The sequence below is a fragment of the Mustela erminea genome, chromosome 4 (assembly GCF_009829155.1).
Source record: "Mustela erminea isolate mMusErm1 chromosome 4, mMusErm1.Pri, whole genome shotgun sequence".
Taxonomy (NCBI): Eukaryota; Metazoa; Chordata; class Mammalia; order Carnivora; family Mustelidae; genus Mustela; species Mustela erminea.
The window spans coordinates 21,648,729-21,921,663 of NC_045617.1; the positions used below are offsets into that span (position 1 = coordinate 21,648,729).

Below are 272,935 nucleotides of genomic sequence, written 5' to 3' on the forward strand. Positions count from 1 at the left end.
TTTTTTAAAAAGAAAATCCAGGGCCGCCTGGGTAGCTCAGTGGGTTAAGCCTCTGCCTTCAGCTCAGGTCATGATCTCAGCGTCCTGGGATCGAGCCCTGCATCGGGCTCTCTGCTCGGTGGGGAGCCTGTTTCCCTCTCTCTCTCTCTGCCTGCCTCTCTGCCTACTTGTGATCTCTCTGTCAAATAAATAAATAAAATCTTAAAAAAAAAAAGAGAGACAGATCAAAAAGAAAAAAGAAAAAGAAAAACCAGGCTCTTAACTATAAAGAACAAACTAGTGTCTCATTTTGATTTATAGCTGTGCATAAAAATGTGGAATGGGGGACACTGGGGTGGCTCAATCGGTTAAGCATCTGCCTTGCTCAGAAATTTAGGCTTGTATTATGACATCATTCAATAAATAAGTTTGGTTTATTTTTCTAATACTTCCAAATAAATCACAGGAACATTACAGAATCAAGCACAACATAGAATACAGAATAAAACTTGCAGGGTATCTGGTTCATATAATTCGCACACAAAATGATGAGTACTGAAGGATTTGGATTCAAATCCCAGCTCTGCCACTTCCCAGGTGATCTTGTACAAGCTATTTAACCTCTCTATCCCTCAGCTTTTTGATCTGCAAAATGGAGACTGTATTAGTAGTAAATTCCTACAGAGTTGCTTTGAAAAGTTAATGAGATCATTAATATAGATTCTTCACAGTAATTAGCTGTTGAGTAGCTTTTTATGCCTTGCATTAATTAATTTCAAGAGTTAATACACATAAAGCCTTTAGAAAGGTATGTAGCATACAGTAAGTACTCAATGTTAGTTATTACATAAAGTAATATTGAGATAACAATGACCTTTTTTTCTATGACTATTTACATTTTAACTCCCATTTCACATAAATATCCTCTCATTTGTTCTTTCCATTAAACCTGTGAGGTGGGTGCTATTAGCCTTTTTTTAAAATTAAGGATTCCTCCTTATGGAATTCCTCTTTGAAGCTTACAGAGATTAAAAATTGACTCAGAAGTTCACAGTTTGTTCGTTGAGCCCTACTTAGGAGGTTCAATGTGCAGGAGTTTGTGAGGTTGGTCTATTTCTTTTGTCATAAAAGGGCCTGGACCCAGGGATGCCTCATAACTGATGAATTTGGTTAACCTACATCCTTTCTCATATTCTTAGTAGTTCCAAAGCACCTAACAAATCAAGCACAAACTCTTCTGAGTTTATCATTTCATTGCCTGGCCTCGTTTTGCTTAATCTCACTCATCACATACACACTTATCTACTCCCTATGCTTAAGTATGTTTCCTGTTTCATTTTTTAAAAAGATTTTTATTTATTTATTTAGACAGAGAGATAGAGAGATACCACAAGTAGGCAGAGAGGCAGGCAGAGGGAGAGAGAGAGAGAGAAGCAGGCTCTCTGTTGAGCAGGGAGCTGGAGGCAGGGCTTGATCCCATGACCCTGGAATCATGAGCCAAAGGCAGCTGCTTAACCAACTGAACCACCTAGGCGCCCCAACATTTCTTGTTTCTGAGACCTAATTATGATAACTATATTCTCCAAATGTAGGCTTTGGACATATGATTTGAATAAGAGTCCAACAACGGGGCAGGACACTGAAACCAGGTTCAGCCCAGAAAATTTAGGATGTATGTATAACCCCTGGAGCTATGACCCTCCTTTCACTCTTGATCTTTCATTCCTGGTAGTATGTGATTTATTCTTAATCTCGGTCCATATAATTCTGCCTTAGAAATGTGCTCAAACAGTATGTATTTACATTTGCATTACATTAAAAATTTTTGGAAAATGTATACCAAATGGTTAACAGTGGCTACTTCTAGGGAATGAGATTGGGGGTATCCAACCTGGATTTTGATTTTTAAAATATTAGATAACTTTTTAGTAGTGGGATGGTATTATAATGATCATGTTACTTCTGTATTTCAAAACTACTTAGAAAAAAAACTACATAGGAATGTTTTAAAAATTAATCACAAATAGAACTAAAATCAGGATGTCTTCTTTCCCAACAATAAGCACTGCTTAGACGAGGTTTCAGTCAACTAACCAAGCCAACTGTTAGAGCCATCTCAGGTACTCCAATTTGAACACTAAATTCAAGATCTCAAGTCAGAGCCTTGATATTGATAACTTGTGCCCAATTTGGGGTTATATTCTATCTTATTTGCTCTAACACTCTTAGAATCCATTCCCACATGCTTCCCAGTTTCCTATTAATACAGACTTGCATGGTTTTGCAATTATTTTGGTATGCAAAACCATATCTTCTTGGAACAGAAATGCAGATTTCCCTTGGGGGGGTACCCTAAAAAATTAACTGGTTTCTGGAGACAGGAAGGGACAGGTGGGAGTGAATCTTTGGGAAAGCAGGCATCCTCTACTAAAGTCACAGCCCTAGGCAACGTTTTACAGAGTCCTTTAACAAGGAAAATCAGTTTCCTCAGGCAGAGAAAGAGGTTCTGTTTTTACTTGCCAGGGAGGTTCAGGGGAATTTGTATTTAAGATTGTCAGCTTTGCCTTAGTTCATCCAAATATATCCAACTCAAGTCTCAACTTCTATCCTACTCTCAGCATAAGACTTGGTGAAGGGGCAATTGGAAGAGCCTGTAACTCCTGATCTCCTGATCTTGGGGTCACGAGTTCGAGCACCACATTGGGTGTGGAGAGTACCTAAATAAATAAAACTTAAAAAAGAAAGACTTGGTGAAGTTTTGTGTTCTGCTGTAATTCTGTCATTTGCAAAATTCAAGTGGGGCCTTTTCTGCCAGGCACTTGCAAGAGATCAATTTTTTTTTAAGGTTATAGAATTTCTGTGGTTTTCTACCTATTTCTTGAGCTCAGAACACAATGTCTTGACATTTTCTTATTTTTACTGGATATTCTTTTAATCACTAGTATAACTAGAAGAAATCTCACCTCTCAGTTCCTGTGGCCATCTTTATCATTATGCTGGACTAGCCAGTACTTGAATTCTCAAAGCCTTGCCCTTTTCAGGCCCTCCATTTCAGAGAGATCATATTTTAAGAAATTATGTCATCCCATGCTGTAATGGTTATTTTCATGTGTCCACTTGGCTAGACTCTAGTACCTAGTTATTCAATCAAACACTAATCCAGGAATTTTGTAGGTGGGATGGAGATTAAATTCTACAGTTGTTGACTTTAAGGAGATTACCCTGTTATTATTAACTGGATAATTATTCTTATCTAATCAGGTGAATGCCTTTAAGAGCAAAGTATTGGGGCCACTGTGTGGCTCATTTGGTTAATCAGTTAAGCATCTGCCTTAGGTTCAGGTTATGATCCCAGGGTCCTGGAATTGAGCCCTGTGAGGTGGTCAGTCCAGCTCCCTGCTCAGTGAGGAGTGTGCTTCTGCCTCTCTGTCTGCCCCTCCCCCTCACTCGTGCTCTGTATCTTGCTTTCTGTCTCTCGGATAAATAAATAATCTAAAAAAAAAAAAAAGGAGCAAAGTATGTGAGGAAGAAATTCCACCGAATGGACTTCAGCTTTAGTTTCTGCTTGAATTTCTAGCCAGAGGGCTAGCCTGTCCTATAGATTTCAGACTTGACTAGTCATTCCCCAAAGTTGCTTCAGGTAACAATTCCTTGAAGTATACATATTTATATATGTACTAGAGAAATATGTATATTTGATTCTGTTCCTCTGGTACCTCAGAACCCCGATACACATGCCATTTCAAAGCTAGCTACATAATTTGTTCGGCCCACTGCAAAATGAAAATGTAGAGACCCTTATTCGAAGAGCAGAAAACAGGGGTGCCTGGGTGGCTCAGTTGGTTAAGCACCTCACTCTTGGTTTCCGCTCCGATCATGATCTCAGGGTTGTGAGACTGGGCATAGAGCCTTCTTAAGAGTCTCTCTTCCCCTCTGTCTCTACCCACGCCCCTCAAAATAAAAAATAAAATACAATCACAAAGTGGAATGGGGATTCTTTAAGAAAATAAACAAAAAGCAGGAAATAAAGAAAAAAGCAATAAACAAGTGCCACAGTAAAACATAAAACTTTTTCCTTTGAAAATATTTTATGATTGATAAAACATGGAGGCAATGATACATGAGTAACAACATAAACTTACTAATTATAAAAATGTATTTTTGGTGTCACAATTTTAAATAAATACTTAACTAATGTGATCTCTTCATTGGTCATAAGATTTTTCTGGCATGCTTGCCTGCAAATTCATTTGTTAGGTCATCAAAATTTATACTTTTAGCAAATTCATTTTGTAATCAATATAATTTAAAAAAAATTTTTTTTTTTTATTTGACAGAGATCACAAGTAGGCAAAGAGGCAGGCAGAGAGAGAGAGAGAGAGAGAGGAGGAAGCAGGCTCCCTGCCGAGCAGAGAGCCCGATGCGGGGCTCGATCCCAGGACCCTGGGATCATGACCTGAGCCGAAGGCAGAGGCTTTAACCTACTGAGCCACCCAGGCACCCCTGTAATCAATATAATTGAAAGTAACATCGGTTGGTCTCGGCAAATGTCAGACTGCAAATAATTTTTGGTAATTTTAAATTTCAAGAAGGATCTTTCTGTTGATACAACAACTGGAGCTATTAAGAGTATTTCATAGACCTTGACAACATTGGGGTAATTTTCTGATAACTTACAATGAAAATATAAATATAACTTATATACATAATATATTTATATAAGCTATGTTATACTTATATAGGTTCCATATGTAAGTATATATTTTTATATAATATAAATATGTATTTATATACATATAAATATATATTATAAATATATACATTCTATAAAATATATATATATTTAGGCTCCATGCCCAGTGAGGGGCTTGAACTCATAACCCCAAGATCAAGAGTCACATGGTTCACAGAGTCAGCCAGGGACACAAAAAATGTATATTTTAATTCACTTAGAGCTAATGATTCACATGAAATAATTTTTCTAAAAGATTTAAGGAGCATCTGGCTGGCTTTGTCAGAATAACATGTGACTCCTGATCTTGAAGCTGAGAGTTCCAGCCCCACACTGGGTGTACTGATTTTTTTTAGAGTTTTTAATTTCTATTTTTAGGTCATCTCTACACCAATTTAGGGATTGAACTCACAACCTGGAGATTGAGAGTTGCAGGCTTTTCTGACTGAACCAGCCAGGTGCCCCAGGTGTAGTGATTACTAAAAAAAATAAATAAACTAAAAAAAAAAAAAAAGAGTTACTCTACATATATATCAGCTTCTTGTAAGCTTGAATTTAATTGTAAATGTAAATTTATGCAATGGCAGTTTAATGTTTCTTCTGACATTTCCAGTAATTTGTAACGGTCATACAAGAAATTGGAAGTGGCTTTGTGATTTGCAAATAACTCAAAGTGGCTATTTATGCGTCCTATTGTGCATCTAATTAAAAGGAAAAAATTAATTTTCAAATTCTCTTCATTCTCAGTGTGCTCACTGACAGCGTCATATGAAAATAGTGTTCTTTTCCATCACATGTGACAATCTTTAAATTATTTGTAAAAACCATGAATATGTGCTTTGCAATACTGTCATCTTTAAAGCTCTGGAATTTTTTTTTTTTTTTAAAGATTTTATTTATTTATTTGACAGAAATCACAAGTAGATGGAGAGACAGGCAGAGAGAGAGAGAGAGGGAAGCAGGCTCCCTGCTGAGCAGAGAGCCCGATGCGGGACTCGATCCCAGGACCCTGAGATCATGACCTGAGCCGAAGGCAGCGGCTTAACCCACTGAGCCACCCAGGCGCCCTAAAGCTCTGGAATTTAAACTCAAGAATTCTGATAACTCTCTGAAATGATTTATTATAATATCCACGTGCACACTCATTTTGTAATAATTCGTTGATAGTGTTTCTTGCCAGACTGCTGGGGACTCAGGCCAGACAATCAGTATTTGGGCCAATGCTGCCACCTCTATAGCTTGTGCTGCCATCATCACCTACACCAGGCTGGACCCAGACCTTGGCCCAGGCAAAGGTGGGAACAGCACTGGGCTGCCGGGTCAACTGCTCAACACCCAGGCTATCTGCTGTGCCTGGGGGTCTGAACCCTTCCTTGTCTTCGTGTGCTGCCTCCTTCCCTCCCAGTGTATTTCAGTTGCTCACAAGAATGCTTCATTGCCCTATTGAGAGCTTCAATTGCAAAACACAAATTCAAAGATAAAATTAAGTCTGATGCCTTTCCGAAGGTAAGGCCCATAAGCCCATGATGCAGTCCTTCCTGCATGATTAGTATCCTAATTTCATTTTGTTTATGCTGTACTAGGTGAGGAACCCAATCCCCAAATTCTCTTCTTTTTTTTTTTTAAAGATTTTATTTATTTATTTGACAGAGAGAGATCACAAGTAGGCAGAGAGGCAGGCAGAGAGAGAGAGAGAGGAGGAAGCAGGCTCCCTGCTGAGCAGAGAGCCTGACGCGGGACTCGATCCCAGGACCCTGAGATCATGACCTGAGCCGAAGGCAGAGGCTTAACCCACTGAGCCACCCAGGTGCCCCCCCAAATTCTCTTCTTGAGGGTCTGTTTACTATATAAGGAAAATATGGTCAGTGTCTGTGAAGCCTGGGTCTTCAGGGAATAGCTGTCAAGAAGGAATTAGGAGTGCGATAGAGTTATGGTGGGGGGCAATGTTTGTGAAAGATAAATGGAGGGGGAACAGGGGTAGAGAGGAGAAAACCTTCACACTGAGCAATTCTGTGAGAATTCAGGTAGCTTTAATATAGATCTTATAAAAATGTTAAACTGAATTTTCAAAAAACCTTGCTTAGAGAAAGTCAAAATTAGATTTTCAAACTGTTTTTAATGTCAAAAAAACCTTCAGGCATAACTAGTCATGTTTCAAAGTAAATTTATAAAATCCAATTTCAGAACTCCTCATAAAACTTTAAAAAAAAAATCTGAGATTCAAATATAGAAACAGATGAATAACTTATGAATTTTAAAATATGCCTCTGTATTTTGTAGAGCTATTTTCAAAAGGTCATGATAACAATAAAACTTATCTTGTTATCCACAGGCTGAATGAATTAAAAGGATTAATAGGAAAGTATAACTCATTTTAGAGATATTCACTTTATTTTATTTATTTATTTATTTTAAAGGAGATAGAAGTTTACGGAATCTACCACAAGGGAACAGCGGGCAGGACAGCAGAGGAGAGGTTGTCTGCCTAGATTTCGTTAAAAACTGATCAAATTTCATTCTCTCCTTTCATTTCTCTTTCTTCGCTCCCTCTCTCATTTAATGTGGTTAAAAATATTAAACCCTTACTAAGTACTTACCACTTGCTGTGCTCTTTGGCAATTAAGAGTGCTGTTCATAATTGTAATTCATAATGGCCAGTGCGGTTGATTTATTAATTTCTTTAGCGAAAACTTCTTGGATTTCCACTTAGTATTAGGCAAAGCACTACCTACCAGGAATTCGACAGTGAATAAAGAATACTCTTTCCATTTCCCAAAGTACTTGTGATCTAGTGGGAGACACACACACTGGTTAAGTAATAGTTACCTTTTAGCCCTTGCTCCCAGAATGAGACAAGAGCAAACCTGAGCCCAACCTGTGGCCTGAGGCTTGCTGCAGAGGTGAGTCAACCTGGATCAGCTAAACGACAGTGTGTCTGTGGAGCCAGTAAGTATGAGAATAAATGCTTGTTGGTAAGCCATTGAGTTTCTGGTGTGGTTTGTTACACAGCATATTGTAGTAAAAGTATGGCTAATGCATATTCTGTAATTCTTTGTTCATCATTCCCTCTTGCCTTTCAGATTGTTGTGTGCTTTCTTTCAGCCTAAGGTTTGCCCTTCAGAACATCCTGAGAGTCTCTGAGTGGAAAATTCTCTGACGTTACACTTAATTAGTACATTTCTTTGTCACTTGTTCTTAGATTATAATTTTTCAGTAAATAAGTGTAGAATGGCTATCAGTTTTTCTTACCAGAATGAAGATATTATGCTTCTTTCTTCTGACTTTAGTTGTAGCTATCAGGTCAACTGTAATATTGCCCATTTTTAGGCAATCTCTCTTCTCTCTGGATGTTTTCATATTTTGTCTTTGTCGCTGGCATTCTGAGATTCCTTACGACATGACTAGGTTTGGATTTTGACTAGATATGGATTCTTTTTATTCTTCTTAAAATTGGTGGCAGGGGGGCACTGGCTGGCTCAGGTAGTAGAGCATGTGAATCTTGATCTTGGTGTTGTGAGTTCAAGCCCCATGTTGGGTGTAGAGATTACTTAAAATAAAGTCTTAAAAAATTGATCAGCATCCTGGGACATGTAGATTCTTTGGTATTTGGAACAATGGCACCTCAAAGATGTCCATTTTTTTTTTTAAGATTTTATCTATGTATTTGACAGAGAGAGATCACAAGTAGGTGGAGAGGCAGGCAGAGGGGGGGGGGGGGAAGCAGGCTCCCTGCTGAGCAGAGAGCCCGATGCGGGGCTTGATCCCAGGACCCTGGGATCATGACCGGAGCTGAAGGCAGAGGCTTTAACCCACTGAGCCACCCAGGCGCCCCGAAGATGTCCATGTTCTAATCCTAAGAACCTGTGAATATCTTACATTACATGACAGAGAGGAATTAAGGTTGTAGATGAAATTAAGATTGTTAATCTGATGACTTTAAAATAGGGAGATTATTTGGGATTATCTAAGTGGGCCCAATATAATCACAAATGGGATTAAATATAGAAGGGGGAGGCAGAACCAGAAATGATGGGATGTGAGACAAATTTGACCTGCTCCTGCTGGTTTTGAAGACAGAGGAAGAAGGCTATGTGCTAAGTAAGTAATTCAGGCTGCCTTTAGGAGCTGGAAAAAGATGAAGCCCTGGAAACATCTTGATTTCAGCCCAATGAGACCCAAGTTGGATTTTTCACCTACAGAATTGTAAGGTAATAAATTTGTGTTGTTGGTAATGGTAAATTATGGTAACTTGTAACAGTTGTGATAGGAAACTGATACAGTCTTTTTCTGGTTATGGTAATGTTATGGTTATGGTAACAAGTCATGGTAAATTGTGGTAATTTGTGACAGTAATGATAGGATTGAAATTTGTAAGTTATGGTAATGGTTATGGTAATCTGTTACAGTAATTTGTAACAGTAGTTACAGGGAACTAATACAGTCTCATCAATTCTGGAACATTTTCAGCCGTTATTGTAACTTTTAATACTGCCTCTTCATTCTCCTCTCTTCTTCTAGAATTCTGATTTAACAGATGTGGACCTTTAAAAAAAAAGACTTTATTTATTTATTTGACAGAGAGAGAGAGTGAGAGAGTACAAGGGGGGAGACCGAGGCAGAGGGAGAAGCAGGCTCCCTGCCGAGCAAGGAGCCCGATGTGAGACCCAATCCCAGGATGCTGGGATCATGACTGAGCTGAAGGCAGATGCTTAACCAACCGAGCCTCTCAGGTATCCCATATACAGACCTTTTAACTCTATCTTATTATTGCTCTAATCTTGCTTTCATATTTGCTCTGTACTACATTCTAGGTAATTTCCTCAGATCTATTTTTCAATGTACTTATTCTTTTTGCAGCAGCATTTCTTTTTCTTTTTTAAAAGATTTATGTATTTATCTGAGAGAGTCCGAGTGAGTGGGGCGGGAGAAGGGGCAGAGGTAGAGGTAGAGAATCTCAAGCAGACTCCTATGCAGACTCCTATGCAGAGAATCTCAAGCAGACTCTAAGCAGGCTCTATGCTGGAGCCTGACATGGGGCTTGATCCCACAACCCTGAGATCATGATGTGAGCCTACATCAGGAATTGGACGCTTAACCAGCTGAGCAACAGGTGCCCCTGCAGCAACATTTCTACTGCTATTTAACCCATCCATTAAAATTTTCACTTCAACAACTATATATTTCTTTTCTAGAGGTCTTATCTGGTTCCTTGGTAAACTTGACTGTTCATTTTTAAAACAACCTCTTGTTTCTTACTCCAATTTTCACTTTTATTTCTTTAAGCATATATTTTTAAAAAATTTTAAAAGATTTTATTTATTTATTTGACAGACAGAGATCACAAGTAGGCAGAGAGGCAGGCAGAGAATGAGGGGGAAGCAGACTCCTTGCTGAACAGAGAGCCCGATGCGGGGCTCGATCCCAGGACCCTGGGAACATGACCTGAGCTGAAGGCAGAGGCTTTAACCCACTGAGCCACCCAGGCGCCCCTTAATTTTTTTAAAAAAGATTTTTATTTATTTATTTTGAGAGAGAGAGAGCATGAGAGGGGAGAAGCAGACTCCCCAAAGAGCTGGGAGCCCGATGTGGGACTTGATCTCAGGACTCTGGGACTATGACCTGAGCCGAAGGCAGTCGCTCAACCAACTGAGCCTCCCAGGCGCCCAAGCATATATTTTTTAAACTATTTTCAAAAGATTTTTCTTTTTAATCTATTATTTTTTTATATTTTATAGTTATATTTTTATATATTATTTACTTATTAAATTTATATTATTATATTTATAAAGATTTTTCTTTTTAATTTATTTATTTGACAGAGAGAGACACAGCAAGAGAGAGAACACAAGCAGGGGGAGTGGGAAAGAGAGAAGTAGGCTTCCCGCTGAGCAGAGAGCCCAATTCGGGTCTCGATCCCAGGACCCTGGGAACATGACCTGAGCCCAAGGCAGCTGCTTAACAATTGAGCCATCCAGGTGATTTATTTTATGTTCTGTACCTAATAATAATTCTAATATCTGAAACTGATTCTAACTGATTCTAAGTGATTCATGGTGCATTATTTTCTTATGTGTTTGATGACTTGACTAAAAGCTCATGGTTCCTTGGTACATTATCTCTGGGAACTGTCTGAGGTCTCCGTTCTTCCAGGGAGGTTTTTCTCTTGCTTATACAGATGGTCCCTGACTTAATGATGGTTTGACTTAGGATTTTTTGACTTTTCACTGTCAGTTTATTAAAAGCAATATGCATTCAGCAGAAACTGTACTTTGAATTTTGGTCTTTTCCCTGGCGAGTCATATGTGGTACACACTGTCTTGTGATGCTGGACCGTGGCAGTGAGCTGCAGCTCCCACTTACCTACCCAGTCATCAGGTAAGCAATCAATACACTTAAAACCATTCTGGGGGTGACTGGCTCAGTTGGTTGAACATGATACTCTTGATCTCAGGGGCATGACTTTGAGCACCATGTTGTGGGGCTAGACTACTTTAAATAAAAAAACAAAAATTAAAACAAAGACCAAAACAAAACAAAAACCACGGATGCCTGGGTGGCTCAGTCGGTTAAGTGTCTGCCTTCAGCTCAGGTTATGATCCCAGGGTCCTGGGGCTGAGTCTCACCTTGGGCTCCTGGATCAGCAGAGAGCCTGCTTCTCCCTCTGCCTGCTGCTCCCCTGCTTGTGCTCTCTCTCTCTCTGACAAATAAATAAATAAAATCTTTAAGAAACAACAACAAAAAACCTAAAACCATTCTGTACCCACACAATCATTGTTTTTCACTTTCAGTATTCAATAAATTACATGAGATAGTCAACATTCATTATAAAATAGGCTTTGTATTAGTTGATTTTGCCCAACTATTAGCTAATATAAGGGTCTGAGCATGTTTAGAGTAGGCTAGTTAGGTAGGTGTATTAAATGTGTCTTCAACTTATAATATTTTCAATTTGCGGTGGATATATTGGGACATAATCCATCACAAATTGAGAACTGTATTAGCTTTCTAGGGGTGTGACAAAATTAGGACCAATTTATTTTATTTTATTTTTTTAAAGAGTTTATTTATTTATTTCACAGACAGAGATCACAAGTAGGTAGAGAGAGAGGGGAAAGCAGGCTCCCTGCTGAGCAGAGAGCCTGATGCAGGGCTCGATCCCAGGACCCTGGGATCATGACCCGAGCCGAAGGTAGAGGCTTAACCCATTGAGCCACCCAGGTGCCCTATTATTTTATTTCTTTTTAAGATTTTATTTATTTATTTGAGAGAGAGTGAGAGAAAGAGAGCATGAGATCAGGGAGGGTCAGAGGGAGAAGTGGACTCCCTGCCATGCAAGGAGCCCAGCGTGGGACTCAGTCATGACCTGAGATCATAACCTGAGCCAAAGGCAGATGCTTAACAGACTGAACCACCCAGATTCCCATGGACCAATTTGAAATATATTTTCATCATAAGGTTTTTTTTTCTTTTCTTCTTCCTTTTCTTCCCCCCCCCTTTTTTTTAAGTGAGCTCTACATCTAATGTGGGGCTTGAACTCACAACCCCAAGATCAAGAGTCATGTGCTCTACCAAAAGCCAGCCAGCCACCCCTGAGCCCAAGGTGTTTGGTAACACCACCTACACATTAAGAACTATAAAAGATTTGAGATTTTACTCTGCCATAGTTAGCCTACCATAATTGCATGGATTTTTTTCCTATTAATCACATGGATTTTGGCAGAAGACACACTACTATTGGGTCAGAGTTATTACTCAAAGCAATAGTAGTAGCCAGAGTTTCAGCATTTGTGTTGGCTCCCCAAGGCTGAATTCCCACAGGCAACACAAAGCAGGCCAGGTGACATCTTACAGCTAGTGGGTTGCATTATAGGAAGGGAACCCTGAACTTAAAGAACATGCATATTTTATAATAGGCAGTAAGCATGCCTACCTTTTTCTCCAGAGGCAGACTTTATGGCTATCTTCGAAGGCTGTACACAAACCTGCCTCTGGTCCAGAGGGAGACACCATCACTATCTTCCAAAACTGCTTACTACATAAACTGTTGAAAAGATAGTCTGGAACACAGAGAGTCAGTGCCTCTGTTCACAAGATGTGCAGAAACTTGAGCAACTTATGAAGAATTGTCTTCTAACAATAGATACTTTGAATTGGGCCATGAACCCATGCTTGTGTTTGGTCAATTATTAGGATAGTTTATCCCCCTTCTATTTAGAGCCAAGATTGAGACAGATAAATTTTCTTGCTGTCCTATGGTATCGGGCAGGTGGTTTTGTTTGATAAAAGTGTAGACCTTTGTGTTCTAGTTTGTGTATGAGTATGTCGCGTGGGTTAAGGATCTCCTATTACACTCCCTACCTTGGCTAGAATCTTGGGTTTGTCTCTTGTCCCTACACCCTTCATAGTCATTAGAACTCTAGTCCAAGCTCACTAGAGTTCAGAAGACACCCCCAAGCCCCATAAAATCTTCCTTTAGTGCTTGCTTACCTCTCTTGTTTTCCACTTTCACTTGATTTTTGGCTTCTAGTTATTCCTTAATTTTTTAGTATCTCAGAAATGTATTTCAATAGATTTTTTAAAGAAGTATTGTTATTATTATTATTTATATGAGAGGGCTATTCTGTGTCTCTAATCTCCTATACTGCCATGGTGGCTGAAATGCAAGGAGGTAATCATAATTGGAGCTTAGGGTATCGTGAGTCACACCTGTATGAATGCTGAAGTCACCCAGAAAGCTGCCAGGTTTGAAAGAATATACTTAACCAACATGATTAGGAAATGAGATGTCTTAATTAACTGGATTCCCCCGCACTCCGTTATCTAAAGAACCACCTGCTTGGGGGGGTTATACCCACTTAAGGCTGCTATACACAGGAAGCAGGGACTCAGGAATCTCTAAGTTGTATATTTCTCTGCACAGCTGCATTGATTATTTTGTTGGCAACTTTAGAAATATTGCAGGTATTCAATTTCATAGCTTTGATATAGCAATTACTTGGATCACTCCAGGATTAACAGACTCTGGAAACTTGCTATGCAAAGTGTAGCCCATGATCAACAGCATCAGCATGAGTACCACCTAGGTTGGGTGCAGTGAGAAATGAAGATTCTTAGGCCCCTCTCCAGCTCTACTGAATCAGAATCTGCATTTTAACAAGATTTCCAGGTGGTTCCTTTGTGCATTAATTTTTTTTGAAGATTTATTTGCTTATTTGAGAGAAAGAGAGAGAGAGAGAACAGTTGTAGAGGGGCAGAGGGACAGAAGCAGACTCGCTGATGAGCTCAGAGTGCAGAGCCTGATGCTGGGCTGGGTCCCATAGCCCTGAGATCATGACCCAGGGGATACCAAGAGTTGGATGCTTAACCAGCCGAGCAACCAAGGTGGCCCTGTGCATTAATGTTTGAGAGGGATTGCCCTAGAAAAATGTTTTGAAGAAGGTAGAGTTGTTGCTGATCACTCCAGCAGTCATAAAATTTGTAGGCAGTGTAATACAATGAAGAAAGCATGGTTTTAAGAATCAGACTCTGAGGTCCACTCCTGAATAACAGTGTGAGTTTCAACAAATCACTTAGCATTTCTAGATGTAGGATCTTTTTTTTTTTTTTTTTAAAGATTTTATTTATTTATTTGACAGAGAGAGATCACAAGTAGGCAGAGAGGCAGGCAGAGAGAGAGAGGGGAGGAAGCAGGCTCCCTGCTGAGCAGAAAGCCCAACGTGGGACTCGATCCCAGGACCCTGAGATCATGACCTGAGCCGAAGGCAGCGGCTTAACCCACTGAGCCACCCAGGCGCCCCTCTAGATGTAGGATCTTATTTCACAAGATTCTTTTTTTTTTTTTTTTTTAAAGATTTTATTTATTTATTTATTTGACAGAGAGAGATCACAAGTAGACAGAGAGGCAGGCAGAGAGAGAGAGAGAGGGAAGCAGGCTCCCTGCTGAGCAGAGAGCCCGATGTGGGACTCGATCCCAGGACCCTGAGATCATGACCTGAGCCGAAGGCAATGGCTTAACCCACTGAGCCACCCAGGTGCCCCATTTCACAAGATTCTTAAAGGAATAAAAACAGATAAAGAGTGCCTATGATAGCACCTGTCATATAGTAGGTATGAAGTAATAGTTTATTTTCTTTCCTTTTTCATGTCTTGCCTAGAGGGAATAACTTTTTTCTCTATCATTCAAATGTGTAGAAAATAGGGATACCTGGGTGGCTCAGTTGGTTGGGCGACTGCCTTCGGCTCAGGTCATGATCCCACAGTCCTGGGATCAAGTCCTGCATCAGGCTCCCTGCTCAGCGGGGAGCCATATTCTCCTTCTGCCTGCCTCTCCCCCTGCTTTGCTCTCTCTCTCATTCTGACAGATGAATAAAATGTTAGAAAAAAAATGTGTAGAAAATAGTTTTTATAAATTCATAAGAAATGTCAGTTACTGCGGCACCTAGGTGGCTCAGTGGCTTAAGCCTCTGCCTTCAGCTCTGGTCATGGTCTCAGGGTCCTGGGATCAAGCCCGGCACCGGCACCGGGCTCTCTGCTCAGTGGGGAGCCTGCTTCCCCCTCTCTCTCTGCTGCTGCTCTGCCTGCTTGTGATTTCTTTCTCTCTGCCAAATTAATAAAGAAACAGAATCTTTTAAAAAAAGGCTTTAAAGAAATGTCAGTTATTCATGAATAAGTAAGATATAAATTCATAAATAGGTAAGATATAAATGATAAGTTTCCATAAATGATGAAATAAGGTTTATAAGAGATACATACAAAAATGTTTAAAACAGGGGCATCTGGGTGCTCAGTTGTTAAGCGTCTGCCTTCGGCTTGCCTTCAGTTGGTTAAGCATCTGCCTTCCTCTCAGGTCACAATTCCAGGGTCGTGGGATCGAGCCCCACATGGGGCTCCCTGCTCAGCGGGAAGCCTGCTTCTCCCTCTCCCACTTCCCTTGCTTGTGTTCCCTCTCTTGTTGTGCCTCTCTCTGTCAAATAAACAAATAACCTTTAAAAAAATGCTTAAAACAGAAATGAAACAAAAATGAAAATCATTGGAAGTTGAGCAAGAAAAATACCTACCATGTAGTCTATCACAGTTACCATAGGCAAGTTTGAAATGTAACACTGAGCTTCCTAATCACCATAGCAAAGAGGAAAACTCAGTATTTACATAAGGAACTTATTCCAAGTTTCCTTGGTAGTAAGGTCCAAGAGGAACGCGTTGCATGAGTCCTTATCCAAGCAGCAACAGTTTAACAGGATATATTTTAATGGTACAACTGGAAAGTAGCTGCTAAGATAATAAAAATGTGGCTTTTAAGGGATCTCTGCTTCTTTATATTTGAGGATTAAAGATAGATGGAATCTAAGTAGAATTTTTTCTTCTTCCTTAATTGCTAAAAACCATCAGAGGCTGAAAGAAAATTCCTTAATAAGCTCTCTAGAAATGGATTATCTATAATTCTTGGAAAATTAATTTACACAATCAGAGGAATATTTTATGTATCAGTTATAGGCATGGTCACTCAGAATTTTTCTAACATCACTCAGAATTTTTCTAACCTGTAAGAGGCATGTAGACAACTGGAATAAAATACTCTTTCTTCCCTTACCAATAGGGACCAACTCTTTTTAATTTTTTAAATTTTTTTAAAGATTTATTTATTTATTTGACAGACAGAGATAGCAAATAGGCAGAGAGCAGGCAGAGAGAGAGGAGGAAGGGAAGTAGGTTCCCCGCTGAGCAGAGAGCCCGATGCAGGGCTCGATCCCCTGACCCTGGGACTATGACCCAAGCCTAAGGCAGAAGCTTTAACCCACTGAGCCATCCAGGTGCCCCAAGGGACCACTCTTTTTTAGCCTATCAATATTCTCTTGTTCTTTTCACTAGATTCATTCCCAGTAAAATAAATGAAGGCATATATATATTAAAACAAAACTTAAGCCAGTTGATGTCTTATGTTTTACAATGTTTTTTTTTAAGTAAGCTCTATGCTCAATGTGGGGTTTGAACTCATGATCAAGGGTTGGTCTTGGGTTTGAACCCAAGATCAAGAGTTGCATGCTCTATTGACTAAGCCAGCCAGGTGCCTGTAATGATTTAAAAATAAAAATAGCATAGAATTCCTACTAATTTCTTAATAGTTTGAAACAAAAAATGCATGATCAGAAATATTGGGGAGACGTCCTAAACGAAGAATATTTTGGCAATTTTTAAAAAAATCTATTGTGTTGTTTTTAATATTTTCAAAATTTCTGAATTTTTTTTTTACTCTGTGATATAAATGGGCATCCCTCCCTATTAATACAAACTAGATCTATCTATACCATATTTCTAAATGTCTGTAGCGTAATCCACTGAAGGGATATAGAATTACTTATTTAACTAATATTTAAACTGTTTTTTAGTTTTTTTTTAATCATAAAAACCATAGTCATTTTCATCTTTGTACATGTATCTTTACACACTTGCTTGGGATTACTTTTTGTCCCCCTTTTCCTGGGATTACTTTCCTAAGAGTTCGCAAAAGTGGAATTGTTAGGTTAAAGGGGATATATATGTATATTTTTAAATTCGTTTGCCAAACTGCATTCAAGGGAGATTACATCAGTTTACCTTCCCACTGAGAATGTATAACATTGTCCAATTTCCCTATGTTTAGTGAAAAGCAGCAATCACTATATAATTGCCAGTCAGAGAGGTGAAAACTGATTCAGGAATTATTTTAGATTATGCTCTCAAAAAAAAGGAAGTGAGGGGAGTAGCATGGAGTAGGGGGAAAAGTTTAGTCAGGTTATCATCTCAGCTGGAAACTAGCCTCATTCGGCCTTATCCCAAGGGGACTTTGGTATATGACCTGCACCACAAAGGTACTGCCTCGAGGCAAGAAGGCCAACTGTGAGCTGCCTCTGGGAGGGGGTAACCATCTTCTTAGATGAAGCAGTTACCTTTATCAAGTGCAGTTCTCTAGACTCTAGAGAAAGGACAGCTGTGGACTTTAATCTGCCAAGACTCATAGCGGCTCTGGGATGGGTGTACCTTCCAGCAGGGAATACTGGTGGGTATGGTCGTCAAGTAATTGAGTGGTGTCCTCCTTAGTTCACATTCACCCAGAAACTCAGAATGTGATACTATTTGAAAATAGGTTCTTTGTAGATGTAATTAGTTAAGGTGAGGTTGATAGGAGTTAGGACACACTACCCCAAAATACAGCACCTTGGCATACTGAATATTTTAAGCTGAAGGGGTTGGAGAAAACAGCAGAAGCAGTAAAGTCATCCTGACCACCTCCCTCTCACCCTCTGAAAGAGATCATAAAACGCTCATGTGAGAGGTGGCCTCCCTTCATCCCAGGGAAAAGGAGTAGCCTTATGTCTGAAGGAAAGCAAAGGGATCCTAAGAAAAATATGAACAAGACAGGTCTTGCTAAGTTTTCCTCAAGTTACTATACTTACTCTCTTTAACTTATCATTAATTTAACACATCATATCTCCTTAACTCATCACAACTGTCTACTGTTCATCAAATCTAGCATAAAAATCTCAGGTCTGTTTCTGTGAGTCTTCATTTCCTTACGAAGGTCTTCCGTGTCATATAAAAGTTATTTTCAGACCCAGTGAGGGACCCTAAGAGGGTCAAGGAAAACTTTTTCCTCACCTACAAATTCATGCTAGATTACAGTGAGCCCTAAATCCAATGACTCATGTGCTTATAAAAAGAGGACAGCACACAGATACACAGAGAAGGCCACATACAGATGAGGGCAGAGACTGGAGTTATGCTGCCATAAACCAAGGAACGCCTGGGGCCACCAGAAGCTGGAAGAAACCTCTGTGGGAACATGGCCCTACTGACATCCTGATTTTAGACTTTTAGCCTCCATATCTGTGAGAGAATACGTTTCTGTTGCTTTAAGCCTAATCAGTGTGATATTCGGTTACAGCAGCCCTTGGGAACTTGTGAGGTAGGGCACTGGCTATTTATCAAGCAGTTCTTATAGTATGGTTCATGGACTCCTGGGCACCCCTAATGCCCTTTTTGGAAGCCTACATGGTTAAAAGTATTTTCATAGTAATAATAAGACTTTATTTGCCTTTTTTTTTAAAAAAAAACTGTGTTTGTTTCAATAATGGTGTGAGAGCAATCAATGGTGGGTATCATTGCTGGTGTCTCAACATATATGAGATAATGGCACCAAACTGTACTAGTAGTCCTTGCATTCGTCACTGCCATATTCACAATAATGAAAATGCCAGTCTGTATAGGAATGTCCCTGAAGAAGCATAAAAATTATTAGATTTATTAAATCTTGACCCTAGAGTACCCATCTTTTTAATATTTTGTGTGACGAGTGCTTTGGCTGACAAAGCACTTCCACGGCATACTGAAGTACAATGGTTGTCTTGAGGAAAACATTTGTGTAATCACTGGAACTGTGAGCTCAAGTAGCTGCCTTTTCCCATAGGCTATCACTTCTGTTTGAAAGAATAGCTGCCTGAAAAACCACGATTATTCAGACATGGCATTTTCTTAGAAATGAAAGAAGTAGCGCACATGATTGGTTCAGTCAGTACAAGGTGTGACTCTTGATATCAGGGGAGTAGGTTCAAGTTCCATGTTGGGTTTAGAGATTATGTAAAAAAATTTTTAAAAAATCTTTAAAGGATAAAAAAAGGACATGAATGAAGTGACCCTGTTACTTCAAGGAAAAGAGTTGATGGCATTTGTTACCAATGGTAACAGTTGAGTTCTCAAGCAAAAATTAGTATTTTGAAAAACTGATCTGACATTGTGAGCTTGATATCTTCCCAGTTCTTTTTTTTTTTTTTTAAAGATTTTATTTATTTATTTGTCAGAGAGAGAGAGGTAGCACACACAAGCAGGCAGAGTGGCAGGCAGAGGCAGAGAGAGAAGCAGGCTCCCTGTTGAGCAAGGAGCCTGATGCAGAACTTGATCCCAGAACCCTAGGATCATGACCTGAGCTGAAGGCAGTGGTTCAACCCACTGAGCCACTCAGGCATCTCGACATCTTCCCAATTCTTAAAGAGTTTCCTAATGAGATCCATGGTGATATTAACAAATATGATTTTTATGATCATGGAATATGTCAACATTTGCTAGATCTGCATAACTCTGGGAAACATTTTCCAAATGACTAATGTGTGATGTTACACATTAATGTGTGAGAAAAAGATATGTTCAATATTAAGATAGACCAATGTTGAGTTTTTAGATAATAGAATATGAAAACCTCATTGCTATTGGTTTCAGATTTTACATTGTAATCATCTTTAACAAACTACCACTTGCTGGGTAGGCTGCCTGAAGCACTGTTTTTTTTTTCCCCCTACATGGATAAAATCATCTTTAATTTCTCTAGATGTATTTGAATCCTTAAAACTAGTTCTATATCCCCCAATAATGGAGAAGGACAGAAAGTACATGGGAAATCTCTGTTTCTTCCTTTCAATTTTGCTGTGAATCTAAGTGCTCTAAAAAATAAAGTCTATTAAAAACACAAAAACAGCAAAGAAACAAAAAGTTGAGTGCTACATCCCCAATTCTGTTGTCATATTCACTTGGCTACTGTAGATGGTAAGTCATACAAAAGAAGGATAAACTCTTTGGATACCCAAAGCATTCTCTTTTTAAAGAAATTGCTAAGTGTGTATGGAATACTATAAACCACTAGGCATTGGTTATTTATTGGTAAGTAAAATAGACATCGCCTTATGCCCTTGTGCCAACTCCTGCTTCTAGTTAAAGATGGGGGTGGTAAACATGTTTCCTTCCTGTCCCTTGTTTTTCTTTTTTTTCCTCTCTATCCCTCTTATGACATCACTGAAATAGAGATTCAGAAGCACAAAGAAGAAAAAAATAGTAGTGAAGAAATCGAGAATGAGCTTTTAAAACATTTTTTAAAAAGATTTCTTTTTAAGTGATCTCTATGCCTGGGGCGGGAGGGAGGTGGCTTGAATGTACAACCCTGAGATCAAGAGTTGCATGTTCCACTGCCTGAGCCAGCCAGGCACCCCTAAAACATTTCTACGAGACTATTCGGACACATGGAATGAGGAAGCTACAGGCCCCATTAACAAGGCTGGAGAGATGCAGGTGACCGGTCTGCCACAAACCTCTAAATGTTGGTGCTACTGGAGTTGGCATACAAGGAAATACAGCAGTAGACGTTAGAGCTGGGATATTAATTGAAGAAATGCATCTAGAATAGTTGACCTTCCTTAATCTGCTCCATTCTTCATGTGGGCAAAATACTGCCAGACCAAAGGCATCAGACATTTAGCACCAAGCCAAAATCAGGAGTGTTCTCTAAGAGGAGAGAAAATGCTAAGGCCCTTATCAGAGGACAGAGAAATAAAGAACTGATTAAGAGGCATTAAGACTCAATCTAAGATGGGTGCCTGACTGGCTCAATTAGAAGAGCTTGCAAATCTTGATCTCAAGGTTGTGAGTTTGAGCCCCATGTTGGGCATACAAGTTAGTTTAAAAATCTAAGAGTTCTAACATGAGAGTCAATGAATGTCCTCAAAAAGGGTGCAATAAGGAGTGGTGATGTGACGGTAGTGAAGAGGAGAAAGGAAAATCAAAGAGAAAATAAGAGAGCAAAATGCATTCAAAATACCCATACCCAGACACATCCTGAAATACTCTATTTCTATCATTAAAGAATGGATCCTAGGGGCACCTGGCTGGCTCAGTCAGTGCAGCATGCAACTCTTGATCTCAGGGTTGTTAAGTTTGAGCCCCACATTGGTTATTGATAGAGATTATTTAGAAATAAATCTTTTTGGGGGGTGGCACCTGGGTGGTTCATTTAGTGGAGAGTCTGACTCTTGATTTCAGCCCAGGCCATGATCTCAGGGTCATGGGATCAACGGTGTTGCCTCCATGTCCAGCAGGGTGTCTACTTGAAGATTCTCATCCTCTCCCTCTCCCTCAGCCCTTCCCCACCCTAGCTCATGTGCTTTCAAATAAATAAATCTTTTTTAAAAATTTAAAAAAGATTTATTTATTTATTTACTTGATAGACAGAAATCACAAGTAGGCAGAGAGGCAGGCGGGGTGGGGGGAAGCAGTCTCCCCACTGAGGAGGGAGCCTGATGTGGGGCTTGATCCTAGGACCCTGGGATCATGACCTGAGTTGAAGGCAGTGGCTTAACCCACTGAGCCACCCAGGCACCCCTCAAATAAATAAATCTTTCAAAAACATCATTAAAAAAAAAAGTATGGGGGCAAAACAGATTTTTCTTTTTCTCTTTTTAAGATTTTATTTATTTACTTATTTGTCAGAGAAAGAGAGGGAGAGAGAGCGAGCTCAAGCATAGGCAGGGGAATGCCAGCAGAGGGAGAAGCAGACTCCCCGCCAAGCAAGGAGCCCAATGAGGGACCTGATCCCAGGACCCTGGGATCATGACCTGAGCCGAGGGCAAAAGCCCAACCGACTGAGCTGCCTAGGCATTCCAAGACAGATTTCTAATACAATTGAATCACTGACTGTTAGAAAATAGTGGGGGTATGCCTTCAGGGTTCTGAGGAAATTTCATTTTTAACTTGGAATTGTATATTCAGTGAAAAAATAATCAAATATATAGTTTGGAAAGCAACCAATCTAATCTTTGCTCACTGAGGAGCTCACAGCCTGTCTCGGAAGAAAGACAGGTAAATATGATATGCTTAAGGTAAGAAATGTAAAGAGGTCTCACAGGTGTTACCAACACGGAGAGGGGCACCCGACCTAGTCTGGGGAGGCCATAGAAGATTCTTGAAGATACGATCCTGAGTGAAGCCTTGAACCATGAGGAAACAACTTGGTAAATCTCTTCAATAAATTTCCCTGACCTCGAGTAGACTGTGGTAAGAGAAATTTTATCTCCATATTCAAACGTGGCTTCCACATAGCTTATAACTGGTCATGACTAAGGGTATAAGCATTAAAAAATAGTCATGATTTTGCTCACTCCTTCTATCATATATGCACTGAACCTGATTTGCAAGATGTGCAGCTTAGTTCTCCTCATGACTAATCCATTGGAAGTGGGGCACACCTGCCTTTCCTTCTGACTTGAGCTAATGGTTGAAACCATTACTTTTTTCTTTCACTGTGATTCTCTACCTGTGTCAAATGAACTCAGTTTTTAAATGTGTAGGCCAAACTTTTCAAATTCCTTACTGGCATGTGATTTAGGTCTTATGAACTTCTGTGTGATCATCATTTATTTGTTTTTTGCTTAGATCCCAGGGCAGGCTACATTCAGATATCAGAGAATGGTTTGTGCTGTATTGGAGCTAAAAAGTTTAAGGAATGAAAAGATAGTTGGGAAAGTCATATTTGTGAACTTCCTGTTTCTTTTTCTGTTTTCCTGAAAATATAGTAAGCCAAAAAGACAAATAAGGTAGCTATGAAGCCTTGCTCCTATTTGGAATTTTTTTTTGAATGAAAATAAAAATGTCCCCAATTGTCTTTGAGATAAGCATCAGCTGAATAAACCTACTTCATTGTTATTTTGTAGCACACTGTAGTTCCTGTATATTTGAAAAGTTCTATATTTTCACACACTTTATCTACTAAAAAAATGATAAGAACAAGAAGATCTTGTAACCTGTTCACAAGGCTACTTTTTTTTTTTTAAAGTAGACTCCACACCCAACATGGGGCTTGAACTCATAACCCTCAGATCCTGAAATCAAGTGTTGTGTGCTCTACCAACTGAGCTAGCAAGGCACCCCTACAAGGCTAATCTTTAAAGATCAGACTCATTCACCATGATATGTTTTTGTCATCAGAGCAGAGAAACCTGGCTAAAAGAAGGAGAGGGAGTGTTTTAACAATATTCTTGTAGTTAGACTCTCCTTTATTTTCTATTTTTAAAAATTTCTTTTTTTTTTAAAAGATTTTATTTATTTATTTGACAGAGAGAGGCACAGCAAGAGATTAAACACAAGCAGGGGGAGTGGGAGAAGGAGAAGCAGGCTTCCTGCTGATATGGGGCTCAATCCCATGACCCCAGGATCACAAGCCCAGCTAAAGGCTGACGCTTAAAGACTGAGCTGCCCAGGTGCTTATTTTAAAAAGATTTTATTTATTTGAGAGAGAGAGCATGTGAGAGAGAGAAAAAGAGCACTTGCTTATAAGAGTGGGGGAGGGGCAGAGGGAGAAGCAGGCTCCAGACATGGGGCTAGATCCCAGGAACCTTGGGATCATGACCTGAGCCTAAATCAGGAGTCAGATGCTTCACTGATTGAGCTACCCTGGTGCCCCAGACTCCCCTTTATGAAAAGAAAAAATATAAATAAGAAAGCCCAGTCTGGGGATGCCAAAAAGACCCTCCCATTCCCGCTGAATATTGTGTGGACAAGGGAAAAGATCATTTTCTTCCTTTTTTTCAGGATGGTCCCTCATTCAGTGACAGTAAAAACTGAGCACGGTTCCTGGTTGAATAGTGTTCCCCCCAAATTCATGCCCACCTAGAACTTCAGAGTATGATCTTATTTAGAAATAAGATCTTTGTAGATGCATAGAAGTTATGATGAGGTGGTAACTTGTACCATAAGGATTAGGGTAGGGCCTAAATCCAGTATGACTAATGGAAGACGGCCATGTGAAGACAGAGGCAGAGACTGGAGTTATGTTGCCACAAGCCAAGGAAAGCCAAGAACTGCCAAGGACTACTGACAGTCACCACACTAGGAGGGAGGCATGCAGCAGATTCTCCCAGAAGGCACCAAACTTGGTACACCTTGATTTCTGGATTCCAGAATTGTGAGAGGATAAATTCCTGTTCTTTTAAGCTACCCAGCCTGTGGCAATTTGTTCACAGCAGCCTTAAACTGACAGAGGCCTTCAGCTCTTCTCCATACCCTGTCAACAGCAGGTGGGTATCCCTCCCTTAGTTTGGGAGTTCTAGCAGGAAGAGGTCTAATTCTTTTTTTTTTCCCCAAAAAGATTTTATTTATTTATTTATTTATTTATTTCCCACAGGCAAGCAGGGGAGGGGCAGAGGGCAAGGGATAAGAGAATCTCAAGCAGACTCCACACTGAGCACACAGTCTGACCTGGGGGCTCTATTTCACAACCCTGAGATCATGACCTGAGGCAAAATCAAGAGTCAGAAGCTTAACCCACTGAGCCAACCATGCACCTGAAGAGGTCTACTTCTTTTTTTTTTTTTTTTTAAGATTTTATTTATTATTTATTTGACAGAGATCACAAGTAGGCAGAGAGGCAGGCAGAGAGAGAGGAAGGAAAGCAGGCTCACTGCCAAGTAGAGAGCCCAATGCGGGGCTCGATCCCAGGACCCTGGGATCATGACCCCAGCGGAAGGCAGAGGCTACTGAGCCACCCAGCACCCCAGAGGTCTGATTCTTATCTCCGACTGCCTCTCATTCCTCTTTTCTCAGCTTCCCTGACATTGACTGTGTCCTAAAGATACTAAGCATTTCACTTAGATCATCCTTATTAAATGGAACTTTGCTCTCAGACTTTTAATCAATGTTTAAATAGTCTGAATATGCCTCCCAGAAGAGTCACAGGTATTTACATGGCGATTCATGCCCTGAAATCTGATTGGCCAGAGAGCTGCTACTGTTTGAGTGGAAGAGCAAAGGCAAGGAAGGCCTCTTTAACGTGCTAACACAATGAACATCTCAAGCTAACACAATGAACATCTCAAGGGCTGTGGCAATGCTATAGTCTCTGTACTTCGTAAGCCCTATGACTATTCCACCCACTGAGAAAGTGGAAACAGATGACTGTTATCAACCACATATGAAGAAAAAGAAAGTAGCAGTAGTGATTTTAACATATACAAAGTAGAGTTTAACACAAAGAGGATAAAAAAAAAAAGACAAAGAGGATAGAATGTCTCAGTAGGATTATCTGATCTACATAAATGGCCCTGTTAATCCTTCACAGTATTGTCCTCTAGTGTCATAGAAACCTGGGGTTAAATCCTATCACTAACTGTAACACTCCATAATTTATCTTCCTAGAGCCTCGGTTTTTTTTTAATCTGCAAAATGCAGATAATACATATCTTCCTCATAGAATGGTCATAAGGCTCATATTAGCTAATTTATATAAAATGCCTAGGATTCAATAATTGTTAACTTTCATTCCCACTCTGCTTGCTTGCCAAAAAAAAAAAAAAAAAAAAAAAAGCCAAAACCCTCATTCCTTCTTCAAGCCCCCTGCTCAAGCCCCATTGCTTTTTTCCTCTGCATTTGATCATGCTTCCCATGTCATACAGAAGTTATTACTTTTATTATAATGAGGCTAGAAATCTCAGTTCTTCAATTCCCTTTCCTTTATGAGGGCCTATTCTTACTCTCCCCACTCACCTTCTGAAGATTTCTCCCTTTCTGTGTGAAGCTACCTGATTTGGTTTTATCCCCTAGAAGCTCCGTATTTTAGCTCCAACATTTCCTATGTTTTCACCTTTTCTTTCTCCACCAGTTCTTTCCCTACAGCATATGAAAATCTTTCTCCTATTAAAGATGAACTAATGCAGGGGCACCTGGGTGGCTCAGTTGGCTAAGTGACTTTGGCTCAGGTCACGATCCCAGGGTCCTGGGATCAAGTCCCGCGTTGGGCTCCCTGCTCAGTGGGGAGCCTGCTCCCCGCCCCCCACCCCGCCCGCCTCTCTGCCTACTTGTGCTCTTTCTCCCTCGGTCAAATAAATAAATGAAATCTTAAAAAAAAAAAATAAATAATAACCAATCTAAACTCTGAACTTCTCTTGACTATGGTAGGTTCAATTCTACCTTTCTCCTTTTTTAGCCAAGCTCCTATTTTTTTTTTTTAAAGATGTATGTATTTATTTTAGAGAGAGGGAGAGAAGGAGTGCATGTGTGTGTGTCACACACACACAGAGGCACAAATGGGGGGAGCGGGGAGGGGCAGAGGGAGACAGAATCTCAAGCCCACCAAGCAGGGAGTCTGAGATGGGCCTCCAGGTGGGGCTTGATCTCACCAGAGCATGACCTGAGCTGAAATCAAGAGTCAGCCACTTAACTGACTGAACTCTCCAGGTGCCCCTACTTTTTTTTTCATTTAAATTATATTTATTCACCTTCTGAAAAGGCAACACTTATGAATCAAAATTCAAAAAGGCATACAGTACAAATTTTCCCTCCTATCCCTGATTCTCAAGCCATTTACCTTCCCTGAGCAAATGGTTTCCTGTGGTCTTTTTAGAGATCAGTCTATGCATATATAAGCAAATACATATTTTTCCTTTTGTATGAAAATTTTAGCGTATTACACTCTTCTGATCCTTGCCTTTTTTTTTTTTTTTTCAGTTAAAAATATATCTTGGAGGGGCGTCTGGGTGGCTCAGTGGGTTAAAGCCTCTGCCTTCAGCTCAGGTCATGATCCCAGGGTCCTGGGATCGAGCCCGGCATCGGGCTCTCTGCTCAGCAGGGAGCCTGCTTCCTCCTCTCTCTCTGCCTGACTCTCTGCCTAGTTGTGATTTCTCTCTGTCAAATAAATAAAATACTTAAAATATATATATATATCTTGGAGGTCTTTTCATATCAGTGCGTAAACAATTTCCTCATTGTTAAAGTGTTCTCAAAAGCAGATGCCAAGATGGGATTAGACATGCAAGAAACTTACTGGAGGAAATGCCTGTGAGGGAGGAAAAGGAGCTGGAGACAATCAGATAGTGATGCTGATTTGAGCCCCATGAAGGGGGGGTGGGTGGGAAGTTAGGAGGGTTGGGGTAGTTAGTGACTCAGACTGCAACATAGTTCTAAGAAAGTTTCAGACAGGCTTAAACCTGGGGATTCCTTAAGACAAAGTCACACATCAGAGGAATCCTGCATCCTGCAGGAATGGACCTGCCTGAACATCCTGCTATGCTCAGTCATCAGCTGGGAGCAGTCCACGGGGAGTGCGGCCTCATTGCAAATGCAGTGGTAGAATCAGGGCTTAGCAGATGGAGCCTCCCTGGACGGAAAGATCTGAGAGGAATAGTTTATGGCCTTCGTATTATTTTTAGGGCTGCATAATAATCCACTGATGGATGTGTCATACTTTATTTATCCATTCTGTGGGGTACATCACAGCATCCACCACAAGGAGTGGTACTACTATGTATTATTATTATTATTTTTTTGGAAACTACTATGTAATTTTGATAGATGCTGCCAAGATTAAAATCCAATGTATATACACATTAGATTAAAATCTAATGTATATTTTGCGAATGTGCACTTTCACTAGCAATGTAGAAGAATATTTCCTCATTTCCTTATTAACACAGGGTGTGGTAAAACTTTCGTTTTTTTTTCAACTTTTTCATAATCTATATTTGATTTTTTACTTACACATTTTCCCACTTTTCATGTACACCCAAGTACATACTCATTAAGCCTTGTCTCTTTAATTTACTAGCTCATATGTTCGTATGTAAAATAATAATAAATCAAGAAATTTAATAGGGATATTTTGAGGATAAAATGAATGCAAAACTCCATAGTTAAAAATCAACCAATGGGGCGCCTGGGTGACTCAGTGGGTTAAGCCTCTGCCTTCAGCTCAGGTCATGATCCCAGGGTCCTGGGATCGAGCCCCGAATCGGGCTCTCTGCTCAGCGGGGAGCCTGCTTCTTCCTCTCTCTCTCTGCCTGCCTCTCTGCCTACTGTGGTCTCTCTCTCTGTCAAATAAATAAATAAAATCTTTTTTTTTTTAAGATTTTATTTATTTATCAGAGAGAGAGAAGGGGAGAGAGCAAGCACAGGCAGACAGAATGTCAGGCAGAGGCAGAGGGAGAAGCATGCTCCCTGCCGAGCAAGGAGCCCGATGCGGGACTCGATCCCAGGACGCTGGGATCATGACCTGAGCCGAAGGCAGCTGCTTAATCAACTGAGCCACCCAGGCGTCCCCCCCCTTTTTTTTTTTTTTTTAAAGATTTTATTTATTTATTTGACAGAGAGAGATCACAAGTAGGAAGATCCCAGGACCCTGGGATCATGACCTGAGCCGAAAGCAGAGGCTTTAACCCACTGAGCCACCCAGGCGCCCATAAATAAAATCTTAAAAAAAAAAAAAAAAGTCAACCAAAAAATGTTCTCAATCAACCAAAAAATATTCTCCATACTCTACACTGATGATTTTCAGATCTATACATTTAGGCCAGACATCTTGTCAGCAGGTAAAAATATTCAACAAGTTTACTTGTTCTTTTTTAAAAAAAAATTTTATTTAAATTCGACTTACTTGTTATTGCTATCTTGATGCCGCATGAGCACTTCAGATTCAACATGCTCTAGCCACACTTAAAATTCTTTTCTTAAACAATTGCTCCTATTCTTTTATTTTTTTTAAAAGATTTTATTTATTTATTTGACAAACAGAGATCACAAATAGACAGAGAGGCAGGCAGAGAGCGAGGGAAAGCATGCTCCCCGCTGAGCAGAGAGGCCTGGGATCATGACCTGAGCTGAAGGAAAAGGCGTCAACCCACTGAGCCACCCAGGCACCGCATATTTACCTTATTGTTAAAGTCAAAACCCTGGGAGTCATTTTGGATTATTCTTTCTCCCTTAAACCCACACTTAATTAACCACTAGATTCTGCTGAATTTGATTCATAAATGATTCTGGTATCTGTCTTTTTCTCATGATCAGCATTGCCCATCTATGGTTCATCTATGCCCATCTATCCCTGTATAAGTATTAAGGCAATAGCTCCTTCCTCTTCTTTTTTCTTTTTTTAAAATAGGCTTCATGCTATGGGGCTTGAACTCAAGACCCTAAAATCAAGAGTCACATGCTCTACCAACTTGGGGAGCCAGCCAGGAGCATTGAGGCAATAGCTTTACTGTTCTTACCTTCTTCCAATCTATTTTGAACATTGTCATCAGGAGGAGTTTTTGAATACACAGCACTGATGATAATACTCCCTAGCTCAAGAGTCTTTAATGGCTTCTTATTGCCTATAAAATGATGAAATCTAAAACTTACTTGACATATATTGCTCTCCATAATCTGTTCTCTTACCTAACATCTTTTTAGATATCCCCTTTCCCTGCTTTAATCTGTAACATGTTAATCTGTAACATGTTTAATCTGTAACATTCAAACTAGTTGCATTTCTCAGAATATATCATGTTCTCTCTTGATATATGTATTTTCCATCCCGTCTTAAATAATTTCCTGCTCTTTGCCCACTTGCCTTTCACATAAGGTTCTTAAAATTTTGGGTCAAACTGACTTCCCAAGCTTAGCCTGACTCCTCTAGTAGTCCTCCTATTCTACCATTGCTCTTAGTACCCACAGGGTTTATTTTTAATTTGCCTGCATGTTTATTTCTTCAATAGGTTTTGATTCTCCGGATGGAAGAAGACCAATTTCATCTGGTATCTCCAGCACTTATCACGGTTCCTGGAAATAAGAGAAACTCACATACTTTTCGATTGGCTTCAAGATCTGAGAAGTTTCCCAAGAAATTTACTCTTGTAGTAAATAAATGATCTTGATCCCTCCCCGCACCCCAAGTTTTCCAGGTTTCTCCCAAAACCTAGCGGGCAGGTCACTCACTCTTAACTCTCCTTACCACTTTAGATAAAAGTGACCATTTCTTCCTTTGTGCTCCCACTAAAAGCGGTATATTAGTCCTATCCTAGCAGCAATCATGTTTAAGATTGTATCCTAAGCATCTGACACGTTAAGCACGCAATAATTAAATGAATCCATGTTTACCTTAAGGAGACTTTCTTAAACATTCTAGGAGAATGTCATCATTATGAATAGACCATAAAAAGACTTTTAAAATCCAAACCTGATGATTGTTTTGAAAACGATCTATCCTCCTGGCACTATTTTTTTTTTTTTTCTTCTTCAAGATTTTATTTATTTGACACAGAGAGAGATCACAAGTAGGCTGAGCAGCAGGCGGGGGTGGGGAGAAGCAGGCTCCCTTCAGAGAGCCCCAGCGGGCTCAGATCCCAGGACCCTGAGATCATGACCTGAGCGGAGGGCAGAGGCTTAACCCACTGAGCCACCCAGGCTCCCCGCTCCTGGCACTTTAACTGTCCTTAGACAGATGGCCAAAGCTTGGCTGTGGGAACCGCTTATGGTAGGAGGAGACCGTGACTGGAGCGCGAGGAGAAGGATGATTGGCTGCTAGGTCTCAGAAGTTCTCCTCAGACGGATGCTAGGACTTGGAAACCGCTGATGGTTCAGCTTTTGAAATACGGTTTTTGCATCGTAAAGGAAAAAGATTAACCTATCAGAAACAACCGAGCACACCCCATTACCAATCAGGAGCGGGAAAGAAGCCAAAGCCTGGGGATACCCACGCACCAACGAGGACGTCATTCTCCAGTCTCAGCCAATGAGCGGCTGGACAGGGGAGGGGGCGGGGTAACAGGCGGACCAATTGTCACAAAAAACAAACAATCTGCAGTACAACTGCCTTAACCACAGCCCTCGTCACTCAAACCGCTGGAGCAAACTCCTGAGCAAAGCACTTGCCAAATACTTTCCACTCTCCTTCTCGTCTGGAAGCAGTTATAGTGGAGTACCTTCCTCACACCAGAATAAGGGCCTTCTTTTCACCAGTTCCCACAGACTCGCAGAAAGAATACTGCAACTTTGAGGTTTCTACCTTCACAGGAACTGGCTGTCCAGCGCTACCTGAGGGGGAGGGGCGGCCCCAGTACGCAGGCGTGCACTCCTCGTGGGGGCGGGGCTGTGGCGGCCCAAAGCAACCTGGGTGCTGTATTCCTTTTGCTGGCAAAACTCAACCTCTTTTGTAGCCTTCGGAACTACATTTCCCAGGAGCCCCGCGACCTCAGGGTGGGCGGGATGGTTCGTTAATGAGCTCGAGGAAGCCGCGGCGCGGCCCACCAGGTTCCAAAACAAGGAAATGAAGGGGGGAGGCGGGACTGGGGCTGCCTGCGGGAGCCGCCGCCGCTGCCGCCGCGGAGGAGGAGGAGGTGGAGGTGGAGGAGGTGGCTGCCGCGGCCGCCGAGGAGTCCCTTGCTGAAGGCGGACCGCGGGGCGGCGGGCGGCGCGCGCGCGCCCGAGAGGCGGCTGTTGGAGAAGTGGAGCGGCGGTCGCGGGGGGAGGAGGAGGAGGAGGAGGGACTGAGCGGCGGCGGCCCCCGCGTCCCGGTGCCTCTATGGGGAAAGCAGACAATGGATTATGATTTCAAGGCGAAGCTGGCGGCGGAGCGGGAGCGGGTGGAGGATTTGTTTGAGTACGAAGGGTGCAAAGTGGGACGCGGCACCTACGGGCACGTCTACAAGGCGAGGCGGAAAGATGGGTAAGAGCAGGGGCGGGGGGAGTAGGCTCGCTTGGGTCCTCGCCCTGCCCGCGACCGCGCGGGATGGGTGGGTCGGAGCCAGGTCGGGCCGTTCCGGAGGGGCGAGGCGGAGGTGGTCGCGGGGCGCCGTTCCAGCGCGCACTGAGGGACGCTGGTGCTGCCCGCCCCCCGCGCGGCCCCGTCGCGCCCCTCGAACTCCCGCGGCGCAGCCCAGTCGGGGGGCGTCGGTCCCGTCCCAGAGGGCGCCTTCCGCGTGCATGGAGCTGGCGGCGGGACTCGAGTTGGGACCTCGGTTGGAGGTGGAGTTTGTGGGGTCTGGTCTCTTGGGGAGACGCGGAGGGCTGGGAGAGCTATGCCGAGGAGTTGCCGCTCCGACCCTGGGCTGGTGACGGTCGTTGTGGAACTTCCAATCGGCTGAGCGCCTCCCGGGGGCGGCGGTTTGAAACCTAGCCGAGGAACCGGTCGCGCGGCCGAGCGCTGGGGTCCTAGCCAGCCTCACGGGTCTGACCCGCCGGGCACCTCTGCCCTTGGGGCCAGCTAGCCCATTGGCACCTCAGCGCAGCCCCCGCTCCCTGCCTAGACCCGGCGACTTCTGGATCCCTCCTCATTTCGCTTTTTCACATTCCGAATTCCGCACCTTCCCTCGAATGTAGGACCTCGTGGGAAACGAACCGCGTTTTACCCGCAGAACTTCAGAGTTCGCCTAGTTCTCTGGTAAATCACCCCCCCCCCCCTTGGATATTCTGATGTCCTCCACTCCGTTTCCTGGCTAAATGACTGCGTGCTGGGCTTTATCGAGCACCTAGATTGTCCAGAACGGAATGTGAATCTTTGTTTTCCTGAGAGTTTTGGGAGAACCGTAATGACCTCTTAGGAAGCTTTTACTGATTGTTCTCTTAGGAGAAGGCGAGCTGGATAAAGTATTGAGAGCGCCTGTCCTCCGTCCTGTAGGGTAGACGGGCTCATGCTGTAGGACAGGTGGAACCAGCTCCCTGCCTGCGAAGGATAGGTTTGAACCAATCGCCTCTTCACCGCCCTTCCTGGCAGGAATGCTCCTCCCCCAGAGTTAGAAGTCCAGAAACGTCTACCTACCTGTCCCCCTTAGATTTCAAAGACTTAGATTTCAAAAACTATATGAAAGAGAGGTTTTAGGGTTGTAAGGGAACATTTCTGGATAAAGTGAGAATCAGCCATAATGACATTAGTAAAGATTTGAAGTGCTGCCTACAGTTCTGCGCACTCTGATACAGTTGATTTATGAACTCTAGGATGAAAGTCGTTAGAGTCTGTGCTAATTTCTTACAGAGAACGAGAAAGTACAACTTTACAAATTGTTTTATCATAAAGTATGGTGGAAATCACCAGGTACTATACACGTGTAAAGGATTGTTACTGCAAATAATTTTTGTCTTATAACTAAACGGGCCCCATTGTATTCAGTTGTAAACTTTTCTCATAATACTTTCATTTAGTTAATTGCCAAGTGTCCTTGGATTCATAGCTTGGAATGTGAGGTACTATAATTAACTTGTATTTTGTTTTTGGAATATTAACTTTACTTGTTTCACTGGTGTCCATGTAGCAATCTTATCAGATAGACTTGGGGAGAGGACATCTAGTTTTCCTATCTGGACATTGGCATTACAAAACAAGTAACAAGGTGTTTTTCAAACTCCTCATGCTAACTTTATAATACATTTAATCTGGAATTTCTAAAATGTATTTTCATTCTTGTTTTTAAAATAGCTTCCCTTTATTAGGCAACTTTTGAGAAAAATTGAAAATTCTGCTTTTGAATTGTATTTCGGTAGCGTGGGCTATAACAGAAAACAGATAATTTAATTCCTGTTTCCAATTGTTCTATTTGAATATTTTCCCCTCTAATAAAGTTCTTGATTCGACTACAGTTTCTTCTTGAGTGAAATTTGTTTGATTAGAATTAATGAAGTTTCTTTAATAGAATAAGATCAGTTGTGTATTTTCAAAATGTACGTTCTAAAGAAACTTGTAGGATCTGAAAGCATTAGTTGATATCACTGTATTACTTGTAAGAAAAATCATTATAAAGGTAGGTTTTCTTGGACCAAGGATCTAGTTGAGATTTGAGGCTTACAGTAAACACAAATCTCTTGTGGGTTGGTAGGATTAGTTTTGTATTCATTGATAACAGCGATTTGAAAAAATAGAAAGTTTTTAGTAATGGTTCTAAACTGTGGTGTACATTTCCATAGTAAAGGATTTTACTCTGATCAGGGTTAATTACAGTTTAGCTCTTTACAGAATTTATTTTGGTTAATTCAGAAAAAAATGTATAGTGCTATTTTAGGGAGCAAGAAAAAAATCACATGGGTTCATTAAAGAGAAATTATTCTGATGTATATAATGTAGTATATAACCAAAAAATCATTCAGGTCTTTTGGAGAAACCCAGGAAGAAGTAATGTAGCATGAAGCATGACTAGAAAAGCCTCTGCTTGTAGTTTAATGTTACAGTTTAAAAAACCTTAGAAGATTGTCATTGAAATATGACTTTAATTTAGGCTATGTTAATTATACTACATAAATTTATAACAGTGGGAATGAAAGATTACATTTGGGTTTTTCACTTTCAATAAAAATGTTAATTGTTCTTTTTGTTCTTTTTTTTGTTTTGGAGGAAGAGAATCTTTTGACCCAACCATTCTTTTTAAATAAAATCAGGTTTAAAAGTTATTCTTGAGAAACAAGTTCAGAATATTTCTAGATTTTTTAGTATGAGCAAGAATTTGTAATAGTTTTTCTTTTAACAGTAAAAAGTCACATATAACAGTTTATGGTTACAAATCTCAAGACCATATTTCTTAAATTTGAAAAACTTTGTTTTGATTGATAAAGGAATATTGTTAAAAAGTTCTTTTGTCAATAAGAGGTTCAAACAAACTTGATTCCATAGGATAGTGTTATGTCTGAAAACTGTTGTACCCAACAATACTGCCATTCAACTTTGCAGACATTCATTTAGTCTTTGAACCACTCCAATCAAAGAATGCTTCTTTTTGGAGATGTCTGAAAGATACTTGGTAATTGAAAGTGAAATGGCTGACAACAGTTTCAGTTTTGCCTTAAGGTTTCAGATGAGTAGTTGGTGACTATGTATGAAGTTACAGATGAGTAATTGGTGTTTTACATGTCTTAATATAGGTCATGAAATCCTTCACTAATGAATTTGTTAGGTACACGTGGACACATATAGGCACGGCCATAACAGCTTGGTTTTGATAGATTTTTCATATTTGGTTTATAGTTAAAAATAGATGATAGTATTTGCATTCCGTTTTTTGTTTTTTGTTTTTTGTTTTTTTTTTAGATCTATGGGGGTTAAAGATGTAGCAGTATGATCATAACATTTTAGGAAGCTATCAAGAGTTTTAAGATCATTTGGTCTCATTTCTTCTTACAAATGAGAAAACCAGACCTGTTAGAGGTTGTCATGACCGTAGTCTCACAACAAAGACAAGCCTCACAGCAAATTATAAGACAGTAATCCAGATCTCGTCACTGAGTTACTGCATTTTCTTTCTTTCTTTTTTTTTTTTTTTAAAGATTTTATTTATTTATGAGAGAGAGAGAGAGGGAGAGAGAGTGAGCACAGGCAGACAGAATGGCAGGCAGAGGCAGAGGGAGAAGCAGGCACCCTGCCGAGCAAGGAGCCCGATGTGGGACTCGATCCCAGGATGCTGGGATCATGACCTGAGCCGAAGGCAGCTGCTTAACCAACTGAGCCACCCAGGCGTCCCTACTGCATTTTCTAATGTGTTTTCCTTCTTAATACCAAAGGAGGTAAAACAAAAAAGGCCACGTTGCCTCCAGTTTTGACAGTCTTATTCTATAAACCTAATCCGTGCAAAGGATCCATCTATTCCAACAAATACAGAAAAGGGAAGATATCACATTGACATTTAAAAAAAAGTAGAAGTGCAGGCCTGTAGTTCTCTTTATCTGGTTTCTCTCCACTCTCACTGTCTTACTTTGGTCCACCATCTCTGATTTGCCCAGTAGACAAATTGGTCTCTGCTATTATCTTAGTCTTTCCTCACGATAGTCCAAGATCCAAGTTGCCTGGCTTGGTTTTTTTCTACAAAATAAAATTAATCATGTCACATCTTGGAAAACTGCATTCTTTCTGGTTCAAACCATCACATCCAATCTTAGTTCCTCACTTCAGCATGTAAAGCCATTTGCATTCAGATCCTAAAGTCTTTAGTCTTTACAGCCTTTATGCTTGCCACTAACTCCCTCCTTTATTCCAGAGTCTTCAAGCCATGCTTCTGTAGCATTGAATTCATATTTTCTAGGACTTGGTAAATCCTTTTCATATCTATTTTTTCTTCCCTGCATTCAAAGTAGAATGGAGTTGCTCTGCTATTCCTCTGTCCCTTTTCTCCTCACTCCCATTAACTTGGCATACTCCTGCTCATCCATAATACCCAATTCAAATAGCTTTTCTTCTAGAAGCCTTCTCTTACTCACCAAGTATATTCAGTAGATGTGATTCTGCTCTTCTTTGTTCTTAGATGTGTGATATCAATATAAATAATAACCTGAAGGGCTTGATCTCATGGCTCTGAGATCATGACCTGAGCCAAAATCAAAAGTTGGAAGCTTTACTGATCAAGCAACCCCTGGTGCCTGTTCTGTGCTTTTACTAGCTATTTTATAGAGATGCTTAGAAAATGTCAGCATCTAAGCATACTTTAGGAAATTTATTGAGATGATGGGTTTATGTTAATAAACTTAGTATCTTTAGCACTTAGTAAATCAAACGGTCATTGGTTTATGTTTAATTGGTTCTTCATTTATGCAGTGCAAGCCTTCAGAACTTTATTTTTGAAGCCCAAGGGAAATAAATGCTCTTTTCAATGAAACTTGATTGTTTAGAGCAGTGGCAGATAAACTTTTTCCACAAAGAGGCAGATACTAAATATTTTGGGCTTTGTCAGACATATATGTTTTAAGTACTTGAACCTGCTGTTGTAGTGCGGAAATATCCACAAATAATATGTAAATGAATTTAAATTAGAATGGCTATGTTCTAGTAGAACTTTGTTCACAAAAATAGGTGGTCAGCTGACTTTGGTCTGGAGGCTGTAGTTTGCCCTGCTTAGTTTACCAACCCGTAGTCTAGAGCAGTGATGTCCAATAGAACTTCATGCAATGATGCAGATACATCTGTGCTCTACAGTATAGTAGCCACTAGCCACATGTGGCTCAAGGGATGTGATTACTGTGGCTGAGAAATGGCCATTCCCTGTGATACTGAACTGGGAAGGTTTCGAATTTTTGGAATGAGTGGCTTAGCAACACAATTTTCAAATCCATGAAGTGACATTTTTAATTTAAGTAATCTCTGCACCCAACGTGGGGCTCAGATTCATGACCCCAAGACCAAGAGTTGCATGCTCTACTGACTGAGCCAGCCAGGTGCCCCTGAAGTGACCATTTAATAAAAATGTGTATATGATGGTGTGGACAAGTGAAATAGGAAAAAACTCATGCCTTTCAAGTTATAGGAAGGATTTTGAGGCTGAAACAGTTTGGAAGGCAAACTGATACCTGAACTGAAAAACTGTCAATTTGTGAATACAAGCAAGGATATCTGATCACTTTTTCAAAAAAGTGTTTTGTTAAAAAAAGAAAAAGTGTATGTTCAGTAAGTAAATGCATGTGCATAAAAAGATACACAATGTAATATATAAGCCTTCCCTTTCCCCACCCTTTTGCCTTTCTACAGGCAGCCATTCTTGGTTTTCTATCTTAGATTTTCTTGGGGTTGTGTGTATTTAATTATAAAAGTTTACGTTTATTTTTAAACAAATATAATTTGAAGATCATTACATAACTGATATGCAGAGATGCCTAGTTCTTCTTAATAGTTTCACTGTTCCATTGTATTGACTTACATAATTTATTTAACCATCCCTCTTGATGGACAGACATTTAGGCTGTTTCCAGTATTTTGCTAGTACTAATACTACAGTGAATATCCTAGTAGGTACAGTTTTTGCACATATTAATGTAACTAATTAAAATTTCTGTAAGCTGTTTACCTTTGGAAGTACTGGCTTGAAATGATTTGCTAGCATGCTGATATATGAGATCTAAATGTCAAAAGAATGGGGATAAGAAGGCTGAGAGTAAGGAAAAGAAATAATTAAGGCTTTAGGAATTAATAATTATTCATAAATAAAAATGAGGGTTTTAAAAATTATTATTATTATTTTTAGGTTTTATTTATTTATTTGACAGAGACACAGAGAGGGAACATAAGCAGGTGGGGTGGGAGAAGGAGAAGCAGGCTTCCTGCTCAGTGGGGAACCTGATGCGGGGCTCCATCCCAGGACTCTGGGATCATGACCTGAGCAGAAGGCAGACGCTTAATGCCTTAGCCACCCAGGTGGCCCTAAAAATGAGTTTTAAATCATTAGTTTGCTATAGGAAGTGCAGGTTACTGTTTTAGCAGCATGGGAACGATATGTCTCCCGAGTTTCATATAGGAAAAAAGTAGATCTGTGAAAAGGTTTTTTTGATGTAATGGATGTCAGTATTGATGAATCAAGGATTTTTACTTTTGTGTACTATGTTTGGACTGAATATGCTGGATAAAAAGTTAATATGTGGTATTATGTGTGCTTGTTTTGCAAAATGCTTATGTAGCACAGTGAAGTTTAGACATCAGTATAGAAGACTTGAAGGCAATAGATTACAATTTGAAATTTTCTTGGTGGTAAGTGATGAGAGTAAGGCTATTTGGTTAATGTGTTTTTTGAAGATCAACCTGTTCGTTATCTTGTGATGCTGGGACTGTGTAATGTTAGTGCTGCTTTTAGATCCCAAAACGAAGGGACAAGATATTTTTTCCCCAGAGAGCATTTTAATGTTTTGAGTCACTAACATGACTGTTTCTTTAAAAACAGGTAGTTTTTAAGGTCTAGAACCATGAAGAAGTAACTGACAAAGCTATTTGAAGATTTTGTCCATTTATAAATAGCTGATAGTTCAACACTTCCTGTAATAACCCTTTTGAGCTCACATTGTGCAGGATGAAAGAGAATCTCAAGAGAGGAGACAGGATGTAATTCAGGAAACAAGTGTGCTGCAGTAGTTTTTTATTGAGGGTTTGAATTCTTATCCGAAAGTAAGTGATGGATCAAAGAGAAAAATCTGTAAGTCCTCAAATAATTGTTATCCTTAAAAATATCTTTAATTTCTAATATAATGAGTCTTTCTAATGGAGAAATAAACCCTCCTTATAAAGGATTTAACCCTGTGTATTTTATTTCTTTCCTTTTAAAAAATTTATTTATTTATTTATTTATTTGAGAGACAGACTGGGAGAGAGAGAGAGCATGAGTAGGGCAGAGGGAGGGGGACAGGCAGACTTCCCGCTGAGCACAGAGCCCGATGCAAGGCTCCATCCCAGGACCCCTGGACCATGACCTGAGCTGGAGGCAGATGCTTAACTTACTGAGCCACCCAGGTAGCCCCTGTTGTGTGTTTTCTATAAAAAAATATTATTTCAGGGCGCCTGGGTGGCTCAGTGGGTTAAACCGCTGCCTTCGGCTCAGGTCATGATCTCAGGGTCCTGGGATCGAGTCCCATATCGGGCTCTCTGCTCAGCAGGGGGCCTGCTTCCCTTCCTCTCTATCTGCCTGCCTCTGTCTACTTGTGTTCTCTGTCTGTCAAATAAATAAATAAAAATCTTTAAAAAAAATATTATTTCAGTGGATTTTGTGATTGATGATCTCAGTTACCAAGGAGAACTTGATTAGGAAATGGATTTAATTTTGTTTCGTACTGTGACCACAGACCAAAACCATGTCATGGTAAACTGTTTTGTAGATATTTATATTTCGACAGAAAGGTGAATCCACTGCTGCTGGATAAAGCAGGTAAAACTTTTGCCTTACATGTGGTTAGTTTGCCTTATAGGTTAGTTGCATCTTTCTGTAGGAAAGTTACAATTTTCTTTATGATTGTTAAATAAGTTCACCTATGAAACTACCCTGTGGTCTGAGGCACAAAGCATGTTGCTTTTGACAAAAGTTAGTTTCCTATTTCGCTTTCCCTTTTGCAGTGTAATTATTATAATTGCATTTTAAAAAATTTATTTATTTGATGGAGATCACAAGTAGGCAGAGAGGCAGGCGGGGGGGGGGGGAGCAGACTCCCTGCTGAGCAGAGAGCCCTATGTAGGGTTCGATCCCAGGACCCTGAGATCTTGACCTGAGCCAAAGGCAGAGGCTTAACCCTCTGAGCCACCTAGGCACCCCATAATTGCATTTTTATTTTAAAGATTTTATTTATTTATTTGTAGAGAGAGAGCGAGCATAGGCAGAGTGGCAGGCAGAGTCAGAGGGAGAGGCAGGCTCCCTGCGGGGCAAGGAGCCCGATGTGGGACTCGATCCCAGGACGCTGGGATCATGACCTGAGCTGAAGGCAGCTGCTTAACCAACTGAGCCACCCAGGTGTCCCACCTATAATTGCATTTTAAGAGTGACTTAAACACTGAGTGAATCTTACTGTTTTGGATTTAAGTGAAAGTTTAAAGAAAAAGTGACCTTGGGGCGCCTGGGTGGCTTAGTTGGTTAAGAGTCTGCCTTTGGCTCAGGTCATGATCCTGAGACCTTTGGAGTCCCACATCAGCTGGGAGCCTGCTTCTCCCTCTGCCTCTCCCCTGGCTTATGCTCTTTTGCTCTGTCTCTCTCTCAGATAAGTAAATACAATCTTTAAAAAAAAAAAAAAAAAGCCTACCTTTTTTCCTGAAAAAAATTGTATGTAATTTTGTTGTAAAGTTGTGTAACTTAGAAAACCAGAGTTCTGTTAACTAATTTCTCAGCAGTTTTTGATCTTTATGGTATATTTGTGTTAAAGTGGAAATATTTTTATTTTTATGCTATTAAAATTTATTAAGTAATAGTTGTACCTGATTAAAACTCCAACAGTATAAGTGTATGTAGAATGAAAAATAAAAGCCTTCCATCTTGTCCACTGTCAAGCTTTGATTATTTCTCAGGGGTAACCAGTGTTAACTATTTCTGTTTTAAGTTTTACTGGTGCTTAACACTATAATACACATATAATTCTGTTTCTTTTTAAAAAATGTTTGTTTATTTGAGAGAGAGAGTATGAGTGCACATGAGCACGAGCAAGAGGGGCAGGGCACAGGGAGAGGAACAGGCAGACTCCCATCTGAGCTCCATCCCGTCTTGATCCCAGCTCGATCCCTGACTTCATGACCTGAGCTGGAAGTCAGATGCTTAACTGACTGAGCCACCCGGACACCACTATCATTCTGTTTCTTGATTTATCAACTTTAGATGTTTTTTGTTGATTTTCCATTAGGAAAGCTGAACAATTTTGTCAAGTCTTATTACCTCCTGTTTTCCCCTTTCCCATCTCAATGTTCAAATTTATTACCTTTGTTATTTTAGATTTTTTATAGTGAATACTTTTATTAAGACTCTAGATCATAAATTTTTTTCTTCACTTGTCAGTTTAGATATTTGTGATCTTCCTGATGTGAATATTAAGGAAAGTAATATATTTCTCCTACTTTTTTTTCTCCATCTGCCTATATTTAAAGTATAATTTTTATAGCATCCTGCTTTTTGTCTAGGAGTAGATTTTTTTTTTAAGATTTTTTTTTTTAAGATTTTATTTATTTATTTGTCAGAGAGAGAGAGCGAGAGAGAGAGTGCACAAGCAGGCAGAGTGGCAGGCAGAGGCAGAGAGAGAAGCAGGTTCCCCGCTGAGCAGGGATCCCGAGGTGGGGCTTGATCTCAGGACCCTGGGATCATGACCTGAGCCAAAGGCAGCCACTTATCCAACTGAGCCACCCAGGTGTCCCTGTGAGTTGATTCTAAAGAGGGAACACTGAAAACCATATAATAGCCTTAAAATACTGTGATTATGAAATTACTGTGGGATGAATTAGAATATTAAGACCCATGGAGAAGGAAAAGTAATCTGTGCATTAAGTAATTGCTCTTTAAAACAAGACTTCAGGTATTAAGGCCTAATGAGTTTTCTTAAGTTATTCTGCCTTTTCTTCAAATATTCTGGAGCTTACTTAGCTAATAACATTTCTTTACATCTCATTTGTGGTTTTTCTTGGATTCCTTGTTTTGGTTCAGTTGAGGACGCCTTTTAGAGTAGCTTTTTCATATAGGATGTGTACATATTCTGAGTTCTTGTGTATCTGATAATGTGTTTTATACTCATACTTGATTAATAGTTTGGCTGAATATAGAATTCTATATTAAGAATAATTTTTGTCTTAGAATCCAAAACTGTTGCTGTTCTTCTGGTATTTCTTGTTGCTCATGGGAATTTCTTTATTGGAAGCTTGCTTTTTCCTCTTTGGAATGTCCTAGGATTTTTCATTTTATCTAGGCATTTTAAAATTTCACCAAAGTTCTGTCTAGAAAATGTAGGTCTTTATTTTTTTTTAAATTTAAGTGCTTATGTTTCTGTGTCTTATTTTTTTGAATAGATAACTTATGCATCTAATTTGAACTTCAAAGGTAAAAAATGATATTTAGTCCTAGTAGCATTCCTTCTACTTCATTCCCTATTCCTTCACTCCCATTGCCAATTTCTTTTTTTTTTTTTTTTTAAAGATTTTATTTATTTATTTGACAGAGAGAGATCACAAGTAGGCAGAGAGGCAGGCAGAGAGAGAGGAGGAAGCAGGCTCCCTGCCGAGCAGAAAGCCCGATGCGGGACTCGATCCCAGGACCCTGAGATCATGACCTGAGCCGAAGGCAGCGGCTTAACCCACCGAGCCACCCAGGCGCCCCCCTTTGCCAATTTCTTATGGATCTTTTAGTGGGCTTTTTCTTTTGTCTTTGATTTAGGACAATTAAAAAAAATATTTTATTTATTTATTTGACAGAGATCACAAGTAGGCAGAGAAGCAGGTAGAGAGAGAGAGAGAGAGAGAGGAGGAAGCAGGCTCCCCGCTGAGCAGAGAGCCCCATGCAGGGCTCGATCCCAAGACCCTGAGATCATGACCTGAACTGAAGGCAGAGGCATAACCCACTGAGCCACCCAGGTGCCCTGATTTAGGGCAATTATTATTTCCTGTTACTTACTTGAGTATTTTTTTCTTCTCCCTCTGTTGCCTTTCTTGTTCTCTTCTTCAGATATACTTATTAACAAATGTTGACCTCTTAGGCCCTATCTTTCATGCCTCTTAAATTCATTTTCAAAAGTTGTAATTCTTTTTTTCTCTATATATTCTGGAAGATTTCCTTTATTTAATCTTCTAGATTACCAGTTTGGTCTTCGGTGGGGGTTGCTATTCTTTTATTCAGTCTGAGTCTGACTGCCTGAGCTTAATAGGGCATTGGTTTAATTAAGTAAATAAATTCCTTATTAATATTTGGCTTATTCCTAGTGTTTCTTAAGTAATTTTTTTTGCATGTACCATGTGCTGTTTTTATTTTTTAATTTTTAAAAATTTATTTATTTATTTATTTGACAGATCACAGTTAGGTAGAGAGGCAGGCAGAGAGAGAGAGGGAAGTGGTGATGTGGGGCTCGATCCCAGGACCCTGAGATCATGACCTGAGCTGAAGGCAGAGGCTTCAACCCACTGAGCCACCCATGCACCCCAACCATGTACTGTTTTTAGCTTTTCCTCTTTTATATTTTTCTTATAATCTGAGTGCTAGACCAAGGTAATGGAAACATTTTTCTGTTTTTCTTAACGCTTTTTTTTTTTTTAATACTTTATTCTTTCAAATAGAGTGAGAGAGAGAGAGTACAAGCTGGGGGACAGAGGGAGAGGGAGAAGCAGGCTTCCCACTGAGCAGGGAGCCCTATGGGGAGTTCAGTCCCAGGATCCTGGAATTGTAACCTGATCCAAAGGCAGCCACTTAACTGACAGGTGTCCCTCTGTTTTCACATATTAGAAATTATATTGATTTTACTGTCAGTTTAATATAATAGTAAATTCTCAACATCCATCTGTTCACATCAACATCATCCATCTGTTCACATCAACTTATCTCTGTTCAAATTTCCATCCATCCATCCTCCACCTGCCTTTCTTCTGTCCGTCTATTATCTCTTTTCATCTGTCTCCATTTTTCTGGTATCCATTCATTTATCTCTTGTTTAGTATTTATCATTTGATTCCTTTCCTTGAGCCAAGTATTGTACCATAGGTAGTGAGTCTACAAGGTTAAATGAGATGTAATCTCAGGCTGCAAAAACTGAGACTGGAAGTATCATAACAAATTGCTAATTATGATTGTCTACAGGAAGAAAAATAGGGTTGAGAGGAAGACTTTTTGAAAAAAGTGTATAGGGGCACCTGGATGGCTCAGTGGGTTAAAGCCTCCGCCATTCAGCTCGGGTCATGATCTCAGGGTCCTGGGATGGAGCCCCACATCGGGCTCTCTGCTCAGCGGGGAGCCTGCTTCCTCCTCTCTCTCTGCCTGCCTCTCCGCCTACTTGTGACCTGTCTGTCAAATAAATAAATAAAATCTTTAAAAAAAAAAAGAAAAAAGTGTATACTCTCGCATTATATGAAAAATATCCACATATTTATTTTACTATATTTATATTACCTATTTAAAAATGGTAAAACATTAAACTGTAGAGTATATATAACTAATGGGAAAAAGGCAAATACCCTTATTTTTAGTTTTTAAATTTTTAACTTTTTAAAAGATTTTATTTATTTATTAGAGAGAGAGAGAGAGAGCACATAAGCAGGGGGAGCAGCAGGCAGAGGAAGATGCAGGCTCCCTGCTGAGCAAGGAGCCCAATGCGGTACTTGATCCCAGGACCCTGGGAACGAGGCCTGAGCTGACGCTTAACTAACTGAGCCACCCAGGCATCCCGGAAACTTTAGATTTTGGGGTCATGAGTTTGAGCTGCACGTTGGGCGTAAAGATTACTTAAACAAATACAACTTAAAAAAAAAAAAAAGATGTATAACATAATGGTAAGGGGTATAGTACAATAGTTTTATTTATATATATTGTGAAATGATTTACCATAATAGGTTTAGTTAATTCTGTCATCTCATAAAGATAAAATAAAAATTTTGATTGATGAACATAAAGTTCGTCATTTTAAAGTTTTACAGTTCAGTGAGTTATAGTACCTTTGTAACATTGTGCAACCACTACCACTACTTTGTTCCTTACTAAAGAAGTTAAGATAATTCTAGAACATTTTTGTTACAGCAAAAGGAAATACATGCCTGCCTGTTAAGCAATCACTCAGATTTCCCCTCCCCTGGATACTGGTAACCACTAACTACTTTCTGCTATGTGGATTTGCCTATTGTGGATATCTCATGTAAATGGAATCATACACTGTGGAGCTTTTTGTGACTGGCTTCTTTTACTTAGCATAATATTTTCTTTCTTTTTTCTTTTTTTTAAAAAAAGATTTATTTGTTTATTATTTGAGAGAGCACGTGCATGTGTGGGGGGAGGGCAGAGGAAGAAAATCTCCTGCAGACTCCCTGCTGAGGGTGGAGCCAGCCACAGGACACAGGGCTTGAGTCCACAGCCCTGAGATCATGACCTGAGCTGAAATAAGAGTTGGACCGCTTAACTGACTGAGCAACCCAAGTGCCCCTAGCATATTTTCAAGGTTTGTCCATATTGTGATGAATATCAGTACTTCAGTACTTTTTTTTTTTTAATATTTTATTTATTTATTTGACAGGCAGAGATCACATGTAGGCAGAGGCAGGCAGAGAGAGAGGAGAAAGCAGGCTCCCCACTGAGCAGGGAGACCAATCTGGGGCTTGATCCCAGGGCCCTGGGATCGTGACCCGAGCCAAAGGCAGAGGCTTTAACCCACTGAGCCACCCAGGTGCCCCATTACTTTAGTACTTTTTGATGGCTGAATAATATTCTATTCTATAGATGTACCACATTTTGTTTGTCCATTTAGCCACTCAGAAATTTGGGTGGTTTTCCACTTTTTGGCTATTGTGAGTGATGCTTTTATGAACATTTGTGAAGGTTTTTTTTTTTTTTTTCCTTAAGATTTTATATATTTATTTCAGAGAAAGGGAGAGATCACAAGGAGCAGAGAGGCAGGCAGAGAGAGAGCAGGGAGCCTGATGTGGGCTTGATCCCAGGACTCTGAGATCATAACCTGAGCAGAAGGCAGAGGCTTAACCCACTTGAGCCATCCAGGTGCCCCTGAAGTTTTTGTTTTAGCATGTTTTCAGTTCTCTTGGAGTGTAATTGCTGGGTCATATGGTAATTCTATATTTAACTTTTTGAGGAACTGCCAGATGTTTTCTGCAGTAGCGGTGCCATTTTAATATTCCCATCTATAGTATATAAGGGTTCTGATTTCTTCACATCCTCACCAACACTTGCTATTTTCTGTTTGTTAGCCATTCTAGTGGGTGTAAAGTAGTTCTCTCATTCTGGGTTTCTCCTTTCCCACTCTCAGTTTTATTGAGATGTGATTGACATACAACACTGTATTAATTTTAGTTGTACAGCATAATGATTTGATACATGTATATGTTGTGAAATGATTATCTAAAGTTTAGTTAATATCCACTACTTCATAGTTACAATTTTTTTTCATGTGATGAGAACGCTTAAGATTTTCTCTCTTAGCTGTCAAATATACAATACAGTATTGTTAAGTATAGTCATCAGGCTGTACATAACATCCCTACAACTTATTTATCGCATAGCTGGAAATTTATACCTTTTTTAGTATATGTGCTGCCGAAGCGAGCACGGAAATTTATACCTTTTGACTGCTTTTAATTTTCCTCTCCACCTTCCCACTCCTGTAACCACCAATATGTTCTCTGTTTCTATTTTAGTTTTTAAAGTTTCCACATTTAAGTGAGATGGTAAACTGTTTGCCTTTCTCTGACTTATTTTATTTTAAAAAAGATTTTATTTATTTACTTGGGGGAGAGAGAGATAGAGCATGAGAGGAGAGAGGTCAGAGGGAGAAGCAGACTCCCTGCCAAGCAGGGAGCCTGTTGTGGGACTTGATCCTGGCACTGTGGGATCACAACCTGAGCCAAAGGCAGTCGCTTAACCAACTGAGCCACCCAGATGCCCCACTCAGACTTATTTTACTTGGCATGATACTCTCAAGGTCCATTCGTATTGTCACAAATGGCAGGATTCTTTCTTTTTTTATGGCTGAATAAAAAATATTCCATTGTATATACATACCATGTTTTATTTATCTACCCATGGATACTCAGGTTGTTTCTATGTGTCTTGACTATTGTAAATAATGCTGCTGTGTTTAGTAATTCAATTTTGAGATAGTGATTGATTTCTTTTGGCTATATACCAGTAAATAGAATTTCTGGATCATATGGTTGTTATATTTTAACCTTTTTGAGGAACCTCCATTCTGGAATTATTAGGTATCTCTTGACCTAGAGGCGTCATGAACAAGTTAGTAAGATAACTAAGATTGTTTAAGTTGTTTGGGATCCTCTTATTTAAGATGTAAAGAATGTTTATCCATATTATTAAATTTCTTTTGAAAACTTGATTTATAATTGATGTCTATATTCTATCATGTGGATTTGTAATGCTTTAGTTAACTCTTTCTAATTATTGAACATTTAAGTTTTTTCCAGTATTTTGATATTACAGATAAGACTAATAGATGTTTTAGTATGTAAATTTTGGTTCATATATCTGGTTCTTTCTTACAATAGTCTTATAAAGAAATTCATTGTGTCAAAGTATATTAATCATTTTAAGGCTCTTAATAGATATTTCCTAATTGCTTTTCCTATTTAGTTTCATTCACCATTACATACAGTATACATGTGCCCTTCTTTTCTCATCTTCAGTAACTCTAAAGATTTTTTTTTTTTAAGATTTTATTTATTTATTTGTCAGAGAGAGTGAGCACAGGGAGACAGAGTGGTAGGCAGAGGCAGAAGGAGAAGGAGGTTCCCTGCTCAGCAGGGAGCCCAATATGGGACCTGATCCCAGGACTCTGGGATCATGACCTGAGCCGAAGGCAGCCGCTTAACCAACTGAGCCATCCCTTTTTTCTTTTTTTTTTTTAATCATTTTATTTTTTCATCATAAGTGTACTCTTTAATCTCCATCTTCTATTTTCCCCATCCTCCTATATACCTTTTCTCTGGGAACCATCAGTTGTTCTCTGTAGTTAAGAATCTATTTCAATAGGAGCGCCTGGGTGGCTCAGTAGGTTAAGGCCTCTGCCTCTGGCTCGGGTCGTGGTCTCAGGGTACTGAGATCGAGCCCCGCATCGGGCTCTCTGCTCAGCGGGGAGCCTGCTTCCCTCTCTCTCTGCCTGCCTCTCTGCCTACTTGTGATCTCTCTCTCTGTCAAATGAATAAATAAAATCTTAAAAAAAAAAAAGAATCTATTTCAATAGGTGATGGGGATTAAGAAGTGTGATGAGCACTGGAATTGTTCAGTCACTACATTGTACACTTGAAACTAATATAACACTATATGTTAACTAACTGGAATTAAAATGAAAACTTTAAAGTCTGTTTCTTGGTTTGTCTTTCTTTTTTCTTTGCTTGTTTGTTTTGTTTCTTAAATTCCTCATATGAGTAAGATAAGATAATATGGTATTCGTCTTTCTCTGATTGACTTATTTTGCTTAGCACTGTACTCCCTAGCTCTACCCACGTTGTTGCAAATGGCAAGAGTTCATCCTTTTTTATGGCTGAATAATACTCTCTCTGTGTATGTGTGTGCCTGTGTACCTCATCTTCTTTATCCATTTATCTACTGATGGACACCTGAGTTGCTTCCATAGTTTGGCTATTGTAAATAATGCTGCACTAAACATAAGGTTGCACGTATCCCTTTGAATTAGTGTTTTTGTATTTTTTTTGTAAATACACAGTAGTGTGATCACTGGATTGTAGGATGATTCTATTTTTAATTTTTTGAGGAACCTCCATATTGTTTTACAGAGTAGCTGCACCAGTTTGCATTCCCACCAATAGTGGAAGAGGGTTCCTTTTTCTGCACAGCCTCACTGACACTTGTTGTTACTTGTATTTTTGTTCTTAGTCCTTCTGCCAGGTGTGAGGTGTTATCTCATTTTAGTTTTGATTTGCATTTCTCTGATAAGTGATGTTGAAAATCTTTTTGTGTATCTGTTGGCCATCTGTATGTCTTTGTAGAAACCTCTATTCATATCTTCTGCCCATTTCTTAATTAGGTTATTTGTATTTTGTGTATTGAGTAACATTCGTTCTTTATATACTTTGGATACTAACCCTTTTTTGGATATAGTATTTGAAAATATCTTCTCCCGTTCAGTAGGTTAGTTTTTAGTTTTGTTGATTGTTTCCTTTGCTGTATAGAAAATTTTTATTTTTAGTTTTGTAGTTTATTTTTGCTATTTTCCTTGCCTTAGGAAACAGAGCTAGAAAAATGTTCCTGTAGCTGATGTCAGAAAAATTACTACCTGTGTTCAAGGATTTTTATAGTTTCAGGTCTCACATTTAGGTCTAATCCATTTTGAGTTTATTTTTGTGTATGGTGAAAGAATGATTCATTCTTTTGCATGTTGCTGTCCAGTTTTCCCAAAACCATTTGTTGAAGAGACTTTTTCCATTATACAATTCCTGCTTTGTTAAAGATTAATTATTTGTTCTTATTTTTGTATCTCATTTAAGTGAAGGTTATGTTGTTTATTTGATTTTGTTGTTTTTTGAGGTAGGTCTGTATTGCTGTAAACTACCCACTTGCAACCACTTGTTGTATCCCAAAGATTTTAGACTCTTGTGTTATCATTTTTTATTTGTTTCCATATAAATTTTGATTTCTTCTTTGATTTCTTGGTTGACCCATTCATTGTGTAGTAGCATGTTATTTAACTTCCATGTTATTTGTTGTTTTTCCAGATTTTTTCTTCTGGTTGATTTCTACTTTCATAACATTGTGATCAGGAAAGATGCATGGTATGACTTTGATTTTTTAAAAATTTGTTGAGACTTGTTTTGCAGCCCAATATGTTATCTATTCTGGAGAATGTTCCATGTGCATTTGAAAAGAATGTGTATTCTGCTGTTTTAGGATGGGATGTTCTGAATATGTCTGTTAAATCCATCTGGTGCAGTGTGTCATTCAAAGCCACTGTTTCCTTTTCTCGCTTTGGCAGCACATGTACAAAGCCACTGTTTCCTTGTTGATTTTCTGTTTGGGTAATCTGTTCATCATAGTAAATGGGGTGTTAACATCCCCTGCTGTTATTGTATTAGTATGGATTATTTCCTTTATTTGTTATTAACAGTGTTATGTATTTGGTTGCTCCCATGTTGGGTGCATAAAAATTTATAATTGTTATATCCTCTTGTTGTATTGTTGTCTTTAGTGTTATATAGTGTCCTTCTTTGTCTCGTGTTACAGTCTTTGTTTTAAAGCCTATTTTGTCCAATGTTAATGTTGCTACCGTGGCTTTCTTTTGATATCTACTTGCATGATAAATGTTTCTCCATCCCTTTCAATCTGCAGGTGTCTTTCAGTCTGAAATAAGTTTCTTGCTTTTTTATCCATTCCCTCACCCTATTTCTTTTGATTGGAGTGGTTAGTCTATTGACAAAGTACTGATAGATATGTGTTGCCATTTTGTTACTATTTTGTGGTTGTTTCTATAGATTTTCTCTGGTTCTTTTTTCTCTTGCTCTCTTTCATAGTTTGCTGGCTTTCCTTAGTGATATACTTGAATTCCTTTCTTTATTCTTTGCATGTCTATTACTGGTTTTTGATTTGGGGTTACCATTAGGTTTATATACAACATCTTCTGCATTTAGCAGTCTATACTAATCTGATGTTTCCTTAAATTTAAACCCATTCTTTACTCCTCCTCCCATCATGTTTTAGGTATATGGTATTGTATTTTATATACTTCTTTTGCTGTTTTTTAAGTAAACTCTGTGCCTACCAGGGGGCTTGAACAAATGATCCCAAGATCAAGAGTCATATGATCTACTGATTGAGCCATGCTGGTGCCCCTTGTGTCCTTTTACTTTATGAATCCCTTCAGTGATTTTTACAGAAATATTTATTTTTACTGCTTTTGTGTTTTTACTATTCATACTCTCACTTATGGTCATTCCTTTCCATTCAAAGAGTCATCTTTAATGTTTCTTGTAGAGCTGGCATAGTGATCATAAACTCCTTTAGTTTTTGTTTGTCTGAGAAACTCATTGTCTTTCCTTCTATTCTGAATGATAGCCTTGCTGGATAGAGTATTCCTGGGTGCAGATTTTTCCCTTTCAGCACTTTGAATATATCATGACATTCTCTCCTGGCCTGCAAAGTTTCTGCTGAAAAATCTGCTGATGGCTTTATGTGGTTTCCCTTTTGTGTAACTGTCTTCTTTTCTCTTGCCTTTTTTTTTTTTTTAAAGATTTATTTATTTATTTATTTATGAAAGCAAGAGAGAGTAGGGGGAGGGGGGATCGAGGCAGAGAGAGTCCCAAGCAGATGAGCACAGATCTTGATGCTGGCCTCGATCTCATGACCCAAGACTACAACTGGAGCCAAAAGCAAGAGTCAGATGCTCAAGCACCTGTGCCACCCAGGCACCCCTTTCTCTTGCTACTTTAAAAATTTTCTCTATTGCTATTTTTGACCATTTTAATTGCTATATGTCTTGATATGGACTTCTTTGGTTTAATTTTTGGGTGATCTCTGTGCCTTCTGTGTCTGGATATCTGTGTCCTTCCCCCAATTAGGGAAGTTTTTAGCTATTATTTCTTTAAATAAATTTTCTGCCTCCTTTTCTGTCTCTTCTTCTGAGATCCCAATAATGTCAATGTTACTATGTTTGATGGAGTCACTGAGTTCCTTAAGACTATTCTCAATTTGCATAATTTTCTTCCCTATCCTTTGTTCAGCTTGGTTACTTTCCATTACTCTGTCTTCCAGGTTGTTAATTTCATTTCTTGTGTTCTTTATCTGTGATTGGTTCTTTTTTAATCTCTGTAAAAGGATCTCACTGATGTCCTCCACTCCACACACACTGGTCCAGTGTGTATCTTTATGATTGTTACTTTAAATGCTCTTATCAGACATATTACTTACATCTGTTTCACTTTGGTATCTCGTTGTGGTTTGGTTCTGTTGCTTCATTTGGGAAATATTTTTCTGTCTCCTCATTTTGTCTGACTTTCTGCATCTGTTTCTGTGTATTAGGAAAGTCAGCTACTTTTCTTGCTCTTAATGATAATAGCTTTATGAAAAAGAGGTCCTTTAGTGCCCTGCAGTGCGGTGTCCCCTGTTCCCCAGGGCCTAGCACTTCAAGGAATATCTCCTATGTGTGTTGTGTGTGCTTTGCTGTTGAATCTGGGACTCTTTTCCCTTCAGTTCAGTTGTCTGCAGAGCCTCTCTTTGCCTATCGGGGGCAGTGTTTGGTCCCTAGCATGGGTGGGGTGTGTTTTAACAAGGTGTGTGGTAGTGTGCTGGTGAAACCAGAACTGAGGTCCTACAATGGTCCACCACGGTCAGGAGAGGGAATGATGGTGTAATTTGTGCTGGTTTTCTTGGGGAGGGGCACACAGCACCAGGAGTGAGGGGAGCATGCCTGAGACTGGTGGATCCACTAATGTGCAGGGGGCCAAGGCTTGGTGTAAGCAAGGTAAGTAGTGAGTGTCCGCACTGTGCTAGTTCCCATGGTGGCTGTTTATGCTTTGGGGTGGGGGAGGGAAATAGCATATGCCGGCTCCTTTGTTCCTGGAGAGGACTCCCTGTGATTCCTATCTCTCTAGGCCATGCTCTGAGATGAGCAAATCACTCTCCTGTCTGCCTGCCCCTGGCAGTTTTCAAATTACTGGTTTTATACTGTATCTGCATGGGTTGTTTGTCTGCTGTCTCTTTATGGGTGGGGACTCTGCTTCCTCACATCATCCAGGCTCTGCGAAAGTGGAGCCCATAGATTTTAAAATTCCAGGCTTTAAGTTCTACTGTTGTTAAGAACTAATGAAATTTGGCCCTTCTTGCTTTCGAAGGCAAATATGGGGATTTGTCCTCCTCATTAGTGTGAAAGCCTTATTTTTATGCCTCTCTCCATGCCACCATCTGTCTCCCCATCAAGGATGACCAAGGTCTGTTTTGCTCCCAGACTGTGTCTTCGCCCTTCCTATGTTCTTTGATGTGGCCTCTTCCCCAGTTTTAGTTGTGGAGTTTGTTCTGCAAGTCTTCTAGTTGTTTTTCTGGGTTATTGAAGCTGGTGTTGGGGTTACCTGGTTGTGTCTGTGGCACTAGGGGAGCTTAGGATCCTCCTATTCTTCCATGTTCTGAGCCAACTCAAATACTTTTCATGCTTTGAATGTTCATTATCACAGTTTGATAGGTGCAATCATTTCTGTCTTAGCCTGATAGGAATTAGAGCTATTTTTCTATATACTTTTCCTGAAACTCAGATAAAGGTCTGGTCAGTTGTACAATTTACATCTCTCTTTAGCTTCTTAGGTATTGTAGTTCATCTTCTGTCTGTGTCACCAGTGTTTATCCAGTTTATAGTTAATAAATATTTTTGACATATGAAAAGCATTTTTCTCCCCTTGGAAAACTATGTATTTATATAATCTTAGCATCCACATTTTTCCTACTTGTGTGTTGAAGAAAACTGTATGATGTGTTTTACATATAGAAATGGTCAAAAAGCATTAAAAAAAGTTTCAAACTGCTGGAAAGAGGGGTAGATCTAGCCGTGTTTTACATTCTGGAAAGAACACATGCTAAGGTGTGTTTTGTGTCAATTGTTGCTTCATGTGACAGAAAAACCAATCAATAATGGACTTAAACAAGTAAGGCATTTATTTTCTTTTGTATCAAAAAGCCCAGAGTTAGAGAGTACTGTGTTGGTGCAGCTAGCCAATAATATTACAAGAGATCTGTGTTGGTGCAGCTAGCCAATAATATTACAAGAGATCCGCCTCCTTCCCTTTGTTTTGTGGTTTTTGTACACATGGTCAAATGGTTTTGAATCTCCAGATACTGATTCCAGGTTCTAGGCAGGAAGCAAGGGGAAGAGGCAAAAGCTGAGAGACAAAAGGGGCTGTGCCAACCAAGTGGTAAGCAAGTGCCTTCTCTAGCATAGCAGAAGGCAAAGGAAAAGCAGACTGTGAGTGGCTTTTGGGAAACTAGTTGATAATAATCTGTGACACATTGTGGAAGAGTTCACTTTGAGGTGGTGAAGGAGAAAGAAACCTTTGAATTCATTTGTAACTGTTAAAAAACAAAATTCAACCAAATATATTTGAAAGATCTTATTGGCTATATTCAACAACTCATGAATTGGGCTGCATCCAATCTAGCAGATAGAAAGGAGCTCTTAGGAGCTGTACAAAATGAAGACTTTTAGAGGCTGAATGGAGAGGGAACAAGAAATTTCTAGTAGACGAAAAAGCAGATTGGTTTTGGCAAGGTTACTTTCCTTTAGGGCATGGGAGGGTCTATCAGGCAGATTATCTCTAACTAATGCTGAATAGAGATTCTTGACTGGTTCAAGTTTCCATTTCTGGGAGAGCCTAAACTAATTAAATAGAGCTAGGTTGGGTGATAGGCAGCTTAGAATAAGTGATTCCATTTGAGCCTGTTGTTTTTAACAAAGCTTAGCTATCACCCAAGTACTTAATGATTAATTTGTGAACTGTCACTGTCTCCCACACTATATAAAGATTTTCCATAATTAACCAAAACAAATTTTGTATACCCTCAAGTCCATATAAAGCTTTAAAATTAGGTGGATTGGGGCGCCTGGGTGGCTCAGTGGCTGGGCGAGTGCCTTCCGCTCTGGTCATGGTCCTGGAGTCCTGCGATCAAGTCCCGCATCGGACTCCCTGCTTGGCAGGGAGTCTGCTTCTCCCGCTGACTTCTCTCCTCTCATGCTCTCTCTCTCAAATAATTAAATAAAATCATTAAAAAAAAATAAAATTAGGTGGATAAAGATGGGCTTTTAAGTAGAGCCATATGACATTATGGCTACACACAACAGAGAAATTTGGGACTTAAATGAGAACAGAATTTAGTAATACTAAATTTTACATGTGATCTTTGCTCTTGCCAACTAAACTTCTTTGTTTAGTTTATTGGGGTTATAAATTCAGTACTTTTATCAGAAAAACATTTTCCATTACAAAGGTATTTGAATAAACAAAGTACTTCTGAGTCCAAATGATTTAAATAAAGCTTATTCCTTCTTTTCTTTCTTCCTTTTTTTTTTTTTTTTTTTAAAGATTTTATTTATTTATTTGACAGAGAGAGAGATCACAAGCAGGCAGAGAAGCAAACAGAGAGACCCCGATGGAGGGCTCTATCCCAGGACCCTGAGATCATGACCTGAGCTGAAGGCAGAGGCTTAACCCACTGAGCCACCCAGGTGCCCCAGCTTATTCCTTCTTAAATAACTTCTTGAATGTCCCTTCTCACTGAACTGAAACTAGAACTCCTCAAGTTTGAGCTAGTACTCTCTAGCTTTGAGGTTTTGGTAATAACTCTGAACCTTAATTTCCCTACCTGTTAAATTTTGTATGACAATAAATTTCTCTCTCATTTGGTTGCTGTGAGGGGTAATTAAACCATAATGTATAAAAATCCCTAACATGTATTGGTTTAATTATTCTCCAGATATATTAAGGGGATTTCCATGCTAAATTTCCCTTCAGATTAAATTAGCAAATAGGTAGGTACTGAGTAAAAATTATAGTCACCTTAGTTTTGAGAAAAGGATTAATCTTGTTAGGATTAGTAGGGAGCTAGAATTTTCCTCCCCATTTACAATGAGTTGTTATAAACTTTATTGTTTTAGAAAAGAGAAATGGTTCTTTGATGGGCTATTTTACTTTAATCCTTCAAAATAAAACATATAAAACAGGAGAACCTTATTTATTAGATTATTTTATTTTTCATTTTTATATTTTTAAAGATTTTATTTATTTATTTGAAAAAGCGAGTGAGCGCTAGCAGGAAGAGGAGCAGAGGGACGGGGACAAGCAGACTCCATGCGGAGCATGGAACACCCGCATGGGGCTTGATCGCACAACCCTGCTTGCACATGCCCCCCCCCGCCCCCGTCTCTCTAAATAAATAAAATCTTAAAAAAATTATTTTCTTCCTGGATGTACTTATTGCTCGCAGTAAAAACACAAGTGTTTAGCACTTCGTGGGATCTTACATCTTGTTCAAATCACTTGCCTTAAAAGAAGTCCAGAAATATTAATGCTTCCCTTAAGATCACATGGTATATTTCAGTGTCTGGTATATTTCTGTTATTTTCTAATTCCTACCCCAACATTCTTATCTGAAAAAGTCTAATATAAAGGTAATGAGAACTGTTTGCTTATGGAGCATCAATAATCTTTAATGAAGAGACTAAAGAAGGTAAATTTTTTGGGTTGTACTTTTCTATAAACTTCCTAAGATACTGATTTATAAGTACTGCCATTTTCATCAGTGAAATATTTATTTAGGTCTACCTTAGCAGAGGCTTTTTTTTTTTTTTTAACAATTTAGTGGTTTTAGTATATTCACTGAATTGTGTAGTCATTACCACTATCTAATTTTAGAACATTTCATCATTCCATAAGAAACCTGTACCCAGGGGCGCCTGGGTGGCTCAGTGGGTTAAAGCCTCTGCCTTCGGCTCAGGTCATTTATAGGCATATAGGGTCCTGGGATTGAGCCCCACATCGGGCTCTCTGCTCAGCAGGGAGCCTGCTTCCTCCTCTCTCTCTGCCTGCCTCTCTGTCTACTTGTGATCTCTGTCAGATAAATAAATAAAATCTTTAAAAAAAAAAAAAAAAAGAAAGAAACCTGTACCCATTAGCAGTCACTCTCTATTTCTCCATTCTCCTAGCTCCTAGGAACACTGTTTTACTTTCTGGCTCTTTGGATTTGTCTATTACGGATATTTCATAAAAATGAAATCCTACTATACCTGGTTTGTGTCTGGCTTCTTGCACTTAGCATAGTATTTTCAAAGTTCACTCATGCTGTCCAATGTATGAATACAGCTGACCCTTGAACAATGCCAGGTTAGGTACACCAATCCCCATGCATATGAAAATCTGCATATAACTTTTGATTCCTTTAAGACTGGACCACGAATAGCCTACTGTTGACCTGTAGCTGTATGGTAACATAAACAGTTGATTAGCACATATTTTGTATTTTTTATATATGGTAATCTTATAACAAGGTAGAGAAAAGAAAATGTTACTAAGAAAACTGTAAAAATACATTTTCAGTACTATACATATATTCATTGAAAAAAAATATGCCTATAAATGAACCCATGTAGTTTAAACCTGTGTTCTATGGTCAACTGTACATCATTCTTTTATTTTTTATTTTTATTTAATTAAGAGCGATATCTATCTACCTACCTATCTATCTATCTATTTATTTATTTATTTTAGAGAGGGGGAGAGAAAATTTAAAGCAGACTCCCCACTGAGTACAGAGGTCAACCCGGGGGCTCAGTCTCATAACCCGAGATCATGATCTGAGCTGAAATCAAGAGTTAGACGTTTAACCACCTGAGCCGCCCAGGTGCCCCTTGTCTGTCTTTTTGGTTTTAGTCATCCTTAGTCGGTGTGAACTGTCATTTCATTGTGGTTTTGTTTTGATTTTCCTAATAATTAATGATGTGGAATATCTTCTTGTGCTTTTTGGTTATTTGTGTATATTCTTTGGAGAAATGTCTATTCAACTCCCTTGCTCATATTTTCATTGGGTTTTCTTTTTATTCTTTTTTGTTACTGTTGTTGGGTATAAGAGTTATTTATACATTCTGGATACTAGGATCTTGTGTGAGTTATGATTTGTAAATATTTTCTCTCATTTTGGATTGTTTTTTCACTTTCTTGATGGTGTCCTTTGAAGCATAAAATTTTCTAATTTTGATAATGTCCAGTTTATGTCTTTTGTTGTCGCTTGTAATAGAAAACTCCTGCCTGATCTAAGGTTGCAAAGATTTACTCCTTTGTTCTCTTCTAAGAATTTTGTAGTTTCAGCTCTTACATGTAGGTCTGGCAGTGTTTTCTTTATTTCAGTGTAGGGGACCTGTGACAAGGTTCCAGCCTTATAGGACTACAGTGTATTTGGCTAAATTAGACATATATGGCATAATTAGCAGTACTATTCACTTATTTATTTGGCACTGACTGAAAAACCCTATTTAGGAATTAGTAGTGTGAGAATAAAAGACGTAGTTCCTTTCCTTACGATCTAGAGAAAAAAATAAACTAGATTACAGTACAAGGCTATGAATTGTTTTATATAGCTATGTATGGAATGCTGTGGGGTTTACAAGGAGGGACACTGAACTGATCCATGAGGGTTTGGGTGCTTGAGAAACCCTCCCAGTATGGGGAAATCCCATGATAACTGAATTTTGAAGACCAAAGAGTAAGCCAGACGGAGAAGTGGTTTTTAGTTTAGTAAGATGAGTGGTAAATACATTGTATGGAGGTGAAAGAGGAAATGAACTCAGAGGTCTGGAGGAGATTTCAGTTCCTGTGTGGGCTAGATAAATTCTAAATGTGTATAAAAAGTTTTTTAATACCTTGGGAGGAACTGGAAAGGATTAGGGTCTGAAAATAAAAATCTGTAGGACAGTGTCTTTTCCTTATGAATTGTGAGGATTAACGAAGGTGATGCTTTTATACTATAAATAATATATGGGTTAATGCTGTTGCCATTAATTTTTTTTAACATGAAATTTTGATGATCATTGGTTCTTTAGTATCTTTTTATTTCTAGGTCATCATGAAGTCCTTAAGAACAAACTGTTCTGAATTTCTTTTTTTTCTTAATTTATTACTTAAATATACACTGCATACTCTAAACAAGGAAATGGTTATACGTGTGTTATTAATAAGGAGATGGTGATTATTGAGCTGTAAAAAGCAATTGACTATGGTTTTTAAAATAATTATAAAAGTACACAATCTGTAAAAGTAATTAGATAGTAAAGAAAGCTATAAGGGAGAAAGTAAGAAACACTCAAAATTCCACCATTATGTGATAATTACTTAGTGTTTTGGTGCATTTTCTTTCTGATATCTTTTTATCCATTTGTGGTATGTACACAAACACAAATTTTGCCTTTAGAAAAATAATTTATAAATGTAAGATCATTTTACATATGTAATTTTAATCTTTTTTTAAAAAAGATTTTATTTTTTAGTAATCTCTACACCCAGTATAGGGTTTAAGCTCACAACCCTGAGATCAAGAGTCACATGCTCTATGGACTGAGCTAGCCAAGCGCCCCTAATCTTATTTTTTTAATCTAAATGCTTTATGAGGTTATCTTTCTATACATCTATAGGAACATAGATCTGTATAATCATCTTGTTTTATTGTATTTCATTGGCAATGTTTTAATATGATTGATCCCCTATTTATGAATATTTAGGTGGTTTCTAGTTTTTTTTTTTTACTGAATAATGCATAATTTGTTTGCCCACTTGTCTGATTATCCAAGTAAATTCTTAGAAGCAGAATTGTTGGATCACATGGTATGCCTGTTTCAAATTTAGGACTGTATCGTCACATTCTTTCTCCAGGTAGGTTGAGCCAATTTGTACCATCAAAAGGGCTCAGTCCTCTCTCTTTATTTTTGTCCTTGCCCACATTGGCTTTTGCCCACTAACCTAAATTCCTATGCAGATGATATTTTACCTTTATTGATATTATTATTATTATTTTATTACCAGGGAGTTTTAACATCTTCATTTGTGAATTCACTGTTGTATTCATCTTTTGGGTATTTCGCATTCATTTTCTCCTCATACTTTTTTCAAAAGGCAGTGTGTTTGGCAATTAAGATCGGACTTTGAAGTTCTATTATCTGGATTCATAATCCCATCTGTACCAGTTTTTAGGTGTTTGACTTGGGCAAGTTAACTGTCTGAGGACTGCGTGACACGTGGAGTGCTTGCAACAGGCTCTGAAGGATGACAAGCTGTGCTATCACTATTCATCTTTTCATACTTGTGTATTTCTGTAGCATAAATCTCTACTAGGGTAGCTGTGTTTGGAAATAGGTATCATCAAATGCTGTTTTAAAAAGTTCTCCCTTTTGCACTAAAACCTGCATAATAACTCTTTGCAGTATCATACCACTATTATGGTTGTGTCCAAGCTCTCTGTCTCAAAGATCTCTTTCTGTATTCATCTGTTTTCTTGAGAAATCAAAAGACTCATGTATAAAGTTGTATATATTTCCGACTTTTGATTATAAAAACTTTCAAACATACAGGGAAATTTTTTAAAAAAGATTTTATCTATTTATTTGACAGTGAGAGAGAAGAACAAGCAGAGGGAACAATAGCCAGAGGGAGAGGGAGAAGCAGGCTCCTCTCTGAGCAGGGAGCCCAGTGTAGTGCTTGACCCCAGGATCCTGGGGTCATAACTTGAGCCGAAGGCAAACACTTGACCGACTGAGCCACCCAGGTGCCCCAACATACATGGAATTTTATTAAAGACTTAGTCCTGTTATGATCACCTGTATGTCCACTGTCTAGTCAGGAGTTAGCAATTTTTTTTTTTTTTCCTGTAAAGGGCCAGCAAATACTTTAGATTTTGGAGACCATCCAGTCTCCAAAACAACGGGTGAAGGAATGGACATGGCAGTGTTCAACAGAACTTTATTTACAGGAATAGGCACAGCAGGATTTGGCCTGGGCTGTAGTTTGCCATCCCCAGATCCAGATTAAACAGTTAAACAGATTACTGTATTTGCTTTCTCTGTAAATGTGTTTATGTATTTCTGAACCACTTCAAAGTTAAGTCAATGATCGTGGCATGATCATCGTGTGCCTGGCTTCAGAACTTGGCCTTTAACCTGATGGAGACATGGAGTAATAGATTCCAGAGGGAATAGATTGTCGTAGTTCCCCCAAATGGAAATAGTAATTTTTTTTTCTGATCGTAAAAGGAAACATACTTGTAAAGTGCAGACAATATAAAACGTAGGCATTCCTGAGAGATCTCCACTGCCAAGAGTTAGGTGTGTAGACTGATGGTGAGGAATTTCATGATGAGTTTTGCACTGGTATGGATGGCGGAGAGGACCAGAAGTGTGAGAACTTGGGACCAAATTGTGGGATCATTTGAAGGGGGCGTAAAAGGAATAATAGCAGTTTTGCCAATGGCATCATTCTAGTGGAAAGTGTGTCCTTTGTTCTTATTTTTATCCTGTGTTTCCAGGCTTATTTAGAAGGGGAGGGTAGACATAAGAATTCAATTCTATTTTGGACAGATAAGAGCTATTATATATTATAGTTTGCCCTTTTGTCTTACTGTTTGTTCCTCTCTTGAATTACTTAAGGTTTGCAGCTTCTCTGTTGGTGTGTAACTGAGGCATAATTTTTACATTTCACAAAGTTCTTGTTGCAGTCTTTAAATTTTTATTTTGAGGAACTGGGATTGGACTGGGGTAAAGGGGACGCTTGGGCAAGTTACTGGCAGAGGTTCTTTGACTCCTAATTAAGGGCTCTCCAGGTCTCTGAGTAGGATCTTGCTTTCACCAGATTCTGTTCTGTTTCTCCTCATTGGAAACAAGGCTATAGAATTCATGATGTGAAACTTTGGCCCACTGGCATCTTCACAGTAATGCAGTGTTAGCATGGACTCTGAGTTCTGGGACACAGTGAAGGATCCTCTGTATCCAGTTAACTAAAAGGTGATTGGTTGGTTAATGGTGGGCAGGGTTTATGGAGCTAAGTCATTTGTTCCTGGGTGAGAAAGACTTAGGTCATTAATGTTACCCTCTCTTGCTTTTTCAGATGGGATTAAACATGGCACTGTAGCCTTTTATATTTTAACATCCCTTTCCCACATATAAGCACATTCTGCTGCATAACCATAATATCATTATTACAGCTAAGAACATTATAGTTTTGTTCTTTTTAATAGAACCGAGATGGTATAATGTGGCACAAAAAAGTATGAACATCCTTAGATTTGCTCTTCAACCATTGTAACCTATTGAACTGTCTTTATCCCTGTTCCTCTTTACTTAGCTTTTTCTTTAAAAAGTTTTTTTTTTTTTAAAGATTTTATTTGTTTATTCATGAGAGACAGAGAGAGAGAGAATGGCAGAGGCAGAGGGAGAGCAGGCTCCCCACTGAGCAAAGAGCTTGCCCTGGAACTCGATCTTAGGACCCCGGGATCATGACCTTGAGCTGAAGGCAGACATTTAACCAACTGAGCCACCCAGGCACCCTCCCTATCTTTTTCTCTGGGTAGAAGTCTGTATTGGATAGTGCTGTTTGCTGCTTTCATTTGACCCAATTACACAATGAAATGAAAGAACATTCTGATTTTTTCCCATGTGTTTGGTTTGTATTTTTATAAATCTGGGCTTTGTTTCTGTATTTTATATGATTTGAAAGAGAATTTCATGTAATTTATAATCAGGAGAAGAGTTTACATAGTGTCTAATTTCCATTTGATTGTTGGTACTTGTTATGTGGTAGAAGAAACTGAAGGAAGGCAAAGCCAATAATGTGTTTTTTAATTAATTAATTTATTTTTTATAAACACATAATGTATTATTAGCCCCTCAGGTACAGGTCTGTGAATCGCCAGGTTTACACACTTCACAGCACTCACCATAGCACACACCCCCCCCCCCACCATGTCCATAACCCCACCCCCCTCTCCCTTTCCCCTCCCCCCCAATTATGTGTTTTTAAAGAAGTGGCCAACTTTGGAATTTTCATGCTAAAAGGAGGAGGGAAAGTAATGTGGATATTCCCATTGTTTTCAAGTTTAACTTTATTATGCTTTTACTTGATAAGAAAATTTATAATACTTCAGATAAGGTCTTGTACTCTGAAAAATTATGCTGCGAATTTATCTAGGGTCCTTGCTTTGTTTTTCTTTACTCCTCCATCCCCTTCCCACATGTAGTACTCTGCATTGTCTTCCTCGAATATCATCTCGTGGGCTGTGGATACAAAGCATCAGATTATTTTATCCTTTTAAAAACATCAGTTTCCTTGATTCGAAGAAAAGATTTTAGTGTCTTGGTATAGCTGTGGAACTGTAGGCTACAATGGGAATAGCGTGTACAGAATGAGATAAATGAGAATTTATTCTTCTTAGATTACAGACGTTATCATAACTACCAGTGGGAGGCAATTTGACTATTAGGAACAGAATCAAAATTATTGTTACATCTCTGTATTCTACACAGAAGAAGAAAAACGAATAAAATTATGATAAGAAGAAACAGCAATAAGTAATATAGGACAGCTGGTGTAAACACTTGGGATGGAGGTTGGAAATAGATTTGGTTCTATCAGTCGTTTTATCTATCTGTCTATCTGTATTTATTTGGGTCCAGCCCAGTGTGGGGCCTGAACTCACAGCTCCAAGATCAGGAGTTGTATGCACTCCTCACTGAGCCAGCTAGGCATTCTTCAAAGTTAGTTTTTTTCCCATCATTTAAAAAGTGGCTTCCTGGGGTGCCTGGGTGGCTCTGTGAGTTAAAGCCTCTGCCTTCGGCTCAGGTCATGATACCAGGGTCCTGGGATCGAGCCCGGCATGGGGCTCTGCTCAGCGGGGAGCCTGCTTCTCCACCCCCTCTCCCCCCTGCCTGCCTCTCTGCCTACTTGTGATCTCTGTCAAATAAATAAATAAAATCTGCTTTCTTGCACCCAACCAAAATGTTGTAAATAGTGATGAAGCATATGAAAACTTAGTTAACTGGTGAGTTATTTATTGGTAACTTTCTCTTGGCTCCTATATTTCATATCTAAGAGTTTAAGAGCGAGCATGTAATGGACAACTGTTGTTAGAGGTACACATTTCTGAGTTCAGATCCTAGCTGTTTAACTTTCACAGATCATGTAATACTTAGCCTTTAAAAGGAGGTGAAGAACCATCTCAAGGAACTTTTGTGAAGCTTAGTTGAAATTATGTATGTTTGGAACCTGGTACAGTGCTGCATAGTGGGCGCTGAAAGACGCTGGCTCCTTCTGTCTTACCTAAAAACAAACTCGAGTTCATAAAAAAGTGGAAAACTAAAGTCTCTCTTCTAAAAATAAAATTCTAAAGGCCATCTCCGTTAAGCCTTCTCATTGCGTGGAGATGGGGATAGATCCACTCACAGTTTTGGGGGCTTTTTCTCTTTCAAAGAGCTCATTATTCTGTTCTGTAACTGCCTAGTATAATGCTTGGCACATAAATAGTCCTCAATATGTGTTAGAAGGATATCTTGCAAAGAGAGAAAATGTTCTCTATTGCTTTTTTTCTCTTGAACACCTCGCAAGTTGTTTACTTGTGTAGATTCACTTTTTCACTCAAGATACTTGTATTGTTTTGGAAGAGAAATGATATTTTATAGGTAGGAAATTAAGTACACTGTTACCAACTGGCAAAAAATCCTAATGTCTTCTGATATATTCCATGATATCAGAATTTTTGTAATTTGAAATGAAGGCAACAGTGTGCTTTTAAATGTTTGAGGATGGGCAACCCTTGTGGGTCCCCCTCCCTCTTCTGGAGCTTGTACTGCCGCTCAGTAAACTTTGCTTACTTGCCCACCAAAAAAAAAAAAAAAAAAAAGTTTGAGGATATTAAAATTTTAAAGGCCTCGCGAATGACTGTTTCTCTGAACTTCATTCATTCACCCTACATTTACTGAGTACTTCTGTGTACTCTAGACGCTGTGTTAAGGGCTATGGAAAGCCAAAGAATTACTGATGGTTTCTGTCCTCAGGGACTTGGACCTCAGGGATGAAGGCAGATAAAAAAACCAATGTTACATTATCACTGAAAAATTCTACAGAACCTGCATAGAGAAGGCGAACACAGAAAAGGAAGACTGTCTGTTCATAGCTGGTGCATGAAAGTGTTGTCTGCGCCTGTGTCAGTGGCAGGTGCAGCAGGCAGACTTTTTGGAAGAGCTGAGACTTGAAGAACAGGTGGAAAAAGATTGAGGAAAAGGACATCACAAGCAGCTTATGCAAAGGCCGGGTGGTACGCGAAGGCTACAAGTCGTTGTTTGTAAGATGAAGCTGGGATCATCAAGGACTGGGTTCTTCCTGTTTGCTTCACTGTCCTTTGGCATTTCTTCCATTACCTTGTGGTACAAAATCACCGCCGGATTGCTATCCATCATGTCCCAGTAACGGACACACTCCCATTAAGTCACTTCCCTTCAAGTAACTTTCCTGGAAGTCACATTCATGACTTCTACTTCCAGCTCATTGACAAGTTGTAGCAGCTGGGAAGCCCGGAAAGGGGGCACTTTTACCTGGGGGCATGCGACCCAGAATAAAGCTGGGGTCTGTTACTGAGAAGAGAGAGAGTGGGTATAGAGACAGCCAGCAGTATCTGCCACAAAGAGGATTGAGAATGGAGCTGGGGAGACCAGTTTAGTACAAGAGCTAAGTAGTAATACTTGCAGTATCTTACAGAAGAGAGTTAATTGCTAGTCTAGAAATGTAAGAATGTGTTTGGTAACTAAATAGAGAATGTATTCTGGGAAAACTAGAAGATTGAAGCCCTTATTATTATTGCTTTTTAAAGATTTATTTATTTGAGAGAGAGAGAGAGAGAGAATGTGAGCATACAGATGGAGAGGGAGAAGCAGACTCCCCACTGAGGAGGGAACCTGATGCTGGACACGATCCCACGATCCAGGACAGGACCCTGGATCATGACCTGAGCTGAAGGCAGACGCTTAACTGACTGAGCCACCCAGGTTCTCCTGAAGCCATTATTTTGATACCATTCTGTTCAAGTTCTGGGAGCAAAAATTATGCTTAAATTATTTTAACCCTTAAAGAGATTCTTTCCAACTAAGCTTTTCATAAAATTAAGTATTTTGGTGCTAAAGAGGATGCACACTGAGAAAAATGGCATCAATAGAAATTATGGGGGCGCCTGGGTGGCTCAGTGGGTTGAGCCTCTCCCTTTGGCTCAGGTCATGATCTCAGGGTCCTGGGATCGAGCCCCACATTGGGCTCTCTGCCAACAGGGATCCTTGTTTCCTCTTCTCTCTCTCTCTGCCTGCCTCTCTGCCTGCTTGTGGTCTCTGTCTGTCAAATAAATAAATAAAAATCTTAAAAAAAAAAAAAGAAATTATGATCTCAGGGTCATGAGATTGAGCCCCTTGTGGGGCTGTGCACTCAGTGTGGAGTCTGCTTGAGGTTCTCTCCCTCAGGTAGAGGGGCAGAGGAAGAGGGAGAGAGAATATTAAGCAGATTCTGGGCTGAGTATGGAGCCCAGTGTGGAGCTCAGTCTTACGACCTTGAGATCATGACCTGTGTTGAAACTAAGAGTCTGACTCTTAACCAACTTGACCCCCCGCAGACACCCCCATCTTAATCATTTTTAAGTGTAGAGTGTCATGAAGTACATTCATATTTTTGTGTGCCATCACTACCATCCTTCACAGAACTCTTCATCTTGTAAAACTGAAACCCTGTACCTTTAACTCATTTCTCCCCTTCCCCTAGCTCTGGCAACCACCATCCTACTTTCTGTCTTTATGAATTTGCCTACTACTCCAGGTGCCTCAATAGAAGTAGAATAACATAGTATTTGTCCTTTTGTGACTTACTGTGTCATCTAGTATGTTCTTAAGGTTAATCTATGTTGTAGCATGTGTCAGAAAAAAAAATGGAAGATCTAATTGGCTTTATTAAATGATTCATGAATCAGGCAGCATTCCATCTAGCAAGTGGAGAGGTGCTCTAAGGAGTAGAACAAGATGGAAAGTTTTTTTTTTTTTTTTTTTTTTTAAGATTTTATTTATTTATTTGACAGAGAGAGATCACAGTAGACAGAGAGGCAGGCAGAGAGAGAGAGAGAGGGGGAAGCAGGCTCCCTGCTGAGCAGAGAGCCCGATGCGGGACTCGATCCCAGGACCCTGAGATCATGACCTGAGCCGAAGGCAGCGGCTTAATCCACTGAGCCACCCAGGCGCCCCAAGATGGAAAGTTTTTATAGGAAAGAGTGTGGGGCAAGGAAGTTATAAGGAAAAGAGAAGAAAGGACAGTTTCAGGCAAGATAACATGCCCTTAAGGGAATGGGCTGGGGCATATTATACAGATTACCTCATCTTCATTTGGGGGATAGAGAAGGCCCATGGCACGTATTACCTCATTGGTGCTGGTCAGAAAATTTATAATGGACTAGTTAAGACACTAGAGATTGAGGGGCTCCTGGGTGGTCCAGTTGGTTAGCTCAGGTCATGATCTCAGGATCCTGGGATTGAGCCCCTTGTTGGGCTCTGTGCTCAGTGTGGAGTCTGCCTCTTCCTGCCCCTCCCCCTGCTCGCTCTCTTTCTCCCAAATAAATGAATAAATAGAATCTTAAAAAAAAAAAAAAAGACACCGGAGGTTGAGACTACAACTAGATCTGGTTTTAAGCCCTGGTTTACTGACATGGGGACCTTAAACAAAGTGATGCCATTTGGGGGCCTGTGATTTTCTTTTTTCTTTTCTTTTCTTTCTTTTTTTTTTTTTTTTTTAAGATTTATTTATTTTGGAGAGAGAGTGGGTGAGAGAGAGAGAGAGCGCGCGAGCAAGCTAGGGAGCAAGAGGGCATACACATATGTGTGGGGAAGGGGAAAGGGGCAGAGGGAGAGAAATCTTCAAGCAGACTCCCTGTTGAGCACAGAGCCTGAGGCAGCCCTCCATCTCATGACCCTGAGATCATGACCTAAGCCAAAATCAAGACTCAGCCACTTAATTGACTTGGCCACCCAGGATTCCCCCCTCCCCCACCCTTGATTTTCTTTTTAACAGTTGTCACCTAGAGATCACACTCGTGATTTAACTGAGAGATGTGTTCATAATTTAAGGCATGAGTAGCACTCTTGGTTACTGCTCTGGAAAGTTCCCACAGTTGTTGCAGTTTTTTTGTGTGGTATTCATAGGTCATGATGTTTTTTTCCTTAATCTCTGTGATATGCACAAGTAACAAGTTAAGGTTTGCAGTTTTTAAGTCAGTCATTCTCTTTGTTCCTTTTCTGAGGAGATCGTTTGCTTGGTGATTAGTGGCTGCAAACAGTCGTTTAACTTAGAGCCTTTGTGAGAATACAGTTTGCCAGGGAGTATTATGATTACTGTAAACAGGATAATTTCCAGTGTTTGGAGGACATTTCAAAGCCATGGTCCCCAAGACCCAAACAAGTCAAAATCATGTAGGTCAAAGAAAGACCTCCTGTAGGAGTCACCTTTTTTGGGCAAGTGGCCTGCTGAGTGATCTTAGTAGTGATGTTTCAACTTCCCCAGAAATGTTAATCCCGGTGTAACTGCTGGTGTTGGCTTTAACAAACTCCTGAGCTCCTTGCTCAGCTAAAAGATAGCCAAGAACTATCCTGTTACCAAGAACAACTTTGACTAGAAAGTCTAAGGATTTTTTTTTTGGGGGGGGTCGGGGAGCAGCTATTACTTTAGCAGCAGATTTTGCAATAATTTTAAGAATGAAGAAGTTCTTGATCATAGCCTCATTACATTTATCCCTAACCAGGGAAATAGGGATCTGTCAAAGAAGTGGATCCTGAATCGTGACTATTTCCTGCTAGGTCCCTTTTAAATTAGCAGTGTAAGTTGAGGGGAACCTTCCAATGAGATGTCTCATTTTGCTTGTAAAAAATTAGGGGCATAAGGGCGCCTGGTGGCTCAGTGGGTTGAGCCTCTGCCTTCAGCTTAGGTCATGATCTTAGGGTCCTGGGATCGAGTCCCGCATCGGGCTCTCTGCTTGGCAGGGAGCCTGCTTCCTCCTCTTTCTCTCTGCCTGTCTCTCTGCCTACTGGTGCTTTCTCTCTGTCAAATAAATAAATAAATAAAACCTTAAAAAAAAATTGGGGGGTTGCCTGGGTGGCTCCGTGTGGTTAAACCTCTGCCTTCAGCTCGGGTCATGATCTCTGGGTCCTGGGATCGAGCCCCGCATTGGGCTTTGTGTTCAGCAGGGAACCTGCTTCCTCCTGTCTCTGTCTGCCTCTCTGCCTACTTGTGATCTCTCTCTGTGTCAAATAAATAAAATCTTAAAAAAAAAAAATTAGGGGCAAAGTTAGATTTTCTCCTAGCCTGAAACAAAAGGTTGTTCTATTTACCAGCAATGACCTGGGAGATAAAGATGAGGGCACAATCATTCCAGGCCAATGCTAGAGGAAAGGAAAGGAGGAGGAGAAAGTTTCATGTTTAGTTAAAGTATGAAGTCTTGATCTATCATTTTGGGTGGAAACAGTCTCCCTTGCTGTCAGCTACTTCTCTTCCTCGTCAAATTGATTTGGAGATTTCTAGTGTCTGTACGTAGTGGGTGTTGGCTGGAGCCTTCTGTGAGATGCGTTTCCAAGGTTCAATGCCTTTTAATTTTGCAGCGTTGTCAGTCATCAGGAGCACTTGGTAAGATCCCTTGCAATAAGGTTTTAGGGCTGTGATCCCCTGGTGATGTTTCTGGAATTCACCATCACCAGACTGACCAACAGGATCCTTTGAATTGGGATCTGGGATGGCTTAACCTGTTGATAATAGGCTTGAGCGTGAGACATTAGAGACTTACAGTAGCTGGTCATACTGGCCCAAAGCAACCAGGGATCAGCGGAAGGTGGTATGCCAGACATTGGTCTGCTGCGATTTTCTTATGTGGAATGAATTCGTTTCTCAAAGGGGATACTGGGAACAGTCAGCAAGATCAAAAGCAGTTGTTTAGCCAGGGAAGTCCAGTAGTTTTTGCAGGTTTTGAAGTTTTTTTTTTTTTTTTTTTTTTTTAAAGATTTTATTTATTTATTTGACAGACAGAGATCACAAGTAGGCAGAGAGGCAGGCAGAGAGAGAGAGAGAGAGAGAGAGAGAGAGGGAAGCAGGCTTCCTGCGGAGCAGAGAGCCCGATGTGGGGCTCGATCCCAGGACCCTGAGATCATGACCCAAGCCGAAGGCAGCAGCCCAAACCACTGAGCCACCCAGGCGCCCCGGTTTTGAAGTTTTAAGTTTGAGGATCCGATTCGTTCTTTCAACCTTGCTTGATGACTGAGGGTGATACGAGCAATGATAATTCCAAGAAGTTTGCAAGTCTTTCATTAGGGCTTGTATGGTCTCCCAGTCAAGTGGGTGCCTCCATCATTGGAGATTACAGGAGGTATGCCCCAAGTATACCACAAGTTGTTTATCCATTCATCCACCAGTGTAGACTTGGGTGGCTTCCACTTTTTAGCTATTATGAATAATGCTGCTATGAACATGAGCATATAAATGTCTCCTTGAGAATCCCTGCTTCGAATCCTTTTGGCTCTACCTGGAAGTGGATTGTGGGATAATATGGTAATTCTATTTTTAATTTTTTGAGGAACTGCCATACTGTTTTGCAGCTGCACCATTTTACATTCTCACCAACAGTACACAGAGGTTCCCATGTCTCCACATCCTCACCAACACTTATTTTCCTTCTTTAAAAAAAAATTGGTAGTAACCATCTTTTTTTTTTTTTTTTGGTAGTAACCATCTTAATGGGCATGTGGTACTATCTCATTATGTTGAATGTTTTTGAAGCTTATAACATGTTTAAGAGTGAGTTATATAATCACATGGCAACAATTTAATTAATTTTTTAAATATTTATTTATTTATTTTAGAGAGAGAGGGAAGGAGAGAGAGCAGGGGAAGGGACAGAGGAAGAGGGAGACAAGCTGACTCCTTGCTGAGTGGGGAGCCTGATGTGGGCCTCTGAGGACCCTGAAATCATGAACTGAGCCAAATCAAGAATCAGATGCTTAACTGGCTGAGCCACGCAGGTTTCCCTATTTATTTATTTTTAAGTAGGTTCCACACCCAGCATGGGGCTTAAACTCACAACCTGAGATCAAGAGTAGCATGGTCTACTGACTGAGCCAGCCAGGTGTCCCACATGGCAGTAATTTAAAAAAAGAAACAAAATCACTCAATCTTGCTAGTCTAACACCAGTATTATTTTACTGTTATTTGGAGATATCTGTCCATCTATCTATCTATTTCATGACTGGGCTCATAAGCATTTCTCTTTTTTTTTTTTTTTTTTTTTACATATTTTCTACAACAATCATTTGAATTTTAATTTTCTGGGAAAATGTTGCAAATGCTAAAGGATCTATATAGCATGATTGATTACACTGAATTCAATTGAACATTTATGAAGAAATTGAATATTTATTATTATGTGGTTTCTTACAGTAGATAAGTGCCTGGCTTGTATGATTTTTAATTCCATAGACTGTATGACACAGTGACAAAGAGTGTGGCTCTTCAAGTAGTGTGTTTGAATTGCACATCTGCTACTTCTGGCTGTGTGTGTGTGTGTGTGTGTGTTTTTTTTTAAATTTTTTAAAAAATGATTTTATTTAATTATTTGAGAGAGAGAACATGAGAGGAGAGAAGTCAGCGGGAGAAGCAGACTCCCTGCCAAGCAGGGAGTCTGATGTGGGACTCAATCCCAGGACTCCAGGATCATGACCTGAGCTGAAGGCAGCCGCCGAGCCGAAGGCAGCCGCCCAGCCACTGAGCCACTCAGGCGCCCCATGGCTGTGTGTGTTTAAGCAAGCTTCTTAAGGTCTTGGGTCTCAGTTTCTTTATTTGTAAAGTGAGGGTAAAATCTCCAAATTATGAAGACCAAATGATCTCATGCCCGTGGAGCTCTTAGAATTGTGTCCGGCACATCATACGTTCCATAGAAGACTTTGCTGCCATTATTGTTTTATCGGGTGGGATATTATCTGTTTGGTTTTTAGAAATATATGCAATACGCAGGTAGTTCCTGTGTCTCAGATCCTGTCAGTTTAGACAGTCACAAGCAGCACTTTAAAGAAAGGCGCAGTCTCTAAGATTGTTTGGGACTTACGAGAAGATAAATCCGAGGCGGATAGTGCTGGGCAAAATGCTAAATCAGTAATATGATACAACCCTCTCTTGGGGACGGTGACCTTTCTGGCTGCCATTTAGCTCTGACAAGTACTCTAGGCTCTTCTAGCCAACTCAGTCTTTCTTGCTTTGGGCCATCTTCCCCATCCAGTTCTCCAAATTCCTTGGCTTGGCACTCTGTAGTCCCTTTATATGACCAGTTTTTTCTTTTTTTAAAGAATATTTATTTGAGAGTGAGAGAGAGCACAAGCAGGGGGAGCAGCAGAGGGAGAGGGGAAAGGCAGAATCCCCGCTGAGCAGAGAGCCCGATGTGGGGTTCGATCCCATGACCCTAGGATCATGACCTGAGCCGAAGGCAGATACTTAACTGACTCAACCACCCAGGTACACCTGTATGACCACTTTTATTAAGTTGTTAATTTAAGTCAAATGCACTGATTTAAATTCTTACAAAATATAGCATTCTGTGATTTTAAAAATCTTTTTTCTTTTGATATTCCTTGTAAATCTGTGAGATGGTAAAGGAGCCCTCATGGGACAACTCTGATTGTACTAAGAAATTAAGTGGACTGCCTGATGTTGCAAGGCGACTGAATGATTTATCTGGAGCTTGAACTCAAGCCACCTGACTTTAGGGCCAGAGTTTTGTAATGCTATGTTTCTTTCTTGACGTACCATGTTTTAAGACAGGACTTTGTATCTTCTTTCCTAATTATTTGATGACATTTTTAAGGATCTCTAAATATTACATAAAGATAACATCTGCCCTCTTTTAAATTTAATAGCTACTAAAATTTATCTGATTCCCTCATGCCCGAACTGCATTTTACAATCTTTTATCCCTATCATTAGAAAACAATGAGATGAAATCTGAGTTCTAAATATTTTACCTGATTACATACTTAGTTTTTTACATGGAAGTTTTCTGAAGAGCTTTTCATGTTTCATGCTTATATTCATCTTATAATATTGGAACAAGGTAGATTTCCCCCCTTACTGCCTAGCATGTGTAGTACCTCGCTCAGTTCAAAATTACTGTCAAACTTGGCATTAGAATATCTTTTCAGTCCTACTTTTCCCTTTTTCTTCTACCTTGTCCTCTTCCAGGTCTGTTTCCAGTTGTTTTTCTCCAGTATCTCCAATAATCTCATGTCCTAAGATGGAATTTAGCTTGAGCTGTAGGGTCTATCACAGTCCATTTTGTGAAGAATATTTTTCTATGTAATTTCTTTCATATTCTCATATGTGTATTGGCTCTTCACATAATTTTATTTTTAATATTTATGTATTTATTTATCTTTAAATGCATCCAGTGCCCAACGTGGGGCTTGAACTTACCACCCTGAGATCAAGAGTCGCATGCTATACCGACTGAGCCAGCCAGGTGCCCCATCTCTCACATAATTTAAAAAATTAAATTGTGCTTTGACCATATATGAATTCATACTTGTTGCTCTTTTAGTATTTCAGAGACATTAAATCACTTCTGTTGGTGGGAGTATACATTAATTAAGGCTCCCCTTTTACTTTTTTCCACATAATTAGCTACCTAAGATGTAATGAACTCTGAATATTATCAATATATTGTTGATGTGCTCACTGTCAAATCTAAAATCCAATTTCCTTGGCAGATATCTAGACTTATGATAGGCATTTGGCATTTTGTGTTTTGGGCAGTGTAACTTTAAATCTACATAAACTTCTCTGCCTTTTGCCTCTGCTGTGTTCATAGATACCAGGAGGGCTTCGTGTATGGACCTCAAGCGTTGGAGGTAGCAGACTTTTCAGCAGAAGGTAAAGCAGAGTGTTGCCTTCTGGTGTCATTGTGTGTGTGTGCTGGGGTGGGTATGTGACAGGTGAGAACTCTTCACGAATGTCATCACAAATAATTTATAATAATGCATTAAATAATTCACAAAATTTAAGAACAAGTCGTATAATTTTATTCAGTATTATTAAAATCCATACCAAATAGAAAACTTTAGACAGAACTAAAGACTGAATTTCACCCTCTTCTGTTAACTAAACAGTAGGGGTGATTAAGAAAAGAGAGCATTAGCATAATGTATAGTATCTACTGTCTAGCTGTCTCAGACCTAGCTTCATGATGATTTCTTCCTGGGAAGTTGTCCAAGTCATTATTCATCTGCTGTATTCTTCCCTACTGCTCCTTTTACTGAAAGATTGCTTCACAATAGAGGCAGCCTAGTCCATGACTCATGACTAGAGGATAGACATTCTTGCTGTAGGTCCCATGTGCCAAAAATGTTAGTTTCCAATATGTTAATTACCTCTCTTTTCAGAATGTGTTAATATGCCCTTCTCTCAAGTTAGTTCTTGTTTCAGTAGAGAAACAAACACATCCCACATATTTGTAAAATATGTTTTTATAGAGACCTTCTTAATGAGTTACTTTTTAAGAAAATAATGTGACATACCTTTCCTGGGCAATGCTTCTTTAATTTTTTTTTTTTTTTAAATAGAAACATTTTTTCCCTTTTATATGCCAGGTATGATAACTACTACTTTCTGTGAACTCATAAAACCATTTATGAACTTTCTTCAGGTGACACTTATGTAGAGGGACTTTTTTTGTTGTTGTGGTGGTTGTTGTTTTTAAGATTTTATTTATTTACAGACACACACAACAAAGATTTTATTTATTTATTTGACAGAGAGAGGGAGAGATCACAAGTAGGCAGAGAGGCAGGCAGAAAGAGAGGGGGAAGCAGGCTCCCTGCTGAGCAGAGATCCTGATGTGGGGCTTGGTCCCAGGACTCTGAGATCATGACCTGAGCCGAAGGCAGAGGCTTAACCCACTGAGCTACCTGGGTGCCCATTGTTTGTTTTGTTTAACCATCTATAGCCGCTAACAAAATGTATTCTTAGACATAAAGTTCATAATGTGGCTAGTTTTTAGAGAGAAATCTGAATGGGAATCAAAGGAATGATTTCCTTATGTCTTCTGGAAGTTTTATTTGTGGGGCTGCACATTACATCTTATGTGCAGGTTGTATACCTTACGCAAAGTCAAGGTAGTATATGTATATATGTGCATATGTATATTTTAGGGTGGTACATATTCTTTAAATTTCTATTCTGTGCCCAACACAGACTCCATCTTAAAATCAACTGAGTTTAACTATTTCTTTCACTTTCCTCCTATTCAGAGAAGCTTCTTTTATTAACGGGGGTAGAGTTAATGAGAAGATAGATGAGTTTCAGACTGTATTGTGGTTAGTTGCAATTTTACCTCTTAGGCCCTCTCTCCTTTCCTTTACTATTTTCTATTTACTGGTAATAGTGGATGTAATTTCTTGAAGGCCTGTTCATGCTTCATTTTCAGACTAGTTGGCTCTACAGCCTTGTATTTGCTTAATTAACTCTTGGAGTGTGGTATATTTTCTTACCACTTGAGAATCTCAGTAGGTTATTCTAAGTACTAGTATAAAAGATATAAAGTTCTGCTTCTGTCAAGGCAGAGAAAGACTCTCCTCCCCAGGTCCTCACCCCCCAGCTTCTATGAGAGAGATGTGGTGACATGGATGGCTTTTAAAGTATTTTTTAAAAAATAATTGCCTTTATTTTTTAGGGTAGTTTTAGGCTTACAGAAAAATTGAGTGGAAAATACAGAGAGCTCTCATATATCCCCTTACTGCCTCCTCTTCCTGTTAATTAATGTCTTGCTTTAATGTGGTACATTTGTTGTAATGGATGAGCCAGTATTGTTACATCATTTTGAATTAAAATCCACACTTTACCTTACAGTTCACTCTTTTTATTGTAGATGTTCTGTGGGTTTGACAAATGTACAATCAGTGTATTCACGAATATGATATCATACAGAATAATTTTGTGGCCCTGAACATGCTCTACCCATTCATCCCTGGCTCCTTCTCTTTGAGCCCCTGGCAACCACTGGATCTTTTCCCATCTCTATAATTTTACCTTTTCCGGAATGGCATAGTTGTAATCACACAGCATGTAGCCTGAGATTAGCTTCTTTCATTTAGTAATAAGCATTTTAGCTTCCTCCATGCCTTTCCATGGCCTGATGCTCCTTTCTTTTTAATGCAGAGTAACATTTCATTGTCTGGATATACCATAGTCTATTTATCCATTTACCTACTGAAGGTTATCTTGATTGCTTCCAAGTTTTGGCAATGATGAATAAAGCTGCTATAAACATTCATGTGCTGATTTTTGTGTGGCTATAGTTTTCAATTCATGTGGGTAAATACCAAGGAGTGTAATTGTTGGATCATATGATAAAAGAATGTTTGGTTTTGTAAGAAACTGCCAAACTCTTCCAAAGTGGCTGTATGATTTTGCTTTGCACCAACAATAATGAGTTTTGCTATTGTTTCATATCCTTTTCAGCATTTGAGCTTCTGGATTTTAACCATTCTAATAGGTGTATAATGGTATCTCATTTTGTGTTTTAATTTGCAACTGTCTAATGACACGTGATGTTGACCATCTTTTCATATGCTTACTTGTCATCTGCATATCTTCTTCGATGAGATGTTTGTATTGATCTTTTGCCCGTTTTAAAATGGAGTTATTTCTTCTCTTATTGTTGAGTTTTTTTTTTTTTAAAGTAGGCTCCAATGCTCAATGCAGTGTTTGAACTTACCACCCTGAGATGAAGAAGACTTGAGCTGACATCAAGGGTCAGACACTTAACCAACTGAGCCACCCAGGTGCCCTGCATTGTTGAGGTTTTCTTTTTTTAAAAGATTTTTATTTATTTGACAGAGACACAGTGAGAGAGGGCACAGAAGCAGGGAGAGTGAGAGAGGGAGAAGCAGGCTTCCCGTTGAGCAGGGAGCCTGATGCAGGGCTCCATCCCAGGACCTCGGGATCATGACTCAAGCCCAGGGAGATGCTTAACGACTGAGCCGCCCAGGTGCCCCTAATTTAAACAATATTAACTTGTATGTTTTGAATATTAGTTCTTTAATAGACACTATCTTGCAAATATTTTCTCCCAATCTGTGGCTTGTCTTTTTAGTTTCATAAATGTCTTTTGCAGAGCAGAAGTTTTAAATTTTAGTCAAAAGTTATCTCCAAACTTAAAGTCATTCTAGATTTTCTCTTCCATTATCTTATAGGAGTCTTATTGATTTATAGTTTACATTTAGATCTATGTTCCATTTTGAATTAATTTTTGTGAAGGGTGCAAGGTCTGTGTCTAGATTAATTTTTTTGCATGTGGATGTCCATTAGTTCAAGCACCATATGTTGAAAGACTATTTTTTCTCTAATGCTATCCTTTGTTGCTTTGTCAAAGATTATTTGACTATATTTATACAGGTCTATTTTTGGGCTTTCAGTTCCATTCTGTTAATCTATATGCTTATTCTTTTGCCAGTGCTACCCTGTCTGTTTTTTTTTTTTTTTTAAAGATTTTATTTATTTATTTATTTGACAGAGAGAGAGAGATCACAAGTAGGCAGAGAGGCAGGCAGAGAGAAAAGGAAGCGGGCTCCCTGCTTAGCAGAGAGCCCGATGCGGGACTTGATCCCAGGACCCTGAGATCATGACCTGAGCCGAAGGCAGCGGCTTAACCCACTGAGCCACCCAGGTGCCCAGTGCTACCCTGTCTTGATTACTCTAACTTTTTAGTAAATCTTGAAGTTGGGTAATGTCAGTGTTCTGTACTCTTCTTCTTTAATATTATGTTGGATATTCTGAGTCCTCTGCTTTTCCATGTCAACTTAAGAAACATTTTGTCAATACCCACAAAATAATGGGGTGAGATTTTGATTGGGGTTTTGTTGAATCCATAGATAACATTGGGATAAACAGACATCTTGTCCATATTGGGTCTTCTTAGGCACCTGCATGGAATATCTATCTATCCTTTATTTAGATCTGTTTTGATTTCTCTCCTCAGTTTTCCTTGTATAGATCTTGTACATGTTTTGTTAGATTCATTCCTAATTATTTCATTTTGGGGGGGTGCTAATGTAATGTTATTGTGTTTTCAGTTTCAATTCCAACTTTTATTGCTGGTATGTAAGAAAGTGATTAACTTTTGTAAAATTAACCTTGTATCCTGCAACCTTGCTATAATCATTTATTTGTCCCAGGAGTTTCTTGTTGATTCTTTAGGATTTTCTCCAAAAGCAGCCATACCATCTGTGAACAAAGAGTTTTATGTCTTCCTTCTCAATCTGTATACTTTTAATTTCCTTATCTTACTGTATTAGCTAGGACTTCCAGTGTGATATTGAATAGGAGTGCCTTATTCCTGATCTTAGCAGGAAAACCATCTAGTTTCTCTTCATGAAGTATAAGGAATCTTGATAGATTATCCTAATCAGTAGTACAAGAGATGCAATTGACTATTCATATTAGCTCATAGGAGGATTCCTTCCCCTCAGTGAAATTTCTGTAAGATGGGACTAGGAGCACTCAGATAAGGTTAAACATCTACCGTGGCTCTCCTATAAACCTCCATTAGAAAGGGAGATAACCAATAACATCAGTCCTCTAATCAATTAATCCATAAGATACTTGATTGTTAGTTGCTAGGTATTGTGATGGCTACAAAGGTACACATGATAATGACACCTCCTCTCCGGAAACTTATTATCCATAGAGGAAAGGTTAATTTCAAATGTTATGTTTTGTTTTGGCTAATATTTGCCCAAAACTCATATTCCTGTGTTACTTCCTAAGCATTCTTTTTTGGGGGGGTGAGGGGTAGAGGGAGATGGAGAAAGATAATCCTTTTTTTTTTTTTTTAAGATTTATTTATTTTAGAGAGGGATGGGGGAAGGGCCAGAGAGTCTCAGGCAGACTCTCCTGTGAGCAGAGAGTCTGACATGGGGCTCGATTTCACGACCCTGAGATCATGACCCTGAGATCACAACCCGAGCAGAAGCCATGATTCAGACACTTAACCAACTGCACCCCACAGGTGCCCCCAGAGAGAATCTTAAGTAGGTTCCAAAGCCAGGATCTCACAACCCTGAGATTATCACCTGAACTAAAATCAAGAATCAGACACTTAACCAACTGGGTACCCTCTTCCCAAGCATTTTAACTGAAATGCCTATTCATGGACTTCTTTCATATTATTCTAAGAAAAGTTTACAATTTTGATGCAAGAACTGACAGTTATTGAGCCTATAGCTGGACACAGTGCTAGGCACTTTACATATGTGATCTCAGTTATTTTCAAAACAATTGTGTTGTGTTGTTACTATTATTCTCAATTTACAAATGCAAAAACTGATAACCTGAGGGTGTAAGTAACTTATTAATTGTGTGACTTAGTATAACAGGTGTATAATTCCATATTCCATGCTCTCTAAGTCATACATCATGGAAAAGTACCATATGAAGTGGTGAATGATGAATGCCATATGTATAATACAGAGTTGCGCTTGGTGAATGCAGGGACGAGAGCTTTGACCTTAGGCTAGAGTGTTACCAAATTTTCGGAAAGCTTGTCTAATGGATAGGAATAAGAAGTGGGAAGAGAGGGACGCCTGGGTGGCTCAGTTGGTTAAGCGGCTGCCTTCGGCTCAGGTCATGATCCCAGCGTCCTGGGATCGAGTCCCGCATAGGGCTCCTTGCTCAGCGGGGAGCCTGCTTCTCCCTCTGCCTCTCTGTCTGCCTGTACTCACTCTCTCTCTCTGACAAATAAATAAATAACATCTTTAAAAAAAAAAAAAGAATCAAAGAGTCAAATAACATTAGCTGGTTCTTCCTCATTTAAAAAAAAAAGTGGGAAGAGAGATCAGGGAGATCCATCACTATGGAAAAGACAGTCAAAAATAGGAAGTATTTTGTGATTTGACAATATAGTATAAAAATATAAGAAAAATTCCTGCTGTAGTAGCAAAATGCCATAGAACAAGTTTTGTCTTTTATTTATTTTTAAAGACTTGATTGATTGGTTGATTGATTTAGAGCACACTGATTGTGGAGCCTGCTAGGGGTTTGATCAGAATATATAACCTGAAATCAAAATGCTTAACTGTCTGAGCCACCCAGGCACCCCTGTCTTCTTTATTTTAAATGAGAATTCCTATCCTCCATTTTTCTCTTAAAATCATTTCAACTGGATTTGCTTATCAGGTTTTGAGTATGAGAGAGTAGATCACAGAACCACTGCCTCCATGTCATTGGTCCCCAGCCTTGTCTTGCAGCAAGTAGTGTGGCTAGTGCAGAGAGAGCAAAAGCCGGGGAGAAATGGAAGATCGAAGGAATCTTAAAAAAAAATATTTTCCTAAAATCAAGTATGTTTTATTTATCCCTTCCTCATATCTCATTTGGTTAAGTACCCCACAGATAGCCTTTAATATGCGAAGGCTGTGGAGTTGTAAAGAGAGGAGGTATCATTGTTTTCAGTGAATTTAGTGTTTAGTTTGGGAAGACCAGAGTAAAGGAAATAAAGAGAAACCACTTAGCAATGTTAAGCATCAAATCATGTTGTTTACAGTGTTATTACTGTAGGATCCTTTTTCTTAAATGATGCTCTTTAGGGTTCTGTCCTCTCTTCCAGTCTCAAGATTTCCTTTCCTAAATGCTTTCACATCTCTGTCTCCAGCCCATAGTCTCCCTTCTAAGCTCTTGGTTCACCCAGATGCCTTTTGGGCATCTCCATTTAGACACCACCACAGTCCTCTCAACTTCAACTTACCAAAAACATCAAATCACAAACACACACATTGCTTAAAATCCTTTTTTTCTTGGGATAAAGTCCATTTTCTTTGGGGCACCTGGTGGCTCAGTCAGTTAAGCATCCGACTGTTGGTTTCAGCTCAGGTCATGGTCTCAGAGTCCTGAGATTGAGCCCCGTGCCAGGCTCTGGGCTCAGTGGGGAGTGTACTTGGGATTCTCTCTCTCTCCTCTCCTTCTACCACCCTCCTACCCCCCAGACTCTCTCTCTCTCTCTCTCAAATAAATAAATCTTTAAACAAAAGTTCAGTCTCTTTAATGTGGCTTGCCTGTTCTGCTTGATCTGGCCGAGCCTCCTCCTCCTTCAACTTTTTCTTGCTTTCCCCTATTCTACATCAGCCTTACTGAACGTCAAGGGCGTAATACTCTTTTGTCTGCAGTACATGCTGTTGCCTTTTTCCAGAAGGGGAATAAGAAGATATGAAGCTGTAGTGATTAAAAAGCACAGACTCTGGGGGCACTGGGGGCACCGGGGGCACTTAGGTGGCTCGGTGGGTTAGGCTGGGGTCGTGATCCCGGGGTCCTGGGATTGAGCCCCATGTCGGGCTCTCTGCTTGGCGGGGAGCCTGCTTCCGCCTCTCTGCCTGTTGCTCTGCCTACTTGTGATCTCTCTCTGTCAAATAAATAAATAAAATCTTAAAAAAAAAAAAAAAGCACAGACTCTGAAGACAGACTTCCTAGATTCAGGTGAATCCTGAGTCTGCCCCTTACCTAGCTTTGTGACCTACAGTGAGTTACTTAACCTCTCTGCTTTCAGTGTCCTCATCTATATGACTGAATGGCAATAGTATCTGCTTCGCAGCATATTGTGAGGATTGAAAGAGTTAGTAGAGTGAGGCTTTTCAAGTGGTGCCTGCCTCATACTGAAGACCATATAAATATAAACATTATTATAATGCTTAGTATAAATGTGTTGTGCTATTGGATGGTATTACTTTTTATGTTTTATGATAACAAAAAAAATATGTTGTTTCCCCATAAATTACGAGTTGATGGGCTAGTTCTTACAATTGCTATTTATCTTTTTTCTTGGATGAGCAGCAGCTTTATATTCCTAACTTCTTGTCTTTTGGCTTTTTAGTGACTAAAATTTGGTCTTAGGTTGACATTCGTATGAAGTGGATCATTTGACAACATTAGGCTTACCTGGATTTTTATACAAACTAATTCAGGTAAACCTCCATGGAAACTTTTATTTTTTTTATGTTATTTTAGTTTTTAAAAAGATTTTACTTATTTATTTTATTAGAGAGAGAGAGTACATAAGTGGGAGGAGGGGCAGAGGGAGAGAGAGAATCCCAAGCAGACTCCCCACTGAATGCAGAGCCTGATGCGGGGCTCAATCTCATGACCCTGAGATGATGAGAGCTGAAACCAAGAAATCAGACACTAAGCAAACTGAGCCACCCCGGCACCCCCTCCATTGCAATTTTTAAAAGAAAATCAATTCTTTTTTTTTTTTTAAGTTTTATTTATTTATTTGATAGACATAGATCACAATTAGTCAGAGAAGCAGGCAGGGAGAGAGGAGGAAGCGGGCTTCCCACTGAGCAGAGAGCCCGATGTGGGGCTCGATCCCAGGAATCTGGGATCATGACCTGAGCCGAAGGCAGAGGCTTTAACCCACTGAGCCACCCAGGCACCCCAGAAAATCAATTCTTAATAGCTAATAATTAGCTGACTTTTTACTTTATGATTTATGTGCCAAGCTGATTAAAGTTTTGAGTAAAGTCCTTTAAAGGGTTTCACTTTTTTCTTTCAAGTGTATTTCAAAGATTGTGGATTATAATAGTTCAAATTATAATCCTTGCTTGGGATCTAGCAGGGATACTTACTATATTATTATCATTATTATTGTTATTTTTTAAGATTTTATTTATTTATTTGACAGAGAGAGACGCAGTGAGAGAAGGAACACAAACAGAGGAGTGGGAGAGAGAGAAGAAGGCTTCCCACTGATCAGGGAGCCTGATGCAGGGCTCAATCCCAGGACCCTGGGACCGTGACCTGAGCTGAAGGCAGTCACTTAACCAACTGAGCCACCCAGGCACCCTGTATACTTACTATATTTTTAAATAGATTCTCCAAAAGGAAAATCTCTTGTTTTTTTCTATTCATAATTCTATTTACTTAAACCCAACACTTCCCAGAACACTTCTGATACCAGATGTGTGATTGATTTCTGATACTGACCAGTTCTCCAACACCAGCTGAATAGTCTACAATTGAACTCAATTTCGACACTAACTGTTTGAGGTTGGTGCAGACTTCACAGACTGAGGGCTCCCATTCATTATACAGGAAAATGCCCCCAGCTTCAGACCCTCATAGAAAGTGGTGGGTTCCCAAGTCACCTACACTTCTGTCCAGCTCAACTACAAATTCGATGTTCCCGTGACACCCTCTGCCAAGTTCAGTCTTTTGCTAGAATGGCTCACAGAACTCAGGAAAAGTTTAATTACTAGATTATAGGTTTATTACAAAGGATATATTAAAGAATACAAATGAGCAGCCAGATGAAGAACAAATGGGGCTTGGTCTGTGTCTGGAAGGTCTGAAGCACCGGAGCTTCTGTCCCCATGCAGTTTTGGGGTATCCCAGCCTCTTGGCAAGTATATATATTCTTTTATTTTTTTTAAAGATTTTTGAAAATTTATTTGACAGAGATCACAGGTAGGCAGAGAGGCAGGAAGAGAGAGAGGGGGAAGTGGGCTCAATGCTGAGCAGAGGGCCCGATGCGGGGCTCCATCTCAGGACCCTGAGATCATGACCTGAGCCAAAGGCAGAGGCTTAACCCACTGAGCCACCCAGGTGTCCCAAGTATATGTATTCTTGTTCAGCCGTCTAGAGCTCTTAGAACTCTGTACTTCAGAGCTGAGGCTTCATTATGTAGGCATGATTGATTAAATTTTGACCATTGATTTTCAACCTTTAGCCCCCTTCTTGGGGATATGGGTGAGGTTGAGGGCTGGGGTGAAATTTCTCATCACCTAGTTTTCCCCCGTATCGACCAGCCATCCAGAGACTTTCTAAACATTGCCTCATTATATAAACTCAGGTTTGGTTGAAAGGGACTTGTTATGAATAACAAAAGAGTTTCTTTTACTTTTATCCTTCTGGAGCTATTCCAGGAACAAAAACCAGATATTATAATAAAAGATGCTCTTACGCTCTAAACACTTAAGAAATTACAAGGGTTTTAGGAGATGTGAGCCAGGAACCCTGGAGGAAGTCCAAAATACATATTTCTTATTCTATCACAATATCACATTTTCTATCATCACAGTAGTTAAGGTTAACCAGGAAAACATGCAAAACCTAAATTTTACCAAAAGAAGATTCCTGAGTGGTCTAGGTTTAGTAGAAGCTCAAATAGTATGGTGAAAAACTGATACATATCTAAATTTTAAGTGTTGGCTTTGAATCGTGATAGAGGCCTTCAGCTGCCCCCCTTTTGACTCAGACTTTTTAGTTGGGTTTTTCTTTCCCATTTGTCTCTTGGCTCAGGCATTGGACCTTGAGGGCAGAGCATCCCCTGATGGGAACCAAAACTACCCCCTGAACCAATAAGGACTGCCCTGAGCTTCTAAGCCCCGCCTCGTGATTGAGCCCATGACCGCCATCCATATGACCTTCACTGCCTGCCTGCACGTGCGCACCCACCTTTGCCCCATATTTTCTTTATATAAACCTGGAAGTAGTTTCAGTTCTTTGGAGACGGTCTTTGAGAGGCTAGTCCACAGTCTTCTTGCTCTTGGCCTTCCTTTTCTTATTTCGCCACCGATGCCCAGCTATGTTTTAATACTTGTCTTTTAGCTTCCATGAACAACTTCCTTATTTTTCTTTTAACTTTCGAATTGCTGCCTATTAGTTATTTTTCTCCTCAGTTTTGTTTTATTGAGAAAAGTTTTGTAAAAGGAAAAAAGTTGAGGGACTCCTGGGTGGCTCAGTCGGTTAAGCGTCTGTCTTTGGCTCAGGTCATGAACCCAGGATCTTGGGATGGAGTCCTTCACAGGGCACCTTGCTCAGTGGGGAGCCTGCTTCTCCCTCTGCCTGCTATTCCCCTTGCTTGTGCTCCCTAACTCTCTCCTTCTGACAAATAAATACATGATTAAAAAAAAAAGGCAAAAAAAAAGCAAAAAACTTAAATTGTAGAATGGTGAATATCCACACTTACCCTCCACCTAGATTTCAGTTTTGTTACCATTTTTCTGTATTTCTTTATCTCTCACTCTGTATATATATATACATGTGTGTGTGTCTTTTGTTGCTGTTGAGCCATTTTAAATAAATTGCAAGTGTCGTGGCATGAGACCCCAAAATACTTGAACCTGTATATCCGGAGAGTGAAGATATTCTGCATAATCACTATAGATTATCCTCTACTTAGGAAAATTAAGTTGGATGGCTTGGTGGGTGGCTTGGGTGGCTTGGGTGGCTCGGGTGGCTCAGTCAGTTAAAGTGACTGTCTTTGGCTCAGGTTATGATCCCAGGCTCCTGGGATCGAGCCCTGCATAGGGCTTCCAGCTCCCTGGGGAGCCTGCTTCTCCCTCTCCCTGCTGCTCTCCCTACTTGTTCTCTCTTTCTCTGTATCTCTGTCAAATAAATAAATAAAATCTTTTTTTTTTTTTAAGATTTTTTTTTTTTTAAGATTTTATTTATTTATTTGACAGAGAGAAATCACAAGTAGATGGAAAGGCAGGCAGAGAGAGAGAGAGGGGGAAGCAGGCTCCCTGCCGAGCAGAGAGCCCGATGCGGGACTCGATCCCAGGACCAGGCGCCCCTTTTTTAAAGATTTTATTTATTTATTTGACAGAGAGAGATTACATGTAGGCAGAGAGGCAGGCAGAGAGAAAGAGGAGGAAGCAGGCTCCCTGCTGAGCAGAGAGCCCAATGCGGGGCTTGATCCCAGGACCCTGGGATCATGACCTGAGCTGAAGGCAGTGGCTTAACCCACTGAGCCACCCAGGCGCCCCAATAAATAAAATCTTAAAAAAAAATAAAATTAATAGAATAAAAATTAAAAGATAAAATTAACAATGATAAAATAAAATTGTCTAGTCTATAAATTAAGTTTTTACTGGTATCCCACTAATAAACCTTTTCAGCTTTTTTTTTTTTTTTTTTTAAAGTAAGCTCCATGCCCAGTATGGATCCCAATGCAGGGCTTGAACTCACAACCCTGAGATCAAGACCTGAGCTGAGATCAAGAGTCAGGTGCTTAACTGACAGAGCCACCCAGGTGCCCTACTTTTTAGTTGTTTTTATTTGAACTGCAGTCTACTAAGATTTTCATGCACATTATTGGTTATTACATGTCTTGAATAGACTACCCTCACCCCCATCTACCTTATTTATGAATCTTTTTTTCCATTCATTTTAGCAGCCAGGCCAATTTTCTTATAGAGTGTCTCACATCTCGATTTGCCTGTTAAGGGTTTGAAAATTTCTCTTTCTGTATGCTGTTGGAGGGCAGCATTAATTATAGGAGAACTTACCAACTCCAGTGGCATGGGTGCTGTGAATGGGTTATGGGTCCTATTTTTAATCCTTTAAGTTCTTTTTTTTTTTTTTTTTTAAGATTTATTTCTTAATCTTAAGAGAGAGAGAGTATGAGTGGAAGGGGTAGAGGGTGAATCTCAAGTAGACTCTGCTCTGAGCATGGAGCCCCATGCAGAGCTCAATCAGTGATCATGAGGTCATGACCTGAACTGAAACTAGGAGTTGGACGCTTAACCAACTGCGCCATGCAGGCGCCCCTAATCCTCTAAGTTCTTTGGCTATCAGTGAATTTTGGGGAAGCCTATGAGTCCCTTAACCTCTGCTGTGAGCACTGTTAGTTTATACGGGTAGGTTGGTACCATGATATGAAAGAACAGTGACTGCCATCTTCAGCCCTTTTTTCTTCTTAGCACTTTCTCTTGTGATCACATTTACTTCTATGGTTTTAACAGTTGCTGGTGTAGTGATGTTTTCTTTTCCAAATTCCATTTGTTTTATTTCCTTTGGTTCATCTTCTTCTGGCTATCTAGTAGCCCCTTCAGAATCACCAGGTCCAAAATGAAATGATTCTCCGCTTGTGAGCTGGCTCGTTGTCAGCATTCTTTATGGAGGCGGGGAGTGTAGAAGGGATAGTGTCAATGGCCTTACTTTCACTGAGAGAACACTCTGCGAGAAACCTCAGTCATCTTCAGCTGCTTCTCTGGCTGTTGAGCCCTCTCTCATACAAATACACAGATGTGCATACACATTTACGCATCAAGTATTTCTCTAATGCCTTCAGTGTGCCCATTTGGCTATGGTAGATGAGTCTATCTCTGGAATGCATCTTACATACATTCTTCCCATTCTTAACTATATTTACCCTGATTTTGGTCCTTATCAACCTTTTCCAGAGTTTTTACACTATTTCCCCAACCTCTGCTTTTAAATCTTCTAATCCATCCTGTACACTGTCTGCTTGTTGGGAGTACCCGTTCAATCATATGTTTCTCTTGCTTGAAAACTTCTGATGGTTTCCCATTCATTATACAGGAAAATGCCAACTTATTAGCATACCGTATAAGACTATGCTAATTCTACTTTGCTCTTTTTGTGTTATTTCATGTCTCATGTTCCAGCTATGTAAGTCTTCTGCTAATTTCTTGAATATAGCATAGATTTTAATCTTCAGACTTCGTCCATATATTTCTGGTGTCCATAAGACCCTGAGCCGCCTTTTTTGCTTAATGAAATCCTACTCACCTCTCAAGGTCCACTCAGATGTTCCCTTTGAACTTACATACCTGATAGTTTTCTGTCTATTCCTCCCACCAGAGCCAAAACCTTTCCATTCTTTATCTGATGTACTTTGCATATACATATGCGGTACTGCTTATCAGATTGTGTCCCTTGCTGGTGTGCCTCTCAGTGTAAAGGTTCACAAGGGAAAGGATCATCTTGCTCTTCCTATTGTTCCTAGAGCCCAACTCAAGGCCTGGCACACAGCACATGCACAAAGGAGAGTCTGGTATTACTTGTTATATTATCTTCTGTAGCAAGTAAATTTGATTTGAGATTCAAGAATTCTCCTAGGAGACAATATTTTATTTTTAAAAAATTTTTAAGGATTTTATTTGACACAGAGAGCACAAGTAGGGGGAGGGGCAGAAGGAGAGGGAGAAGCAGGCTTTTTGCAGAGTAGGGAGCCTGATGGGGGGGCTCAATCCCAGGACCCTGGGATCATGACTTGAGCTGAAGTCAGCCAGTTAACCAACTGAGCCACCCAGGCACCTGGAAGATAATATTTTATATTAACAATTTGGTTTATACAACATATTTGCTAATGATTGCTTTCTGTGTAATATAATCCTGAATTATTTGTTTTAAACTTAACACTCAGATGCCTTATGTCTTAAAGTATTACCGCAGATATAGTTGTTTTAATTGAAATAACTTCTGAGCCATACAAGTTTGCCATATAGGAGTTTTGGAAATTTTATCATTTTAGAGCCTTTGAATTAGTAAATGTTTATCTGGAATTGGAATTCTGAATGGACATAGTATAACATGAAAGACTGATTTTTAGAGAAAGAGATACATTGATCAGTTTTTAAGAAAACCCGAATAAAGGCAGTTTTCCAAACGAATGAAGGCAAAAAAAGAAACTTGTCAAATTTCCATGTTGAAAGGGAATCCTGAACTTCAATGAGGAGACCATTATTGTATTTTAGTGATGTTTAGAGAATGAGTAGATGGAACGTTTGACAGATGAAGACATTAAGAGGGTGCTAGTACTATTTGACATTTTTCATTAATAAGGGGAATACCAAATAGAGTAACTTGTGTTACAGGTTTTTAATATTTCAGAATTATTTTAAACGTCTTTTATTGTTTAAACAAAAAAATTCCTGATAATTAAAGATATTATGGTTGAATATTGATATGTAAAGATACTATGATTGATATTATGGTTGAACTGTTAATGAACGAAATGGTGTGGTATCTGGGTTTTGTTTCAAAATAATCAAGAGGAGGATAGGCTGTGGAAATAAGACTGGCCATATGTTGATGATTGTTGAAGCCATGTGACAGATACATAGGATATCACTGTCATTTATTTTTTTGTTCAGTTTTGGAAAATTTCATGATAAAAAAATTTAAAATATTATGGTATTTTATAACAAAGGAAAGAATTCTCCAGTAAAGAATCATTACTGTTAGGCTGGCTGAATACTGAGTTCATAATATTGAATAACTCAGAATGATACCAATGTAAACCTGAGTGATCTTTTTTGGTTTTTGTTTTTCCAGTTTTTTAAAATTCCATATAGTTATGTTTTCCCCTGTGGGATGCGGAAGCCTCTGAATCTGTTAAGCCTAATCATCCCATATTAAAAGAAAGGGGTAGGAAAAAAAAAAAAAAAGGGGCGCCTGGGTGGCTCAGTGGGTTAAAGCCTCTGCCTTCGGCTCAGGTCATGATCCCAGCGTCCTGGGATCGAGCCCCACATCAGGCTCTCTGCTCAGCAGGGAGCCTGCTTCCTCCTCTCTCTCTGCCTGCCTCTCTGCTTACTTGTAATCTCTGTCTGTCAAATAAATAAATAAAATCTTTAAAAAAAAAAAAAAAAGAAAGGGGTAGGATATTGATTTATGTCCACATCTTGAAAAAAAATTTGTTGGTAAGACTTGGGTTGTCGTATTGTTTGAAGGATAACTTATTGATAAAACCTAACTATAAAAACTGGTAATATTGTACCATCTTGGATACTATATCTCTGATGATTTCATTATTTGAGTTCTATTGTTAAGATTTGGATAAGGAAGTTTTACCAATTCATAGAATAGTTTGTCTTCTTAAAGGATGTGAGAGAAAGTGTTCAGAGATTGTTCTGCCTTTTGTCTTTTCTTCCTTCTCTGTCTCTCTTCCTTTTCCCCTTCTTGCCTTGAGTTTTTTTCTAGACACCAATAATGTCATCTTTGTGCTACTTCCTTTAATTTGGTAACATATATATAGGCTCAAGTCTTTTCAGTCTGAAAGTACTATAGTAGTTTCTCTCCTTTAGGGCATCTCCCTTTTGAACTTCTCAGATATTTTCATTTTTGGTTGGAGTTTTTCTTTCTGTCGAAGAGTCGTTTGTGAGCTGAAGGACCTTCTGAAATCTGCCCAAGTCTTGTTCTTCGTAGTTTGCTCCTCACCATCAGCAAGCTCAGAACCTCAAGACTTCTCCTTGATTCAGCCTCCTTGATCTTCACTATTTGTTAACTTGGTCCTGCCAACTCCTTTTATAGAATGACTGTCACAAAGGTTCCTTCTTTTCTCTAGTCTTATTGTTACCACTCTGTTACGGAGAATGTTGGACTTGGAACTGGAAGATTTCGTCTCAGCTCTGCTGCCAGCTGCTTGCCTAGCTTCTTCATCTTTAAAATGAGGAGGGCTTAACAGGGTCATTTTATACCCGTTTTGGAACTAACATTCTATTATATAAATCCGGATCCCTACTTGCTCACACTTACGTTGCTGTCACTTCCTCATTGTTTTTCACACCTCTAATCTCAGTTCTTCCTAATGAGATTAATCTTCATATGTAACTTTCATTACCTGTGGAGTAAAATCTTATATTTCCTGGTCTCCATTTATTCATGCCATCATCTCTCTGGTTAGTGGTGTTCTCTCCATCCGTCTTCAGAGTCTTCCTTTTTTTCACCTTCAGAATCAAATTGGTTACTAAATTCTGTCAGTCCTGCCTCAGAAATGTCTTTTGAATCCGTATTTATTCTCTGCTGCCCCTGTTCTAATCTAGCTCTTCATCTTCTCTTATCTGGACATTTGACGCAAACTACCAGATGTTTGGTCTGCCACCTTTCGAGTTACCAGAGTTATCTTTCTGAGCAAAGATCAGTTAACTACCTTTTCTGTTCTAAAAACCTTTTGTTCCTCACTGTTGACATACGAAGCACAAACTTTTTTGCAGGACTCACATAGTCCCTTCCCTTACTTTTTTTTTTTTTTTTTTTTTTTAAATCTGACAGAGATCACAAGTAGGCAGAGAGGGAGAGGGGGAAGCAGGCTCCCCGCTGAGCAGGGAGCCTGATGCGGGGCTCAATCCCAGGGCCTTAAGATCATGACCTGAGCCAAAGGCAGAGGCTTAACCCATTGAGCTACCTAGGCTCTCCCTTTCCCTTACTTTTCTAACCTTGTCTCTTGCTTCTTGTATCATGCCCCACCTTCCAGCCCTGCGGAACAGTAGTAGTTTCTGGAATGTGCCTCTGTTATTTTTCTCATGCTGTACTCTGTCTGCAATTCTATGACCCCTTCATCCCTTCCCTGCTTGAGGAGCTCCTCCCTTAAAGGCATCATTTATGGAGTTTACCTTCCCTGAAGCTCGGGGAGAAACATTCATCTCATCCTCTCTGCGTCTGGTATGCATACAGCCTGGGTGTGGGGACATCATATCAGAGGTATACGCATATGTTTCCCAGAATCTCTTTCTAGGTGGATTGGGAACTTCAGGGTATCTAGGGTTGTCAGTCTCTAATTTTGTTCATCCTCGGAGTTTGGATGTTGGGACGTACAATATTTACTCAGTAGTTTTTTGTTGGTTGCTGTAAAATAAAATAATAAGTCTCCTCTGTTTTCCATATAAACAGAAAAGCATTTTAACCCTATTAGTTTGAAGACTAAAATTTTTTTTTAAGATTGATTTGGGAGAGAGAGAGAGAATGAGCAGAGGGAGAGGCTGAGGGAGAGGGAGAGAGAAAGAATATTCAAGCAGACTCCCCAGTGCAGAGAGCCAGCCCCACACAGGGCTTGATCCCAGGACTCTCAGATCATAACCTGAGCCGAGATCAAGAGTCAAACACTCATTGGACTGAGCCACCCAGGCACCCCATGAAGATTACAATTTTTATCTCAGCCTTGCTTGAGCTTGAATTTCCTCATCTTATCTTGAAAGATGCTTCTAATTTTTTTTTGTCTGTCGTAGATCCTTAAGACCAAAGATGGCCCGGGGCTGATCTGGACGCTTGGTGGTAGAATTGATGGGAGTCAAAAAAGACTTAGGCCTAATGATGATGATAACAGATGGAGTTTTGGCCTACACTTGTACATACAGGCTGCCAAATGGTACTTTACCTTCCTAAAAGTGACTGGAGGCTGGTCAACAAGTTTGGACATTAGTGAAAGGCATGAGACTACCATTTCCATTAAACTGGTTCCTAATATTTTATTTAAGAAATGTTCCTGAACGTGCTTCTTTAAACTTGAGAAATTCTTTCCTGAATTACATTTAAATTCTACCACTGAGCCTGGTTTCTGTCTGGGATAAAGCTTTCATTTTAAGGCAGCATTTTCTACAACTTGTACAAATATGTGCTGCTTATATTTTCTACTATGCATAGAATTGCTTGCATCATGAGTTTTCCAGAACATAGTGTCTCAGATGGAAAGTTTAATAGAATTGCAGTGTCTTCCAAATTTATTTTTCTATTTTGTTATTACATAATGTTCTTGTTGAATAATTGTTTTTCTTTGTCACTGCTGAGAGGGAAGCCCACATGGTTTTGATATACATTACAGCCATATAGAAGAAATGTCTTTAAATTTTTTAAAAAGTACATATTAAATATACTCGTGTTTATTCTACAAAGTTACATGTTTTTGATTCTCCTGGATTTATTTAGTAACCTTTGATTATTATGAATATGCAGTTACTCTAACCATGGTGTCTAATATGCACTAAAATTTAGAAAGTAGTTCCTCTGAAGGCTTTGGAATTGCTTTGTCTGTCTTTATTGCAGTAAATAATAAAGTATTTTTATTTTATTATTTATTATTTTAAAATTAACATATAATATATTATTTGTCTCAGGGGTACAGGTTTTTATTTAGAAGTTAAAGTAATTTAGAAATAAGATCGTTTTAAGAAAGAACAAGCGGCCTCAAAAGCCAGGCTATTGTAGCAATGTAGGAAGGGCAGGTGTACCTGCTTTTCAGCCTTGTCACGTAAAAGAACAAATTGTTCCTTCGTGATACTTAATATTATGTGTGCCCGAGACACACCAGCTGTGGGGTATGAATCGTCACTACCACTTGGAGAAAGCTTCTAAGAGGGGCAGCACTCCCATAGGTTGAGAGCGACAAAGCCTCCCTGTCCCACATGCTAATCTTTGAAGTATTTGTGGTCATTGTGGGAAAGGACGCATCTGCAGTTTCCATAACTGAGGTGTTGGCATCTGACCAAAGACTGGCACTGACACAGCACCGTGGTGAAAGTGGTGAAAGTGAGTCCCGTGTGCCCTCTGGGATCTGCCACTTCTTCATATGGGAAACCTCCGACGTGCCACCTTATCCATCACTCATCATCTGACTTAATATACAAGAGAAAGGGCCATTAGATAATCTACTTTCTTTCACTCGCAATGTCAAAGCTGCAGATAAACCTTAAGTTTGCAGATCTTCGAGTATTTTGCTAATTTAGCAGATGGAAGTTATATTTAAACTTATTAAGTGAAATAATTACTGGGTTTTTTCCTAGATCCCATCCTGTAATTCAGAGTAAAGGCCTATGTATGCTTCAGTTTATTCTGCTCAAGCTTTCAAATTCCTTTGACAGCCTGGATGTGAAATTCAAAAGTCATTAATGTGATGTGTTAATTTTGCACTTTTTGACTTACTGCAAAAAAAAAAAAAAAAACCCACTTATGGTTTCCATAGCAACAATAACCTATCCAGATTGTGTAATATTCTTTACAGTATTAAAAATAAAACCATGCAATTACATGAGCTTCTGGAGCACTTCATTTAGGGGAACTGGGGATTGAAATATTTGTGTTTTAAAAAATTGTGATTTCATTGAAAATTTTGCTAGAGAGCTTATGTAATTTCGTTTTAAGAATTTAACAAATTTCTTAAATATTTAGCAATAGTACTTGGTAGTTAAATTAATTATTAAGTGTGAAATTTGCATTATGAGCATTGTGTTAAACATCTCAGGCATAAGTGCTCTCACACACATGTTCACATGTACATTTAAGGTTGGGGGTGGGGAACATTTGGCTTTAATTACATTCAGTTACCTGCTGTTGGTACTTCTTAGTGGCTACTGGGTAGGCTGGAAAAAGTCTAGTTTTATGCTTGGAGGAAACAGTATAGAGTAAAAGGAAAAAGTGATCACTTAAGCTTTCCCTAGTTTTGACTTTGCTTTTTAAAACATGTCTAAGATAATACTTTGAAGATACTAAGGATTATTTTAGTAGGTGACTATTTTCAGGGTGTCAAATTATTTTGGCTTTTCTCTTTTTCCCTTTAATTCTAATTTAAAAGAATATAATATAATATTAGCACTGAAGTTAATTAACATAAGTTCCTACATCTTAACACAACTGATTTTCATTTTTTAAGTCATCTTCAGCGTATAGCTAGATGTATGTATATTTTTATCTGGTATAATGCATGTGTTTTCTCACTAACACATAGTAAACAAATTTCATTTTCTGATGATGGTCATGATTATCATTTTAATAATTGCAGAACAGTCTATATCCTGTTGATATATCTGGTGTGTTTTCTGTTTTTCAAAATGCTCCTTAATGGATATAATTGTCAAACTGATGGTGAGAGAAAGTAACTATAATTCACTTATTTGCCCAAATCCTAGATGATTGTGAAAATCTTCAAAAGGCACATAAAATGTTTTAAAAAGCATATAATAAATAAACCTCTTAAACTGCTTTTTCTGTGGGGCACCTGGGTAGCTCATTTAGTTAGGTGTGTGGCTCTTGATTTCAACTCGGGTCTCGATGTCAGAATCTCAAGGTCGTGAGTTCAAACCCCATGTTGGGCTCTGTGCTAGGTGTGGAGCCTACTTAAAAAACTGCTTTATCTGCTAGTAAATGCACATGCGGAAGATAAGGAATAGGTAAGTAGGACAGATGTGGCACCATTTAGGTGCTATCATTGGAGAAAACCGTCATGACGTGATGAAAATTTGCTGAGGCTCCAATATAATCAAAAGATAAAACTCAGAGGCTTGGATTATATTCCTCTTCTCAGAACCCACAACCTGAACCACATTTCTGATATTTTGTTGTGTCTGGTTCTGGTGTCAATATCCTGAGGATTCTGTGTTGCTGTACTTGTGTGATACTTTTTTTTTTTTTTTTTTTTAAAGATTTTATTTATTCATTTGACACAGAGAGAGATCACAAGTTGGGACAGAGGCAGGCAGAGAGAGAGGAGGAAGCAGGCTCCCCGCTGAGCAGAGAGCCTGATGTGGGCCTTGATCCCAGGACCCTGAGACCATGACTGGAGTCGAAGGCAGAGGCTTAACCCACTGAGTCACCCAGGCGCCCTGATACTACTTTTTTTTTTTTTTTTTAAAGATTTTATGTATTTACTTGAGAGAGAGAGAGAGAGCACAAGCCAGGGAGAGAGGCAGAGGCAGAGAGAGAGGGGAGAAGCAGACTCCGTGCAGAGCAGGGAGCCCGAGGCGGGGCCCAGTCCCAGGGTCTTAGGATCATGAGCTGAGCCAAAGGCAGACGCTTAACTGACTGAACCACCTAGGCGCCCCTCATGCGATACTATATTTTTATGGACTGTATCACTGTTATTGAACTGATGTTTTCCCTTGATTGAGCACCCTGGGAACTACTGGGATTTCGCAGAATCCCTAACCCTGTCTACATTATTTGGAAAATTCACTGTAACACTAAGTTTTTCCTAGAGTTCTTGAGAATGAGATATTGGTGGCTAGAGTTTTAAAGACTTTCCAAGGCTTTTGGTTGAGGTTTTGAGGCTTTTTGAATGTTCCCTATTCTAGATCAGAAGTAGGGTGACCCTAGTGGGTCGATATTCTTCTATAGCCCATCCCTCCTATTAAGTGGTTCTTATCTCTGAAATTACTTTAAACAAATATAGAAGTTTACATCTGTCATTTATTTTTGTAGTTAATGTTTAGAACAGAATGCTTTCATAGATTACAGATAATTAAGACAGGAGTAGAATTATCTTGCAATATGCTCATATTTATGCTTGTTTACTGTTTGAAAGTAGTGCTGTGTTTAGTATCCTGTTTCAATTTTGAATTTTGTGATTTGGCTCTGTCTACTGTTTTCATCGTAACATGAATTTTTTTGGTATTTCATATTTCTGTAGTTTTAATATTATCAGAAGCAGTAAGCAGTGCATGCCTAGTTAGAGTGTTAATATATCACTGAGAAGCCAGTGTATACTTAATGTTTTTGTAGTTATGATTTTGAATCTGAAAATAATGTTTAGAAGAAATAAATTTTTTTTTGTTTATATGCAGAAAAGATGAAAAGGAATATGCACTGAAGCAAATTGAAGGCACAGGAATATCCATGTCGGCTTGCAGAGAGATTGCAGTAAGTGGATATCAATATGTTATTTATTTTGTTACTGATGTTGGATGATGAATGGTATTAATATGAAATAGTTTCATTGATGTATTCCATCTATTTCAAAGATGTCGATTAGTTTAATGATATTTTTTAGAAGATGAGAAAAGCTGCATAAATTTTTTAATTACTTGAAAGTCACCTTTAAACATTCTTTTAATGATATTTAGGATTTATAATCTTAGGAATACTGAACTACAAGATGATTTAATTAGTGTGAATTATGAATTAACATAATTAATAATATAATCAATAGAACTTTTTATTAATACAATTCATTGTTAAGAAAATAATAATTTGGGGCACCTGGGTGGCTCAGTGGGTTAAGCCGCTGCCTTCGGCTCAGGTCATGATCTCAGGGTCCTGGGATCGAGTCCCGCATCGGGCCCTCTGCTCAGCAGGGAGCCTGCTTCTCTCTCTCTCTCTCTCTCTCTGCCTGCCTCTCTGCCTACTTGTGATCTCTCTCTGTCAAATAAATAAATAAAATCTTTAAAAAAAAAAAAAAAAAGAAAATAATAATTTTATTCTTGTAATTTTAGGACTGATCTATACCTACAGAGAAAGGGTGATATTAGATATTATGCATATTAAATATTTTTTTGAAATACATGTTTTAATACTAGATTTTACTGAGTGCTAGAAAAATAGGGCTATCATTATAATAATAAGATAAATCCTTAAAGAAAGATAATTTTTTTGTCTTTATATGACATACTTGTGCATTTAAGAAATGATTATCTAGGGACACCTGGATGGCTCAGTGGGTTAAAGCCTCTGCTTTCGGCTCAGGTCAGGATCCCAGGGTCCTGGGATCGAGCCCCACATCGGGCTCTCTGCTCAGCAGGCAGCCTGCTCCCACCCCCCACTTGTGATCTCTGTCTGTCAAATAAATAAATAAAATCTTAAAAAATAAATGATTGTCTATAACAGTAGCTGATGCTTACTGAGTATTTATTAGGTTTACTAAGTGCTTTCAAGACTTAATTTACTTTCACAACAGTCATATGAAATAAGTACTTTTAATATCCCCTTTAACATTATCAGTAAACAGAGGCAAAGCCATAATTATGGCTTTGAAGGCTTACCATTCATTATATTACCTCATTTTAGTTCGGTTTCTTATTTTAGTTCTTTAGTTTCTTTTTGGGGCTTTATCATGATATCAGATCTATTAGGGATTTCTGTCTCTAAATTGTTAAATATTTATATTATCTGTATCCATTAGGTGTTTCAGTTTCTAATTTGGTAACTCTCCACGGATTGTTCCCAGTTCCAGTTTCTGCCTCACCCACATGGAAGGACTCCATCACCACTCAGTCAGAGAAAATGTGTTGTGCAAAGAGCACAGGAGCAGGAAATCTGTAGACCTGAGTGTCTGTTGGCCTGAGTGGCTTATTAGCCACTAATGCTGGTTTCTTTATTTGTGAAATAAGGGAACTATAAAGTCTCTTCTAGTCATAAATTCTTTTACAGAATTTCTTCTACAGAGCTCCTCTGTAGACTGTGCACACTTTAAGGAGTAGAGATTTTGTCTTTTTATCCCCAGTTCCTATGTGCCTGGCACATAGTGATGGTCCATAAATGTTTGTTGAATTAATAAGTGAATAAAAAGAACAACAAAAAAAATTCTACTAGCAGTCCATGATCCTAAGTTTGCTTTAGAGTATAAATACATTGTTTAAAAAACTTCAGCTTGGCAGCTTTCTATTAAGCATTTGGTAAGTGATTTTTAGTTCCCTAAAATTCTTAAACATATTATCTCAACCAATATGAATATAGTGTGCAATTTTGCTCTTTCAGAGTACCATCATTTAGTATAGTATTAATTCACTTTCTATGAGTTAATTGGGAGAAAAGCTGATTTTTTTTAAAGAAGTTTTTTTTGTTTTGTTTTGTTTTTTTAAAGATTCTATTTATTTGAGAGAGAGAATGAGAGAGAGAAAGCACGAAAAGTGGAGGGTCAGAGGGAGAAGCAGATTCCCTGCTGAGCAGGGAGTCTGAGGTGGGACTCGATCCCAGGACTCTAGGATCATGACCTGAGCCAAAGGTAGTTGCTTAACCAACTGAGCCACCAAGGGACCCAAGAAAAAAAAAAAAGCTGATGTTTAAGGTATTAGTTATTAGGAAATGAAAGCCTAGTTGTAGATGTTGTTTTTGAAACAGAGACTTCTCTATAATGAGGAATCCATGGATTCCCTTTTCTCTATATCCTCACTAGCATTTGTTATCTCTTGTCTTTTGATGATAGTCATATATAGGTGTGAAGTGATACCTCATTGTGGTTTTGATTTGCATTTCTTTGATGATTAGTAACGTGGAGCTCCTTTTATGTACCTGTTGACCATTTGTTGTCTTTGGAAAAATGTCTATTCAGTTCCTCTGCCTATTTTTTTAAATTGGATTTTCTTTTTAAACTATTGAGTTGTATGAGTTTCTGATATATTTTGGATATTCTTTTTGTTTTCTTTTAAAATTTTTTATTTATTTATTTGAGAGAGTAAGCAAGCATGGGGGGAGTAGGTGGGGCAGAGGGAGAAGCAGACTCCTTGCTGAGCAGAAAGCCGGATGCAGGGCTTGATCCCAGGATTATGGGATCATGACCCGAGCCAAGAACAGGTGCTTAAGTGACTGAACCATGCAGGCTCCCCTTTATTTTGGATATTAACCTTTTATCAGATATATGGTTTGCAAATATTTTCTCCCATTCTGTAAGTTGCCTTTTCATTTTGTTTATTTTGCTGTGCAGAAGCTGGAAAAGCATGACCCATTCACAGTCTTCATAGTTTTATTGAGAATTTGCTTAATAGATGTTTAGAAAGTACGCAGTTTCTAGATTGATTAGTATTTTATCACTACCTGAATGACCTAGCCCCAGTGTGATAGCGATTTTGATGTAAATTGAGCATGGATGTTCTTATGTAGTGGCTAAGTGAATACATACTTCTTTGTACCTTTCAAGCCTGCTAACACAGTTTTGTAATTATTGCTTTATGTAGTTGTTTTTTAGATCATATACAAGAAAAGAAGTTACAAACAAAAATACATTTATGCTCTTTTTTTTAAACCCATGTTTTTACCTTTACCAGTACCCTTTATTTTTTGTGTAGATAAATTACTGTCTGTAGTCCTTTCATTTTACCTGAAGGTCTCCAGTTAGTATATTTTTATAAAACAGATCTGCTAGTGATGAATTGTCTCAGCTTTTGTATTTGGGAATGTCTTACTTCTTTTTTCTTTCCTCACTGGCTCTCCTTTGATTTTGCAGGATAGTTTTGCTGGATATAGAATTATTTGACAGTGTTTTTCTTTTATCACTTTGACTATATTAATCCACTGCTTTCCGGCCTCCCTGGTTTCTGATGGGAAGTTAGTTGTTAAATTTATGAGAATCTCTTGTATACAAGGAGTTTTTTTCCTGCTACTTTCAAGATTCTTTTCTTTTTTCTCCTTTGACAATTTGACTATATGTGTGTAAGTGTGGATCCTATTTGGAATTTGTTGTGTTCTTGGATGTATAGGTTAATATTTTTCAATAAAATTTGGAAAATGTTCCACCATCATTTCTTCAGATACTGTTTCTGCCCCTTTCTCTTGTTTTCTCCTGAGACCCCAACATGCACATGTTTATAGGCTTGATGGTGTTCCACAGGTCTCAGAGACTCTGCTTATTTTTTCTAATTATTTTTTTTTTCTATTTGTTGTAGACAGGATACTTTCAATTCCCTACCTTAAAGTTTGCTGATTCTTTGTTCTGCCAACTCAGATATGCTGCTGAAATTTTCATTTTCGTTGTTGTACTTTTCAACTCCAAAATTACTATGTGTTTCTTTTAATAGGCTTTATTTTTTAGAGCAGTTTTAAGTTTACAGCAAAATTGAGTAGAAAGTCTATAGAGATTTCTCATATATTCTCTCCTCCACCTATCATAGCCTACCTCATTATCAACATCCCCTACCAGAGTGGTACAATTGTTATAAATGATGAACCTATGTTGATACCCCAAATCCATAGTTTACATTAGGTTTCACTATTGGTATTGTATATTCTTTGGGTTTAGTCAATATTTATGACAGGTATCTGTCATTATTGTATCATGCAGAATATTTCCCCTGCCTTAAAAATCCCTTATGCTCTGCATATTTATCTTATATGCCTTCCCACCCTGCTTGGCCCCTGACAACCATTGATCCTTTTACTGTTTCCATAGTTTTATCTTTTCCAGAATGTCCTGTAGTTGGAATCATACAGTATGTGTCCTTTTCAGATTGGCTTCTTTTTACTTAGTAATGGACATTTCAGATTCCTTCATGTCTTTTATGACTTGATAGCCCATTTCTTTTTAGCACTAAATAGTATTCCATTGTCTGGGTGTACTGTAGTGCATTTGTCTATTCATCTACTGAAGTACATTTTGGTTGCTTCCAAGTTTTGGCAATTATGAATAAAGCTGCTATGAACAGTGCATGTGTATATGGACATATGCATGTTTTTGTGGACATAACTTTCAGCTCTTTTGGGTAAACACCAAGGAGTACAATTGTTGGATTGTATGGTAGAAGTATGTGTACTTTGGAAGAAACCACCAAACCATCTTCCAAAGTGACTGTACGGTTTTGTAATCCCACTAGCAATGAATGAAAGTTCCTGTTGCTCTACATTTATTGTATCTATCATTTGTTATTGTCAGTGTTCTGGATATTAGCTGTTCTAATAAGTATCTTTTTGCTGTTTAATTTGGGACTCTGCTTTAGCTTTCATATCCTGCTTGTATAGCCTTATTGGGTGAGAAATTGGAGCCTTTTTTATCTGTTTCCTGAACATGCCTACAGTTTTGTACATGGGAATAGTTACAGTATATTTTTTTTCTAGTTGCACTCTTTCCTACCTGGTTCCATTTATAGAAAATTCTGGAAAATGCAAACTAATCTATGGTGGTAGATAATAGATCAGTGTTTGCTTGAGGGTGAGAATAGAAATGAAAATATTACAAAGGAGTATGAGGAATCTTTGGAACGGATGTAAGTCTTCATCATATTAATTGTCATGGTGGTTTCCTGGGTGTGCAGCTATGTCGAGACTCATAAATGGTATGCTTTAAATTTGTGCAGGTTATTGCACATTAATTATGTCTCAGTAAATCTGGAGTAGTAAATCAGTAAATCAGTAAAGCGGTATAGGTTTAGTGGATAAAGGGTCTATAAATGAAGAATTTTTAAAAATCAGTGGATCATAGCCCAGCTGGAAGGATGGACCATCAATAGGAAATGGAATACTTAGTTTATCCTCGGAAACTGCAGTGAGAAAAGAAATGTTGATGTCAACATATGTCAGTTTGCTAGGGAGATGATGAGGTAGTTACATTCTTGTGTGCCTCTTTTTTGTAGGTGTGGTGTTAAGTGATGAGCATTTGAGGTAATTGATGAAGGATATGTGAAAATTTGCTGATCAAAGATAAGATTATAGAAGCATTGTAGTCCACCTAAAGGAGGAGATGAGTCATGGGACCAGTCTGCATGACTGTATGGTTCTTTTCATTAGCAACCCTGTGTGAGAAGGCAGATTTGGATTTTTCTGTTTGATATGGTAGAAGGACAGAGAGTGTAAGGTGAGTGAAGAGGGACTGGACTGTAGATCCAGGAGAATGTAGACAACTCCATAAACTACCGCCCTACCCCCGATGCGAGGCTCCATCCCAGGACCCCAGGATCATGACCTGAGCTGCTTAACCAACTGAGCCACTTAGGTGCCCAGAGTCTGTGACTCTTGATCTCAGCGTTGTGAGTTCAAGCCCCATGTTGGGTGTAGAGATTACTTAAAAATGAAATAAATTTCTCTCTCTCTCTCTCTCTCTCAAACTCCTGAGTGTGTATGTATGTGTGTGTGTATGTGTGTGTGTGTGTGTATATATCTATATCTATATCTATATATATATACACGCTTCTATTTCTTACATATATATATATCTGTAAGACTCCTGAGTACTCTTCAGAAAACAGAGCTGTTCCTAAGGAAAGTGAAGACAGACCGAAAGGACAATTAGTTAGGGAAGCAGGGCAGAGGCATAGGCTGAGGAGGGAAGAGAAATAGAGAAAACCTGACTTCCTGTCATTCTTTCTATTTTCTTGACTGCTGGTTTTCATTTGCCATTTCCTCATTCACCTCTGCACAGCTTTTTTTTTTTTTTTTAAAGATTTTATTTATTTATTTGACAAAGGGACAGAGATCACAAGTACGCAGAGAGGCAGATAGAGAGGGAGGGGGAAGCAGGCTCTCCGCTGAGCAGAGAGCCCGATGCGGGGCTCGATCCCAGGACCCTGGGACCATGACCTGAGCCAAAAGCAGAGGCTTTAACCCACTGAGCCACCCAGGCGCCCCTACCTCTGCACAGTTTTGTCCAGACTCTATGTAACTGCCAGCACCCAGCAGCGATGATTCCATGGTGACAGGTGACAGATGGGATCAGCTGTAATGTACTGTCCCTTGCAGTTTTTCTGCATAGCACAGAGTGGACAGGATGGAATGGCAGTTAACAGACTTGCCACCATTTCTTCACCTCTCTTGCCACTATGGGGGTGTAACAGGCCACTATGTAAACTCCAGTGGAATGCCTGGAACTTTCCCCTGTCATCAAAGAATAAGCTTTTGCTTTTTTAAATGTGTGAAATGCAATTGATAAAATGTACATTTGCTGTGGATTCCTTGAGAAGAACTTTAAAATGTCTGTGGAAGGTTCCAATTCTTACTAATATATTTCTTTTTATCAACCTTAAAACTATTTTGTTAAAGTTTCTTATATTGAAGGTTGAGAAATACCTGTTTATTCTTATCAAGATTAATTATATCCTCTCAATTGCTTTTATTTTGCATGGAATACAAATTTTTTATTATATATGTGTCCAACTTTATAGAGTTGTATAGATTTGTGGAAATAGATGTGTAATTCAGGTATTTTACCCTTTCTATGAAGGAGACAAAATCAAACTATAATATTAAGTTTTTGTGAAAACCACTAAGAGTAGAAAAGTTTTTTTTTCTAGTAGACTTTTAACATGATTATTTAATAATTATTTTTATATAATGATAACTGTATAAAAAGTTTGGCATGGTTTGGTTTTAGGAGACTAGAACTAAATGAATTATGTATGAAATTGCCTTTGAGCAAAATTTGTTCTTTGGTATGGTCCTTGTGTTCTCCTTAGAAACAAACAAAAGTTTACTTTTGGGACTGAAGACTCAGCATAAATTTTTTTTTTTCCTTTTTAAAATGTGTTTTTTTTTTTTTTTTTGCATTGATTGAATAGTGATATTTACTACTTTCCTCATATATATGTAAAATATATTTAGCTTTCTTGGCAAAATAAATATATTCTTACAATGAAAAACAGAATCTTGTATGAGTTGGGGATAGGGTTTGGGATTATTTTAGGATGAATCTGGGAAATGGATATAGTGTCAGTTCATAGGGAGGAACCATGCTAATAGCACTTTTCATTTCCTTTCAAGAGCTGAGAAGGTAAAAGGGAGAGGTAAAAGGAGTCACAAGCAGATTCTTCAGTCTTGTGGTGGATCTGTCTGCCTTACTATATATATTAGGTCACGAGTCTCTTATAATTTATCATTGTGTGTGTGTGTGCTTCTATTTCAAGCCACTTTGTTTCTTCTGAGAAGACTCGCAGTAAATCTTTGTATTCTCAGAAGCTGACTTAAATACCTATTGTTGGGGCTTCTGGGTGGCTCAGATGGTTGAGTATCTGCCTTTGGCTCAGGTCATGATCCCGGGGTCCTGGGATCGGGTCCCACATCGGGTTCCCTGCTCAGTGGGGAGCCTGCTTCTCCCTCTTCCTCTGCTGCTTGCTCTGCTTGTGCACTCTTGTTCTCTCTGTGAAATAAATAAATAAAATCTTTAAAAAAAAGAATTAATAAATACCTATTGTTTCCAGTGCTAGAAAAGTGGTGGGTCATGTAGGTTTCTGAGTTTTTTTTTTTTTTAATGGTTTCTGAGTTTTTTTAATAAAGGTAACTAAGGTGAGAAGGAACAGTTTTGGAAAAGGTAAAATTGGTTTTCCTCACCACTTTTGTGTGTATGTTTGTGTGTATGTGTGTGTGTGTGTGTGTGTGTGTGTGTGTGTGTTATGGTGAGGGAAGATGGATTGGTGTGGGAACATGGGTCATATATGTAACTGAAAACTCACCCACTTTTCAGTCTTCTTGTTTAGGAGAATAGTCTAGTTGGTTGGAAGCAGTGCCCTTAGGGGCCTGTGGTTTCTGTAGTTCCTTTCTATCTGTGAAGAATGGGTGTGTAATTGGAAGAGTTGGCTTTTTGCTGTATCAGGATCCTCCCTACTAAATAAATCAAATAAATTAGTTATTTCAATTCTAAAAATATAAAATGATTAATTTCATCTTCCTGCTCTAATTAGATTAGATTTAATTGACTGTTCCCTATTTTTTTAGTGTTGCTTCTTTTTCTCTTAAATAATATTGAATCAAAATTATACTAATGATGTTATGTAGAGTAAAGGACTGAAAATAAATCTGATAGTGGTATGAAAAGGGCTTCTTTTACAGCCTGAGTGTAAATGTACAGTAAATGGTTCTTATTACTATTATTATTATTATTATTGACAGTAACAACTTTTTCCCATTTAAACTCTAATCAAAGAAAATATAATTTTTAGTTGAAATTGTTTTCACTGGTCAAAGTAAATTATTTTTAAGGCTCTATACATTTAATTTTTGAAGCATATTATAGAAGATACTAAATTATAAAATTTAACTTAAATTTGGTAACTTAGATTCAGAATAAGAGATCAAAGTAGGAAAACTTCAAAAACTTTTTTTAAAAATATGGCTTTGGCTTCAGATTGTAAACTGAGAAAGAATATGGACTTTTGATTCAGAAAGACTTGGAGTCATATCTGCACTTCACCATCACTTCTGTATGTCTTGGGCACGTTGCTCTTCAACGACCCATTTTCTAGGTAGCTGTAGAAATGAAGCTATTTTAGTTAAATTAATTAATACTGATGTATAATCAGGATTTAAAAATGAAGCTATTTGAGCAGGGAGTCGGGTTATGTCTTGAGTTGCCTCTAGGGCTCGCATTTCCAAGGAAGCTGGCCATGGAGCTGCCCACAGATTGCCCAGATTTCTCAGATTCTCTGAGCCTCTGAGTCTCTTGCTTATGTTCCAGGTCATTCTCAGCTGTACCTTGGAACCAGAATATCAGCTAAATCACACGAAATACTTGGACAAATACTTTTTTCCAGATATGTTCAAGAATCTTAACAGTTCTTAGGAAGGGAGGAATTGCCTGTGAGAGCAGAGTCTGACTTTAGCATATATTTAGTGATGTAAACTACAGGGGCCTCTAAGCTCTTGGGTTAAAATATGACTAATTTCTAATTATGTTTCTAGTTCATCCTTCAGACTACTTATTCTGATTTATTTGGACTTGGAATTAAACATCCAATCTCTCTCTCTCTCTCTCTCTCTCTTTTTTTTTTTGGCCTAATAAAAATTATTCATAACCCAACTATTGAAATACCTAATTTTTGTGAACCTTAGTTTCTTCCTGTCTAAAATAGGATTAATGGTACCTACTATCACAACATTTTTAAAGCATATAAGTGTTTTAGTTCATAATCAGTTCTCAGTGAAGGTTAGGTTTCCTCCTTTCTCTTAAGTTGAGTTTGTCAATGTGATGCAAAGGTAAGTTGTTAGTGGCCTTAGCTTTGATCAGTAATAAAAACAGGAGGCCAGTAAATACACTTGTAAAAATTCAATTACTTCACTGTGGTCTGTGAATGCTGGATTATATTTAAAACGTACTTATAGCAGCAGATATGATTTTGCCCTCATGCCCCCATTCCTTCAAATATATCAGTCAATTAACAGGAATTGATCACTGCTCTTTGTAACATAGTGTTTCTTGCTGAGAGAATACAGAACAGGGTTTTTTTGGAAGATGGATGTCTATTTTATTTCTTTAAAAAAAGATTTATTTGTTTATTTAGTTGAGAGAGAGGAGCACATGTGGGTGGGGGGGAAGGGGCAGAGGGGGAGAATCTCAAGTAGACCCCGCACTGAGTGCAGAGCCCAATATGGGGCTCAATTCCATGACCCCAAGGCCATGACCTGAGTGAAAACCAGGAGTCAGACGCTCAACCTACTGAGCCATCCAGGTGCCCCGGTAAGTCTTTATTTTTTAAGCCAGTTGTTTGAAATGCCTTTTGCTTCAGGGAACACTGATATAAGTCATGCCCAGGTTACCAGTCTACTGTACCAACACCTGTTTACCTGTAGGTAACTGAGCTGTGGTACTCTAGTACTGCCGTACCTGAGCACTACTTATAACATTGTTTTGAGGGAGAAACATGTTAATAATTAAAGTCTTATATATTAGGCTATACCTTGACTTGTCATAGTTTTCTAAAAGGAAATAGGCTCTTCACATCCAGGTCACTGGCCAGGGGTCTGAGGCATTAGAAACTAGAGTAGGGATCAGGGAAGATTAGCCATAGTGTCACAGATTAGGGGGGCTTTACAGCAACCAGAAAAAGGGAAAGAAATTGTCTTATCCAAACAGTGAGGACTGGGGACTAGGATTTTGCCTGGGAGAAATAAAGGAGGGCAGGGATAATGAGGGGGCTGAGAAGGCTGGGGACGTGGGAGGCAGCTGGGGTTTCAGGACGTAACCAGGTAAACGAGGCATGGAGGTTCTTGGTCAGTCAGTAGCTGTCTTGAGTCACTAGAGAGCTAGTGAATGGGGTAATCTAATGTGATAGGGATCAGAAACAGGGAGAGCCCATAATTAGGGTTTTGATACAATAACACATGATAGCTAAGAATTTAGTATAATTAGGCAAAGCAGCTTAGTTACTTCCAAGTACCAGTGGATTATCGTAATGACATAGTCTCATATTACTGTTCGGTTACTTTGGCTTTATATCTCTTTTTCTGGTGACATAAGCTGTTCACATTTTTAATATAGGTCTTTGACTTAAATGACTTTGCACTATTCTGATGGTTTGTTAAGATGAAATAGAACTTTAGGGCGCCTGGGTGGCTCACTGGGTTAAGCCTCTGCCTTCGGCTTAGGTCATGGTCTCAAGGTCCTGGGATCAAGGCCCTCATCGGGCTCTCTGCTCAGCGGGAAGCCTGCTTCCCCCTCTCTCTCTGCCTGCCTTTCTGCCTACTTGTGATCTCTTGCTCTCTGTCAAATAAATAAATAAGAGTCTTTAAAAAAAAGAGAGAAATAGAACTTTAACAGATACAAACTAGACTTAATAGACTGCATATTGAAAAGAGGAAGATTATTATTCAAAAACAGGTAATTCTATTTTTTTTTTTAAGATTTTTATTTATTTTAGAGAGAGAGAGAGACAGTTTGTGTATGTGCGTAAGTGGGGGAGGGGGTAAGAGCATAAGCAGAGGGAGAGAGAATCTTCAAGCTAACTCCTGCTGAGCGTGGAGCCTACTGTGGGGCTCCATCCCAGAACCCTGAGATCGTGACCTGAGCTGAAATCAAGAGTCAGCCATTCAACTAACTGAGCCACCTAGGCATCCCCAGATAATTTGGTATTATTATAAAAGGCAGTATATAATGGGAGTGAGATGAACTGATTAAACATAAATATTGGCGTACAGGCTTCTGAACATACTCAGCAACTCAGTAATTTCAAGGTTTGAATAGGCTACTTAGGAGAAATTCATTCTAACTGGAATTTCTACAGTTTGTAGATTTTACTGATATTATTAGACAATACAGCATTCAAATAGTTGATGGTAAATTAGCATTTGAAACTGAATAACTGCCAGAGGATTGAAATTTACCCAAGATAATGCTAAGTATTCTTTATAGTAAAAGCATATCAAGAAGAGAAAAAGATATTTGAAAATCTTATTTTCATCGTAGTAATAACAGGGCAAACTGCTTTGTCACCTTTTTTTCTAAGTTCTAATTTAAAAGAGAAGTTTTTTCCCTTCCAGATTGTCTGCCTTTCTGCTAAGTGTGCCCTACCATCTTATATTAAAATAATCTGATTGAGAAGCCTAATTTTATTAAAAATTTTTTTTTTTATTTTTTAAAAAAGATTTTTAAAAATTTATTGGACAGAGATCACCAGTAGGTAGAGAGGCAGGTGGGGTGGCAGGCTCCCTGCTGAGCAGAAAGCCCAATGCAGGGCTTGATCCTGGACCCCAAGATCATGACCTGAGCTGAAGGCAGAGACTTAACCCACTGAGCCACCCAGGTGCCCCAAGAAGCCCAATTTTATTTGTGGTTTTGGCCTTTGGATGTTGCTGGCATGGTGTATGGTGTTTAAGTTATTCTCCCTCAGAAAGAATTCTTAAAGTTAGGTTTTTGTTTTGTTTTGTGAGCCCAACATAGGGCTTGAAATCACAACCTTGAGATAGAGACCTTAGCTGACTGAGATCAAGAGTCAGATGCTCAACCAACTGAGCCACCTAGGCGCCCCTAATCTTAGGTAATTTTAATCCAATAGAAAAGGCATCTGAAGAATTAAATAAGAACTTTAAAAAAAATGAAACATTATTGGCCAATAAATAAAAAAGATGCTCAATTATGTTACTTGTCAGAGAAACAGAAACTAAAACCATAATAAGATATGCTTTTTGCCCACTAGATTGGTTACAGCATCCAGTATTTGCAATGATTTGGAATACTGAAACTGTCACATAGTGCTAGTAGAATTGTAAATTATTATATTACAGCACTGAGGAAAACAATTTGTATATCTAGTAAAGTTAAGACACACATGCCTTGTTATCCAATAACTTTCTTCCTAAATGTAGATGCTGTAGTAGTAGTGCTCCTTAATGCCAGTTGACCTAATTAATTCCCCCTTTGTAAGAATTATTGTATAGTTCTATTTACTATCCTGAACTGAAATTTATAGATAATATAACCTATTTTCATGTATAACTAAAAACATAATGATAATAATAAACCTTTATTATGAAAAAAGCAAAAGAAAGTAGTTTGTAATGAAATAACATATTTAAATACATAAGAATCAGGCTATTTTTTTTTTCTTCTTTAAAGAGAAGGAAGATGGGGAGCAACAAAGGGAGAGAGAAAGAATTTTAAGCAGGCTCCACACCCAGCACAGAGCCCATGGTGGGGCTCAATCTCACAACCCTGAGATTGTGACCTAAGCTGGAATCAGAAGTCTGTTGCTTGACCTACGGAGCCACGCAGGCTGCAGAACCAGGCATTTTTATTATGATATCTAAATGCTAATCAGATCCCTAGATGCATACCTAATTGTGAAACATGGAGTTGGGTTGCAGTGCGTGGTTTTGAGTACCATTGAATTAGCACTGTTTTTTGTGTTGTGCTAACATATACTGTGGTGTATATCAGTTGATTAACTTGTGGGCTTCATAGTGCCGTAGGAGATTCTCGCTCCTCAGATTTTTACCTTGAATCTGGAATGTAAGGGTGAAGCTCATTAGCACATTAGATAATACTTTTATCTTGTCATTTGATTTTTCATTTCACTTACTACTTCTTCTCCTATTGTTTATCCTATTTGATATTTCTCTTTTTATTTCTGCCTTATTTCTTAGGTATTTTCGTTTTTTCTGCTCTTTGCCAAAAGTAGATCTGTTCCACAACTGTAGCCACAAAGACTACACTTGTTTTATCTGTTTTTCTTCTTATTTGGGACTGTCTTCCTGTCTGTTCAGTTATGCAAGATATGTAGGTTTTTACTCAGAATTTTAGGAGATCCTTTATTAATAAACAATTGCTCAATTAAGTTATTAATGAACAATTTGAAGTGCTTTTTTGAAAACAAAAATTAATAAGCCATTAGACTTCTTAAAGTTGAGATTCTCATTTTTGTGGGTTTTTTGTTGTTGTTGTTCATAATACATTAAAGGTATTTTCAGTCTAGATTCACTCTGCCTTCATAATTTTTAGGTCAGGGATTGTGTCTGATATATTCACTCTTGAATTTTTGGAATCTGTTTTACAATGCTTGGAACAAAGTGGCCTCTTAATAAATTCTTGAATAAATGCAACAGTTTGAATTTGTTACATTAACAGTATTACCAATTGTGTTTGTTCTAAGTTTTCTCAGTAGTGGAAGATTTTAAGCTTTCTGCTTAAGCCAATTATTATTTGAAATATAAAATTAAACTTTGTGGACTATTTGTATTATCTAAAATTTGGGATCCCTTCTGATTCTACTTCCCCTAACTGTGTGTGACTTAATGTATAAGTGACAGAAATAATATATATATGAATAATTATTTAAATGAGTTGATTTTTCATGAAATATTTGAGTATCTGTTGTAATCGAGGAAGAAGCAGTGAATAAAATTTTTTCCTTTTCCTTTAAAAAGTTTATAGTTTTGAAGGACACAGATAAGAAAACACAGATTTCAACACAATGTAATCAGTGTTAGGACAGTTAAGCACAATGCTGGAAGAACACATAGCCCTTATGAGGGAGTGGGGAGGGCTCTGTGGGGATTTTTGTGGTTGTGTCAATCTGAAGGACACTTTGGAGCTGGCTGGGTAAAGAAGGGAAGAAGTGGGGAAGAGCATTTGGCCTAAGGAAACCACAGGTAGGAAGGCCCAGAAATGAGAGAGAATGAGCCTGGATGCTCTTAATTTTATGAACAAGTATGTTTTCAAAGTACACTGTTTTAATTCTCTTAAGCCTACTAAATTATTAGTTATTACAAGAGCATTATATAAATTTCTGTTGTGTTAATCATCTGGAATTTTGGGGTTTAATTACAGCTATAGCTAGGGTCACCTTCAGTAATGTATGAATGATAAATTTGCTATCCAAAGTTGAAACAAAAAATTTGTGTTAAGGATAATTTTTAAAGTAAACAATAGATGAACTGAAAAGGATCATCTTAGTATAAAAAGATAGAGAGGGAACATGGAGAGGGAGCATGGCAAATGAACTGTACTTCCATCTATAATACATGAAACCCAATAACGTTTAACGTTAAGTCAAGAATAATGATATAAATGCTTAGAGATAGGAAATAATCAGGAGAACCCAAACCAGAAAAAGTTAAAAGTGGTTGTATGTAGGGAAGGGAAGGGATGATTAGAGGATTGTTAGATTATAATCTCTGCTATGTTGTTTTGTTTTTGAAAATTATAAATATATCATTTTGATTAAAAAATTAGATTAAAAGTTACTATACATCCACTGTAATGGCTAAGATTAAGAAGAGTGATCCATCATTGGTGAGGATATGCAGTAACTGGCACTGGTGAAAGTGTAGAATGGTATAGACACTTTGGTGAAAAAACTTGGCAGTTTCTGATGAATTTATCCATAGACACATTGTCTGACCCAGCAATTCCATCTGTAGGTGTATAATTCAAGAACAATTAATGCATACAAACATAGGACCCTTGCAGAAGAATGTGCATAAAAGCTTTATTCATAATAGCCCCAAACAGGAAACTGTTCAAATGTCTATCAATCAGAAAATGAATAAACAATTTATGGTATATCTATAGGAAAGATTACTACTTAACTCTAAAAAAGAAAACTGATACAGTAATATGTATCTGAAATGTTAAGTTGAATAAAAGAAGCCAGACTCAAAAGAATACATACGAGTATGATCTCATTTATATGAAATTCAGGAATGAAGGAAATTTCTATTGTGATAGAAATCAGGATTGTGATTGCATGGAGTTGGGGGGAGGGTTGGGTAGAAATGGTACATAGGAACTTTATGGAGTGATGAAAATATTCTCTGTCTTGATCTAGTTGATGGTTAAATAGATGTCTATGTTTGTCAGAATTCAAGCTGATCTCTTAAGACTTGTGTGTTTTACTATATGTAAATTCTACCTCAATAAAATACTAGTAGTATAAAAAATACAAAATAAAGACTAGAGAGTTTTGGAATTAAGGGAATAAAAGTCTAATATGGTTGGGTTGAGAGAGAAGAGTTGGGGATAGGAATGTTATGTTAACAGGGCTGGGCCATCTTGAATGGCTTTGTAAATTACTAAGACTTATCCTAAGAGTATCAGGAAACCATTGAAGGTTTTTAAGAGAGACAGTATTAAATTTGATTTCATTTATCTATCTACATATCTATTTAAAGATTTTATTTATTTATTTGTCAGAGAGAGAGAGAGAGAGAGAGCACTAGCAGGGGAGTGGCAAGCAGAGATGGAGAAGAATCAGGTTTCCTTCTGAGCAAGGAGCCGGATGTGGGACTCAGTCCCAGGACCCTGGGATCATGACCTGAGCCGAAGGCAGAAGCTTAACTGACTGAGCCACCCAGGTGTCCCATAAGTTTGATTTAAAAACCATCCTTGCCTTTTCAGCGGATCGGAGATGGGGGGCAAGAATGGATGGAGGAATACCTGTTGAGAAGCTTTTGCTGAAGCCAAAATGAAAGATGATAGTGGTTTGTGTTGGAACATAATAAAGGGATTGGAGGAAGCAGACATTTAGTGTTGGGGAATGCAAGAGAAGACAAGGCTGACCACAGCGTTTCTCTCTTGATCAGCTTGGTGGATGACCGCATGATATACTGAGCAAAAGAGCAGAGGTAGGCAAGAAGTTGACCTGAATTTCACAGATTTGATTGCTTAGTTTTGGGAAAGTTATAGAAGATGATATAATAGTAATATAATTAGAAATATAATTAGACTAAAATTATTACAGTCTTATAATTAAGACTTTCTGCTGAAGCTCTTCATTACTCATTCTTCTCTTTTCTCTTTATGAAGACATAGATGATTTGCCATTCACAATCTATATCAAATACAACTAGTGAACAAAGTATAGTTTATAGAAGTAGAGAAAGCTGGGTTGTTTTATTCAAGGGAATAGTTTTGCATGTAACTCTCTATATTTAATATTAATAGTCAACCATATAGTATTGAAGCAATCAGACTCCTTCAGGGGAGGGACTGCAGAGGGTCCAGTGCTATAATATTCTTTTCTAAAATTGAGATATAATTCACATACCATAAAACTCATCAGTTTAAAATGTACAGTTCATTGATTTTTAGTATATTCACACAGTTGTGCAACCATCACTACTAACTCCAGAACATTTTCATTACCCCATAAAGAAACCCTGTACCCTGCAGTGGTAGTCATGTCCCTTCCCCCCACTGCCCTCAGCCCGTGGCAACCACTAACCTACTTTCTATCTTTATGGATTTGCCTGTATCCTTTCTATATCAGCTTATCTCCATTATCATCACAGCCAGTCATTCTACAGTCCAGAAATTCTCAAACTTTATGGGCCTGCATATTGCCTGGAGATCCTCAAAGATAGCAATCCGTGACATGGTTCTCTCCCTTATGGAGCTTATATGCTGGTCATGTGATGGTTGGGAAGACAAGACACTTTTTTTCAGATTTTATTTATTTATTTCAGACAGAGAATGAGAGAGAGAACATGAGGTTGGGGGGATCGGCAAAGGGAGAGGGAGAAGCAGATACCCTGCCAAACAGGGAACCAGATGCTGGGCTTCATCCCAGGACCCTGGGATCATGACCTGAGCCAAAGGCAGACGCTCAACCAAGCCACCCAGGCACCCCACAAGATACATTTTTGAATATCATTAGTGCTACAAGGTTGTGAATGAATACATTTTGGAAGAATAGTAGAGTAAGTGGAGTGAGGCCACTTTGGACATGGTATTCTCAAAGCTTCATAGATAATATTAGTGTTAGTGTTAATCACAATTCAACCAAGAATCTTTTATATATTGGTTGACTTGTATGATGTGTCTTGATGTCCATCATGAGAAATTGTCTTATATAATGTAACTCTATCTTGTATGGTTCCATCTTTCCTACTTATTGAAAAGTTTATATTATTTAAACTCAATTTTATATTGTTGACCTGTTCAGATATGCCACATAGTAATGGCTGTCCTTTCTAGCTTCATATTTTTTGGGGAAAATGGCATCCAGTTTAATTTATGTGAGAGTACCTTGTAGACTTTATGGTTTTATGCTAATGCAAAGTATTGTCATTATTAACCCTTCCATATGTTCCATGCTACTATTTAGAATCTAGACGTAAAATTGTTCTTAGCAAAAGAATAGCCATTAGTGGACTTTTTTCCTCCTAAGTCTTTGTCTTAGGGGTCTGAAGAGCTTCATTCTCTGTAGGCAAGGTATATTTTGGAAGTATATAGTGCTCTTTCCTTCCCACTTAATTATAATGTGTTTGCTATAAACAAAAATAAAGTTCTTGGGGGTCCATGGCTGGCTCAGTCAGTTAAGCATCTGCCTTTGGCTTAGGTCATGATGCCAGTGTCCTGGGATTGAGCCCACCATCTGGCTCCCTGCTCAGCAGAGAGTCTGCTTCTCTCTCTTCTGCTCCCCCTGCTTGTGCTCTCTCTCTCTCAAATAAATAAAATCTTTTAAAAAAAGAAGTTCTTCATTAACACAGATAAAATAAACTTAACCCACTAGTTTAAAACATTTTTCTCAATTACCCAATAAAGATAAGAAAAACCCCACTTATGTATCTATAATAAGGCAGGGAATATTTTCAGGCCATACCTGTTACCAGTTATTACTTAATTAGTTCCCCCTGCCTCATTTTCTCCAGGCTTGAGTTGTTGAGAACGCTTTGATTCTGAGGGCTTTCCAAAATTAAGGCCCCTTAATAGTTTTTGCTCACCCATGAGTCCTTTCCTTCTTTAACTCTTGGAGGAAGGACCTGATTATAGCTGTTTATTCAAAACAGCTGGCATTATTAGGCTTTCTCCTATTAACTTCTTAGGTATCTCCTGATACTTACCCTACAAGTACAGAAGGAAAAAGGTATATGAAGTTCTGTTGCAGAATGATTAATAATGGTTGTATCGTGAACTATTAGGATACTCTTTCCCCCTTTTTCCCCTTAGTTTTTCTTTATTTCATTGTTCTTTGAAGCTACTGGTGTTTTAAAATAATATTAAAATATTGTTCCCATAGCAACATCTTACCAATTTCTTACGGCAAACGCTGCATCTTTCACAAGTTGGGTTGAAAAAGAGAAATGCTTTCAGTAAGAGTTTATTTATAAAATTGAGCCAACAGAACATAACTGTTTATTTTTAAGAAAGCATTTTTAAGCAGACTGTAACAGAGGATTTTACACATCAATGTAATGTGAGCTTCCCAGTGAGTTTCTTGCTTATAGAAGAGTTCACTTTTGAATTTGTATTAAATTGACATTTTTTCCTCTTAATAATATTTGAACAGCTTAAATAAGAAATGGAAATCTTGCCAAATTTCAGTTAAATAATTTGTAAGTTCTGCTTAAACACAATACCTGTATCCAGGAGTTTGTAGGCTGTTTATAAGACTGTTAGAACAGGGCATCTGGTGGCTCAGTCCGTTAAGAGCTTGTCTTCGGGTCAGGTTATGATCCCAGGTTCCTGGGATCGAGCCCGGCATAGGCTCCTTGCTCAGCAAGGGGGAGCCTGCTTCTCCCTCTCCCTCTGCTGCTTTCCCTGCTGGTAGTCTCTCTTTCTCTATCAAATAAATACATAAAAATCTTAAAAGAAATACTATTAGTAATGCAAGTTGGTGCAGCCTCTTTGGAGAACAGTGTGGAGATTCCTCAAGAAATTAAAAACAGAACTTCCCTATGACCCTGCAATTGCACTACTGGGTATTTACCCCAAAGATACAGATGTAGTGAAAAGAAGGGCCATCTGTACCCCAATGTTTATAGCAGCAATGGCCACGGTCGCCAAACTGTGGAAAGAACCAAGATGCCCTTCAACGGACGAATGGATAAGGAAGATGTGGTCCATATACACTATGGAGTATTATGCCTGCATCAGAAAGGATGAATACCCAACTTTTGTAGCAACATGGACGGGACTGGAAGAGATTATGCTGAGTGAAATAAGTCAAGCAGAGAGAGTCAATTATCATATGGTTTCACTTATTTGTGGAGCATAACAAATAGCATGGAGGACATAGGGAGTTAGAGAGGAGAAGGGAGTTGGGGGAAATTGGAAGGGGAGGTGAACCATGAGAGACTATGGACTCTGAAAAACAATCTGAGGGTTTTGAAGGGGTGGGAGGTTGGGGTACCAGGTGGTGGGTACTATAGAGGGCACAGATTGCATGGAGCACTGGGTGTGGTGCAAAAATAATGAATACTGTTATGCTGAAAATAAATAAAAAATAAATTAAAAAAAAAGAAATACTATTAGTGCAAAGAGCAATGCTCATCATACTCTTGTAATGATTTTCCAACCGCTTAGGCTGCATGGTGGATTTTGTTCAGGATCTGTTCCTCTGGTTTCTTTTCTTTTTTGTTTTTGTAGGGGTTTTTTTTGGTCTACTCATTTGTAAAATCAATGTCAAGTAATTTTAAATCTATTTACATTTAAAATTTTAAGTTATATCATCCATTTTGAGCTGGTTCTTACTATCTGTTGGCTTTTAGTAATATCAGTTTCATCTCAGAATTTAATTCATTATTTTTTCAAGAAGGTTTAGGGAAGACATATTTATAACAAATTATTAAACCCATTTTTCTTCTTTTTAAAAGGTTTTATTTAAATTCCAGTTAGTTAGCATGCAATGGACTATTAGGTTCAGGTATACAATATAGTGATTCAGCAGTTCCATATGTCACATGTCACCTGTTACCCATCATGGTGCTCATCACAGCAAGGGCTCTCCTTAATCCTCATCCCTATATAACTCATCCCTCCACCCCCCAAGGCTCTCCTTAATCCCCATCCCCTATATAACCCCCCCCCCCCCCGCCATAACCATCAGTTTGATCTCTACAGTTAAGAGTCTGTTTCTTGGTTTGTCTTTTTTTTTCCTTTGCTCATTTGTTTTGTTTAATTCCACATTTGAGTGAAATCATATGGAATTTGTCTTTCTCTGAGTAACTTATTTCATTTAGCCTAATAATCTCTAATTACTTTTCTTGCTCTAAATTTGGTTTAATTCCTATTAACTCAGTCTTTCTGGCTTTTTCACAATTCCAGAAGCATATGTTCTAGTTTGGCTACCATGCTCTTTCCTTCCCATTCTCTTGCTGGAGTTTTTGAAAGCTATAGATCCGTAAGAAATCCTTTGACGTTACCATAGGTTATATTTTTGGAGGCATAGATATATTTATGGAGGTTGTATTTAATGTACTTTAATTACTGATTCATTCAGTAAATTCCAGATGTGGAGATACAATAGTGAAAAAATTGCTGACGGATATCAGCTAGTGGATATCAGCTGAAGACTTATTTTTTAAGAACATTTTTAAAATTTAAATTCAATTAATTAACATATAGTGATTATTGGTTTCAGAGGTATAGGCCTGTGATTCATCTGTCTTATATAATACCCAGTGCTCATTATATCACGTGCCCTCCTTAATGTCTATCACCCAGTTACCCTGTCTTTCTACCCCCCCTCCCAAGACTTAACTGTTTTGAATGCTTTTGTGAACACTTTTTGCATTTGCTTAGTTGGCTCTTTTCATCTCTATATTCACAGTATCAATTTGAAAGACTCCACTGGCTGATACCTTCTCCATTTCCATATAATTTAGAATTCTGGGTGACTTTGTATATTTCATTTTCCAGCTAGATGTCTATATATTAATACTTCTGGTGTTGCACTATAGTTTCAGTTATATTTAATTCAGGCATAGAAACCAAAACTTAATCTTAACTAGATATATGTCTTCTCTAATTTTTTTTTTTTGTACTAGTTCAAGATTTACCCAACTGGATTACCAAATCTTGTTAATTTTTCAAAATTTTTTCATCTTTACCTTTTTTATTTTTATTTTTATTACCTTTGTCTAAGCCCTCTTTGTGCCTAAACTTTAGCAGTAGTATTCTCTCTCTCCTTGCCTCTCCTGGCCCAAACATAGCCACTAGATTGGTCTTAAACTGTAGATGTGGTCATATCAGTTCCCTGCTCCACAGTATTTCTAGCTAGAATAAGAACCAGACACTAAGATTTTGGGGGTGGGGGGTGACCTTGCGGTCCCTGAGGATCAGCAGGGCCTTGGTAAGTCATGCGTTTTCACTCCTCACCAGGTTATGGACTTTTGTTGATATGTAGTTTTTTTCTTTATTTTTACTTCTAGAGTATAGACGAGATAAAAGGAATTTTCTGAATAATCGTTCTAGACAGGTTATTTCAGAACCAGTTTCCATTGCCGTGAGTCAGTGTTTGCACTTCAGTAAGATTTCATCTAGTTTGTTGCATGTATAATGGCTGGTTTGGATTATTTTCTCTTAAAACTAGTTTAGAATGTTTGTGTGTTTTCCAGGCTCTTAGCCTCTGTAATAAATGATCACTATCAATTGTAGACTATGTATAGAAGACATACTAGGTGTTGCTGGACTGTGTTAATCATTCTTTCTAAAAAAGTAGGAAGTGAATATTCTTCTAATTCTCACAAAGGAAAAGAAATCACAGTTTAGATAAGCAGTTCATCTAGGCTATGAGCTTGTTCGTGTAATTTCTGTAGGACTTAATTAAGAGTTGAAGTATAAATAAGACCTTTAATGTCGTTTGTGAAAATCAGGAGGGATTAGTACAAATTTTGGTTGATTGATTGATTGATTTTTAAATTTATTATTTTTTTAATTAAAGAATTTTGTTTATTTTACAGAGAGAGAGCACAAGTAGGGGGAGCACAAGTAGGGGGAGCAGTACTCAGAGGGAGAGAGGGAAAAGCAGGCTCCCCTGCTGAGCAGAGAACCTGATATTGGCTTGATCCCAGGACCCTGAGATCACGAACCTGAGCCACTGAGTCACCCAGGAGCCCAAATTTTGATTTACTTATTTAAAAGTTTTGGTGGTAGACACAAGAGAAAGCCCATGTATAATTTTAATCATATTTTCCCCAGTCTTTTGTAGATAGGAAGGCTCCTTTTGTTTAGGTTAAAAAAGATGGGAGTTTACGGGGCGCCTGGGTGGCTCAGTGGTTGAAGCCTCTGCTCAGGTCCTGGGATTGAGCCCTGCATTGGGCTCTCTGCTCAGCAGGGAGCCTGCTTCCATTCCTTTCTCTCTGCCTGCCTCTCTGGTCAAATGATATGAGGAAGTGGTGATGCAACATGGGGGCTTAAGTGGGTAGGAGAAGAATAAATGAAACAAGATGGGATTGGGAGGGAGACAAACCATAAGTGACTCTTAATCTCAAAAAACAAACTGAGGGTTGCTGGGGGGAGGGGGGTTGGGAGAAGGGGGTGGGATTATGGACATTGGGGAGGGTATGTGCTTTGGTGAGTGCTGTGAAGTGTGTAATCCTGGTGATTCACAGACCTGTACCCCTGGGGATAAAAATATATGTTTATAAAAAATAAAAAATTAAAAAATAAATAAATAAAATCTTAAAAAAAAAATGGGAGTTTAGAAATGAGATTACCTTTTTCCCTCCTGAGATCCAGTTAGGATTGTTGCCTAACACCTATTATAAAATTTAGTAGCATAAAACACTTTTCATCATGCACGTAGATTCTGTGAGTTGGGAACTCCAAAAAAGCACAATGGGGATAGTTTTCTCAGCTCTTATGATGACGGGTGTTCAGTTGGGAAAACCTAAAGATTGGAATCAACTGTTAGGGGCTGGAATAATTTGGATAATCATTTCACAATCTGAAAGTTTGTCACCACCATATCTGGCATCGGGGCTGGGAAGACTTGAAGAGTCTAGGACCGTTGACCAGAGTACCTCTCCATGTGTGTGGCCTTACTTCTGTGCAACATGGTGGTCTCAGCATAGTCCAATCAAGCTTAAGTGTTAATGGGAAGGAGGAGAAAGTTGCATTGTTTTGTTTTTCATAAAACCTCATACACTATGCAGATCACATTTGCTGCATTTTGTTGGTTATAAATGTGTGCATATGTACACCCAGATAGACTTCACCTCTTGCTGGGAGGGTGGCAAATTCTAGGAAAGCATTTGTTACCGGAGATACTGTTATGGCCATCTTTGGAAAATACATCCTGCCACAATATTCGAGTCCAATATTTGCTAATTTTTTTTTTCATTTCAAATGCATATTTGTCATATTTCATATTTCAAATGAATTTAGAGATAAAAGACCAAGAATTCTTTACCTGTTTATTTGAAGGGAATTTAGGACTTTAGGAGTCTGTGAACTGAAGTTTGAAAACATTAAAAAATAAAAGGTTTTAAAAAGTATGTTTTTCTATTATTTTGACAATTGGTTTTTTGTCTATGGCCATACCACCCTGAACGTGCCCGATCTCGTCTATTCTTGGAAGCTAAGCAGGGTCGGGCCTGGTTAGTACTTGGATGGGAGACAATTGGCTTTTTAAGAATATTTTTCATCCCCCTTCTAGTCAAAATTGCTTAGGTATTTTTTTCTTTCTCTTATTTTAAATAAGTACAGTGTCCTGGGTCATTAGTGTAACCAGTTAGATTATGTTCAGTTTTCATTGTTGATGCATGTGGAGACAATGTCAGACGCTTTCCCATTGATAAAAATCAATGAGAACTGGGGACGTCTCGGTAGCTCAGTTGATTAAGCATCTGCCTTTGGCTCAGGTCATGATCCCAGGGTCCTGGGATCAAGCCCCACATCAGGCTCCCTGCTCGGCTGGGAATCTGCTTGCCCCTCTCCTCCCCACTTGTGCTCTCTCTTGTTATCTCTCTTTCTCTCTCAAATAAAAAAATAAAATAATTTTTAAAAAAGAATCAATGAAAATTTACCATGCTGTCTGTATTGATGCAGAGGCTACATAAAAATTAAAAATTAAAAAGACAAGGAAAGGGAAAAAAAAAAAGAGAGAAAAGAAAAAGAAAGTAGGAGAAAACTTGTGTGTCCTTTGACCTTACTCTAAAGGCTGAATGTGCAAAGATACAAAGCCTTGCTTTTTCTCCGGCAAGATTCTTGCTAATTCTTGCTAATGAAGCCACACAGCTGAAGATGCCTTTATGTCTGCCCAGCAAGAAAACATACTGGATAGTGTGACTCCTTTTGACAAGAAGGTGGCTTCTTTTGAAAAGGCTTGAACCTTACCAAAATTTGGATTTACCCCAGCACCAAAAAGCCTTATCTTACAAAATCTGGTAAGTAAAAGTAGTGATATGATTGGAGAGGTCTTAGTGAAGATCTCCGAACCCCTGATGGCTTGTGATCAGAGGCCAAACCATGAAGGCCTTTTTCAGGTGACATTCTTCTAGAGCGGTTGACTTTTTCCCCTTGTTTTCTCGCAAGTCAAGGTTTTAAAGGCATTGACAGCTAGCCATTTTTTTTGAGCATGTAACCAGATGAGATTCTGCTGTTTCCTTAGTAAAGCTGGTTGCTCTTTTTTGTCTTTTATGAGCCTGCTGAGGCCATCAAGATTCTTGTTTTGTGAACCCATTTTGGACACTGGAAAGACTATTGAGAGAGAAAACAGTGAAAAGTGGCTTACCATCAAAACTGATGGCATACCTGGTAATACATCTGGTTTTGCTGTTTTCATGAAGAAGGAAGCTCCATAGGTCCCCATGAATCATTGCTTTTACATGAGCATCGAAGACTCTGCCAAAGATCATGAAAGAAGTCTTGTCCAAGGTCTTGAAAGTCACACTTTATCCCAGTCAGGGCCTTGAATCACTTCCTTGTCCAGACCTTCTCTTGAGAGATGGGAGTGGAATATAAGGTTGTTTTCTGTTGCAAAGAAGCTCATTGATTCTCCTAAGAATAAGTCTCAGACCACTGGGGAATTCTGATGCCATGTGCTGTTACATAACTTTGTGAATCCAAGTTTTCAGAACACTTGTAGCAATCTATTGGATTGTTAAAACCACTGGCATGTTAAAAACCATTCTGCTTACTATTTTAGCTCTTTATTCCAAAGAAAAGCTAGCATTCTTCTAATTGAAATGGAATTGATTTTGTGGAATTAATTTTAGTTTTCTTTTAAATTTAATATCCTTTCCTTTCTAATCTCAGTATCCTTTTTAACTGTGGAGAGTTTACCTTAATGCATTACCCTAATGTGTTTATTCATATATTTCTTTTTATTTCTAGTTTTCCTCTTTTCTATGTCTCATGCTTTGATTTTTCTCCCCCTTCTTTTCTGGCTTCTAAAGTATTGGTTGAGTTTCCTTTATTTCTCTTTTTTCTAAACATCTGGCTTGAAAATCACATTTTTTAAAAAATTTAGCATTTATTCTTATATTTTTACATGCTTATTTGACTTAAATTCTCAAGTTTACCCTGTTTCCTGCAAGTGGTAGGACTTGAAACCTCTTTAACTCAGGTCTCTCCCTCCTGTTACTTCTATTATTTTAGTTCTACCTTGTTTTTACTTACTCTCCCTTCTCCCCACACCCAACTTTGTATATTTTAGGTTACTTTACAGTCAGGACTTACTTAGGTTTACTTATTATTATTATTTTATGGTTCTTTATTGCATATACTCCTTATTGGGGTATATTTTTAATGGTTCTTTCATCAAGGACTTGTTTAACCAGTTTTTAAAATTTATTTTTTATTTTATTTTATTTTAAAAAATATTTTATTTATTTGACAGAGATCACAAGTAGGCAGAGAGGCGGGCAGAGATAGAGGAGGAAGCAGGCTCCTTGCTGAGCAGAGAGCCCGATGCGGGGCTCGATCCCAGGACCCTGGGATCATGACCTGAGCGGAAGGCAGAGGCTTAACCCACTGAGCCACCCAGGTGCCCCAATCAGTTTTTTTAGTCTTTGGCTGAAAAGTCTTTAGTCCGTCTTGCCCTCACTTTTGAAATATCACTTAGGTAGATATAGAATTAAATATTGGTTTCTTTTTTTTGCACTTTGAAGATTTCTTCTTGGTCCTTTGGGATTGATTCTTGCTCATGTCATGTCTGCTGTCAGCGTCATGGTCTCACCTTTCTGGGTAGTCTGTTTTCTCTCTGATTTTAAGGTTTTTCCCTTTGCGTTTGACATGTTCTGCTTACTGTGTAATACAAAGCCCAGGATATACAGCAAACTTCTTTACTGCTTCTCCAGCCAGAGGATAGAATTTCTGGTCCTCTTTTCACTGACTTCTCACTGTGTTGCCCCCTGGCCTCAGGGTTCTGTGGAGTGGCTTATCCCAGTACCCCAATCTTAGATACCTAAGATGTCACCTTCTATTTTCCAGTGCGGATTTAGAACCTCAGCTTCTAGGGCCTGTATCCAGGTTGCACATCTCCATAGGCTTTATACACCAGCTTATTCTTTTGGCTCTGATTAGTGTTTTCTCTTTGTTTCTGGCACCTGGGAATCTTCTTTTTTGTCTTTTTGGATTCACCATTTAACATGTGTTTAACAGTAGGAAACAAAAAAATGAGAGAGTCTTGAAAACAGGAGATTTATTTCTCTGTGTTAGGAGGTTTCCAGAGTGCTATTCTAAATGTTAGCTGAAGTGTTTAATATGTCCAGAGCTCCAGGTTCTTATTGACTGATTGACTGATTGCTTTATTTGCCCGAGAGATTGAAAGTGCCAATTTGTTATACACACAACGCTTGTGGACCGATACCCTTGAGCTCCTGTTTCCTGTTTAACTTGAGTCTATCAAAGCCTGCAACCCTAGGGAAGACTGTCTTGCAAGATTTTTTTAAATACTTCTTTAAATGACTCTTTCTATAGAAAGACTCTTTGCCATGATCTAAGGTAGTGGTTTTCACAGTGTGGTTCCTAGATCCTCAGTACCAGCATCATGGTGGGTTATACTGTATACATCGTTCCCTTGTCATTCACTAGATATTCTTATTTGTCATACTTTAAAAAAAGAGTTTTACTTATCTACTAGAGAGAGTGAGACAGAGGATAGCAAGAGACAGCAGAAGCAAGGAGGAGAGGGAGAAACAGGCTCCCTGCTGAGGGCTCGGTCCCAGGACCTTGGGATCGTGACCCAAGCCAAAGGCAGACGCTTGACCAACTGAACCATCCAGGCTTTTTCCTTTAAGTTAAAGTCATACTTTTTAAATTGAAGTTTGATAAAATATTTGGACTGGCACTTTGTTTTTAATTTAATTTATTTAAGTAATCTCTGTGTCCAAAGTGGGATTCAAACCTATGACTCCAAGATCAAGAGTCACACGTTCTTCTGACTGAGCCAGACAAGGCGCCCCAAAGTTTGATAAAATGTTTGAACTGATAGTTGGTCCAGTAAGGTGTACTTTTTTATAAATAGATGAAGTATGAATTTTATGACTTGATTTTTTTTTTTTTATACAGGGAGTACTTATTCTATGGTATAAAATCATGTTAAATACTCTGATAAAAATGGTATGTATACCAGCATATGTTGGTATATCTATGACTTCCTTATACTTGAGCTTTCTTTATTTAAAAAAGTTCTTAAGAGGTGCCTGGGTGGCTCAGTGGGTTAAGCCCCTGCCTTCGGCTCAGGTCATGATCTCAGGGGCCTGGGATTGAGCCCTGCATCGGGCTTTCTTCTCAGCAGGGAGCCTGCTTTCCCCTTCTCTCTGCCTACCTCTCTGCATACTTGTGATCATTGTCTGTAAAAAAAAAAAAATCTTAAAAGTTGAGTGTTAAATGTGGAATGAAGGAAATGTTTTACATCTGTAAATTAATTATCTTATCTTTTTTTTCATAATCTGCCTACCCCAAAGCTCAGAAAAGCCACAGTATTATTTATGTAACTCTTTTTAATGGTCCTCATGGATTTAAAACACAATTGGTATTGTTACACTTCCTTCCATAGAGAAAATGTATGCTTTTTAAATGAATGTAATATGCTTTTGTTCATGAAGAATGTCATTGAATAGTGCCAACTATTTTAGGATACTAAAATAAAAATATTTACAATCCCAAAATACTTTGATTATTCTTAGAAAGATGTTCCATTGTTTTTAGTCTATTACTTAATCTTATAAAAGTGCTATGAAAAGCAGACTACATGGCATTTCAGAGTTCAGAGATTTGATTAGATCATTTAAATTTTTTTTTTTTTTTAAGATTTTATTTATTTATTTGACAGAGAGAGATCACAAGTAGACAGAGAGGCAGGCAGAGAGAGAGAGAGGGAAGCAGGCTCCCCGCTGAGCAGAAAGCCCGATGTGGGACTCGATCCCAGGACCCCGAGATCATGACCTGAGCTGAAGGCAGCGGCTTAACCCACTGAGCCACCCAGGCGCCCATTTAAATCAAGTTTTTGCCAAGGAACTGAAAACATGAAATGAATGGTAGCACCATTGTGAAGATTTTCAGTACTCGTGAGACTTATAATTAAGTACTTTAACAAAGCTCAGAAAATGTTGGCTGAGTTTAAATCACCAAGTTAATCTTGACCTGTTAACCTAGTAGCATAATATTCTCTTTTTCACATAGTAAGCTACCCTTAGATATATTAGATATTGTGAATTGGCCCTCATTGCCCTAGAAGGTAATTGTGAGATATAAACATGGAGGACAGTGAAGAAAATACTAATATTAGAGGAAAATATTAAGTGTTAGAGGAAAATGTCCTACCAAATATTGGTAAAACCAGTCTATAGACATGAAAAATTAAAGAAAAGATAGTTGCTTGATAGATTTAAAAATGAGTATTCACCAAAAGAGATGATCTAATTTAAAAATGGACAAAAAACTTGAATAGACATTTCTCCCAGGAAGGTACTCACATGGCCAATAAGCACATGAATAGATTTTCAGCATCATTAATTTTTAAGGAGCCCACAATGAGATACTACTTCTCATCCACTGGAATGGCAATAGTAATAAAAAAGGAAAATATCAACTGTTGATGATGATGTGGAGAATTAGAACCCTTATACAATGCTGGTGAAAATGTAAAATAGTGTAGAAGCTGTAAAAAATATTTTTGTGGTTTCTCAATAAGTTGGACATAGAACTGCCATCTAACCCAGCAACTCTGCTCCTAGGTAGATACCCAAGAGAACTGGAAACGGGTGCATAAATGTTTATAGCAGCACTATTCATAATAGTGAAAAAAGAGAAACAACCCAGTTGTCTATCAGCTGATGAACAGATAAACACAAGGTGGTATATCCATATAATAGAATATTTACATATATTTTAAAAAGATTTTATTTATTTATTTGTCAGAAAGAGAGAGAGAGAAAGCACACAAGCAGGCAGAGAGGCAGGCAGAGGTGGAGAGAGAGGCAGGCTACCTGCTGAGCAAGGAGCCCGATGCGGGACTTGATCCCAGGACCCCGGGACCATGACCTGAGCCGAAGGCAGCGGCCTAACCCACTGAGCCACCCAGGCGTCCCTGTACAATAGAATATTATTCAGCCATGAAAAGGAGTAAAGTATTAATACTTGCTACAATATGGATGAACCCTAATAATATTAAGTGGAAGAAGCCAGATACACAAAGCCACATATTGTATGATTTTATTTAAAATAAATGATTAGACTAGTTGAACCTATGGAGTCAGAAAGCAGATTAATGGTTTCCAGGGGCTGGGATGCACAAAGAATGGGAAGTAATTGCTCAGTGGGTATGGGGTTTCTTTTTGGGTTCATGAAAATTTTCTGGAATTAGACAGTGGTGCTGGTTGCACAACTTTATGAATATCCTAGAAGTCACTGTACTTCCAGTACATTTAAATAAACTTTAAAATAGTAAAGTTTATATTATAGGCATTTTAGCTCAGTAAAAAAGAAGATTCAGTGTAATTATAATTCTCAGTGAAATAGTAAAGTAAGAATTTTAAAATCAAAATGTTTTTCAATATTGTTATTTTGTGCTTAGAAAAATTAAAAACATATTTAGTGAAAATATGTATGAAGTCAAATAAATATTCTTTTTTTTTTTTTTTTAAAGATTTTACTTATTTATTTGACAGACAGAGATCACCAGTAGGCAGAGAGGCAGGCAGAGATAGAGGGGTAAGCAGGCTCCCTGCTGAGCAGAGAGCCCGATGCGGGGCTGGATCCCAGGCCCCTGAGATCATGACCTGAGCTGAAGGCAGAGGCTTTAACCCACTGAGCCACCCAGGTGCCCCTAAAATAAATATTCTTTAGAGCAGGTTTCAGTACAAGGTATGTGTGTTTTGGGCCTCATTCAGAGGGGTTTTGCTGGATTGAGTAAGTCACTAAGAGGCAGTCTCACGCTGGATACTGTGACTAGTACGTTGCTTTTTAACCGGCTGGCCCTCTTTTTGGTCATGAGCAGTGTCTCTCAACCTTTTACATTTTCCTTGCCATCTTCTTCTAGATCTGCTTGACTTCTTACTGTTGTGAGCTTCATGCATGCCTTTCTTACATGAAACTCTACACCGCTCAATTAGCATTAATAAGGTCTCTATCGTTAACTAACCTACTCCTTCACTGACACTGTTTCCAGCCATTTTGGATAAACGCCTTGTTGATCTTGCTTCATGGTGGTCCTGTTCAGTGACCTAGATAATCTTACTTTTCAGCATCCTCACTTCTTCCACTTTACCAAAGAAACCTGGACAGCAAGGACCCCAAAGACAAAAACGGGAAAGGGTGAATGAGAGCTAATGAAACAAAGGCCCTGTCTTCTTCGTGAAATCTGTTAGAAGAGGAATTGTCCATAGATGTGAGCACGGTGGTTTCGTACAAGCCTGCTGTTTCCAGAAATCAAACATTACTTAATGTTTATGGTATAGCTTATCTAGTAAATTTGCATTTCTGTTCAGCGTAGAACATGTAGGCTGTCTTGAGGGTAGTTATTTCTTTCCCAAAATATGTTCCACAGAGTACTAGTCCCTGGAAATATTACTAGAGTCTCTGCTTTGGAAGGGGGAGGATCCCATGGTCAAATATATTTAGAAAATGCTGCTTATCCCCATTTGGAGGTCCATGGCACACCCAAGCCTTTAAGGACCCTGAAACGTAGTCAAGAAACTTGTTTGACTCAACATTTCCAAACTTATTTGAGCCTAGAACTTTTGGTGGGGAGAGCAGGAACAGCATAGCTATTAATATCTCACATAATAACATCAGTTGGGAAGACATTGTCTTAGAGCATTGTAAATTTGTGCAACTGCAGTTTAAAGAAAGTAGCTATATTTATTTACTTATTTATTTAAATTCCAGTTAGTTAACATACAGTGTTCTATTATTTAAGTTTTTATTTTAATTCCAAAAAGTAGCTACTTTGACCAACTAGTACCAAAAACTACCTGTCCTTCATATGTCTGTGTAACATACATCATATAGAGAGAGTTATCCTGTAAATTCTCTATCAAGATAGAGATTGTGTCAGATAGTGTCAGATTGTTGTCTTTCAGTGATTTTCTTGCTCTTTCTTACTTAAGCATATCAAAATATTTTTTGGAAGGGTGACTAAAGCACTTAGGACATTCCTAGTTTCCAATGATAAATAAACAGCTCTGTTAAAGCTGTAGTACATATATTTGTTGATCCTGTTACAACATTTCAGACCTGTCTAATTCAAACAACTGTCGAAAGCCAAGTCATGTTTTCATTTACCAAGGATTTTTGTTAAGACAGGCCCTTTCTTAAAAATAATTAGCCTTGGATATAGTAGGTATAATTAATAAAGCACAATTCATTACTTTGTTAATTCTTCTCTGCAGAAACAGCTGGCACTCGGTGTTTATCCATTATGAACTTATAACTACAGAGACATTAAAATTATGTATCATAGTGTATTTCTATGAAATACACAGTAGGTATCATTTTTCTCTTTTAGGTGTACTTAGTGTAGGATTTTAGCTTTAAAAAGTTTTAGTCGTTTCATGTTCTTGAGTTTCTTTTATCATATGCCTCTCATTTCATTCTTTCTTATTCTTGAGAACTTTATAGTAGATATTGCTCATATTCATCAATAATCTGTGAGGCTCTCTTATTATAGATGGAATAAAATTAGATTCTTGTGGCTTGCCCCCCCCTCCTTTTTTGTTATTTTAGTCCCGGTGCTTGAATCTAATGGGGAAATAAAGCCTATGGTCTTGTGGATTGGATTCCTCTTGAGTGTTTTAGGGGTGTATTATGTTTTCATTTAGATCTCCTGCTCTGTCTTCTGACTGGTGACCCAGGTTTCTGTTCAGAGTTGTTTCTGTGTGGTTGGCTCCTGATTCCCCACAAGTCAGCCATGTCTGGCAGTGCTAGAACATGCTGCTTTCAGAGCTTCTCCCAGATGAAATAGAAATGACTCCCAGATGAGTTCCTGATGAACCAGAACAGATCTTCTCTCACAAGACTGTCTTGGCACTTTGACAAAGCATGAAGTGAAAGTTCTGCTTTTGTTTGAGTTGGCTTTAAGACTGATTTTAATTTTGTTTGCTTAGAAATTAATGTTTTTCTCTTGTTTTGCTTTTTCTAGTCACAAGCAGCCTTTCTTCTCAAATGGTGTCTTGTACTTTGCCTTGTTAGCTGTGATCTACTGGCTGTTAGGGCATAATATTTTCAATTCTGTACATATTTTGTTGTCTGAATTAGAGGGAATCTGAAAATGAAATTAGAATTGATACTGTAATCTTTTTGTGTGTGTCTGTGTGAGACGATGAATTCCTAAAGTCAAAACCCTATTTGTCTCTTTGGAAAAATAGTAACATGTAATGATATACAGATAAATATCTGCAGCAAACAGATGATTTATCCACCAGAAGTTTATCTTTAATATTATTTTCGGTCGGATTCTACTCTTCTATATATATTTTGATGGTATGTAAAAATTTAAAGAATAATATAGCTTCCTTAAAAAGGCTTTCTATGGGGTGCCTGGGTGGGTCAAGTCAGTTAATGTCTGCCTTTGGCTCAGGTCATAATTCCAGGGTCCTGGGACTGAGCCCCAGGTCTGGCTCCCTGCTCAATGGGGAGTCTGCTTCTCTCCCACCCTTCCCGTGACTCATGCTCCTTCTCTCTCTTTCTCTCTCTCAAATAAATAAACAAAAATAAAATCTTAAAAAAAGGCTTTCTAGCATGATTGTGAGAACTGAGAATTTCAATTCTTGTTTTTTAGTCTTTGCTTTTTCGTTCTGTAATTACATGTGGGCTGATACTTATTTTCTTATGTGAAAACATTGGAAAATACTTCCTTTCTTTCTACCTCAAAGAAATTGCACTGCCATGAATAAAGATTCCATGTAAAGTCTAGTTGCTATTTCTGTAGTAAATTTGTGACAATCTACTATTTCTTGCTTAATGTATTCTGATACTTTACCAAGGCAAACCTTTCCTTGGTACTTATTTCTTTTATTTTTTAAATTTGTTTTTTAAAACCATTTTAAATGTAAATTAAGTTAATTAACATAAAATATATTATTAGTTTCAGAGGTAGAGTTCAGTGATTCATCAGTCTTATTTACTACACCGTGCTCATTACATCACTAGATACTTATTTCTTTTTCTTTCTTTCTTTTATTTAAAAAAGATTTTATTTATTTATTTGACACAGAGATCACAAGTAGTCAGAGAGGCGGACAGAGAGAGAGAGAGAAGGAAGCAGGCTCCCTGCTGAGCAGAGAGCCCGATGGGGCTGGATCCCAGGACTCTGGGATCATGACCTGAGCCAAAGGCAGAGGCTTTAACCCACTGAGCCACCCAGGCGCCCCAGGTACTTATTTCTTAAGAGGACTCTAAATGGAAAGGCAAAGAGAGATAGTTGAGATATCAAGTTGTTATTTAAAACTTCTAATGTCTATAAACTTTTAAAAAGCTTTAACTTCTGAGTCCATGGTGGTGATTATTTTTATTTTCACCCTCTAACCAATTTCCTTTTGAAACAACCCAAATGATAGAATGCAAGAAAAATTTCTATCACCTTAGGAAAACAGATGGAGAATTTTATTTCCACCGTCCTCCTGTTGAAGAGCTGTGGTGGGAAACAATACAGTTAAAAGTGTGGGTATTAGAGAGGGCATGGATTGCATGGAGCACTGGGTGTGGTACAAAAATAATGAATACTGTATGCTGAAAATAAATAAATAAATAAATAAATTAATTAAAAGGAAAAAAAAAGCGGGTGAGGGTATATGCCAGCCAGCCAGCCCATTCAGGAGAAATTGGCTAAGGAGGTTGATCAGAAAGCCTGCCTCTCCATGTAAACCTGGTAACACATCCAGGCTGGGAGCTAGGGCTGGAGACAAAATGGGACCAGTGATGTCAGTAGTAGAATCTCTATCCTACCCTAGGTGGAGCTTCAGGGGGGCGCTGACTCTCCAGTGTTTGTCCTGAGTGCCGCAGCTGTGGGGTCAGAGTGGCCGTTACCTTGATGGGTAATTTACCTCAGTAGTAAGTGAATATAGAGGAGTTTCCTACCCCTGCCAGCTTCAGGCTGAACGGGGAGGCTGTGACCTATTCAAGAACTCAGCAGTGATCACATGATCTAGTACAGTGTAGACTAATCCAGTAGAGCTCTGCAGTCAGGGAAATGTCTGGGCTGTCCAGTATGTGGTCACTAGTCACAGGACTTTGGAGCCCTTGAAATGGAGCTAAGAACCAAATAACTACCAAAAGCCTTAAAAAGTGTTTCCTCTTTTGGTTATTTGTCTCAGAAGGAATGGATCAGACGAAAGCTATTCATCACAGCACTGTTTTTAATATTAAAAAGCATAGGTAATATCAGAGTAACGTAAATGTGCCGGTTCAGTCTGTTTCATCCCCCTGCGGTGGGATAGCTTGCAGCCAGGAGACTGCTGATGTCCATAGACATTCATGGACCCAGAAAAGGTTTTCCCAATATGTTAAGTGAGAGGAGGTTGGTTCCAAAACCACGTGGTTAGTGTGTTCCCTACTTTTGTGTAAATATTTGAAAAGATTGTGTGTGTGTATGTAAACACATACATAGGTAAGTAGGATCTGGGATTTAGGCATCCCAAGATTTCTCTTAATCCTCGTTCTGCCACTTAACTAGCTCTGTGACCTTGTGTGAGTTACCTAACCTCTCAGCCTCTTTAGTTTTTCCACTGTAAAAGAGGGATTAAAAATAGCACCTATCTCATTGGGTTGTTTTAAAGATTAAATGAAATAACATGGCAGAATTGCTTAGCAGGATGCCTGTGTCATCCTGTGATAAGATCACATAAAGCAGCAGCTTTTCCGTGGTCATCGTGATTATTATTGTTATCGTATGTATATGTGCGTGGGGGAAAGTTGGGAGGACATCAAAAGTACTTGCAAGTTGGCTGGTAGGATTGCAGGTGACCTGTATTTTCTTCTTTGTGCTTTTCTACTGTGCTTTGCTATGTTTTTGGATTCTGGCATTGCATTTGGGCATATATTACTTATATAATTTTAAAATGTTTAAAACTTTTGGGGGTGGCTCAATCGGTTAAGCTTCTGCCTTCAGCTCAAGTCATGATCCCAGGGTCCTGGGATCAAGTGCCACGTCAGTCTCCTTGCTCAGTGGGGAGTCTGCTTCTCCCTCTGCCTTTGCCTACTTGTGCTCCCTCTCTGTCAAGTAAATAAAAATCGTCAAAGAAACCCACACAACTTTCTGTGTGCCTAAGTAATTAACATATGATAATACCAGTTAAGCAAAAATGACTCATGGTAAGTGGATGAAAGATTTATGATGCAGATTTATAATACGGGCATCATCACTCTCTTTAGAGATGCACAACTATTTTTGTGGTTATAGAAAATCTGTAAAATTCAGGGTGTTGCAAATGTAGTAGTGTAATTGAAACACATTCCAAAATGTAGAATTATAGTTTAAATCACATTTACATCTGGGGAGACCAAGATAAGTTCTGTTTTAACTTGTATCCTTCATAATCTGGGCAAAAACAGTGTGTTTATCTCTATTCGGAAATGGTTTTGTTTGTGATTGCTTATTTCTGGGGTTCAGTTGCTCTAATGGTGGTGTAGATGGTTGGCGAAGCTATAGACATCTAGGTAGGGTATTGCTTTGGTGGAGGGCCTTAATTTTGTAGTTCCAAAATGGATGGCAGCAGTCTTTTGTATTTCACTTTGCTTAGCATTTACATGCATCAGGTTCTGCTCTAGACACTTTGCTTAGCATTTACATGTATCAGGTTCTGCTCTAGACTCTGGGGAGTGAGTGAGATGAACAGGAAAGGCGACTGTCTGGCCAGGTGGGCAGTTACACAACCAGAACAGTCAGATGTTAAAGGTGGGTATGATAAAAGTGAGCAGGTACGGTACGGTACCAGTGGAGAAGTGGTCAGTTATATTTTGAGTGAAGGTGGATGGTGGGCCAAGAAAGGCGAAAATGGGCTATCAAGAAAAGGCCAGGTTATGGAGCTGGATCTTGAAGGGGAGTGTCTTGAGTATTTGCAGGACAGGGTCAAGGCCTTTCTGGCAGTGAAGCAGCTGTGGTTTGAGGCAGCATGGGGCGCTGGGTAGCCTGAAAGTGGGTTGGTGTGGCTTGAGGTCGAATACAAGCCAGAGGCCAGCCAGTGAGGTCAAGGAATTCCAGTGTCAATGTTTTCAGAAATAGGTGTAGGATAAGAGAAACTGCTGACCATTTTTTTGTTTGATCAGATCTTTTAAAAATGCTCACATTTAATAGATGCTATAGATTCAGATCTGATGTTTAATTTTTTTTTTATTTTAAGATCTTATTTATTTATTTGACAGACAAGAGATCACAAGTAGGCAGAGAGGCAGGCAGAGAGAGAGGGAGAAGCAGGCTCCCTGCTGAGCAGAGAGCCGGATGTGGGGCTCAATCCCAGGACCCTGGGATCATGACTTGAGCTGAAGGCAGAGGCTTTAACCCACTGAGCCACCCAGGTGCCCCAGATCTGACGTTTTCTGAACCATGGATGTTTATGTGAGATCATGTTTTTCTTCTTTTTTCTTTTCTTCTTCTCCTCCTCCTCCTTCTTTTTTAAATGATGTGGATCTTACCAATCACAAATTGTGTTAAATCACAAATGTTATGGTGATTTAACAATAGCCTTCCTGAAGGTTCTTTCATCTCCTCCTCCTCCCTTCCATATTCCCTTCGTTCCCCTAATTACCATCACACCTGTACCAACCTCTGACTCCCACAGGGTCCTGTTGCCCCTGCTATAGGGACACCTTTAAAGAATTTGTGAGTTAGAAGTAGAGGAAGACAGGAAGCTGGGGAAGATATGTAGTGGTTCAGTAGCTGATTTCGCTATATTTGCTCGCTTATAAGAAGGCTATTCTGTTCTGTATGGTAATCCTATGTTGTTTTTTTCCTACTCATTAAACCAAAGTGTTTCGGATCTTCAACCATTTAGATATTCATTTGGGCTAAAGTTAGATAATTCTGGGAAGGGTCATATATGAAGTCTAAGCAGATGTTTACGTTTTCTTCCTGCCCTGTGGATTCTTCTCTCTCCATATTTAAAAAATATTGAAGATTCTCCTACCACACAAAGCAAAACAATATAGAACCACGTTTCTGAGCCCTTAGCGCTTCATTTGTGGCCTGATGGTTTCTCCTCACCACTGCTAAGAGCAGCCTAGCTATTGTTGGCAATCTGACTTTGTTTCCACAAGAAAATTTGTTGAGTGTCCACCAAATGACCGGCTTTGTTCTCCATGCAGTAAATAACAAATGAGTAAGATAGCAATGACACCTTTCCTTTGGAATTTAAAGTATCAGTGGAGAAAACTGTTCTTCCTACGCTTCCTAAATTCCTCCAACAGAGGTTGACAAATCTAACAGATAGACACTTCTTTCAACGCGCGGAATCATTATCCATTTTCCCTTCAGAGAGAAGGGAAACCCTCCGGTTTTTATACCAATATCCTCTCTCCTGGGAGAAGAAGGCTTTTCCTCTGAGTATGCATTCTGAGCCTTTGTGTGATCCTCTTTCTCTTAAATCTTTCTTAGACTCTTAAAATGTTTTCATTTTGGGGTGCCTGTGTGGCTCAAGTCGGTTAAGCATCTGCCTTTAACTCAGGTCATGATCCCAGAGTCCTGGGATGGAGTCCCTGCTGGGCAGGGATCCTGCTTCTCCCTCGCCCTTTACCCTTCCCCCTGCACATGCGCACTCTCACTCTCTCTCTCTCTCTCTCTGTCAAATAAGATATTTTAAATGTTTTTGTTTCCCCAAAGTGCTCTCTACTAATTGCCCTTCTCACGTTTACATGAAAACACTTCTGGGCCCGTCTTACCCCTGTGCTGATGACCCCTCAGTTTTTTGTCTCCAACTGCACACTCTCTCCTGAGTTCCAGATCTTCATATCCAAGACTGCTGTCAAGGTGCCCCATGAGTATCTCAAACTCAATCATGTTTGATAGTAAAATCAACATTTCTCCCCCACCTCAAAGCTGTAATGCTTTTCCTTGGTTCTAAATCGTACCACTATCAGGGGTGCCTGGATGGTTCAGTCGGTTAAGTGTCTGCCTTCGGCTCAGGTCCTGGAACAGAGCCCCGCATCAGGCTTCCTGCTCAGCAGGGAATCTGCTTCTCCCTCTTCTCCTCCCCCTGCTTGTGCTCGCTCGCTCTCTCTCTTTCTCTTTGTCAAATAAATAAATAAAGAATCTTAAAAAAAAAAAAAAAAGGAAATCACACCATTATCTGTTCTGTGGTTTGTGTCATCCTGGATCATTTGCCCTTACGTATCATATTCATTCTGCCCATCCCTCTTTTTATTGACCTCCTTTCTATCCTTATTGCCATTGTTCATGTCCAGTAATATCCTCCCTCCTGGTCTCCTTTTCAAGAGAAATTTAAATTCCATTAACATATAATGTATTACTAGTTTCAGAGGTAGAGGTCAGTGATTCATCAGTCTTACATAATACCCAGTGCTCATTACATCACATGCCCTCCTGAAAGTCCATCACCCCATAATCCTATCCCCCCACTAAAACTAAGGTGTTAGTGATTTCGTTTTGTTTCATCTTCCCATATGATCCTCTGTTTTGTTTCTTAAATTTGACATATGTGTGACATAATATATTAATTGTTTTTCTCTGATTGACTTATTTCACTTAGCATAATTACCTGCTAGCTCCATCCACGTCATTGCAAATGGCAAGATTTCACTTTTTTTGATGGCTGAGGAGTATTCTACTTATCTCTCTATTTTTTAAAAAGATTATTTATTTATTTGAGAGAGAGACAGTGAGAGAGAGCATGAGAGGGGAGAAGGTCAGAGGGAGAAGCAGACTCCCCGTGGAGCTGGGAGCCTGATGTGGGACTCAATCCCATGACTCCAAGATCATTACCAGAGCCAAAGGCAGTTGCTTAACCAACTGAGCCACCCAGGCGCTCCTACCTATCTCTTTGTTTAAAGACTTATTGGACTAAGCTGCTTCCAAAATTAGTTTTGGCCTATGACCCCATACTCCTGGGAGGGATGTGGAGTATTAGAATCTATTTAGACATGTTCATGCCCATCTTCATGGAACAATTTTAATTCTAAGTTATATGAGAACTTAAAAATATAACTAAAACGATTTATTGATATTTACTGTATTCATCATATGGAATGACCATATAGTTTACCAAAGAGTTAATATAAGTACATAACAATATATAAAAGTATTAAGATATGTATAAAAAAGGTAGATAATATAAGTAATCAATCTTAAATTCGAAATGAGTGGTATATATAATTGCCATTGGGATTTGGAAGAGTGACAGATCATTAATAAAGCCCTTCATGAATGGAAAGGAACAAAGGAAGCCAAAAGCCAGAAAGGCTTAGTGGAGGATGGGGCATGACTGAAATGGAGTAAAAGATGGAAGGAGTAAAGATACATGAAATTAAAGTTTGTGAAATTAAAAAAACACTGACTGCATAATGTATAGGGTTTAGTTGCCATGTTAGTGAAAAAAAGTCTTTTGATTTCATTCTCCTGTAGTTCTTCAGTTTTACTTAATTTATGGTGACTGAACTATGCTCCTAATCCTGGCTAATCAATTTTTAGTTATTTATCTACCCTCATCAAACAGGTGATTGGGCAATAGATTGTGTTTGTAACCAGAATAAACACATCCTTTGACACCAAAAAGATCCTAAAATACATGACTTTGCGAATATCTTTTGTATATGTATTTGAGCTATATGGTCTTCTGTCAATATTCTGAAATTCTCAGATAGCCTAGCATTTTTTAAAAAGCCCGTTATTTTGGTGATTTCTTAATAGATAAACAATCTTAACCAAACTTCTTTAATTTTGATCTTTTCAATTCCAGAGATTATTAATGTTTAAAACTTAAAATGTGGGGCTGTTGCCTTAATAAATGTATGTAGACTCATTTTTTAAAAATTCACTCATTTAAAGAAATTCATTCAAGCCTTCATGTACATTGTATAGTGTTTTGTTAATACATCTCTTTAGATTTTTCAGAAATTATATATTTTTCTTCATTATCATTTCAACTAATAGTATTTTTTTTCAACTTGGTCATACTAAGAATTGACATATAAAAACCTAGCTTAATATAAGGTGGTTCTTGGCTTTGGACTGGAAATGATAGGGTCAGTAGGATTGTTCCTGACTAAAAATAGTATTAACATATAATATCTGAGAGCAGTGGTTTTCAAGCTATTTTTGACTGTGATCCACTCATGTTCTGGCTCTCTCTTGCTCATAATTTATGAGGTACACAGTGTTTTCAATTATTTTTTTCTCCAGTCCCAATTGAGGTGATTTCCCCTGGTGGATGGGAACTGCTAGTTGCAACTGACTAAACTGATTTCTTAATCCATTAATGGGTTATAAGGTGCAGCTTGAAAAACCATATCTTAGAGTAGGTTTTTACAAAAATTAACTTGAAAAATGCAGAACAGTATAATATAATAGGAATTCAAAAAATTATTTAAAGATTTTAAATGAAAAATTTTAAACCTCCTTCTCAACCTGGTGCTTCTGTACAAAAGTAGCTACTATAAATGATTCCTTTTGGCCTTACCAATGTATTGTAATGTATATATTAGCACATATATATCTCTGTCTTTAAAAAAAATTTCAAATATTTTGTTCATTTTATTTTGTTTTATTTTTATTTTTATTATTATTTTTTTTGTTGTTAAAGATTTTATTTATTCATTTGACAGACAGAGATCACAAGTAGCCAGAGACAGAGAGAGAGGGAAGCAGGCTCTCTGCTGAGCAGAGAGCCCGATGCGGGACTCGATCCCAGGACCCTGAGATCACTACCCAAGCCGAAGGCAGCGGCTTAACCCACTGAGCCACCCAGGTGCCCCCTATTTTGTTTTATTTTTAAAAAAAGATTTTATTTATTTATTTTTGTGAAAGAGAGAGTGAGTTTTGTGGGGAGAGAGAGGGAGAAGCAGGCTCTCTACTGAGCAGGGAGCCCAATGTGGGGCTCGACCCCAGGACTCTGGTATCATGACCTGAGCCAAAGGCAGCTGCTTACCCGACTGAGCCACCCAGGTTCTCTTTATTCATTTATTTTAGAGAAACAGAATGTGTGTGTGAGTGGGGGGAGGGGCAGAGAGGGAAGGAGAGGGACAAGCAGTCTTTGCCTTGAGCATGGACCCTGACAAGGACCTGATCCCATGACCCCAGGATCACGACTTGAGGTTAAACCAAGAGTGCGATCCTCAGCCAATGACTGTACCACACAGGCGCCCCTGTATTTTTTAAAAGTATCAAAAGATGTTATATATTCTGTTGTATCTATGTCACTTCACATTTTATCTTGGTACTCTTTCCATACCAACAATACAGATCTATCTAATTCTTATTGCATTCTTTTTAATGGCTATGTAATATTCTGCCATAGGGATGGGCCTTTAATTTATTCAGCCAGTTTCCTATTGATACCATTTAGAAACTCTTAAGCTTTAAAATTTTTTCCCAGTCTCATAGATAAAAAATATCTCCATTGCTTCAGCTTGTCTTTTTATATTGTGAGATAGTCATATTTTCATACAATTTTTTTACTATTTTAGTTTGTATTTCACTTTGTGAAATGTCTATTCATATTCTCTTCTCATTGTTTTATTGAAGTGTTTTTTTTCTTAATGATTTTTATAAGCCCTGTATATTAAGCAAATTAGCCCTTTAATGTTAATGTCTTACAATTTGGTGATCTTTTCCACATTTGTTGTTAGCCTTTTGACTTTATTTGGGATATATTTTCTGAACAAGATAGTTTTATTAAACTTTTCCTTGTGAATTTTATTTAAAAGGAGCTTTTCCCTATAGCAGATGTTTGTTTTAAGTATGACCAGAACTTATGTTGAAGAATTAAATTTCAAAGTGGAGGGTCTAGTGAGATTTGACACTTTATATGTATTTTACAGGCAGCCTTGAATGAAGACATTTCAAAGCTCCAGGATTATTCAAAGAAAGCTTACTTTAAAGTTAATGTTCTTTTTTGCATCTGTGCTTTGCTAAACACAATATTATTGAAAGTTATAGTATTTTGAATTATCCTTCTTTTTTTTTTTTTTTAAAGATTTTATTTATTTATTTGACAGACAGAGATCACAAGTAGGCAGAGAGGCAGGCAGAGAGAGAGGGGGAAGCAGGCTCCCCGCTGAGCAGAGAGCCCAATGGGGCTCGATCCCAGGACCCTGAGATCATGACCTGAGCCAAAGGCAGAGGCTTTAACTCACTGAGCCACCCAGGCGCCCTGAATTATCTTTCATTTTTATAATGTAGTAATTACCAGGTTCCCCCCCCCATTGTTTTAAGATATTTTCCTAAAAGTCACATATGTCACAGTGTAACTCTTTTAAAAAAACTAAAGTTAAAACTCACTGGAAATATTTAGGATTCATTAACTCTAGTAGTTGTTTAATATAAAAGAAGTCGTTTATTTCATTGTGGAAACTCACCCCCCTCTGTGTTTGCTTATAATGCCTTCAAAGGTTTTTTAAGCAGAGTAGGAAGGAAGTAGATTTTTGTTTAATGGAAACAATACAGTAGACATTTCCTGGATTACATTTTGGTCAGATCATTTAGTAGCTTTACTCATTACTACTGTTTAAATTCCCGTGAGGTCTTCAGGAGCTATAAATGATTAATTTCTTTGAGCCTTGACTTCATTGTGTTTATCTTCCCTGGAAGCATAGTGATGTGAAATATGTTGAGTTACTGGTATTGGTATTTTAGCTATTAATAATTAATCAAAACCTTTAGCTATAAATTGTAAATGTTAGTGCAGTTTCTTGTAATTGTATGGGAGGGGTGTCTGACCACTGATGACATCAGTCATTATGAAAAGCGGAATATCCAGGACAAATGAAACAAGCTCCTTCAGAAAGCGAAAACCTCTCCTTCTCCCTGAAGATCTCCACCTGGAACCATCTAGATGGCAGTCAGGGAGGGAGTTGGCAAGGGATGACTTTCAGGGCTCCTTGGTTGCCTGCTTGTATTAAAGAAAAGCTAAACCATATATTTTAGAAGTATAAGCTCTACAGGTACAGGTTAGGCGTGAACCCAGATAGCTTGAGAGTGCACTGAAGTAAAAATAAAGTTTACTATGGCCATTTAGGATAAAAGTATTACTTTATTGGCTTTTAACTCATCAAATACCAACTTCAATTTTCAGGCTTACTAAATTCCTTGTTAGAAATTTTATTTCTTGGTTTTGAAAATATTTTTTCCATGTGGAATAAATGTGATTTAACCAACATATTTGAAAACCAGCTCAAGTACTGTTGCTTTCGTTTTTTTCATTCGACAAAACTTGCTGAGTGTCTGCCTTGTGCCAGGTCCTGGGCTAGGTGGTTTTATAAATATTCATCTGGAAAGAAAAGACACATCTCTGTTACATAGTGATAGAAGTCTGCCATTGAAAATTTAGATTAAAGTTTCAATGAAATGGAATTTCATTTGATATGTGCTCCTAAAAGATGAATGATGAAGGAGTTCTTTTTTTTTTTTTTTTAAGATTTTATTTATTTACTTGACAGAGAGAGAGATCACAAGTAGGCAGAGAAGCAGGCAGAGAGAGGAGGAAGCAGGCTCCCTGGTGAGCAGAGAGCCCGATGCGGCACTCGATCCCAGGACCCTGAGATCATGACCTGAGCCGAGGGCAGAGGCTTAACCCACTGAACCACCCATGTGCCCTGGGGAAGGAGCTCTTAGAGTTGGTGTCTTCATGACATGGTGCACTTGCTGGCTGGTGGAGACTCTGGACTTCTCAGTTCTCTTTCCAACAAGCATACTGCCTTAGGAACACCTTCTCTGACTTCCCAGAGCAGGTGAGCTTTGCTATGTATGCATATTCTGTATTTTTCTTAGTAGCTTCATCATAATTACAATTTAAAAATTATTTCTTTACTCTTTCTCCTCTTTGGTCTCTTTTACGTGGTAAACTTAACCGGAGGCTCCCTGTGCTTGCAACAGGCTAGGCGCTCATGTTTATTAAGGAATTTTGACTTTTTTTTCTTTCTTTGTCATTGCTAGCTGCCTGGTATTTTCTATCATACTTCTGCCTCATCTGCATGTCTTAGGGCAAGGCTTTGTGGGTAATGGGCTGAATTCTGAAACCTGGGGAGCTTATTCGTGATGATGGCGTAGGGAATATCCTTAAGGTGAAGACCGCAACATATGGTAGTGATCATACTCCCTTTATCAGGGAAAAGCTCACGGTTCCTTAATTTGGATCTTATCCGCCTGCCTCATTTACAATGCAGTTTTTTCTTGAGTCTCAGCTCCCTCTTGTACTCCATCCCCTGTTTGTTGTGGATGGTTTTGAGTGTTGTGTTTAGGAGTTTGAAGTCATTTAAGATTTTTGGAATGGGAGAGTTAACATTATCAGACATTTTATTTTAGGAAGATATTCTGATGTCAGTGCATAGAATGTATTAGAAGAAATAGGAGAGGGACGCCTGGTGGCTCAGTCGGTTAAGCATCTACCTTTGGCTCCGGTCATGATCCCAGGGTCCTGGGATCCAGCCCTGCACTGGGCTCCCTGCTTGGCGGGGAGTCTGCTTCTCCCTCTGCTCTACCCCTCCCTACTCATGTACTTTTCTTTCTCTCTCAAATAAGTAAAAAGATCTTATAAAAAAATAGAAGAGATAGGCATTACATCATCATTCATGAATTCATCTAGCATTTATGGAACACCTACCATGTGTCTGGCTTGTTCAAGACAATGGAAATGTAGACAGAGATAGAAGACATAGTCCCTGTACTCCAGGACCTTAAATCTGTTAAGGGAGATAGAGAATTAAACTACATCATGATTTTATTTCATTAGTGGTGTGTTAACAAGAAATACAGGATAGATGGAAACAGAAGAGAGATACCCAGTTCTGACTAGGAGTTTCTGGGAAGACTTCTTAGAAGCAGTGATAAACTCCTCCTTTGTCCTTTACAAAGGACTCTGCCTTTCTAAAACGGCAAGTAGGCGTTCATCAGACAAAGAGGATAGGGAAGATCTTTCCAGGCAGAGACAGTGGCACATGTGTAGAGATGAGAATTCATGAGTGATATGGGAAAGGCAGAGTATGTAGCACTTACTTGTTCAGTGGCTGAACACTGATTGATTATAAGTTTTGAGCCTACCTTATTGGTGAGTAAATATTAATTTAACTGCAGTAAATAGTGGACACACTAAGAGGTAGAGGTGGGCAAGTGATGTTCTGTCTTGGATCTGTGGATTTTTAGGTGCAGTGGGATTTCATATGGATGTATATATACATAGTTGGAAATTGATATCAGAGTTTAGGGGCAAGATTAGAGATAGAGATTGAGATTTGGGATTCTCCATAAAAGTAATAGCTAACCTCAGACACATGAGTAAGATGTCAAAAGGGACTGCAGAATAGAGAAGGAAAAGAGAACCAGAGACAGAATTATGGAGAATAAGACAGTCCTTTTTTTTTTCTTTTTCTTTTTAAGCAAGGATCTAAATAAGCAGTTTTAAAATTAGATTTTCCCCCTTCCTCCTTTTACTTCTAGGACAAAAACAGAAGGGTAGATGAGAAGAAAATAAATATTTGTTAGTTTATTTGTTGAAACCCCAGGACTCTAAAACAATGTCCAGAGTCAAAGACAAATTTAGTTTCAGTAATTGGTGAAGGTTGGGAAGATTTTCAACTAGGAGCATTGAAACAAGAAAAGATTTTCTGATTACCCCTCATTGAATCAGAAAGCCCTTGGAATTCCAGTTCCCACAGGTTTCACTTTGTAAACTCTTTATTTTGACTTGCATTGGTTTTATTTTTCATACTTAAACTTTTTTTCTATTCGCAGTGCTTATAAAAACACTCATAGTCATCTGCTTTCAGTTCAGGTCATGATCGTGGGGTCCTGGGATACCGCCTGGTATCAGGCTCCCTGCCCAGGGGACAGTCTGCTTCTGAGATGGGTGCCCGAAGCAGGGCTCAATCCCAGGACCCTGGGATCATGACCTAAGTCAAAGGCAGGCACTTAACCTAAGGAGCCACCCAGGCGCCCTAGCACCACATCTCCTTTTAATCAGGTTCTCTGACTGTCCAGACTGATTGATCTCTTCCACTTAGGCATACGGGCAATAACAGCTGTTATTCACCAAGAGCTTATATGCCAGGAGGCATTCTGCATATATTATGTCATTTAGTCCACATCACATTCTTGTTAATAAGAGGTAATTAATAAGAGTAATAACTATATCAAGTACTTAATATGTCCTATGTGTTGTGTTACACAGTCGATGTACTTATATTCATTTAATTCTTACAGATCCTGTGTTTGTGTTTGGCAGTAGATATTCATTATTCCATGAGGCCCAGAGGAGTTTTGAAATCAACCTGCTTTATATCATACATTTAATAAATCAGGACTGAAACTCAGATCTCAGAATCCTAAAACCCGTACTTTTTGCGTTAGGCCTGCTGCTTCACTGTCACCTCTGCTTTGTGGCAGTGGGAGTACTGACCTTCCTGAAGCTTATGACTGGTAATGCAGCGTCCCTAGAGTAAAATGAAGCCAAATAATTTAGGGCCACCTGGAACCAGAGCTGGGCTACTGTTTTGTAGACCCCTTTTCAGAGTAGGAGTGCCACCTGCTGGAAGGTTATAATGCATCCACGCTCTTGGAAGGATCGACTTCCAAAAGGGCTGCTGTCACAGATATGGACATGGCAGATTTCAAAATGCTAACTCTTAGATTTCAGTTTAGGAATACTGCGGCACTTTAGAGTCCCCTCTTTGCCATAAAGATAAACTGCTTTATTTATCTTCCTTTTTTATGTATGTGTGAGGTGGGGGGTCATACCCTTAAAAAAATGATACACTCCGTGTTTCCTAAAGTAAAGCCGTTTTCACCATGGGAAAGATTGAGAGTCAGATGAATCGTATAGTTACTTTCAACAGATCAAATAAGAATAGCAAAATGAGGGAGGCTGGTGGCTCAATTAGTAAGTGTCTGATTCTTGATTTCGGCTCAGGTCAGGATCTCAGGGTTGTGAGATTGAGCCCTGTGTCGGACTCTGCACTGGGCATGGAGCCTGCTTAGGATTCTCTCTCTCTGCCCCATCCCCCACCTCTCTCTCCCCCTCTCTTAAAAAGAAAAAGAATTAAAAACTGAATCTACTTTGAGATAAGTGAGTTATTGAAGTATAAGAGGACCCTTTCCACTCAGAGACCCTAAAAGAGGAATCTGGAACCCATAGGGGCATCAGAGACTTGGAGAACAGAAAGAGGGGATAAGAGGGGAAGAAGGATGTGTGTATAAAAGTAAGGATGGGTTTTGTAATTGGTAGTTTAGCCCAAGCCTCCCCAAAGTGAGTCAGGATCCTAAATAGTGCCTTAGAGAAAAAAGATTAGGATTGTAACTTTGAATTATTATATGTTTGAGATAGTGAAGATTGGATACTTTTTATAGTCACTAATATGCCCTTGAAGGAAGAGCAGATAAAATCTTGGGATGTTCATTGCACATTCTTCATTAGGCTCTTTGAGATAATATTAGTACCCTGAGTATCTGCACAGGAGGTGTTATCATTTAGTGTGGAATTTTCACAGGAAAATCACATTATGCTTAACTATTATTTAGATATGATTAAAGCATATCTGTAGTTGCATGATGTCACGTTGAACAAATATTTGTGTGACAAGAAATTCAAGTCCATTGGTAAAATGTGATATTGCCAAGAATGAAGGAAAGTACAAGTATGACCATCTCCTCTTTCTTTGACTCCCTTTACAGATCGATCATGTAAGAAACTGTGATAATTTGATAGTATCCTATCTTAGCAAAACATATCTTTCTGGAGAGAAAGGACTGTCTCTAGGGTGTGTGTGTGTGTATATACATGTGTGTGAGTTTTTATTTTTATTTTAAATTTTTAAAAAGATTTTATTTATTTATTTGACAGATCACAAGTAGGCAGAGAGGCAGGCAGAGAGAGAGGAGGAAGCAGGCTCCCCACTGAGCAGAGAGCCCGATGTGGAGCTCGATTCCAGGACCCTGGGATCATGATCTGAGCCTAAGGCAGAGGCCTTAACCCACTGAGCCACCCAGACAACCCTATTTTTATTTTTATTATTATTTTTTACATGTGTGAGTTTTTAAATAAGAGTAAGTTTTTAAATTATAGGAGTTCACTGTAGAAAACTTGTAAAACAGAAAAATAGAAATAAAAATCACACCTAATCTCACCACCCTGATACTATATTAATGTTTTGATGTAGTTCCTATTTTATAGACATCCAATATTTTGCAGCCTTTTTATATTACATCACAATATTATAGTGCAAGTCTTTTCTCATGTATTTAAAAACTCTTGGCATATGCATAAGAGGCTACAATATGTGGATATACTGTAATTCACTTATTGGTTTTCTTATTATTTTATTATTGGACATTTGTTTCTTCAGTAATGAGTGGTAGAGTAATTTCCTTTTTTTTCATTTGTCGGCTTCAGTAAATCGGGGTAGAGAATATACTCTTGTGTGGCATTTATTTTAGCCTACTATTAGCAAACTAGCCTTGAAATTAACCAGTGATGGGATTCATCTCTGTTTTGTTTCTCAGGTGTGTCCCCCTGTCCCCTTTTCCTGTGTGCATTTTCTTCAGAATTTTGTAGCACTTATTTCATTCGTAGTCCTTTCAGGAAACACTCTTGCAGCACCCTTTTCCGTTTCAGGTTCTGTGCTGCTGAAATACCTCACCCTGAGCTATTAAGAGCTATGTGTCTGCTCTTCACATCAAGGCAGCTCTCTTCTGCTTCTGGTAGTGTGGGCACTAGTAGAGAGAACTATTCCTTCTTAAGCTTAAAATAGATGTAGCTTGCAGAAAGTCAGTATCCTTAGAAAAACCATATTAGATGTAGTCTGTTCAGTTTTTTTTAAAAAACAAAAGCATTCAAAACACCTTTGGAAGGATACCGAAGTTTTATAATATTCCAAGCTATTTACTGGTTTATTCTGTAGGAACTAGGTAAGTTCAGTAAGTTCAGTAGATTTAATTCTTGTGACAAATATTTATTGAGTGCTTACTACGTGCCAGGCACCATTTTTAAGCACGGGAGGTATAAAACCAGCAAAAACTTTGCTTTCATGAGGTTTATAGGTTAATGGAGAGAGACAGACAATAAACAAGATAAAATAAATAAAACAATACCTAGACCCCCAATTCCTTAAATGAAGCCTCAGGAACCAGATGTGTTTTAGAGTCAAAAAATTTAAAAAGATTTTAGAAAGATAATATGGTATATATATTATGTTACCTAGCACCCAGGGAAGCAGTAATCAAACCTGTTAACATTCTTTAGTATAGAAGTATGATCATTCACACTTGGATGAATAAAAACTGTAACAGCTTCACATTAGGTTAAGTGAGATACTTCCGCAAAACGAGTATCAAAGGATAGTTTTCCAAAACGATAGAATTATGATATGATACAGATATAAAAGGAACATATTTGAAGATTTTCTTTAACTTGTTAAATGAAGGAACCAGTAGATGGTATAGCCCATTCAAAGGAGAGTTCTTAGACATATTTATAGATCAGGAATATTAAAATGATGGGCAAATTGAGGCAGAACTTGCTTTTTCCATAATGGGAGAGGGAAGTCAGTGAACCTCTCCTGGACAGGACAGTTTGCACCTGTATAGACAAGAATTATCCTGCATTGTTATCAGTTGTCTCTAATGTACAGAGTTGTAAAATAGCTTCGGTAGAATCAGAATCTGATAACCTGAAAGGGTATGTCCTTGACGGTGTATTTTTTTTTCACTGACGTTAAATTTTTTTTTCCTACATGAGTTCCTAGAAGCCTTTGTTTTCTGAGCTCTTTAGAATTATAGATAAGGAATATAGAGCTATAATATTTCCGACAGTGATAGTGCTTTGCAGAAAAATAAAGGTGCAGAGGGCCGTTATAATTTCAAATAGAAGAACCAGGAAAGACTGCTGAGAAGGGGCCATTGTGAAGAGAATTAAAGTAGATGAAGTTGTTTACCTGAGTCACTGGAATGATGAGGCTGCTAAGTACTGAGCAGTGGGGGACAGGGGGTAGAGCATTTGGGACAGAGGACAGGGGAGGTGGAGATCACCACCTCAGTTTGAGTCCTTAGACACTCACGTGGAGATGTTGTTGCGGTTGGATACACATCGCTGGAGTTCAGGGAAGATGTGCAGGCTAGAGAAAAACATTTGGGAGTTCCTGCACACCAGTGACATTGAAAGCCCTCCAGATAGATAAGATCACTAAAAACAGGGCTTCTTCTCTGTGCAGGGCTCTGCGTTGATCCCCGGGGATACAGGAATGCATTAAACATTGTTCTCGAGGTTTAATGGCGGGGGGGCAGTTTAAACAGTTAAAGCAGTATAAAAATATACCAATATAAATACACCTGAAATACAGATGATTCCGTGAAGCCAAATCTGGGAGTCGTCTTAAATTCCATCACCCTTAGACTTCCTTGTTCGGTGACCTGACCATGAGACATGCACAGGAGATAGTCAAAGTGTGGGACCTTTAATACCTGCTGTCTTCTCCACTTACCCCTGTGCCTAGCAAACTTCCAGTGATATTAGAGACCCTTGCAGGGGACACTTCCGCATGGCTTACAAGGCTCACCGTTACTTGGCCTTTGTCTTACCCCTTGCCTTACTTGAATGAATAAAGACTGTAACACTTCATGTTAGTACAAGTGAGATATTTCTGCAAAACGAGTACCAAAGGATAACAGTACACTTAAAAATGGTTAAAATGATAAATTTATGTTATGCACACTTGACCACAATAAAAAAAAAAAGAACTAGAAAGGAAAAGACTTAGAAATACATTGCTGCTGTAATAAAGAAAAATATTTCTACCTACTAATACTGTATACTGATAGTGGAGGGAATTTCTAGGATAGATTGTATTGAAAGAAAGTTAAGTGCTATCTTTTGAGTAAATAAGGACAGATAAAAATATATATTCATATTTGCTTTTATTGGCATAAAGAAACACTGGAAGGATTAACTAATAAAAGTTGTTAGTTCTGGCAGGTAAAGAGGACTACGGTCACCAGGGCCAGGCATGGTCATGAGACATCTCAGTGTATATCCTTTTATGTACTTTTGATTTTTGGACTATGTAAATGTATTACCTATTCAAAATAATGTTTAAACGTGGGAGCTAAATTGGTTGCATTGTAGAGGGATCACCAATTTGTACTCACAGAAAACACAAATTTTTAGAGATATGGATGAAATATTGCTGCATGTGACCTCCCTTCCCCCCGGACGAGTCAGAGCCTGGTGCAGAAGTGAGTTTCACCTCCCTTCCACTTGCAGGCAACAAAGAGAACGTATTTTGGGTAGAGACTTCATCAAGCCAAACTCTCTAAGTTCATTAATACCAAGAGTCAGAGAGGGGACAAGACATCGCTTCTGCACGAGGGCCTCTCACCAGGGTCCACCGCTTGAAGGTTGACCATGGCAAATAGGCTCATTAAACATTAACCCACTGAGTCTAGGAGCCTAAACCATTCACAAGCAGGAAAACTGGGTATAGTTCTACATCCCCCCACTTTCTCAGATACAGTCACTGATTAGGGGCTTATCATGTCTGACATTTGCATCTGAAGCAAGAGGCAGGATTGTTTCACCTTTCTTAGGCAGTGGGAGCAGAGGCAGATAGCCTAGCACTCGCCTAACGGCCCCCTGCCCTCCCTGCTCACCAAGGGAATAGGACTGTTATATCTTCCTTGGACATTTCTTTCCAGCTCTCCTTTCCCACCTAGATCTAGTAGGAAATGTGCATAGAACCCTGAAGCACACTGTGCAAAGTAGAAGGGTATCTCAGGGCAGCCCAGGCCATCCTAACTCTTGCTTCTAAGCTGTGTTCTGGGGCAGATGGCTTGAGGGAGAACCCAGGGAGTCCTACCCGGGAACCATGCCCAAATTATACCTGGTAGAGGGCCACCTTCCAGCAAGGTGGTCAAAGGGCAGGCCAAAAGAAAAAGCTGAAGGACAGAACCAAACTGAGAGAATTGAAGGACTGGGAAGCAGCATTGAAAGTAGTAAAGAATTCAGCAACTGGGAAGTAATTTATAAAACTTCCAGAAATGGAATTCACATGATTTTTTTGGGAAAGATTTTGTTTATTTATTTGACACAGAGAGAGAGATCACAAGTAGGCAGAGGCAGGCAGAGAGAAGGGGAAGCAGGCTCCCTGCTGAGCAGAGAGCCCGTTGCGGGGCTTGATCCCAGGACCCTGAGATCATGACCTGAGCTGAAGGCAGAGGCTTAACCCACTGAGCCACCCAGGTGCCCCGCACAATTTTTTTTTTTTTTTTTTAACAGGGTTCCAGCTCAGGCACTTAGGAAGAAAATAATAAAATTATTAAAATGGGTAAACAATTTTTCTCTTGCCTCATTGATCGATTTGTATGTCTGTCTTGCCTGTTACACTATAGGAAATGAAGACAAGGGCTTTAGCCATAGTGCACAAAGCATGGACTTTGGAGTTAGGCAGATCTCTTTAAATCCAAACTGCTGTTCTTTCCAGATGTTTGGTTTTGGTTAAGTTACTTTTATAACACTGGCCGTCAGGTTTCATGTAAATCAGAGTGTTGTTAGAAGGTTTAAACGAGAGAAAAGCATGTATATCCTACACACAAAAAGTATCCAGTAGAAATTTTGCTTCCTCTTTCTTATATCCCACAGAGTTTTACGTTTAAAAGACGTTTAAAATAGCAAGTTGAGCATGTTAGTGTTAAATCTGAACCCTGGTTAAGGAATGCCCGAGGCAGGCGTGTTTATAAGGCTTTGCCCTCGAACAGCGAAAGTTGTTGCTAAGTAATTTATCAAGCAGCTGCCTGGTACGTGCCAAGGGCTAAGGTTTCACTTGCGGATCTGGTCTGTCTTATGATTTTCTTCTTATTATCAGGGTCCAGCTTCTACTCTGTGAGGGCCTATGCCTTATTCTCTATATTTATGGGACCTCTTCTCCACACCTTTTTTTTTTTTTTAATCAGTGGGAATGAGAGTCATTACCTTATACTCCCTGCTTTTCTAAAAAACCTCAAACACGTATTCTAGGCATGGGTAAGTATAGAGATTATTAAATCTCTTTCCTTCTTTTGTCACATATTTACTGAGTACCTACTGTGCTAGGGTAGAAAAAACCAGAATTAATACATGATTCCTGCCCCTCAATAGTTACAAAAAAAAGCACATTCCAAATTATATTTAATTACTTCATGATAAGATATTTACTTTTGTTTACTGTTTTATATTTTACTGTTTAAAATGATCCCATTTTGAAAACACACACATACGTGTGGAAAAAGAATTTGAAGGGTATGCACCAAGAGGGGGCAGAGCTTATCTCAGAGGAGGGGTATTTTTTTTTCTTTCATTTTGCTTATCTGGATTGTCTAAATTTTCAAAGATTTCACTAGAAAATGCATCATTGCCCCCTGCTTGCGAACAGAAGAGTGACCCCCTCTCTTCCTCTTTGCATTCAGCTTTTGCGAGAATTGAAGCACCCTAACGTGATCGCCTTGCAGAAGGTGTTCCTTTCTCACAGTGACAGGAAGGTGTGGCTGCTCTTTGATTATGCGGAACATGATTTGTGGGTAAGTCTAAACTCGCCTTATTTTTAGGACTCTTCATCTAGGTACGGAGAAACAGATGTACATAATGCTGCGTATTGCTAATGCACGTGAAGGAAAACTTGCTTTGTTGACCAGAGTTTAAAATAAGTATTATATGCAAATGCAGATTTAAGAGAACTCAAGCAATAAACGCTGTCATATACTGAGAAGATGGTATTTGTAACATTCAGAAATGTCACTTCAAAAGTGTTAATGTGTGTGAGACTAATTTTAGGCAAGTCATCAAAGACAGTTTACTGATAGTGTGTAGTGAAAATTGCTTTCTTTTGTGGTACACACACTAGTTCAAATTTCACCAGTTATGTACTTGTGAATAATTTCCCTTTCTAAGTTAAGGTTCAGTCTCTTGCAGCATTTTGCCAATTATATAGAAGTATATATGTATAGCTTTATGAATGTTAGCCAAAAACTCTAATTCCAAATTTTTTATGTTAGAAATCAGGGTATTTAAACATTTTACCCAAGGAGTTGCTAAAAGTAAAAGATATTCAGACATGGCAGTAAGTCCAAATTTTTGGTAGTTAAGTTTTGACTTAACATAGTGTGGCGTGTCATTTATAAATATGGCACATCTGTTTTGGAGAAACTTTAACAGACTTACAGGTCTTGAAGGAACGTGAAGAATTTATACTATTATAGGATATTGACAAGAATGTCCAGTGAATTTTTCTCCTGACTGATCATAAAAATTATGTTTTCTCCATTTCTCTGTATCCTTTATACTTTTCCCAAGATTTATTTGATAACATTCATTTTGAATATCAGTGATGTGAGGAAAAAACCTGTAGCATGTTGGAGTATCAGGTCCTGTAGACCTGTTGTTTGTAACATGATGGTCCCCAGCTGCATGTGCCTGGTGAGCACCGGAAGTGTAGCTGGTCTAAATTGAGATACGCTATAAATATAAAATACATACTGACTTTTGGAGACTTAGTAGGAAAAAAATGAAAAATATCTCATTAATATGTTTTATATTGACTATATGTTGACATGATAATGTTTTTAATATGCTTTGTTAAAATACATTACGTTAATTTTACTTGTTTCTTTTTTTTTTGATGTGGCTATAAAATGTTGAAAGTTGAAAGTTCATACTATATATATATTTTGGACACTGTTGCAATAGTATAAACCCTAATTTTCTATTAGTTCTTTAAATAAAGTATATATTGTTGAACAGTTTATTAAAAAAAATAGCAAGAAAGCAATGTTAATAGCTTAAAATTTTTCCATGCTATCTGACCATTTTAAAGTTAGTGGAGCAATGTTACCAGTGTCGTTTAATAGGGGCTTAAATGGCCTTTAATACCCATTATGTCATGTTTTGCATCGGGGTGAGGTGGAGATGTAGATGCAGGTTTGGGGGACAGGTAGCATTTCTTCCCTATCATTATAATGTTTCCATGACCTACAAAATAGCATATGGACGTAAACATATGAATATGTTGATGTAGTTGTATTTATTTCAGTGGGATTGGATTTCCCATTTTTCTCTCCCTCCTCCTTCCCAGTTATTTCCTATTAAATATTAACTACTAGGAATGTAACCTAATTTCACGCTGTGCCAAAGAAGGTAGAACTTTCTAATAATTCAAATGTACGTATAGTCAGTGACATTACACAAATGCTCTAAGTGCTAACTTTTTATAGTATGGTAAACATATAGAGGCATTTGGGTGGCTTAGTCAGTAGAGCATACAACTCTTGATCTTGGGGTTGTGAGTTCCAGCCCCATGTGTGGCATGGAGTTTCCTTTAAAAAAAAAAAAAAAGAACAGTAAAGATTCAGAGGGTCTTCTCTTTTTTTAGTCTTTCATCCTGTCAATAGAGAATACAACTAGTGCTATTTTTATGTAAGCTTTTAAGTATCAATGCTTTTTATCTTTTAGTTTTATTTAATGAAAATCTTGATGGTTTCAATAAATCTAGTCATTAGACCCCCAATAACATTGTCACATTGACTGACCACCAATACAGGTTCTATTTGGTTGACCTTAATATTCAAATTATTTTTCTTTGCGTCATTATTGGCATTGAATAAGTAATTTTTAAATGTGGAGAGTTTATTGTAGACTTGTGTTTTATTGATATAAATATTAGCATATACTATATATTATTTTGAATGTTTTATTTTTTTTAATTTTTAGCATATTATTAAGTTTCACCGTGCATCAAAAGCAAATAAAAAGCCCATGCAGTTGCCAAGATCTATGGTTAAATCATTACTTTACCAGATTCTTGATGGTATCCATTACCTCCATGCAAATTGGGTGCTTCACAGAGATCTGGTAAGTATGTTTTTTTAAATTGATCAATACGATTTTTTACCTTCTCTTAAAAAATATTTTTTCCTCTTAGTGCAATTATTATAAACATTATTGTAGAAAATTTTGAAAACACATATAAGCAAAAGGGAAGGAAATAAAATCACCCATAAACCTGCAGTTAAAAGATTACCATTATGAACATTTGGTGTTTCATTGTATTTATGCATGGCTATAAAATGTGCGGTTTTCAACAAATGATTGGTATAATCTTAATGGAATAGTCATATGTGAAATAAGTACCTTTCAATCCATTTTTTTATATTACTGCTCATTATTAGTAAAAACATTAATAATTAAAGATTGAGTTCTCATTGTTTTTTTTTTCCTTAAGAGCTAAATTGAAATAATGACATTGCATCCAGTGAACAGAATGTTATCAGTATTATCAATAAATGTTATCAGTATTATCAACAAATCAAATGTTTGATTTTACCTTTTTTTCAGTACACATGTAACAAACATTTATTAATGTCAAATTCTGGTTATCTTTGCATTATTGTCACGTTAGTTTGTGTTGGGGAGATCTTTTTGGTTTGTTCAAGAGAAAACATGGTTACTGAATAGTTACTGAATCGTAATACCCATGAGTTTATAATTGGAAATTTTATTCCCCAACTCTCCTCAGAGAAGTGGTTCCATGATCATTATTTCTTAGGCTTTTGGCAATTCTAGGGATATGGTAGGGATAAATCTAGGTCAACTCAGTTTTGCTAATTGAGGAGAAGTATTTGTTATAGAGAGGAGTGAATATATAAGGACATCTAGTTAGTACCCCTTGCTGTCTGACTTGACATCTCTTGCTGTGACATTGAAGTTAAGTTGAAGCCTAATGAAGGTAACCACAAAGAGGGACTTCCCAATTCAGTAGATGCATTTCACCTCCTAAATTTGAACTGTTCCCGAAGACTTTCACCTGGTCATTTTACTCTAAACCACAGAATCAGCACATTTTTACATGGGTACATGAGGTCATTCCAGTTCAAAACCTTCTTCATAAATTTTTTTTTAATATTAATTTGCTGTGTGCTTAATATAACTGATGTGAGTTATTTTTGAGTTCATAATCATGTTTGAATCATTGATCAGAATCTTTTATTGAAGATTAATTTCAGCTCTTCTCTTTTTTTCACAAAGTTGTATATTTTATTCTGAATAGCATAGATTAACAGATTTTATTTCTGATCTTGTCAGGTGAGTATCCACCTGTACTAAAACTCAGTATGACTAGGACTCAGTTTTCTTCTAGTCGGTTTGCTGCTGCTTTCATGTCTATTTTATTTATGGGATCACCCTCCTCTCAACCTAGAAGGTTCTTTTACCCCTTGCAGACCCTTGCAACTACATCTAGACCTTGCCTAGTGTTGTTGGTTTCACCTCTGAAATATCTCTTCCATTTGGCCATTTCCATCCCTAGTGCCTCATTCTCAGTTCAGGCCTTTATTATCTCTTCCTTGAAGGATAGTACTAGCCTCTCAACTTGTCTCCTTGCACTCTCTTTCCCTTCCATCCACTTCGGACCATCTAAATAACTACACAGCCCCTGTTCAAGAACTTTGAAATAGTTCCTCATTGCTTACAAACTGAAGCTCTAGTTCCTTATTGGGCTTTCCAGGTCATAACAGATATAGCTCCAACTGCCTTTAGAATTTTTCTTTTTTATTTATTTTTTCTTTCTTTCTTTTTTTCTTTTTTAATTTTTATTTATTTATTTGACAGAGATCACAAGTAGGCAGAGAGGCAGGCAGAGAGAGAGAGAGGAAGAAGCAGGCTCCCTGCTTGAGCAGAGAGCCCGATGCGGGGATCGATCCCAGGTCCCTGAGATCATGACCTGAGCCAAAGGCAGAGGCTTTAACCCACTGAGCCATCCAGGCACCCCTAGAATTTTTCTTTATACCTATCATCTTTCATTTACACTGTACCATTAAACCATTGATTGTTCCTTGTGTCCGGAGATTTCCTGCTTCAGTGGCCTTTACTTATGACCCCGTCTCTTCATATTCAAATACTACCTGTCTTTGAGGACTTGGACAAATGTTAAAATTTATCCTCGTTTCCATTCCTACTTGGAAATAATCTTTCCTTCTTGCTGGTTGCTATTGTACTTCTTTACTTCTCTTATGATACTTATCTGTTAGTATGGTAGCAGTATATACAGGTGCCTTAGAACATCTTCTAGACTATATACTTCTTGAGAGAGCCTGGTCTATGATTCATTTTGGCATGCTAGTAGTACCTGAGTACACAATAGGTACTGAGTAAATATTTCCTCAGTGAGTGAATGTGAGTAAGAATACTGATTATTATGGTATGCTTTTGGATCAAGTAACGTATTTATATCTTTCAGCACACTGTCTATAATAAACACTTATTATGACCTTGTATGTTTAAAGCATGAGGGATGGGGACAGTACAGAGATGACTGCGTGGAAGAGCTTCTCCTCAGGACTTTACTCTGAGAGAAGAAATCTGCCATGGGCACAAACAGCTGCGCTATAAACTAGATGAGAAAGAATGTGATTGTGGCTATGTGACAGGCACAGACCACATGCTCCTCAAGGTTAGAAGAGGCTATGAGGGGCAGAAGGAAAAAGGAAAGCTTCACAGAACTGCCACGTGAGCCAGACATTGAAGGATAAGTAGAATCGAAATAGAGACTTGAGGAAGTGAAGCTTGAGTCTGGCACCTAAGACCTCTCTCGGCTATACTGATATCATAAGTAGAGATTTGAGAAAGGAGGGTAACCTAAGGGAGTGTTGGGTGTAAAAACTTCTGAGGGGAGAAAGCTCTTGAATTGTCCCAGAAAGAGTATGGAGTTCTGTCTGATTCCAATATGGATAAGCTAAATTGTGGTAGTATGTGGTTAAGACCAGAAAGATACTGGTTAGAGCCTGATCAAGGAAGCCAAAGATACCAGCCTAGAGAGATTTTATTTATTTATTTTTCAAGATTTATTTATTTATTTGAGACACACACACACACACACACACACACACACACACACACACAGAGCGAGCACAAGCAGGGGGAGAAGTAGGCTCCCTGTCTTACCAGGGAGGCTGATGTGGGTCTCGGTCCCAGGACCCTGGGATCATGACCTGAGCCAAAAGGCAGATGCTTAACCATCTGAGCCACCCAGGCACCCTGGGAGTTTGTTCTTAAGTGCTGAAAGTTTGCAAGCAGCAGGGGTGCCTGGCTGGCTCAGTGGGTAGTACATGCAACTTTTGATCTCAGGGTTGCAAGTTCAAGCCTTGCATGTGGTGTACTTAAAAAACTTAAAAAAAAAAAAAATTGGGAACAACAGAATGAATATATTTTTCCCCAGAATGAAAAATTTTTTCCCATTAAAGAAGCCACTTTTATTATTACCTCAACCATAGCATGATGTTGAAAAAAATATATTCTGAATGTGTTTTTGACCTTGTATAGCACATTCATAATTTGCATTCACTGAATGCCTCTTCTCTTTAAGTAAGTAACTAATATATTTGAAACTTTGAATCAGTGAGACTGCCCCATGTCAGCCTGCTTAGTTCTTGTCAGTGATGCTGAATCCTGATACTTGGACCGTATTGTCATGGATCTGCCAAAGTATTTTTAGGAGTAGAAGATTTAAATTGTATGTTTACTTTAGATGTATTCTGTAGTCAGTATAGAAATATGAAGTATATAAAATATGAATGTGGTGTTAAAAACTTGGTGGATCGGGCTCTCTGCTCAGCAGGGAGCCTGTTTCCCCCCCCATCTCTCTCTGCCTGCCTCTCTGCCTACTTGTGATCTCTGTCTGTCGAATAAATAAATAAAAATCTTTAAAAAAAAAACATGATGAGGACATTTGAAAATTTTTTGTGTGTGTGAACCTATTTTAATAGAGTTGTGTTTTAGTCAGGAGTGTTTTTTTTTTTAATGCTTTATTTCCTATTGCTGTAAAAAATTTTGCCTTATACTATTTGTTGGTTACCATTGTTTCAGAGTATGTACCATCTCTAAATTTTCATTTGACGTGAGAAACCTGCAAGATCCGTACAATCAAAGGCATTAAATATAAATTTGCAATGTAATAGTATAACACCCCAAATTTTCTTTAAAAAAAAAAAAGTAAATAAAAAAGTCAGTGTTTTGGACTCTACAAACAGAGGCATTATATCATCAAAGAAGATTGGGGTTTTTTATTGTGATTGATTACATATCTGAAATAGTATTTAGTTGTGTCATTTGGATCCCAGAATTTAAAACAGAAATAGAGAATTTAAATGAAGTCACTAAAAAGATTACTTATATTAAGGAATTGCTTTAAAAGGAAAGGAGGGGAGGAGCTAAAGATATTCATCTTGGCTGAGAGACAGCGAAGTAGAGACATGAGTCTATAAATATTTGGAACTTGTAAACACCAAGGGAAGAAAGATGTATTTTAATTTTACAGCAGGATATAGCTAAGAGTAAGAAGATGAAATATAGGATGACTCACTTTTATTAGATGACTATTCTCGTAGGCTGGAAGGGTGCCAAGATACTGTTTATCCCTTTTTCAAAATTAGGAGCTTCTGGGGAGCAAGGATCATATCTTACTAATTTTTGTATTCCTAGTGTTGGTATATTGTTTGTGTTTTAAGTTAGGACTTGAATTGCATTTCAGCAAAGCATCTGGCAATTGCTTATTATTCTTTATCAAAGAGAGAAATACTAGCTAAGTCATAGTGTGGCTAGGTTTTATGGCTCCTTAGTTTCTCAGTATTTCTACTGGATCAGTGGCGTAAACTGAACTATAAGTTAAACTATCTCTGTCACTTTCATTTCTCAGTATCTAACACATGATAAATGCTAGGTCTTTACGGAATGAAAGATCTGAGTAAACCCCCCAGGGCCCTGACCTGCTCTGTCTTTTAAAAAAATATTTGTGGGGGCACCTGGGTAGCTCTGCCTTTGGCTCAGGTCATGATTTCAGGGTCCTGGGATGGAGTCCTGCATCGGGCTCTCTGCTCAGCAGGGAGCCTGCTTCCCCCTCTCTCTCTCTGCCTGCCTCTCTGCCTACTTGTGATCTCTGTCTGCCAAATAAATAAATAAAATCTTAAAAAATATATTTGTGAGCTCCCATCCTAAAACTCTTTAACTTCGGGTTTGAATGTGGTAGTTATCATTCACAGTAGTGGGTGAATTTGTACTCTTTTGAAGTCTATGGGCACAAGTAACTATATTATCTGCAAACATGGTACATGGAAAATTTGTAAGATCTAGTTGTAGGAGAAGATAATTTTGTGTCCAGTAATCTTTTGAGTTTAGTTATTGGTTAACATCTACTAAACATTTTAGGATGGTCAAAAAGTCACTTTGGTTATAGACTTAAGGACTTGTTTGTTCTATTAGAGGTTAATAGTAATAATAATAATAATAATAATAAACTTGCCAATACTTAGAGTCAGATATAGTTCAGTTGATTAAAGAAAATGGTACCATAGATATTCTAGCTACAGAGAAATGTGTAATATATGATTCTGGATACTTTGTCATACTGACAGAGAGCTATATAGTCTTGGTTTGTTACTTTTTTCCGTGACACCAGCTTGTTCAGGCAGAATACTTGATTTTCAACAGTATTTTCGATTGTTTATGACCTGTTGGCTGTGTATGTTTTAAGTCTGTATTAGTTACTGACTGCTGTATGACAAATTGCCCCAAACTTAGTTGCTTTAAATATGCTTAAACAACATTTATCATCTCACAGCTTCTGTGGGTCAGGAATCTCCGTGTGGCTTATTTGGATCCTTTGTTTCAGAGTCTCCTTAAAAGATTGCCATCATCTCAAGCCTTGACTAGGAAGCATCTTGTCCACGTGGTTGTTGGCAGGATTCATTTCCTCATGAGCTGATAGGTGGAGGCCTCCCTTGGTTCTTTGCCATGTAGGCTTCTGCACATGGCAGTTTTCTTCACCAGAGTGAGCCAACAAAAAGGCAAGAGAGTGTGTGTTAGCAAGACGGAAGTCAAAGTGTTCTGTTATTGAATCATGAAAGGGACATCCCATTACTGTTGCCGTCTCCTGTTCACTAGAAGTCATTTGTGCAGCCCACACTCTGGGGTGCGGGGGAGTGATTACACAAGGGTGTGTGTGCTGTGCGGCAGTGGACGGGGGGGAGTATATATTGGGAACCATGTCCAGTGCTGCTTACCATGACCTCTAAAGAGGCTTTTATGTTAGTTATGTTATGTTATGTTATGTTATGTTATGTTATGTTATGTTATGTGACCATACAGTACATCATTAGTTTTTGATGTAGTGTTTGTCATTCATTGTTTGCGTGTAACACCCAGTGCTCCATGCAATCTGTGCCCTCCTTAATACCCATCACCGGGCTCACCCATCCTCCTACCCCCTCCCCTCTGAAACCCTCAGTTTGTTTCTTGGAATCCACAGTCTCTCATGGTTCATCTCCCCCTCCGATATCCCCGCTACATTTTTCCCTTCCTTCTCCCAATGTCCTCCGTGCTATTCTCAAAGAGTCTTTTACATGGTATTTGGATCCTGTTTATTTAGTGGAAACATAAGAAAGTGCAGAAGTCCCTTCTTTCATGTATCGTTTTCTCCATGTTGAAAAGTGGCTTGAGTGGCAAGAGTTTGGGGATAGTTCTGGTTCTAAAGAGCTAAAAGATATTATAATGAACTAGTTATCCCTTCCCTTTTACAAACATTCTTCAGTGATTTGTTTTCAGCATTTGGTATATATTCCTTACATTTTGCATCCTCTCCTGTCCCCTCCATTCCTTCCCCATTATTGAAGCACAGGTGTAATCTGTTTAATTCTGGATGATGTGTTCAATTAAGATCCAGGATTTCTTCACTTTGAATGTACCTAGAGATCCCATCTTTGTTGTACAGTCTGAGGCCTATGCTTATCACTTCTACTTTCTTATTTCTATTTTTCATGCATTTGTGTCAAATGAAGGCAAAAATGCAAAGAAGAATTTAAATTTCCCAGTACCAAAATTTGGTAGTGCTGCTGAGTTGTAACAGGTGGCTGAGAAGCAGTAAAAGGACACCATGTGGAGGCATGAAATACTATAGTCCTTTAACTAAGAGAGAGCATTTGAAGGCACTTTAGGAACATCACTGTATGAAAGACCAATATACAAAAGTCAAAGATGGCCTCTGTTTCCACTCAGCTGGAGAAGAAGTATTGTACTGTTCATCTTTGTGAAGGTTTGATTAAAATAAGGGCTCGGTGGTTGGAGAATTTTCTAGAAATCTCTGTATGCAGCACAGCTTCTCTCTGTGCTAAACAGGGCCCAACAAGGTGAATGTTTTATACCACAATGAACCCCCTTAAAATATCATTGCAGCCATAATGCTGGTGTTTTGAAGAATTTTAGTAATGTTTTAGAGTTTAGCCTTGCTTAGTTCTTATGAAATGGGAGCTTTGAGATCTTAGACTTAAAAAAATTTATTTCTAAGATAGCTAATCTTGATCTGTAAGCCCCAGCTTACTCATTTATAAAATGAGAATAATGATAGGTACTTTGTACAATTGTTAGTCTCCCAGTCTTAGCACAAGAATTCCTGAATTCCTCCTAATTTCCCTCTGTAGAAGCTTCTGGATCCCGTCAGTAATCCAAGGATGCCCTTTCTTTTAATTTGTTCTTCCCCATAATTCCTTTCGCCTAAAACTATAGCCCCTTCAGCTTTACAATATAGAGCCCTATTAGAAACATGTGAACATGCTTCTTGGTGTTATTCTTTAAAAAAAAAAAAAAGTAAGCTGTGTTTCACCCTGTTTATATTTAAACAGTGCTAATATTTTTTGCCGAGTCTTCATATTTAAAAATATCAGTTAAAAAAGGTTGCTTAAGTGAAATCAAAATGAGTAAGAGCCTCAAATAACTTACTTTTCCTTCTAATAGTCATGCTGATTGAATGACTTCCTTTTATTATTTTTTATTTGGTTTATTAAGTTAACATGCTACTTGAAGAATTATGGCAGAAAGTAGCATTTATTTAATATGACTTAATCACCATAATTTCTTTTAGAATGCAGAGCTAACAATGAAAAAGGAAAATATGGCTTGCGTATTTTCTGACTTGCGATTTTAGGTGACCTTGGACGATTGCAGATCTTGTCATGGTGAATCATATTGGGGATCCTGCTGGTGACCTTTGGTCCTTTACTAGTTCTTGGGGCTGAGTCCTGGAGAGTCTGTAGCTTAGCAGTTCATGTCTGCAGCCCGAAGGCCTTTGATGGTAGTGAGGTCTCCCCTGTGCAGTGACTCCCATTCTGCCTGTATGTAAGGCCTTGTAAAGATGAGGCGAGATAATGTTTCTTAAGGTGCTCTGGATACCTTAAGATGTGAGAAAGTATTATTGAGGTGTTTTCTAGATATGGACTCTGATTGTCCTTTTCTTTCTTTCTTTTTTTTTTTTTTTTTAAGAGTGTGTGAGTCGGATAGGGGGCAGAGGGAGAGAGAGAGAGAATTTTAAGCAGGTTCAATGCCTAGCATGGAGCCGGACGTGGGGCTCGATCTCACAACCCTGAGATCATGACCTGCGCTAAAATCAAGAGTTGGACACTTGGCCGGCTGAGCTACCCAAGTACCCCTGGGCTGTGGTTTTTTTTTTTTTTTTGCCATGACAGGTTTTTCCGTCATGCATACCCATACCCCAGTCACAGGAGCTTTCTGCACAGTCCTACACATCTGTCGGTGTGAGCTGGAGTGAAATGCTGCACCATCTGTTCCATAGACAGGTGATACACACTAAGAATCACACTTCCAAGAGGGCCCACTTCATAGGGGTTGAGACCTCTTCAGGTTCAGCTCAGGGACAGGCTCCTATGATGATCCCTGACTTCTGCATGAAGTTTTAGTAGCCTGTACTGATATCTGTATCTAGAGGGTGGTTTGCCAAACTAACTCCAAAGTTGCCGAGAGGCAATAGTCAAGATCTGTTCCACAGTGGCAGCAATGGCAGGACTGGTTAAGAACCAAGAGCTACAGACAGGAGCCCCAACACTTTGAGGCCTGCATTTAAAACTGAAGAATCATTTCAGGTATCTTATTTCATTAAATTAGTATTACTGTGGTAGCATTCACAAACAATAACATGTATCCATTTTAGTTAGAAATTGATCACTTTGGACAAATGCATATACCAGGGTAATCACTACTACAAGCATCCTATGTGACTAGCACTCATCCCTCATTGAGAATGATGGTGTATTCATCAAAAGGGGATCTGACATGCACGGACTGATGATTTATTTCATTGGGAGATTGCGTATGATGATTATTTTGGGTGACCATATTCTCAACTAAGCACTCATCTGAGTAGAAGGCTTCTAGAGGTGAGGGCCATAAATCAAGAGTTGTGCATTTTCCAGATGTGGTTTTGTTCTCATAACCCCAGTCTGTGGTGCATTTCTGAGAGACTTGAGTTCTGATCCCGCCTGGGTCTGCCAGTGTCAGGGAGACATGGGATTTGGGTAAGGCTGTAGGTCTTTCACCTGCCTGTCTTCATGAGTCACAAGAGGGGGCTCAGTTTCATAATTTCTACCTCTGACCTTTTTCCCCCCCAAACCAAAGGCTGCCCCTATTTATTGCTGAACCAGCAGAGAACAGTCATCCACCCTCCCCTATAAAACATGTCTATTGTTGAGGTAGGCCTGATGTTTATAGAGTGATAGGATGGGGGCACGTGATCTGCGTGCGTGCAGCGTGAGCACGTGACCCGCGTGCAGCGCGAGCACGTGCTGTCTTTTGCGCCGTCCCTTCTAGACCCAGCTTGGCTCTTCTGTTTACTCTTGGAGCTGCTCCAGATTTTATCACCAGTTTTCATCCAAATGCCAGGGGGCATGGGACGACTCTGCTTTTGCTCCCCAGTCAGGAAGCGCTTGATCCTGAAAAGTCTGGTGAGAAGACGTGGCCGGGAGCAGTCAACCGCACATACCACCATGGCGGAGAAACGGAGCGAGGAGCGGGGCCTTTGCCATTCTTAGTGTCTCATGATAGTAAGACTGAATTATTTGACTTAAATATGAATGCCACAGATGTAAATAGAAAACTTCTTCCTACCGGCATGGCTCCTCTGAGGACAGACTGTACTCGTTAATGAGAAGGATAGAATCTGAGTGTCTTTGTAGCATTAGTCCTGGCATTGCCATCAGTGTAGGATTTATCTTGATTGTACTCTTAGTGACCTTGCAGTTAGTTAGCTAAGTAGTCTTCTAGATACCTGTTGTTTGTCTTGCATTAAGCTTTTCATAATGGCTGCTTTTTATTGGTTCTTGTTAGAGAAAAGAAAACCTTATCTCTGCTGTCCAGGCCTGTAACCACTCCTAAAAGGCAAAAACAAAGAAGTGCATTGTTAACTGTTGTGCCGGCTGGGTTGGCAGGCATTGTTTACTGTGAACACCAAGGTTTGATGAACAGAGGTTATTCAGATTAACCTATTACAGATGCCTCCAGATCATTTTAAGGCAAAATGAAATGAATCACAGCATTTAATACTGCAGACGGCTCCTGAGCTACAGATAGCCTGCATCTCGTTGTAGATAAATAATTTTGAACTGGAAAGGCATTTCTGCTTAGAAACAGCAGTTCGAACAGTGGTTAGGTTCTCTGAATACAAAGGCCTGTTTCACCCACAATATAGCTAAAGTAGGAAGCTTATAGAACTATGGAACCTAATTGTCATTGTAAGTAGATGGTTCATTTATAACTGAATTTCTGTGGGGGAAGTGGTGGCTCACAGACTCAGAATATTTGCTTTACAGACAGATTTTGATCTTCTAATATGTACCAGGAGCTATGCTGGGCACTGGGACTATGCACATAAATGAAATACAGTCCGCTCCCTCAGTGAAGGCAGGGCGGGGAAGAAACACAGACGGATCATCACATAACAACAAGGCTTAAAAACATGATGGAGGGGCCTGGGTTGGTTAAGTGTCTGCCTTCGGCTCAGGGCTTGATCTCCAGGTCCTGGGATCCAGCTCTGCGTTGGGCTCCTGTCTCAAGGAGGAATCTGCTGCTTCCTCTTCCTCTTCCTCTTCCCGTCCCCTCCCCCCATGCATGTGCTCTCTCTCAAATAAATAAATAAAATCTTAAAAAAAAAAAAAAGACATTATGAGATATAGTCAGGGATCTGCTATGTGTAAGGTAGTGAACACAGGAGGACGTCTGACCAGTTGGGATGGGGGCGGTCTGAGAGCACTCACACTGAGCTGACTCTGATGGAGGAATAGAAATTTATAAAACGAAAAGGGGGAGGTGCAGGGCAGCATTCCAGGTAGTAGGAGCATGGGGTAAGAAACTGCAAGTATGTTGGTATCATTGGAACGAAGCGAGAAGTAGTGAATGACGAAGCAGAAAGGAAGAGTAAGGACCCGACTGTGGTGATTCTTCACCATCATGTTCGGAAGTGTGGATTTCACCTGTGACCGCTTGGAGCTGAGCTGGTCAGGTTTTTGCTTAACAGAGACCACTCAGACAGGGATTTGGAGAATTGGTGTGAGGGTGCCGGGATGGCAGATACATAATCAGGTGGTGGTGAAGTCACAAAGATCTGGCAGAGGTAATCAAGATAAACAGGAGCGGAAATAGTAGCTGAATATTTAGAAAGGGAGATAATCAGATCTGAGAATTCGATTTGAGGGATAAAGGACAGGGTGTTCAGACTTCTGAACTGAGAAAGGAATACCAGAAAAAGAGGCAGTAAAAAATCTGGTTGAACAAGTGGAGATGACTTTGGAGACAGCCAGCCTACCGTTGACCTAACTCTAAGCTATATCGACGATTAGAGACCTGTGGTTATAGATTTGAGTGTCATTAGCATATGCATGGTTGCTGAAACTCTAAAATAAACTAAAATTGGGATTTAAAAAAAAAAAAAAAACCTCTATGGGTTTTTACCAGTATCTCAAAGTAGAATGTTCCTATGAAATCTTTTGTAGGCTGAAATGGAGTAAAGAAATGGTAACCATTAATTTTTATGGAAGTTTTTGAGCTTTCCTAGAGCCAAGAAATAACCTCCCTCAGGCGTTGCTGATGCCTTAGGACACATCTTGCTACCAGATGCACATCATAAATCCCGAGAAAGCCCAGATGCTCATAGTTGCAAGCCGTGGTAGGTTGATGCTGAGTCCTGCGTGGGGAAAGGAGCTGGCGGGCCATTCTCCCTGCGCGGGACCCACGGCCACCATGAGGGCTCCTGTGCAACAAAGCTGATCACGATCTTCGCGTCTCACCTTTTTTGTAAAAGCGAAATCTTCGTATTTCTTTCAGTTAGAAAAAGCAGATATTGCTTTTTTTATACTATCAAGAAGGTTGTTTTAAGGCATAAGCAGTTATGTTAAACTGAGGCTCTTAGCAAATGACCGTTGTCTTTGCTAAGGAAACAAAGCACATATATCTCACTCGTTCTTTGCGCAATTTGTTTCAACACAGAATCTTTTTTGTTCAGGGTGAACAATAGAAAACGGTATAAAGAACATAAAGGGAAGGTTTCCTCCCGGGAATGTACTTCCATATCAAATGTGAGGAGAGTGGTGCCACTAGTATATTGAAGTAAAAGAATAGTTCTAGCCATCCATATGAAGCCCGCGGTATTCATTGTTCGGAAATGAGCCTGACTGATACTCTGATTGGTTTTGTCCCTATTATTCAGGATTGTAGACAATTGTGTTTGTGTTTTCCTGTCTTCTTTATTGGTGCTGGTAAGAGTCATCTTGTGGCTTCATATTTTTGTTGCAAATGTCCTGGGGTGGGGAGTACAAAGAAAATATAGCAAAGGACAATTGTGTATCTTTAGGCTGTTCTTTTATGAGGTGCCAATTAACTAAAATAAATTTAAACCTGTGGGGAGAAAATTGATTCTATAGACGGAGAAAGCAAATCCAAAGTACATGCAAAGCATCCTGAATGTAACTTCAGAATTAGCTAAATTTTGCTAAAATGCTGATTATTTCGAGAATAGTTTCTAAGTAATCACATTGTCACATGACCTCCCTGACTTTTGCCTTTAAAGTACAATTTAAACGAATCGAACCCTGTAGCCTTGATTTGTCTATCCGATTTTATTGCTGATAACTTAAATTGGATGCGAGGCATCCAATTCCTGCCATTTCTGCTGTTGCTATGGTAACAAAAGTGTGCAAACCCAGCAGTATCACTTTCTTTCACAGCTGGCATTTTGTGTTCACAGTAAGAGGAGTTTTAGTAAAGCGTCGTCCGTGTTAATTGGGATGTAAGTAGGTCAGAACAACTTTGGTATCCTCTCTAAGTTCTTTCAGGTTGTGCGTGGGTGTGGGCGCGTGTGCTTGAGCTGCAGTTGGCTTAATTTTTTTTTTTTAAAGCATATACTTTCACTTAAAGTAATCACTATTAAAGTTAGTCTTTTGAAAATGAAGCATAGTATCTGTAAATGTGACTTGGTTTGGAACCTTGAGGATCAGGTGGCGCTCTGAGACTTGCCCCAGACCTGGAGGCCCTTGAGTATTTCAAGGAAATGATTGATATGAAAATGCTTTGAAAATGTAAACGCATTTTAATGATGCTTATAATATTTATTTTGTTGTTATCATTGTTATTTTGAAACAATCACATATCTTGTGACCTGAATATTTATTTACTTGTTCTGGCGGGGGGCCATGTAATCACAGTTAAGGGGTGCGTATTTAAAAATGACTTCCTGTGCAATTCTGGGTCTTAACTTGACTATGGCAGCCTTTCTCTGTGGATACCGCCAAGCCCTGGGTTCCTTTCTTAGGTTGTACCAAAGAGCTTATAGCCACTGCTCGCCTCAACCATGTCATTGCCTCTGCCCTCACCTCACGCTCTACAGGGGGACCCCACACTTAGAGCTTCCATAGGCTTCAAGAGTATCTTCTATTAAAGGTATTCCTTACAAACTTCGGTACCGGCTAGAATCCTCTTTTCTCTGTCTCTCTCTGTAACCTCATTCCATTGTGGTGCTCACATTCCCTGTTTCTATAGAGCACGACCGCACAAACTTCTGAGAGTTAGCTGGCAGTGATCGGAGACCAGCTTCCTGCTCTTCTCCCATTCAAAGGCTCATAATCTATTTTCATTTCTTATGTGAAGCAGCTTTGCTTCTGCATCACATACTTTGTGTTTTTATCTTACAGATTTATTTTGAAAGGGTTTAAGCTCAAAATTTAGGAATTACAAATAATGTAGCAAAGGGTATGTAAGGTGGTTTATTTGATAATTTGATAATTTTTAAGTTTTGTTAATTTAAGTAATCTTTGTACCCAGTGGGGGGGCTTGAACTCATGACTCCAAGATCAAGAGTTGCATGCCCTTCTGACTGAGCCAGCCAGACCCCTGAAGAATTTTTATATCTCGGAGAGTCTATTCCTACTAAGGCCTTCAACAGTATACTCTAATTCTGCCTTTACCTTCTTTCTGCTTATTAGGGTCTCATTTATGGTGTCTGTAAATGGGCAGAAGTTGTCTCTTCCCATCTTTCATTCTGTTGCACCTAAAGACCACCTCTTCCTTTTCAAGCCCTCTTAGCTTCTAGAACCCTAATGCTGTTTTCTTTCCTTAGTTGCTCCTTCACAGGGTTTTTCGTTGGCTTGTTTTCCTCAAAGCACCTTTTATTTCTCTCAGCATTATTTATTTTTTTATTAAAAAGTACTGTTTCGGGCGCCTGGGTGGCTCAGTGGGTTAAGCCGCTGCCTTCGGCTCAGGTCATGATCTCAGGGTCCTGGGATCGAGTCCCGCATCGGGCTCTCTGCTCAGCAGGGAGCCTGCTTCCCTCTCTCTCTCTCTCTCTGCCTGCCTCTCCATCTACTTGTGATTTCTCTCTGTCAAATAAATAAATAAAATCTTTAAAAAAAAAAAAAAGTACTGTTTCTTGGGGCACTTGTGTGGCTCGGTGGGTTAAGACTCTGCCTTTGGCTCAGGTCATGATCTCAGGGTCCTGGAATCGAGCCCCACATCAGGCTCTCTGCTCAGCAGGGAGCCTGCTTCCTCCTCTCTTTCTCTCCCTCTCTGCCTGCCTCTCCACCTACTTGTGATCTCTGTCTGTCAAATAAATAAAATCTTAAGAAAATAAAAAAAAAAACTGTTTCTCTAATGTATACCAAAAAATACAAAGTCAAACATTATAGAAATGTGTGTTACAGAAAATGATAGTCTCTCCATATCCTTCTATCAGAGATTTGGCAAAATGGCAAAATCCATATTGTACAACCTATGAGAATTATGGGTAGGACAAAAGGTAATATATAATAGAGTGATGTGAATTCTAGTCATGTAAAACCTTGTCTTTCCAAGTTCCTGCGTCATTCTGTATGACTGATAATCTTCACTGTATCTCTCCACTGGTTCTCCTGTGCTAACTCTCCTACTGTCTCATTGACTCCAGCCACATTGACCTCTTCGCTTCTTCTCCAGTTAGCCAGCCTGCAAGTTCACCAAGGCTTCTCCTCACTGCTCTGCACCATGACCTTGCCCTTCTGCAAATCTCGTGGGAGCCCTCACCTACTCTCAGAGCATGTACCAGACGGTGCTCGAGAACCTACCGAATTCTGGTATTCCGATGACTTGTGCCAAAAGCAGAACCATCGGGAACAGCAAGCAAGCCTTCTGTTGGCTTTCCAGATTTTTCTGGAATCATCAGCACCTTATCCTGTGCTTCCTGATGCCCACGGTTCTCCCTAGCAGGTCTCCAGTTCACCAGGCGAGCTCCTGTCTCTAACCATTCAGTTTCCCCTTCCCTCTACCTAGACGGCTCTTCCCTTAGATTACAGCAGCTTATTACTCTACTTTCTTCAGGTCTTATCCCAAAAGTTCCCTTCTCAAAAGAAGGCATTCTCTGAGCCATTTAAAATAGTGCTTATTACTCTTGAAAATGACACCCTCCCAGCAATGCATATCCCCATTCCTCGCTTTGTTTTTTGTCTTTATTATTGTCCTAGTATATGATATATACAAAAAAGAGTATTTGGAACGTTATGTACCTTACAAAAGCATAACAGTTGAGAGCTTGTCACTTACCCCAGTAACTGGGACATTACTGATAGCTTGCTTCTGTTTATGCTTCCCCCCATTCCCAACCTCCTGCCTCCTGAAGACGTTAACAAATATCCTAAGTTTTGAATCCATTATTCACTCCTTTTTTAAAAATAGGTTTATCCCATTTGTATGTGTGCCTGTACAGTATATTCTTTAGCTTTGCTTGGTTTTTAAGGTTTATGAAAATGGCATTCTGCTGTATATAGTCTTCTAAACTTGCTTTTTTTACTCAACATTATGCTTCCAAGATTCAGACTTTTTTTTTAAACCTTTATTAGTAACTGCCAAATTTTCACTTCTATTTTAAAATTCATTGTGTGATTCTACCAAAATTAATTTCTCCATTTTTCTATTAGCTAGAAATTTGGGTTGTGTCCAGATTTTTTTTGTGTGTGTGTTACAATCTATGCTGCTATGAACATTCTCTGGTGTGTCTAAAAATGGAATTACTGAGTCAAAGGATATGTAATTGTTCAGGTTTGCTAGATGATGCCAAATTGCTTTCCAAAGAAGTTGTACCAAGTTATTCTCTTACTAACAATGTATTGGAGTTCCCCCTGACCCACTTCCTACTCAATAGTTCTTAATTTTTAACCCATATATTAGGTGTAAAATGGTATCTCACTGTGATTTTAATTGCATTTCCCTTGTGATCGATGAGGTTGAGCATCTTCATATGCTTACGGGTAAAATGTTTCTGCTTTTGTTAAATGCCTGTTTGGACATTTTGCTCATTTTTCTATTAGGTTGTTTTTATATTGACTTGTGGGTGTTCTTTATTCTGGACACAAAATTTTTGTTACTGATGTGTATTGCAAATACTTCTGGCAGTTTGTGCTTTGTTTTTTAATTTTCTTTATTTTTGATGGTTAAAAGTTATTTTTAAAATTTTTTAAAGATTTTATTTATTTGACAGAGATCATAAGTAGGCAGAGAGGCAGCAGAGAGGGGGTAGAAGTAGGCTCCCCACTGAGCAGAGAGCCTGATGCAGGGCTTAATCCCAGGACCCTGGGGTCATGACCTGAGCCGAAGGCAGAGGCTTAACCCACTGAACCACCCAGGCACCATGGAAATTATTTATTTTTATTTATTTATTAGATTTTATTTATTTATTTGACAGAGAGAGAGAGATCACAAGTAGGCAGAGGCAGGCAGAGAGAGAGGCGGAAGCAGACTCTCCGCCAAGCAGAGAGCCTGATGTAGGGCTCGATCCCAGGACCCCGAGACCATGACCCAAGCTAAAAGCAGAAGCCTAACCCACTGAGCCACCCAGGCACCCTTGAAAGTTATTATTTTTTTAAAAAAGATTTTATTTATTTGACAGAGGGAGATCACAAGTAGGCAGAGAGGCAGGCAGAGAGAGAGAGAGAGGAGGAAGCAGGCTCCCTGCTGAGCAGAGAGCCCGATGCAGAACTCGATCCCAGGACCCTGAAATCATGACCTGAGCCAAAGGCAGCCGCTTAACCCACTGAGCCACCCAGGCGCCCCGAAAGTTATTTTTAATAGCCAGATTTATCAGTCTTTTCTTTTATGATTTTTTTTTATCTTGTTTAAGGAATTCTACATGAAAGAAATATCTTTCTTTCCAATGTCAGAAAGATATTCTCTGCAATCTTCTTTACCCTCCACAGTTTTAAAGTTTTGTTTTTCATGTTTAAATCCTTAATCTGCCTGAAATTGTGTGTATGGTACGAGGTGAGCTTTCATTTTATTTATTTTTTTCCCCACTTGGATGACCTGTTGTGCCACCAGCATTTAGTAAATGGTTCCTCATTTCTCCACTGACCTGAAGTTCCTCTTCTCCCAGTATCATGGTTCTATCTGGGCTCTCCATTCTATCCCATTGATCTATATGTCTCTCTTTCTCTCTCTATCAGTGTAACACTGTCTTAGTTACTGGCTTTAAAATAAATTGTGATGTCCTGTTTCCAGCCAGGTGCTTCTCCTCATCCCCTACCTCTAGCACTTCATGACTATTTTGGCCAACCTTAGGTCTTTGCTCTTAGACATACATTTTATTTTCCACATTTTAAAATCAGCTTTTCAAGTTTACACACACACACACACACACACACACACACACACACACACACAACTTAGATGGAATTAGAATTGAAATTGAATTTACAGATAAGTATGGGGAAAATTGATGTCTTTATAGAGTTCTCTTATCTATAAGCTGGCCTCTTAATTTACTTAGGACTTACTAATATTTAAGAACAAGTTTCAAGATTTTCTCTATAAAAATCTTGTACCTCCTTTAGTGTATTTATTCTTAGGAATCTTATAATTTTTTATTACTATACAAGTGCTGCCTTTCAAAAATTTTATTTCCTACCTTTTCTTTTTTTTTTATGATTTTATTTATTTATTTGACAGACAGAGATTACAAGTAGGCAGAGAGGCAGGCAGAGAGAGAGCAGGGGAAGCAAGCTCCCTACTGAGCAGAGAGCCCGATGTGGGGCTCGACCCTAGGACCCTGGGACGAAAGCAGAGGCTTTAACCCACTGAGACACCCAGGTGCCCCTCCTACCCTTTTTTTTTTTTTTTTTTTTGCTGATATATAGAAATACGGTTGGCTTTTTCATATTGTTCAGTTAGACAAACATCCTAAACTCTCTTACTATTGCTAATAATTTGTCTGTAAATACTTTGAATTTTTATGTAAATAATTATGTCATCTTCAGAGAATAATTTTGTTATTGCCTTTCCAATCCATATTCCTTTAATTAATGCTTTATATATCTAGACTTACATTGTGATGTTGATTTTAGAAGTGGTAATGGTAGGTATCTCTGCATTAGTCCCAATTTTAAAGAGAATGTTTCCCATGCTACTTCTTAGTTTTTGATACATACCCATTATCAGGTTAAGGAGGTACTTTTCTAGTCTAACTTGCTGAGAGATTTTTATCATGAATGGGTGTTAAGTTTTGTCAAGTGCTTTTTGAGCCTCTATCAAGATAATTATATTATTTTTCTTTTTTAATATGCTAATGGGGTGAAGGACATATAGAGGTTTTCTCACATTAAGCCATCCTGGAATTCCTGTTAGTAGCTTTTGACTTAATAATATTTTGTTCAATATTTTTACATCTATACTCATGAGTATTTTTGTATCTATATTTATGAGGTTGGCCTGAAATTTTTCTTTCTCATACTTTGGGTTTTCTTCCAAGATTATATTGGCCTTCTAGAATGTAATGGGAGCATTCCCTCTTTTTCTGTTCTCTGCAAATGTTTGAATAGATTGAACAATTTGTTCATCGAAAATTTGGAGAACTTGCTTTTGTGATGATTTGAGGTCCAGTGTTTTCTTGGTAGGAAGATTTTTAACTTTAAATTTATTTAGCACGTATTGGTTTCTTAAGCTTTTATAATTCATTTTGAGTCAATTTGTTCGTTACATCTTTTTCATTTGGTCTATTTTGTACACATTTTAAAATTAATCGATACAAAGTTCTTTGTGGGGTTCTTTTATCCTAACCTCCATTGGACCTGTTTTTATGGCCACTCCTGTAATTTGTAATGTTTATTTGTACCTTCTCTTCTCTTGAAGTAGTTGTCCTAGAGGCTTCATAAATACCGTCTTGTTCATAGATTTCTGCTCTTACTGTTACCTTTTTACTTCTACTTACTTTTGGTTTATTTTGGTACTTTTTGTAATCTGCCTGATATCCTAAAAATCAGTTTGTCTGTCTTTCCCTACTAGATTTGAAAGCTCTTTGAAATTAAGAGCGTCATGTTTTATTTTTCTTTCTTCCACAGAAAGTCTGTGGTACTGTGTTTTATCTATAATGGATCGTTGATAAGTTGTTGTCAGACTTGAACCTTGCGGGTTTGGGTGTTGTCTAGTGCTCTTTTCTCTTTTGGCTGTGATAAACTAATTTTGTCTCATGTCGTCTTCAGTCATCATACTCCAGTGACAATGACTTTCAGATCCAAACCTTCCTATTTCCATTCCCCTGGCTAGTGGGACTTAGGCATCTCACATTGTTTTCCCCTCCCTGACTAGGGCCTCTCATAACTTTTCCGTAATAAAGGCACCATCATCCTTTCAGTTGCAAAAACTCAAAACCTTGCTGAAATTGTTTTTTATCACCCTTTGTCTTAGTCTTCTGACTTCAACTAGATGCAAAGTCCTGCTAATTTCTCCTTCACAGTGTTACTCCTGAGCTCCACACCCCGTACTCTGCTTCAGCCGAGAAGACCTTGGACATAGCCTAGTTCTGATAATGCCCCCTTTCCTGTCACCTCACTCCTGTCACATAAAGGTCGGATTACTTCACCTGGCATTTAAGACTGTCCCAAGTCTAGGTTCACTTTACTACCCCCAACATGAGTCCTCTGGTTTCTGTACAGAGTTCTGTCCAGGTTACCGTCTCCTAAGCCTACGTCATTCATAGCCTTTTTCCCCTCCTGTCCTTCTCTTAACCTTCTACTCTACCATGCTAGTTCCTGTTCATTTTTCGGGATCTGGATAATGGAAAGCACCCTTGCCCTCACCTCCAATGAATATTTCCCTCAACAATGGAAACTCTGGTTAATCACTTCCGACTTTGAGCTGGTTTTTTTTTTTTTTTTTTTTTTTTTTAAGTGCTTATTGTTTTCCTTGAAACTTTGAAAAGAGCCAGCAAATTGGAGGGGATTTAAAGTAATCTGGTTTAACCTCTAACCCAAGACCTCACTTCTGTCTGTAACTCATAAATGACATTAGCTTTTAAGATACAGAGCTCTTGTTTTTTCTTTCTACTTATGTAATGAGCATTTGGAGGTTCCAAATTTGGTTCATCATTGCGCTTGTGTTTCCTTTTAATTGTTAATATGGTTTTTTTCTCCCTAGAAGATGCTAAAAATATATTCATTGATTGAACGAATGAATCATAAATTTTCACCCTATGAGAAAATCATTATTTTCTCAGAGGGGACTGACTTGCCCAAAAGCCTGTTTCCACAGTTCCTCTGTTTCCAAAGATTTACAAATGAGGATGACTTAAAAAAACAGTGTATACATTTGCAGCTCATTCTTTTCTTTATAGAGCTCTGTATTAGCTCTGGTTTTTATTTTCTTACATCTTGAAATTCTATTTGGAATTTCTCACTTTGCGTACAGATTTTAATGGAGTCTCGTGAATGTTGATCATGCTTCCCTATAGTAGTTTAGAAATATCGAGCAAGGAATATTCCATTTGAATCATTTAAATGAAGGCAGTGATGTTGTGGGTGGAAATTTTACATAAAAATTTTCAACCACAAAAACTCTTAGTTATGGGCAGTAATTTATAGTATGTGTAGGTTTTTAAAAAAATTATTATTACTTGTTACTTCCATGGAGTAAACAGAAATGATAGCTTCAATTTCTTTATAGTTAGTTGTATGATACAATTTTGAAAATAAGATGTTTTCAAAGCAGTGATGTTTATAGAAGTTTAGTGCTAACTTCAAGTATGTCAAATGCTTTTATATAGAGGGTACTTAATATTCTCTTACGGTTTTGATGCAAATATAGAAATGGTATTTTCATATTTTAAGAACTTCTTTCCATTTTAGAGCATGTCAAAAGAATAAACATAGTAATTTGAATGCTCTATTTTTATTTCTAGAAACCAGCAAATATCCTAGTAATGGGAGAAGGTCCTGAAAGGGGGAGAGTCAAAATAGGTAGGTAATTATTTCTAAAATAATTTCTTAAGATACTGTAGCGGCTGCAAAGGTGGTGTCCCCTTTTTAAGATTCTTGTTTAAGTAGCTAATTTTCACATGATTTCCTCATTATATTTTAGGAAATATGTTGGGGAATGTAGAGAAATAATTTCTAAAACTCCTTAGGTTTATTCCCCAAAGAAGGTTCTGTGATTCTAAGCTCAGGCAAGCAAGCCCGAAACGAAAACTTCATTCCCATACAGTACCTAAGCTTGTGTTTATGCTGTGATTACTGTTCTGCACATTACCCTAAACATAATCTGCTAAGTCTTGCTTTTGTCTCACCTTCACCTTTTCCTGAATGCCTCTCTGCCACCTGACCTAATACACACATCTTCCCAGATACCTGTCCCCCGCCCCCTGCATCCCTGGGCCAGGTACCAACATATTTTTTCCAAATGAATACATATCATTATAGACTCTCTTACTTGGTGGTGGTCTTAGGTTAAGGCACTAGCAAGAATCCTATCTATATATTAAAATTTCCTTTGCAACCCTGAAGATTGTTCTAAAAGAAATTGGCATCATTCATACCCATGACATATTGGGGGGAAAAATGAGCTAAAGAAATGCTTTATTCTGATTTTTTAAAATTTTTTTAAAATTTTTTTACATTTGTTAAATGTTCAATGGTTTTTAGAAAGATTTTAAAAGAGATTTTGTTTCATCAACCTGCTTTCTTTGCTGTTCGAATATATCATACTAGGGGTGATGTGAAATCGTGCTAACTTGACCTGTTACCTATCCATCCTGTCCTCCTGCAACTGAGCCTGCCTGCTTCTTGGTTTTCTACTTCTTCAATTAGTTTGCTAGCCCAATTCCAGAGAAAGCTGTTTTAAACCACCTTCCCTTTCTTTATACCTCTACGCTGAGTTTACTGAGATTCACAGTCCTAAAAAACATTGTCTGTGGTCACTAAGAACCAAGTAGCTGCTTTCCTTCCCTTACCCCCTCCACCCACCCCCACCCCCTTTCCACCACTTCTCACTTGCTCCTATTTCATGCTCACACTTTATTCTTGTAGGCACTCAAGTCCCTACTTTTTGCTAGACATTGGTGAAAGGGAAAGGGTAGTGATGGTAGCCTTCCCTGTGAGGGGCTGTGACGTAGACAGTTCACTGTCCATTGGTAAATGCCGTCACATGTTACCTCACTTACTTTACTCAACCCCCCGCCTGGTGGATGTGAGCAAGTAGGGGAGCTGGCTTTAGAGAGGTTGCAGCTTACACAGCATCTCTGAAAACTTAAATTCCATGTCTGGCGTCTCTTTCCCTACCAGCGCTGCTGCCCAGCCATATCAAAGATGTCTGCTGTACCTTCACCAACCACGTTCTGTCAGTACCGCACTGCCTTTGAGAGGGTCTCTGACAGAGTGACTCTCCCCTCCTCAGTGCAGGCTGGTGACCCCCCCTTCCCACCCCCAAGTTCTAAATATCTTCCTGCTGTAGTTAAGTTCTCATACTGCTGTGGCTCCACTCTCCGCTTCCCAGGTTTCTCCTCATCACCTTTAAAGATTGATAACCCTATTCCCAATGCTCGAATAAATCTTCTCATATCCATTGTGTTTTCTCTACCATGTGTTCATTTTTCTCCCCCTTGTTCCTCTACTTCTAGAACACACAGTGTTCACCCACGGGTTCCACTCACCCTAATTTGTTATAATCTGTCCTCTAATTCCATCTCTCTGTTGAAACTGCTCTCCCAGCAGTCACCTATGACCTCTGTCTCACCAGAGCCAGAGACCCATAGTGAGTCACCATTTTCCTGTATTGCCTTAGTCATTCCTTCCTCTGACTAGTCTGACTTCAGGACTGTCTTTTCCCTTGGTGTGTTTCTATTTACTCTTTTTGCTTTTTCTTCTGCACTTTATTTATTATTCGTTTTTACTCCTATTAGCCTTTGCTTCAAGATCCCCTAGGCACTGGCTTGGGGCATGGCCTCCCTCTACCATTACTTCTTTAAGGAACTGCTAAGCTGTGCCCTTAAAATCATGGATTCTCTAAAAATTGTTTTACAATCTGAATCTCAGATTCTCTTCTCTCACCCTAGCCGAAATCCTTAGTTTGATTTTATCTTTACTTTTATTTGTTGCTGGTAACCTCTCCTCCTTTGTTTCAAACCAAATTCATCATCTCCACCCCGTGCTCTCCCTGGTTTGTATCAATTGTCTCATTCCCCCTGGTCCGTTGCCCTTGCTGTCTGTCCTCTCGCCACCCCCAGGGTTCTCTAGTTCTCTGCAGCATAAACTCTGTGCTCCAGCCAGGCCCATCAGCTGCCCTCCTGTTAAGAGTTTTAGGATTGTAATTCTATCCAAGATTAGGGATAAAGTCAGGGTTAAAATAAGCAATAAGCAGTGCCAACAGTCCAGTCAACAATCTGGTTGATTTAATTGTTTCTAAATTTTATTTAGAAATGGATGCCTATGCTTAACATTTTAACATAGTCCTTTTTTGAAAAGGATTTGAAAATAAAAGTGCAAATGGAAAATGCAGGGGCCCCTTTGCTGTACCTCAGCTGCCCCTGCCCCAGCAGCCTAAAGACTTCAGGCCTCACCTGAAATGCTTGCTCGCTCCCTTTACTGTTCACAGTGGCTCACCCTTTAGAAATACAGCTCAAGTCCCACGTTCAATGTAGTCCAGCTCTGCAGAGGTTTGCCAAACACTGTTCCAGTTAAAGCCAGGAAGGAGATATGAGCCCTCCCCTCAAAGGACATCGAGTCTAGTAGAAGCCACGGCAACTTGCCTTTTAGCTTTACAGCCCTTAACCTTTTTTTGTTTTTATCTACTCCGTGTATTTTGTCACCTCAGCCTCCTGTAAGTCCCTTAGTGATAGACACTGCCTTTTCCTGTTTTTTCCTTCATTTGATACTATCTAATTAGCACTCACACCAGAATGTTATTTCTGCAGTCCATTGAATTGGACAGTTTCACTCATATCTAATTTTAGGAAAACAACTGTTAGTAACGTTTGGGCTGGTTACTTATGTCTAAAGTACTTATTATTATTATTATTATTTTTTAAGATTTTATTTGATACACAGAGAGAGATCACAAGTAGGCAGGGAAGCAGGCAGAGAGAGGAAGGGAAGCAGACTCCCTGCAGAGCAGAGAGCCCGATGCGGGGCTCGATTCCAGGACCCTGAGACCATGACCTGAGCCGAAGGCAGAGGCTTAACCCACTGAGCCACCCAGGCACCCCTAAAGTACTGATTATTTGAAAGGGTTTGAAACTCCTTTAAAGTTCAAACAATAAACAAAAATTATTTTTGAAAAATGCTTATTGTTTCCTTTGGACTTAATCTCATCTGACAGCGAATCGATGAGGCTTATCTAAAACTAAGAAGGTAGAGAATAAGGGGAGAAATACAGCTTTTACTTAAAAATACATGCTTTTCATATAACTTTGCCATCAGTAACAATCAGCATCTATTAAATACATAAAGCGGTGCTTTAAGTAGGCGTAATATTGGTAGAATGATTTTGAATGTTTTTGTTTGCTCTAGGGCAATTTAGTTAAGAAAGAGCAGGCATAGCATAGTCTTCCTTGGATAGCTTTCTGTTTTATGACCTGTGTTCTCCAAAGCATTTTCAGAAAGCCTTGTAAACTATTCAAACTCCAAAAAAAACAAAATCACTCTAAGTTAAAATTGTAATGTATATCATAGCATGTCAGTTTTAGATTAAATGATTCTCTATAGTTGAAACCTTAATGTGCTATTACAGGATGTACATTATTTCTTATGCAATCAAAATATACTGTGTGTATTATGTATTTCAAATCATAGAGGTCTTTTATTCTCATGATTTTACCTTTGTGACATGGGCGTGTCTGTTGGATGTCAGATCAGTGATTAAGAATACAGGTGCTAAATTATAACATGGTTTGAGTACATTTTTACTGTCTATCCCTGTGACCTGGGGCAAGTCATTTCACTGCCATGGGCTTTAGATTCTTCTTCTCAGATGTGGTGAACAAAATACTAACCCAGCTTTCGTATAAGGATCAGATGAAGTGATAGATGATATGTGTGAAAACCATCTTTAAAATCTAAAGTGCTTGATAGTTAAAGGTATTTGTTCTTTAGAAATCTTAAGAAAATTAGATAGTCTCCAGGAACTTATTATGGTAATAACTATTCTTTTTACTACTTGTGTACATCTCTAATCTAAATCTGTTAGCTTTGATATAGACCTTTGTTAAATCCTGAATTATAAGATTATGTCTTACATATTCTGTGGAATGTTCTTGGAAACATGTTTATGATGTGCTAGTAATTATACAGCAGTGACTCTCTGGGGTTAAAAAGCCCCAGTTTGTAGCATTTGCTGTTTTTCAGGATGCAAATATTCCATCATAGCCAATTTCCAGTCACCAGCATGACATCAGTGAATTCAGAATTGGGAAGAAATGTGTGCAAATTGGCTTTCATGTGTCCACGAGACAACTCCAACTCACACCAAACTAAGATACAGTCAGTCTTTAGATGCACAGGCATACAGGGGTCGTAATTAATCCTGGAAACTTGTAGACTATTTCAATTTTATAAAATAATTTAAGATTATTGCAATGTTTCTGAAAGCCAGGGGTCTGAAGTCAGACCTGGCTTCTCATTATGACTCTGTGTCATTTCCTAGCTCTATGACCTTGGGCAAGTCAGACTATCATTAAGCCTAAGTTTCCTTTTCAGTAAAATAGGCACAGTAGTAATATCTACCTCCGAAGGGGGGATCTGGTGCCTGGTGCAGACCCCTGGTTGAAAAGGGAGGAAAAGGATTGCTTTATAAGGCTAGTGGCATTGTCCTCAACCCGCATGGTTCTAGTAGCATGCCAAACTGAGTTTTATCTTAATTTGTTTCATTTTTTTTTTTAGCTGACATGGGTTTTGCCAGATTATTCAATTCTCCTCTAAAGCCACTGGCAGATTTGGATCCAGTAGTTGTGACTTTTTGGTATCGGGCTCCTGAACTTCTGCTTGGTGCAAGGCATTATACAAAGGCCATTGGTAAGTTAGTCTAAAATGATGTACTGTCGCAGCATCGAATTATCATGAACACCAAATGGTATAATAATAAGGAAGCTGCTTTTTAAAAACCACTTTTATACTTCTTTCAAAAGTCCCATTGTCTTCTATATTCCTAGATATGATATTCTGGTAGATTAGGATTTTTAACTTTATAGGATAAATGGTTCTTTAAAAAGAAGAAAGCATTTTCTGTTAGAGAATAGAGTTATCTGATCCTGTTGAGTTGCTATGGAGATGATAACGCGCTAATTTTATTTGCACTTACCTACCATTGATCAGAAGAACTGGAGAGAGGTTTAGAATTGTTTTCTCCACAGAAGGAAAAACAGAAACCAGGCAGAGTATGGTGTGGAAGAGAACCCCTTCTGTCTGGGGAAAAGTCAGTCAGTCAGTCCTTCCCTCAACAAGAAATAATGCGACTAATTTTTCTCTCCTGCCATTACCGTTATCAGAATGGCGGTTTCCCCATTACAGCAGGAAATAGAGTCTGGGTGCATTAGCTGTGCTCAGCGTCTTGCCATTTCACTAAGTGAAAAAATGGAGTAAGAAAACCTGTTACAGACACACTCTCTGTAGGATTTAAGGTCTGCTCCCGAACAGCCACAGCAGGGATTTTGCTAACCGATCACTCCAGTGTCCGCGGGAGGGCCCAGCTGTGAACTGGGGGAAGTCAGGAAGAGAGAGCTCGCCTTAAACCTCGAGATTTCTGTAAATGAGGTTAAAAAGAGAGGACAGAGAAGGGTAGATAGTTCTCTCACTGTGATGGGCTAGTTCTATAAGGTACCGAAATCTGCCAGGTTGTATTTCTTGAAATTTCCCTTTTGTTGAATTTTCCATTTACTGGTATTAGACTAGTATCATTTTTTACTATGTTTAGCTGCTTTGGTTAAGTTCTATTGAATTAAGGCACTATAAAAGTATAAAATTATGAAAAATAGATGAGCACAAGCCTCTCTGTTAAATTTATAAAAAGCCTGATGGCATGCAAAGAACGACAAAGGTAGTTCTTTGAAAAAGATGAGACCGATAATGAACCTATTTGTGGGCAAAAGGAGTAACAAAGATTAAACTACAGTGATGACCTTGTTCATCAGGAGATTTGATTTCTGCAGAATTCTGACGCCCAGCACACGTTTATCCTTTGTCCAAGGATTGAGACGCCGGGATGGTGCTGGCATTTTGTTATACTTTATGAATATTGTTGAAAGATTTTATTAGATTCGTGAAAAAGCCTATGAGTGTTTGACAGTAGGGGAGTGTGAGACCAACCCTCAGCCCTTTTGTGAGCAGCTGAGCCCAGAGTAAGGCCCATTCAGAGGCCGCCAAGGCCATGCTCTTGGTGTCGGGCCGGCCCGTGGCAGCTGTCTGTGAAGGCCAGAGGGGGGAGAACCACACAAGCAGAGGGAAGGAATGGAGCGCTCTCAAGTGAGGGGTTAAAATCAGAACCTGACTCTGCTTACATTCTAGTGAGTGATTTTCACTGGGGAGCTGTATCTTTGCAACTTTTAGAATTATGTCTATATCTTCTGTTAGATCTCGCAGTCATGAACAGTGAAGAGGAGAAGTGTGAAGGACAGTAAGAAAAGGCACATTCTGCCCAAACCTTCCATTGAACTAAATGACTCCCCACCAAAGTCTGTCCTACTCTCAGAGATTTTTATAGAGCAAACCCATGGTAGTAAGTCCCATTTTTGATTAATGCCATTATATGATTCTGTGTATGTGGTCCATACACTTTGTCCACACTTGGAGAAGCACAGTTCTATGAATATTTTCTGATGAACTGTTCTACTCTTGAAATAAAACTAGATGTTTTGGTGGGGGGAAATAAAGATAATTGAGTATGAATTGGAAATCAACTGTATTTCCTGTTTCCTCAGAGCAAGGACAACCGAAATTGAATTTAAACCAGTTTGCAACTTACAGATAAAGATTAAAAGTATAATCACTAGCTTCCAATTTTAGTCAAGTTGCTATTATCCATTCTGGATAGAAATTAGGAAAAAAGATAAAAATAGAATCCCCAAATCAGTTATTTTTAGATTTCAAATATAGTCATAGCAGACATTAGAAATATAATAAATATGTATGCATTCACTTGTTCTTACTCTCCTCCATACCTGGTTCATGTCAGAAAGGAGTATTATTTCTATTCAGGACTATAAGAGTTTGATGATTTGATATCAGTGAAGTTTTATGGAGTAACATTTAGAGGGGGAGGGGAGTGACAACAAGTGTGTGTGTGTGTGTGTGTGCGTGTGTGTGTGTTTGTGTAGAGGGAGGGAGGAATAAGTCATTGACAAAGGAGGGAGAGCTGAGAAATGTTATAGATGATACAAGAGCCAGATGACCATTTAAAATTAGAGGCTAATATGAAGCAAGAAACCCTAGAACTCAACATTACCTGCTACCCTGAGGTTCCTTCTCTTAGCAGTTCTCAGGGGAATCTAGATTCTGGCTTCCGTCCTTTACATGGAAGGCAACCCAGAAACTGGCATGACCAGGAACATGCAGTACCAGTCCCAGCTGACTGCATAGCAGAGGCAGCCAGCAGGAAGAGACATGGGACTGTGTCAGAGGCAGCTGCATCGGGGGCAAGAGTGACAACAAAGCGATGGGGGAGAGAGAGAACAATTTAAAAGTAGACACTGACGAGTACTATTACTCTACTCTTTCATGATGGATATTTAGGAGGACTCTTCTGAGTCATTAAGAAAGATTAAATTATATTTTATAGCCTCTTAAGAGGGCAGGTAATAGTGTAATAAAAAACGATTATTGAAGGGGTATGTTTCCGTTATCCAGAAGTCTACCTTACATGAAAGGAAGCTGCTCCTGAATGGGGTCAGCTGTGTAAGACATTACTCTGTGGGTTTTTTTTTTCATTTGGCAGTTTGTTTTATGAACTAGCATACCAACTTTAATTCTAGCTAATGGACTTTTTTCTTATTTAGCTTCTCTACAGAATGTGATTCCCACGTTTAGTAGGCTATAGAGCACTGTGCTTTTCTATCCTATACCGTGGTCTGTGCATTTAAAAAAATATTAAATAGCATTTATTTAAGTGGTCAAGTATGAATATATATCTTACAGAAATTAATTCGCTTGTATATTTGGCAAAACGTTGTGAATATATTATAGTCAGAATTGAAATTACAGTTTTCAACGTGTAAAATCCGAATAGAACAATCTGTAACTGGTGATTTAAAATAGTTAAACTTATGCCTAACTTTGTCCTGGAGGGTTGGAGCAGCTTAATCCAAGTGAATATATTCAAATAAAATCGATCTCTATGGGTGTCATGTTATATCCGTCGATACTTGTGTTTATCAGCTTCTAGATCTTACAATTTGTTGAAAATGTTGAAGTTGGTAGTCTTTCATACAAAAGTTGAGCTTTTCCAAATCATTTTTTATGGTCTGTATTGTCTCTACTCACAAATCAGAAATTATGCTCTATCGTTAATCATTTGATTGTTTTAAAGGAATATATTTTAAAAAAGGAATATATCACTAAACCTGATGCTGATATTGTTTTAGTCTATCAGATCATGAGTATTTAACCCTGCACTAGATGATCAGTTGAATGCTTTAGTGACTACATTATTAATAGTTGTTAGAAAGGCTTTTGCCTAAATGCAAATTCATGTAAATGTAAATTGAGTTTCCCAAGTGTATCTTCTTTAGGAAATTTATAAGTAAATGTTTTTTATTTGGCTTTTAATCTGTTATGTGATGATACAGCTATTTCATGTCATATATCTATATATGTATATATATATTTAATATAGTTGTCAAACTGTGTATATTCCATCACTGAAAAGTATTTTTATATGTAGGTTGTGATTATACTCAGGAATTATAACCCAAGAAATATAATAAATGTTTTCCTGCTTTCATAGATATATGGGCAATAGGTTGCATATTTGCTGAATTGTTGACTTCAGAACCTATTTTTCACTGTCGTCAGGAAGATATAAAAACAAGCAATCCCTTTCATCATGATCAACTAGATCGGATATTTAGTGTCATGGGGTTTCCTGCAGGTAATTTATTTTTCTTTTCAAAATAATATTGGAGTCATATTTCATAACTAATTCCTTTTCAAAAGCATATTTTGAGTATTTTTATGTATTTTTTAAGCTCAAATAAGTAGATTATTTTATGTAAGTAACCTTATGTTCTATAGTAATATTTGATATTTTTTTGTAAGATAAAGATTGGGAAGATATTAGAAAGATGCCAGAATACCCCACACTTCAGAAAGACTTTAGAAGAACAACGTAAGTAATTTCATATTAAATATAAGTAGTAATTTCAGTGGGAATATTTAAATTGATCCTTTTAAAAAACAGATAGATTACATTTAAACCAGAATTTTAGATTTTAATATATTAATTATGCTTTTGATTGAAAGGTGATTTCCCAGATGTTGCAAATATACATGTCAGGCTTAGGCTGTAGTATTTTACAAACCTTTAAGAATTTTAAGGGTCAATATAGTGTTTAAACATCTCTCCTATTTTAGCGTAATGAGGGTTGAGTTCAAGGCCACAACTGTGATTTTATCTTTATCTGAATAATGACTGTGACCGAAATGTTGGGTGAGGCAACCAGGAAGGATAGCAGAAGGACAAACGCATGGCCCAGAAGCTAAGTAGAACACACTGGTGTATACTGAGCAGAAATGAGAGAATAAAGGTGACATAAGAGGAGTTTGTTATCAATGCACATGCCTAGAGGAAAAGGCGAAAGGATTCTCTGAACTGAATAGGAAGATTTCAGGACAGGATGGCTTGTAGGAACAAAAGCAGACCTGATAAAGCAAAGCAGGAAATGGCAGTCCTCATTTTTGGTGGTTCTTGTACATGGTCCTGGTGGGGTGCTTTTCCTCTATCTTTCTCCTAAAGATAGCACGTGTATTGCCCAGGGCTCTTTCTTGGGCTCTCTTTTCACTCTAGACGTTTTCTTGCGCAGTTTCTCTGATTTTATTGGCCACAATTTACCATTGATTATGCTGATAACTCCCAGTTTATGCATCCGAGTCAGATCTCTTTTCCAAGTTCCAGACCCACGTCTAATTGCCTTATGGAATCCCAACTTGAATGTTCCATAAATACTTCAGTTACATGTCCAAAATTGAACTCATCCTCTCTCCTCCCACACTGTCCTCCCGCTGTATTTCCTATCTTAGGAAATGACTCCATGATTCACCCAGTTGTTGAAGCCCAAGACCTGAGATAACCCTGATCCTTTTCTTATCCCATTCTCTCCCAATCGACGGACCACCCCCGTCTCTCACTTGGGATCTGCTGTGGCCTTCCAAGTGGTATTTCTACCTCCAATCTTTATTCCAACTCATTGTCTAAACTACAGTCATTGCCAAAAGCAAATTGGATCGTGTTGGTCTCCTAGTTGCTCTTAATTCACCGCTGCTCTCAATTCTTAAGGATCGCTTAATTCATCTACTAAACCACTGTCCACTTTGTATTCTGTAACCTGGACATCATTAATTTCTTTAAGAATCTGAAAAACCCAGAGCTTTTTTTTGACCTCTGGGTTTTTATACATGCTGTTCCTTCAGTCTAGAATGTACTTTCCTCCCACTCATTTTAACTCCTCGGATTAACTCCTGTTTTTCCTTTCTCCTTATCCTTTAGGTCTTGGCTTAGGCATCACTTGCCTGCGGAGGTCTCCCTTGACCTTCTGTGTCTGAGTTAGGTACTTCCCCTTGGTACTCCCATAGCATCCTTGCTGCTTCTCTCAGCACTGATGACTTTGCCCTACAGTTCACTTTTCAATGCTCACCTGCCTTTCCCCCTAGATGGTATGGGTTGTGTCTACTCTATACACTGTTATATGTATCCCCAGAGCCTGGCATATAGTCCATGCTCATTAGTTACTTGTCAAATGGGTATTAATGGAAGTGGCACAAGTAATTGAAGACACGCTAATAGCATCAAAGATGGAGAAAAATTAATGTAAGCACTTAACATTTATCTTAGTGTTTAAAGACCAAAGGAAAATTTTCACATAAAATGATAGTGTTTACAGTCACCAGAAATAAAAGGAGAGAAGTTTTAAAAGATAAATGAAATTCAGTTGGAAAAGTAATAGGAAAAGCTCAGTGATAAGAGCCCATATGTCTAAGGCAAATGGTTCTGCCCCAGTGAAAGCAGACTGATGGTACATAAGATGAAAGGAATATATTAAAAATTAGCTAAATCTAATGGAGTACATACGAGTCACTGAAGTAAAATATAATTTAAAAATTCCAGAAAACATGACTTGAAATGACATAAAAAGTAATATAACTTGCTTTCATTGTATCAGATGAAAAGAACCAAAAAAATTACTCTTCAGTGAATTGAGAAGGATAGTGAATAGGACTTTCTGTAATCTATCCAGGGTTATTAGCTCAGTAGAAGGCAAGGTGAAAGTGGAACTAAAAGGAAATTTCTAAGCTGACTTTCAAATTGAATGTTCCAGTAAGCATGGCCCGATATTCTGATAGTAACAAATAACTTAAAATCTGGAGTTAACCCAGGAAATCAGTTGATTTAACATAAAGTCCAAAGATGTGTATGTAGACAAACTCCATTTCTATATAAACTTTAAAATTTCTTCCCATTAACAAACTTAGTGGTTACCTTGCTAATAAAAATACTTCTGGTGTTGGAGCAAAATTGTAAAAAAAAAAAAATTTATTTTATTTTATCTTTAAGCAGTCTCTATAGTGATCGATGGAGCTTGAACTTAACCCTGAGATCAAGAAACATATTCACTACCGACTGAGCCCGCTAGGCACCCTGAGAAAATTTTAAATTAATATATATGGCAGAGATTTTGAAAGTGAACATACCTAGGGTTGGCAAGGGTATGATAAAATGGGCATGCTTCCTTGTTTCTCAGTGTTTCTCGAACTTTAATGTACACACACATCACCTGGAGCCCTTGTTAAAAATGCAGGCTCTCAGGGGCCTATGCTGCTGATCTGAGGGCCAGCTTTGTGTAGCAAGGTTCTAGAGCACATACAAATGGCTTTGAAATGTACATATCCTTTGACCTAATAAATCCAAGAATTTTTCCTATGGAAGCAATCAGAGCAGCCACGCATGGCTAAGTCCTTACTATGTGTCAGGCTTGGTGCTAAGCCATTACCTGCATTTTCTCATATGGTCCTCACGACAACCCTGTATTGATTATAATCCTCAGTTTCCAGAGGAGGAACCTGAGGCTTTCACAGGGGTTAATGAATGCCCATGATCACACAGCTGGTAAATGCCAGAGTCAGGCTCTGGAAGGGGTCTCTGATTCTCATAGGCTGTGCAGCACTGTCTCCTACTATGCGGATCAGATTAACCTACAAGGACCCCTATATCTTAACTGTTGTGAAACAAACAACATCAGTAACAGTTGGAATATACAACCATTGCAGATTAGTAGTTTAGGTAGTGTTAGACAAGGAAAAATGTTTATGAAACATTATTATTATTAAGTGAAAAGAGGTAGGACAGTTTGTTTAGTATGATCCCAATTTTATAAAAATAAAACAAACCCCTTCTGTGTTTGTATCATCTATAGATATGTAGCCAAAATGACAGGAAAATTAGCAAAATCTCAACAGTGGTTTTTTTGTGTGTTTCTTTTAAATCACTGAATGGCTGGACCATGAGTGATTTCAGTTTTCTTCTCTATACTTTATTCTCTAAATTTTCTACCATAAACTTATTTATTACTTATTTTTTTACCTTTTTAATATGAAATATTTCATATTTAGGAAAGAACATATGTGACAAAAATATGATACACAGTCTTTTCAGAATAATAAAACAAACAGTCCTCTACTCACCCTTCAACAGAAGAAACAGAACATTACTAAGATTACCGAAGTGCTCTGTTTACCCTCGACCCTGCCTTCCTGTTCATTCCATGTTTTTTATTCTGGTTTTGCCACAGATGTTTGTATCTCTAAATGGATTATTGTTCCAGTTTAAGATATCTTTGAACTTTATATAAATTATATTATAGTCTGTTTTTATTTGCTTTTATTCCCCACTCAGCCTCTGTATTCATTTTTACTATTGTGTAACATTCCATTCTGTGAATATAAAACAATGTAGTCATTCTTTAGTTGGTAGACATTTGTATTATTTACGTGTTTTCTGCTATAGATATGCTGCTAAGAACATTCTTTTTCATGTCTCCTGTGATATCCATGCACAAAGGAATCTCTTAGAGTATGTACCCAGGAGAGGAATTGCTAGATTTTAGGTCGTCCACATTTTCAACTCTAATGGTTAATGTATAATTGTTTTCCAAAGCCATCGTAACAATAGAAACTCTTATGTGGGCTGTTTATCAATTTCTGCTTCTTCACACATAACCAATATTTGGTTATGTGTTCTTTGATTAATCAGAAAAAAACAGTGGTCTAAACATGTGCCTTATAGGAAAACCAATCTGGGAGCTTTCCATTAAAAAATACAAATTGTGTAAACTGTACTTCAGTAATACACATTTTATGAAATGTGTGAGTGTTCCCAGTGATGTGTCATTGTCATGTCTTTGCAGGTACGCCAACAGTAGCCTCATAAAGTACATGGAGAAACACAAGGTCAAGCCTGACAGCAAAGTGTTCCTCTTGGTAGGTGCCTGTCTTCCAGACGGGGACTTCGGGTCCGTGGCACAAGCCCACCTCGTTCCATTCACCACGGAATTGTCTAGCTACTCCTCCTCTTTAGAAAGAAAAGAAATTGGTGGATGTTGAGGCAAAGTTAAACATTTTTCTTTTGAGATGTCCCCCTTGACTTCTAGACTTAATTTTTTCCAGCGATTTATCAGCAGGAAAAAAAAAATTACATTCTTAAAGGGCTTTAACACTAATGATTTCTGCCAATCTCACATACATGCATCTAGCATATTAATAGCGTGGTGAGCTCCACAAAATGGTGTTTGATATTTATCCTGCTAGACATTTATACAAAAGTCAACACATTGACTTATAAGTGATCTTTCCACTTGCTATCAATTTCTTATGTGTTACTCTAGCTTCAGAAACTCCTTACTATGGATCCCACCAAGAGAATTACCTCGGAGCAAGCTCTGCAGGATCCCTATTTTCAGGAGGACCCCTTGCCAACATTAGAGTATGTATCCTACATTTTCTGTGTCCTCTGCTCCAGGTTGAGGGTATTCGATGATGGCTGAAAGTCAGAGAACACTTTACCGCAGCCTTACGGAAGTTCTCCATGAATACTGCCTTGGAGAAAAAGTCCTCAAGAGAAAGGGCGTGTATTCTGAAACAGGCAAAGCAATAGAGAGGTGTGAATGAAAACAAGTGTTTTAGGGTTCACCGTTATTTGGTATTACAGAAAAAAGCTCAAGCTGAGAACAGGTGGGACTTTTAGATCAGTCAGCCAGATGAGTTCAGCCAGATGAGTTTATACAATTGGGTATAAAACGTAGACAACAGGGGCGCCTGAATGGCTCAGTCGGTTAAGCATCTGTCTTTGGCTCAGGTTGTGATTTCGGTGTCCTGAGATCGAGCCCCGTATCTGGCTCCTTGCTCAGTGTGGAGCCTGAGTTCTCCTCCTCCTCCAACTTATGCTCGCTCTCACTATCTCTGTCTCTCTCAAATAAATAAATATTTTAAAAATGTAGACAATGAAGTCTTTTTTTGTTTTGTTTTGTTTTTTAAGAGAGGGAGAAAGGGGAGGGCGGGCCGGAAGGGGAGAGAGAATCTTAAGCAGGCTCCACGCCCAGCATGGTCGGAGCCCAATACAGGGCTCAATCCCACGACCCTGAGATCATGACCTGAGCCAAAATGAAAAGTTGGAGCTTAACTGACTGAGCCACCCAGGCACACCACAATTTCTTTTCTGATTTGCTTGAATTATCTTGGGAGGCATCTAGCAAATAGTAGTTATAGATGAAGAGTGGGAAATATGTTAAGAAAAAAAGTGGAATTTCAAGTTAACAAGATCACTGATACTGTAGACTGTAGGCCATGATGTATATTCTTTTTTTTTTTTTTTTTAATGATTTTGTAGTGTGTTTGCTGGCTGCCAGATTCCGTACCCCAAACGAGAATTCCTTAACGAAGATGAACCTGAAGAGAAAGGTGACAAGGTATAAGCTACACAGTATATGCTTCACGTCCAGAGAGTAAAGGAGGCAGAAAGAATTTAGGGAAGTATAATTTAATGATTCCTGTGTATTTAACTGCCTTTAATTAAGTATGTATTAATTACATCACTTTAATTAAGTGATTGCAGCTGTACTTTGTGATTTGAAATATAGTAAGTTTACAGATAAATGAACCTCTGATTTGTTTTAGAGCCTGTTTTATTCCCCAATTCTTTATTGTGCGTTCTGTTTGTTGGGTGTCATCACCATCGCTTTGTGCCGCCTGCTTTCAAAGCATCTTTCTCTTAGCTGGTAATCGAATATATCAGGCCATCCCCCTATTCCTCTGCTTTTCCAAACTCATGATGGAGACCATTACCGCTCCAAGAGTGCAGAACTACTTCCTGGGTGCCGCATGCTCTCCAGTGGGGTGTCTGGGACTGGGGTGGAAGATGACTGCGCAATCCTAAATGAACTTCAGAGACTGAATCCCGCTCGGGGCTTGGGACTCTTGACCTTTGGGGATGCTGCGTCGCCAGCTGCAGTACTTGCGTGTCTCACCTAGTCCAGCTCGGTGGGCAGTCACGTGCGTGTTATCAAGTTCTCAAAGTGATGTCCTGTTACAAAGAAAAGGAAAAGGAAAAGAAAGTACCATCCTGTTAATGTGGTTCCATACCGAGTTGACCTGTTTCTCTTTCTTCCAAGAATCAGCAGCAGCAACAGAACCAACATCAGCAGCCCACAGCGCCCCCCCAGCAGGCGGCAGCCCCCCCACAGGCGCCCCCACCGCAGCAGAACAGCACGCAGACCAATGGGACTGCGGGCGGGGCTGGGACGGGCACCGGGGGTGCGGGGCCCGGCCTGCAGCACAGTCAGGACTCGGGCCTCAGTCAGGTGCCTGCGAACAAGAAGCCCCGCCTGGGGCCCTCGGGCGCAAACTCAGGCGGGCCTGTTCTGCCCTCAGATTATCAGGTACTCAACTTGGTTTTTTTAACGGCCGTACGTTTTGTGAAATGGGAAGTAGGATTTTTTTTTAAAGGGCGAGCACAAGCGAGAACCTGAGCAATGGGGAGAGGCAGAGGGAGAGGGAGAAGCAGGTGGGAAACCCCACAGAGGGGCTGGATCGCAGGACTCCAGAATGTGGACCTGCGCCAAAGCTGACACTCAGCGGACTGAGCCACCCAGGCAACCCAGAAGTCAATTTAGATTTATGTAGTACCTAACTCTAAAGTTCGACTGTACAAATGCTACAATCCTATTTCTAGGTCATTATATGAAAATGAACATTTTGGTCATATTTCATGTAATTGCAAAACATTTCATTCTTGCCTTGTTTTCCCTGCCTTCCTGAGGAGGGAAGCTGAGGCAGGCGTTTCCCTCCTCAAAGAAAATCTCTTCTATTATCCTTCTAGCTGCCTGTCAGCTTTGGGTCAGAAAAAGATAACTAGATAAGCAACTGAGAGAGAGGAGCGGTGGCTTATTTTGGACAAAATACGCTGCATACTTGAGAAAGATTTGCTGTCACTGAGAGGAAATAATCCGTAAGTAGCCATGTAAGCATAGAAAGGGATTAAGATTGAGACTTTCCAGAAATCACTGTTAAGGTCACACTGGAAGTATTTCTGAGAATTGAAGATACTTTTTATTATGAAGATAAAAAACACCCTACAGTTGTGTGGTATCTGTCGAAATGTGGTGTCTCTCTCGATGGGAGGGGGGCTCCCAAGTGTGGGGCAGGGATGGCTGGAAACCAGTGGCAGCTGGTGGTCCTGGCGGTGAAAGGGTAGCAAAGGAGATAGAAGTGGACTGAGTCTACCACCAGGGAGCCGTGGAGGACAGCGCAGGAGAGGCAGTGTGCCAGGAGGCGGTGGGTCAGGGGCTGTAGTTAAAAGCGGGAAGGTGAGGAGGTATGGTGACTATGGAATTCTCCTTTTGTTCGCTAACTGTGCCTGGTTGTAAGTAGCGCACTGATCAGTTGGGGTCTGTGGTTCCTTGAGGTGGGTCCCCTGAGGGGCCTGTGTTCAGCCAGGGGGTTGCTGTGGGCCCTTTTGCCTTGATCAAGTTCCCATTGCTCGAGCCTATTGTCTAAAGAAGTGGCCTCTACAGATGGTACTACTAATTTGGGAAATTAAAGGGAAAAAAGTCTAAGGATAATTAGTATTTGGGAAGAGGGAGGTAAAAATACCTGTGAAAACCATAGGGAACACTGCAAAAATGAAAAACAAAAAACCCACAAAACCCTCATTTTTTTTCTTTGTTTTTTTTTAAAGTCCTCATTTTTAAGGAAAGTATAAGATCTAGGGGGGTGGGGTGGGGAGAAAAAAACACCCTTAAAACTAAAAAAAAAAAAAAAAAAAAGACTCTCAGGGTTCTGGTGGAAGAGGAAAAAGAAGATGGAGATTAAAAAACCAAAACCCTCAGGCAAGGGAGCCATAAACTCACTAATAAGGAATGGGAATCAAGAGAAACATTAATGAGAAAGACATAATAAATAGCTCCCTCAACCGGCTTTACATTTTTGAATATATGTACAAATGAAGGTGTTATCACACAACGTCTTCTCTGAAAACTTCTTTTGGAAGAGTCCGTGCAAGCAGTGGGGTACACACTAGCACTGACACTGGTTCCACAGGCTAAAAACAAAATTCCATAGAGTATGTTTGAAGATCGAATTGGCTTTATTAAATGATCTGTAAATTTGGCAGCATCCCATCTAGCAAGTCGAGAGGAGCTCCTAGGAGTTGTATAAAATGGAAGGTTTTTCTAGGAAGGAAGGCGGAGTAAGAGAGTGAGTAGGTAAAGAGTAGAAAAGATTGTCTGGGCTGGGTCACTTTCCCTTAGCGGGAGAGAGTGCGGGGGTGGGGGGGGTGGGGGTGGGGGGGGGTGGGGGTGGTCTTACATGCAAATTACCTCCTGTTCCTTTGGGGGAATAGAGAGGCCCAGGTGGCAGACTCTTTGGCACCCATCAGAAAATTTCCTGGCTGACCTGGTAAACTACATTTCTGGGGAAAGTTGAAACTGCAGTTATCTTTGGTATTAAGCTCTGGTTTGGTGATTTGGCCTAAGTGACACCATTTGGGCCTGTGGTTTTCTTCTCTAAACACAATGAAACGAATCGAGGCTTCATTTTGATGTACTGAAAACAGCTTGCTATTTGGGTAATAGTCATGAACATATTTGAATTTTATTATAAATTCTGTTTTGCCCCAACAGTAGTTTATTCCTATTATGGGAGCACCAAACCTTTCTTATAACTGGTTCATCTTTGTGTCTTGGACTGTATTATATTCACCTGAGAATAGTCCATTACGGACAGATTACTACCCTACTGTATTCCTTTTAAATCCAAGAATTCTTTAAGCTGCTTTTCTTTCTCCAATACTACGCTATCCACTTAAAAATAAAACAGCGTGATCTATGGAACGGGCAGATATTGCAGCGCCTCAGCTGGAGAGGTTGTGCGCTGTGGAGGTGGCAGGGCCCCTTGCACCTACGCGTGACTCACATTTCAACACGTTTGTTCTTTGCCGAGTGTGGAGGAACCTTCGTGCTGAATCTAATCTGCTAAAGTAAAGTGATCATAGCCAGCCTAGCAATTGTGAGTGCAAAGAACATGTTTTTCATAATAAACTTAAAAATAAAACATGGGAATCTGGAAGCCTGAAAGGCTTCTTACACTAACACATCTAGCGTGATGAGCACGCCAGGAAGGCGCAGGCACAAGTTGCGTCTTTCCGCGATGTCGGCTTTATTCACTCACAAAGCAGGATTCACATCATTGTAAACCAGATGCAGGATTCCAGACTCGGTGACTTTTCACCACACGATTGCCTTCGCTCCTCACATGGCACACAGAGCAGAACGTAAGACAAGTCACACAACAAACGAGGTAGAATAGAGGGTAGGAAGTTAGCGAACCAAACCAGAAGTCAGTTCTGGGGGTGCGCGGTTGAGAGGAGGTCTCGGTCCAGTCCGGGGCCGCTCTCGGCACTCAGTTCTGTTCAGAGATCCGTTGGGCAGAGCCTTTGGCTGCAGGTGTCTTTTTGAAGTGGTCGGGCATAGAGGGGTCGGTGTCTGAGGAGTGGGACAGTGTGCTGAAGAAATTCTCCCCTTTTAGAGGGATTTAGTAAGTCTTGGGCCCCTGCCAGCCTCCCCTGCCTCTGGTGATTGAGTTCTGCAGTGTCGTCAGCTGGTGCTGGGTTTGGCAGTATCTGGTAGCTGCGGGCCCCTTAGTGGCTGCTTGACATGAGTGACTCCATCTTGCTCTCTGCAACTAGCCAGAGTTCTGTAACAGAGAAGAAGCCAGGCAGAGCTGTTTTTCACCAAGACTATCTTCTGGCCCTGCTGTCTTAGACCAGATGTTCCAAGTTCGGTTTGGCAGCCTTTGCACACTGAGCGGGGGGACCCTGCTGATATGTCTTTCCTTAAACCCTCAGTGCCACCACAAGGTCATTTACATTTTTAACTCTGAGTAATGGTTTTATTAGTAAGCTCTTTCCCACTTTGCTCCTGGGAAAAACCAGCCTTCCGAGCTTAGCTAAAGACACTGGTTCCAGCTATGCTTATCTTTAACTAGACAGGTGTTCTTATTCTATAGAGGATTTTTTATTTTTTATTTTAAAGGTTTTTATTTATTTATTTGACAGAGAGATAGAGGGGGAGAGCACAAGTAGGCAGAGCAGCAGGCAGGGGGAGACGGAGAAGCAGGCTTTCCGTGGAGCAGGGAGTACGATCCCAGGACCCTGGGATCATGACCTGAGCTGAAGGCAGCCACTTAACTGACTGAGCCACCCAGGTGCCCCTATAGATGGTTTTTTAAACATACTTTTCGTATTTGCTCTTGGTACCATGAAGATGAATGTTTCATTTAAGGTGATAAAAAAACATTGAATTGAAATCATTTGTTTCTGCTTTCTCTTGAGGGCATTCTCATGCATGAACTATTTTTTTTTTTTTCATTCTAAATGTTCCCTGAGGTTTATACAACGCACTTCTTGCTGCCGTATCCCGCCCACCCTGCTGCGTTTTGTCCTATGGGTGGTGCTGCTGAGGCCACTGTAGCCGCCACCTCTGCAAATTCTCTTCTCTAGAAATGACTTTTTTTTTTTTTTTAAGATTTTCTTTATTTATTGGACAGAGAGAGAGAGAGTGAGAGAGGGAATACAAGAGGAGGAGTGGGAGAAAAAGAAGCAGGCTTCCCGCTGAGCGGGGAGCCTGATGTGGGGCTCTATCCCAGGACCCTGAGATCAGGACCTGAGCCGAAGGCAGCCGCTTAACCACTAAGCCACCCAGGTGCCTCTAGAAATGACTTCTTAATCATCACTTTGTTGTTTCTTATGAGGACATTAACAGCACATCCAGATACATTATGAATACCACTAATTCAGTGCCAGATTGATCATTCTTGTTTGCAAATCTCAGTCACACAAAGAACAGCTAAGCAGAGTTAGTATCAAGAGCAGGGGTCAGCCTGCGTTTCCCCTCTGCCTTTCTTTGCCACTGCGGTTTATGCCCCAAAGAAATCCAGCCACACACTTCCATGCCTGCCAAAACAGGTTGTCCCAGTGGTGGAGGCCGTGGGTTCAAATACGCAAAATGTATTAACGAGCTTATGTCCGCTGTGCGCTACCGTGGATCTGAAGCAGGAGCCCGTGCTGTCGGGATGAACACCCTGAGCCATTCTCTGCCTCCCCCAGTGACTCCCTTTCTCCCTTTCCTTCCCACCAGCACTCCAGTTCTCGCCTGAATTACCAAAGCAGCGTTCAGGGATCCTCTCAGTCCCAGAGCACCCTCGGCTACTCGTCCTCGTCCCAGCAGAGCGCGCAGTACCACCCGTCTCACCCGGGCCACCGCTACTGACCGCGGCCCAGGGCGCAGACTCCAGCAATATGATGTCCGCATTGAAAAGAACCAAAAAAATGCAATCGATGATGCCGTCTCAAACTCCTCCACTTAGGAGGAAGACTCCATCCTGACTTTTACAGGACTAACTGATGTGTCTTCTTAATGGACTTCAAGAAGATTTTTGTGAAGTCTCCGCAGCACCCTGTCCCCGCATGTGTTCCACTGCGACTCTCCTCCAGCGTCTGATCTAATCCTAGCACTTCACTTCTGTAACCTTCAGCATTTTTTGGAAGGATTTCCTGGTGCACCTTTCTCATGCTGTAGCAATCACTATGATTTATCTTTTCAAAGCTCTTTTAATGGGATTTTAATGTTTTAGAAACAGGACTCCAGCGGTGTATAGTTTTATATGTCATGAACTGCTCTAGCGACACAGGTAAAAATGCACCTTTTAAAGCACTACGTTGTTTTCACAGAATATGACTGTTTTGCTCATGGAAGTCTTAAACAGGAACTGTTACTGTCCCAAAGTACTTTACTATTACGTTTTTATTTATCTAGTTTCAGGGAAGGTCTTAAAAAAAAAAAAAAGACAAATGGTGGGACTGAGGGAACCTACAACCAAAAACAGCCTAGATCTTTACAGTTACTATGCTTTATGCTACGAAGAACTGAAGTATGTGCTAGTTTTTATATAATCAATCATTCATATGGAACGTAGTTCCCAGAATCACCTTGTTCTGAAGAGTATTCAGTACTGAAGAATTCTCACTTAACCGTCACGTAGCTAAGTCTACCTTAAAAAGGGTTTCAAGAGCTTTGAAGAACTGCAGCCCTCTGGTGCCCCACACCAGAAAGCAGAAGAGAGTATTAACTGCACTAGGGTTTCTTTAAGGAGTAACATCGATCAAATGATGTGTTACTTACCTTTGAAGGAAAAGCTTTTGGTGTGTATTGTACATAAAGTTGGCTTCTCTAAAGAACTGTTGGTTTCTTCACGTTGGGGGTTAGCTTGAGTAACTTTCTTACATAATCAAGAGTACTCAAACAGAAGCCTGCAAATTCATTTGCAACTTAGCCTGCTTCTAAAATAAAGAGCAGTGTTCTCCATTCATATTTGCATTAGACATAGAGTGACTATTTTTAAAGCATGTTAAAAATTTAGGTTTTATTCATGTTTCGAGGATGTATTATGTATGCATAATTTTGCTGTTGTTAACTGAAACTTAATTCTATCAAGAATCTTTTCATTGCACTGAATGCTTTCTTTGCCCCTAGGAGAAAACTTAATAATTGTGCCTAAAAAACTGTGGGCAGATAGTATACACGACTATACATTTCCAGGATCTATGAATTAGAGGCTGAGTTCTTTCTCAGCCAGGGAAAGGAGCCCCTCACTTCCCAGAGTCACAGGAAATGTAAAGACTTAGAGCTCCCATTGTAATGTAAGGGGCAAGAAATTTGTGTTCTTCTGAATGCTACTAGCAGCACCAGCCTTGTTTTAAATGTTTTCTTGAGCTAGAAGAAATAGCTGATTGTTGTATATGCAAGCTATATGCATTTTTTTAAAACTATTTGTGAACTTATCTACCTGGTTATGATACTCTGGGTCCATACACAAATAAGATTTTAGACAGAAGCCAGTATACATTTTGCACTATTAATGTGATACTGTAGCCAGCAAGGACCTTACTGATCTCAGCATAATAATGCTTATTAATAATAGAAGCTATATAGTGACACTCATGAACATGGAAGATGAAGCAGTTGGCATGTTCCATTGGAAGGAATTTTCTGATTGTCTCAATGGTAATTCACCCCTTCCGTTTTTTTTTTAAATGGGAAATTAATAGCCCTTTGCATAACATAGCTGCCTGTATAAAATTCTTTCCTGTGCCCTGAAGCCTCACTGTCCAGAGTTATTGGCCATCAGCTGCTTGCTGCACCATCACCATGTGCCCAGGGCCATTCCGGCTGGGAGACTCAAAGGGCAAGACATACTTCCTGTCCTTAAGGAGCTTAGGATCCATTCCACAACCGCAAGTTCTCCTGGGATGAGAGGACTGGCTTATAAGAGTATGAGGGTCCTTTTGTTTACTTCTAAACTCACTTGGTTAGGGTTATCATTTCCAAAGCTGCTGTGTGATAGTGTTATCGAGAGATTTCTATCGACCTTAGAGAAGGCCAGCGATTAAATATCACAACAGGCATTAATGTGGCTTTGAAATGTTCACAGCAGCCTCTCAACAACAGTTGGTGGCCCTTATAAGCAGAATGCACTTCTGAAGTGGTTGTGGGAAATTACAGGGAAAACAGAAGCTCCGTGGCTGCCCTGGGGCGGGGGGCACTTAGAGTTAATAAGAGGAAAGCCCACCTATGGGTGTAGACCAAAATACCATGCCCCTTCATACTTTATAAGCAACTTTGATATACTGTTCTTGTGATACGTGCTTATGTAATCACAGGAGTACCCTGCTTTCCTTGCAGATAGCTAAGTTTATTGGCAGAACTGATGCAGAATCCGTGAGGGGTACCATCCGTTTTTCTAGTCCATGGTGTTCTCCAGGATACAGGCAGATGCCCGCATTATTCTGGTCACTGTGCTGGTACTGGCCCTTTTCTTCCCGTTCTTGCCTCAGAGTTGGGGGTGCCAGTTCGACCCAGTACCCTTGAAATAATTTAGACTCATGATTTCCTTTTCCCTGCAAACGGGAACAAAGCCTTTAACATTCTTATGGACCCTAAACTGTGGGACCTTGAGGGAGCTCTGTGACGCCTTTTGAGGTTAAAATTTACCTTTGTAGTCCCCAAATGACCTCATTTCTTTTCGAAGACGAAGACGCATTACTGTCTTGTTCCCTGAGAACGCAGGGAGTCCCCCTCCCCCAAGCCATGAGAATACCCAAACAGAGGGAGGTTATTTGAAAGGAAGGAAGGAATACAAGTGAAGGTTCTCTGCCCTCCATATTACAAATCAGTTTCCAATTAGCTTTCTGGTGGTGAGCTGTGTGTTTGGGAAAAGGGATTCTAGTTTCAGGAGAGCCAGCTCCAGGGTAAGGTTCTACGAGGCTGAAGCAATCTTTGTGATGATAGTAGGTCGTGCAGTAACATACAAAAACCAAGGGCATGTATATTTTTATATCTGTGTGGTTTTAAAACTTTAGTACTTAGAATTTTGGCCTTCTGCACTACTCTTTCGCTCTTGTGAACCTAATTGACATTGAAGAATGGAAAGGGACGACGTTTACCTCCATGTTCACTGCCTCACTCATGGTGAAGCCGCTGCTGGGTGGATGCCTCTGAAACGAAGCTGTTTTCTCTGCTCCAGGGAATAGGAAAAATCATCGGGCAAAAAGATTTGCAGCTTAATCTGCTTTTGAATAAAACGATGTGGCAGACACTATACAATGAAGGAAAAATTCTAGGAAAATTGGAAATCCTTAACTCTCCGGTGATATCTTTCAAGGGAATGGAGAAAGGCACTAAGACAGCAGTTAGCCTGAAGGAGGCTCGAAGGATTCAAGGATTAAGTAACATTTTATATCAAACCTAGCAGTTTAGGCCCCATCATCTTCAAGAGTAGTCACAGATACCATAAAGCAAAGTTCATTGTTTTAGGATTTTTTAAAGAAATGTGTTGTACCTAAGGCCATACTTACTCTTCTGTGCTATCACTGCAAAGGAGTGATATGTATGTATTATATTGAAAAAAATCCTTAATGCACTGTTATCTCCTAAATATTTAGTAAATTAATACTATTTAATTTTTTTAAAGATTTGTCTGTGTAGACACTAAAAGTATTACACAAAATCTGGACTGAAGATGTCCTTTTTAACAGCAATTTAAAGTACTTTTTATATATGTTATGTAGTATATCCTTTCTCAACTGCCTAGTTTGTATCTCCCATAATTCCTGTTTGTGAAGTGTACCTGTCTTTGTCTCTTCTTTCAGCCATTTTCTGCACGCACCCCTCTTTCTATGATTATAGAGATGACCGCGTACGCTTCCCACACTCTGCGGCGAGGTGTGCACTCAGAGCCAGCTGTCCCCCCAGCAAGTGAGCTCCGTGGGGGGCAGGAGAGCAGCCACTTTGGAGTCCAGAGTGTTTCCCCGCATTTGAGTTGTCCTGACACCCTTCTTGAGATGACTGTTAAAGCTAAAATAAATTACATTGCATTTATTTTATATTCTTGGTTGTAATAAAATTTAATTGACTTTGTTTCTTGGTGGATTTTTTGAGTCTAGGAAGACTGTGAATAAGTTTTAGTGTCAAAATTTTATCTGCATGCCTAGAAGCTTTTCAGATGAAACTTGTCCTGCAGAGATGCAAAGTCTCCCTGGAAGTTGCAATATGTTATTTTATTCAGGATGCTTATGATGTCACAAAACCACAGACACACTGCTTACATATGCCTCCGAACCAAAATCACATTTTTTAAAACATTTCTCAGGAAAACATCCTTTTTATTAAAAAAGGAAGATGAGAATGGCCTTTTAGAAAAAAACAAATACGCGGCATTTTGTGGGTAGAGAGGCAATGGGTTCTACTTCTTTTTACAAGAACGCTCTTTTTTTTTTACCGGGATATCCCTTATAATTTATTTGATGAACCTAACATGGTTACTCCAAAAGTCAAGGGCATCATGGAGTGAATTGAAGAATGTTTAAGGGGCACAAACACAAAACTTGCATTTCTATTTAAAATAGATACTGCACATGTCCACGCTTCACAGCTTGGCACAGACCATATGTATATTCAATACGGTGCTATTTGGAGAGTAGAGCTTCCCTTGGAAGACTATTCTTTGACCATAGGTGCCTTTCTAACCAGCCACCTGAATAAGAGAATGTGGACGACAGCACAAGCCCCTTACCACTCCTGGGGAAATCACTTTGAAAGGACAGGTCTGTGTCCTTGGCCAACTGTAAGTTCTTCGCGGGCAGCCCCCTGGGTTTTACTCCTCCTGCACTCCCAGCATCTGTCATGATCCCCAACACAGAACAATTAATAGGGCAAGTCATTCGCATCATTTTTTTTTTATTACCTTGACATAGGATTCCTGCATCATATTCCATTTTAACACCTCAAATAGCATCATTTTTACCTCTCAGGCAGTAGAAAGCCATCTTGGACCAGCAAAACACATGCCCATCAGAAACATTTGTTCATTTGTTATCAATGAGAGAATATAAGGGAAAGAGATGAAAATACTGACTTACAACATTAAGATGTATTAGGTACATTCTGCTTTTTCAGACTTTCTGCTGCTTAGATTTTTTTTTTTTTTTTCAGAAAATACTACTGAATTTTTTCACATCAAGATGCTATTATGAACCAAATGTGTCCCTTATCCTCTGTATTTGTGGCTATATTTGGACATGGCCTTTATCAAAGTAATTATAGTTAAATGAAGTCATAAGGATAAGACTGTGATGGGGGGGGGGGACAGAACCCAGATCTAATCATATTAATTTCCTTGTAAGAAAAGATAGCAGAGAGCTTTCTTCCCTCTCCTTTTTACCTTGCGCCCTCCCTCCCCGACTTTCTCTTCCTTCTCCCCACAGCCTTTTCTCCCTACCATGTGAGGACACAGAAGAAGGGCTGTCATCTGCAAGCCAGGAAGATAGCCTTCACCAGAAACCAAACCCTGCCAGCCCTTGATCTTGGACTTCCCAGCCTCCAGAGCCGTGAGAAAATAAATTTCTGTTGTTGAAGTCACCTAGTCTATGGTATTTTGTCACAGCAGTTCATGCAGACTAATACAGATTTTGGTACCAAGAAATGGGCTGCTGCTGTAACAAGTACCTAAAAGTGTGGCAGCAGCTTTGAAACTGGGGGATAACGGGAGGCTGGAGGAGTCTGAGGTGCATGGCAGAAATGAGAAATGTTAGAGGCAGTTTGGATGAGGGCTCAGAAAGAAAAGAGGAGAGCGGGAGAGAGAGCTTCCGTCTTCTTAGGGAACACAACAGTAATCATGAACAGAGTGTTGGTAGACATATGGACATAAAGGCCATTCTGATGAGATCGCAGATGGAAATGAGGAACAGGTAATTGGAAACTGGAGAAAAGGCAATCCTTGTTACAAAGTTGCAAAGAACATGGCCAATTGTTCTCTAGTGTTCTATGGAAGGTAGAATTTTTGAGGGGTGAAATTTCACTTTGTAATTATTTGTTGCTATATAGAGAAATACAATCAGGTTTTGCATATTGCCTTGATATCCTGTTGCAACATTGCCAATTTCACTGTTCTAATATGAGAGGATTCCCTTAGGTTTACAATCATGTCATCTGTGAATAAAGACAGTTGTACTGCTTCCTCCCTGATTTAAAGGAATTTTATTTATTTTTCTTGCCTAAATGCATGGGATAGCAGGTCCCATACAATGTTGACTGGAACTGGTATGAGTGAACACATTGTAATGTTCTCAGTCTTAGAGAGAAACTATTCTATATTTCACCACTATGTATGATGTTAGATAAAGGTTTCTCATAGATGCCCTAAATCAAATGGAGGAAGTTTCCTTCTACTTCTGTTTTGACAAGAGTTTTAATCACAAACAGGTGCTGAACTTTGTTAAGTGCCTTTCCTGCATATGAGATTATTGTATGATTTTTCTCCTTTATGCTGTTAATATGATGAATTACATTAAAAGATATGTTCGGCCAAGGGCTCCCGGCTGGCTCAGTCAGAAGAGCATGCAACTCTTGACCTTGGGGTTGTGAGTTTGAGCCCCATGTTGGGTGGAGAAATTACTTAAATAAATAAATAAACTTAAAAAAATTTTTTTTGGCTTAGCACAACACAAGTTTGTGATCTCACTGTTTCTGAGGGTAAGGAGTATGGTCCTATGTTGACTGGGTCCTCTGTTCAGGGTCTCACCAGATTTCGAGGTGGCAACTGGGACTTTGAACTCATCTAAGGTTAGGATTCTCTTCTAAGATCACTGGTTTTTGGCAGAATTCAGCTCCTGTGGTTGTAGGATCTGTCTGTCTGTAGAGAGCCATTCTTAGCTCCTAGAGACTGTACTTTGCCATGTGGCCTTCTCGAAAACACAGTGGTTGGCTTCTTTAGGGCCACCAGGAAAATTCCTCTTTGGTCTGTTGCAGTGGGGTTTTGTATAATCTAATGTAATCACCAATATGACTATTCCATCCTTTCTACAAGCCCTGCTCAAGTGAGGGGAAATATGCAGGATGTGGACATGGACTGTTTGTTAGATGTTAAAACAGCCTTGCATTCCTGGGATCGACACAAAGAGAAGGTGATGTGAAGATGGAAGCAGAGACTGGAGTGATGTAGCCACAAGCCAAGGAATGCTCTTAGTCACCAGAAACTAGAGGAGGCAAGGATGAATTGTCTTTTCGCCTCTGGAGGATATGTGGCCTTGCCGTCACTGATTTCAGACTTCTGGCCTCTAGAACTGGGAAAGAATACGTTTCTGTTGTTTTAAGCCCCCAAGTTTGTGGTAATTTGTTACAACAAACATTGGAAACTGATACAGATTTTGGTCACAGTGTATTACCATTTCTTCTAATTTGCTAGGTTTGATTTGAAACTGCTTAAAAGCAGAAAGTGGAACAAAATCAAAATGGCTACACTCAGGCTTCAGCAAAGCTCAATTTTAAAGTCACCTCAGTTGGTTAAGCATCCTACTTTTGGTTTCAGCTCAGGTCAGGATCTTAGGATCGTGATCTTATGGTTGTGAGATAAAGCACCCCGAGTGGGGCTCGCACTCATTGGCGAGTCTGCTTCAAAGATTCTGCTCCTGGGGTGCCTGGGTGGCTCAGTGGGATCAAGCCCCGCATCGGGCTCTCTGCTCAGCAGGGAGCCTGCTTCCTCTTCTCTCTCTCTCTGCCTGCCTCTCTGCCTACTTGTGATCCCTGTCTGTCAAATAAATAAATAAATAAAATCTTAAAAAAAAAAAAAGAAAGAAAGATTCTGCTCCTCCCCGCTACTTGCACATGTGTGCGCACACACTCTTTCTCTCTCTCAAAAAGAAATGCATAAACCTTTAAATAACCTTTTCCCTCTCTTCTGCAAACCTCCCCTCCCATCTTAGCCTTTTGTTTCGCGAACCTGATCCCACCCTGAAGACATGGCAAGGGAGGCTGCCAGCACGTACACAATTCCTACCCAAACTGGCTAGATCCTGTATTTCTCTGTAAAACTCCCAGCCCCTTCCTCTGGGCGGGTTTGCAGTTTTGAAGGCAACCTCCTTTGCCTGGCAAAGCAATAAAGCTATTGTTCCTCTTTATACCCAAACTCTGTCTTTGCATTACATATTTTGGCTCCAGAGCACAAAGGTCGATTTTTGACAACAGATTTGCTAATATTTTGTTAAGAATTTTTGTATTAAAAAAAAAGAATTTTTCTATCTATATTCATGAAGGATATTGGTCTCTAATTATCTTGTGATGCCCTGGTCAAGTTTAGTGTCAACGTTATGCAGGACGCATAAAATTATTTGGGAAATGTTATGTCTTCTTCTGTTGTCTGACAGAGTTTGTACAATACTTATATTATTTCTTCCTTAAACAGTTTGGTAGAAGACACCAGTGAGGACTTCCGGCGTTTGTTTTCTTTCTTTCTTTCTTTCTTTCTTTCTTTCTTTCTTTCTTTCTTTCTTTCTTTCTTTCTTTCTTTTTTAAAGATTTTATTTATTTACTTGACAGAGACAGAGATCACAAGGAGTCAGAGAGGCAGGCAGAGAGAGGAGGAAGCAGGCTACCTGCTGAGCAGAGAGCCCGATACGGGGCTCCATCCCAGGACCCTGAGATCATGACCTGAGCCGAAGGCAGAGGCTTTAACCCACTGAGCCACCCAGGTGCCCCCCAGCGTTTTCTTTATGAGAAACATTTTCATTATAAGTTGGGATTACTCTAAAGTTTATGGAGCTATATTTTTTCTTCTTGAGTCAAGAATATTTTATTAAGCTATATTTTTAAATAAATTTATTTCATCTAGGTTGTAATATAAATATTTCTCTGGAGATATATACTTAGAGATGGAATTGTCCAATCAAAAAGAATGAACTTTTTAATTAAGAAAACATATTGAAGGGCACCTGGGTGCCTCAGTCAGCTAAGTGTCTGCCTTTGGCTCAGGTCTTGATGTCATAGTCCTGGAATAGAATCCCACATCAGGCACCCAGCTCCTCGGGAGTCTCCCTCTGCCCCACCTCCCTGATGGTGCACGTGTGTGCTTGTGTGCACACATGCACTCTCTCTCTTTCTCTCAAATAAATAAAATCTTAATAAAAAATTAAAACATTTATTTTATTTTTTTAAAAGATTTTATTTATTTATTTGACACACAGAGAGAGCACAAGTAGGCAGAGAGGCAGGCAGAGAGACGGGGGTGGGAGGGGGAAAGCAGGCTCCCCGCTGAGCAGAGAGCTCAATGTGGGGCTCGATCCCAGGACCCTAAGACCACAACCTGAGCCAAAGGCAGAGGCTCAACCCACTGAGTCACCCAGGCGCCCTCAAAATTAAAACATTTATTGAGCTAACATTTAGTGTGAGTACTTCCCACATGCACTTTACATTTATTAACTTTTAATTCTCACAACTCTCTGAGGTAGACACTATTTATTGCCCCCATTTTTTTTTTTTAAGATTTTATTTTTAAGTAATCTCTACACCCAACATGGAGCTCAAACTCATGATCCCAAGATCAAGAGTTGCACTCTCCACTGACTGAGCCAGCCAGGTACCCTGTCGTCCGCATTTTTAATAAATGAAAAAACAAAAAACAAAAAACTGAGAGAGGTTAAGTAACTTGTGTAGGTCACACAACTGACAAGCATCAGAGCCAGACTCCCAGCCATCTACACCAGTAGTTCTCTAAGTGTATTCTCTAGACCAGCTGTATTAGCATCATGGGGGAACTTGTTAGAAATGCAAATTCTCTGACTCTCCCCCATACTTCTGAATCTGGGGGAGGGGCACAGCACTTTGGTTATGATGAACCTCCAGGTGATTCTGATGCATGCTAGAGTTTGAGAACTCCAGACTTGTACCATACTCTTCTTACATATACTCCCGAATTGCCTTCTAAAAAGGCTAGATTAATTTATTTTTGCCAGTAATTTGTGTGAGTGTCCCTGTCCCTTAGCCTTACCAAAATTCATTATGAGCAGTCTTTAAATTATGTACCAATCTGATAGGCCAAAAATAGTGTCTTGACTCCTTTTACTAAATAAATAAATAAATAAATAAAATTTATTTGAGAGAGAGAAAGAGCATGGAGGCAGGGGCAGAGGGTGGGAATCTTCAAGCAGATTCCCTACTGATTGTGGACCCTGAATCATGACCTGAACCGAAATCAAGACTTGAATGCTTAACTGACTGAGCCACCCAGGCGCCCCTGTCTTGTTCCTTAAAAAAATGTATTTTGGTTCTCCTTTCAATGAGTCAGTTTCTCTCCCCTCTCCTGCTCTGCTTGGGCCTCTTGTCTTCTGCATGGTCTTTGACTCCTTTGACATTCCTTTTTTGGAAGTCTATTTAACGCTTCTAACCTTGCCAGGAAACCATGTGGTCCTTGAGTACTAAATGAACCTCATTCTTTAGGATTAGGGAGAAGCAAATAGATTCTCTCACATAAATATAAAAATCTTTTTTTGTTTCCTGAGCACAAAATACAAAGTCTTCTTCAGCTTTTGTTAATGACAGTCCTTTTTTAAAATGTGTATTTTCCTTGAAACTCTGTGCAGTTGTGGTGTCAGTGCACTGAATATCAATGAGGACAGTAGGTGTAGGAGCAAAGAGGTTCGTAGTTACCCCATGTGACAGCTTCACAAGTGTTTGAGGGAACCTAATCCCTGAACTTGACATTTCAGGGGAAGGAAGTATATTTCTCATGTCAAGAACATAAAAACCTCGATTCACCAAAGGTCCCCATGATTTGATTTCATGGTGTTTCCCATTATATTTTCACCACATTGCAGAAAAGACCCCATAAAAACTGAGCTGGTGAAATATCACAGGCCTAGGGCTCCTGCATGGCTCTGTTGGCAGAGCATGGGATGCTTGATCTCAGAGTCACGAGTTTGAGCTTCATGTTGGGCATAAAGTTTACTTTAAAAATCACTGGGATAATTTCCATTTATAGCCTCTAATGATCCCTGAGTTGTGATAATCAGTCATATTAACATGGCATGAGAGAAAGAACATGAGTTTTGAAGACAAATTTAGGCTTGAAACCCAGCACTTCTTCTTTTGAGCTATGTGGCCTTGGATAAGTTACTGAACCTGTCTGATCTTAGATGCAAAAAAAGCATCTACCTCATAGAGTTTAAGAATTAAATCATTTAATATGTGTTGTGCCCAGAAGAATGCCTGGCCCGTAGTAGGCTCTCAGTAAATGTGGATTCTGTTGGTTTACTCCTTCCTCTGAAATTTCTATGTGCTTGTTCATAGGAACTTTCATAGGAAAATGATCCAAAGAACTAGTTAAGTGGGGGCTTCCAACAACGAAATTATGTGAAAATTCTTGTACAATTTGTTGTAACACGTTCTTTATTTCCAGTGAAAATTGGACAAAGGAAAATAAGTTTTTAGACAGCAATTCAGGGTGTGTCTCCTGTAGTCTTAATTAATATTCTCTGGTGGCTTCTCTGGTGAAGTTGCCTGCATCATTTAGCTATCCTGGTATCATGTTAACATTTGGACTTGTATCTTGACATCAACTAAATAGTGCACTTGTTTGTTGTTTTGTTCTTGTTTTGAACGTTTATTCATTTATTTCAAAGGGAGAGAGAGAGCACGAGCAGGAGGGGCAGAGGGAGAGAGAGGATTTCAAGCAGAATCCGTGCTGAGCTCAAAGCCCCACATGGGGCTTGATCTCAAAACCGTGAGATCATGACCTGAGCTGAAGCCAAGAGTCGTATGCTTAATTGACTGAGCCACCCAGGCACCCTGATAGTGCACTTTTTAAATAAAGCAAGGACCATGCTTCTGGTTTTGTTCACCTTTGAAATTCCAGGGCCTTACACACATAATCAACGTTCAGTTGCATTTGTGAGTGAGCCGTAAAGAATCAGGTTGAGCATATAAAGCAACTTCCCAAGTTGAAACTGTTCTAAGTGGTTAGTGAACCTAAGCGAGGCCGCATACCCTCATTTTGGAAACTATTAACTGTTGTATTGCCCTTGGAGTGGGCTATGTACCATGTGACTTGGATAGTCTCTTTGGATTATTCCTGACCCTGTGTTCTGTGGGAAAACAAAATAACAGAAAGGCTGGACAGCTTATCTGGAGCTTACCCTGGCCAGCAGAATTAACTTTTGTTTGCTCCAGAGGCTAAGAATGAAAACAATAGATCTAGAATCTAGATCTTTACACCAGATCTAGTTTCAGCAAACAAGTTGGTCTCCAACCTACCACTGCCACCACACCCTTTCTAATTTGGAGAAGGGAACAAATGAATTTTGCAACATTTTTAAGGTTTTTTAAAAAAGTAGCAAAACATTCTAAAATAAAACTGTCTAAAATTTTCTTATAAGTGCATTGACACATAAAACTTATTAACACCTAAATCCAACTTAAAATATTACAAAAGCTGAACAAGGATCCAATAGCCAACCCAACCCAGTGTCTCACAAACAGACGTTTCATGAAACACTACTCCTGTTGGGTTGTTCACAGGTTTTCACCATCAAAAGTTTACACACATCTGGAAATTCTGGGTTTAACATGAACTACAGGTTTTCTCAGAGCCTTTAATATGCTGATGACATTGTGAATTCCCAGGAAGATGATTTAATGCACCCCATCCCACACTTAATTGACCAAAGACCTCTTATTTCTTGCACCTCCAAAGAATGCTCTGCGGAAACCAATTTAGAAATCCCTGGTTGTGGCAGACAATGTTGTTGCCTCCTCCCTGGCCTTTCCCTGCTTCCTCCCTGCTGTCAGAAGCCCTGTTGGTTTACTCTTTCTAGGGTTGCTTTCTCCTTCCATGGAGGCTGGGCCCCTCCTCAGCTCTAGAGGATGACAAGTGATTGGACCAAACCCAACTCATTGGACTCATTCCCTTTGCTAAGCTACTGGTTCAAGCATGGGCATGTAATGCAATCCTGGCTAATAAAATTTGAGGGAAAACTTTCAGGTAGGGTTTTTAGGAGAATTTGTTTTAAGCTTAAAAAGATAACCAAGACACCAACATTCCATTTTCTATTTCTGGACTTCTAAATATGAGCTGTGGTAACCATCTCAAGACCATGAAGGCAGCCAGCCTTGGAAGCCACAGAGAAATACCAACGATCACTGAAAAGAAAAGTGGAAAGAGCCTGTAGTCTTGAGAACTGCATTGAATTGCTCATTGTACCAGCCCTAGAACTGCCTTATCTCTGGAGTTCTCTTCTGGGACATTATAAATAGTCTTTACTTTAAACATCAATTTCTTTTTTTTCCCCATATCTGCAGTCAAAATCATCCACGTATGGGGTTCTCACCAGTCAGAGCCTCAATACCATTGGCACAAGTATAGAACATTCAAAGAATTGTTTCTGGAAATGTTAATTTTATATGAAACGTTAATTGTTACAAAGCAATAGCCTATTACATATTGAGTGTCTACTACAATTATCACCAGGATCTGCAACCTTTATTTAATATTTATTTATTTATTTATTTATTTATTTTTAATTTAATATTTAAATGAATGACTCTAATATTACCATTTTTAGTGGCTCTGAATTAGAAATGAAACATTTATTCCTTCCCAGCAGGGGCAGGCTGAGATGATAAACAATCATCAGAGTGCTGTCACAGTGAAATCCATAACTCACCACAAGCCCCGGAGCCAGAACTGTAGGTAGGAAACAGGACATACACAACAGCCCTGTGTCTCCCTGTGGTTGCCTGGCGTCTGCCACATGTTGTCAGGGCTGGGACTGTTCTCTCTTTCGCACTGAGTTCTTCCTGTGTGCAAAACTTGGGTAGGTCCCCTCTCCTTCCTCCCAGTCTTATTCCCCATCACAGCCCTGCTGAAGTCCCATCTGCAAGAAATCTCCCAAGTTACTCCAGCTACCATTAAACAACTTTTGGAAGGATTCTTCCTAGATACCCAGTCTGAATCATTCACTTTGGCGTTTAACTGAAATACCCTATGTTTTCTCTTATTTGTTTGTGTTTTGTCTAGGCCCCCTGTTGGATGAAAGGAATGGAGGGAAGATGGACATGACAAGAGTATTGTCCAGGTCAGTGGCTCACCTCTGTCCCGTCCAACAAACTTATTTTATAAGAAATGCCTTTTTTTTTTGAGATTTTCTTTATTTATTTGGTGTTTACTTCAAGTGCACATGATTGGGGGTGGGGCAGAGGGAAAGAGACACAGAGAATCTCAGGAAGACTCCCCTGAGCACGGGGTTCGATCTCATGTCCCTGAGATCATGACCTGAGCCGAAATCAAGAATAGAGTGCTTGACCAACTAAGGCACCCAGTGCCCCTATAAGAAATACTTATGTAACACCCCTTTATCTAGCATGAAGTTCATAGATAAGGCAACTGGCCTATACATATAACTTCAAAATACAGTTGACCCTTGAACAACATGGGGCTTGGGGGCACCAACCCCCCAGTTGAAAATCCTATATAACCTTTGACTCCCCTAAAATTTAACCACTAATAGCTTACTGTTGACTGGCAGCTTTATCAATAATATACTCAGTTGATTCAGATGAATGGATAAAGAAGATGTGAGACATATATATACCAGTATGTACATATGTATATATATATGAAAAAATATAATATTTGTATATATGTATATATATGAATATTACTCAGCCACCAAAAAAAAAAAAATGAAATATTGCCATTTGCAGCAATGTGGATGGACCTAGAGGGTATTGTGCTAAGCAAAATAAATCAGAGACAGACAGTTATCATATGATCTCACTCATAATGTGGAATTTAAGAAACTAAACAGAGGATCATAGGGGAAGAGAGGAAAAAATAAAACAGGATGAAACCAGAGAGCAAGACAAATCATAAGAGTCTTAATCATAGGAAACAAACTGAGGGCTGCTGGAGGGGAGGTGGGTGGACGGATGAGGTAATTGGGTGATGGACATTAAGGCGGGCATGTGATATAATGGGCACTGGGTATTATATAAGACTAATGAATCATAGACCTGTACCCCTGAAACTGGTAATACATTATATACTAATTAAAAAATAAAAAAAGATACAGTCAATTAACATATGCGTTGTATGTTAATGTATCATACAATGGATGTATATAATGTATTCTTACAATGGAGCTACAGAAAAGAAAATATTGTTAAGAGAATCCTAAGGAAGAGAAAATACATTTGCAGCTCTGTACTGCATAAAAAAAAAAATCTGTATATAAGAGACCCTTGTCGTTTAAGGTCAACCATTTATCAATTTAGTGCTCTAGCTGTAGTATAAAAGAGAAGAAAAGGAAAAGTAACTTATGATAAAGTATATTACTTATGGTAAGTAATATACTTTATCATATGTAAACGTCACAACTACAGGAGAAGCCACAGTGAATTACTGAGACAATGCATGCTGATGTAATGTGTGGTCTTGGCAGCTTGAATGCCACAAGCCATGGTGCTGTTAATGATGGGACTTTCTGAAATGATAAATGAATGATAAACAATCTTAATGATAAGCAAAAAAGTACAACTTACCTTGATTTATGTGGTAATCTCATTCCTAGCAATTCAGTATATGAAAACTATGCAAAAAATACTTTTTGTTTACATATAAGGTAAACTTGGTTCTAGGTTCAAATAATTATAAACAAAATTTTCACTTGGGCCCTTGGGTACCTGCGTGGCCCAGTTCATTAAGCATCTAACTCTGGATTTCCTCTCAGGTCATGATCTCAGGGTTGTGAGATGGAGCCCCACTTGGGATTCTGTGCAGCTTAAGCTTCTCTTCCTCCCCCCTTCCCCTAGCGCTCCTCTCCTGCAACTTGTGCACTCTTTTTCTCTCCAAAAATAAAATTCACCTAATGAATGACTGAGGACATTTAAAAGTTGCAATGGATGCAGGGCAATTCTTGTGGGGCACAGCCTGCACAGTTTACTGTGCTCAGCCACTCTGGCTCTCCCCCACTGCAGGCCAGCAGTACTCTCCAGTCATTGAATTACCCTAAAAGTCCCCACAGATTTCTAAAAAGACCACTGGGGGAGCTGGTTCTAATGACATCCCCCGAGCTAAACCAAGGGCAGTGGGGGTGGGATTACTATCAGACAATCCAGAACCTGAACCTCAGCTTTAAAGGATCTAAGAACAGGAGGTGAGCTCCCAAATATCAGGGTACTGGTCCACTGCCGGGGTTCTGACGGGGGTGTTGCCGATGAACCAAAGGAGGCTGCCAGTTCAGCTGGGGGTGGAGGGTGGTCTGTTGACTAGCAGGTGTTTTCATTTGTTCCATTTACCAGATGAGCTCCCATCTATACTTCTGTTTGAGCAAAGGATCTTCAATTTCTTTTTTTTTTTTTTTTTTAAAGATTTTATTTATTTATTTGACAGAGAGAAATCACAAGTAGATGGAGAGGCAGGCAGAGAGAGAGAGAGAGGGAAGCAGGCTCCCTGACCAGCAGAGAGCCCAATGCGGGACTCGATCCCAGGACCCTGAGATCATGACCTGAGCCGAAGGCAGCGGCTTAACCCACTGAGCCACCCAGGCGCCCAAGGATCTTCAATTTCAAAAAGAAAATGTTATATATGTTTTGACAGTTTTGTCCAGATTTCTCTTTTCTGTGAGAGGAAGTGTTGACCTCCTCAGCCCTTTGTGCTATAAATGAATGTCCCTTTGGTTCTTTTTAGTAGTTTCTACTTCTCTGTCAAGACTCTGTATGTATTTCAATCTTCATCATCATAGTTTTCATTAATTCTTTGAATATATTTATAATAGCTGCTTTGAAGGCTTTGCTTCATATAATTTCTGGGCCTAAGCAGAGTCTGTGAGCTCTGCTGGTCATTCAACTCTAACTCTCACATCTCAATATTCACTCAGTAAAGTCACTTCCTGGGGTCATGGCTTTACAGAAAACCAGGAGAAATCCCTATCCAATGACAGAAGCTTCTCAGACTATGGACTTGGTTGCAAACCCACCCTCCTCTGGGCATGGAACGGCTAAGCATAGAGGGCTGTAGGGTGAGGAAGAAGTATGCAATAGGGCTGGGTGGTCTGGCTCAGAGGTCATAGCCTTCTGGAAGAACTACAGTGACAGGCATCACCAAAGAGAATGTCCTTTAGCTGGTACCTCCTTCTCTTGCAGACAACAGGAGAGAGAGGGCACAGGGAGCCTGGACACAGAAACCAGGGAGCTGGAGGACCAGAGGATTCTCTGGTTCTAAGCTCACAATGCTGATTAATATGATCCTTTGTACCCAAACCCTTGTGACACCAAACATGTGGGTTTACTACACCAAGAATTCTTCAATTCTCTGTAGATACCACCTGGGAGTCTAATAATTTAATTCAATTCAGACACTAATTACCTGGATTTAGTGAAGACCCCACAGTTTAAGGGCTCATTTCTACAAGACTTCCCCCACTTCAGAGCCAGTCATGTGTCTGGGCCTCTTATACTTCTGACTGACGGGCTATTAATTAGGGATTCCTACAACCCCCATCTCAGGTTCAGTAATTTGGTAGGATGGCTCATTGAACTCAGGTAGTTTACTAACTACTACCAGTTTATTGTATTGGATAGAACTTAAGAACAGCCAAATGGAAAAGATGCATAGAGCAAGGAATGGTGGGAAATGGGGGGCCATGGAGCTTCCTTGCCCTTTCTGAGCATATCACCCTCCCAGATGTGTTCCCCATCCTGAAAGTTCTCCCAACCCCTTTGTCCACAGCCTTTATGGAGGCAGATTGATTAAATCACTGGCCTTTTGTGATGAACTCAATCTCTAGCCCCTCTCAACTAGACTCCCTGGAGCCTGGGGAACGGGTCTGATATCATGACCAGTCCTCCATCCTGAAGCTATCTTAGAGGCTTAGCCACCCATAATCTCATTAGCATATGAAAAGTCACTCCCTTCACTCTGGGGATTGCAAGGGTCTTGGAAGCTTTTGTGTCAGGAAACAGAGGCTAAGACCAAATATTATAACAGAAGATGCTCCTATTACCCTTATCATTCAGAAAATTACCAGGGGCTTGGGAGCTCTGTGCTAGGAACTGAGAACAAAGACCAGATATATATTTCTTATTATATCACAGTATCACACTGTTGTCTTCCTCTTGCAGTTGGATGCCCTGGAAGGCTATGTAAGGGCTAGAACTACTCAGCAACTTTGCCAAATTCCAGTGCCCTGACTGTAATTCTGCTTTGTCTTTATCAGCCTCAGCCTCTCTTTTCCTGTTCTTTTATGGTTGACCTACCCTTAGCTCTATCTGGTGACAGCAGAAGCTTCTGGGAGCTACTTGTGACTCTGTCCTTTTTGATCCAATGATACTTTAACCCTCAGAACAATATTATTTCTCTCACTCCAGGTCCCAAGGGAGCATACTTGAGCCCCCAGGTACAGACAACCCCCCCCATCTAGATGGTGAGCCCCGATGGGGGCACAACACAGCTTTGGGTCTGGCTGACCTGGGTCTCATCACCTCCTGATCAGTTGTGGGTGTGTTCTTGGGTGGAGCTATTTCTCTTCCAGAGCCTACTTAGTGTGCTTGTCTGTGAAATGAAGATCATAACGTGTCACAGAGCTAAAATGATGATAAAATAAGATAAGGTATGGATAGCTTCTGGCTAAGATATTATTGGTAAGCATTATTGCCTTTTCCTGTCTCTTTGTTGCAGGGGCCATATTTCCTGGGTAATTTCTGTAGTATCTAGACCAGTATCTAGTTCCCAACTGCTGCTTAGTTGATATTGTTGGGGGAATTACCTGCTGCTGCTCTATTCTCCTGCACTTTTTGTTGGTGATTTTCACACGATGCTCAGTGCAGTCTGAGAGCTTATGAGGAGGTATCCAGGGGCCCAGGTGGGTGGGTCAGGTGGGTCAGGTGAGGCTCAGTAAAGGTGGCAAGCAGAGGAGGGACAGTTTGGCTCCATGCCCATTCTCATGTTTGCTTTGCACACATTATTAGTTTGGGAACAATATTTTCTTTTTTAAAAGAATGGATTCTGTGAATTAAATTTTGAAGGGCACCTGGGTGGCTCAGTTGGTTCAGGGTTTGACTTTGGCTCAGGTCATGATCTCAGGGTCCCGAGATGGAGCCCCACATCGGGCTCCCTGCTCAGCACAGAAGTCTGCTTGCCTCCCTCTCTCTTTGCCCCTCCCCCTGCTCATGCTCTTTCTCTCTCATAAATAAATAAATCTTAAAAAAATTAAAAATAAAGTTTGAAAATAAATGCCTTATGCTTTGAGTAGCTTAGAGGAGGAATTTAATTTTATGAATGACTCCATTGTTTACATATTCATTCTCCAAAACATTAGCGACTATGAATTAAATAAAGTATTCAGTTCAGTTCCTCAGTTTTACTAGCCATATTTCAAGTACTCAATAGCCACATGTGGCTAGTGGCTACCACTTTGGACAATACAAATATGAATATTTCCTTCATTGCAGAAAGTTCTGTTAGATAGCATCGATCTGTATTTTATATTGTTTAAATCACAGGAGCTAATTGATAGTGACTGTGTACTCTGTGCTGTAATAGGTTTCTAGGCTTAAAGGGAAAGTTGAGTTGCCCATAGATGTAGGTTTGGGTCCTGCTATTAACTTGCCATGTGGCCTACTGGACTGGCTTTATGTTTCCTGATCTGTACCAGGAAGGTGTGGGCCACATCAGAGGTTTCTATCTATTTTATCTCTAAGGTCCCTTTGTTAACTTTGTTCCCTTGGACCCACACCCATGTTTAAAATAAACCTCTTTATTAGGTAATAATTGGCTTACTCTCCCACTTTTGTTAACTGGCACTATTTATAACTACCAGCAAAAACCTCTGATCAACATAAGATTACCAGAACCCTTATATTGAGTTGAAGTAATTCCACCCCCAAACTTAGAAATGAGACACTGTGGAAGGCTTTGCCTTATCTCTTGTAATCGTACAATGTTCATGTAGTATTTTTTAAATAGGAAATTATCTTATTAATTGCCCCTCTCGGTCCTTGTCACTACTTTCTCCTATTCCCAGGGTTTAAGGGGTCCAGTATAGGAGTCTCCTAACTACATGGTAATCTAAAATTTCTTTGAGTTTTTAAAGTGATCCTAGGTCAAAGGAGATAAAGATCCCCGGAGTTCAATTTGGGAATTCAGAAAAGCAACTGAAAGAAGTCTACTTATCAAATTCACAAAGGAAACGGAAAATCTAGAATAGATAGACTTTTCAGTATAGAAAACAGAATGTGCAGTTTTTTTTTTTTTTTCCAGAATGTGCAGTTTGATTGTATTTTGAAAATATATATTGGGTGGGACTTCTGCCTATGGCAGAGTGAAAGGTTGACATATTCTCACCCCCAAAAAATAAAATATAAAACTGAGCAAAATGGTAAAAACAATTTCAGGGTCTGGGAAATCAAGCAAAGGGAAAGAACAAATTGAGAAGCATTTAGTCATGAGAAGCTGCTAACCTTTTATGTTAAAATGATTAGATGAGAGTCTGAGGCCTTCATGGGCTCCCTTCCCTGTGCCCCCAACACATCTAGCCTGGTCATTTTACCTGCACCATACTTGCTGTGAAAACCAACAGTCTCACTGTCAGACAGAGGTAGATTTGATTTGGAATGAAAGGTGAAAACCCACACCCAGCAGTATTGTCAGTCCAAGCAACAAACTCAGTAGGATTTAAAAAAGAAACTTAGAAGGGCGGCTAGCCTGAGATTGTAGTCCTGATTGGAGTGAGTGGCTGACCAGTCAGGCATTTAATGGGGAAACCCCAGAAATAAGAGAGCCATAGTAAAGCTATGTAAGTTCTCCATGAATCTCTAGTTGACCAAGAAACTATGCATGTTTATAAAGAAGAGTCAAGAAAGCCTGGAAGAAAGTACAAGTCAGGTAGACTTGAAAACTGACTGACCTTTGAATGCATTCTACAACCCACATATAGATCCATCAACAGAGAATGGATCTTACAGGCTTAAGGTATTTGAGCATAACCTCTGCCCAGTCATCAGCTGGCCACTAAATTATGCAGACCCGGGGACAATGCTTTGGGAATTAGGTAAAACTAAACATAAGAATTAAAAACAAAAAACAGAGCAGAAACATTCATAGCCGCACACTGAAGGAGACACAGATTCCACAGATTAAGTCCAGACAAGTTAATAAAAACAACATAACCACCTCAGAAAAAGAAATTAGAGTCCAGAGTTGCTATAGAATATTTTCTAAAATGTCAAATTTTCAAGAAAAATGATGATATGAGAAGAAACAAGAAATCTGATTCATACTCTAAAAAAAAGTGCCCTATACTCAAAACAAAACAAAATAAGAGAAACTCTCTGAGTAGGCCCAGAAACTAGATTTAGCAGGAAAAAAATGTCAAAATAGCTATTATAAACATGTTTAAAGAACTAGAGGAAACTGCACTTAAGAACTAAAGAACAGTTCAGTGACAATGACTTGACAAGTAGAGAATCATAACAAAGAAGTAGGCATTATAAAAAAAAGAACCTCATGGAAAATTTGAGTTGAAATATATAAAAACAGAAATTTAAAACTCTAGTAGAAGAGGTCACAGAAGAAGAAACAAATCAGTGAACTTGAATACAGATTATTAGAAATTATTCAGTCTGAGAGACAGTGAAGAAAAATACTGAAGAAAAGTAAACAGGGCCTCAGAGACTGGTGAGATAACACCAGGCATACGAACATATATGTGACTGGTGTCTCAGAAGGCTAAAAGAAAAAGTGGCAGAAAAATATTTCATGACATAATTGTTGAAAAATTCCCAAATTTGATGAAACAGTAATCTACAGACCCAGAAGCATAACAAACTCCAAGCAGAATGAATAAAGAGATCCACATCTAGACACGTCATAGTCAAACTATTGGTAGCCAAATACAAGAGACAATCTTGAAACCAGTGAGAGAAAATGTGTCATTATGTGCAAGGGAACAATAATGGTCAACTTCTTGTCAGAAACCATGGAAGCCAAAACACAATAGAATTAGATACTCAGATTGCACAAAGGAAAAAGAAACACTGTCAGCCAAGAATTTTATATCCAGTAAAACTATCCCTTAACAATGAAAATGAAAGATTCTTTAACAATGAAAATGAAATAAATATGTTCCCAGATAAAGATAGAAAGAATTTTGTTGCTAGCTGACCAGCGTTATAAGGAATACTAAAGGAAGCTCTTCAGGCTGAAAGTAAGTGACACAAGATGGTAACTTGAATCCAGAGAAGAAACAATGTATTTTACAAGAATGGTGCCAAAAGCAAAGAAGGAGATCCCTTCTCCTTCCCCAAAGCCAAAGCAAAGGCTCTGAAGGCAAAGATAATGTTGTTAAAAGGTGTTCATAGCCACACACAGAAAGATCCTCATATCATCTACTTTCTAATGGCCCGACACTGCAGCTGAGAAGGCAACCCAAATCTCTCTGGAAGAATGCCTGGGGAGAGACAAGCTTGACCACTATGCTGTCATCAAGTTCCCCCTAACCACTGAGTCAGCCATGAAGAAGTTAGAAGACAATAACTCACTGTGTTCACTGTGGATGTCAAGGTCAACAAGCACCAGATCACATAGGCCATGAGGAAACTCTGTGACATTGATGTCCAGGGTCAACACCCTGATGAGGCCTGATGAACAGAAGAAGACATATGTCTGGCTCCTGACTATGACACTTTGGATGTTGCCAACAAAATGGGGGTCATTTAAACGGAGTCCAGCTGGCTAATTCTAAATGTGAAGTTTTCATCATTAAAAAGAAAGGAAGAAAGGAAAGGAAAGGTAAAGAAAGGAAAGGAAGGAAGGGAGGAAGGAAGAAAGGAAAAAAAAGGAAAAGGAAAGAAAAGAATAGAAAAAAATGAAGAACATGGGAAATGGTAAACACGTGGGCAAATGTAAAAGACTGTATAAATATACTTTTTCTTCTCAATTTCTTTAAAAGTCAGTATTTTGTAAAGATATACTATAACACTAAGATTAAGTTTATAATGAACACATATATAATACATAAAAATTGCATAAATGAAAGGGGGAATGGAGTTATATTGGAGTAAGGTTGCTATATTTTATTGGAATTAAGTCAAGTAATTAACTTGAACAACTAAATTATGACAATGTAAGATTTTAATTCCTAGAGGAATCATTAATAAATTTTAAAAATACTTTAAAAATCAACAATAAAGATGTTGCACTTAAGATATTTGTTTAACACAAAAGGAAACAGCAAATGAGCAATAGAACAAAAAGACCTGCAATGTATAGGAATTAAATAGCAAAATGATAGACATAATCCAATCCTATCACTAATCACATTAAATTACATTACTCATCACCCAATGAAAAGACAGAAATTCTGGGGCACCTGGGTGGCTCAGTCATTAAGCATCTGTCTTTGGCTCAGGTCATGATACCAGGGTCCTGGGATCAAGTCCCACATCATACTCCCTGCTCAGACTCCCTCCTCTGCCTTGGGCTCATTCTGCTTCTCCCTCTCCCACTCCTCCTGCTTGTGTTCCCTCTCTCGCTGTGTCTCTCTGTCAAATAAATAAATAAAATCTTAAAAAAAAAAAAAAAGAAAAGACAGAAATTCTCACACTGGGTATAAAATAAGATTCAATAATATGCTGTCTCTAAGAAGCAAACTTTAGATTTAAAGATAAAAATAGATGGACCATAAAAGGATGGAAAAATGTTTGCTCTGTAAACAATGAGCATAAGAGAGATGAAATGGCTGTATTAATATCAAACAGACTTTAAAACAAGCTATATATGAGAGACAGAGTGAAGTATTTCATAATACTTAAGATCTCAATAAATCAGGAAGATATAAGTATATACACACCTAACAAACAGAACCCCAAAATATATGAAACAAAAATTGACAGAATTGAAGGAAGAAATTGACAATTTTCAGGGTGGAGTCTGCTTGATATTTTCTCCCTCTCCTCTTCCCCTCCTCCCTCTCTAAGATAAGTATATAAATAAAATCTTTTTTTTTTAAGGAAAATTCAAAATATAATTAATTTAAGAGAACATATTAAAATTTATGAACTGCTGCTAAAGCAGTGGTCAGTAGGAATTCACATCCAATACTTCTATTAAAAAAGAAGCAATATTGGGGCACCTGTGTGGTGCAGTCAGGTTAAGCATCCGACTCCTGGTTTCAGTGCGGGTTGTGATCTCAGGGTCATGGGATCAAGTCTGGGGCTGGGCCCACACTCAGCACTGAGTCTGCTTGAGATTCTCTCTCCCTCTCCCTCCTACCTCCTCACCATGCTCATTTGCACACACACTCTCTCTAAAGTAAATAAAATAACTCTTTAAAAAAGAAGAAATATTATGAACCAATTATCTCAATGTTCATCTTAAGAAATCATAAAAGAAGAGCAAATGAAACCTTAAGTAAGTGGAAGAAAGGAAAAAATAAAGATCACTGTGGAGATCAATAAAATAAAAAACAGAAAAGTAACACAGAATCAATTCAATTAAACCAAAACTATGTACTTTGAAAATAATTTTTTTTTTTTTTAAAGAGAAACCTTTAGTTAGAGTTGAACAATTAGGGAACAGCAAGAGAGAAGACAAATTATCAACATCAACAATGAAAGAGGGAGTATCACTACCAATCTGATAAAAGTATTTTTAAAATTTTATTTATTATTTTATTTCAAGTTTATTTAAGTAATCTCTACACCCAATGTGGGGCTTGAACTCAAAACCCTAAGATCAAGGATCACATGACCTGCCAACTGAGCCAGCCAGGCACCCCTGAGAAAATGAAAGGATTTTATAGGACTATCATGAAAAGGCACAGATTACCAAAACTGACTCAAGAAGAAAGAGAAATTCTGTATAAATCTTTAACAAGAAACTGAATTTATAATTTAAAACTTTTCAATAAAATAAACGCTCAGTCTAAATGTTCTCACAGGCAGATTCTACTACATTTATGGAATAATACCAATTCTATACAGCCTCTTCCGGAATACAGAAGAGGAGGAAACACATTCCAGCTCCATTTATTAGGGAAGCATTACCCTGATCCCAAACCCAGAAAAAAAATATCTCTCTCTCTCTCTCTCTCTCTCTCTCTCTCTCACACACACACACACACACACACACACACACTACCGATCCAAATTCCTCAGTAAGAATTTTCTTGCCGTATTTCCTGGAGTAGAGAGTACTGAAATACTGATGGGGATGAAAGATTCACAAAACACTTTTCAGTTCCTACAAAGTAAAAGTTAAAATGAAAGCATGGAAGGGGGCGCCTGGGTGGCTCAGTGGGTTAAGCCTCTGCCTTGGGCTCAGGTTATGATCTCAGGGTCCTGGAATCCAGCCCCGCATCGGGCTCTCTGCTCAGCGGGGAGCCTGCTACCTCCTCTCTCTCTCTGCCTACTTTTGATCTCTCTCTGTCAAATAAGTAAATAAAATCTAAAAAAAAAAAAAGTTAGAAAGAAAGCAAGCATGGAAGGAAGAATTAGGAGGCAGTGAATGTGACCGGTTGGCCCCTCTTTCCTGAAAACCAAGAGGGGGCAGGCAGAGTCCTCCGAGAAAACCAGGGGCTTCTCAGCCCCCCAGCCCCTCAGAGGAACCGCTTTCCCTGCACGATGGGGGCGTTTGCACATGGATATGAATCAAGGTGCTTATCTCATCTTTGAGGGAAATGTGAGTCATCAAAATGGCATCTTTTTTTTTTTTAAATGGCACTTGCAGAGAAGAGAAATTCCTAAGTATTAATTCATCCCCTGTTCTTAGCGGGGACCTTGAACGTTATTATAAATAGACAGTTGCTCTCATACCAAAACCGAATGAGGTTATTAGTGTCTTCGGGGAAGAGGCCAGGACTGGTCTACCTCTGAAAGCACCGGGAAGGATTTTAAATTTTATTTTATTTCATATCTTACTTTATGCTTTCTTGCAGTTTGGAGAAGGAAATGACGATTGGCAGACTTTCTCTCCTTGTCAATCTCCTTCCTTCCCTGAAACTCTGGCTCACAGCTCTGGTGCCACAACTTCTCGCTCCTCCTTTTGGATCAAAGGGGGTTCATTTATTTTTTTTTATTACGTTTTTATATATTTTTAAAGATTTTTATTTATTTATTTGAGAGAGAGAGAGAGAGAGAGAGACAGTGAGAGGAGCAGGCTCCCCGCTGAGCAGGGAGCCCTACATTGGGCTCCCATCCCAGGACCCTGGGACCATGACCTAAGTGGAAGGCAGACCCTTGACTGACTGAGCCCCACAGTACCCCCGAGACCCGAGCGGCCTCATGGAGAGACTAAATCTTGGGACAGCGGAGGCAGGCCACGGAGCTGGTGCTGATGCCGTGGTGAGCGGGGTGCCGGCCTGGGCATGCGCGGGCCTGTGATGTGTGGGGTCCCTCTCTACCTGTGCCCCAAATGCCTCCCCACCTCCTTGGCAATAACCCATCTTCCTTTAACAAAAAAGCGTTCACTTGTGTGTCCCCAGTGCTAAGAACTGTAGAAGAGGCCCAGCACGCGCCAGTTTTCAAGCTGACATGCGCAGTGAGACAGATCCGGCGCAGAGCACCACCGGCGGAGAGTTCCAGATCCCGGCAAGGGGGCTTCCTCCAGGATGGGGTCCACACGCGTAGGCCATCTCACGGCAACGTGACGAGCAGCGCCGCATGCGCGGTAGGTCCCGCACTGGAGGTCGGGGGAGGGGAGGCGCTGAGTCTGATTTACTGGCAGGAGCGCTGACGGGAGGGCGGGGGCTGCTGGCCCAGCAGCTTCGGCCCAGCCCAGCGGGAGGCTGGAGGGTGGCTGATGGGGACGAGGCCGCGAGACAGAACCAGAGTGAGAACAGCCCATTTCCAGGGTGAGTCAGAGGCACGAGGGGCTTGGGGCTCGGGGAACGTGTGCCGGGCTCCCAGAGCGGCCCCGGACGGGCAGAGGAGGCTGCAGGGGCCCACTGAGGCCAGGGCCTGGGGTCGCTGGTGTGCCCGTGTGTCAACACTTTCCCCTGAGGCTGGCGGCTGGTGAGGGCTTGACTCCCTCGAGGGGGCGGCACTGTCCTTCCGTCCTGGTCCTCGCCCTCAAACCCTAACTCCCACCGCGGCGCCGCTTCACCTCAGAATCTGCAGTGCTGGCATTTGGCCGTGGTCAGAGGCACAGGAGGAATGTGAGCAGAAACCCCTCAGGCTTGAAGGCCAAGCCTTCCTACTCCCACTTGTGACGCCCGGCACCAGGGTCCCCGCTGACAGGCCGACGACTGGTCTGCGGCTCTCCTCTCCTCCCTGTGTCCCTGGTCTTGCCCACGCTTCCGCTTCCTTGGGCTCCACAAGCCCTCCGTTGCCTCACTTGGCATCTGAGCCTCGGTCATTGGGCACCTGCCCAAAATTTCGTTGAAAGGCAATGTCATGTGGTGGTTAAGCAGCTAGGCTCTGGGCCAGGCTGCCATTCTCTGGGCAGATTACTCAAGCACTTTCTGCCTTAGTTTCCCTCTATGTAAAAGGGGGGAATGATACAGCCTGTTTTCAGAAGGTTTGGAAGAATTGGAAGAATAAGTACATATAGGGCACTCGAGAATGCCTGGCATTTGGTACAAAGGTTGGCTCTCCGCTCATTTATTTATTCACTCAACACCTTTGTATTGTGTACCCATTTGCCACAAGCTGCTTTAGTTGATGGAGATACAATCGTGAGGCAAAGAAGTGCCGTCCTTGCCCTCTGGAAGCTTCTAGTTTAAATGAAGTGTCTTTAGATTTTAATCAAATAATTACAAGTAATCAGTCATACATGTTACAAACTTTTTCTGTGTAGTAGTATTGTACATGTAAATAAGGAGAGACTGAGCTGCAAGGGGGCGGCGTGTGCAGTGCGAAGAGGGTACAATGAGGATTCTCACCTGTGCTGGGGAGGAGCATCTGGGGACAGCTGACAGGCGTGACATTTCCTTGCTCCCCCTACTTCCACTTAGCATCCTACGGCTACTCCTTAACTGGTTCAGGAAAATGAGCCAGTTTGCCTCTTGAACTATATCAGTAACCAGTGGTTAAAGCAGGAAACTGCGTGTACATCAACCTTCATAGAGCGTTTCTGGAAAGCATGACTGAGATCTTCATGTCTCTTCCACCCGCTGTGGGACATGGGACACAGTGTCATATTTGCCTGGGCTTCAACTAACCAGCCCTGGAGCTAAGTAACCACCATAAGCCTTATTGTGCAAGGTCTGTGTAAGCCCCAGCACCGGGGAAGACCCCTGACTTCTGCCTTGGGCAGGGAACGCCTTGTTGAGTGAGTCTTGCCTAGTTACAGGGAGTAATTCAGACTCTTTCAGAGCCAAAGTGACAAATGACAACAGAGCTGCTGAGAAGGTACAAATCCAATGACTACAGTAGACACATTTAAAACCGTTCCACCTAACATCTCAAAGCTATGGCTCAGTATCTTTGGGAGAACGCATGAGAAAGTGGTAACTGTGGTGATGTGTAGAGAGTAGGATGAAAATGAGATTTCTCATTGTATTCTTTCATATTTTTAAAGTTTTGTGCCATGTATCTATATAAAAATATATAACTTGTAATTGACATTGGGCAAATTGAAGATTGAAGATAGAACATTGTTAAAAGCCACATAATCTGATGTAAAATATAAGATGTGATGGAGAATTTTTTTGTCTTTGATGAAGCTATGGATTTTGTCTTTTGGTGACTTTACTGGAGGAAGGGACAGCAGCATGTAGGAATTAATTTTTACCCTTTCTTTCAACAAATATCTGCCATGTACCAGGCACTGTTCTAGACAGGAGGGATAGAATGATGAACCAAAGAGAACTTCCCATCGTCCCCCAAATTTCCCTTCCTTGAGGAATTTAGATTTAAGAGTACCTGAGTTCTAGTCCTCGGTATAATACACATTAGCTGTTTGACTTTTAAGTCTGTAGGCTTCTATAGTCCCATCTTTAAAATAGGGGCTGTACAAGATTTTCAAGTATATTAAACCTTCTATTCTGACACTGGGTAAGAGGTCAACAGTATATAGTAGCACAGGCTAGGCTTTGTATTCGTTCTCTAAGATTTTGTAACAAATTACCACAAATTTAGTGTCTTAAGACAACACACATGTATGTTCTTACAGTCTGAAGGTCAGAAATCTGACATGGGTCCTCACTGGGCTAAAATCAAGGGGTTGGCTGGTCTGCATTTCTTTCTGGATATTTTATGGGAGAACCTCTTTTCTTGCCTCTTCCGGTTTTGAGTGGCCATCCACATTCCTTCCTCCATCTTTAAAGCCAGCCACAGAGGTCAAGTTCTGCATCATTCTGACCTCCTCTTCTGCCTCCCTCTTCCACACTGAAGGACCCTTGTGATTATATAGGGTCCATCCAAATAACCCAGAAAAGTCTCCCCATTTTAAGGTCTGCTGATTGGCAATCTTAATTCTATCTGTGATTTTAATTCCCTTTTGCCATGTACAGAATGTATTTACAATTGCTGGAGATGAGGTCATGGACATGTTTGGGGGAGGGGAGCCATGATTCCACCTGACATAGATGTTTAACAAACACCATGAACAGCAGTTCTCTGACTTTTGAATTTCACAAACTGTTTAGACAAACAAGCTGTTTTGGTTATCTATTTCTGTGTACCAAATCACTCCCAAACTTAGTGGTTGAAAGCAACAAAAGTCATTTATTGTCCTCACAAAGCTGCAATTTGGGCAGAGTTTGTGGAATTCATGTCTGGTCCATGTGTATCAGTTGTGACAGATCAGCTGGAGCGGAAGGATCCTCTTTGGAAAGGGCTCATCAATGTCTAGCAAGCGGGAGGTGGCTATCAGGGAGCATCTCATCCAATACTGGCCAGGGGCCTTGCTTCCTTTCTCTGTGGGCTTATCCTCATGGCTTCTGGGGCATTCCAATAGCACAGCAGTTGGTGCTGGAGCACAGAGTAAGTGTTCCAGAAGGCCTTAGAGGAAGCTGCAAGGCTTCCTATGACCTAGTTGTCGGAGATCTCAACTAGTATGTCCACTTTATTTTATCAGCCAAGTAAGTCAATAAGGCCAGCCCAGATTCAAGGGGAGACAAATTAGATGCCCCTCTCCATGGGAGAAGTGCCAAAGAATTTGTGACCATCTTCAAGCTACCACACACACCAACAGAAACACACAAACATAAGGGAAGACTAACACAGTATCGTCATAGCTTATTTTGGTAAATAGGAATATGAAAAAACAAAGCCAAAAAATGTTATCATCTATTACATATCCCATCTGTTTCTGAAATAATAAGCTCCCCCCCTTTTTTTCTACCAAAAATGTAGAAAGGACATTGTCCCAGAACGAATGGTAGTTCTCCAAAACCGAACAAACTGATTCATTAAAAATACACTATGCTGTACTGGTGTTTCTCCTTTTAAGCCAAATAAAAAATTCAGTCATGGGTAGGGCATCCAGACAGACCAGTGGGGGTACGGCATCCAGACAGACCAGTGGGCATTAGGCATGAATGCTTCTGGGGTTCAGAGCAGCTGTCTGCTTCTATGCCCCAACTCGACTTGCAGCTAGATGCTCCAGAACCCCGTGTCCTGCCGCCTCTGGAGACTCTCCGCCTTGCTTGGTTCCTGGGTCCAGGGAGCTGCCAATGGGCCCCTAGGCGGAAGGATCTGCAGGCGGAAGGATCTTTTGTCTCGTTTTTGCCTTGGGGTGGTGAGGATGCACTTTTTTCTGGCAGCCTCAGGCTCTCTGGCCACAGTTTGAGCTCCTTTCCATGTGGCTTTGGCTTTGTGAGCTGGGCTATCGTGACTCTGCAGGCCTGGACGGGGCACTGATACATCTAGCCTGAGGCAATGGGAAGCGTGCCCAAGACCACTGCCATCACCCCATCTGAGCTTATCAGGATCCCTGGGGTAGGCTTTTGCGTGCCAGCTTCCACCCACCTTAAAAATCTGGCCTCTCTTGTAGACTCTGAAGCCTCTAGTCCCACTATGGAAACGTTTTGCTCAATCAGCAAGGGACCTTTCTGAGGGCCTCTGTGACCAGGAACGCAGAGACCTCCATGCCAAGCCAACTCTGCGTTTCTAGGCCTTGCATACCTCAGCCAGACCCGGGAGGTAGTAATTAATAAGATGGTTCTTAAAAGGATGACCAAGGTTTTTACCTGTAGAAGGCAATTACCTGAGCTTAGTCAGTTGCTCAGGTGGTGGAGGATTGATTTCTTAAGTCTTTCTCACGGACCCAGGGAAGTGCGGGACCATGGAGTCCCAGCCAGGGAGTCTCAAACCTTCCAGATTACCTCCTCCTCCGAGGCCTCAGCGGGTCAAGGAAAGGGAGGCCTTCTCCAGTTTTCATTTCACAGATGTCCAAGTGCGGTCCTTCCAAAATTCTTGATGCGGAGGAAGGAGATTTGTGTATCGTTCACCCTCCTCCTTTCAGGGAAATAGTTCCCCTGCAGAGAAACAGCTTCACCCAGGACTTCTGTGAATGAAAGGTGTTTTTATCAGAGTAAAAGGGCCAGCTAGAAGCCGGGGTCATCATCTCTTTGCGTGGTCTTATTTTCAATGACGAATGTGATGAGGGGGAGAGAGCCGGTCCTCTCGGTGGCTCCCCTTATGCAGGACAGCGGGGAGCGGGGTTGGAGGGGTCGCCCCACCTAGTGATGCATCTAAGAAGCAGGTCAGTCCAGTACAGGCCGGCACAGAGCCCTCTGTTTGCAATTAGCACAAAGAGCCAATTCACCAACCCACAAAGCTCGTCCTCCATAATAGTCCTAATTAGAAACATTATACATAGGAGGGAAACAATTTACACCGACTCCAGCATGAGCTCATGGAGATAGAGTTGTTTGTTTTTCAGCCCTGAGGCTACACACACACACACACACACACACACACACACACACGGCTCAAAAAAAAAAAAAAATGCATATGTATTTTAAAGACCAGGATTTTCAGACACTCTAGAAAAACGTGGCAGTGGCAAGATGTGCCAAAGCAGCCTCAGTCACGATCTTCTCCCCCGCCCCCCATTTTACTTCCTCTGCTGTCTGTCTTGGTGAGTGTCAGGGTTTTGTTCATAGCTCAGTATTCCAAAAAATAATTTGCAACCTGTTCTTTCTTCTTTGTTCTTGCGTAACCTTGAAGTCTAAGCATCTTTCCATCTGCTTTCGGTCCTTTTCCACCAGGCAGACCCTGGTGACGGTTCCCTTGCTTAACGGAGCAGAAATCAGCATGCGGTTCTGTTTAGCAGTCCTGCTGCCTGAAGCAAGAGGCAAGTAAGCGTGCTGTGCTGTGGGTTAGCGCTGGTGTGACCGCTCCGTTGCTAGGGGAGCCGGAGAAGGAAGACAAAGAGCATAAACCACAGTGTCTCACCGAGACTTTGCCATCAGCACTCCGCTGCTGGCTCCTCATTGGGAGCTGGGGTGGTTTTTGGGTTTTTTGTGTTTTTTGTTTTTGTTTTTGTTCTTTTTTCTTCTTTCTCTCTATGGTCTCTCCATCTGGCATTGTGGAGAGGAACTCTCCATCTCAGCTCGGGGAGATTCACAGGGGATGTGAACCCCACCTGCCTTACAACTCCACCTTCCTGCCTCCTCCTTTTTCCTGCCTCCTGCTCCTTGTTCCCCAGCTCCCACAATAGCTGGTGGGTAAGTGCCTGGTCTGTGGGTCCACTCGCTCGGTGTGAGTCTGGGCTCTAGTTCTGGGATCTTGGGCCACTCCAACTCGCTGAACCTGTTTGTTCCTCTGGAAGATGGGAGAGGCTGGTCCCCTCCTCACAGTATTGTTTTGAACATTAAATGAGATACTGCAAGGAAGAGCCTAGTACAAAGTCCTGCAGGGTTCCATAAATATTGTTTATCTTATCCTTAATAGTCTCTTGGCCTTCTTGATTTTCTTGGTGACCAGAGCTCAATGAAACCGGGATCAGGGAGGTTGGCAGCAGGTCCAAAGTCCATGTAGTAGGTGTTCAGTAACTGCCGTATGCTGAGTGCCCTTTCCAGTGAACCCCCCAAACTGTGCTGAACATGCTGAATTGATGCTTGGGAAGCACATCAGGACCTCCTCAGGTTTTGGGGCTGCTGTTTAAAGAAGGACAGGTTAGTATTTTGCTGCCCTAAGGAAGAGGTGAAGATCGGTGGATCAGTGGACAGAATGTCACTCCAGCCCAGCTGTCCCCGGTGCTCCCTCCCCGTCAACCTGAGGCTTGAGATAAAAAATCCCTGGAGACCCCACCTCATGCTGTGAAGGCCATGTGGGGGGGGGCAGTTATTAAGTAATACCCATTAAATTGCCTTAAGGACAATGTTCAAAATAGTTCTTCCTCCAGTTGGATGTAAGATATAGTTTGACACAAGGCTCTTCCTGATGACCCAATTTTATTTCCCCACTTTTATCTATGTGAAAATTCTCTGGTTTCAGGGTTTGCTTAATTTAACACTCTGTGGGGGTGCCTGGGTGGCTCAGCTGGTTAAGTGTCTGCCTTCAGCTAGGGTGATGATCCTGGAGTCCTAGAATCAAGACCCATGTCCTCCTCCAGCTCATGTTCTCTCTTTCAGTCTCTCTCTCTCTTGCTCACTCTCTGTCTCTCAAATAAATCAATACAGTCTTAAAAAAAAAAAAGGAACACTCTGTGAAAATTTACACATTCACCAAAGAAGTGAAAACAATGACCACGGTGTGTAGAGAGGGCTGTTTTCTGACCACTACAAAAATGGCTTTATATGCACACAGGTGTTTTCCTTGGGGGATCTTCACCCTGGCCTTGCCTCCTTCTCTTGGATCCTGGTCTGCTGCAGGCTCCCCATAGGCTGGGCTGGCGAGGTGTAGGAAAGGGGTCAGGAAGTACAACTGAGTGGCACTGACCATTGCCTGAGCCCTGAATGGAGCCCTGAACCACAGGGCAATCCAAACACTAACACTGAGCTCATAGCACAAAGACAAGTTCCGTTCCTTTGTGCTGCCCAGAGACTTTGCCAGCTCTTAGGTCACGTTGCCCGGAACCATGTGCTTTTGCACTGAAAGGCCCCATTGTGCTGACTAGTCAACAAGGCAAGGCAGAGTTTGCCCCCTGCATCAAAACCTGGACTGTCCCTGACTTCTTACGTGCTGAGAAGTGTGTGCTTAGTATTGTATTAAAGTAAACGGGGAGGGGCAGTTCCTAAAGCAAAGAAAAAATAGATGCTTATCTGTTCAGTATCTCAAATTGGAGGCTTTTGAAGTGACCTGAGAAATGGGCTTATTGCTTTCATTGCTTCCTTCCTTCCTTCTCCTCCTCCTCCTCTCTGGCATTGGTCCTCCTCTCCAAAACTTCCTTTCACAGTGACTCCAGGTTTGTGTCTGGAGTTTTCACCCCACTGCGTGGATAAACAAGCAAAACAGACTATTGTAAGTGCACTGAAGACATGGGCAGAAAGACTTGGAAAAGTTTCTGACACATAAACCCAGCTGGGTGTGAAGTGGTTCTTGCAGGGAAACAATGAAGTGAGCTGAGGGTATATTGAAAATTCAGCATTATTAAGAGCTGACTGTTTAACGCTTAAACACACTGTCTCTCAGACATGGGCCTCCGAGCACAAAACCAAGATCTTTGCCCTGCTTGGGTGTACCAGTGAGCCTGTCTGGTCCCAATTTCCTTGTCAATATAATAATGCATTTGCTTAGAGGACATTCAGGCTCCCTTGGGACGTCTCTGGGGTATGAGCTCAAATTCCAATTCTACTATTTGCCTCTTCCTGGTTCTGAAGATTTCACAGTATCCTTCTAGGAGACTGACATGGTAGAGGATGGAGGGAAAGAGTGAAAGCCTCCTCATTAATGCAGAAATCGAGGTAAGGGGCCACCGTCATTGAAGGCACTAAACCCATGGCGAATGTTGAAATGAGGGCAGTGACAGCAATTGACTCTACTCTTTGACACACAGGAGTCTTGATTTGAAATTCCTCAAGCTCTTTCTTTTCTCCTGGGTGCTCATTTCTTTCAAAACAATTTTCATCTGAAGTCAGGAGAACTGGCCCCGTTCAGGGTCTGCCACAAACTCAGGCAGGCCCTTTCCCCACCTCAGTTTCTTCACTGGTGAATGGGAGGTATGAGGTTAGCTGATTTGTAAAGGCCATCTAAGAGCTTTGTATTTCCTGGAAATTCCAGGAAATGCACACTCAAACCAGCATTCTGACAAGTGAAAAACCAGAAAAATGACTGAACTAATGATTTTCAGACATTGAACCACCAACACTGATTCCTGGGAAAGTGGAAACAAATGAGGTGAATCCTGTGATTGTCCCCAGTGGACTACCTTCAGAGAACTTCTAGGCCATAGTGCAGCAAAAGGGAATATGGGTGGGGCCCAGCAGTATCCCTGAGTAGAGGAGATGGAGCTGGGATCCCAGGGAGACCAATGAAACTAGAAGTCACAGGACAGAATACTTGGGGTGGGGGTACTGTACACACAGAACACTGCAGAGTTCTACAGAGTATCATCTTCAAGTGTTCAGCTGAGTACTGATCATCACATAGCATGTGAGGGAGCTCCATTAAACCAGGGAAAGAAGCACACACAAGGATTAGAGGGAACAATCCTTAGAGCTCACTTAGGACAGGGAATAGTCCTTAACACCAACAGCCGGAGTTGAAAACCTTAAAATTCATGGGGCATTGAGTAGAGTACTCAAAAGGGAATGGGCTCAGGAATGGGCTTAATTAGCCTAAGACCAAGTGCTGTTCTGGTCCTTCCTAACAAGGCTTAACAGCGAGCCTTGAAAGGACTAAACTATTTCCAAGTAACTGTGTCCCAGAACAACACCCAATAATATATTAAAAATAAAAGAATATCCAGCACTCAGTAGAGTGAAATTCAAGCAGAGAAACTTGAAGAACATTCTCTCAAGGCATAAGATAATCAAATTGCTCAAAACCAGTGAAAAAGAGAGACTCTTCAAAGTAGTCAGAGAAAAAAGTTATGAACAGAGGAACACAGGTAAGGATGAAAGCAGAGTTCTTGTCAGAAATAAAGCAAGTTGCAAAAAAAAAAAAAAAAAAAAGGAACAATAACCTTTAGAGGTCTGAAAGAAAAAATTGTCAACCTAGAATTCTATACCCAACCAAATAGTCTCGTAAGAAATGAATGCAAAAGGAAGACTTTTTAGATACACAAAACCTGAAAGAATTGAGCCCCAGCAAACCTGTACTGTAAGAAATATTAGAGAAACATGAAAGAAAGTCCTTCAGGCAGAAGGAAAATGAAACATGATAAAATACTGCCTCTACACGAAAGGATGGAGAGTTCTGGAGATGGAACTTCATTTCATTTATACATGTAGCAAGCTCTTAGGTGGGTCTACTTCTGTTGACCTGGGTACCAAGACCCAAGAGTGAGAAAAGATAATTTCTCAATACTCAAGCCAACATCCATAGGAGCCAGAGAACCAAGGATTCCTAAGATGAGACAGATGTGGCCCTGTTATGACCAACCACCATATTATATGTAAAAAGATGAGGAAAGAGAGAGAGAAGTCAATCTAAGAGTCATTGGAGTATAGTGAGTATGAGGAAAAGCAATTCCTCCCCTTCCTGTGGGGATGAAAAATAGAGGTAGCTGTCTTTTCTCTCCAGTAAGGGGATTCTGAGAAAATCATTAATAAAGATTGGGATATGAAGTAGTTCTCCATTTGGACAACTGAGAAAGGATTTGCTGATTTATCAGTACATCATTAGGAGCAGAGAAGAGTCTTGGAGAAAGAAGAGAAGGCACACAGAAGGGTTGCAGGGAGAAGCTGGAACACACCCAGTTTGCCAAGGCTAGGGAATGAGTTCTCTGTGGCTCATGTGCTTGTTACTTAGAAAGTAGTTGGATTTGTTCCATTTCCATCCTAAGATAGTCCTCTCCTACTCCCCAGGGAACTCTAGCTCAAAGAGTCTGTAGCTGTACATTCAGTGATGGGAGCTGAAGAACATGGAAGGGTTGAACCTGGATTTACCATATCCCTGCCCTGCAAGTCCCTCTGAAGAACTCATATGTATCCCCCAGAGGAGGCCAGTGTTTGGGTGTCCACCTCCCAGAGGGCATCAACTGTCAGTATAGCCTACAGCAGTGGTCTGTTTGTGTAAGACACCTGCCCTCTCCCTGTCTTAACTCTTAGCCCAACAAACTAGAGGAACCTGATCTGGAAGGAGAAAGCAGGGGCAGGAAGCAACCCAGAATTAGACCTTCAATCAGTCAGGTTCCAGGTTGTACAGGGTGGGGGGAGCTAAGAATGTGAGAATGGAACCAAGATTGGAAAGGATGTTTTAAATTCTACTGAGGTTTAATATCTGAAAACAACTTGAAAATTACGGATCTGCTGATGATGCCGTTAAGAGATCTACTACCCACTGGAGAAGGTAGACTTGGTATAGTACATCTGGGAAGAGTAAGAAAAATAAAAAGCTTTAATGCCTTGAAAATGAACAAACAAAAACTGTCTTCCTCCCAAAGGCACAACTACTTTTGTGAAGACTTTTCATCTTAGTGTGCTGGTTCCCAGGAGTGAGGGAGATGCTAATGAGGCCAGAAAGGGGCTCATGAGACCATCCACCCTTTCTTCCCTGCTTCTAGGGAACTCCCAGCATGCCTGGCTCTTGGACTGTGACTTTTCTCTGCAGCCAGCTGTTCTTTAGTGCATGGCCTACCTGCTGGGAAGGAAAACAGGAGAAAGTGACCTGGTCCAGCAAGGAAAGGCCTCATATGTCATGTGTCCCTTTTCAGCAGAGGGATGGTTTCTGAGTCCAAGCTCAGCTTCTGGAACATCCCTAGGCTCGCACAGCTGCTGTCCAGGTTAGTGCCACAGGAGAATTGCAGCTGATGCCTCTGCCTGAAGATAGGTGGGTGTCTGGCTCTCCTGGGAAGAGCCCTTCATACCCGGTGAGCTCCACCCCACTGGAAGCCTGGACATTTGGTTATCTTACCTCCTTTTTACTCTTCAAGTAATACACATTCTTAGTTGAATAAATGAGTACAGGTAAGTGAAGAGAAGAAGAGGTGGAGGAACAGAAATGGCTGAAACTCAGAGAAGCCTGGAGAAGCTGTCCTTGTCCTTTTCTTACTTCTGTTTACCTGTTTCATCTACTCCTTTTTCTTTTTTAAAGATTTTATTTATTTATTTGAGAGAGCGAGCACAAATTGGGCAGGGGAGAGGCAGAGGGAGAAGCAGGCTTCCCGCCCAGCAGGGAGCCCAATGTGGGGCTCAATCCCAGGACCCTGAGATCACAACCTGAGCAGAGGGCAGCTGCTTAATTGACTGAGCTACCCAGGCACCCTACTCCTTCTTTCTCTAATATCCTCTTATTTCTTCCCTTTCACCCCTTAATGTCTCTGTCGTCCCTTCTGCCATTTCAGTAATTTGGATTATTCCCCTCCAATCCCGTTTTGTCTTGGGGCTTTGAATCTTCTCTCCATTGCCCCACCTGCCTTTGTGCTACTTCCTAACTGCGGTTGGATGATAACACCCCCTCAGTGGCCTCTGCTTCACATCCTCTCGGATTTGCTGATGGGCAAGCGGAAGAGAGCATCTTTTCTAGTGGCTCCCACAATTCCTTAGGGACTCAGATTTAGGTCACATGCTTATCTCTGAACCAATGACTGGCCAGAGAATATGATGTTTTGATTGGTTACCTCTGGGCCACTCCCCAAGCCCTGGAGGTGGGGTCGAACCCTCATCCAGCCCATGGAAGTTAAAGGAAGGAGGGGCCAGCATGGGGGGATGGGAGGAAGCTGGGGGGGTGGTTGGGCGCAGTGGGGCGGTGGGGAGAGTGGGGAGATGGAGAGAGCCGGGAGAGGTGGATTCTCACCAGAAAATTAGGCTCTGTTCTGGGAATAATATCCTGGGAATCTCTGTCTTGGAAAAACAGTGAAATATTTCTTGCATAGACAGAAGAACTGTGACAGATTATGGGAAGATTTTGCTTTCGAGTGTAGTAAGTGCCAGAATCATACTGGAGGTGTGACTAAATAAATCGTGTCAAATGGACACAAATCTGAAGGATACACCTTAGTTTATTTACTACTACTTTTTTTTCCTTTAAAGAAAAAAAACCCTCATGTGTCTTAACCTAGTCTTCTTTTCCAACCAAATTCTCACCATTAAAAATAATTTCACTATTAAGGAGAACTTTTTCAGTGCCAGGTCCTGCCCTACACCCTTGACATGTTATTTTTAATCCTCCTAGGACTCTGCAGAGTAACCGATTCATCACATTTCAGAGATGAGGAAACTGAGGCTGAGGGAGGGTGAATAATTTTTCCCAGAGCAACACAACTAGTAGCTCCTACCACAGGATGCAAGCCCGGGTTGTATAGGCCAGAGTATCATTCTCTGCTAAGAAAATATCCCATTCCCTAAGCTTGTGTTTGGTTGCGTTTTGGAGGGATTTTAGTGCTCAGAGTGCTTTTGCACCTTCAGAAGCCAAAGATTCAGTTGCTTTTGAACATCTCAAAGGCCACAGGGACAGAAATAGCACTACATGGACAAGGAATTTGAAAGAAGAATCTAAAATTTCAGATATTGTATAGACCAAAGGATGCACGAATTGGGTCTTTTAATATGGATTAAAGGACGCCACACCCAGGTTTTCCAAAAGAAGCTCTTGCCTTTTGGTGTGCCTGGACTGGTGAGGCATGTGTGGGGTTCTTGAAAGCATTCTGATGCCATCTCTTGGTTGGGCCAAGGGCTTGGGAATTGGAATGCATGAGAAGGGAGCACCCAGGGGCGTTCTTCTCTTTGTACCTCCACGCATTTCTGTGGGCTGGTTTTCTTTTAATTTTGGCGCCACATCTCCAATGTTATTTGGCTTCCTAAAACTCTCAGTCACAAGATTTCAGGTCTGCAGTGATAGTTTCTGTTACCATCTTATCTGCTCCCAGAGTCCCTTTTCAGTTACAGAAATTCAGAGCCGGAAAGATGATGCTTTCCTCCCCCCAACAGGTGAGTCACCAAGAAAATGTTTGGGTCCTCAGAAGGTGATGGTTCCACTCCAAGTTGGTGAATTCCATGAGCAAACAAAGCTCTGTTTGTAACCCTGTCAGATAATAATCTGGGATGTGTTCTCTGTTCCGTACAGGAAATAAGAGGTGGGTGATCCTATTTGGCGGAATTTGCAGTCCTCTCTTTCGTCAGTATCCCTTATTTTGTTACTCATATTTTAACAGAAAGAAAAGAGGTCTTTTAGAAGACTGTGAAACCCTTATTTTGAATGGGGTAAGGAAGGAAGTGTGGGATGTGTCCAGAGGGCAGATCATTCATCTGTGTGGCTGGAGGGAAGGGGGTGTGGCGGTCTGGAGGAGGGCAGGGCTGGTTTTTAGGGAGGGCACTGAAGGTTCATCTGAGGGGGTTTCGGCTTTATTTTCAAAGCAGCGGGAGCTACCAAGGGCTTTTGGGGTGGTGGAGCAGAACTGTGTTTCAGGGAGAACAATTTATTAACGATATGTGAAACAGAATGGAATATAGAGCGAGTGGAGGCAGGGAGACCTGAGCGAGGGCCTCTAAAGTCCTCCAGACTGAAGCAGGAAGGCGGGCATTAGCAATTGGAGAGTGTCAGGATGGAAAAGATGGCACGGGGGCGGGGAAGAGCTACTGTAGAGACAGAAGTTACAGGGTCAGAGGGCATATGGAAGCCACAGGCGGTGCCAAGATTTCCACACGGGGAGGACGGTAGTGCCATGTGCAGAGGTAGGAAGAACATGGAGGAAGCATGTCATAACACGCCATGAAGGCGCACACATGAGCTGTTTGTTTCCACAATATCAGCTGTATTCGGTCATAAAGCAAAGTTAAGTCACAATTCTAAAGCAGGTCCAGAATTCCAAACTCAGTGACAGTTCACCATGTGGTTGAACTTGGCTTCTTACACGGCACACAGCAGGACAGAAGACAAGGCACACAGCACACAAGCTAACAGAAGGCTGCAGGAAGTGAACGCACCAAACGCAAAGTCAGTTCTGGGGGCGCGCAGCTGAGATGAGGTCTCGGTCCGGTCTCGGTGAGCTCTGACACTCACTGCTTCTGATGTTGGAGCAGGGAAGGGCTTTGGTTCTGTTCGGAGATCAGTCGGGCAGAGCCTTCAGTGGAACTTGCCTTTTTGAAGTGGTCAGACGTAGAGGGGTCAGGTCTGGAGAGTCTGACGATTTGCTGCCCAAATCTTCCCCTTTTTAAAGGGATTGAATCAGTTTGGGGTCTCTGAGACCTCCTCTGGTTCTGCTCCTTATCAGTTCTAGGGCATCAGCTGATGTGGGTGCCGGCGATATCCCCCGGCTGCAGTACCTTAACTGCTTGTGTCATTGCTGGACACAGGCCCCTGCATGGCATGGGAGACTCCATGTTGGCCTCTAGGAAGCACAAGTTTAAAAGAAGGGACCATGAATCCCCTTTTGGACATACTAAGTTTGGGGGATCAATGGGATAGGTAAGTGGGGTTGCTTAGAAGGCAACTGGATATGAGCACCTACAACCCAGAGGCTCAAACTATTAGCTAAGTTTTTATTTTTTTTTAAGGTTTTTTTTTTTGTTGTTTTTTGTTTTTTTTTTGAGAGAGAGAATGTGAGTGTGAGGGGAGGGGGAGAGAAAGACTCTCAAGCAGACTCCGTGCTGAGCACAGAGCCTGACCTGGGGCTCATCTCAGGGCCTGAGATCACAACCTAAATCAAGAGTCGGAAGATTAACCAACCGAGCTACCCAAGCGCCCTATTAAACTATTAGCTACGCTTTTAGCCCATGTCACCTGCACTGAGGGTTTGGTCGGAGGCATAACTCTGGATGAGGATATGAGAGGTTTCTAAGGGAGCAATCAAAAGTAAGGGATTGGGGTGCCTGGGTGGCTCAGTGGGTTAAAGCCTCTGCCTTCGGCTCAGGTCATGATCTCAGGGTCCTGAGATCGAGCCCTGCATTGGGCTCTCTGCTCAGCAGGGAGCCTGCTCCCCTCTTTCTCTGTCTGCCTCTCTGCCTACTTGTGATCTCTATCAAATAAATAAATAAAATATTTAAAAAAAATGTCAGGGGAACTGGGCAAGTCCTTGAAGAATGCTGATTTAGGGAATGGGAGGAAGGAGTTAGAGAAGTAGTCCAACCGGAAAAGAACAGGGGTCTGTGAAGCTGAGGAAGAGTTTTAAGAAGGGGGTGGGAAGCAATATCCAGTTTGGTAAAGGGGAAGAGAAGGCTGAGGATGGGAGCTGCTGATCCTTGAGAGAATGCTTACAGGACAGTGGTGAGGGTCGAAACCAAAGTACGGAACACTGAAAAATAAGTGGCTATAATTAATGCCACTGAATTGTACATTTATTTTTCTAAGATTTTATTTATTTGACAGAGAAAGAGAGAGAGAGAGAGACAGAGCACAAGCAGGGTGGGGCACAGGAGAAGACAGAGGCAGAGGGAGAGGGAGAAGCCGGCATGCGGGGCTCCATCCCAGGACCCTGGGACCAGGATCTGAGCTGAAGGCAGTTGCTTTACCGACTGAGCCACCCAGATGCCCCTGAATCACACATTTAAAAATGATTAAAATGGCAAACTTTGTGTCACCTTTTACCACAAAAAAACACGTAAGTGGGTGAAAAATGAAAACATTGAAAAAATCATCTCTTCTCGTGAGTGGCCTGAGATGATCTCTGAAAATGGCTCTCTGTTCACTTGACCCAGAAAAGCCTACAAAATCATGCAAACCAAAAGGTTCAAATCTTTGTGTTCACTTTAAGAACACACGTGAAACTGCTCAGGCCATCAAGGGTATGTGTATCAGAAAAGCCACCGGGTCTCTGAAGGACATCACTGCGGAAGCAGCGTGTGCCATTCTGTCGAGACAATGGTAGAGCGGGTAAGGTGTGCCCAGCCAAACAGCGGGGCTGGACCCAGGGCCGGTGGCCCAAATTGAGTGCTGAATTGTTACTGCACATGCCGAAAAATACAGAGAATACTGCTGCAGTCAAGGGGCTAGATGTAGATTCTCTGGTCTTTGAGCACATCCAGGTGAACAAAGCCCCATGGTGAGGCGTAGAACTTACAGGGCTCATGGTCGGATTAACCCTTATGTGAGCTCTTCCTGCCACACGGAGCTGGTCCTTACTGGAAAAGTACAGACTGTCCCTAAATCAGAAAAGGAGGTTGCAGGGAAAAAAAAGATATCCCAGAAGAAAGTGAAGAAAGAAAAACTTAGGGTCCCAGAGTAAATTCTGCATAAAATACATGCAAAAAAAAAAAAAAGTCATACTGTTCTCTGCACTTCTCTCTATGCTTGAAAGAAACTGATTTAAAAAGTAAGGGGGGAAAAAAGTAAGCAGGAAAAAATTAAGTGGTAATTCAGAAATGGAGGTAACAAATACAGATTACTTTTTAGAGAGATTAGTAGCTGAGCGTAGAAACGGAAGGATGGCACAGCTTGAAAGGGCAATGGGATAGAATTTATTTTTCTTTTGATGCGGCAACTTGACCATGTTTCTAGGTTGAGTGTAAGGATCCAGAGGCTAGGGGAGAATGAAGATGAGGGCTGTGTAGTGGGTTGAATGATGGCACCCAAAAAGGTATGTCCACATAGTAACCCCTGGAACTGGGAATGTGACCTTATTTGGAAAGAGGGTCTTCCCAGATGTAGTGAAAGGATCCTGAGATAAGATGATCTGGATTCTCCAGTGGGCAGGAAATCCAATGACAAGTACCTTTGCAATGGACAGGAGAGAAAACACAGGAAGACTAGGAGGAGGCCATATGAAGAAAAAGACGGTGGGAGGGATGTAGCTACAAGGCAGGGATGGCTGGTGCCACCAGAAGCTGGAAGGGGCAAGGAAGGAATCTCCCCCAAAGCCCCTGGAGGGAGCATGACCCTGCCAACACCTCGATTTCAGACATCTGCCCTCCAGAACTATGAGAGAATATATTTCTATTGTTTTTTAAAAAATTATGTTCAGTTAGCCACTGTATATTACATCATTAGTTTTTGATGCGGTGTTCAATGATTCATTAGTTACATATAACAACTAGTAGACATCCCAACACGTGCCCTCCTTAAACCCATCACCTTGTTACCCCCTTCCCTCCGAGACCCTCAGTTCGTTTCCCAGGATCCATAGCCTCTCGTGGTTCCTCTCCCTCTCTGATTTCTCCCCTTTTGGATTTCCTTCCCTTCCCCCGTGGTCCTCTGTGTCCTTGCTTATGTTTTACATATGAGTGAGACCATGTGATGATTGTTTTAAGCTGCCATGTTGGTGGGCATTTGTTCCAGCAGCCTAGGACATGAACGCAGAGGGAGGTGGGAGGTATTTGGCCAGCCTGGGGTCCTGAAATAGACCCGGAGCTGTATCCTGGGCATCTAGTGTTCTGTGCCTCCCCAGGGCCAACACAACCAGGTGCTTGGTTATGAGCTTAGAAACTTTGGCCTCAAATAAACAGAAATTGCAGAATTTCACTTACAGATATAATTTCCTTTTGCCTTCATTTTTTTTCCTCTTTCACTCAGTTTCAGAAAATCAACAAAGGTTTCAGTGCTGAGATCTTTCTCTTTCTCTTTTACTTTGTGTCTTTGAAGGTATGGCAGTGGAGCCAGCGTGAGCTCCAGAGGTCTCCTGGGGAAATCTTCCTTGCGAGCTCTCACCGTGTACTCATCCACACAAGGCCCAGGTGACTAGAAGTCTGTGACCGAGCAGGGCAGCAGGTGACAAAGGAAGAAGCTCCAGGGAGGCTGGAGATGGCTCTGCCCCTCACAACTGGGATGCACAGTAGTTCCTGATTTCAACCATGTCCATCCTTCTGAATTCTAGCACCGGTGGGCCTTCCTGGGGGGCCAGGCTCCCCAGGGACAGAGATGTCTGCCTTCCCACCCAACCCTTCGCGTCATCCTAATGGAGATGGGGAGATGAGTGTGGGCTAGGATCCCCCTCCAGGCTAGGGCGTGGGTACTATTTTGAGGCCTGAAGGAGGTGGGGCAGGGTTAACACGCTGCCTTTCCCCCCTCCCCGCCACTGAGCATACCTGCTCCCCACAGCTCCTGGAAGTCTGGCATTGGGAGCTTTCGAAGTTTGAGGAGAGGACTTTAGTGGCAGGGCTGGGTAGTGTCCTCTGGCAGCTGCCTCAGTTTTCTTGTGGCGACAGTGATGGGTGGCCACAGACATGACTGGTGGGTAGGGTGGCCCATGGGGAGAGCACAGCTCTGACGGGGTCCTCCGTCACCAATTCGGTCATTTCCCAGGCTCTCAGCCTCTTGTGTCGCGGTCTACCCCCATCCCCCGCCACAGCAGTGCACTGAGTCCTTCTCTTCTCTCTCACTTGGTGCCTCTCTTTCCTTTCCTTCTCATTCCTGTTGCTCAGGTGTATCTGGAACCTCGGGCGTTTGTCCCCTCCCTGGTCTGACTACTGCGTGCTCAGCTGTCTGGGTCTTTGAGTCTGCCCTCGGCACGCAGGGCATGTCACAGGCTCCTGGGCCACCACGCTGTGGCCTCTGGAGCTTGGTCCCCATGACAGCTCCTGGTCTCTGCGCAAACCTCCCACTCTGGGCTGCTGTTTCCTCAACACTTGGCTCTGGGTTCTTGCTTGTCCTGTTTCCTCCACCTGGAATGGTGTCCCCACTGATCTATCCATGCCTTTCCTCTAAGACCCAGCTTTCCTACTTTCTCCACGAAGCCCTTTCCACTTAAGCAGTCCACAGTGCCTTCCCTTCCTGTGAAAATTTCTAGTGTGGGAGTACTGTCATCCCTTGTTCCTACTCACTTTTCATCTGGCACTAATAGTTTTCATGGATGTGGGTACACCCTCATTCTCTCCTTCATGCATTTGTTCAGAAACAAATATACCAGGTAGCAACTATGGGCCAGGCCTTTGACTATAACAAGGAGTAAAACCTAGGCCCTACCTTCTATGAGCTTCGGATATGGTGTGTGTGTGCTGGGTGTGTTTCCCACTGGCTCTTCCACATCCCTCTGCTGACCTGCTTATGCCTGAGAGGCTGACCCATGCGGGGCCATCTACAGGCCCCCTCGACCCTCCAGCTTCCAGCGGGCTCTGCTGGTGGAGATCCCCTGCAGGAGGCAGAGCTCTGGGTTGGCGAGGGCGGTGGGGGTGGGGGCTCTTGCTCTCCTGGCTCCTTGCTATGGAATTGCCCTCGTAGACATGTCATCACTTTTTCTCTTTAGATCTAGTAGTGGTTGGTTGTCTTCAATCCTTGGGCAAGGGGTGGTACTTGTGCCCACTGTTACTGGCCCCGTGCCATTGCACCGTCCATCCCGGTGGCTTCTGCATGCCCTGCCCACACCTCTGTGGGTGGCCCCTGTGGTCTGTGCCCCCCAAGTGTTTGTACCCTGACCTAACCGGGTGGAAAGCCTTTCGCAGGGGGAGGCTGGAAGCGGCAGCTCATAGTCTGAGGACAAGAGAGACTGCCAACACGGTGTCAGCTCTGCCCATCAGACTCTAGTGCATGGAGTGAATGCCCAATATCTTTTGCTTTTATGTTTCTGAAGGAAATGTACTCTTTCCCACTTAACTCCTATCCCACACTACTTCCCACGTGGAACATTTCATCATGCAAGAATACCAAAATAATTAAAAATTTTTAAAAAACATGCTTTACTGAGGAGTTTCTGGCTAAGGTCTCTGAATGTGTGCCCCAAGGGCTCCAGGGCAGGACTCCAGCTGGGCGGTGGAAGACTTGCTGTCCTCACGTGGGTGGCAATTGCTAGAACAGGGACTGTTTCGTTTCATTAAGGGAGCAAAGCATGCTGTCAGCGGGCAGCAATAGCCATGGGACAAGATGCAACCAAATCTGACTCCGAAACATCCTGTCCTAGCCTCAGCCTACTTCCCCCGTGGGGGTTTTCCAGGGGCAGGATGGTAATCAGACAAGGAGGGCCCCTTTGAAGAGGAAATCTGTCAAAGTTGATCTAACGTGTTTCGGACATTCAGCTGCCCCCCAAACTGTCCCCAAACAACTGTTTGCTACAAAGCAGGGTCCAGGATCCAGAGGGACCATCTTGGACTTCGCCCACGAGTTTAGTTTTTGAAGTGCCTACGGGATGGCCACTTATCTCTAGGGTGAGCATGAGAGCCAGATCCCAAAGCATCGTATGGTCTGCGGGAGCTTTAACACCCTGCTGAAGGAGAATTCAACAGAAAGAAAAGACTGTTCAGCTGGAGGAGATGTATCTAAAAAGCAAACGTTTCTTAAACCCCACTCATGTGCAACCTCAAGCCACAACTGGATTCAATTACCGCGTGGAAAGAAAGGCATTTTCTCATAAAGCTGCTCTGTTTCCATGCCTGGCTGCGAGCTGGGTCAGTCATGACAAAGACAAGCCTGTGTGTTGTTTTTGGTTGTTTTTCTTTTCAAGCCCTTCCACCGGTACTGCCAGGCCCCAGGCCGTTTGGATCAGTTCTGTGGGGGCCAGTTTACTTGTTTTGGCTTTTGGCCTCTTTGTCCAGCATTGATGACAGAGGAGCTACTAAGCCAGTGTCCTGGGTGACCGCTGGAATGGAGGGGCTACACGGCATGATTCCTTGGTTGCCCGGTGCCTGCCTGCCCCCCAGGAAACAGCACTGAGGGAGAAGGTCAACATTTTATGGGAGGAGAGCAGGGGAGATTGTAAGGGACTTGCGAGGGGCCTCGCGTACATCAGCCTGGGTGTATCTGTTCTCAAATATTCACAGTGATAACTGGCTCCCTCGGGGCTCTGGGCTACCTGGTCTGCAGAGCTTTACCATGAACTCCTTAGTCTTCCCAACAATCCTCTGAAGCAGGTACTGTCGTCCCCACTTGCAGAAGGGAAAACCGAGGCACAGAGAGGTGATGTAATTTGCCCCAGCTGACGCAATCAGTAAGTCGCTCCGAACCGAGGCTCTTGTTCACGACATTGTCCCAAGGTATGCTGTAGAAGTTTTACACCATGAGTGGCATTTATTTAACCACTAAACCTATTCATTGTTCATTATTCTTAATTCATTCCTACCATATTCTAACTTCATTATTTTTCTTGACACAGCTAAAAGACCCATTTGTATTGTTAGATGTGCATTTTAAATAACCAGACTGGGAGACCCGTTTGGCCCATCCTGCCTTGGGTAGAGCAGAAATGATTCGTAAGGAAAGTCGGTGGGCTTTCATAAAAGCTCTTGCACACAGGGAGGCTGAGAACCAGCTCACTCAGCTGTCTGCTCAGCAGCCCAGGCTCCCGGCACAGGCTTGACTCTCTGATAGGAAATTCCAGGCCTTCCAACCTGGAATGAACATAGGTAGAGCCATCAGCTAAATTCCTTGCAGAAGTTGCCAGCTGGTCACCTAGTACGTCCCAATTCACCCTTGCTCTACAATAATGGACCAGGACCCTTTTCGCGGTTCTGCTTTGCCAGCTAGTGTGGTGTGCGATTCTGTCAGTAGACGGGGACGTTGGGAGAGGCTGGGGCTTCTCTGCTGGTTCCGGGGCGCTTGCCTTGGCACGCTCCTATGGCCTGCGAGGCTCTTTCTGCCCCGCCAGCTGGCTGGCCACAATGGGGCCTTCCTGTGGGGAGCTTCCTGGGGCCATCCCTGTGAATGATTCCCACTGGAACCCCCACTGGAGGGTCACAATAGAGTGCCAAAGGTGGGCTACCTCTCATTGGATGGCTTCCCTGGCACCCCATTGGAGAGCTCTGTCATGATTTCTAGGACGTGGTATCTTGTTCAATGGATGGCTTCCTCGCTACTCCAGACAGCAGGTCTCTGGAAAGTCTCACCAGTGCATCCCCTTATGAACTCTTTCAGAGCACCATGGCTGTACCCTCTCCAATAAGGTCTAGATCTCAGTCTTAGAAAGAGGTGGCCTCTTCCTGAATGTTCTGGCTCAGCCGTAAGGGCGACAGCTATTCTCTGTGCCTGTTATTCCTGTTTTCTGTAGAGCAGTCTTTACTTCTTACTAGCCAATCTCTTATGCTCCAATTCCCTGTTAATGTTTCCTTATAGTTAACTCCCCTTGTAGATTACTGTGTGGTTTCTGTCTCCTTTTAGACTCTAATATATTTACCATTATATATATATATATTTTAGTCTGCCATTTTAAATAAAGATGTATCTCTTCTATGGAAAAACATGTAAAAATTCATGGAGCATTGGAAACAACATTAAAACCTTTTCACTATAAATTTACTAATAAGTAATAAATTAATAAGTTAGAAAAATCTGTATCTTTTCTTAATTCTTAGCCCTCTGTCTGCATGACCAGTGGTAACCCTGGTGCACAATTGAGTCTGTGACCTTTGTTTATCAGTTTGACATGAGTTTATATAAGCAGTTGGATGCGATCCCATAAGCCACATGGACCCAGAGTCCACAGAGGCTTGCATTTGTCATCAACCATGGCAAGATCAGATTCCATTTTTTTTCAGATGCTAAAGTTTGCTAAAATTTGCTTAGCTGGATCCTAATTGGTGGAGACTTGGGTTGGTCCCTGCTTTTCCATATTACAAAAACTACAGCTTAAAATATCTTTGTTGGACTTGTGTCAACCCCAGCTAAGTTTTTCTCTTGTCTCCCTCTTTCTCTTCTCTTAATAGCTGAGCTCACACATTTCCCCACTAGTAGACAAGAGATTATAAGGAAAGGAATGAGAAATACAGGAAGAATGTCTGCCCATGTTGGAGCTTTTTAGGGAAGTAAAGGCTTCAAGAAGCAATAGGTTGTATTCTGGAAGTATCTTTTGTCCAGAATAGAGCCAATATCAGAGGTAGGGGACAATAAGTGGTTGGGTGGGGGGGGGATGGTGGGGGCCTAAGTATTGGGAAGAGAGTCATTCTAGAGACCAAGACTGTCTTTTCTTGAGTGTCTCATAACTTGTGACTAATGCATTAGTCACACTGAGCACGTGGAAACTGCACAATATATACTAGAAAAACATTTAGTTCTCAAGAATAGCCTCAAAATCAGACAATACTTGAAGTAATTGAGAGTGGGAAGCACATTGTGATTACTGCTCTCTGACATTTTAAACTACCAATAACTCAATTGTTTCCTGAATTCCCAGGGAGTCAGGGAACACCAAAAACCCTCTTTGTCACTCAACTAAGTAAATGTTAAACTCCTGCTTAAATCTTATTTTTTTTCTTCACAAAAAAGCATTCTTGGTATGATGCCCAGAAGGAGGCTTAAGCATAGCATCCTTCATATTGTTCATTTTTTCCTTCATATATCATGTTTATCTAAAAATGATTTATTTCACACTCATTCTTTTTTTTTTTAAGATTTTATTTATTTATTTGATAGAGATCACAAGTAGGCAGAGAGGCAGGCAGAGAAAGAGGGGGAAGCAGGCTCCCTGCTGAGCAGAGAGCCCAATGAGGGGGGCTCTATCCCAGGACCCTGAGATCATGACCCAACCCCCTGAGTGACCCAGGCATCTGGGTCATTCTTCCACACTCATTCTTAAAAGCAGCTTTTGCCACACATGCATTTCTGGGTTCTTTTCTCTTATCACTTTGAAAATCTTATTCTACCTGTTTTCTGGTTTCCGTTTCTCTTGATGCTTTATAGGTTTCTTTGTCAGTGATCTGCCTTTTTTCCTGCTTGTTGCCTTTAAGATCTTCTTTTTGAGTTTAGCTTTCTGCAGTTTGACTACTATGTGCTTAGTATAGATTTAATTTTTTTTTTTAATCCTGCATAGTCTCTGTTGTGCTCCCCTCTCTGTGGATTCTTATCATTCATCAGTGCTGGACTTTCTCAATTCATTATCTCTTTGAATAATGCCTTTCACCTATTGTCCCTAGTCTTTTCTGGGGCTCTTAGGATCAGCATGAGAATGAGTTAGAATGAGTTAGAACTCATTCCGTCCTCCATGTCTTCACCCCTCTTTCATATGCTTCCTGTCTCTCTGTGCTGCATTCTGGGTAATTTCTTCAGACATACTGGTTCCCTGATTCTCTTTTCAACTATGTCTTAGATATTGTTTACTCCAGCCATTGAGTTGTTAATTTCAACAATTGTATTTTTCATTTAAAAATATTTTACTTAGCTCTTTTCCAAATCTGCCTGGTCATATTTCATATATAGTATTTAAAAATTTGCTTTTGAAAATTCTAGTACCAAAGTCTTGGAAGCATGAATTTGTGCTTTCTGCTTGCTCTTACCTATTGTGGCTTATTTTCTTGCTGTCTGGTGATATTTGATTCTGAACTCATTTTGCTTGATCTGTGGAAGTGCTAAGGGCCTAAATCAGAGTTACTTACTCCAAAAGTGTTTTTTGTTTGGTTCCTCCAGGACTCAGATGACTGATCTAGCCCCATCGACAGTCAGAGTTTACTTGAGTTTGGCTTCTGCACCTTGCAATGGGCCCAGGACATAGGGGTTGATTTGGTCCTGTACTCACCTTACCACTCCTGTTTGGCTTTCAGCTTACTGCTCCTTTCTTTGGACTCTGGAGGGTTCCTTTGCTCTCTGCAGGCCACATTAAAAATGACATTGTGTTTAGGATCTAAAAGATTTGTAGCAGGTGGGCCTTCAGAGGGTCGGCTCTGCCATGAAGCTGGGAGCAGTATCATGTGGACACAGATGGACACAGAAACAAGATATACACACGTGGAAGCAAACATAGCCTGCATATCGCCATTTAAAGATAGCAGAAAGATATGAGAAAGAGAACATTTCAAAGCTCTCTCTGTCACTCCTCACATACATGTATGTGTATATACATACATTACACTTTTATAATAGAAAAGTTAGAGATGAGTGAAGAGCTAACACCCAAAGAATGTATAATACTTCCTTTAGGGACTGAAGCTGGTGTTCAGGGTGGAGTAAACAGCATTAACAGAGGCACCAAGAGGGAATAAGTAAGGCCATATCTTTGAGTCTCTGTTTATAAACCAGGCCTCGCCTCACTGTTATTTTATTCCTCTGGTTTTGTAATTATAAGACTTAGCTAGTAATTTTTCATCTGAATATCCCTTTTAAAAGTTCCCTGTAATTTCCTTATTTACAAGATGGGTGCTCATTAGAGTCCTGCTGGTCTTATCAGGTGGCTTTCATTATGTGGACAACAAAAGAACGAACCGGGTCATTTACTCTCCTTGATGATTTTGTAATTCAGGGTCCTGAAATCAAACAATACCTCAAAGACACGCACCTTGTTTCCTACTTCCGCGTGCAAAGTGAACATCTCTATAATATGCAGTTACTGAGGAGCGTTTTGAGAGGACTGGCTTCTGGTTTTTATTTTTTTAATTATTTTTAATTTTTATTATTATTATTATTATTTTTTAAGATTTTACTTATTTATTTGAGAGAGAGAGAGAGAATGAGAATGAGAGGGAGAGGTCAGAGGGAGAAGCAGACTCCCCTCTGAGCAGAGCCTGATGTGGGACTGGATCCTAGGACTCCAGGATCATGACCTGAGCCGAAGGCAGTCAGTCACGCAACCAACTGAGCCACCCAGGTGCCCCTGGCTTCTGGTTTTTAATACTAAAATTCCCTCGGACACATATATGCCTTCCCTGTGGTATGGCAAGTCTGTTTGGCTCAGCCTCAACCCAGATCTGTGCTGTCGCACTAAACATTGTCCTTTTCTCTGGTCTTCAAAACAAGACGATCCAAAACAGAACCTACTTCTGGGTTGGAAATTAGTTGTAGAAAATCTGGGCTCTGAACAAAAACCACATTTGAAAGAGTATGTCTTTTCTTTTATTGGCTTTTGCTCTAAAAAGCAGAGGCTGAAAAACAGCTGTTGGCTGTTTATACAGTATTTCTAATTTAAGTGTTAGACAATAGCCGTTTTCTTCTCCACTTAGAACGACACATTTTTTCTCAGGCCATTTAAGTCCTCTCTCCGTGTGGCCACAAGTATTGGTATGTACCTCCTCCCTCTCCCTGGGTTTCTGGAGGAGATTAAGGATTCTTTTCTCTTTTTTCTTCCTTCTTTCCTTCCTTCCTTCCTTCTCTCTCTCTTCAGTTTCTGTTTTTTTCATCTCAGTGTCAGACTTTGGTTTCTCAGAATAGATGGCTGAGTTTCATAGGTCAGAGTTTTGTAGGTTGCCTTTTAGGCCAATCTGACACAGGTACTCACACAAGACACTTTAGAGGAAGTTTCTATAGGTGCATAGTGTCTATAGGTTTATGGCTAGATCACATGAACCAATTCAATATATACTGAGCTATCGTTATTTATTCTTGAGCCCTGAAGACTGATGGTTGGTTTCCTCCATTTGGAATTCAGACAGTAACTTCTGGCTCTCCCCACTTACTCAGACATGCTCTAAGGACATTCTTCGTGATCACCCTCACAGTGCAGAGCAGAGCAAGATCAGCAGGACTCATGGAAGCCTTGTAGATGGGTAGGGAGCACTCCCTAACCTCCAAATGACCCAGCCAAAACATTTTCTTGTGTGCTCATCTCCTGCGTTGCCATGGCAATTATTAAAGACAATGGTAACACCTAGTTACTTATTATTTCAGGTCTGCCTGATATCAGGCAGTCAGAGCCTGCCTAAAGAACATGTAGCCTCTTCATCTATCAGTTTATCACATCATGGGGCAGGCAACCTCTAAACCAGTTTTTAGAACTTGGGGATTCTTACAAGGTGACATCTGAGAAGCATTAAGAGCTCATTGGGTTAAAGATGCAGCTGCATGAAAAGCAATTTTTATACACTTCACTAGGGCCCTGGGTATTTGCAAATGTATAGGGGTAATGCTATTTCCAACCCCCTAAAAACATCCTAGAGGTATTCCTCAGTCTTATTTTTTGGTCACAGATGAAAAACAATTTTTGCTCTTATTTAGTAATGAATGACACTTATCATTTTTAAATTAAATTATTTTTATTTTAATTCCAGTATAATTAACATACAGTGTTATATGTGATACAGTGATTCAACAATTCTATACATTACTCAGTGCTCATCATAATAAGTGTGTTCTTAATCCCCTTCACCTATTTCCCCCATCCCCCCACCCACTTCCCTTCTGGTAAACACCAGTTTGTTCTCTATACCGAAGAGCCTGTTTTTGTTTTTCCTTTTTTTGTTTTGTTTCTTAAATTTCACATGAGTGAAACCATATGGTGTTTGTCTTTCTCTGACTGACTTATTTCACTCAGCCTTATACCCTCTAGATCTATCCATGTCATTTCAAATGGCAAGATTTCATTCTTTTTTGTGTCTGAATAATATTTCATTGTATATATACACCATATCTTCTTTACCCATTCATCTATCATTGGATACTTGGGCTGCTTCTGTAAATTGGCTATTGTAAATAATGCTGCAGTGAACATAGGGGTCATATATCTTTTTGAATTAGAGTTTTCATATTCTCTGGGTAAATACCCAGTAGTGGAATTACTGGATCATATAGTAATTCTATCTTTAATTTTTTGAGGAACCTCCATACCTTTTTCCACAATGGCTGCTCCGGTTTGCATTCCCATCGATAGTGCACAAGGGTTCCTTTTTCTCCACATTCTCACCAACACTCGTTGTTTCTTGTGTTGTTGGTTTTAGTCATTCTAACGGGTATAAGGTGATAGCTCATCATGGTTTTGATTTGTATTTCCCTGATGATGAGTGATGTTCAGCATCTTTTCATGGGTCTGTTGGCCATCTGTGCATCTTCTTTGGTGAAATGTCTGTTCATGTCTTCTGCCTGTTTTTAATTGGATGATTTGCTTTTTTGGTGTTGAGTTATGTAAGTTCTTTATATATTTTGGATATTATCCCTTTATCAGATATGTTATTTGCAAATATTTTTTCCTATTCAGCAAGCTGTCTTTTCATTTTGTTGACTGCCTCCTTTGCTGTACAGAAGCTTTTTATTTTGTTGCCATCTCAACAGTTTATTTTTGCTTTTATTTCCCTTGCCATAGGAGACATATCTAGGAAATGTTGATTTTTTTCTACCAAAATGGCTGTTGTCAGAGAAATTACTACATGTGTTCTCCTCTATGATTTTTATTGTTTCAGGTCTCACATTTAGGTATTTAATTCATTTTGATTTAATTTTTGTGTATGGTGTAAGAAAGCAGTGTAGTTTCATTCTTTTACATGTAGCTGTCCACATTTTTTTCTTTTAGATAATTGGTTCAAATTAGATGATTAGAAAAACAGTTCCCTTGTGTGCAACTTAAAACACTAGGTTTGTATGACATTATTCCAAAAACAGGTTTTGTGGTAAAATAATCTCTCCCTTTGGGAGATATAAATTTTGGCCTGTGAAAGACTCTGAGAAATCTTGTAGTGGAGAAAACTTTGTGGAACTCCATTTTCACAGGCTGAAATTCACCTCTCTTGGTATATTCATTGGGAATATAGGTTGCCTGCTCGGCAACCCAGGACTAGGAACCACTGGGGATCCTACTTTCAACCGCCCTCTCTTATTGGTGCCAGCTCTCCACTTTCCTTACCAACTCCCTTTGCTTATGGTGCAGAGCTCAAATCAGGAGCCAGTGCCCAATAATGAGACCAGTCAGACTCCCACTGACCTACCCAGAGCCTTGACTTTAAAGAGGGAAGTCCTGATGGTTGAAAAAAAAAACTGGCCTCTTCTCCATGGTTGTCTTCACCTGCCCTCTTGCCTACATGAAACTGTTTCTCTTCTGTGGCACATCTGCCTGCATTACTAATAATTGTGTGGCTTTTCTCCCACCTGGTGCTAGGTGGTAGACCGGTGTGGTCCTAGGGGCAGAGCCGTAGCTGGTATGAAAGAGAAAGATGTAGATCCACAACTACTCTTACAGAAAGGGGCAGACATTCCCAAAGTATAAGGGTAAGGATATTTATCCTCAGCCATGTTAATGCCGGCCAGGGTGAAGTCTAAGTTGAGATGGGGAGTAGCAGTCACAAAGAAATACATGTGATTTTGCAAAGGGATAAAAGTAGATAGTGACTTAGGCCATGGCAACACAGCACCCAGGTGCCAACTTCTTGAGTGTGGAAACATCCATCTCAGTCCGGAGATCAGAAACCCTTATAAAATAGTGTGCCAAGGTTCTGCCTACTCGCCCTCTAGGCGTCTGGGTGCAGGGTAGGGGGAGCAAAGGGACAAGGAGTAGGAGGGGGGAACTGACATGTTCTGGCCAGTCATTCCTTGAGCAGAGGCCAAGAAGACTTTTCAGGAGAGGGGGAATTTCCATTTGCCAATGAAATCCATCTGTGTATTCATCACTTTCACCACGCATGCCACAGATTGCATAGTGTTGGGTCACGGGTTTATTTGGTTACATTCATGCCCGTAGCCACTGTACATTGACACCCTTTGCAAGGAGGAAATAAAAAGTTAGAAACGGGTTGCATAACAATCATTAGTTTCATAGCCGAGTAAGTTATGCATAACAGTGCTTTCAGCTGTTTTGTTACCAATCTGGCCCCAGGAACAAGATGAAGCTGATAAAATGTTTATGGGCTAGTAAATTTTTTCCTGCTAATTTGCAAGGCTATAATAAAACCCATGAACTTGATGGCCTGCAGGAAACATAACAAGAACCGGGAATATACAGTAATTTGGAGCTAGAAGGCCTCTTAAGGACCTACAGGAAATGACTCCAGGAAAAGAGATGAATCACTACTTTAAACAGAGAATGATGCTAAGTTTGTACTTAACCAGTTATAGCCTGAGAAAAGATGTTCCAGAAGGAAGTGGTGGAAATATGCTGCTTTCAATTATTCTTGCTTTAAAGAATAAAATGAATGCAAGTATATAAAAACAATTTTCAAATGAAAATGGTTACTGAGGCAGAGTATCTGTTGTGTAATACTAACCTTTCTTTCATACAGTATACACAGTCACACTGTGCCCTCTTGTGGAGGAAATATTATAATTAGAATTCAGAAGATGCTCTGACCTATTTTAGTTGTTCATCGGATTTATTTTTAGGAAAGTTTATTCAAGGGAAAAGATGGTTTGCAGGAAAGGGTCATTGCTGGGGCACCTTACAGCATGTACATTTGAGTGGGGTTATTCTTACACTAAAGGGAGCAGGAATCAAAAGGAATCATGATGTTTTGATAGCAAAGAAATATCCATCACAGAAAGCTGGCATTTTAATTATTTGCTTAATGTTAACATGCACTCATTTTACATCTACAAATAACAGTAGATTATACACATTTACCTATTTTATCTCAAAACTGTGGGGTTGTAGAGGGAAACTGAGGCTCAGGATATTAAGTACTGTTTGAGTTTACCTAACAAATAAATGGCAGAGCTGGGATTTGAATTCATCTTTCCCTTATTCCATAAGCCTGCATACTTTCTCCATTGTGCCAAGTTGACTCTCTACCCAAATGTTTCTTTTTTTTTTTTTTAAGATTTTATTTATTTATTTGTCAGAGAGAGAGAGAGAGCGAGCACATGCAGACAGAATGGCAGGAAGAGACAGAGAGAGAAGCAGGCTCCCTGCTGAGTAAGGAGCCCGATGTGGGACTTGATCCCAGGAACACTGGGATCATGACCTGAGCTGAAGGCAGCCGCTTAACCAACTGAGCCACCCAGGCGTCCCTACCCAAATGTTTCTTGAGCATTTAAGACATGTGAGACATTGCTGCTGGGTGCCTTGAGACTGATAAAGTGTAAGATACTCCTCATTCTTCAGGAACTTATAGCCTAAATAGGGAAATAAAGACCTACATGGACACTCAACAGTGAAAAACTCAAAGCTTTACCTTTAAGATCAGAAACAAGACAAGGATATCCATTCTTGCCACTTTTATTCACATAACATTATAATCCCTAGCTGGAGTAATTAGGCATGAAAAAGAAATAAAAAGCATTGGGAAGGAAGGAAATTGGGAAGGAAGAAGAAAAACTGTCATTATTTGCAGATGACATAATATTACCTACAGAGAACCCTAAAGACCATACCCCAAAAATCCATTAAAACCGGTAAATAAATTCAGTAAGTTGCAGGAAACAAAATGTAACCAATGTGGGGCTTGTTCTTACAACCCTGAGATCAAGAGTCACATGCTCTATCAACCAAGCCAGCCACGTGCCCTGAAGAAATCTGTTGCATTTCTATACACAAATAATGAACTATCAGAAAGAGAAATTAAGAAAGTAACAATTCCATTTATAATTGCATCAAAAATAACAAAATATTTAGGAATAAATTTAACCAAGGAGATGAAAGACCTGTACTCTGACGAGAACAAGACATTGATAAAAGAAATTGAAGACAACACAAATAAATGGAAAGATATTCATGTTCATGAGTTGGATGAATATTGTTAAAATGTCTGTACTATCCAAAGCAACCTATGTTCAATGCAATCTCTACCAAAATTCCAATGGCATTTGTCAGGGAAATAGAACAAACAGTCTTAAAATTTGTATAGAACCAGAAAAGACCCTGAATCGTGAAAGCAGTCTGAGAAGAACAAAACGCAAGGCATCACTACCCCTGATTTCAAACTATATTTAAAAGGAATAGTAATCAAGACAGGAGGGTACTGGCATGAAAAGAGACACATAGATCAATGGAAGAGAACAGAAACCCAAGAAATAAACATTTATGACAGGAGGCAAGAACATACAGTGGAAAAAGGAACATCCCTACAATAAATGGTGTTGAGAAAACTGGACAGCCACAAGCAAAAGAATGAAAGTGAACCACTGACTTATACCACACAAAAAAATTAACTCAAGATGTATTAGACTTGAATGCAAGACTTGAAACCATAAAACTCCTAGAAGAAAACATAAGGGTAAGCTCCCATACATCAATCTCAGTGATGAGTTTTTGGATTTGACACCAAAAGCAAAGGCAACAAAGGCAAAAATAAACTACATCAAAGTAAAAAGCATCTGCACAGCCAAGGAAACCATCAACAAAATTAAAAGGCAACCCACTGGATGGGAGAAAATATTTGCAAATAATATATCCAATAAGGGGTTAATATCCAAAATATATAAAGAACTCATATAACTCAATAGCAAAAACCCAAACTATCTAATTAAAAAGTGGGCAGAGGATCTGAATAGACATTTGTCCAAATAAGATACACAGACAGCCAATGGGTACATGAAAAGATGCTCAATATTACCAAATTTGAGGGGAATGCAAATCAAAATCAGTATGAAATAATATCTCACACCTGTTAGAATGCCTATTTTCAAAAAGACAAGAGGTAACAAATGTTGGTGAGAATGTGGAGTAAAGGGAGCCCTCGTGCACTGTTGGTGAGAATGTAAATAGGTGTGGCCTCTGTGGAAAACAGTATGGTGGTTCCTCAGAAAGTTAAAAATGGAGCTACTGGGGCACCTGGGTGGCTCAGTGGGTTTAAGCCTCTGCCTTCGGCTCAGGTCATGATCCCAGGGTTCTGGGATTAAGCCCGCATCGGGCTCTCTACTCAGCAGGGAGCCTGCTTCCTCCTCTCTCTCTCTGCCTGGTTCTCTGTGATCTCTGTCAAATAAATAAATTTAAAAAAAAAATGGAACTACCATGTGATGCAGCATTTCCACTCTGGGTATCTATCTGAAGAAAACAAAAACACTAACTCAAAAAAGATCCAATATGCACCACCATGTTCACTGTAGCATTATTTACAATAGCTGAACATGGAAACAAAGTGTCCATTGATGGATGAAATGGGTAAAAAAAAAATTGTGTAAATTGTATACAGGGCACCTGGCTGGCTCAGTTAGTAGAACATGGGACTCTTGATCCTAGGTTCATGAGTTCAAGCCCCACATTGGGCGTGGAGCTAACTTCAAAAAATGTACACACAGGGGCGCCTGGGTGGCTCAGTGGGTTAAGCCACTGCCTTCAGCTCAGGTCATGATCTCAGGGTCCTGGGATCGAGTTCCGCATTGGGCTCCCTGCTGAGAAGAGAACCTGCTTCATCCTCTCTCTCTCTCTGCCTGCCTCTCTGCCTACTTGTGATCTCTCTCTGTCAAATAAATAAATAAAATCTTAAAAAAAATGTACACACACATACACACACAGGAATATTATTCAACCATAAAAAAGAACAAAATCTTACCATTTGTGACAACATGGATGGAACTTGAAGGCATTCTGCTAAGTGAAATGAGTCATACAGCGAAAGAAACATACTGTATGATCTCACATATATGGAATCTAAAAGAAGGAAAACCAAGTTTATAGATACAGTAAACAAATTGGTGCCAGAAGTGGGGTGAATGGGGGTTGGGAGAAAATGGGTGAAGGGAGTCAAAGGTACAAACTTATATTTATCAAATAAATAAGTCACAGGGATGTAATGTACAGCATGGTGAGTATAGTTGATACTATATTGCATATTTGAAAGTTGCTAAGAATAAATCTTAAAAGTTTTTGTCACAAGAAAAATAATTCTGTAACTGTGTGTGGTGATGCATATTAACTAGACTTATTGTGGTGATCATTTCCTAATAAATACAAATATTGAATCATTATGTTGTACACCTGAAACTAATATAATGTTGTATGTCAATTGTGCCTCAAAAAAAAAAAAAAGCATATGTAGAAAAGATATCACCATACAGTTCAGTTTAAAAGAAACAGCAATATAAAACTGTTTTTTAAACAAAGGATTTGTAGGGTCATGCACATTTTTTCCCCTATTAGTGCAGAAAAACTATATACTTTCTTTAATTGTTCAGTTGCTTTTGGCCTTGAGTGTAGATAGGACCTATGGCTTGTTTCTCATCAACAGAATATGGCAAAACTGATGAGAAATATGTGATTACATGATTATGTAACTTAAAATTCTAACATCCACTTTGCTGGGGTCTCTCTCTCTCTGGCTTTGAGGAAGCAAGTATTCATTTGGAGAACCGCACATTGTAAGGAACTGTGGCGGGGTGGGGGGCATCTAGTTGCTAAGGGCAGCCTCTGGCCAATAGCCAGCGATATATAGAAGTCCTCAGTCCTACAACTGCACTGACTTCTGCCAGTAACTGTCCCTAGTGGAGCCCTGAATGAGACTGCAAGCCTGGCTGACATAACTGCAGTCTTATAAGACCCTAAGCAGAGGACTCATTACCCATGTCTGCACTCCTGACCCGCAGAACTTGTGATGTGTGTTGATTGACGCCACTAAGTTGGTGGTAATATTGTTACTAGACAATAGCTAGCTAGTACAGTTGTCTTTCAGAATTTATAAATTCTAACTCTTACGTGTATGTTTTTGATCCAAGTTAATTTTTTATAGATTTTTTTTTTTTTTTGCATAGGACCATCCATTTATCCAAGCACCAATTGGTGAAAACATTATCCTTTTCCCATTGAACTGCTTTGGGACATTTGTCAAAAGATGATTGACTGTATAAGTGTAAATCTATTTCTGGACTTTCCGTTCAGTCGCTCTGTATGTCTGCCTTTATGCCAACATGCACTGTCTTCATTGCTGTAGCTTTATAATATATCTTGAAATCAAATAATATAAGTTTTCCAACAATGTTTTTTTTCCCCCAAAGATTTTTGGCCATTCTAGTGCTTTGCATTTTCATATAAATTTTGGAATGCAGATTCATCGTGATACAAAAACACTCTGCTTGTTTGCCCTGCTGCCCCAGACCTCTACCTTTAGCTTCCTCACCCATGAGTCACCTGTCCCCTGTGTCTCACAATTTCTGGAAACACATATCAAGCTAAGAGGTTTCCTGGAAGCTCCTCTTACTAGACCTGGGAAAGGGGCTATCACCCCTCACAGCAGCGTGAGGCTCTCACCAGGGAACTCTTCCCACAAGCCCACCGTAGTGGGGTTCCAGGTGGAAAGTCACTGCACTATTTTTTGTCTCCAGTGGCTTGGATTCTTGGCCGCCTGTGATGAACATCTTCATCTTTGTCTAATAACTGGTTTGGGGCCTGATATTGATTGCATTTTGATGTCTCACTCAAAACTCCGAATTTAACATTTTCTTACGTATTTAAATTTAGGTAAATTAAACCACTCAAATAATTTCATCTAGCATTTTTAGTTGGTGTGTAGGGGGAGGTCTGTCCAGAGAATTGAATCTGTAATACAGAAGTCTGCACTCATTTTCCACTGCGTGATCACTGCTATTCTTTTCCTGTTACCATTATAGTGACAGATTAATTGTAGGGAATGTACAGAGCGTTTCTGCGCAGTGCGATCACACTGTAGAACACAGAGAGAACTTACCTATTTGGAAGGCCAGAAGAAATAGAGCAGGATTGTACCTTTTGAATATACTGGGGAAAACAGAAGTGATTGGAACCCAGTAAAAGCTGAAATTTTCCAAGTCTTTTTTAACACTGAGATCAGCTCCTGTGGGCCCCCCTGGCAGCTGGGAGTGTTATGCAGCAGCATTTAAATGGGAGATGAACAGTCCTAACCACATGCTGGTTCGGAGGCAGTTTCCTGCAAAATGACGCTATAAATCCAGGTGAATACTTGTTAAGCACACAGTTATGCACCCACAGAGCTGGGCTGAAAGCATATTAGCAGACAAGGAGCATGGTGGGCACAGTTTCTCAGGATTAAGAATATGGCTATAAAAGAATACATATACTCATGGCAAAAAGTTTGCAGCACCCAAGTGTAAAGTGAAAAATAAAGGTCCTCCTCTTCATCTAACCCCTATGTTCTGTTCCCTAGAAGACACCAATTTGTCCATCCTTTGTGTAACCTTCCAGAGATATTCTGTATATATTTAAGCATATGCCTATATTTCTTTTCTTAAAGGACATTTCTACTAGGCAAAAAGGATCCTTCTGTTTACCTTTTCACAATATATCCTGAGCATCTTTTAATTAATATTTGTTTTTAAAATTATATATATATTTTTTAAAAGATTTGTTTGTTTATTTTAGAGAGAGTGAGAGGGAGAGAGAGCATGAGAGCATAAGCATGCACGTGTGCGAGTAGGGGGAGAGGTCCAGGTAAAGGGACAGAGAGAATCTTAAACAGACTCCCCATTGAGTGTGGAGCCTGATGTGGGGCTCAATCTTACAGGACACTCAGCAGGCTGAGCCACCGAGGTACCTCAACATCTTTCCATTTAGTACATATTGTTCTACTTACTCACTATCATTATATGGATGCGTCATAAATTATTTAACCACTTTCCTAAATTGCTGTTTTTCAAAGCAATGTGTTTTCAAGATCTTCCTGTATCTCCCATATGGAACGCCCTCACTTTTCCCCTCTTGCCTGGTATTCTGCCATAGGAATATGCCACAGTGTATTTCTCCATTGACAGCTTGTTCCCAATTTTCCTCTATCACAAACCATAACATTTCTAGTACATGTCCTAGTGAGAGTTTCTTTAAGGTAGCAGTTCCCATATTTCCAAAGAATCGCTCTGGCTGTTGTATTGCGAATCATCTGGGGTCAGTGAACAAGAACAAAAGCAGGGAAATCGGTTGAGAGGCCACTTCAATAGCCCAGGGAAGTGGCAAGGATGGTGGTGACAAGTGGGGGGAAGGGGGTGTACCTGGGAGGTAGAGGTAACATGATTTGCTGCTGCTCAGGTATAGCATCTGAGAGGAAAAGAAGAGTCAAAGGGATCCCAACGTTTGGGGTCTAAGTAATTAAGAGATTGTAGGTACCAGTCACTAAAATACAGGATGCTGGGGATGAGCGGCTTTAGGCAGATCAATGGTCACAAATTTTGTTTTGGAAAAATCATAATTCAGTGCCCATCAGATTTTCCAGTGACGTGTCAAGAAATTGGAGTTCAGGGAAAAGCTCAGGGTCAGAGATCCTGATTTGGGAGTTACAGGTGTAAGGATAGTATTTAAAACTATGACACCTGTGAGAGAGTGAGTGCAGAGTGAGAAGAGGTCCATGGACTCTTATAGCAATCTAGCATTTAGAATTGGAAAGAGGGAAAAGATTCAGGAAAGGACACTGAGAAGGAATAGCCCTCAAGACAGGAGGAAACCAGGGAGTGGGGATGCTTAGATCAGGATATTGGGACATTCTTATATGCAGATGAGAGATCCCAAGCAGAGAGGGGAATGTGGGGGAGAGAGAAGGTAAGTGCATGACCGATGACCTTGAGTAAGAGAGAGGAGATGCGGACACGGGTCACAGGTTGCAGGGGTGGCCTGAGTTGGAACAGAGTCTGTCCTTCACAGTGGTGAGAAAGCAGAGTATGTAGGCATAAGACAGGAGAGAGGTTAGATGTGGTGCTGGGAGTGTGTACAAGACCTTTACTAATTCTTCTTTACCGTGTCCTTCTTTAACCTGAGACTGAGGGGCTGGGTGATTGAAGGCAGTCACATCAGGGGTGAGGGGAAAGTTCTGCCTATGATAGAGTCCAGCCGGGCCAAGTTGTGTCATAGAAGATAAATGAATTGGCACGTAAAGACCATTGTGCCTACTGGCAAGGCAGGCTGGTGAGCTGTCTTAGGAAACCCAAGAAGCTGAAGGCCAGCTAACAGGAGGAGCCTTTACTCGGAAAGTCAGTTACCTTTGTGGCACGGCAGTCATTCCACAAACATTGGCTGAGGGCCACCACCAGGCTGGGAGGTAAAAGACGTGATGGTGGATGAGATCCCTCCTGGAACACATAACCTAGGGTGGTATATTTTCCTGTAAGAATAAATCTCAAATTTTGTAACTGAAGTAACTGGGGGAAAAGGGGGTATTCTCAGGTATCTGCTGAGGGTAGGTGGAGAGAAGGAAGGTGGCAAGAACTGATGGAGAATTTGCAGGGGGACGGGAAGCACACATTTTGTAACTTGCAATATTTCTCCTTAAGCTTAACTCTCTCTTTGACCAAGGTTACACAGAGTTAGTTACTGCCCACTGGGCTACCAAGTGACAGCGTGGTCTTCAACAAGTCCTTTAATTTAGGGGCAAAGTACATTCTAGATGAGGTGCTCTCTGAGGCCCCACCCCCTGCTGCTGTGATTCTGCCAAGGAACCCATTTTTTCATTATGAGCAGTAACTGGAGAAGTTGTTTTGCCAAATTGCTGTAAAGAAAATTCATCCCCAGTATTAACTGTTTTTGCAGACCTCTCAAGTTATCCTGTCCTTTTCTCCTTTTTAAGGTTCCAGGCAAGTACAAAAAGGTCATCATTAAATGAACCGTAATTGTAGAAGACATGCTAAAACTTAGTTTGCTTTGCCTTCTCTGTTATTTAGCAGGCAGTAATTAAGCCATGAATCCCAGCAGGATTCCTTTCCATCATATTCTGCAATTATTGTTTTGGTTCCTTTCTTTCATTATTCCAAACAGACCCATGCTGAGCTCACACAGTTTCAAAACGACCATTTGTTTCCCCATCCTGCAAAAAGTTGTATAGAGTTTTCTATTCAGAGCTGTTGTTTTCCCATAGCACATTTATGTCTCAAAGCTATATTACCTAATGCCTGTTTGTATGTTATGATTTCTGCTTGCTGCTTTCAAATGTTCTCACTGAATGGATTTTAAGTAGAGTTTTAGCCAATTAAACTTTCCCCCCCTTTTTTTTTTATCTTTACACAGATCAATTATTTCTTTATTCCGTTGGAAATAAAACAGTATTAGGCAATGATTAATTCTAGGCAACCACATCAAAGGTGCCATTTAACCATTTCTCATTAAGTGCTAATTAATAAGTACTTAGTAAAGGCAATAACAATCTTTTTGTTTTATTGTTCTGGCCTTACAGTTGTTTTTATTCTCTCATATATCCTTGCGTGATTTAATTATATTTGTTGCACAGTACTAAAAATTAAGTGATTCTAAGTTCTTTTCTGCTAGTGGAGGCAATTGTATGATTGCACAAATCATTCTATATTTTGTAAGCTGTGCTTTGCAAGTGCTTTTCCTTGTACGTGGAGATCTATTTACCCTTAAGGTTTATTATGAGTTTTTCATTATCTCTGTATCAGTTAGTATCCTGTGTTGCAAATAATTCCAAGTAGCTTAGACAACAAAGAGAAATATTGGCTTATGTAACAGAAAAGTCCAGATGTGGTTATGTTCAGGTAAGGTTTGATCCAGCGCACAAAGTTATGGAGAATAAAAGGATTATAAAGAGTGTCAGAGCACTCAGTAATAAAAATATTAGGTTAGTTTTTGAGATCTTGTTTTTTTTTGTATTTGTCAGCTTTTTGAAATTTGTAATGCAAGATGCATTGAATTTTTTTCTCATTCTAAATAATTTTTTTATCCTCTGGAGTGGTTTCTCCAAATTGCATAAACTTCAAATTTCACAAAACCTCTAAAGGAAGGGGGAGAAGGTTGCTCCCAGAAGAAAATATTTTATAAAAATGAGGGTGAAAGGACATCTAGTGACACAAACGAGACATGACCACTAGGTTTCAAACTTATTTTGAATTTTCTTAGCTTTGAATTCTGCCTGTATGGGTCTGATGAATAGTTTTGATGGTAATGAAGCTATTTAAGGCAGGTACTATGTGTTAAACTTCTCTGATTGTGCCCCCAGTGATCAGCAAAGTAGTTGTCATTGGTCTGGAAAGGGGAAGATCTTGCTCTCATAGAATCTTCGGCTCTTCCAGAACTTCTCCATTTGGCAGTGTGGGCGACACTTCGGTACAAGTAACCATAGTTAGGGGCCTCTTGTGGTCTAATGGGAACAAATTCAAACAAACGAGTTCCCACCTTGTTTGTACTTTGCTGTTTGCCAAGTTGCCTCTCTCAGCACAGTGTTTTTATTAGTAAAAAGCATGGGTTGTTCCAGAATGATCTCCAAGGTCCAAGCAGCTGTTATAGTCTGTTATTCTAGATCCTACTATAGGATATATATATCCTACTATAGGATATATATATGTATATTCTATAGTACTCTACATAGTATATAGATATTCTCAGACAAATGTTAAAGGTTTGATTAACACAAGTCCTGGAAATTCGGAGCTGCTGCACTAGGCAGCCCAGCAGATGGTGGGTACTCAATTTCCAAAGTGGGGGTGGGGGTGGGGGTGGGACTAGAAAATACTTACTACTTTCACCAGTGGTTGGTACTGGGGGTTTTATTTGGGTAGGCTAGAGCCAGCCAGCATTCTGACATTTCATCTGGTTAATTCTGTAACGGTTTTTGTTCAATCCTGAAATACTGCGTTTCATCCTTCTATTTATCTATTTGCTCATCCATCCAACTAATTTATAATCACCCTAGGAAAATGGAAACTATATGTGAATAAAACACGGGTGCCTGGGTGGCTCAGTCCATTAAGTGACTGACTCTTGGTTTCATCTCAGGTCATGATCTCGGGGCTGTGAGATTAAGCCCCATGTGGGTCTCCCCACTCATTGTAGAGTCTGCTGGAGAGTCTCTGCCTCCCTTCCTCTCCCTCTCTCTGCACACCCCCCCCCCCAATTGCACACATAGGCTCGCCCTCAAACAAATAAAATCTTTAAAAAAATAAAAACATAAAAAAAATCCGAATTTAATTAGCTCAAGAAAATCACTTCCAGGGGCGCCTGGGTGGCTCGGTCATTAAGTATCTGCCTTCAGCTCAGGTCATGATTCCAGAGTTCTGGGATCAAGCCCGGTGTCTGGCCCCCTGCTCAGTGGAGAGCCTGCTTTTCCCTCTCCCACTCCCCCTGCTTGTGTTCCCTCTCTCGTTGTCAAATAAATAAATGAAATCTTAAAAAAAAAGAAAAGAAAAGAAAATTACCTCCAAACTTTTCTACAACTAAAGAAACACACATTAAAAAAGTGGGATCATATTGCTTTGAAACATTCACTGTCATCTGTTGTGAACATCTTTCCATCTGAATAAATAGACAACAATACCATCATTTAATTTTTATTTTAAAATTATATATTATTTATTATAAAAGTAACAGTTTCCTAGTATAAAAGCTATAGATGATTCAGGAATGTATTAAAACTGAAAGACTTATTTTCCCATACCAAAACAATACTTTCAATAGCTGCATGGTATTTTATTATATAGAAAACATTATAATCTAACCAGTCCCCTGTGAATAGTTAACCCTTAAGTTACTTTCTTTTTTGCTTTTATTATAAACAACACTGTATTAAAATACTTGGCATATAGACATTTGTACATTCCTCTGATTTTTTCTTCATTTTCATGATATTTTAATGTCCTTATGGTTATAAGGATAATGTTTATCAAGTTTGGAAATAATAAAATATTCTTATCTAAGCCAGTTAGGACAAGTAGATGGTTCACTGAAAAAGTCAGTAAAGCAGGGTTTCAAAAAAAGAGGAATTTCATGAAAGACAAAGATGATTCTAATGCTATTTAAACCATTCCAGAGCATAGAAAGAGAAATAAATCACCTAAATTAGTGTTATTATTTTTAGATTTTATTTATTTATTTGAGACAGAGTGAGCATGAGTTGGGGGTGGGTAGAGGGAGGGGAAGAAGCACCGTGTGGGGCTTAGGGCTCAGTTCCAGGACCCTGAGATCATGACCTGAGATGGAGGCAGACACTTAACTGAATGAGCCACCCAGGTTCCTCAAACAGCCAAATTATTTTATATGAAGCCAGCATAATACTGATAATATGCAATGATGTTTATAAAAGAAAACCATAGAGTAATCTCACTTACAAATATCAATCCAACAATCCAACATAAACATTAAAAATAAAACTTTAGTAGCATATTAAAAAAATACCAACATTAACAATTAGGAATTCCAGGAATGCAAGGGCTATTCAATATTAGGAGATCTATTATTATAATAGGAGAAAATTAGTATTATCTGTCCAATCGTTACTAGATAGGCATTTGATAAAATTCAGTATCTATTCCTGGTAAGATGTAGTAACCTTAGCAATAGTTGGGTACTTTCTTAACACAATTAACTAGATCTATCTCTAAAGCCAGCACTGAGTTTAATGGAGAAATAATATGTTCCCATTAAAGTCAGAAATGAGACAAGGATGTCTAGTAACACTACAATTATTTAACATCATTCTGCAGGTATTAGCTAATTCAATTAGATAAAAGAGAAGAATTAGAGGTATAGCATAACCACTACTTGGAAACGAGGTAATGTTATCCTTTGAAAGTTTAAGGGAATCACTTGAAAAATGATGTCAAACAGTATGGAAAGTGATTTGGCTTGGTTGAAAAAAATACACACACACACAGAATAAGCAGCCTTTTAATATAAAATTATTGGCTACTAATGAGAAAAATAATCAGAAGATGCAATGGAAGACTACACTGTAACTGAAAAAAATAAATTAAACAAAATATGGAAGTTCCAATTAAAGAAAAGCTTAAGGCAAACAGCTACATGAAAAGATGTCCGACACTGCTTATCATCAGGGAAATGCAAATTAAAACCGTAATGAGATATCACTTCATACTTGTTAGAATGGCTGGTATCAAAAAAGTAATAACAAGTGTTGGTACAATGTGGAGAAAAGGGAACCTTTGTGCACTGTTGGTGGGAATGTAAATTGGTGTAGCCACTATGGAAAATAATATGGAGGTTCCTCAAAAAATTAAAAATAGAAATACCATATGATCCAGCAATTCTACTAACTGGAAAACATTAACTTGAAAAGCTATATGGACCTCTGTGTTCATTGCAGCATCATGTTCAACAACAGAAGTTTGGATAAATGGACTACAGTGGGAAAATATCATGCCCCTATTTAAAATAAAATAGAGCGACTTGAACTGTTCTCCAAGATACAGTATGGTAAGTTGCAGAATCATCTGTGTGAAAAAGGGATGGAAACCAATATATTTATTTTTGCTTGTTTATGCATAAGCAATTTCTGAAAAGATACCCAAGTATTGGTCTGCCATAACAAAATACCATAGACTGGGTGGCTTAAGTAACAGGTTCTTTCAGATGATTCCAGTGCATCTTACCCTGCAACCCTCCTCTTAGTGTTCCGGGCCCATAAGGAACACAGTTTATTTATTTATTTATTTATTTTAAAGATTTTATTTATTTATCAGAGAGAGAGAGGGAGAGAGAGCGAGCACAGACAGACAGAATGGCAGGCAGAGGCAGAGGGAGAAGCAGGCTCCCTGCTGAGCAAGGAGCCTGATGTGGGACTCGATCCCAGGACGCTGGGATCACGACCTGAGCCGAAGGCAGCTGCCCAACCAACTGAGCCACCCAGGCATCCCAGGAACACAGTTTAGATGTAGGACTAAGAAAATCTCTCTCTTTCCTTCCTCAGACTTGCTCCTCACTTTCCAAATACTTTGGTCAGTATCACTGTAACATTTAGCTGCTTCCAGCATGTCCGTTGTTCTTCAGCTCACTCACAGACTTGGAAATACAAACACAGAAACAACACACACACACACACACACACACACACACACCCCTTGCAACTTTCTCCTGAAATTGGAGAAATCTATCTTCTGCTATGCTCACCATTTCTTTTTTAAAATATCTTTTTTTTTTTTTAAATCGATTTATTTATTTATTTTAGAGAGGAGGGAGGGACAGAGGGAGCCCCTAAGAGAATCTCACACTGCACCCTGAGTGCCAACAATATGGGGGGCTGGATCTCACCACCTTGAGATCCTGACCTGAGCCAAACTGAAGAATCCCATGCATGCTTAACCAGCTGAGCCACCCAGGCACACCTATATTTCTAACATAGATATATTATAACACTCAAGGTTCTTAGCCATAACTTTTATTCATTTCATGCTCTTAAAAGAGACCTACAACGGGGACTCCTGGGTGGCTCAGTTGGTTAAGCAGCTGCCTTCGGCTCAGGTCATGATCCCAGCGTCCTGGGATCCAGTCCCACATCGGGCTCCTTGCTCCGCAGGGAGCCTGCTTCTCCCTCTGACTCTGCCTTCCACTCTGTCTGCCTGTGCTCGCTCTCGCTCGCTCTCTCTCTGACAAATAAATAAATAAAATCTTAAAAAAAAAAAAAAGACCTACAACGGTTACTCCAAATCTTTTGCACATCCTGCAGATCCCGTTTGTTTGTTTATCTTTTATGGTGAGAGGGAAAATATTTCACTCACTTGAATCTTTGTCAGCATATTGCATTTGTTTAAGAAACAAACCTTTCAAAGCTGTTCCCGCTGGAGCCCTCAGTGGGTATGCCAGTGAAATGCACCAAAGCCTCGGCTTTCTAGGATGAGAGAGACTTGCATCTTTCCCAAAAGAGTAGGGAAGGAGGAGGAGGATGGAAAGAGAGAGGGAAGAGAGGAGCCCATACGGCCAGGCCATCATCCTCAGTCACTCAGCCTTGTAAGCGCCGGGACTCCTCATCTCCTCTATGTACGTGCCCTCTGCAGGCAGCCAGTCGCCAGAGTTCTGCCTTCTCCGCCACTTGAATGGGAATCCCCTTCATTCTGTTTCTACTGACACCTCTTTAATTTGCATCCTCAGCACTGGGCTCCAAGCGTATCACCCTCCCAATGGACTTTTCTACCACCATCTTCCCCATCTTCCTCCTCCTCCTGTCACACCCCAGTATCGGACCAATTTTCACCAAACAAACCTTGTTCACCACACGGGACAAAGCTTTCCTTGGCTCCTCACTGCCCATTAACTAAAGCTCAGTAGTCGCTGCCTGGAATTCAAAGCTCTAAGCACTGTGGCCTTAATTTACCTATCCTTCTTGGCCTGTCTTCATAACATTAGCTTTTATTAAGCACTTACCACGGGTTAAAAGTTTCTAAATGTTATTCATCTGGAATCCCTTTCCAGGAAGCTATTCTCCTTTTTCCTGAGGGACTTTCTAGCTGTTTCTAATGAGAATCGAACATGTGACATAGGCCAGCCAATCAGAGGATTCTCTATCCTGCCACAGGCCAGCCAATCAGAGGATTCCCTACCCTGCCACAGGCCGGCCAATCAGAGAATTCCCTGGGCCGCCCGCCTGCCAGTGGAGCAGAGCACTCTGGTTTCCCCCACCTTCAACCTTGGCTTTGAAAAATTGAGGGCGCCTGGGTGGCTCAGTGGGTTAAGCCGCTGCCTTCGGCTCAGGTCATGATCTCAGGGTCCTGGGATCGAGTCCCACATCGGGCTCTCTGCTCAGCAGGGGGCCTGATTCCCTTCCTCTCTCTCTGCCTGCCTCTCTGCCTACTTGTGATCTCTCTCTGTCAAATAAATAAATAAAATAAAATCTTTAAAAAAAAAAAAAAGAAAAAAGAAAAATTGACTTGTAGGTGGGATGGAGTGGATTTCTCTCATCTGGGATCTAGATCTATGCAAAGAACCAGAGAAGAGCACAGGGAAGAGATGGAAAATGAGAGAAAGGGAAACCCGAGATATTGTTCTTTCATATCCCATGGCACCTGCAGCTAGCTCTAGCTCTGGACTTCTCCCACAGTGAATAAAAAAAAAAAAAAGCCCCTTTCTTACTTTAGTTGGTTTGAATGTGGCCTGCTGCTCTTTGCAACTGAAAAGGTGACTAGAGCACTTGCGGGTCATTTGACCTCACCACTGAATTCAACCCTTTTGACCAGGTAGTGATCCCAGAAACATGTGAGTTGGATGGGGCTTCCCGGTTTTTAAGTGATGAAGATGGAATTTACAACCAGGTTGTCAGTTGCAGAGCGTGAGCTCTTAACAGTGCCTTCCAAGGCCGTTCGGCGAAATGTACCCATTATTTTCTGTGTGCCAGGCACGAGGCAAAGCACCAAACACGCCTGCTCTCAGCCTGTCAGCTGCGCTGCCGCACACTGTGGCCTCACACGTGCCTGGATTTTTATTTCTGGGCTTTTACTCAGGCTATTTTCTCCACCCAAACATGTTTTCTCCCTTGCCTCTGCCTGGCAATATTCACTTACCCTTCAAATCTTTAGTCAACTATCAGATTCTTCTGGAAGCCTTCAAGGTTACCTCACCCTGGAGGGGTTACTTCCTTCTTTGAGCTTTAAGGTCTTTGACTTGAACACCCTGCTGGATGGGTGTCTCTGAGGGCTAATGGCATACTAACGTTAGGTGCTCTTAAGGAGGTTGGGGCAATTGGTGGTTTGAAGTCACCAGATTTCCACACCAGTCATTTTAAGGGTAACTGTGCACAATTCTGCACTTTTTTTGGTAACAAGAAGTGCCAGTGTCATGGTTATGAGCAATAATTTTGGAGTCAGACAGAGCTGGGTTGGAATCTGGCTCTGCAGCCCCAGTGTGGGCAACCTTCAGCAGATTGCTTTTTCTCCTGGAGAATTGCATCAGGCTCTGTGTTCTGCATGGAGTCTGCTTGTCCCTCTCCCTCTTCTTCTCCCAGCCCTGCTCATGCTCACCTGTGTTCTTTCTCTCTCTCAAATAAATAATAAAATCTCATTCAAAAATGTGAGTTGATTTGAACTTCATTTAAAAATGCGTTTATGGGGGTGCCTGGGTGGCTCAGTGGGTTAAAGCCTCTGTCTTCGGCTCAGGTCATGATCCCAGGGTTCTGGGATCGAGCCCCGCATCGGGCTCTCTGCTCAGCGGGGAGCCTGCTTCCTCCTCTTTCTCTGCCTGCTTCCTGCCTACTTGTGATCTCTAACTGACGAATAAATTAATAAAAAATCTTTAAAGAAATAAAAGTAAAAATGCGTTCATGAATGTGTATAGATATTGGAATTATCATGAAGGTGGTCCCCAGTGGCTAGATGCTAAAGTTGGGGAGACACTGATCTCATTTAATATGCATGACCAGGTAGGCACTATTATAACCTTCAAGAGAATACTTAGAGCAGTTAAAAGAAAACTTAGGGGAAATAACTTGCCCTAGATCACATAGATGGGAAGTGGTGGTTCTGACTCCACCTTTTTAAACTGGAGAAAGGTGTTGGAACTTCATTTGGTTGTCAACAAGAATAAGGCATGAAGCAGCACCTGAGCTGGGTCCTGAAGAATTAGTGGATTTAGGGGCACCTGGGTGGCTCAGTCATTGAGCATCTGCCTTCCTCTCAGGTCACGATTCCAGAGTCCTGAGATTGAGCCCTGCCTTGGGCTCCCTGCTCAGTGGGAAGCCTGCTTCTCTCCCACTCCCCCTGCTTGTGTTCCCTTTCTTGCTGTCTCTCTCTGTGTCAAATAAATACACAAAATCTTAAAAAACAAAAACAAAAACGAATTAGTGGATTTATCCAGTCAGTGAGGTGGGGACAGATTTCCAGTCCAAAGTAGTGGCATGGGAAGAGGTATAGTGGTGTGAGTGAGCTCCCTGGGCTGTAGGACTTTGACAAAGGAAGAGGAGGAATTTCTCCCTGGGATGCTTCGTGTGGGGGGACCCAGAATGAGGTGAGAGTGGGAGTGGAAGTGGCACTTGGAGACCAGTCCCAGTGGAGTCCCTGGGGACAGAGGCGGTGGGGTCCCTGAAGTTGGAGGGAAGTGTGATCATGGAAATGAGAGGGTGCCAAAGCAAGCTTTACTTCGGAATTTCCTCTCGGGGTTGCTCTGCCGGGCTTCTGCTGAGGAAGGACTTCAGTTCCATAGCATGTGGCAGTCTGTCTAGAGCATGGGGAGGAACAGGTGGGACAGAGCTTGTGAGAATTGCCTTGCAAACCTCCTCTGGCAGGAACTCTGTGGGCAGCTGCCTGTCCCCCACCACACCAAATCCCCTTCCTGCTCTGTTGGTGATTTCCTAGCCCTGGGCAGAAAATCTGTTTTCATACATTTATTACTAATCTTATAATTGGATGCATACTTAGCATTTTATAAGTAAGACTCTTGGTCAGTCTTTTTTTTTTTTTTTTCCCCTTTGTTTTTGAGAGAGCAAAAGAGAAAGAATACATGCACATGTCCACACAAGCTTAGGGGAGTTGGTGAGGAACAGAGGGAGAGGGAGAGAATCTTAGACAGGCTCCACATCCAGCAAGGAGCCTGAGATCGGGGCTTAAGATCATGACCTGAGCCAAAATCAAGAGTCAGGTGCCTAACCGACTGAGCCATCCGGGCACACTGTGGGTCACTCTTTGCCCATCAGTTAACTTAATCACCATTTGCTCATTGATTTCTCTCTCCAGTTTGTGGATACCTCTTAGGGACCTAGATATAGCTCCAAGGAAACTTTGAACAAAGTCCAGGTTGAGATGAGAGTTGGGACCTGGAAGCCATGAGGCCACAGGACATCAGAATATTTATTTCCATGCCAGGGATTTCAAGTCACCCAATTCAACAACCAATGTATCTAGATTTAGAAGGATGCACAAACAGTGTTTTTTCTTGGGCCCCTGCCTCTCCTCGCTTCCTATTCTACCTTCCCCTTTCTGCTTACTTGAAGAAATACACCTGCCCTGTATTTGTGTTAAAATGATCTCGCTGGATTTCTAAGAGGATATGTGTTTTGTTAGCGGGCCCCTCTTTAGGAAATCCCAAGACTTGCCTAAGCTGTCAGTAGGGTTTGAGCTAAGCCCTTTGTCTTCTTCCATTCATGTGTAGAGAAACTGGTGCTCTTAGGAAATTGCTTAAATTTTGTTTCATTAATCTTCGTTTGGATTATGTTCTTTCATTCACTCAACACATACTTACTGAGCACCTACTATATGCCAAAGTCCTTGCCCTCATGGAGTTCATATTTTATAGCAGTGATATAATATTTTATATGTGTATATATATATATATATGTGTGTGTGTGTGTGTGTGTGTGTGTATGTGTATATATATGTATACATATATATATATACACACACATCTCAGGTTGAAGAAAAATAAAGCAGGGTAGCATAGTAAGGGGCTAGAGAGTGATGAGGACTGATGCTGTAGGAGAAGCAGAGAAATATTCCAGAAGACTCAACATTTGAACAGTGACCTGACTGAAGTAAGAAAATGAGCTCTGTACCTCCCAGAGACAGGGAAGTCTTAAGTGTTAAGCAGAGGAAACTGAACTCTTCGAAACAGAGAGTAGATTGGTGGTTTCCAGCAGGGAGGGTGGGGTTGGGAGAAATGGATGAAGATGGTCAAAGGGTTTAGCCTTCCAGTGATAAGGTGAATTGTACACCTTAAAATACCACAATGTTCTACCCAGATTGTGGGTGGGGATGATTGGTTTGTTTTTATTGTTGTGGATGTTTTATTTGGAAGAGGGTGTATTTTTAAGGTGAAAAATAAATAGAAAGTCAAAGTGGAAAAAAAAAGTTTCAAGTAGAGGGGACAGTTAGTGTGAAAGTGTGGGGACTGGGATGTAGTTTAGAATGAGCAAGGAGGCTGGAGCAGAGTAGTTGAGAAGAAGGTGGGAAGTGAATCAGACGAGCAGACATGGCCATGCCAGGACTTTGGGTTTTATTCTAATAGTGACAGAAAGCTGCCAAGCAAGGGAGTGTCTTGCTCTGAACTGTTATAAGGAGCTCTGTGGGCCAAGGGGGGAAGCATGGAGACCACTTAGGAGGATGTTGCATAATCCAGCTGGAGGTGATGATTTGGACAAGAAGGTTAGCAGTGGAGGTAGAGAGAAGTGTTCAGAATCAGGTTTTATCATCAAGGCAGAGCAACCAGAATTTTCTAATGGAAAAGGGTGTGGAGTGTGAAAACATGAGGGGAATGAAAGAAGATACCAGGGGTTTTGGCCCAAAGCAACTGCTGCAAGAAGTGCCATTTACTGAGATGGGAAATGCTCGAGATGAGGTGGCCATGGTAAATTTGAGGTGGCTTTTAGACCTGCAGACGAGGTATGGAGAAGATGGTGGTATTTGGAGGTCTGGAGTTCCGCGCTGAGGTCAGCTTGGACATGTGGATCTGGGAGTCATTAATCTATGAAAGCCATAGGAGTAGATCATGGGTTGGCAGGCTTTTTCTGTTAAGGGCCAGATAGTAAATATTTGAGGCTTTGTAGACCATACAGTCTGCCACAACTATTCAAGTCTGGCATTGTGGTATGAAGGCAAGCCACAGACAATATATGAAGGAATGAGCATGACTGTGTTCCAATAAAACTTTATTTGCTAGAGCAGTAGCAGACCAGATTTGGCCCATGGACTATAGTTGGTCAACTCTTGGACTACGTTATGCTATGGAGAGAGAATGTAAAAATAGAAGAGCTCAGAGCCCTGGGGCCCTCTAACATTTAGAGAAAGTGGGAAAAGGAGGAGGATCAAAGCGACTAAGATAATAGCAAGCACGAAAATAAGAGGGAAATCACGAGACTGGGGAAGTACATGTGCCAAAGATGTTTTAAGAAAGACAAACTGATATTGTGGTACCAGGAAACATTGTGAAACACTTTAAGATGGGAATTTTTTTTTTTTTTTTTGAATGCTCTTTGGATCATTCTTGGCCTTTTGG

The 272,935-nt window shown here is 40.0% G+C and overlaps 1 protein-coding gene and 1 pseudogene across 4 annotated transcripts; both read left to right on the forward strand.

Moving 5' to 3' along the window:
• Positions 1–31,533: 31,533 nt before the first annotated feature.
• Positions 31,534–200,061, forward strand: CDK19 (cyclin dependent kinase 19). Of its 4 annotated transcripts, none has more exons than XM_032338804.1 (14): positions 31,878–31,976; positions 73,585–73,646; positions 95,834–95,909; positions 150,650–150,760; positions 152,946–153,086; positions 174,748–174,805; positions 179,717–179,848; positions 183,771–183,914; positions 184,082–184,151; positions 188,443–188,515; positions 188,920–189,017; positions 189,921–189,999; positions 190,702–190,968; positions 195,724–200,061. In XM_032338804.1, exons 3-14 carry the CDS (start codon positions 95,886–95,888, stop codon positions 195,853–195,855), a joined length of 1,329 nt encoding a protein of 442 aa, XP_032194695.1. In that variant the 5' UTR covers positions 31,878–31,976; positions 73,585–73,646; positions 95,834–95,885; the 3' UTR covers positions 195,856–200,061. The 4 variants fall into 4 exon arrangements, with proteins under 4 accessions (XP_032194693.1, XP_032194694.1, XP_032194695.1 ...); XM_032338805.1 differs by lacking the exon at positions 31,878–31,976 and adding an exon at positions 59,421–59,561; XM_032338802.1 differs by lacking the exon at positions 73,585–73,646 and having other exon boundaries at positions 31,534–31,976.
• A 38,485-nt stretch (positions 200,062–238,546) lies between these two features.
• Positions 238,547–239,119, forward strand: LOC116588111 (annotated as a pseudogene).
• Positions 239,120–272,935: the final 33,816 nt, after the last annotated feature.

Excerpts from the sequence above, each read along its gene's own strand:
- CDK19 (XM_032338802.1), top strand. The coding sequence starts at position 31,849 with ATGGATTATGATTTCAAGGCGAAGCTGGCGGCGGAGCGGGAGCGGGTG. Across the intron at positions 188,516-188,919 it reads ACAGCAAAGTGTTCCTCTTG|CTTCAGAAACTCCTTACTAT; the intron begins GTAGGTGCCTGT and ends GTGTTACTCTAG. Across the intron at positions 189,018-189,920 it reads GACCCCTTGCCAACATTAGA|TGTGTTTGCTGGCTGCCAGA; the intron begins GTATGTATCCTA and ends ATGATTTTGTAG.